The sequence below is a fragment of the Salvelinus alpinus genome, chromosome 33 (assembly GCF_045679555.1).
Source record: "Salvelinus alpinus chromosome 33, SLU_Salpinus.1, whole genome shotgun sequence".
Lineage (NCBI taxonomy): Eukaryota > Metazoa > Chordata > Actinopteri > Salmoniformes > Salmonidae > Salvelinus > Salvelinus alpinus.
In genome coordinates, this window is record NC_092118.1 from 18,441,185 (window position 1) to 18,721,294 (window position 280,110).

Genomic DNA, 280,110 nt, shown 5'->3' on the forward strand with positions numbered 1-280,110 from the left:
GTTATATTCTCTCTAACAGCAGTAATTAATCTAGGGAGCATAGCAGCATAGTCTCTCTTTGAGGAGCGGCCTATAAAACACATTTCACTCCGACAACTAATACGTTATAACAATGGCAGATAAAGAGAAACTGTGCACCAAAGGAGCAGGTGAGATTTGAGGCAAAGAACAAATGAAAATGCCCAAAACTCAGAGGTTTAAAACAACTCTATTTGTGCGTATGTGTGAGTGAGCTGCATCAAAATCTTCTGAAATCATGGAAAGGAAAATAAGTAATGAAAAAAGAAATGAGAATAAATCATATCTTGCTGCAGAGTAGCCTTGACCTGGAGGATGATCTTGATAGAGGTGGTGCTGTCCATTTAATTCATATTGATGTTTACACAACACCACCCCCAATCTTCCTTATCTCACTTCTGACCAAGTCATATTCTAGATTAGATTGAACCAACTCCAGATCGAGATGGAGAGAGAAAGCAAGACGAGAGCAATGAGAAAGATAGAAAATATCCCTTTAAAGGGAGGTGTAGACAACGTTTGTATAACATGTTTAGTTAATTAACAATTCAGGCTAATGCATTTAAATTACATTTAGAACTAGCTAACTTCACAAACAGCAGGCACCTATCTGAGGCACAACCTTCATTACAAATCTCTCAGTGGCAGTGCTTTGCATCACGAGCCTCAACTCGTTCTCCTGAGTGAGATGGATAGGTAGCAGCAACCCAGCTAGCTACGTTACTTTGACAAACAGTGACAAGTGTTTTCCAGGATATGGCTATAAACCCACAGGCAGTATCAACTTCTTGAAAAACTACGAGGTCGCCTAACGTTGATAGCCAAATAGGTAACGTTAGCTTATATCTAGATAATTATTTGGCTAATTCCGTTAGCTGGCTAGCTAACATCAACAGAGTTAGTTGTGTTGTCTTCATAATATGTAACGTTAGCTAGCTACCTGTTGCACTCCGGCTGCTTATCATTTCATTCGGTTTCAGATATGCCAAGTGGCTTTATGAGGCGCCTTGCACAGATTTAATCAACCTCATGTCGTTCAGCAAGTGAAAGTCTCCCTTCTACTTTGCATTATAAATGCAGTGGTAAACTTATTATGTTCCGTTTTATCCGCTGTCATCACGTTCTAACGTTACCCGCCTGGAAGCCCCCATCTCCCGCTTCTGCACCTGCACATCCTGTCAGTTCAAGTTCCAACAGTGAGACTAGCCAATCAGGCAATGATTTTGCGTAGCGCTTTTTCTTTAGAACCAATCGCAGTGTACACATTGCCACGAAGAGGCGTGAACCAGTGTTTGTTTTGGGAGTGAAAGTCCCAGATTTCCATGGAAACTTGCACAACTAACTAGCCGTTTGGTTGTGACTAGCGAGCATTACTGTCCCTTGGACTCTCCTCTTTGTTGTCCTTTTGTCGTTTGGGACTAGCAGATGCAAATATCATTTCAGTGTGACAACCTTTGTAGGCAGTGATGAATTAAAGTAAAACTATTTGTTTTAGTGACAGTCACACATGTATAATGCAAAATGCAATATTAAAAGCAATAAAAAACTAAATGACTGTCTCTTCCAGATTTCTCTATAGGCTGCTACTGTACCTGTACTACTGTACAGATCAGAAAGTGGAAGGTCCAGATTGTGTGTTATTATAATTGTTTAACTTGCACCTTATTCCAGGTATGGTCACTTTGCCTGTTTCTGTCTGGCCCTTACAATTGAAAATAGCCCATGTGGTCTGATGTTCTCATAACATTCTCCCTGCACAGTGGTTTCATCTCCTTGGAACCTTTTTTTCCTTGCAAATATAGGACACTTTATTGAAATTGAATTTCCAAAGGTCCTTTGTTTTATGAAGAATAGAAAGTAATGGGTAGAATATATTGATAGTTATAAGCTGCTCCTCTCTGCTCAGAAAGCTTGGAATGTGTTCATGTTGAGAATCATAAGGCAAAGCGTGCTGAAAGCCACATGATTGCTATATTACTCGATTATTGACTTGAAAATTGCCTTCCCTCTATTCCTGTTTATTATGAGCATATTTGTTTCCTGCCTTAAACTCCATGGCCTAAAACGGCTATCAGGGTGCATGATGAATAAGAGATACTGAAACTGATTGCTAACAATATTATTTCTTATAATGTGCTGTGAACTGCAGAGCTTCTGAGCCTCATAAATATTTATAAGACCCTGTGTCACAACGGGAACTGGACAAATTGTTAAAATCTGCTTGCCCTGGGGAAACTGTTTAATTCACAAAGACAATATTGCATGCCTGTGAGATCTCTGTTTTGCTAATGCAGTGCAACACAAACCAATAAAAAGCTGCTTGCAAATCACATTCATCCATAACCTTTCCTGATAATCTCAAAGGAAATTGTACATACACCTTGTTGTTCTCCCTATTCTGTGCATATCATGACACTATCCATTGTATTTATCAATTTCCAGTTCTTATTAATTTTCTGCATATGCAGTAAATGTTCTGGTTGGATAAATAGTCAGTGTATGAAGGTTAGATTGATTATCACCAGTCCAAGAGAGACAGGCTTTAATCACTTCACAGTAGACTATTGAATGCTGTGAAACATAATCACCTGCAGAGTTTAGTGGATTGTGTAACAACAAGTTCCGATTAGGCTGATGCCTCGGAGGCTGGAATTTGTGCAAATTTGTGAGATTCAATAAAAGCCTTTCCTTATTTTTCATGTTTTGAAATAATCACCTTTGACATTGCAACATCTTGTCAATATTCTTGAGCAGGAATCTAGTGGAAGCACTGCATGCAAATAGGTCTATGTGTTGACAGCTTTAGTTAAAAGTGTCTTCTGTTTTTAGGTTGACGTACTGTACTGTTGTTTACCTTGTGTTGTTGCCTTGTGCCATCTCTGTTCTTGGTGATAATAGCATCATGTCTCTCATTTTGGATATCACCAGGGTTTGAATGGGAATTCAGAGGTGGAGGAGCCATATTTGGCTTATGCCAAGATTAGGGTGATGCTGCACTCTTAGAAAAAAGGTGCTATCTAGAACCTAAAAGGGTTATTTGGCGGTCCCCATAGGAGAAACCTTTGAAGAACCCTTGATGGTTCCAGGTAGAACCATTTTCTTTCCAAGTATAACCGGGTTCGATCCCAGGCTGTGTCGTGACCGGGAGACCCATGAGGCGGTGCACAATTGGCCCAGCGTCATCCGGATTAGGGCAGGGTTTGGCTGGCCGGGATTTCCTTTTCCCATCGTGCTCTAGCGACTCCTTGTGGTGGGCCGGGCGCCTGCAAGGTGACTTCAGTTGCCAGCTGGACGGTGTTTCCTCTGACACATTGATGCGGCTGGCTTCCGGGTTAAGCGAGCAGTGTGTCAAGAAGCAGTGCGGCTTGGCAGGGTCGTGTTTTGGAGGACGCAAGGCTCTCGACCTTCACCTCTCCCGAGTCCGTAGGGGAGTTGCAGCGATGAGACAAGACTGTAACTACCAATTGGGGAGGAAAAGGAAAAAGGAGGAAAAGTTTTTAAAAAAGAACACACTATTTTGCAAAGGTCTCCAGTAACCTCAACAGCACTCTGTAGGGTAGGACCATGATGTAGCCGGAGGACAGATAGTTTCCGTCCTCCTCTGTGTACATTGACTACAATGCAAAACCTAGGAGGCTCATGGTTCTCACCCTTTCCATAGACTTACACATTAATTATGACAACTTCCGAAGGACGTCCTCCAGCCTATCAGAGCTCTTGCAGCATGAACTGAAATGTTGTCCACCAAATTAAAGGATCGGAGAATTAATCTAGTACTAAAAGCATAAGCTACAGCTAGCTAGGACTGCAATGTATGAAATGTAGTGAGTAGTTGACTCAAAGAGAGCGAAAGACAATAGAACAAATTAATTTCTTCCCAAATGAAGGAGAAGCAAAAGAGGAATAGAGAGAGATTTCCTTGTTTTTTTCACTTTCAGTTTCACTTACTTTGCTAGCAAATGCAGCTAGCTAGTTTAGCCCACTGAAACATCCTGCTCAAACAGAGGGATGCTGCTATGACTTTCCCACACAACACTTTCCCACACAACAACTCTTCCAAGTCAAGGTAAGCTTTTGGTATTACTAATTTAATGCCACCGGGGCCCACCGGTGTAACTGCTTACTGACTGTACACTGTAACATAACTGCATGATTGTAGCAGGTTTACTAACGCGTTAGTTCTATTAGCTATGCTGATTATGACGTTACTTTAGCTAATATGGTGACAATGATGTAGGCTGTGTGTAGCGGTTTGGCTTGGAAAGGTTTTTTCGCCTGGTCACATACAGTGTTGTGCATTGAAGTCCACAAGCGAAGGGAAGAGGTGAGAGGAGGAGAGCGCATAGATGCAAGAAGGAATACAACGTGGCTGCTATAATGTGAACTGTGCTTACTCGTGATCAGGGGTGTATTCATTCTGCCGATTCTTTTGAAAAACGTTTCTTAAACGTAAGCAAACAGAACAAAACGGGGATAAACATACATTAATTTGTCCAATCGAAACTCTTGTTTGCAACTGTTGGACTAATGATTACATCCTATATCAGCTAGATGCAGGCAAGAGTGTGCAAGACGATATTGAATGTCACTGTCTGTCACCTGAAATGTGTTGCTCCACCTGTGTGCACCTGCGTTGTAAACTTTAATTCATATGCTTGGTTGTAGGAACCTCATGATGGGTTTAGGGAAAATTTGAGTATCATGTAGTCGCCCAATGCCTCGCAAAGAAGGGCACCTATTGGCAGACACAGAAAATCCCTTTGAGCATGGTGAAGACTTTGGATGGTGTATCAATACACCCAATTACTACAAAGATAGATGTTCTTTCTAACTCAGTTGCCGGAGGGGAAGGAAACCGCTCAGGGATTTAGCCATGAGGCCAATGGTGACTTGAAAACAGTTACAAAGTTTAATGGCTGTGATAGGAGAAAACTGAGGATGGATCAACAATATTGTAGATACTCCACAATACTAACCTAATTGACAGAGCAAAAAGAAGGAAGCCTGTACAGAATAAAAAATATTCAAAAACATGCATCCTTTTTGCAACAAGGCACTAAATTAAAACATTCCAACAATGTGGCAAAGCATATATATTTTTGTCCGGAATACAAAGTGTTATGTTTGGGGCAAATCCAATACAACACATTACTGAGTACCACTCTGCATATTTTCAAGCATAGTGGTGGCTGCATCATGTAATGGGTACACTTGTAATCTTTATGGACTGGGGACTTTTTCAGGATAAAAAGACACGGAATGGAGCTAAGAACAGGCAAAATCCTAGAGGAAAACCTGATTCAGTCTGCTTTCCACCAGACACTGGGAGATTAATTCCAAATGTACACTGGAGGCCAAATGTACACTGGAGTTGCTTACCAAGACGAACAAATGTAAAGGCCAAATGTACACTGGAGTTGCTTACCAAGACGACATTGAATGTTCCTGAGTTGCCAAGTTACAGTTTTGACTTAAATCGGCTTGAAAATCTATGGCAGGACTTAAAAATGTCTGTCTAGCAATGATCAACAACCAAATTGACAGAGCTTGAAGAATTTTTAAAAGAATAATGTGCAAATATTGTACAATTCAGGTCTGCAAAGTTCTTAGAGACTTAACCAGAGACTCACAGCTGTAATCACTGCCGAAGGTGATTCTAACATGTATTGACTCAGGGATGTGAATACTTTTGTAAATTAGAAATTTCTGTGTTTCATTTTCAATAAATTTGCCAACATTTCAACCCTAACCCTAGCATCAACCCTGACCCTAGCTTTATGTCAACCCAAACCCTAACCTTGGTTTATCATACTTTTTATCATACTTTTCTCTTTGGACCTGTAAGTGCTGGAGCCTAGCTCTCTCTTTGACCCAAGTTGCAGGAGCCTGGCTCCAGCTAGCTCCTGCACAATTTAAAAACTGAATATCACTCCAAGATAAATGAGACCTTGGCAAATGACGAATGCTGTGATTTCCATTTCTTCTGAGTTCCCTGTTGTCGATTAGGGCTGAAAGCTAAAATGATGTAATCAGTTATATCTGAAAATGAAGTAAAAAGGAATGCGGTTCTAAGGGTCAGTGGGATTTTTCTGGATGTGGCCACGAAGGCCCAGTGACTCACAAGCCAACCACGACTTGGCTACATCTTTGTTACAAACTGAGATTATTACAAAGATGTCCCTTGGCAACTCATTATACCATCAGCTCAGGCCATTTTCTCCCCCAGTCTTTAATTAAATTTGAATTATTGCAAAAATAAAGAAGAATCAACAGCTACATGGCTGCCAGCTAGTCTTGTATTGCGCCAGAAGGCAGGTGCCTTATCTTTTTAATTTGTCTGTTTTTTTCTGTCCATCTCTACAGCTCATTTTTATGCTCGGTATCATTTGCCATGTCTCTCCACACTTTCCTCTTGTCCGAAGCCCATATCACCCGTTCTTTGCTTGTTTCTTTGGATGTGGGGGTGATGGAATCTAGTAGGAGCACACACAAACCTCTCAATACATCGGTCATATGTCTCTAATCAAGCAGTCTCTTAATTTCAGACTGTCAAACGAGAAACAGGACAAATAAGTCCTTTTGAAGAGGCATCCTTACAACACAAAAGAACCAAGCCTTCACTGCTAACTGGTGACAGTTTTGCACTATTGTATACAGAACATTACTCAAGATAGTTGATTATAGTGGTGCTTTGAATGTAATCTATTCTTGTCTTGTAAAACATCTCATTCCACATTGTGGAAAGAAAATAATGCATTTGACTCATTAAGATGTAAAAATTGACAATGTATTTAATTGAGAAATAAATAATTGTTACAACTTGTCATCACACTGATAGGAAAAGCAGCCAGACAAAGATTTGAATGTTCCAAAGCAAAACAAGATGTTGTCAATAAGACATCTCTCTCTTTACCTTCCTGAGCTTCAGCAGTGTGGAAACACTGGCTGTCAGGCTTTGTTCCACAACGGACCCTTTGTGAATGGCTCTTTACTCTAATAAAAGACAGTAATTGCTGCAATGGTTGAAAATGTTGAAAACCATGTAATGTCAAGGCTGCATTTGAATGGTTGCTGATTAATTTCTCCTTTTGTGTGTCAAGCTCATTATGAAAGATGGAGATTGAAGGAGGGAAAGAAGTACACAGTCCTCTCTCTCTCTCTCTCTCTCTCTCTCTCTCTCTCTCTCTCTCTCTCTCTCTCTCTCTCTCTCTCTCTCTCTCTCTCTCTCTCTCTCTCTCTCGCTCTCTCGCTCTCTCGCTCTCGCTCAAGGATGTTGGGTGCACATGCTTTCCAATGTGGTACACAATAACCAATAACACAATGTCCTAGAAAAAGGAAAGAGGATGGAAAATTAAAGATTTCAATTTACTTCAACAGAAATAGACAACCATTTAATACCTTTCTGTTTTATTTCCCCTATCATTAAATTTCAACCTGAGTTTCAGTGAAATAAGTTTTAGAGAGTCAAGCTAAGAGATGGGGAGCTCCACACATGACATGTTGCCATCTCTACACAAGACCAAGTAGCATAGATACGTTGAATAATCAGACATTTGAAATAGTGAATGAATAGGATTTATATACAGCAGTTTGTTTAATAGAAGTAATGTAGGCTACAATAATATCAGAATAGAACATGTGAGAGAATTACTGTAAAATGTGCATCCGTGAAAAGCTACGCAGACATTTCACAGAATGTGTGTGTGTATATTCCAGCGGTTTTAAAGGAATACTATAGGACTACACAACATATATTTTTGTACAAAGAAACCCCATTTCAACATCTATATGCTTATTGTAGGAGTGATCTTTACCGCATAGCCAGGGTGAAAGCCAAGCTTATGAGCTCACTGGGGGGCAGACCTTTCCCTAGGCCTGTCCCATACTATAAAACCATCCCAGTGACACCCAGGAGAGCAGAAACACTATTCATTACACTGAGCAGAGATAGCTGGGGTTCACCTCAGACAAAACAGCAACACAGTGATACATAGCATCTGAAACACACTGAATATATAGAAAAGCATGCATATTGTATCAGGGCAACAATTTTTTATTCTTACCATCTTTATTACTCCGTATCCTGACCTATTCATGATATTATGTGTGTTTCATCTCTACTATGTTAGTAAAGCATGAATAACCTGCTCAGGTTGCATAAAACCCAGCTAAAATTAGAATGTTGGTGTACTGCACTACTCGCTGCAGAAAAGGAGATGCAATCGTCAAGGTCAAAGAATTAATTGAAATGTTAGAACTACAAATGAATGGAGAAGTTGCGGTCTTACCAGCCAGGGGCCCTCTTACTGAGCAGAGCACTGCGCTGCAGTCAGAATAAGAAGCAGAGAGCAAAGACAAGGCTGTGTGTGTGGGAGAGTGAATTATCAATCTGCTTTACATTTGAAGGTAATTCAAATTCTTAATTTCTTTTGAACAGGCCCCGCAGAAAGACGTGGGACATGGTGGGGTGACAGGTTAATTGAGGAATAATACCCTTCAGAATGATGGATTTTGGTGACTTGAGATGACAGAATCCATTATAGGAAATTCAAATTTGCAATTAAAGTGGGAGGTAGGGTGCAGAACTCCTTCATTTTAATTTCCCCTTGCTCCTCCCCTGTTATTATTAATATTCTGCATTAAATGTCCGGCCCCTCTCACCCATTTTGTATCCCTCCCAACACGTTGCGTTCAAATGGGACTTAATTAATATTCTAATGCATAAGTACAACAGCTGTTACAGAACAGGGACATTGGACAAGAGGGACAGGCATGAGGTAATTTAACACATTTTACATGAGTAAAAACACATGGCTACCATTCCCTACTCTCATTCTGGGTCACACTGTAAGCTCTGTGAAAGCATTCCTGGTTTGTGTTGATATGACAAGCCTTTATTTCCTATGTTATATAGTGTGAGGACTGATACTGTGTGATATTTGATCCCCAACCTGAGTGGAATCTACTCAGGCCCTCTGTACATTGGTGAGTGGGCAGGGAATTGCTGTCATTGGGCAGATTTTTGTGGTTAGGAGCTGGCATATGACATGTACAGATGTAGGATCTTAATTTTGTTGCAGGAGAACTTTCCTGAAATGCTTGATTTTCCCTTACGAAAAATGTACAGTATCAACCCCTACAAAAATGTCCATGAATCATAATCTACATAATAATTCAAATTTCCTGTTGCTGCAGGATTATTTTTCTGCTGTAGCAAACTGGCTCAAATTAAGATTCTACGTCCGTAGTGTAATGTGATGCTGGCAGACAGGTGACTGATGGTGATCATATCTCTGTCAGAGCTCACCTGTTTACATATCTCACACCCAGAGAATGTTGAGCTCCTGGAACAAGTGACTGATGTCAACAGTTGTGTCAGTAAATTCTTCTATAAAACTATCTCCGCTCAACACACTCTGAGAGTAGGATTATTTTTTAGACGTGATTGATGGTTAATGAATAGCATTATAAAGTTGTTTCATCCTGAATTGCATCATTTCAAGCATGTAATAAGCATGTTAAAAACAGACATGTAAGCTATTATTGACAGAGTTGCTGAGGTTTGGAGTGATAAGTCTTAAATCGATCTGATCAGCTTATCAAATAACAATATAGCTAGTCTTACTTTGTGTCATCACATGCCTTCCTCCCCTCCACTGGTAAGAACTAATGGTGTACAAGTAACTGGTACACACTTTTGCAGCAGTTAGATTCAACCAAAGCTTTTGTTAGAGTTATCTTAACTTTGATTATTGTTCATCCGGATAAATGCACTATATTGCCCCTTCTGTTATCTGTATACGTCTTCTTTTCACAGAGCACCATACAATTGGAAAGTGCTGCAGAGAGGATTTTCCTTATGTGTGTTGTGTGTGCCTGGAGAGGAAAAGGACTGATGATGCACAATATTTGGGTGACTGTTCTCCAAAAAGAGGAGGGGGGTGAATAAAACCAGAATGTCTCCTGCGAAGGCAATCTCCAGCAGCAGCACACTAACGCAACGGCTAGTGTCAGCTACTATATCACTAGTCAAGGTGACGAATGGGAGACAAGAGCCTCTCAAATATACAGGGTACACAGCAGCAGAGGGCGGGGGACTGTTCAAATGAGATAGAAGATGGATACATACACTTTGTTTTCCTCATTTTGAAGGGAGCTGGTGGGAACAGGAGAGATGGAGTGAATAACAAAGACAATATATATTTGGTGTGTGTTTTGGTAAGTGTATGTTATCATAACAGTGTTTTTGGATCGGGAACAAATGCATATTTTATTTTCTCACCCCTTCCCTGCCCATCCCTTAGCCCCCCTCCCTACTGCTGCTGGCCCCCAACACACCCCCCACCCCCATTTGGACAGCTGGAAACAGAATTCATCCGATTCGTTCTGCTGCTTCTCTCTCTCCCAACTGCCCCCTTCTCCCAATCCCATCCACCCCCTCCTCACTGTCGTAATAGGATCTGCAGGAATCATTCAAAGGCTAGATATAATTTACTGCTCGCTGTGCACAATGCCCCCTCCCCTCTCACCCCCTTTCTCAATCGCACAAGGTGCCCTGCGGATGAACTAATCATACTTGAAATATTATTTCTGCTTCTTATTCCTCCATTTTATGAACAGCTCCGGGTTTTATGGCGCAATGGATTTAACCACTGCATGATCATTGTTTATATGTGTCTCTTCTGCTTGTTTTGACAGCAAGATCTTTTCTCTAATTTCTGTTTTACCTAAACCACGGTTTCCCCAGATGATGCTTCTATCTGTAATGAAGCACAGGCATTACACAGTGAACATGGAAACACAGCCAGGAACCTCTGCCACAAACCATAAAACGCAACTCCTCTGGGCTATTTTACCCACAATCCCCATTCTCTCTTTATACAATCCACATATTTAGACTGTTAACCTTTCTTCATATATAATATATAACAGCTTTCATGTGAAAAAGCTAGTATTAACATATGTACTCCTCTTTAAAAAAACATGAAAGTGATACACAAGACACAGTTGTAAAAAGAAATATAGCAAAGTATTCCATATTTCATGTGTAATATGATTTAATGTTGTATTTTGTATGCAAACCTTTTCTTTCCCTTCAAAGCGTTCTGGTTGTCCCTCTCATTAACTAAGACAGCAGTATGCATGTGTTTACCATTATGAGTGTCTATTGGAGTCAGCTAGCCTGCTTTGCCCTACTTTGGAAGTTGGCTGGGCAGCTGGCAGGGAGATATAGCATGTGCCAGCACAGTTTGGTGGGAAAGTGACATAGATTTGTATGTAATACTATTGATCTGGCACCACCCCCATTGATCTCCTGTGGGACAACGGAGGTCTGGATTAAGAATAAAGTCTTCTAAACCTGTATGGGGCATTACATCATCAAAGCGCTCCCGGGGCCTCATTCTCCAAACATGGTAAATGGATTTAGAGGGAATTGACTCGATTACAGGAACATCATTTGGAGAAGTATAAATCAGCTTTATTGTTTTGATTCTGCCCCCAACGTATGCTTCCTTCGCTTTGGCACATTCAGAACTATGCCCATATGCCCGTTTCCTTCCCACACTCTCTTATTTGTTATATTTCTTCTCTGTTGCAAAAGGTGTCTTGCTGCAAACTCTAAATGATCTGTTTGAAAATAATTGATATCTGTATGTGGCCCTTTCCTTCTGAAGGGGAGAGGAACACAATCAGGCTCTAGGGCTCCTCTCCCAGATTGAACATAGCCATTGGATATATACTTTTAATTGTAGGCTACATTGTGTTTTGTGCTTTAAATGGTAATTTTAAGTATACTGCAATTGTACACTGCTGAAAACACCCTGGTTTCCTTGATCCTTATTATTCTATAAAATTCTACTCCATTCTGTTTTGTTCCATTCTATTCTGAACCATTCTCTTATATCCAATTAAATCTGTGGTTTTGATGGTTCATCTGAGTGGTTGTATAAATTATCCAGCTCAAAATTTGCCAGGAGCCTCGACAATAAAAGCCCATCAGAGCAGATGTCAAGTGCATAGTCCCTGTGCCTCAGGCTAGGAGGTCCCCAGATGAAAGGGTTAAATGGCATTTGGGACTGCTATTCTCTAAACCATCTGGGACCCAGTGTTCAGAGGCCAAGGTTGAACTGAACTAACCCAACACATCATGGCCGCAACGCCACGTTCTCGGTCAGGACAGATTTTTTGACTACCTGTACTGAGCATCTCCTCTAAGGTAAACCTGTGACTTAAAGAGGCACTCTCAAACTTTTGTATAATTTCAGCCAATAGTTTTGAAAGTGGTGCTCACGACCCAAAACAGGTCCCTGTTTTTTGTGTACTACATCATCCAATTGTGTACTACATCATCCATTTCGTGTGATATGTTAACGAATCCAATTTGTGCAATATGTTAGAATTGTATTATGCTTAAGATCCCGGAGTGCATCTTTAAAGGAGAAGGCTGCTAGGCCTACATGACCTATCCCTCATCACACTAGCCAATCAGATCAACGTATGGCCAGGCACAACTGGAAGTACTCCCTTGGCACTTCCTCTGCATCCTTTACAATGACCTGGCCTCCGCACTGGGGAATAGATTGTCTTTACTGCTCCATTTGGACACACATACACTCCAGCCACTAACAAGCCGTATCAGCTATCTTTTCTCGACTGTGTACAGGTATTGACTCAGCTTGAGACAGAGATGGAGGGAGTGAGATAGGGAGTGTGTGTGTGAGAGAGGGAGAGAGAGAGAAAGGTAAAAAAGGAGAGAGGAAGGAAGAGATAGAGAGGGAGAGAGAGGGATAGACATAAGGCCGCTCTCCGCTGTTCACTTGTACTTAAGGAGCGCATTTACTTTCCATTGATTTCCAATGTTTTAGTCAATTTCCTGTCACTTTTCATTGCAAGTACATGGGATCTCAGTTTAGTTCCTTACAGGAAAAGGGAGAAAGTCCAGAAAGGAGATGTGGGAAAGGTCCTTAGCCTGGCTTTCACCAGTTCCACTTTAAAATATCCCTTTTCATTTTGACACACACACAAAACAGGCTCATTCTGCCATACCCACAGACCTAATGTGTTTTTTAATCTGTCATTAATCCTTACATTATTCAGATGAAGTGTGATTTATTGGGTATGCAGTTGATCAAATTGATGCGTCAGTAACATTGTCTCTATAATCCAAGCAAAGCATTATAATTCTCTATGATTGTGTTGCTTGTGGTTTGTACCAGTACTACACAGGTCACAGAGTTTGTTTCTGCCAGTGGAAGCACTGTGAACAGAAACCTGAGATAGACCTGTGTTGTATTCATGTAATAATGGTCTTCAATTGCGGAAGTTCTTATAGCAAATGCCAAAACTCAAGCCATATAAACGTTGCCGCACATACGTTGCCAAGACAACCACTTCATAGATCTCCTGTCCAAAACTAACATAGATGCCTCAATGGCACTGGCTGTAGGGCAAAATTATTTTACCTTGTCTGTTAATGTATCTCTCTCTCTATCTCTCTCTGTTTCTCTCACTCAACCACTCACCTAATTGTCTTTCTAGTTTTCTTTGTCTATTCAAGTCTTCAGAGAACAGAGCCAAGAGAATATTTCCTTTTGAAAAACAGCACAACTCCAAACAAAGGCCATTTTTTCCTAACACATCTGCCTGTGAGCGAGACAGGGCCTTAACACCTGGAATAAATAAAGGAGCAACACAGAGAGAAAATAAGGTAGATGAATGTTCTGTGTGAGGAAGAGATTATGTTCAGAGAGAAGACAGGGAGGAATGCTGCTACACTTTCACCCCGAGACAACAGGACTAGAAAGCAGTGCCTGATTAAAACGGAAATGAGGGGAAAGGGAACATCTGAAAACGCGGCACATACTTTCATCCCAAGACAACCAGACTGAACAACAGTGTCTGATTAAACCTGAAGCAAAGAATAGAGCATCTGAAAGCTACTGCACCACTGGCACTATAACTACAGTATTATTGCCTGTCCACAGCCTAAAATAACATTAGTGCTGAAAAAACACCAGTAGGTTTTCTCAATGTTGATAATATCCTTCTATTGCATTTCACTCCATGATTTTTCTTGTTCAGTACTTTGCATATGAGTTATTGTTCAATTTACCTGGTTAGTAGAATACTGTAGTTCATATTCAGCATATCACCAACCAGAGATCTTTCAACACTGAACACCAGAGGCAGACAGCACACCAGTTCAACAGTTCACTCAACGCTTATGAGCATCTTTCTCTGATGTATATTAACCAGTTATCGAACATCACAAACTCCTTTCACTGTCCCTGAACATTTATCCACTAGTCTACAGCAACTGGATTGCACAGTACACCTATACACTGTTTTCACTGTATGTACTATACAATGCACCTTACACAATTGCATGTAACAGGAACAGTCCGAAATGCTTTATACAGAAATGTCTGCTACCATATGTTAAATTGTGGCAATGTCCTCTTGTTTGTATACCAGAGGTGCGTCTTGATTTCCTCGACCATCTAGAGAAAATGACCCCATTGTTCCTTAGAAGCAGAGACGGAAGAGACGGTGTAGAAAGGGAAGAAAAGGACTAGAGAGAATCACAGGAACAGGCAATTATTTCAAGACATCCTGACTCATCTGCAGTCCTACCTTGAATCATTAAAAGGTTAGATCGAGACAGGGTAGGAGGTAGAAACTCCATTCATGCTATATATTCTTCCCAACTCTCCCGCCCTGAGCACACCAGAAAGGGAATGGAACCAAAACATTATACGCAGCAAGCCATTTTCTCGCTGAGGAGCGGGAGAGAGATCCCAGCACACACACTCTCTCCCTTTCTCATCTCCCTCATGTTGACTGGAATGACATTAGATGCCAGTGCTTGTTTGTGCTCTAATGACAAGTAACAGGGGACTGGGGTCTCCATGGCAACAGCCAAGGCTCAATACATCATACCTCGTTACAGTAGTCAAGAGGGGACATTTGGTCAAAAATTCATATATCAAGGGAGGAGGGGAGGGAGGGAGGGAGGAGGGGAGGGGGGGGAGGAATTGCCCTGCATTTGTTTTATGAAGCTGATAACTCGGCATTTAAAAAGGTGGCCTTATTAATTTCAAACAGCGGCCATATACCAAAGTTAAATTAATGTGCAATAACCTTGGTTTGATTTTCCTGCATGTATGTGTGTGTGCATGTGTGTGTGACTCTGCGTGTGTGTGTACGCATGTGTGTGTGTGCATCAGTGAAGGGTGCTGAGGGGAGGACGGCTCATAATAATGGCTGGAACTGAGTGAATGGAATGGCATCAAAGTTTGATGTATTTGATACCATTCCACTGATTCTGCTCCAGCCATTACCACGAGCATGTCCTCACCGATTAAGGTGCCACCAACCTCCTGTGGTGTGCATGTGACTGAGAGGTGTGCATGTGACCCAGAGGTGCACTTACAAAGAAGGTGATTGGCTGCTCAGCAGGGCCATAATACTGTATGTTGGGTATGAAGCAGGCCAAAGCAGTAACAATAACAGACCTTGCTAGGAAGCTCGCTAAAAAAACACAACAGCCGTGTTGCAACTAACATTCTATCATAGAAGAACAATCAAATCAAATCAAATTGATTTATATAGCCCTTCTTACATCAGCTGATATATCAAAGTGCTGTACAGAAACCCAGCCTAAAACCCCAAACAGCAAGCAATGCAGGTGTAGAAGCACGGTGGCTAGGAAAAACTCCCTAGAAAGGCCAAAACCTAGGAAGAAACCTAGAGAGGAACCAGGCTATGAGGGGTGGCCAGTCCTCTTCTGGCTGTGCCGGGTGGAGACTATAACAGAACATGGCCAAGATGTTCAAATGTTCATAAATGACCAGCATGGTCAAATAATAGTAATCACAGTGAACAAGTCAGGGTTCCATAGCCGCAGGCAGAACAGTTGAAACTGGAGCAGCAGCACGGCCAGGTGGACTGGGGACAACAAGGAGTCATCATGCAAGGTAGTCCTGAGGCATGGTCCTAGGGCTCAGTCCTCCAAGAGAAAGAAAGAGAGAAAGAGAGAATTAGATAGAGCATACTTAAATTCACACAGGACACCGGATAAAACAGGAGAAATACTCCAGATATAACAGACTGACCCTAGCCCCCGACACATAAACTACTGCAGCATAAATACTGGAGGCTGAGACAGGAGGGGTCAGGAGACACTGTGGCCCCATCCGATGATACCCCCGGACAGGGCCAAACAGGCAGGATATAACCCCACCCACTTTGTCAAAGCACAGCCCCCACACCTCTAGAGGGATATCTTCAACCACCAATTTACCATCCGGAGACAAGGCCGAGTATAGCCCACAAAGATCTCCGCCACGGCACAACCCAAGGGGGGGGCGCCAACCCAGACAGGAAGACCACGTCAGTGACTCAACCCACTCAAGTGACGCACCCCTCCTAGGGACGGCATGGAAGAGCACCAGTAAGCCAGTGACTCAGCCCCTGTAATAGGGTTAGAGGCAGAGAATCCCAGTGGAGAGAGGGGAACCGGCCAGGCAGAGACAGCAAGGGCGGTTCGTTGCTCCAGTGCCTTTCCGTTCACCTTCACACTCCTGGGCCAGACTACACTGAATCATATGACCTACTGAAGAGATGAGTCTTCAGTAAAGACTTAAAGGTTGAGACCGAGTCTGCGTCTCTCACATGGATAGGCAGACCATTCCATAAAAATGGAGCTCTATAGGAGAAAGCCCTGCCTCCAGCTGTTTGCTTAGAAATTCTAGGGACAATTAGGAGGCCTGCGTCTTGTGACCGTAGCGTACGTGTAGGTACTGTATGTACGGCAGGACCAAATCGGAAAGATAGGTAGGAGCAAGCCCATGTAATGCTTTGTAGGTTAGCAGTAAAACCTAGAAATCAGCCCTTGCCTTAACAGGAAGCCAGTGTAGGGATGCTAGCACTGGAGTAATATGATCAAATTTCTTGGTTCTAGTCAGGATTCTAGCAGCCGTATTTAGCACTAACTGAAGTGTATTTAGTGCTTTATCCGGGTAGCCAGAAAGTAGAGCATTGCAGTAGTCTAGTACTGCAATAACAAGTAACAAAAGCATGGATACATTTTTCTGCATAATTTTTGTACAGAAAGTTTCTGATTTTTGCAATGTTACGTATATGGAAAAAAGCTGTCCTTGAAACAGTCTTGATATGTTTGTCAAAAGAGAGATCAGGGTCCAGAGTAACGCCGAGGTCCTTCACAGTTTTATTTGAGACGACTGTACAACCATCAAGATTAATTGTCAGATTCAACAGAGGAGCTCTTTGTTTCTTGGGACCTAGAACAAGCATCTCTGTTTTGTCCGAGTTTAAAAGTAGAACGTTTGCAGCCATCCACTTCCTTATGTCTGAAACACAGGCTTTTATTAGAGTTGTGTTTAAATATCTCTCAACAATATTAGTTAAACAGGAGACTGTAATGGGAAGGGCAGACAAGGCCAAGGTGGGTTCCTCCAGCAGGGAGACAGACAGACAGACAGACGGACGGACGGACAGACGGACGGACGGACGGACAGACGGACAGACGGATAGACGGACAGACGGACAGACGGACAGACGGACAGACGGACAGACAGACAGACAGACAGACAGACAGACAGACAGACAGACAGACAGACAGACAGACAGACAGACAGACAGAGAAAGAGACAGGGACGTTGGGACAGACAGGGGCCTGGGAGGAGGCCCTGACTCCTGGCAGCACAGAGCCAGACCCACAGACCTCAGCCTCCTAATCTGCCTGCACCAGTCAATATTTATTCTATCAGTGCCAGTCAGGTGCACCAAGAGCAAGGGAGGAGCAGAGAAAAAATGTAATATCAGCCACTCAATTGGCTAACAGAACAGCTCACTTTTCTACTGCAAACAACCTTATTCACAAAGTAATAGGGATCTGTCTCTGAAATCCTATTTGCCTGGGTTCAAACTCTCAGCACGGCTGCCTCTGCCAAAGTGCTTTTTTCAAGAATAACTCCAAATGTCTGTAAACAATTTCATGTCAAGATGATACTGTGCAGTGGAATTATTCAGGAGTGGGTCTGTTTGCAGGGTGACAGTAATCTTTCATTAAAATAGAGAGACACCTACTGACAAGACTTCACCACCTCCCTTCTCTCCATTCTCCCTCTGGCTCCTCACCTTTTCTCTCTCTCTACCTTCTACTTCTTCCCCCCATCTCTTGCCAACACATAGCCCCTTTCATTTTCTACTGTTCTGTATCATTTCAAATGTTTTCTCATTTGGAGGAGAACCATGTTTCTCTCCTCTTTAAAATTCTACAGTAAGCACAATGCCAATATTTGATTTATAAGGTATAAAAACTGACACGCCAAAAGTGGAATTACATTTTACCTCACCAGATAAGCAACCCTGAGCGAAAGGCCTTTCAATAACCAGACCAAATGAATCAAATAGAAATCTGCTTCTGCAATATTCCCATATTCTTCTGAACTGATTACTTCTGTATCTGTCAGCTCCTTGTCCATGTGACTGAGAAACTGATTGGTGCTTTTCCTCCTGGAATAATCAAACTGTCTCCCTCTTAAATTTAAGGGCCTATTTGCCCTCCTATTTGAATGAATTATGTGATAATCTGGTGGAAACTATAGCCACTGATGATGATAAGGGTCATAATCAGTCTCATATTTATACATAATCTGAATTTAATATTTATCTGAGATGGATTGGGCTCTTATGGAGGAGGTCCTAATGAGGACTCATTTTCAGCCGAGTCCCTCTTTAGTCATTTTAACTCTCTCCAATTGACATTTACTGACCTTATATGGAAAAAAAAGAGATAGGGGATATCCAATGTGTTCACTCTAGCATCTGCTTCTCTTTGGGCTGTGGAGTACATGTTCTTTGTAGAGCGCCTGTGAAGGGTTAAATTATTGATGTTAAATGGCATGCTGGATTCTGTCTGCTGCCTGTTAATTAGATTGTAATTACAGCGGAGCTTTGCAAGCCTGTCTGCTCTGATTAGAAACACTTTTGTGGCCGATCCGCATGACCTTTCCTTTAAAACTTCACTACTTCAGATTAACAATGGCTACAAGGGGTAAACGCTCAACAAGTAAACTTGTTCTGGATGAAAGATAAGGCAAATGCTCTTCTTTATGGAACCAACACCCCGCACACATGCATATCCATGCACATCCATGCTCTCTGACCAAAAATCACTGTGTTCCCATGCAATCTAAAGATCGGAGATTGCTTCCCACCAGTATTATAACTGCAAAACCAGATGTGGATTGAATTCATTGCATTAGCCCCCGCCTAACAAGACATAATTCCCAGTTTTAATAATTTCCATGCTGGATTTAACACTTATTAAGTTAGACAAGGCTTCCTACTTCCAAATGAAGAAACACAGGCATATCTGCCAGCATTGCACCACTGGGGACTGAGGAGGTGAGAATCATCTGTTGTAAGGTTTGTCATAATTCACTTTGTGTGTGTGTGTGTGTGTGTGTGTGTGTGTGTGTGTGTGTGTGTGTGTGTGTGTGTGTGTGTGTGTGTGTGTGTGTGTGTGTGTGTGTGTGTGTGTGTGTGTGTGTGTGTGTGTGTGTGTGTGTGTGTGTGTGTGTGTGTGTGTGTGTGTGTGTGTGTGTGTGTGTGCCAGTGTGAACGCATATGTGTGAGTCTGTGAGGGAGCTCCCTGTCAGTGTTCATGAAGCAGAGGCAGTGTGGCGTCCCTCTCAGACTGAGGACTGAGGAGCGTCTCTGGCCCCCACTGCACACCTGGTCTCCATTATCTCCCCATTTCACAGGCCTGCACCCCCTAACAGGGCAGCCTGGGAATGGGCCTGGCTCTTTCATCCTCCCATCATTACTGCTGCCTGCCCAGGGTCAGGGCCCAGTCTGACAGGCATTCCAGCAGCAACAGACAACAACTGATTTTGGTTAAGGAAAAAAGGAGGATGAAAAAAAACTCAGAGTCAGAGAAATATTAATAAGAACAAGTCTCAGAACAATTATTGCATTAAGAATTTCTTTCGGAGCCCTTTTCCCTAAGCTATGTGTAACTTGAAGCCGCACCTCAAAGGCTCTGGGAGAGAGAGATCCCTCCCTCCCTTTGCCCACAACTAAACCAGGTTCTGCTCACACACACACCCTCCACCTCACATAGATACACTCAGAGTACTGTAAACTGTTTCACACACACACACACACACACACACACACACACACACACACACACACACACACACACACACACACACACACACACACACACACACACACACACACACACACACACACACACACACACACACACACAGGGAGTGTAAATTATTGTAAAGCATACAGAAACCTACATATGCCACAGATATTTGATGTAGGAATGGTGGTCCGATGCTGAGTGTTAGATTTATTCTGTAGGTCTATCCCTCTTAAAACCTCTCAGCAGTACAATGACTAGAGACATGTGGATCTAGGTGAAGCCAGGATTCTCTCCTTGACTTTTTAACTGTTAAAGTGATTTAGCAGACCCCATCAGACCAGGACAACCTGTGAAACACATTTATGGAGGAAAAGGATAGACCAAAAGACAGTGGAGTTCTTACATGGTCAAGCCATTGTCATTTTTACATACAATAATAAAATTAGGTGTGATAATTGATCTCTCACGACTCTGACATCAACGCAGAGCTATGATTTTCAGCGGTTAAAACACTCTCAAGCTGAGGTCTTGAAAAGCTCTCGATGCATCACATTACTTTGAGGTTACAGAAATGACACCTAGGGAAGAACTTTGAAATTATTTATTGGATAAAGGAGAAAAGAGGGTGAAGAGAGGGGAGGAGAAGAGAAGGACAAACACATTCCCAGCACATATTCTCCTCATTACGATTGAGGGGTGAGCCGATCACTCAATTATTGGCTGCCGTCACAGGCTAATATTTCTGCCTGTCAGGCCTGATTCAGGCTCAGTTTTGGTCAGAGTTCTTCTGATGGACCTCATTTCCTGTTAAGTAGAACCAGAAGGTTTTGTGAAAAAGGCGACACCTGATCCTGTGTCCAGGAGATGGGAAATACTCCAGCAAGACCCAGTGCCTGCCAAGGCACACTCCACACCTCCCCTATGGCTTCCAGGCTGGTGGGGGGCTAAGGGCCAGTAGTTTGTCCTGCACAGGATGGGGGGGTAGTAGACTGATATGGGTAAATATCTATGCAAAAAACAATTTCTCAAGTAACAATTTTGCTAGGACTGTCTGGGAGTGGTCTGAGTGGGGAGGGGGAAACTGAAAACGAGCTTTTTAATGCCAGAGAGGTTTGGAACTCTCTTTGTTATTGGTCTATTAACCAATTTACCGCATGGTGATGTCACCATGGAAAGCTGAAACTCCCACCAATGCAAATCTACTGATTAGAAGGTCCTGTGTAGATTGTATTATTTCAACCAGCAACTATCAGAAAATAACACTGATTACATTTTTCTTTACACTTTTACAGTGTTAGTTTCATCAGCTGTTGTACAATATGAGATAAAACACAGGATAAACAGAATTTTGACTGCACTAAAACAGTATTTAATAATGGCATGTATTAGTCTGATACATTTACAAATCCTGCATAACTCTATCCATAAGCAGTGTCCAGTAAGAGGTCAGCACTGCCAGTACTGACCCTCAGAGCCCCTCCCACAGACCTGTGTGTCTGTAGGTCACATGACATGGGTCTGCTATCAGTGATGTGCAGAGTCTGATAAGGTCTTCTTTCCTCTGACCTTCCCGTCTATCCCATCAGATTCCCTGGAGGTGGGAGGGATGCCTGCTTTAAAACAAGGCCTCACCCAGCCATCTTCAATTTAAAAAAGGAACCCGTCTTTGCGTTTGAAATGTTTTATCCCATTCGCCTTCCCTCGGAACCCCCTCACCCATCATTTCTCCTGACATATGAGATTGAATTAGTTTGACCTGTCCTCGCGGCTCTGGTGTGATTTGGCTTTGACATTGATAGGGGAGGAAGACATTGTGGCACTGCATGGATGGAGATCCAGGGGAGGTGGGGAGAAAAGGGGGAGAGCTCACTGGGCTAGGATGTGGATGTAGGATGTGGTAGTCCTGTGGTTTTTAGGCCTGGCAATGAGAAGAATCCTTAGCCTCATGGTGTACCCTGTTATTGTCCCAGACTGGCTGTCAGAGGTTAGCCCTTAAGAGCAGAGAAACCTGTTCATGTGTAAAGCAGCCCTGCTTAGCCAGGGCTTTCACTAGTGGAGCCACAAATGCATACAGTATGTCCACAGTCTTTGCTGGTGACATACTATAATTTGTTCCTTTGGTACAGTTCAGACAGTTTACCTACAATTCCAAATGTAACATGTTCCCAAAACCTCAAAAGGTTTGATAGCAGTGACAGTCCTGGCAAAGGATCCAGAACTCTTTGTTCTCAACAAATTATTACACTGCATTACTTTAAATACTGTGTGTGTGTTTGAAGTCTTTATGACTTTGTGTTAATGTGACAGAGGTGAAACACCATGGTCGGATGGGTTGGTTGGCAGCAGGATGCCCTGACCAGCCCAGCGTAGGATTGAAAGCCATGCTGGGATGTTTGGTAGCGTGATTTCCCTTCCATCTTCTGCTCCTCATTTTCTACCTTTGTGGTCTCCAGGGCCGGTGCCAACTTCAAACCAAACAACCATTTAAGAGCCATGTTTTTCATTTAAACAATGTCCGCGGTTACATAGACATGCTATGTACAACCATGCCTTTTGTAGTCACTTTGGCTTCAGTTGTCCAACCTTCGTACCCTTGATTCACTGCAAATGTTGAAAGCAGATCCTAAAGAGCTTAAGAAACCCCACAGAGACATTAGTGGGACCAGGCCTCAACCCTCTACATGGCATCACCGCCCAGCTAGAGCCATCCAGTCATACAGAGCGACAGATATTCTATCCAGCAGAGCTCTAATCTGCCTGTAGGGCCTGAGTGGGAGTGAGCTCTGATACATCAGAGACCATTTCTGGGATATGTACAGGGCAGACAGGGGTAGAGAGAGAGAGGAGCGGCAGACAGGATCCTGTGGAGCTGTCACTCAGATCGAGGCCTACATACAGACCCCCTCTACTGACTGTGGCCTTCTGACAGGCTATGTGAGGAGCATTTTGTAACGTGGGGCCTGTTCCTCCAGGCCAGGGGAGTATAAGATTGGGAGCTCACCTTGCCCATGGCCAGTGTTAGACTCAGGCGCTAACCCAATTTCACACTCTTGCAACTTGGGCTGTTACAATGCTACATGTGAGTGTGGGTGCCATCTGGTCCAGGGCTGGGGAGGAAGCGGCCTGGCTTTTCACTCTGATCCGATTAAGGTGCTTTTAATTCATTCGGGATGTACCCTTGCGTGTTAATTGGCTCAGCATGGCCGATGAATCAGGCTCCTTGCTCTAGACAGGATGGCCCCTGCCTCCAACTCTCTCTCTCTCTGGGGCTTCTCAGGAACCCTTTACCCCCTTTCCTAGAACCCCATCGTGCACCGTAGTTAATTCAGCATGCATGTTGTATGAACACACGTTCACAGCACACTTCTCTTTTATAATATTCAGTTCAATACTCAAATCATATTTCAATGAAAATCCTTAAGAAACTTTCAAGAATTCAGTAAGGCTCTCAAGGACTCCGCCCACCCTCTTCATCCCTCTTTATAGTAAAACAGACAGCAATTCAATCAAATCTTCTCAGACTGGAGCTCACTAAAGGTCACAAGGCAATAATAGCGTACTCCTTTATTAAAGGAAACTTCCAAAGGGGAGCGCATGCCCTCGTGTGTCACACCGTGCCTGACTGGGGCTGGCTAGGAGGGGGCCCCACAATCAAGGTCCTCCCTTGTTATTTCAGTTTGGTTTCTCACAAAAAGCATCTCGTTTCATAAAGTCCTCCAGCATTACAATCAAACCAATATGGTACAACCGTGTCACGTTTGTGCATGCAAACCTTGCAAAGACAAGAAAAATACAAAGAATGCATTGGAAATGTGTTACTAATGCAAAAGGCCCTTTACTGTTAATATTGTAGGGGGAATCGTAATGGCACACTAACCTCTGTGACTCCTGTGCATAAAGTAAGGGAACAGCTTGGAGCCTACTGCATGCCAAAAACTACGAAGGATAACACTGTGAATATGATACCTACTCTAACACTAAATCAATGTTACATTCATAAGTCTGATGTCATGCTGTACAGTTGAGATATACAGTTGAAGTCGGAAGTTTACACACACCTAGCCAAATACATTTAAGTTTTTCACAATTCCTGACATGTAATCCTAATAAAAATTCCCTGTCTTAGGTCAGTTAGGAGCACCACTTTATTTTAAGAATGTGAAATGTCAGAATAATAGTAGAGAATGATTTATTTCAGCTTTTATTTTTTTCATCACAGTCCAAGTGTGTTAGAAGTTTACATACACTCAATTAGTATTTGGTAGCATTGCCTTTAAATTGTTTAACTTGGGTCAAACGTTTCGAGTAGCCTTCCACAAGCTTCCCACAATAAGTTGGGTGAATTTTGACCCATTCCTCCTGACAGAGCTGGTGTAACTGAGTCAGTTTTGTAGGCCTCCTTGCTCCCACACGCTTTTTCAGTTCTGCCCACACATTTTCTATAGGATTGAGGTCAGGGCTTTGTTATGGTCACTCCAATACCTTGACTTTGTTGTCCTTAAGCCATTTTGCCACAACTTTGGAAGTAAGCTTGGGGTCATTGTCCATTTGGAAGACCCATTTGCGACCAAGCTTTAACTTCCTGACTGATGTCTTGAGATGTTGCTTCAATATATCCACAGAATTTTCCTTCCTCGTGATGCCATCTATTCTGTGAAGTGCACCAGTCCCTCCTGCAGCAAAGCACCCCCACAACATGATGCTGCCACTCCCGTACTTCACGGTTGGGATGTTGTTCTTTGGCTTGCAAGCCTCCCCCTTTTTCCTCCAAACATAACGATGGCCAAACAATTCTATTTTTGTTTCATCAGACCAGAGGACATTTCTCCAGAAAGTACAATCTTTGTCCCCATGTGCAGTTGCAAACCATAGTCTGGCTTTTTAATGGCGGTTTTGGAGCAGTGGCTTCTTGCTTGCTGAGCAGCCTTTCAGGTAATGTCGATATAGGACTCGTTTTACTGTGGATATAGATACTTTTGTACCTGTTTCCTCCAGCATCTTCACAAGGTCCTTTGCTGTTGTTCTGGGATTGATTTTCACTTTTCGCACCAAAGTACGTTCATCTCTAGGAGACAGAACGCGTCTCCTTCCTGAGCGGTATGACGGCTGCGTGGTCCCATGGTGCTTATACTTGCGTACTATTGTTTGTACTGATGAACGTGGTACCTTCAGGCGTTTGGAAATTGCTCCCAATGATGAACCAGACTTGTGGAGGTCTACAATTTTTTTTCTGAGGTCTTGGCAGAGTTCTTCTGATTTTCCCATGATGTCAAGCAAAGAGGCACTGAGTTTGAAGGTAGGCCTTGAAATACATCCACAGGTACACCTCCAATTGACTCAAATGATGTCAATTAGCCTATCAGAAGCTTCTAAAGCCATGACATCATTTTCTGGAATTTTCCAAGCTGTATAAAGGCACAGTCAACTTAGTGTATGTAAACTTCTGACCCACTGGAATTGTGATACAGTGAATTATAAGTGAAATAATCTGTCTGTAAACAATTGTTGGAAAAATGACTTGTGTTATGCACAAAGCAGATGTCCTAACCGACTTGCCAAAACTATAGTTTGTTAACAAGACATTTGAGGAGTGGTTGAAAACGAGTTTTAATGACTCCAACCTAAGTGTATGTAAACTTCCGACTTCAACTGTATGTGGTAGCAGGTTCCTGGCCTATGGTTGGCTACAGGAGTTACTACACCTACTTGGACCAGAGTGAGTCGTCTTTTGGCCACCAGGTTGCCCATTAGAAATCATAGAACAGCCTGTCCCAGCAGCTCTGAAAGGTCTCTTTCAGAGTCACATATTTAGAGAGTTAGGCCAACTTTACAATGTTGAATATTGTTCTAATTCTAGACATTCAGTTACATAGCATTGTTTAAATCATAGAGATCATACTAAATTACTAATGAAATGTATCATTCTTAATCTATGGTTTAAATATTCCCCATGTAATGTAAATGGGGAGCTAACATAGCTGCCATAGAATGAGGCAGTGTCATGTAAATGCATCATAATGCAGAAACCTCATTGGCCCAACTTTCTAAATACATGGCTCTGGTCTCGTTGTGCCATGTGTGATCTGGCTCTGGTCTCGTTGTGCCATGTGTGATCTGGCTCTGGTCTCGTTGTGCCATGTGTGATCTGGCTCTGGTCTCGTTGTGCCATGTGTGATCTGGCTCTGGTCTCGTTGTGCCATGTGTGATCTGGCTCTGGTCTCGTTGTGCCATGTGTGATCTGGCTCTGGTCTCGTTGTGCCATGTGTGATCTGGCTCTGGTCTCGTTGTGCCATGTGTGATCTGGCTCTGGTCTCGTTGTGCCATGTGTGATCTGGCTCTGGGCTCGTTGTGCCATGTGTGATCAGGTACAAGCTAATTTGCCTTTCATTCTCACATCCTCATTCCAATAGTCATCAAAACACATGCAAAACAATGACACACACAGATACTTGTAGCACATTCTCAAGGCTGAGAGCTGCAAACAGCACACACAAGCACCAATAATTAGAAATCCAAGCTTCTCAATGACTTCATTTTCAAATGAGTGCCCAGTAGTAATACACAATGCACTTGAGTTCCAACATCAGTCAAAAGGAATTAAAAAGTACTGCTGTTCACAACATACTTCACTTGGAGTTATCATTTTTCTCAGCCTTAATCAACTTGAATTAGTCACAAACAGCCACTTCTAATTAAGTGAGATCCTGCATTCGTTCCTTAATATGTTTTAATTAATCATGTCCAGAGATCATCCCTACCAGGGATCTAAATATGAAGGATGATACATCTCAGGGCATGGAAGATTAAGAAGAGGCTAAAGAGATCTAACAAGATCACACTTTTTATGCATTAATTAAAACAATGACGATGCAAATTATGTTTTAAGATCATTATTACCCTTAATAAGATACAAATGTGAAGGATAATGTTTGATAATAATAGATATTATGGAGAATACTGCTAAGCTATGGCTGTGTAAGGTTACTGTATTTCAACTCTACACTGTAAATACAGAAGAAAGCATAAAGGATCAAATGTTCATGGTTGGAGAGTGCAGCTATAGTAGTATCAACGTATACAAATCATTCATGGCAGGAAAGGCATTCTGATTTGAGCTAAATGTACAAACTGCTATTCAGTGTTCAACATTCTCTCTCTGTATGTAAGACTCGACTTTTGCACTCATCTGCACTTTTCATTCATACAATACAACCGAATTCAAACAAAACACACAAGGACCAGACACACAAGTAATGCATTTTATGCTCATCCTTTTTTAATGTATCACAATGAGCAAGAAACATACTTGATGAAATATTTTCAAAGGAGTATATTCAATTACCATCTACAATCAACTTAACTAGGACAACAAGGTTTTTGTGACAAAAGTTTCTTTAAAAGTCTGAAGTTCCATGTGGTTTTATGTATGTTAGTTTCCATGTAATTTGGTACAGTTTGGAAATCTTCATCATATAATTACAGTAACAAAAAAGCTAACAAGACTACAGTATAGAAAAGACATCAAGAACAACATTTTTGGTTTAACTTGCTCTTTTTTGTACATTGCAAGGCTGTTTTTTCTACCCTCAGTGGGCTGCCTGGAGCCACGGAGCCATGCTTGTGAGGCTCGGAGGAGGAATAATTCAAGAAAACAAAAAGAAAAAGAAAATGCATTAAAAAAAACTTTGTGGCACCAGGAGTCACAAAAGGAACAGAGAGAGCTCCAAGTAACAGTTCATCTTTGAAGTTGGAGCAAACGGTTTTGTTTGGTTGTTTGTTAGTTTGGTTGTTAATTTTGGTTGATTCGCTTTTTTGTGTGTAACTGCCTCTTTAGGAATGACAGCCTAGAAAACCCTTCCCCTTTCTCTCTGGCTCATTTCTCTTTTTGGTTGGTGTGATGAACAGAGAGAGGGGCGAGCCGCCGTCTGACTGGAGAGCTTATACTTGTCCATCAGTGAGACAAGCAGGAGGAAATGAAACAGGTAGCAACAACATGAACCGGGGGAAATGAAGCAAGCATCTCTGTCCATCCCGTCCAGAAGTGCGGAAACATGTCCGTAAAAGAGCAGAAGCAGAGGCAGAGCTGGAGAAGAGAGACAGACAGAGCAACAAGGAAGCAGCTGGAGCCACTATAGTTCAGCTTCTTTATCTAATGTCTTTCCTCTCTGTGTCACACATGTCCACTGGTTCCAGAGTCCATTCCCATCTCAGAGATGTAAGCAAATATGGTTGTGATATTAAAGCCGCCTTGAGCCTGCCTTTGGCTCCCATGCCCAGTTTGCCCACAGCCTCCCCTGTCCTCTCAGCAAGATCTCCAAAGTTTCCCAGAGTTCATTTCTTCTTTTCATTCCTTCTTTATCATTTCAAACAAAAAAGTTGATGTCTTGTTTTAAATATATCTATATCTGTATACATGTTCATTTTCACAGTGGGCAAAAGATGACCTCTACAGCAAAACCTTGTATTTTTCTTTCTTTGTAATTGTCCATGAAAATCAAGTATCCCAATATGAGTGAAAGGATCTCAGTTATCTATTGTTTTGTGCCACAATAAAATATACACTTATCTGGGGCACAAATTGTAATTTTTATTTTTGTTTTTAACTGCATAAAGCTTTGGCCACATTCATATATTCAATCAAAATAAAAACTGCTCAGTGCTTCGGTATCATCGTTCTCCTCTTTTTGATTATTGTTACTTTTAAAATTCAAATTTTCTAAAACTTCACCACTTTATTCATAATCCAGCTTTCGGTTCAGTACGTTTTGGTGCGTAAATAAAGGTACAGTATAAAATAAAATTTATAAAAACTCAAAACTGATGCTGGCTCTTATGAAACACACTCACACGCACACATACAAACTCACACACACAGTCCATGCTGGCTGAATCTGTTGTGAAGAAGACCAGGACCGTCTTCCACAAAAGAGCCCAAAACAAAGATTACACTTCAGAAATAAGAGATCAAACAGTGTCAAAAAAGACAAACAAATATAAGAACATTATTACACCATAAAGTGGCCAGGTCATAGAATAAAGATATTTTTTAATTCAGCAATTGAAATTAAAGCTAGTGTTAATTTATATGAGGAAAAGTAATATACAGAAACTAAAATAACATAAAATAGTTATAAGAAAATAATAGTACATGTCTGACATCTGAAAACCAAAATAAAGCAAACGCATTCAAGAATAAACTGTACAACATTAGAATTCTCAAAAATAATCATATGAACAATATTCTAGAGAACAGGACTAGAGGAGTGGCAAGCTTGCAGACCAAATCAACCGAATTTCAACAGCATGCGTAAGGAAGTATTAACACCAAATCACATTGCTCTGCAAGACGTAACACTTTTAACACACTTCCTAGATTGCAGCTTTGTATGAATTATGGCAAATACACTTGCTATACAGTGGCCGAAAACCAGTTATTCACAAATTTAAATATACCTTGGTTTTGGTGTAAAGGAATTAAATAAAGGTTGTTAATCTATGAGAGAGTGTGGATAATTAAGCACATCCATTTCCACTGCTATAAGATGGAGCGAGTGACCTCTTTGGACATGAAGGCATGACATACCTCTTAACTACAGTATCTGAACACAAGGGACATCTTCAAAAAAACTCCTGTTTTTTCCAGAATTAAAACGCTTTGGAATGAAGACGTCCCTTAGAAACCTGTAATCAACATCGTGCGTGAAAATGGTTTAATGCCCTGCAGACACCTGGGCCAAGTCACAACTGGATGTGCCAGAAAGTTGGGCCGGCACTCCAGACTTATCAAAACAGCCATTATTTCCTTCTGAGACTTGCAAGTTGAGAGGCATGATGATGTAACCTAGGAGACACGTCAGTACCAGATGTATCATGTACATGTATTGGTAACCACTATTACTTGCTGATCAAGTGAGTAACAAACTTAACTGGAAGGAGGGGTTCTTATCAACTTTCCATGCCAGACACAAAATGACAGATCTAGGTAATTTTGTTTAGCAAACAGAATGCTAACTTTACACAACAGCTTACAGTCACCTTAGAAATGAGAAAAAAATACAATAATAATTCAAATGATTAAAATTAAATCAGTCCTTGCTTAAGAAAAAAAAGGAGAAAACTTTGATGTGATATTTGGAATGCACTGTTCTTTACTAATGTTATATATCATTGGCTTTAAACATTGGTTTGTTCAAAAAGAAAATCGTCAAAAATGTCCTTTGGAACATATATTCACAGTCTTCAAAGTTCCGTTTTTGCAAGATGAAGAAAAAAAAGATGTCGCAGAGGCAGGAAAATGGTTTATTGTTGTTTTAGTTAAAGCTTAGCCAAAAAGCAAAACGAGCATGCATCTAGCTAGGTATTCTTTTTTCAAAATTCTACATTAGCAGCAAAACGTATGTCCTTGAAGACCAGACCTTATACATTTTCTTTAAAAAAAAATGACTTTTTGTGAGTAACAGAAAAGTTAAAACAAAGACTTATAACCTCTATCTTACAACTGCAATGGCTCTGTAACGCTGCTACTCCACAATGCAAGGACAAGGTTCCTTTTTTGGTTTTTGGTATTCTTGGTATTTTACGTAAAAAAGCCACCTGTCTGCTTGCAATGAAGCAAAAACGGCAACTCTGATGCGTACTCATTTATTTTAAAACTTTGTTTTCTTTCCTCTAAAAACAGCAACAAATTCTCAAGTATAAAGAAGCCTCTTTTCTCATCTTTATGCACCAATGGTGAAAGTGTTTAGTCTTTGGATTTTCTTTTTGTTTTAAAGCGTGATAATTATTATTATTATTATTTTTTCATTTTCTTCATCTATGACAACAACAACGTAAAGTCTAAATGAAAATAAAGCCGAAAAAAGACTGTAGCCACACTACATGAAGAACAAAAGGCTTGATTTGTAGTGCCGAAGAGGAGTAACTATCTCCATATCTACAAATGCAGTGGAGGAGAAAAACAAAGTGAGGTGAGAGAGGAACAAGTAAAGTGAGAATTATGAGTCAGACAATGTTAAGTGCACAAAGGTAACAGAAATAAAAGTAAATATTGTTTAACATTTCACCCCAGGTCTTTTTTTCTTTTTTGGTTAGTACCATACCAACCAAAACAGAGAGAAAAAACATTTTGAAAGAGAGAACCCTGCCTAGTGGGAGAGTGGCAGTTGGGTGAACGTTAGCCAAGAAGCCGAGAATAAGACAGAAATAAAGTTCAGATAAGTTACTGCTCCATAATCTAGTCTATCGGAATGACCAAGACAACATCAAATGAAGCGCCTTAAAGTTGGACGATACAAAAGCTAAATGTACAAAGTTTTTTTTCAATCTACCATACTGTTTAAATTCATTTCCAATGCAACAATCTACTTAACACCAAAAATGTTCATATCTATCATAAATACAGAAAGTTGTTTTTATCAAAAAAATCTTTTTTATCCCCCATCAACATGTCTCCAATGCTCTCCGGATTGCAAATTTTCCCACTTTAAGAGTATTTCAAATGTTTAAAATCAGCAGATCAGCTACCCTTTTAAATGTCCAGAAAGCTATGTCTTTATGATATTTTCACTCATTTTAAAACTTTCTGTCATTAAAATCAATTTCTGGGAGAAAAAATATATATATGTTTCTCCTGTTCGGAACAAAAGGTGTAAAACAATGAAATTCTGTAACAGAAAAACGTCTGTGAGCTGTTGACCTGAGAATAAAATAGACATTACATTATTCTTTTTACTTTTGCAAGCCATTGGTATTTGAATGCTTTGATAGCAGAAAACTGTTAGACTATTCTCCCATACAGTACATACTGGCTTTTTGTGACTGTGCTATTAAGTGGAAATAATTACACAAACAAGGGACAGCTTGTTGACTTTGTCAAAAGGGTTCTTGGGCCATTTAACAACTTTGAGGCAGTCCATTGCTATACAGCATTCCTCTATCATTACCCAAAACTTAACTGCAGTGATCTTTCTATTCTTATACATATAAATGTATATATTTCAGTTGAAAGAAACGAAAACCAGCATGTTGATATGGGAAAACAATCCACTAACATTTACATTTTTGGTTACAAGCTTTGGAATTGCAGTTAGTCTTTACACATCTTTTTCTGAAATTGTTTTGTATACTTTTAAACGTATTTTAACATCGCTGCTTTTTTGTTTGTTTCCCATTTGTGTTTTTTTTTGTCTTTTGCGTTTTTTAAATATTGTCCATCACCGAAAGCTCTTTTACAATCTGATGGAGTCCGTTCCTACACTAGCAAGATTACTACTACAACTACTACTGTCTTTGAGACAGCCGGGCTGTTGCGGCACCTCCGCCGTCCTGCCCAGCCTGTCTGCTGACTTCTGACTGCTGTCAGAGTCAGACTCGTCGGTAAAGACGTCTGTTGGTATCGAGGTCTGAACTCCTGAGGTGCTCAATGAACTTGAGGTAACCGTTGAAGGTGAGGATACTGGAGGAAAAGAAGAAGAAGTAGAAGGAGTGGCATTGGGCTTCCCAGCTAAAGCTCTGGAGAAAGGGGCCTGGGGCCAGGGTTTGCCGGCAGCTGTGGTGTTGAGTGGGGTGGCAGAGGAGGAGCACAAGGATGAAGAGACAGAGGAGGACGGCATGGTGGCTGATGTCGTTGGCGGGGGAGGGGGGGTGCTGATGAGATGAGTGGCAGACTGCGAGGTAGATGCGGTGTTAGGATCGGGGAAGCAGGCTGAAGAGTGAGGTAATAAACTAGTAGCGTGCTCTTTGGCATTTCTGGCTGATCGCTTGATTGTTCTGTGTTTGTGCAAAGCCGAATCCAGGTGTTGACGAAGCGCTTTGTCCCCATCCAACGTGGTGTCGCAGGCCAGGCAGTCGTAGAGGCTGCCCACCCCTGCACCTGCGCCACTGGGGACACGCAGCAACACCTCTTGCAAGTTTGCCACAGACTGACCGAAAAAGCAGATAGACTTCAGGTGATTGACGGCCGCTTCTTCCTTGCTGAAGACTGCTTGACATTTGCGACACGCCAGCCTGTACTGCACCTTGGGGACGATGTACTGGTCTAGAAGGGGGTCTGCGACTTTGCCATCCATCTCGTTCTGCTTGGAGGGTAGGTTATTGTGAGAGGAGGAGGAGGAGGAAGAGATCTCTCTGTGGGGGTTGCCTTTCTGCTCCTCTGTTTTCGCTGGATCTTTGGCAGATTCTTTACGGTCCCCCGAGGGTTGAGGGGGTACTGGAGTTTGGCTCGCTTTGGGTTGCTGGATCTGCTGAAGCTGCTGCTGCTGCTGCTGTAGCGCCTCCTGCAGGCTCTGCTGATATTGCTGGTAGTGCTGAAGCAGGGACCCTGGGGACAGGCCCATCAGCGCTTGGGACAATGTTGGGTTGTAGGGGAACATACTTTCCATGCCGTACATTGGCTGCAGATAGCCGCCTTGGAGAGTCCCAGGTATCTGCGGGGCGTAATACGGGGAAAATCCAGGCATGAAGTAGGGCAGGAACTGACTAGTCAGTAGAGCTGTAGGGTCCGATGCCAAGGCAGCCTGCAGGGCCTGGAGCTGGGCAGGGTCCACCACATACTCCATACCCGGCGTGGGCATGGAGGTGGCGGGCACAGCTGCGTCTTGTTTTTCTTTCTTGGCGCTGGCAGCAGAGGTGGATGGTGCTGGGGTGCCCCCTGTGGAGGATGGCGTTGAGGGCTTCTCTGTCTTCTCCTTGTGGTGGGGCTTCTCCTTCTCTCTTGACCTCTCAGCATTACGCTCTTTGGGGTGTTCAGGCCGGGAGCCTGACTGGGTTGTTGTGGTGGTGGAGGTGGAAGTAGGGCTGGAGTGGGCGACAGATGTGTTGGCCTGTGCTGGGCTGGGTGATGCCAAGGAGGAGGAGGAGGAGGGAGGCTTGTTGGGTAATCCAGACGTAGGGAGGCTGGGTGAAGGAACACTGGCGCCAGGCATGTTCAGGAGGTTTGGAGGTTTGGGAGGAGTTAAAGCTAGAGAAGATGAAACAGAGAAATGGGATAATTCAGAGTTAGAGGGGGATTCAAGACATTAGTTATTCATAGATGCATGTATGTGTTTTTCTAAGTAAGGTGTTCTAGAGAGCTACTGTACGCACTAATTATCGGAGCTTAGTGCATTAATAACTGATTACTTTATTGAAGAGAAATGTTTTTCACCAGAGGTAATTCATTAGATTGCTTTTGATGATTCAACGTTAGCCAATCAGAAACTCAGCCTTTCCAGGAAGGCCCATAAGAAGAGATCTCAATCACAATATTTACTAGAGTTGATCAATCAAGAAGCAGCTGGGCAATAATAAAGAAAACAACAGACAAACTGAGGAGTTAGTTACATCTTAAGATGATAAAGACTCTAGTGTCTACTACTTCAAACATGTGCAAATGGTTTCTTTACAAATAAAGTATGACACTGACCTTTAAACAAACTTAGGAAATCTTAATCAAAACGTAATTTAAATGATAATAAGGTCAAGTACTGCTAATGTTCCCAAGGTCAAAGAGGTTTGAGAAGGAAGTGAGCTATTATTATTCATTTGAGGACTTTTTTTTAATGTTCTCTAAATGAATGGTAACAGTTCAAGTAGCTCATGAAGTTGACAGCAGATGTCTGGAGATGCTCATTCTGATTTTATATTGTATTTGTTTGTTGTAGTAGCGTCTCTCCAATAACGCAGGCCAACACTGTCAAATGAACGGAATGAAGGACTTTTACTAGAATGCATGACTCATTATGAAATACAACGTGATGTAAAAAATAACATGCTTACAGTTGCCTGGCAAATCCAGATTAAAACGGAAGGTGCCCTCACACTGTTATATTGTATTACATGTACAGTATGTATTCCAATGTGAATATTTCCAGATGACAGATTGATTGATGACAAGGTTATTTAATCTGAAGAAGGTCGAAACGTTGCCTACTGGAAAATGTAGGAGAAATTCAGCGCCCTATTTAATCCAGAGTGCTTACTAGTTTTCCCAGTTAATACCTAGTTAATGGTTTTACTTGAATGAGACACTCAGACTGGTACAGCACTTCTTTTCAATTGTGGATATTACAAAATATTACATTTGATCCAAGAGTGCTTCATCGGTTTAAGAAAACACTGATGAAACAGTGATCTATGTGACGTCTGAGCGATGACATACCTGAGTTTGATGAGTTAAAGCCAGGTAGGGAGGTGCTTCCGACACCTGGCAGAAGTCCAGGGGGCATCCCTTGCAGATTTGAATAGGCAGACTGAAGGTTCAGGGCCTGCAGGGCAGGGCTATCAAAGATCCCCTGCTGCTGCATGGCTTGCTGCTGTGCCAGTCCCAGGACCTCATTGGCTTTCTTGATGCGATCCATCTCCTGCTGGGCCATCAGCTGGCGGACAGTGGCTGGGTCAAAGTACTCCTTCTCCTTGTCCAGTTGGCTCCCAATGGTGTCCTTTACCTTGGTGATGTGTTGCGCAGAGAAGATGTGATCTCGCACGGAGAGACGGGCACTGTACTTGATACTGCACAAAGTGCACTCCGTCTTCGGCCCCTCGTAGGATGTGTGGTTGATCCCGAAGTGCTTAGCCATACTGAGCTTGGCCTTTTTCTCCTTGGCGCGAGCATTCTGGAACCACACCTGAACCACCCTCTTTGGAAGTCCGATGTCATTGCCAAGTACCTCACACTCCAGCATGGTAGGTGTCCTGTAGTCATTGAAGCAGGACTTGAGTAGCTTCAGCTGGAGGTTAGTCATCTGAGTTCGGAAACGCTTTTGGCCAGGACGGTCTCCACTGTCGATGCTCCTGCTGCCGGAAGCACCGGGGCTTGGTGAGCAGGGATCAGCCAGACTGGAGGTCTCACTGTAGTCAATTATATTCTCATTTTCATAGTCTCTAGCATAATAGCTTGTCGCAGGGCTCACCAGCCCTGATGACATCTGGTCGTCATTTTCAAGAGAGGGGGCTGTACCCACAGACTTAGACAGGTAATCACCACTATTTTGACCATGCTTTTGATCAGCACTGTCATTGTCAGCATTGGCCTCATCACCAGTGGTGGTATCTGTGATGGCCGTATTCACTGAAGAACAGTCGTCATTATCAAGTTTGTTCTGGTCAAAGCTAAGGTTGACAGAGGACATAGATGGACTCTCAAAGTCCTCCATTCCTCCTTCAACTTTAATGGATGAAGGGCTCAAAAGGGCCCTGGGAGACAAGTCCATGTTTTTGCTCACTGGTGACAGAGAGGAGCATTGTCCATCATTGTTAGAAGGGGCAAGCTGGGAATAGCTGGAGATATCCAGAGGATCCATCTTCATTTGCATCCCTTCCTCAGTGAACATGCCAGAGAGAGCTAGGTTGTAACCGGCACGTTTGGCTTCATGCCAATGGCGGGAACGGATATGTGCCTCTAGTGCAGTTTTCGCCTTGAAGAGAGCACGACAAAAAGGGCATCGCCGGTGAGCTTGAGCAGGCCCTACAGCCCGAAACTGTCCCTTCCTTTCCCTGGCTCTGGTATTTTGGAACCAAACTTGCACTACCCTCTTCTTCAGTCCCACCTCATGAGCAATGTGGTCAAGCATTTTACGAGTAGGGTTTGAGTCCAATAGGTATTTCTGATAGAGGATCTCCAGCTGCTCAGGTGTGATGGTAGTCCTGAGGCGCTTGTCTCTTTGTGGCTCCTCCCCACTGTTGGTGCTGTCATTCTCTCCTGGGCTAGTGCCTGCTTTCTCCTCCAACTTCCTCTTCAGGGAGTTCATGTTGGAGGTGGGTGTTGATGGAGAGGTGGCAGAGCTGCTTGGGATCTGTGGCATAGCCCCAGAGAGGAGTTGACTGGCCAACAGGGGATTGCTTGGATCAAACAACATGAAGGGCATATCCATTGGGCGGTCCAAGAACTGAGGGTGGATGAATTGGTTTTGCACAGAGAGGAAATGGAGTTGCTGGTGCTCCTGCCAGTGCTCAAAGGATGGGAAGCCAAGCTTGCACTGCTCACACTGGTATTGGATCATTTGCTGCGCCAGCTGTTGCTGTGATGCATTGCTCATGTGAGGGTTGAGGCCCATGTGGGAGCTCTGAGAAGCTCTCTCAGCCTGGCTTGTCTGAGAGACTGAGGGACCACAGTCACGTTGCTGCTGAGAGAGGGAAGGAGAAGAATGCTTGTTTGTCTTTGGGGCTGTTTGTGGCTTCTCATCTCGTGCTTCTCTTCTCTGATGTTGAGTCTCAGATTGGGGCTGATGCACAGTCTCCTGTTTGATGGTGGTCTGGTGCTCACGTGTGTCTGTGGACATTTCAGCCAAATGTTTGGGCTTCTCATCATAAGAGTTTGATGTGTTAGCTGGTGAGGCTTCCTCCTTCTCAGAGGATGAGAGGTGGGAGAAAGCTGAGGTGGAGGGAGGGAGAGGGCAGAGGCTTGAGGAGGAAGGCATAGGGGTGTGACAGGAGGACCCAGAGGGGGTGTAGTATTCATGAGAAAGATCCATAGAGTCCTCGTTTTGGCTGTCGTATTGCCCGTCATCGTCTTCATCTTTGTAACACAGCTTCTTTTGGTGCTTTATGAGGTCAAATATACGCTGGAAAACCAGACTGCATTTCTTGCACTGGTAGTTCAGGTTGGTGGTGCGAATGTAACGGTCATTGGACAGCTCTCTTCGTTCACCATCTTTGCTTCCATCGCCCTGGTTTTCATAATTCTTGCGTGCCTTCTGACGAGCATTTTGGAACCACACCACAATGACACGTGTGGGGAGGCTCAGAAGGTTGGAGAGCTGTTCAAATTCATCATCTTTGGGGTAGGCGTTAGCATCAAAAAAGTCCTGAAGCACCCTCAATTGGTAGTCTGTAAACCTTGTTCTTGAGGATCTTTTACTCCCATAACACTCCTGTCTTTGAGGCTCAGGGGAAGGGGGTTTAGAGTCAATTTTGGTATCCTCCAGAGTGGTAATGGGTGGGTTGTTGAAGTTGTAGGGTGAGTCTTTGTTGCGCTGGCGCTCTTTGAAGAGGGTGTTGCGGAACCAGTGTTTGATGACTTTCTGGGGCAGCCCTGACTTATCTGCCATCTCTTTAATCTGATCCTCATTGGGGGAGTTGTTGATGTCAAAGTACTGCCGAAGGACCCTAAGCTGGTCATCAGTGATACGTGTCCGGGGCCTCTTATTCTGCTGCTGCTGTAGCATGGCTGGTGTAAGCTGCTGTTGGTAAAGCTGGGCCAGATCGTTAGCCAGTGATTGTGACTCCACAGATGACATCTGGGATTGCATTTGAGAGGGCATGGACTGTAGAGACATTGACTGCATCATGAGTGGTGAGAAGAGGGGCATATCCATTGGCATGGGAATTTGAGCCATTTGAACAGGAGGCTGTGGGGTCGACACAGTTGGCGGTGTGATGGATGGAGCAGAGACAGGAATATTTGGTGTTGGGGCTCTCTGCGGAGGGGGTGGAGGTGGAGGAGGAGGAGGAGGAGGAGGTGGAGGAGCAGGAGGAGCAGCCTCTGGTGTCTGGGGTCTGAGTGGATACAGTTTGTCATACTGCTCTCTGTATTCCTTGGCAAATCTCTCCAGGGAGCGGAATGGGAAGAAGGCCTGATGGATGTGCTCTTGATGACTCTTCAGAATCAGTATGTTTGAAAATAGTTTTCCACAGGCCTCACATTCCAGCTTCTGCAATCCCTCGATGGGGTCCACCACTCTCGTGATCCCACCAGGCGTGCTTGTTCCAGCTGGTCCAGGCCCAGCTGGCTTCTTCTGAGCTTTCTGCTTGTTTTCATTGTATTGAATCACTAGCTCAAACCCAAAGTTCTCCAGAAGAGCTTTAGTGGCATTTCCACGAGCATCTGACGCAATCCTTGGTGGAGGAAAGCCAGGATCGTGGTTGGAGTTCATTGCAGTCTGTTGCATGTCCTTTTTTTCGTTTGACTTGTTGTCAGAGCTGTCTTTTGTGACATGTTCCTCAATTTTCTCTCTTAGGTCTTTTTCTCTTTGTATTTCCCTTTCTCTCTCTTGCTTCTCATTGTGGGCGGCAGCGGCCTTCTGCTTTTTCTCAGCCTGGTGAAGGAGATTGGCACTCTGCTGAAGCAAAGCCATCTGGCCCTGGGCCTGAGAATGGGCTTGGGCCTGCTGCTGTTGGTGCTGCTGCTGAAGGTGGTGGTGCATCAGCTGCTGTTGCAGGCAGCTCTGAGCCTGAGCCTGCTGGGCAGAGTTCTTCAGGTCCTCCAACAGAGAGTTGGCAGTGGAGCTTGACAGGCCAAGTGCAGAACTGTTGAGGTTCATCTCTGGGTTCAGTTGGAATTCTGCTCCAGGGATATAGAAAGGGAAGAGCAGCTGCTGTTGCTGCAGTGAGTGAAGAGCATCAGTTGTCATGGGGAAGTGCTGCAGAAGTGCTGGGTTGAAGAGCTGGGACTGGATGAGGGCAGCTTGCTGCTGGAGCTCTTGTTGGAGCTGGGCCTGGGCTTGGGCTTGGGCCTGAGCCAACTGCTGTTGCTGTTGCTGTTGAAGCTGCTGCTGCTGCTGTTGCTGCTGCTGCCCCCTTGCAGAGAGCATGTCTGCAAATTTCTTCTTTTTCGATTCATGGTTTTCAGACGGTGACGGATGACAAGTCATCGAGGAGTTCCCAAGGCTTTCAATGCTGTGAGACTGGCTCATGTGGTTGCCTCCAAGAATACTCTGTGTAGTCTGAGCCCCAGAAGAGCTGTGGTTGCTGGAGCTGGTTGTTGAGTTAGTAGCTGGGCTCGGGCTTGGAGTTGAAGTGCTGATGGAGGATCCACCGCCACTTAATCCAGAGCCACTGCTGGAGCTGGTGTTTCCTCCTGCTGCTTCAAGCTTGGCTGCTCGGGCCTTGGTCTGGTGGAGGACAGAGCGCATGTGGATCTCTAGAGTAGAGCTCTGGCTGTAAGCCACGTTGCAAGTGTTGCACTTGAATGGTTTGTTGTCAGGGCTGCTGGTGGGCTCTGGTTGACCAGTGGTGGACTCCTGTAGGGCCCGCTTGACCTTGTGCAGGTGTGAGACAGAGTTGTAGTGAACCAGAAGGATGTTCTTCTGTGTGAATGACTCTTTGCACACCGTGCACTTGAAAGGACGAGATGGGTCCAGGAACTTCTCCATGGTAAAGTTAGGACCTTTCCTGAATGGCAGGGCACGCTTAGGCTCTGATCCAAAATCTTCTAGCAATGAGCCAGAGTCGCTGCCTGTTGGGCTTTGCTTCTCCTCTTGGTCACTGTCATCTCCCTCTTTGTCATCTTCTCCCAGTCCTCCGTGGTCCTCTCCAAGTGATGGATCTCCCATGACCATAAGGTCTCCATTCATCAGTAAGCCTCCGTAGAGCTGTTGGATGTCAGCCTCACTCAACTCTAGGTGGCTGGTCTCCAAATGTTTCTTCAAGGCCTGCAGGGTCCTGAAGCTGCATTGACAGAGGCAGCACATGGTGGCTGCTCTGATGACGTGGTACTGTGAGTGCAGCTGCAGTTTCTCCACAGTCTTGAAGGCCAGGCTGCACTGGTTGCAGCGGTACTTGTAGACATGCCGGTCTGAGACAGGCAGCTGAGGCCTTTTGTTGTGAACCTCGTTGAAGTGCACCTGGAGGGAGTTGGAGGACTTGAAGACCTGGTTACAGCCTTTCTTCCAACACAGGAATTCTGTGTCTTCCCTTCCAGACTGCTGATCCTCCAGATGTGACTTGCGAGCTTCAGCTATTTCTGTAGGCAGTGAGACCCCTTTCTCAGGCTCAGCATCTGATGGTTCTGTCAATAAATAAAGAGAAAGAAAAAATGGATTAAAGAGGCTCCCACATAAGCAGAGTCTTTGTGCAAGAAAATGTAATTTCAACGGAGGACATCTTATCTCTACTTAGGAGTCCTTGACGCATGTATCATTTCAGAATCCCCAGGGAGGGGGTAGTTGCAACACACAGAAGTAATAACTAATTCAGACTCCTGCAGATGCAGGAATCATTATTTTTCCTTTGTTGTCAATGATGGCCTTGGCATGATCCCCTGCATTTTCATTACATTTTCCAAAGGGAGACTGGGTAATGAGAACAGTGCCATCGCTATCCTTCACATTTAAATGAAAGGAGGGACAATTAAAGCATAGGTAAAAACATGGTGCTATACTGACCGGCTTGTTTCTTGATATCTTCAGAGCTAGAGTTAGCCGTGGCCTGTGGGGTGCTGCTTTGTGCCTCTCTATCTGGGCCTGGTACTGGTATGAACATGCTTTCTGGCAGAACCTCTGATGCTGTCACCTGGAAAATCAAACACAAGACATGTCCCATGTTAATTACTGTGTGGTCCTATTATACAACTGAGTTTCTGTAAGCTCACAAAAATATTATGTTGTTATATATTCTTTACATTTAAAACTGCACACATATTTTCCTGATGGAATTGATAGACATCTTAAAACATCTTGGAAACCCTTGCATAAGGTTTTTCTCTCACATGCACTCACACAGACATGCACAAATAATCATATTACTTTTGACTTTATTTGCCATCCCTGGAATTTGTACTTTGATCACTGCTGGTGTTTTGTCAAGCGACTGGAAAGTTCTGCTGCAGCCAATTAGTGAGATGGCCTGAAAAGCCTACCTTGGCCAACTGAAAAGCTTATTAGGCCACCTAATTAAATCATTATTCCATGAAAGAAAAGTGCATCCCATTCCAATGATAAGGACCAGAACAGAAAAGAGGCATTCTGGGTAATATAAGCACTATCAGTTTGGGGAAATATTCTATGCCTTCCAACCCTGCATAAGTCACAATATAGTGGTTTAATGTCAGTTACGTTAGAGTTATTTCAGGTGCATTAAGAATACAAAATTAGAGCTACTATGGATAAATCCAAACATGAACAGGTTCAATAAAGATGTATGAACAAATACGCAACAAAATGACGTTTCAGGAGGAATGCTATGCATTTTTCCACGATACAATGGTTTAATTTGTTTCTACCATTTTAATTAGAACATTTCAAGGAGCAATGAATATTGATTAAGAATGTGCAGAGAAGCGGCCAGGTTTTCTTTGCTCTCAAAAGGTTGAAGTCAATCATGGGTGAATGACAGCCACCTCCCTCCGTATTATCTCCCCCCACCCATCTTCCTCTCCCATATCTCCCCCTCATAGCCCCTCTTTCCCCTTACAGAAATGCAACAATTCATCAAATGCACTCATTAAGCAGCTCCTATTTAACAATAATCGGTGATTGAGATTGGAAGAGGCCGGGAGATGAGGCACTGTCTGCTTCACCTTCCTTCAATTAACCCCCCAAACAGAATAATCATCCTCACTCCCCACGCCGCATTTCAATTCACAGTACCCCAACCCACCCGACCCCACCCCTCTCCCTACTCCCCACAGTCTCTCCCCACCCTTCTCCCTACTCCCCACAGTCTCTACCTACCCTTCTCCCTACTCCCCACAGTCTCTCCCCACCCTTCTCCCTACTCCCCACAGTCTCTCCCCACCCTTCTCCCTACTCCCCACAGTCTCTCCCTACCCTTCTCCCTACTCCCCACAGTCTCTCCCCACCCTTCTCCCTACTCCACACAGTCTCTCCCCACCCTTCTCCCTAGTCCCCACAGTCTCTCCCCACCCTTCTCCCTACTCCACACAGTCTCTCCTCACCCTTCTCCCTACTCCCCACAGTCTCTCCCCACCCTTCTCCCTACTCCACACAGTCTCTCCCCACCCTTCTCCCTACTCCCCACAGTCTCTCCCCACCCTTCTCCCTACTCCCCACAGTCTCTCCCTACCCTTCTACCTACTCCCCACAGTCTCTCCCCACCCTTTTCCCTACTCCCCACAGTCTCTCCCCACCCTTCTCCCTACTCCCCACAGTCTCTCCCCACCCTTCTCCCTACTCCCCACAGTCTCTCCCCACCCTTATCCCTACTCCCCACAGTCTCTAACCACCCTTCTCCCTACTCCCCACAGTCTCTCCCCACCCTTCTCCCTAGTCTCCACAGTATCTCCCCACCCTTCTCCCTACTCCCCACCCTTCTCCCTACTCCCCACAGTCTCTCCCCACCCTTCTCCCTACTCCCCACAGTCTCTAACCACCCTTCTCCCTACTCCCCACAGTCTCTCCCCACCCTTCTCCCTAGTCTCCACAGTATCTCCCCACCCTTCTCCCTACTCCCCACAGTCTCTCCCCACCCCTCTCCGTGCCTCTATTAATCTACCTCCATTTCAGGTTCTCCTTACTGCAATGGACCACCCTTCTTCTCTTCTATCACCCCACAATGGTCATCCTGGCTTTACTTAAATGTGTATGTGTGGGTGATAACATCAAATGAGGCTAAACAAAATGAAAAGGAAGAATATAATTCAAATAGCTGTTTTGACCTTTACTATCTAACACAATATTCATATTCTTCAAAAAGAATCAGTCAAATCTTATCAACATATATTTAACCTTAAGTCACCAGGAGTGATGTATAAAGGCATAATGGATTCACCTAGTCATCTGAAACATAAAATAATCAAATGCCTCTGTCTATATTTGTGTATTTTAGCCTTTGGTCTGGCCTGTGCTTCTAAAAGGAACAAACTCTCTGTCAGTCTGCAACTGGCAGTGTGTCCAGCAAATAGTGACAATAGGACATGTCTGTGAACAAAGCATGGCACACAGCTCCAAACAGACCCACTCGAGTCCTCCTCAAGCAACAGCGGGTTTGCATAGGGCTCCAGGGTTAAGTGGAACAGTAAACATTCTCTCGTCCATCACTGTGCGATTAGTCTCATCAGAAATTCACTGGAAAATGTTCAGACATTTTCCTTCCTTTCTGTTTTCTTCTCCCTTCTCTCTCTCCTCCATATAGAGAGTGGCAAATTAATGCAACCAGCATGGAGAATACCACAAATACAAAACACAGCAGCGATTTACATTACAAAGTGGACTGTTTCTAGACAACCTCTTCATTAGACAACGAGAGGCAAGAGCAGAGAGTATCCCAAGGTCACTTTTAATTTGGACCACCTAATTGGCAAACATAGTTCAAAATGGCTATCATCTAGCCAGACTCAGAATTAATGAAGCACAATTATTTTCATTACCCCTATCTTAGACAGACAGAAAATGAGACATAGAATGAGAGAGGGAGGGGAGGAGAGAGAGGAAGAGAGAGGGAGCGAGAGAGGAGAGAGAGAGGGAGGGGTAATGGAAGGATGGGGCTGCAGGAGAGAGAGAGAGAGAGAGAGAGAGAGAGAGAGAGAGAGAGAGAGAGAGAGAGAGAGGAAGAGAGAGGAGAGAGAGAGGGAGGGGTAATGGAAGGATGGGGCTGCAGGGGAGAGAGAGAGAGAGAGAGAGAGAGAGAGAGAGAGAGAGAGAGAGAGAGAGAGAGAGAGAGAGAGAGAGAGAGAGAGAGAGAGAGAGAGAGAGAGAGAGAGAGAGAGAGAGCACATGGTGGATAGAAATTGAGAGTGTGTGCATCTTTATGCATGGTCGGCATGAAATAAAAGTCTCCTATTTCAGAATTCATTAGGCTCGTCTGCTACACGTGAAAAAAATAGAGTACTGTTCCATCTATATCCACCAGTAAAAATAAAAAAAGGTGCTGGTTTTAATGTGCATTATATTACCTATGGTTCTCTCCTGTGCCTTTATAGGGGCTCAGTGCATTATTATCTCTATAAAAGATAAATACTGCTGCCTTCCATACTAAAGTGTTCGCCATTTGCTTTCTAGCTGGGCTAGAAAGATGGCTAGGAAGCTAGGCAGAGCACCGTTCTCCTGGATGATTGTCCAGCGAGCAATTCTGTTCCACAGGCAAGAACAAACGTCAACATTTGCACAGTCATTTACAGGAAATCAAAGGAGAGCAAATAAAACCATATTTCCCTTTGATGATGATTAAAACAAAATGAGCTCTTTCGCTGGGGTAATGTAGCAGAGGTAGACAGAGTCAATGTTGTAAATACTGATATTACATTTGTGTGAGTCTATATCTAACTTCAGAATGTATATTAATGCTTTAGTCTTTACGTTTTTTTATACCGCTCCGTGTGGAACTCAGATAGTTCCTAGATAGTGGTATATGCATGGTAAACGTTAGGGGTGATTGTACAGACATACAGTCTCTATTGTCTCTTTGTGAAATTGGTGCATTCATTATTCACGTGAGATTAAAGAAATAGTGAATAATAATATTTCCATTGCCTGAACTTGCATTTCATTAAAGGAAAAAAGTATTAATTACATTTAAATGAATCTGTGTCACAATAACTTGAATATATTATTAATAAAAGCCTTTGTTTAGAATAGCGCTAAGGTGATCACAGACACTGAGAGAAGATCAATGTGCTCCTGAGAATAAATGGACTGGGAGGTAAGATCTAGCAAACAACAGACTTATCTGTCTCTTCTCCCCCGCACTATCTCAACTGACTACGATAACAATGAGACCGAAAAAAGGGCTCATTGACCATAGGCACATTAGACAACGGCACCTTAGAATATGGCTAAAGCATCTGAACCTAACCCCCATAATATGTGACTGGCAGTGAGTCAATGGGATGCCTTGGAGCCACTTTGTATTTTGATAAAGCTTCAAATGTCATCAATTTGGAAGAGAGAAGACTGGAGAGACATGCTCCATTACAAACAGCCAGCCAGCCAGGCAGGCAGGCAGGGTGAGTAACAGTCATCTCTGGGTTGCAGAGAAGAGACACAGCTAAGGCCTCCGTTGGTCCTTGACCTGATGGGGCCCAGCCGGCCTGCCTGCATTGCCTTTTGTGTACAGACATACGCTACATGCGCTAAGCTCACACACGCAGAGCAACAAAAAGGCTGTGCGTATTCCCATGGCCTCTTCATCACTTCACACAGAGAAAATAAATGACTAAACAGACACAATGGTAAATATAAATGTGGTAAAGGATGTATACTGTACAGGATGGGCTGGGCTGGGCTGGGTATTAAGGCTAGGTGGCAGAGCCATGACATCCTGTGTTGTGCTTTCCTCTCAACGTATTCAGTGTGTTTAAAAAGGCCCATGAAAAAAAGATGTCATGAAGTCCCCATGCAATCCAGTGGCCATGGATTAGGAGGATAACAGTAATCAATGTACACATCTCAGAGGCAGGAGCCTACCTGTATCTTCACAAACAGAAAGACCACAATGTACCAGGAGAAAGGGAAGGAAAACCCAGCGAGAGGATTACGGACTGAACTACCTTGAACATCTCAGAACCATTTACAGCTGTTTAGCTTATAAAACACCATATTTTGTATTTGTACAATAGCTGATGTGTGGTGAGCCTTCTGGTATTAAATGGTTGCAGTGCATCCCCCAAGTGGGTGGAAGAGGTGATTTCCCACCCTACTATGTAAAGCTCTTTGAGCACCGACTGTAGGTGGAAAGGCGCTATATAAATGCAATCAATTATCATTATTATTACAACAACAGTTGTGTTCACCCTATTTTACAGAGATGGATGTGTGCAGGAGGCTTGGCATTGATATTTTAGGATGGTTTCGTTTAGCTTGAGGGAATGTGCATTCCCTGTTTATAATTGAGCTGACTGTTGGTATGTAACAGCATTGCAGGGGCCATGGTTAAATATTTCTAAAGAATACAGTACCTAAGGATGAATGTATACACATACTGTATCCACAGTTCACACAGACACACACACGTACCGTGGCGATGAGCTTTTCCACGCAGTCGGGCGCCACGCTGTGGAGGTGTGTGAGGTGGAACTGCAGATGGATCTTGTTGTTCAGCATGTCCTGGCAGAGCGGGCAGCGGAACATGGGCTGGACAGAGTGCTGCGTCATCACGTGCATTCTCAGGCGGTTCAGGTCCGTGTTGCTGAACTTGCAGTAGGGACATTGGTACATCTGGAGGAGAGGAGGGGAGGGGGGAGAGAGGAGGAGAGGGGGGAGAGAGGAGCACAGGGAGGTTAATGAGGTGAGATGGAGAGCTGTAGGTCTGCTTTGTGAGAGAGAGGAGTTGGAATGGGAGGATGAATGGAGGAGTGTTGCCCCCTGTGTCTCTACCAGGCAGGTCCCTCTGATCATGGACCACTAGGCAATCCTGGCACACACTTCAAAGCTCTCTCATCTGTCAAATACTATATTGATTTTCCACCTTTTGCACAATTAGCAATGCAACTGCAGCAGGAAAGCAAAACTAATTTTAAGGAGATTTCGAAAAAATCATGCATAATGCAAAAAGGCCCGTCTTTATTCAAATGTCTTTAAGAAAAATGCTTAGAAGTAGCTACGTCTTTACATTCCTTTTCTCAATTAATGTGTAAGTTTTACTGCTTATAATGAGGGCATGGTAATTGGGGATGGGATAACCTTGAGTTGATTGGCAAGTTCAAATAGTTAGAACAGTGAGTCTTAATATGACCATCCTCTATAATTTAAGAAACCAACTTCTGGAAGTGGCAGCAGGCTGTGTGTTAAAGATAGAGCAGGAGTGGGCTGTTACCTGCTCCGCAGCAACACTCTTCTCAGCCGTCCTGGGACGCTTGGAGGAGAGGGGGCTCCCTGTGGCCCCTGACCGTGAGGAGGGCCTCTTAGAGGGGTTCGGGGAGTCTGTCTGGTCCCTCTCTGACTGGCTGGATCCTGCTGCACGCGCACACACACGCACACGCACACACACACACACACACACACACACACACACACACACACACACACACACACACACACACACACACACACACACACACACACACACACACACGGGGCAGAGAAGAGAAGCAGACTCATCAAAGCAAGGTGAAGACTTGGCAGCCTGAGAACAAGTCAATCAATAAGTGTGCATAAAGGGCTTTGAAATGTCTTTCTTCAATGTGATATAACCACGTTTAATGGGACTTGGGCAGGGAAGCAGTTGATCAGCCAACCCACAGCTCCCCGTCCAAACCACAAGTCTGTATACTTCTCCTCCCATGCCAATGCAGCAACACACAGCCAAGGTACTTTGACGGCCTCTCTCTCCCCATGTTGGATCGTTAGGACATCAGACAGCGCCACAGACGGCTAATCAAAACATTAGTTTGCCACATTGGGCAGCTTTAGGTTTCTCTCTACCTCAGATTTTCCATTTGAAGTGGCGCTGGAGATGAGGGATTCGCCAAACTTGAGACGAGGCAAACATCTCCTCGCACTCCAGCATTAAGGTAAAGAGATCAGTCCTCAGTTCAACTTCAAATGTGACTGCTTTCTTTAATTAGTTTCTCCCAGGTACTCTTTTACAGCTGCTCTTATACAGGTACCCAGCTCTGACTAACAGAGAGGTGTGTATTCATTCACACCTCTTTTTCTATGGTTCCATTTACACAGCTATGATAGAAATAACACCATCTATAAATAGTTGCATAACATTAGCACAGATTGTTATTGTCTACAATGGTAGAATGGTCCCCATTGAGACAGTACATCCAATTAGCTAGCAAGAGGGCCTACTATAAGTGAGTGAATCTACTGCCAGACATTCATCAAGAGATGTAAACCTCATCAATTCCCAACTGTATTTTCAATTTCACCAATTCACATAATTATCAAAACAGACTGTCATGCTAGGCAATGCCATATCTACTGCTGAGGTGGCTGTGGACTGGTTGAGAAGGGAGCAAGAAATTGGATTTTCGCTTTCAAAGCACTCATGACCAATGACCACATAAGCTTGCTCCTCATCAAAATACATCCCCACCCTTCTCACCCCAAAGAGGGGTGAGGTCCTTGGATTCCTCTGCCAGGAATGAAAAAGGAATGGTGTCAGAGGAAGGAGAGGTGAGGTCCTTGGATTCCTCTGCCAGGAATGAAATAGGAACGGTGTCAGAGGAAAGAGAGGTGAGGTCCTTGGATTCCTCTGCCAGGAATGAAATAGGAACGGTGTCAGAGGAAGGAGAGGTGAGGTCCTTGGATTCCTCTGCCAGGAATGAAATAGGAACGGTGTCAGAGGAAGGAGAGGTGCAATTTGGCTTGGCAGTTAGAGCTTTAGAAGTTGTGGACCCAATATCCTCTGAAATCCTGCTGGAAACACTGACCTATAGCTTGACCCCGCTTGGGTAAATCCTCCTGCTCTTTGTGCCTACACAGCAAGTGAGTGCCAGTGCAACTCTCGACTTAATTGGAATTTCTGTAACCAGCTAAGCCTCCTCCAGTGGTTTGTGGGTCGGGCCAAGTGGACTGTGACAAAGCGAGAGTGGATAGAGAGACTCATTCACACCCCAGGGCCTCACAGCCCAACCATGGGTTCCCCCCTTCACAAACCAACACGGGCACCAGGCTTCACAACCACAACATGCCATTCAGCTCTTAGAAAGAGCAGGAATTTTGAGGAGAAACAAAACCTTTTTCCAAAGACCCTTAGGGGGATTCAATAGGGAATTAGCCTACTGATTAGCATCCATATGCACCACAGGATGTACAAGACAGCCATGCTTTGGTACACACAGTAGGCTGAAATGTAAATAGCGGCTAATTGTCAGGTACCTGCCCATCTCAGGCAGGAATACCCCCTCTCTACTGTCACTGCAGGCTCCAGTATGCTCTGCTCTACTAGCCAGCTGGACGTATCACACAGCTAATCCTTTTAATGCAACCTGCAGCAGCATTAACAATGCAGCCAGCCTCTCCTCGCCTCCCGCTCCCTGTCTCTCTCCGTCTCCACGGAGCCAGGCCCCACAACAAGAAGCTTCTGCTCAGCTAACCAGAGAGGAGAGCACTCCCTGTAAGAAACTCAAAAGAGAGGGAGGGAGAGAAAGAGAGGAAGGGGGGTAGACAAGAGATAGAGAGAAATAAAGCCAAACAAAATGGGAGTGGCAAACAGAAAAGAATCACAGCTGAGTAAAAATACTCAGCTAAGCCGGCGCTCGTAAAGGAGCCTCCCTTAGGGAGGGTCAGGTTAAGCAGGGCTGACCACGCTCCTGCTCCAGACATTAAAATGTCAGCTCCAATCAGGCCGTGGGCAGCTGAGCTGATTACCCAGTGGGGCCCTGCCTTGGCTTTGGTCAGAGCAGCCTGCTAGATCTCCCAGAGACACTGGGATTGGCCAGGGAGGCCCTATTAGATCCAGTCAGACACAATCCCATTAAACACATCAACCAATAAACAAAGGAAATGTTAAACAAAGGCACCTCCCCATTCCCTGACATTAACCTCTCAGTCATGAACTGTCCTCACCACTTCCGCCTCCACTTCACTACACTTCACTGCCTCTTCACTCACTGCCCCCTGTCCTCACTCCTCCTCTCTCCCTATTTCTCTTTTCTGGCCCACTCACTCTCTGGTGGTAGTCCCCCACCCCCCTCGTGTTAAAAGACTGTGAGGTAAACCCTCCTACCAGACCAGGTCCTTGCTGCCTTGCTAAGCAGTTATCAGACTCTAACTGCTCAGTATCAGGGTGGAAATCCTCACACATAAAGACCATAAATGATCATATGTGTCCAGGCCTTCAGTACAGGGCAAACAGCTGGAGAAGGGGAAGCAGCTGAAGCTTGCTCTGCTCTGAGAGAGGCAGCGTTACTGGACAACAGTCTTCAATGAGGCTGATATGATCAATCAGGCCAGAGTAATGGACAACATAATGCATGGGCTATGGAGTCCCGAGGCCAACACACTTAATACCTATATTAAACAATACACAAGAAGCCCTCAAACAATAACCACCAGCTGCCTGGGTCTACCAGTGTATAATGTATGGGGGTGTGTGAGTGTTTGAGTGTTTGAGTGTGTGTGTGTGTGTGTGTGGACGTGTTTAACTATTCTTGTGGGGACCAGAAGTCCCTACAAGAATAGTAAACAAAGTAAAAATTGACCAACTGGGGACATTTTGTTAGTACCCACAAGGTCAAATGCTATTTCTAGGGGGTTTAGGGTTAAGGTTAGAATTAGTGTTAGGGTTAGAATTAAGTTAAATATTAAGGTTAGGAGCTAGGGTTAGTTGTAGGGTCAGGGTTAGGAGCTAGGGTTAGGTTTAGGGTTAGGATAAAGTTTAGGTTTTTGGGTTAGGGTTAGGGTTAAGGTTAGGGTTAGGGTAAGAGTACCATTTTGAATGGGACTGAATTGTATGTCCCCACAAGGTTAGCTGTACAAGACTGTGTGTGTGTGTGTGTGTGTGTGTGTGTGTGTGTGTGTGTGTGTGTGTGTGTGTGTGTGTGTGTGTGTGTGTGTGTGTGTGTGTGTGTGTGTGTGTGTGTGTGTGTGTGTGTGTGTGTGTGTGTGAGAGAGACAGAGTCTGAGAGCGGGGTGGGAAGGCTTGTTCAGGGCACAGCCTTACCTCGTCACGGCCTGTTAGGAGTCCATAAATCTGATCAATCGCTCTCTCCTAAGAATCCAAACCGCCCACTCCTGCCACAAGCCCTGTGACTAAAGTCCAGCTACCGTATCCTGTTTTCGTTGTCGAGTGAAGAGGAAAAAAGAGAGACCAACACAGAGCGAGCCTGGGAACATACCGGAACGAAAAGGAGGCTGATAAAAACAGAGGGTGAGGGGATTTTAGTAGCGTGTGCGGTCTAAGCGTGGCATGGTTGGGCTGGTATCAGAACATGGTCGAGCATCAGGACCGACCAGATCCATTAACAGGGCCTAGGAGCAGAACATTGGCTCTGCCTCCTCCAGGACCCACACTGTAATTCATGTGCACTGGGCTCAGCACACAGCCACATTCTGGCTATGAAAGGCAAAATAAAGACATTGGGTTCAGTTGGAGGGAAAGCGTACAGTAACGTGAACTCTATTGCTCTCTAAAGTCCCACTTCTTTTGACCTGCTCTTGGGAGGCAATTTGAAGTTTAATATGCGGCATAAAATGGCAATCAAGGATGTCAAGTTCTTTAATATTCAAATCTCGCTGTCTCTCCTTGTCAAATTACCATTGGAGGACATTCTGTGCTTTCACATTGTCCTGGAACTGTCTGTGTAGCTCTCCTGTGATAGGGTGTGAATCAGTTTGTCATCAGAGGGGCTGGGCTCATCTTTATGGCTTCATCCATACATGTGGATCACAGTGGGGCCTCCCCAGTGACCTATTTGACTGAGAGGACCCTGTGTGACCCTGACCTCTCCTCTCCGCTCATTACACACCCGCCTCACATCCAGCCCAAACCAACTCTGACAGATACACAGAGTGGACTTTCATCTGAGAGCACAAAAGGTATAGCAGGAGGGAAAGAACCCTTAAGAGTCAATTAGGTGATTATTAATTCATGGGCCTTTTCCGTAAACCAGGGGCTTTTGTGCTGTCGAGTCCCGTAAGTGAATTGGACTTTGGCACCTTGTCTCACCTCCCTGGGCTGGGCTGCATTACTCAGGCTGCAGCGAGGGGGCTGTCAGCACACAGCCTGGTCTCTGTAGCAATCACAGCCTTGCTGTGCTTTCAAGGGGGGGGGAAAGATGGCAGCTGGAGTGAGTGACCGACACAAGCCAGGCTGAATTAACACAACAGGTCTTCTGCCATCGAAATCTTATAGGAATGCAATCACAGCTGCCATTGTGTCATTGATCTGTCTCTACATCCTTGGGAAGGGATATTACACGAGTTGGAGCTAACAGGAAGGAGAGGAGAGGAGAGGAGAGGAAGAAGAAAGGGGGAGAGAATGATTTCCTGTGGCGGGTGTCTGGGTCTGGGATGGTAGGCCTGGTAGTGCCCTCTTCTCTCACAACTGGCTGGAGAAGCTTGACCATCAGTATGGACACTGTCCCCCAGGAGGCCTGGGAAAAGGGTGCATGTGGTCACCAGCTCCTCCCCTTCTACCAACTGGCCCTATCCTGTCTGCAGACCCAGCCCTGCCTCGGAACCCAGAAGCCTCCGGTCGTAAAAACATAAGCCACAGTTTCGGCTGCAATGGAGCCAGGCCACATGGCCCTACAGCCTGATACCCACCACTCTGCCCTGGGCCCAGGCCCAGCCGCTTCCTACCCACAACCACCCCTCTCACAATCCCTTCCCACAATGGCCTGATCATTCAGGGATAGACTCACAGCCATCTACTGTACTGGAACTCCCTCCATTCAGTCTCCTCCTCACCCCCTCCCCACTAACCCTCCACACACTCCACACTTCACAGGGCCAAATTACTGAAGCTCTCTCTCCCCATGTCCCTCTGCTCTTCACTCGCCTCTAGTCCCTCAGCAATTTAACCATTAATATGGAGAAGCAGGTTCAACTCCCCAGTGCTACAAGTCATTCACTTTTAATGCATATGCTAACAATAACTGAATATGATCTCTCTTTTCCCCTCCCCTTTCTTCCGTCTTTTTTAATCTACAGGCCATGTTAGAGCCCTGAGCGACAAAGGGCTATATTCCACTTCACCTCATATTTCTCAGGTAATTACTCTGTATCAATTAATTTCAAATAAAGAAAATTACAACCAAAGCCTCACGCCAAAGCGACTCTATATCGAGGCTCATCATTCCTCAGTATCCTTGGTGGATAACCCTGACTTTTATTAAATGAAAAACCAGCTCCACACTGCATGGGAAAAGAAGACAGTGGTTTATATAGGCCTACAGGCATGACTGCAACAAAGACACATTTAAAATGAAGAAATTAAAAGGAGACAGTAATTAGTGTCCGCGTTATTAATCTTCAGGCCACTGAGCAGGCGGCTGACATGGCGTTCACCTTTAAAGGACACTCCTCCCCAACCCGGCTGGCCCATTACACTATAGCAGTAAAACTCATAAACACTGATTTTTCAGGGAGTTGGCTCACAAACAAGGACAATTTATGGTCTATAATCTTCAAAGACAAAGGGAATTCTAATTTGAGGGATGACAAGCACTCAAAATACATGATATGAATATGTAAACATTTTTCTGATCTCCTCTGACTTCATGGGATAACAGTTGCACATTGTTAGAACTCAAGGAGGCGTAAAGCAATAGACCATTGGTATAAAACATTCCTTAGGCTGAACTGTTAAACAATATGAAAATATGAGATTTAAAAAACAATGAGCACTGTCCATTGCTAACCTTACCCTACTGGCCAGCACAGCATTTCTGACAACTACTAAAACTAGAGTTGAGAGCTACCACATCCCCATATGTGTATGTTTCAGTGTGAGCCACACACCACTCCCAAGACTAGAGAGCACAGACCATTATATGTTCAGCCTGTAGTATCACTCCTCTGCATCCAGGGGCTGCTAATGTTCACTGCACTGACAGAGACGCATCCATCGTCTAATTTCCCTTCACTCACACACACAGACACACACAAATCTACACATACAAACAAACCCACACATGCATACACACATACATAAACAAGCATGCAAGCACACACACTCACAACCATACACACACTCACAGCACCGGGCTCCTCCACACTCATCCAATCACAGAGATTCATAGGTAAAAGTAAATATTTAAGGGAAAAGAGATGGGACCAATTTGGTTGGGTGCTCTGCCGGTGTCAGAATGCGGATGACCCCACGCTGTAATATCATTTTCCCCTCCCTCGCTCCAGCTCCCATCATTTGAAAGTCAGGAAGGGGGTAGGAGAGGAATTATTCATAAACCTCAATTGCAGAAGATTGCAACCCCCACTCCCTCCCCACACACACACACTGCACCCCTCCCTCCCATTTCTCCATATAGGCCACCACAATACAAACCCTTCCCATACATTTATGTTAAGCATGTCAAATCATATTGTGGCCATTCCACCTAGCCCTTAAGTGTATTAACAATCCCTCTTTCTGCCCCCCCCCCTGTCCTCTCCCCTCCTCCTCTACCTTTCTCCTACCTCCATCCCTGTGTATTCAGCTCCTGCATTAATACTGTCCTGCTCTAATCTAGGTACAGCTCCCCTTGCCTTCCGGAGCCGAACCCCTCCATTTCACTAATGCTGCCTCAGCTAGGTGAACAAGGCGTGAGTAGAAGGGGAGCAAGGCTCGGGGCTGGCCATTTATAAATATTTCATTGGCCACATTAGAAACGACCCCTGGATAGCTTATTGGGGAAGTTGGCTAAATCGCAGCTTCTGCCAACATTCACTTTATTGTTTAAATAAGTAATGAATTCAATGTACAAACTAAACTTGTGGTTGTATGTCATCCCTCTCATGGAAAATAATTACAAAGTCTGGTGTGTGTTCACCTGTGTGAGCGGCATATTGTAGAAATCTTTCAGCAGGAGAAGACATGCAGAATACACATGCATTTCTAAATGGCTTTAATGAATTTTGAAGCGCTGTGGCACTAAAAAGGGAAATAAGATTGACAGTAGCTTTAAAAAGGAAGATTCCTTTCTTCTGCCTCTGCTAATGCCGCCTGCCTGATAGTGACTGTCACTTGTAAAGGGAACAACGTCTCCACACCAAGTTCCAATGTTTGTATGACAAGGATGAGACGAAACACTTCAATAGTTCTAATGACGGACCTTAGGAGAGCGGCACACCATCAGACAGCGGGAGACAGAGCACTTTTCAGACAGTCCTTTAAATAACAGGTTAGCTCAGTCCCTCACAGTCTAGTCCAACAAACAGCATCAGTGTGTTGTCTGCCTTCTCAGACATCCTGAGACAATCATCAGCCACAACAAGCATGCCTCTGTTTACCAAATGCATTCTGTGTTCCTCTGTGCTGTTGTTCGTACAGGGTTATAGAGGGTCTCTGTATAGGCGCTGTGTCCATCAATCATACAAAAATAGAGGAGAAAAAGCGACCTTCCATTAAACTAGCGCTCCCGTCTCCTTTCTCAGCTGACAACACAGCCGCCCCCCCATCCCTCCACCCCTCCACCTTATCCACCCACCCACCTTTTCACTGACATCAAACAGAAACCCAGACCTGGTTTCCTAATGCACATCCGCTATTTTTAACTAAGCGGTTCTAATAAGCTGCTGGGAAGCTGTACATTTTTCATATGCAAGCACATCTTTCCTTTGTGAAAACACAGAAACACACTTATTTGGTGATTAGTGACTGACAGAGGGGAGGAAAGGAATTGAATATGCTTGTATCAAATTGCATGCCTTTCAAAAAGCAGGAATGCTAATGCAAGGACTCTTCCTGAGCACCACAGGTATGAGTGAATTATTAATCGCTTGACTCATTTTAATGCTTTTTAAAGTGCTATATTTTGATGTGTTAAAATGTACTTTTAGCCATTTTTCAGGCAGGCATGCATATCATTACTTCTCCCATCAAAGAGGAGCGTCACCCTTTCAAAGAGCACAAACAACTCAGGCTCATTTAAAATAAAAGTTAGAATATCAAAAACCTTTTTACAAAGATGGGGCTTCAAGTGGTGTGATGAACTTTTTTGCAGAACTTTCTTTAAAAAAATGTAGGTATGCAAAAGGTCTGGATTGTTTTCCAGCTTTTAACCTCACTAATGTAAATGAAGACATCAGAACTCTAACCATCCCCCAGATCCAGGGATGGAGCTGGTCTAGTTAAAATGCCATCTCTCACTCTGCCTGCTAGTCTGTGATGTTGGCTTTCATTACCACAACTCTGTCTATTGGATGGGAGGAGATTACAAGAAATCCCCCTACTCGCTTCCATCCTTGTCTGACAACATGAAACAAATAGCTAGATCAAAGCTAATTACTGATAATACTTATTCCCTTTTCTACTTCATAACAGTAAAAACTCAAAGTATAAAAAGGACCTTCCATTAACCCAGTGCTGACAACCAGGATTCAACCCTGAACATAAGACAAGACCCCATTGTCCAGAGAACCATGCTGTATTATACTGTTCCACAGTACTCCAGCATACTGTGTGCTAAATGGAAAAGCATGTTTCATACATGTGGAGCAATAGGCCACAAGACAACAGTGTTTGGATGGATATTTACACAGTATCTGTCTCAAAAAGGTGTGTCAACGCTCCCCACACCACACCAAGAACCAATGGGAAAGCACCTCAGGCCTCAACGCTCTATGGGCTCTCTTTTATTAACAAACCTAACACAATGGTAAACCCAAGCACAGGCGGTAGCGCTATAGGTTCAGGGGTGTATCAGAAATATCTTTGCTATTTTCACTGTCACAATTATCGGCACACTTGCTGGCGTTGGTGCGAAAGGGATCGGTTTTGATGAATAAACAAGTTGTGGGTGTGTCGAGGCTTGGGCCCTCACCGGCCAATCAGAACGTGCTCCCTGGTGAAATATGTGGTTGCTTCAAGTTTTGGATTTACAGTCTTTTATGTATTGCCTTGGAATCAACTCCAATTCCAATGTTAGTCCATTATAGTTTATTAAATGGCTTACAGAAATGAAATAACAAAATGTAGACCTTTGCTAAATAAAAATGTAGAACTTTGCTAAATACGTTAACTTGAACCCATTTGCATTCCACATTGTTCTAAGTAATTGTATGCCTTCAATAGCATTCACACTGATATAGGGGCTCCTACTGTACATTACATTATGGCTGAGCAGGAATATGCCAAACATTGTCAATAAGAAAGATTACATTCATTATTGATAAAGCCTAAAAGAGAACAAATAATTCTAATAAAATGCTAAACAAAACAACAAACTTGTTTTAAATAGGCTATATCACACTTACAGGCACCATCATTTCTCCCCGTGGGCATATAATATTAAAACAACACAGAATATGAAGGGTTTTATGCACTTCCAAAACAGGACCTGCATGGCTAAAATAATGTGGGCCTGTCTACAATGCTTAGATAAAAAGTGAATGTCAGCTCACTGTTTTCCTCCTCTCAAACTTTATATTTTAATAAAGCGTTGGTGATTAAGATTTATTTCCAAGCCGTCTCAGGAGGCACAAACCCTTTATCGGCAGTCTTGACTACTTCGCAATTGCATAGAGCAGACAAAAAAAGCCTAATTGAGGAGGGTAAGGCTATGCTTGGTTTTTAACCAAATAAAACGAAATAGGAAAAAACTAAATGTTTTTTATGTTTCTAAACTCGCCAAAGGCACATGAGGCTACTCTTGTTCCATGTGCATATGGGCAGTGTGCGTCACGGCTGGATTGGCTGTTTTCGCCGTCAAAATTCATGCCATAAGCAACTGCGTGGTTGTTCTTAAATATCCCTATCAGCGCTGAAATTACCACTTTGGATCATGTTTTTAAGGACATTACTCAAATACTTCCACCCTGCCCATCTGAACGCAAGAGAACTGATATAAGACAGATAAATTGCAGAACCTGGCGTTAGGGATGAAAAACAAAAACATCAGCTGAAAATAGAGCCCTATATAGTATACTGCTATTACTAATGACTATTACTGTAACTATTACTAGATTGTTACCGAACTATTATTACTATAACATATTACTATAACTTCTAACTAATTCTACCAAGGAAGTTTAGAATATTCCTGGTCTAGGAGTGCTGTGATTGGATATCCAGGCCAAACCCCCAACAGGGCTTGACACAAACCCTAGCTATGCTCTGACGTGAACATATGGCCAGGGGTGCCAAGCAGTGGGGGGCAGTCACAAACACTTCCTGCCTTTGAATCTCCTCCTCACACTCATACACCCACACATGTTCAGCCTGGGCCTGCTGACCTCAACTAGCAGCAGAAATCAGCTAAACCATTTCTAATGGAAATCAGCTAAACCGTTTCTAATGGAAATCAGCTAAACCATTTCTAATGGAAATCAGCTAAACCGTTTCTAATGGAAATCAGCTAAACCGTTTCTAATGGAAATCAGCTAAACCGTTTCTAATGGAAATCAGCTAAACCATTTCTAATGGAAATCAGCTAAACCGTTTCTAATGGAAATCAGCTAAACCATTTCTAATGGAAATCAGCTAAACCGTTTCTAATGGAAATCAGCTAAACCGTTTCTAATGGAAATCAGCTAAACCGTTTCTAATGGAAATCAGCTAAACCGTTTCTAATGGAAATCAGCTAAACCATTTCTAATGGAAATCAGCTAAACCGTTTCTAATGGAAATCAGCTAAACCATTTCTAATGGAAATCAGCTAAACCATTTCTAATGGAAATCAGCTAAACCGTTTCTAATGGAAATCAGCTAAACCGTTTCTAATGGAAATCAGCTAAACCATTTCTAATGGAAATCAGCTAAACCATTTCTAATGCACACTGATGTAAACTAATCACATTAAAAGCAGATAGGATTCATCCTAAAACCTACAACAACAAACAATCATGGACTCCCACCAAAACACAGGCCTTTAATCTGCAGGTAAAAGTAGGCCTCAGGTTAGAATAGGCCCGAACACTAATGTCTCCCCTCAGCTCAAGCCCCACCTCTCCATGGAACTCAACACCTGCACCTGGCATCAGAAAGCCCATGGAGAGAAATATCCCTATCTGATAACATTTAACACAGGTGTGTGTTTGTGTCACACACAATCAGTGCAGTGCAGGCGGGCAGGCAGGCCTGTCACATGGGCACACACACGTGGCTGAGCTTGAATTATGCGCCCAGGCCCCTCTCCATAAAATCCACTGACAACTGACAAAACATGAGTCACCTGACCAGATTAGCTCAATTGACAATTGGGCCTAATTCATCAGATAGGATTTGATGAGAGGAGACCTGTCTCCCTCCTACAGTAAGAAACAGAAAGGCCTCCTTTAAAAAAAAACACTACAAACTGATTTGTGGATTTGTTAACAGAGCAATATTAAAGGGACTCTGACATTTGTGTAGAATCTGTATAATTATTTGAGACAAAAGGCCTTCTGTTGAGAACAAATCAGGTGCAATAGCACATGATCCCTGAGGGCAGTGTTGCCTAAATGTGTGTAGTGTAAATATAGGCCTTACCTGTCCCTTTGGTGAGCTCCTTCTCCCCCCCACTCTCTCTGTCTTTGGTTTGGTCCTCCTGCTCTGTGGTGGTCTCACTGGCAGCCTCCACATCCTCGCTCAGCTCTCCTGAAGGGGGAGGAGAGGATGGGATATGTAAATCAACACGCCATCAGAATTGGTGGAAGCACTTAAAGGGACAGCAGCGTTTTTTTTCTATAGGGGCTTACAACAATTACATTCGCTGACACGCAGTTAAAAGGTTACCAGACAAAGAGGGAGGGATCTGCTTTCTGTCCTGTGCTGCTTGATCACCATGAGTGCATTTTGCCATTTATTTTCATTAAAACAATAAAATTAGAGAAATCATTTTTGTTAATCAAAACAGAGATAGAGGAAATGTATTATATTTTATCATCTATTTTCTCTGCTGTATCCACACTAATATGAACACATTTAGAAAATAATTACAGTTAATTTGAAAATATAATAATAATAACATCATCATTTTTTATACAAGCCCCAAAGTTATAATTCTTAATTTATTCAAGACCATGACACAAATATCTTTATGGCTTCCTCTCTTTAATGTGGACATAAAACTGCAGAAAACCGCACACATGTGGTAGAGACATACACACGTTTTCCAAAGCGGTTTGAAGTATGCAGACAGGAAAAATAATTGTGTGAGGAGCGTGTTTCTAGAGAAAGACCTCTCTCTCGCTTACTCTCTCTTTCTCTCTCTCTCTCCCTCTTTCTCTCCTTCTCTTTCTCTCTCGCTTTCTCTCTCTCCACATGCATTACTGTCCCCAGCTGCAGTCTGCTAGGCTACTTACTAATACAGGGCTCATTTCACCTCTACTTCCTCGCTATTGCAAAATAAAAAATCATAAATATTTAAAACTTTCAGACCGGCAATTCATTTGATTTTTCTGCCAAGTCAAATACAGAAATCCCCTGTAATGACCTTAAAAGCCCCAGCTCAATATATCAGCCCATTTAAAAGCATTGAACTCCAAACAATATCCGATAATGCCATCTGTAAGTAACGCAGAGAGGGAAATATGGCAAAAAAATGATAATAAAAAGGGCATCAATCTTCTTTATTTCTCTCCAGTGCCCCCCGAGCAGCCCCTCGGCCTGTTAAGTTTGGTTAAAAGTAGTGCGACTAGCACGCAACAGCATTGATTTGACAACAGTAAACTGGGCCGCAGTCAATAAGGCCTATCAGTTACTACACAAGTCAGCTAATTCTCAGCAAATGTACTTAAGTGTTCTTTTGAAAATGCTTCCACTCTCAGGTCTCTACTCTACAGTCTATTGATATATTGACAATGCTACAACAACAGCCACTGAAATATCCTGTTCACATATTCAGCCCTGCAGTCAACACACATCTGATCTGAGCTCACCACTAGACAAGCCACTACGTACACGACTTTTATGGCCTCATATGATCTACTACAGCACTTACACCCCTATACTGTAGTTAGCAACTATGTAACCTGGACCGAAACACAGACCCAAAGCCCCATCAAACTTCACTAGCACAAATAGCCTCTAAAAATGGTTTCTGGGTAGAACATTTTGAATCAAATCAAAGATGTACATTTCACTACCAGCACGGTATGGTTAAATGCTTTGTGTTGTATTATCTCTATTCATTCATGGCTGGCAATCCGTGAAGTACTTCAAACATTTCAATCTCCTTCAGTTCTCATGGTAAATAGATATTTCCTGTGCTTCCATATTCACATGTAAATCAAAGAGAAATGAAAGCTATACGACGATAGACACATGATAGCGTGTGTAAAGTGATTACACATTTAGATCAGGCTGAAATTGCGATGATAATGTGCTATTGGAGTTCTGCTATCCTAATCACTGATGCACCAAGAGAAACACACTCACTAAAGACAGCAATAATATATAGCTCAATAATAGAATACACAATTCCATCCTACAAAAGAACCTATGAGTTTGTCAATGTGATTTTCTCACTGACTTAACAAAAGGTTGGATTTAGAGGCCTGAAAAGCGCTTCTTACTGTAAACTGAAGATACCATACAAGCTTGCATCATAATTGCAATAACTATTATTATTCCAGTTATGATAATAACTACAGCATTGAGGAGATTGTCATTGACAAAGCTTTAACTCAACAGAAAACACCTCTGTGTCATGAGGCAAGAGCAATATCCAGGCGTTCCTGACTGTTTCCCAAAGTAAGAAGCCCCTCTCCTCACAACAGAATGATTGGTGTATGGATTATGTTGTTAGACATTACTGCTAGCAGCAGACGGGGATCCTGTGTATAAATGAAGGTATTTAACAGGGATAACTGGCTCCCAGTAAAAAGCACATTTAAGTGATCCCCAGATCCCACTTGCATAAATACATTTTTTCATTATTTTATTATTGACCATGTTTCTATTATGTTTCCAAGGCAACCTCCAAGTTCCGTCCAGCGGTCCTAAACCGTCGCCCCGTAAACCAGAGGAGAGCCGCAGCCTAGCCCCAAAATCCCATCTAACTCCAGCCTGCACAAATCCACACAACTCCCGTAGAATTAGAATACCATACAGCCGCACAAGCGCTCAGATTACAAAATAATCCCCAGGTAAATTGTACACCTTTAAAAAGGGTCTGCATGTCATTCTGAGCTGTCCTACTCTTACAGTGTGTCTAATTCCACACCTCCACACTTCAACATGCTTTTTCAGGAACATTGCAGTGATCCACAGTCCAGATTTGAACTCTATTCAACGTCACTGAATACAACAGCTGTCACCTCAGCATTCTCCAGACGGATCTCTTGTGGGACGTAGCAGACTGCCTGCCTGCCCCCTCTCGCTCACAACACTTCTTCATTTGGGTTTTTAATCAAGATGTATGACACTTCCGCCACACACCGCACAGTAACCCCCCATAATGAATGTAGAAATGCAGACATTTAAATCCACGAGCGGCAGTACATCTTTAAGTGGCAAATGACTGTGTGTATTCCTCATCTCATCTCCAACGGTATTACACAATGATTAAAGCCGGGTCCAGCCATAATTAATGAAAGGTCACAAGTGGCCTAAGAGTAGGATGCAAATGGAAGAGCCAGTAAAACGGACTCATAGATTAGGACTGGAAATAGACGGGGAGAAACACTCAGAGCTATGGCAATAGGCCATTTCTAACCTCAATCGTTCAAATGTAAAGGACAATAGCCTGGAGGTTGTCATCTAATGAATTGTCTTCATTAACCCTCCTCATACAGTGATATTAAACTGTTCTGTTAATCTAATCTGGCAAGCTGAATAAGCCTCCGCTGCAGACACAGATTACACCCATAAAAATATCAGCCCTCCACTGCATGTCAACGGAGACAGTCCACAGTCTCTCCATCCTACCAGCTCTCTGTCTGCAGAAGGCATCACAGACACAGCAGCCAGGTGAAATGGTGTGACATGGAGATGAAAAAGACAAACTGAAGCATCTATTTCCCCGTGGCGTGCGCGCTCGCACGCACACACGCACACACACACACACACACACACACACACACACACACACACACACACACACACACACACACACACACACACACACACACACACACACACACACACACACACACACACACACACACACACACACACACACACACACACACACACACACACACACACACACACACACACACACACACACACACACACACACACACACACACACACACACACACACACACACACACACACACACACACACACACAGACACAGACACACACACACAAGCGGCTGCTGCTCTCCTTCCCTCGCTCTCCCTCTGCCTGCCTGTAAGTGCAGGGGCTTAAGCAGACCCATAGGTGTCACCCTATACAAGCCGGGAGAAAGCGAGGTACTCACACACATTAATGGGGGGTGGGTGGATGAGGAGAGAGAGAGCAACAGAGACACAGGGAAGGAAAAAGGAGAAGAAATATGTGGAGATGTAAAAAGCAGATGCTCTGCAGGAAGCGGCCGGTGAAGATGAGACGGGGAAGACAGTGCGATAACCTTCAGATGAGGCCAAACAGCCTTCCTTCCCCCAGAAGAACAGTGATTACACTAATACTAATCCCACTGACAGGCACAAACGGACTAATAAATAATAGATGGTAACCACTGCACTTTCCAGTACTCCTTCTGAGTCTGAAATAATGATATATATATATAGACAGTGTACATAGAAATCAGCCAGTCAAACTCCTCCTCTGTTGCAGCTGAACACATGCTAAACTAACAGCCATTCTATTAACACATAATCCAATCCTACCTGCTGCAAATGGCTCCAGTGCTCCTCACACACAAGTGAATCCCTGCTCATTTTTGCATGTCTGTCAGTCTCCCTTTCATGCTCAGCAGCAGATTCCTCTGCCTGCCCTGTCTGTCCCGTTCTCCTCTCCCCAGTCTTAGAGTACCAGGAGCGGGGGTTGAGCTGTGCCTCTCCCTCTCCTCTCCCCAGTCTTAGAGTACCAGGAGCGGGGGTTGAGCTGTGCCTCTCCCTCTCCTCTCCCCAGTCTTAGAGTACCAGGAGCGGGGGTTGAGCTGTGCCTCTCCCTCTCCTCTCCCCAGTCTTAGAGTACCAGGAGCGGGGGTTGAGCTGTGCCTCTCCCTCTCCTCTCCCCAGTCTTAGAGTACCAGGAGCGGGGGTTGAGCTGTGCCTCTCCCACTCCTCTCCCCAGTCTTAGAGTACCAGGAGCGGGGGTTGAGCTGTGCCTCTCCCTCTCCTCTCCCCAGTCTTAGAGTACCAGGAGCGGGGGTTGAGCTGTGCCTCTCCCTCTCCTCTCCCCAGTCTTAGAGTACCAGGAGCGGGGGTTGAGCTGTGCCTCTCCCACTCCTCTCCCCAGTCTTAGAGTACCAGGAGCGGGGGTTGAGCTGTGCCTCTCCCTCTCCTCTCCCCAGTCTTAGAGTACCAGGAGCGGGGGTTGAGCTGTGCTAGTCACTGGTGCTCCTCTGTGGTGTGGAGCTGGCTGTGTGTCGGAGCTCTCATTACTCTCATTATGATTATTGAGGCTGTTGTTATCATTTTAACCAGGTGTCACAGCGCTTCAACTGGAAATCAAGGGTGCACTTCCCCCGCTTTATCCAGCTCTGGACAGCTTCCTTTTCTTTAATGCCGCGCTGTCGGATAAAAAGCAATCTTATTTCACACCTCACAGACTATCTTTCTCCTCTACTTCTTTCTTTTAAAATCCCCCCTGCTCCCCATCATCCCTTGCACCCCATCCCCATATCTAAGCTGGCCTGACTCCGGACTGGGGGGTGTCAAATGAAAGTGACAGGAGGGTACCATGGGACAATGGGACACAGGCCCCATGCTGGGGGCTTTCATGCATTGTTCGCTCCTCATATCAGCACCTCTATGCCCCATACGCAAGCCCCCCTCCTCGCTCCCTTAAACCACAACACACAGAAAAACACTCCCACCCCTCCCAAAAAGTATCCTTGCCCCGGCCCAGACCCCTCCTCATGCCCTCCCTGATGAGCTAGCTGTCAGAAAACCACGACTGAGTAAAACACGGCCCACTCCCTAACCAGAGAGGTGAGAGGTTAGAGAGGTATGGGCCATCACTTAGTAATAATAGTCAACCACAACATATGATAGAACCACAGTACCACACAGCAACTACACCGCCATTCAAACAGGCCAACAAACTGCTGATATCAACATAAGATATAAACCAAAAAGATATAAAAGTGATATACAAAATATAAGTGATAAATGCAGAATTTGTTCAAAAAAAATATTCAAATGCAAATTAAAATGTGTATGATTCATATTTAATAATATTTCATACTTAGTGGATGTCGACAGGAAACTTCCAAAGTGATTGTAAATACAAGCATAAGATACAATTAGAATAAAGCAAGTCAAACATGTGGTGAGGATTGGGTGATTCCCCTGCTATCATAAACACAGTGTCTGACTCATGCGCTCTGAGACCTAGCGTCACACCAACACACTGCACAAGCTGACCAGCTGACTGCCCAACACTCCACTAGTCTTACACACCACAACACACTGCACAAGCTGACCAGCTGACTGCCCAACACTCCACTAGTCTTACACACCCCAACACACTAGTCTTACACACCCCAACACACACCAACACACTGAACAAGCTGACCAGCTGACTGCCCAACACTCCACTAGTCTTACACACCCCAACACACTAGTCTTACACACCCCAACACACACCAACACACTGAACAAGCTGACCAGTTGACTGCCCAACACTCCACTAGTCTTACACACCACAACACACCCCACACATTCAAAGAGGAGTGTCCTGTATCTCTAATGCTCTTTCAGTCTCTCAAACCCCTCTCTCTCACACACACACACACACACACACACACACACACACACACACACACACACACACACACACACACACACACACACACACACACACACACACACACACACACACACACACACACACACACACACACACACACACACACACATATATACGCTCCTCACATTTAGGAAGGAAAGAAGAGTACCTTGGTTTAAAGGGCTGCGGTGTCTCTCTGGCGGTGTGGGACTGAGTTACGTGCTAGATTCCTGACCTGTCTAAGGAAGGACATGACACTCTCTCCCCACTGGCCCTGCCGTGACCTCACCATCTAAATGTGAATGAATACTTTGTGTCTCCATGGGGCTGGGGGCAGGAGGGGGAGGTGCAGGAGGAGCAGGAGGGGTGGGGGTCCGGGGTTAGGGCAGCTAATAGCCCCAAAAATTTAAACAGCAAGTTAATCACAAACAGCAGGGATAGCTCACACTGCCTTAGAACAATACCAGTAGGCCCCCATCCCCACTCTCTCACTCTCTCGCTCCCTCTCTCTCTCTTCCAGCACCTCCTAACCCCCCTGCCATGCCCGGCCAACCCCCCTAAGCCTTCCAAGCAACACTTAATTTGATCCCCCTAGCCTTTCAAAGTCACTGGCCATTTCAGTGGACATTCAGCCCTTATTCAGGTCACCAAGGGTCACGCAGACGGAATTATTTTATCTGTCCGCAACGGCAGCAGCGTCTAATAGGGGGAAATCTAATTTACACATGCCACCGGAATATCCTGTTATTCTAAATAGACATCACTTTGTTTCAATACCTGATGTGACACCGCATCGCAAACATGACATGTCTATTGCAATGGATGCTCTACATCTCCCATAAGTAGGGAGCTGTAAACAGGACATCAATCGTGATGAAACAGCTCCTCTCCCTTCAAAATAGAGCTCACAAAAAAAACATATGACTATCTAATTGGGCAGTATAGTACACACAGCATATTCCAATTTAAAGTATTTTCCCTAAAGTAATTATCTCATAGGAATTAGTACTAATTAGTAGAATTATTGCTTGTGTTATTGATATTTAGACACATTATATATACATCTGTGGAGAGTGGTGTTCTATGTCTCTTCTCTTTTGTGTTTTGGTGGAGGAGAGGAGGAGAGGAGCGGGGGATGTAGGTTAATGTGCCTGCACAGGGACTGAGCATTCAGGGATCACTCTCTCCAGCTAACCTCTACACACACACACACACACACACGTATACAGACAGAATACACACAGGCAAACAGCTCTGACTGGCCATTACACTGTGTCCTGTATGACGGTAGCCTTGCCTATACACACATTATGGACAAAGGAGGATGCAGACTGTGCTTTTCCCTGGCAGGCAATGGGCTAAAAGCCTGGGCAGGAGGCAAAGACATCGCTGGACACATTACTGCTCTCACGTCTCTCATGCCTGGGGGAGATCTGGCCTGCACAAAGACACAGACACTCTCTCTCCCTCTACCCCCCCCACCCCCCCCACCCACACACCCACACACACACCCACACACCCACACACACACACACACACACACACACACACACACACACACACACACACACACACACACACACACACACACACACACATATTTTTATGTTAATGTTCCACCCCTTCTTGTCTTTCTTTTAAAATCAACCCTTTTCTTAATGCATCCCTCTTTTCCGTCATCTCACACCACAATAGCTTCACCTATGTCTAGACTATTGAAGGGGGCTAGCTAAGCTAGATCCAGAGGGAGGGGGGATAGGAAAAATGCATCACCGCTGTCATGAAGGGCAATCACATCAACTCTGAAGTATTCACCAGTGGGTCGGAAAATGCGATGGTACAGTTGTGACAGGCGAGTAGCCCCCCCCCCTCATCCTCCCCCTCCCTCTCCCCACTCCCCATCAGGGAGGAAGCATGGTGGGCACTCTGAATATGTATAACCCGGAAAAAATTTATTGATTTTTCATTTGGCAAAAAAGGGACATAAAAATCACATAACCCGAAACTGTCACAGCTCTTTTGTTCATAGCTCATCTCTCCCGATGTCTGGCTTTTGCCACAAACTCCCTTTAATTACCAGGTACAGCACAGACACACACACACAGCCACACAACACAGACACACACACAGCCACACAACACAGCCACACAACACAGCCACACAACACAGCCACACAACACAGCCACACACAACACAGACACACACACAGCCACACAACACAGACACACACACAGCCACACACACACAGCCACACAACACAGACACACACACACACACACACACACAGCCACACAACACAGACACACACACAGCCACACAACACAGCCACACACACAGCCACACAACACAGCCACACACACAGCCACACACAACACAGACACACACACAGCCACACAACACAGACACACACACAGCCACACAACACAGCCACACACACACAGCCATACACACACAGCCATACAACACAGACACACACACAGCCACACAACACAGACACACACACAGCCACACAACACAGCCCACTGTGCTTAACAAGACAGCACCTATCTTACAATCACACATGTATTAAATATGATCAACACCAAGCTGCTTTTGTTTAATATCTGACAAATAAAGCAGACTGAATGTGAATATACACACTGCAATGTAATATATACACAAATTATATCTGCTGTAGAAATTGAATGCTAACAATATCCTTGAAGAAGCCTTTGGAAAACATATTATTTAATATACTGTGTGTGAGTATTTTTATATTTAAGTTTAAGTTTACTAAGGGGCTTCATTTCAATGTGGAATTATTGAAACAGGCTTCTTCAGTCCCACCGCACAGCAAGCTGGCAGGTATGTGTGCATACGCGTCTGTGTGTCCATTACCAGGTACTTATCTGTTTACGCCTCTTTTTAGAACTACCGACCCACCAGTACAGCGGGCCGTCTGAAAAAGATCTCTGCCTGTCAGTTTATCGAATGCTCCATTTGCATATCTTTGTAGTGCATCCATCTGCCTGTGGATCGCTCTGTGGAGGCATCAGCTGAGAAGATCAATGTGGCCATGGTTGGATGTATGTAGCCCCCACCTCCATGTGTTAGGAGTCCAGCTCACAGCACACAGCTCCCACATGGCTCAGTCTACACCAGTCCACCCGGACCTGCCACGTACATAAACATACACAAACACACTACCCACAAGCCCTCTCTCTCCAGACTGGGCCGCTCCAGCCCTCCCGCCTGCCTGCCTCTCTGGCTCGGAGCATGCGGTCAGCAGCGGGCATGACAGGCTGCTTGTTTATAAAAGCATACGCCTAGCTAGATAAAACAGAATTGACTAGGCTTCTGAATACCAATATGGCTAATCAATTTGATAAAAAAATATAAGATATGGGGGCTATCATTGATGTGTTTTCTTTCTAATACTATCTGTCTGCTATGCCTGCTAAATCAAATGTGTTGGAGGGATATCTTACTGGGGAGAGGATGAAGAGGGGGTTCAGCACTGAACTGAACTGGACAAGTGTTTCAGTTGGGTCAATGTGACAGGGTGTCAGCCAGGCACTGCCAGGCCAGCCCACATTGTGACAGCAGTGTGTACTGTATGTGTGACTCACGGAGCACAGTGACAGGTCCACCTAAATGTACCATCCCTCAGGATAACACGTACACTAAAGCTCAGTCCAAACAGTAGCACTGTGGCCAAGTACTGAGGATATGATGCATTACTGTAGAGGAGAATATAGTGGATACACTGGGTACCTTCCTTTCCATTACTGGGTCTGTGTCATCAGGATTCAACCCCAGTTGGCTGCTAATAGCAATCCGCTAAAGGAATTCAATGAATACATTGTGGAGGCACTTTAAAACATTCACAAGACTGCCACCACTTATTGAGAAAAAAATTCCGCTCCTTCCTCCCTCTATCAGGTCGGTTTCTAATACAAATCATACATGGGAGCTTACTTTCTCCATTTGTCTTTCTTTCTGGTCCTCTTTGCATATCCCATCCATTACTTTCACATGAAATATGAAAAGGCAATATCCTCTCTGTGTTTCTACTGAAGCGTAATGTGATTGTGTTGTCATTTATAGGAAATAATCGCAAACCTCTCTTTCATTTTCCAGTTCAAATAACCATGAAAAATTAGCCTGCAATGTCAGGGGGGACAACAAAGGGACGCACACAGACTATCGCTTCGCCACCGCGCTTGACATTTCTCCTTAATAGGAAAACGGGCGGTTGTTTCTAGCTTTCTTTTTTCTTTTTTTAACCTCTCCTTTACTTAATTAAAAAGTTCTGCACTTTGATCAGAATAAATCTCTCCTTGTTCGTTACTTGTTGTGAAGGAGGGGTAGGTTGGGTTTGTATGACGGGGTACGGTGGAGTGCGGGGATCATACTCTGGTCCCCCTCTGCCCCTCATCAGCACCTCCACCCCTATCTGCTAATTGCTGTCCGTCCGTCCATCAGGAGGAGAGATGTCGCCAGACAGCCACGGTGGGGCCTTAGTCTCCGTGGCTACGTGGCTGCAGCCTGGATAAATTATTTAGCAGCTATCAGACTCCCTGGCAGCAGAGCAGAGCAGAGCCAGTCCCTAAAACACACACAGACTCAGGACGTCATGTGTCACAAGGCCTTCTCCACCCATCAGCATTTAGCCCTACAAGTGATAACAATCCACCAGATCTCTAACTGCACAAACACTCACACAATTATCCCCTATCAGCAGTTAGTGAATCCTTTCTATTTAGAGAAATCTTTATTTCCAGTGTGAGAAACTATTGGTAATTGGATTGCTTTCTGTATTACTGCCATTCGAGAGCAGCTTAATAGGCACACTGTTTTTTCCACAGTAATTATGCACAACATAATCAACCCATCTCGGTTTAACAGTGCAATTATTACAGATAGGTCTTATCAACTCCGCTTATCTTGTGTTCACAGCACCTGAAAAAAAGAATACAAAATGATATGCAACATATTGTCGCTCGTGGATTGTAAATAGGTACTGTCAAAACAAAACTGCTGTCAGTTAAGTGAAATATGTCACTGAGAGCCACACGTCACGATCATCTACCATATCTTCCAATGAGCCATGCACTTCTTCATCTCTGAAATCATCTGCCAAAACAAATAAATAACTTCATGAAAAGCAATTTAACAATCCTAAACTCAAATCTCAAAAACAAATTTACCCCCAGAATCTCAAGGTTAAGTGATTATTCTTACTCTTGCAGACGGAACCACTGGTGGTCTGAAACACAGAGGGGTACAGGGTACAGTAGAGGACTGAACACAGGTGGACACGTTTTACTGAGTAAACAGGCATGTCTCTGCACAGCCCTAGGGACCTGGGCAGTACTCCGTGTGTACAGTGCACTACTAACTGCACAGTGTAAACAGAGAGTGTTTGAGACTACAGCTGTCTCTTTGGAAACTGGGGTCGTCACTCCACTCTGGTTGGTAGTTTTGCTACCCCCTCGTGATTTCCTTCACTCAACAGAATGTTTGCTCATTTACATATTTCTAAAGCAGGATTTCATCTGGCATTATAGTTTGTGATGCATATAATGAGATTTCCCCTGAAAAAGCTCATGAAAAAGACTCATCTCATGCAATTAGCTGCTGCTTGCTTTCTTCAGTTCTTGTCATGTATTAATTCATTATCACATCATTCTTACACTATTTATTTATTTTATTATGCACACACCTTAAAACCTTAATTACAAAAGGAACTAGGAGCCAGAGGAAGGGATGCAATGCACCAACTCATCTATCAGTCAATCTATTTATCTGTTTAATCTCAACAGTATATCCATCCAATCTCGTATCAGCCTGTAGTAATCTGAAGCTAATCAGTTTACCAATTTGCTGTATGGGCGCAAGCTCATCTGACGAAGAAGGGACTCAAAAATGCCCTGAAAAGATAATCTTGTCAAAGTAGGTAGAATTTGGCCTCCACAATTCCCTTGCCCACCCATCCGAACCCTCTCTCTCTCTTTTCATCCTCCATCTCGGTGCATTTCCTCTGGAAGTCCTCATAATGTAAACTGACTGCAGTTCCACAGCCGGTTCAGCTGCATTCAGCTACACCAGCTTGGGTCACATGTGTCAAGTGAACACACTTAATTTATTTTCAATTTTACCCTTGCTCACCGTTTGGCTTTTAACAGCAGCCAGACTGCAATGGAGACTTCATTCTTAGCTGAGACCCCCAAACCCTACACATTTACAGGAGTTTAATGTTGTAATTTACTCCGGCTAAGTTACTGTCACAGCCTGCTGTCACCTAAGACAACTACTTCCTGTAGTCCAAAACCAGCGTTTCCCAGACGGTCTGTGTTCATGCTAAGTGGAATTGTGTCATTGTGTATTCAGGACCCCTATGATTCCTCATGCACATGTGTCATAACAGAGTGAAAAGGGGCTGAGATCTGGTGGTGGTGCAGAGCTGGGTTGCTGACTGAGGCGATGCTCTCCTGAGGAGGGGAATTGAAGTGATTATAGTCACACACAGCTACTCAGTGAGTTATCTTTGGCTCCTCGGCTCGGCGAGGGGAGAGGAGAGGAAGGAGCCGAGCAGTGAGTGATCACACCGACACGGCCAGAACATGGAACAGCTGCTTTAAAATAACCAAAAGCAAAAATACCTCTGACCCTGTTCATGTAGTATTTACTCCTCCACGTTACAGCCCCTAGCCTCCTGACTCTGTCATGTCCATCACTGAGCCCAGGACAGCATTCCCCCAGTACAGACCAGAACAATGACTCACTATCACTGGGGATAGCTACAGGTTTAAAACTGTTACGGGAAAGGAGACATTATTAAAGAGCCATTCCCAACGCCCTTGGATACTGAAATGGAGGCCAATTAAATGGCTTAGCGGCATCCATTTTGTGCCGAGTGAACAGGTATGAGCAGCGGAGGGGAGGGGATGGAGGGGGAGGAGGAGGAGGGGACAGCGGAGTAGTACAGACAGTGCTGTGCGCTCGGCCCATCAGCGGGCTCTGCTAAATAGGCTTATTAATTTATGCAGTGTGGAGAACATTATGAGGGATGCACTGCCACATAATTGAATATTACTTTCTAACTTTCAGAGGAAACTGTTAGCCTAATGGTCTCAGGATCACATCAGCAGCATTTGTGAAATGAAAGGTTAGCCAGCGTGTTCCCTCCTCCTCGCTCCTCCATTTAGTGCTGACTGTGCACACATGCATGGAAATGAGAGGGTGGGCCAGAGCCTTCGTTAGTCCCTGGTCTCTCCCAGGCATGGCCAGGGATTAACAACCCCCTGCCCTGGCCCTCTGAGACCATGGCCTGCACCGCTAAATTGGTCCTGTGGTACACCGCTCGCCTCCGCTAGGCTAGGTGCCCCCACATCTAGCCTATTTCCCTGTGCCTTGGTATGCATATAGCTGTAGCTGTTAGCGCTGTTGTTGTTTGTTGTTGTTATTGTCCCCGCTGCAGAACACCCTTCTCTTTAATTAGCGAGAGGGCTCATTGAGGAGAAATGGGCAGGTAAGGCATAAATTATTCATCCCAGAGGCACCGTTTGGGCGATAGCTGATGAGGAGACCAGTGAAGGAACTCTTAACTAGCAGAGGCTTCTCTCCTGAGGCCCACTGAATAAACTACTGAAAAATCTTCTGAACCGTGTGTCAGTTATCAAGAGAAATTAAACACTAATCACTAAGACGAAGCTACACACCGCCCACAATAAATAAGGACCTCTGTGGATTTGGGGTGCTTTCCCTCTTTTCCATTCCAAAATAGTGTGGCCTTCAGTTCAAATCTAGGCCCTGGCTTCATAAGGTCTGGGCCTCCCTCCTACTCCCTCCCTCCCTCTATCCATCCAGTCCAAGCCTCTCCTCTCATGGCTCCAGCCAGGACCAGCAGCCTTCTGAGAAGGCTGTGATAAGAATTCATTTCTCCCAATTATGTGCTCTTGTCTACTGCCTCAGTTCATCAGTTCAGTGCAGCCAAGTCAATGAAAAGGCCTGTAATGAAGCAATCAGATGCAGGCTGGTTCCCTGGGCCAGGCGCTCTGTTCTCCGCTCCCAGACCCCAGCTCCCAGTGCAGGGGGCGGAGGGGGGAAAGGGGGGGGGGGGGGGGGGGCATATGGAGACAGGCTGCACACTGGCATTAATTCATGGCCCTGTCTTCATAGACTGAAGGATAAGCAGCTCTCATATGTGCCTCAACCTCAGGTCTCCTGTCTCCTGTGGGTTTAGAGAGTCGGCCAGTTCCACAGACTTCCATTATTGTGGCTGAACTGGCCACTAAACCGGCCAATCGAGTTTGAGCAGGAGGATGTGTTGCTGTCACCTGTGGAGGTGGGTTGATGGAACGGCAGCAGAAGGCTGAGTTCCCTCTCGCTCTCTCTCTTGCTCTCTCCCCGTCTCACTCTCTTTCTCTCACTCTACCCGTTTGCCTCTCTCTCTCTCCCGCCTCCCACCTCTCACGTCTTTCCCTCTCCAACATGTGGAACCCATTATGGGAAGTTTGAGAGAGGAATGCATGTGTTGAATCTTAATCTGTGCCTTAAAGTGGAGGATTCTGGTTCTCCTTTGTCTCCTAATGCTGTGAAAGTTTCATCTCAAATTAAAAAGGACCCGTTTGATCTACCTAATATTGTTTTCGCTCTCTTCAGGAGATGGAGAAAGTCCAAGTTATCTCTGATCCCACAACGTCCTGCCCCCCCTCTGTCTTTCTTTCCCTGGCTCACAGGCGGGCACATGGCTGTGCTATTTTACGAGCTATTGCTGAGTTTTTAAATGGTCAGAGTTCAATGTTAGGACACAAACAGCCTACGGTGGTATTTTCTTTTATTAACCCCACAAACAAACATAAAATACAACGATTATTTTCAAATTAGGCAGCTTAGTTCCAAACTAACAGCACTTAAAACCACTATGGCAACAAAAACTCCTGAATCGTTAGGGTATCGTTCGTTAGGGAGTAATGATAATAATGATAATATTTCCTGTTCAACACAATCATCTCTGGAGGAGGTAACTATGCTATTTTTAATGAGCAATCTTGGCGGAAGAATTTATTACAAAAAAAAAGATCACAAAAAAATATTCCATAATGCCTGCTGTTTGTCAGTCATAGGTTAGAGCATGTATGGTATTCAACTCTAAACAGGAAGTACATATCAACATGATAAACAACAATACCAACACGAGAGTGAATGTCTGCCTGGATGACAACTTTTAAGATTTACCCAAGAGTCTACTCTTTTGGAAGAAACACATCTACCCTTCTCAGTGGGTGATGCAGCAGTGATGCTTTACCATCCTGCAAGTAGCCTCAGTCTATTCAGGCTTCAATACAAGAGCAGAATATAGCTCCATCTTACCTCCAAACACTGCAGAGAAGGTGCCCAGTCCCCCCTCACTCCTCCTCCTCTACCCTCCACCCCCGCCTGCTGCCAGGGTTGGGTTTGGCAGGGAGACCCCTGCGGCTGGATTCCACCTGACAGGAGCTCCTTAACAAGCGCCACTCATTAACCTCCGGAGCAGGCAGCTGCCATGTGATGTAGTACGCCGGGCCCGCTGCAGAAGGCCCTATTGATCCCACACATACTTGGTGCCTTCCTGGATGCTTATAATCAATATGCAAATGGCCCGCGGCATTGATTCAATATTAATTTTCAATTAGGGAGTTCTCGGGGGTCCTGAGTGGTCAATACAGAACCATTCAGAGCAAAGGCATGAGCAAGTTGCAGTTGCATTGACGTTCTTCTACCCAAGACAACTTACTTACTGTTTATTTAGCCTGCTTTGCTGTAAGCACAGATTACGGCTCTGGCTAACAGGCAGAGAGACAGATGGGCCTTTCTCCACTTCCACAACACACACTAAATAAACTGGATTCTGGTGAAAATATATTGTCCAAACTAATCATCTTACACTTAGTTCATTTTTTTGTCTTTTAAAGGTGGGGTAGTTTCAGGAACAGTCTGAGTAGATTTCCTCAGTATCTTATCAGTTTCACCTGTTCATATCAGCTTTCAGTTAGGAGCTGTTTGATGAGTGAGAAAGGAGAAATGACTCACTGTCCCCTGACATTACTTAACCATGCAAGACATCACACATTTAACGTGTATCATACAATTCCTGATAGGCCTTGCGACAGCAAACAAATGCATATTCAAGACCAGCCTCCATAATTTATGAAAAACAATTACAGAGGGCCAAGTCACCATGTTAGTACTCTCACTGAGAGAAAAGCCACATTTACTCAGCTACTTACTCAGACACCAGGGCTTAGGAGAAACGTCTGACCAAACACCATCACCATCAGTCTTCTTTCCTCGCTTTCTTTTGTTTCCAAGTCTTCAATTAGATTTACCAGGTGTCACCCTATCTTCAATATCAGCTCCTGTAGTAATAACCTCTGGAACGAGGAAATAACTTTCTTCACATCAGTCAAGAATGTGGAGGGAGAGAGGGAGGGAGAGAGGGAGGGAGAGAGCGAGCGAGAGGGAGAAAACATTTTCTCTGTTGAAACGTCGTTCTCTGATAAGTGAGGTAATGGATTCCAGGCAGGACTAGTCCTGCTCTTCAACGTGAAAACAATAGTATTGATTTATAAGCGTGTTGTATTTCCTGTACAGACTGCGTGTCTATCAGAGGCCATTTTATTGAGTGCTTGGGCTTGTCGCTGCGCAGCCTCTCACTTGCTTCCAGCTGGTCAAAGAGGCAGGCGCTCACAGCTGGGCTCTGTTCACTGGGGGAGACATTCTGTAGAGATAGATACCACACTGTGACTGCACCAACCCTCCTAGTCTAGCACCCACTGCCTGCTAGGTAAGATGGGTGACATTATCAGAAAACAATGTCTGTAAAGCAACACTTCCTGCACAAAGGGAGTAGTCCGGGTCGAGGACAGGAAGTAGCACTATATAAATGACAGAGAATGAAACACAGGAAATGGAAATGAGGCCCCTTACAATACAGATAAACTGTCAGGTAGGGGAAGAAACAAAAAAATCCAAACAAACTCCAATCAGTCAACAGAATAGACCAGAATGCAGTCACATCTAATCCAACAGCAACATAGACTGACGAAGAGACGATTGCAGGGAGGGAAGTATAGAAAAAGAGATAAACCGGTAGGGCCACTGGCTGTGCTCACCAGTAGCTGCACTGCCTGCTCTAATTGGTTTAGGGATAACATCAATTACCACATTGCTTATTAATGGATGAAGCCTTTATTGGTTCCATTGATCAGCAGGACTTGTTAGCCATCATCCTACGCAATGGTGGATGTAACAAGCTTACATATTGGCATATCAATTAATGCAATCAATTCCTGCCTAGCAGCTGACATTCCCCTTGCTCTCCCACTCCCCCCCCCCCATTATCCTCGGCCTCTGGAAGACCAAGACAAAAGGCCCATGTCAAAGCAGACTTTTCTAAAGAGATTTTCAAATTATTGCTTAAGTTGAGAGGCGCACGTTCAATCAACTGGGCGGAGGTGTGGCGAAGCAGTAGGGGAGGCAGAGCGGAGTGTAGACGTCTGGTTTGAGTTCAGTAACACACCCGTGTTGGGGGCGTAGAAGTCAAAAGTCTCCCTGCAACAACAGGAAGCTAAAAGATTCCAGTGGGTGAAAACAGACTAATACAAAATGGTTAACGCTACAGGAGAGTCCACTACTCACTGACTCTCCACACTCCTCGTAGACAGCTGAGGAAGTTGAATCGGATTATCTGCCATACACACCATGGCAAGTGGCACATCTCAAACACCCGTCCCTTGATACTCCCAAGCAGATCGCAGCAAACTGCACTCAGCCCCTGTTCTTTAACTGTATAAGTCTGCTTTGACTGTCTAAACCGCCTGTTTCGTTTCAAACTTCCTTTTTTAAATTGAGATCAATGTAGCTTTTTAAGACTCATTGATTAGCACTTAGAATCCTCTTCTCTGTCACGGCTGTTCCACAGGGATGGCCGACTTTAAATACTACTATGTCAGTGTTGTGTCGCCCCAGTAAAATGCGGGCAGAGTCGGGGAGAACATGAGCGATGAATGAGGGAGCAGGGTGTGATAACTGAAAGCACACCATGACAAAGTGGAGGGATTTAACGTTGGGCCCGCAGCACTTCATTTGCTTAATAACAGATCATTCTGTAAGAAAGTGGCTGCTCTGAGGAGGATATCGCCCAACGAGGATGTCTCACTCGCAGAAATCCTATTTGAAGACAACACCTTGTGAGGGCTCATCCTCCTCCACACCTAAGACGATCAGTGCGCATGACAGGCCGTATTAATATGACGCTCCAGCTAACTTAAAAACAGGAACCAAGATGATAGCCAGGGAGGAGGAGGGGCCGTGGGTACTGACTGTGCATGTAAGCAGGGTGATGGTGTGGGGGGGTAATGCTCTTTTTGAAAAGATGTCTAACATTTCCTTCTCAGAGCACTGGGGTGGGGGGTGGGGGGGGGGGTGGGGGGGGTCATGTAGGACCACTGCACTCTATGATGACCACGCATGGAGCGGAGGAGCGCAATCACCCCCCTTGAGTCTTGTTAAAAAACAAAGGCCTCCCTTTGTTATTGGTACAGCCAGGGCTCATTCTCTCCTATCTGGCTGCTATCTGCCACAATCCTCCATCACATCCATGACTGCCTGATCAAAACACCTCACCCTGAAATCCACACCCTGGCCTGCTTCCACATATACTCATCCAAGACACATGCTTGACTGCACCCACGCACTGGCTAAACAGGCTTGAACGTTTTTTCCTGTTTAAAGTAGACTTTTTGCCTTTCCACACTAAAGTCAGAGGTTATAGTGTTTTAGGGCTTTTTCAGGGTAGAAGAAACCTTCTGACCAGTTTTCACATCACTGCCTAAAACCTTGTCTTTCAAACAACCTTGTAGCAACGTTAGTGAGATAACTCAACATCACATCACTGAGGAGTATACTACTGCATATAAATACGACAGCAACATACATTTGTACTAAACTGTTCGCTAAAACATATTTCTAGACTGTAGTACAGATATTAAAAGGTGTCTATGGTAACTGCATTTCCACTTTATGAATGCTGTGAAGGGCAGGGAGAGAGGGGAGGGGCTGGCTGTTTGTTTGTTTGACAGTGTTATTGCTGTGTCCTATGCTGAGGCCAGGCGTGCAGGCAGTTAGTCGGGCACCCCACGCTAGCTGGATCCGAGTCCTCCTGAAGGCTCTTTCAGTCCCTGTCCCCAGAGCAACACAGAAGTGGGCTGAGCAATTAACAATTTCATGCTGATTGCCTGAAGCATGTTTTGCTATGCCATAAAGATAATAGCATGAAGGGCGCAGTAGGCCCCCTCCTCCTTCTCCTCCCCGGTGTTCCTCCATTGCCTCCATCTCTCAATTCTCTCCTGCGTGATTCACATCACAGATATTAGTGAAATGGCTGCTCTGCCTGCCTGTCTGCTTTATTAAAGACTCTGGTCGTTTAGAGGAGGGCATTTAAGAAAAATATCCAGATGACTCCCTGAAGAGTAAACAGGTATGATTATTAAAGGCAGAGGGAAAACTAGAGTCTCCGTCTCCCACTGGCTTCTTGATTTGAAAGTCTAATTTTGCAACAGCACAACAGGTGGGCATGTAGACACAACAAACAGAATCCCTCTCCCCGAACACACTGAGCATGCTCTGTAGTGGGCGCTGGTGACAGCCCTCAACCCCCCCCCCCCCTCCCCACGTGGCGCTGGTTGGAGGACGCTGGCGTGACAGCCCTCAACCCCCCCCCCCCTCCCCACGTGGCGCTGGTTGGAGGACGCTGGCGTGACAGCTTTCCACACACACCACTGTGCTCATGGCTGCACAACGGGGAAAACAGGGGCGTTGGTAAACCTTTAAGCAATATTCTACATGAGCAGTTGCACATCAAAGAGTGATAAAGACCGGAGGCATGTAGGTAACATTCTTCCCATGGTAGCATCACATGCCAAACTGACAAGAAAAAGCACACATCAAAATGCTAGCTAGTGTATGTACATATACAGTTATAAACCACATGGGGTTCAAACAATACCTTCCACATCAGTTTATTAGGTTCTGGAAAACAAGCAGGGAAGCAGCCATCTAATCTCATTCATTTCTGATCCACTAGCTAGCCTTTTGCAGAGCTGTCCTGCTTTTTCAGAGGTCATATTTCCCATTTTCTAATGCCTCCACCTGCACAGTATGCACACTGCATACATGAACATGGGTTAACGCTAGACACATGCATACACAGAGAGACAAGCAGACACCCACTCACACACACCAGGGAAGCAACCGGCCACTGCAGCGTTGCTAATGAGTGGACAACACCTACAGTAGCACATTGTCCTCAACCCAGACAGTTCACGTGACCCACATTGCGCATAAAGGGCATTGAGCTGCCTCATTTTTAAACTAAAGTGCTGCCTTCATATCACTAATGATATTTCTGTGTTAATGAGTGCATGTTTTTAATGCAGCGCCTCGTCGGGCTGCATTGGCAATCTGAAGATTTATTTATTTCATGTTATGACCAGGACAGGGAAATTTATGAACTTGGGAGGTGATTTAAAATCAGAACACAGCTCCGATGTGCATTAAACAAGGAAAGGCTTCCAAAAGCCAGTGATTGATTTCTCATGTTATTTCAGATTGTACTGACAAATCTCCCTCTGGGTACAGACAGTGTGTGTCCCTATATTTTTCTGAATCTGCCAGCGAAAGGTAATGAGGTAAATAAATTCACATTTTGATTAAAAATATAATAATAAATGCTTGATTGCATTTCCCCCTGATGGAGTGTGAGTCTCTGAACCTCTTCAGTATTCAAATGACTACATTTTTAACAATCCCAGCTCTCGCATGATCATTATACCAGGAAAAAAACCCAGAGCAGATCAAGAGACAAAATAAATGTGGACTTGAGAGAGATGGAAGTGGACAAAGCGTTGCAGCACCAGCCCCCTCTAGCCCCCCCCCCGGCCCTCCGACCCCCCGGCTGTGTGTGAATGTCCAGCTGGCGTGGTGACCTCGACTCCTCACACAGGCATTAGAGGCCACATATTGTTTATGATACGGGGCCACCATCAATTTGCATCCTGAAGTGATCATGACGGTTGGACACACACACACACACCAAGATACAAAAAAATGAAGAAATCTGCACAACAACCTGAAACTACATTCCCCCCACCACTATCACACACACATACACACTTAATGCCCCCCACCACCACCACTACCACACACACATACGTACCTCCGCCCCCCCCCCCCCACCAACTAAATTGCAGTCACATCCCCCCGTTCGTAGGCGATAATAATTGCGGACGGCCAATAAATTACTACTGCCTCCATATCAATTATAAGCATCACGTCTGGCAATGAGGAAAATGAGATCTTGTGACAAATTTCATGAGGCTTCACTGCCCAGCAGCCTTTCTTAACATGCTACAGATAGCAATCCCTTATCTAGCCTCTGTAATGGGGAGCTACGGATAGAGAGATGGAGCTGCAGCCATTTAATTAAAAAGCTAGGGGGGGCGGTGTAATTCATTGAAGAGGCCCAGGAAGGAGACAAAGCCTTTGTCTCCAATACATATTTTGCTCTACATTGTCACTCATCAGGGACTGAGCTTTCTGTATTTCATTTGATAGCCATTCGAAGCATTTCCCCCCTTCTTCTCTCCCTGACATTTTTCCCTCCATTTTCTCCTCCTTCTCTCTCTTCTTCCTCTGCTTTTTTATTTCCCAGGAGTACACTGGACTGTTTTCTCCACAGGGACTGTTCCAGCGTTTTTTACGAATGACTGCGGTGGACGGACAGTGACCCTGAATGAAATGGCCCCTGCACCGAATCGTATTCCCAACTGGGGAGCGAGGGTGAGGGCGCTAGCTTCAAGAGCTCGGCAATGAGGATTTATGGTGGACAGGGAGACGGCAAAATAAAACACCAAAAGGGATGGCCCTTAAATCTCATTCCCTGCCCAATATTCATTGCAGTTGCAATCGGGTGCCCTGATAGAGCGTTGACAAAACGACTGTTGCGTTCAAATTATGGCTTTACTCTCTACTAATATTTAACATCATTAGAAAAGCATTAGAAAACCATCATAAAACCTGGGATTATGACTAGAGCATTAAACACAATGATTATTCAGTGTGTTCCTTCCCCGCTTTGCCTTGGAAATGAGATTTGCTTCACCGTGGCTATGTAGGTGAAAGCAAGAGTATTTCTCATAATTACTATAACATTTGAAAAACATTGCCCTGCATGAATAACTATACCATTTATGGGATTGTGTTTTCTTCCCCAAAAGCAACTTTTTTCAAGATGCTTGTGATACCACAGAAGGGCAGTAATGCAATTCTACAGAAGCTTTAGCAGACTAATTCAAATATCTCTCCATACCTCCACCTACGAGGCGATGGCCGATCATATAAAGCTTTTTTGCATTGCCAGACAGAGCTAGACAACATCCCTGAATACAAAACCAGATGCTAAATAGCTGAAATGTATACACACACTGCATATCTTATCGGTTAAAAATGAATCATCATTCAAACACCATCCGTTGTCAGCAATATGGAGAAGGGAGGGGGGCGTCACAGTTGTTCAGCGGGAGGGGTTGGGGTTACGGGGGGTGGCTGTAGAGTGTTAAGGCAGCTGACACCAGTGCTCTCGCTGTAGCCATGGCTGCCACTGCGGTCAGGCCACAAACCATTAGCAACACAGCACGCCACAGCAAATAACATTCACAATGCTGCGTAGTATTTTCTCATAAAAAAAATACACCAACACATTCTCATAACCATACGGCTTATTCAGCACGGACTAATCTGTACACGGAGGATGGATGTACTATTCCACTTATAGGAGGAGGAGGGCTGTGTGTTACTTTTTGGGGCTTTTCTCGGCAGCCCCATTATCAGCAGCAGCCATCAGCACAAAGATAAAAGATCCTAATGGAGCAGACCCCGGTGGAGATGAAAGGTGCAGAGGATGGCACACTCTGTTTTGAATCCCTAATGCGGCCCCATGTTTCTAGGGGAACGGCCGTCTCTCAGGCCCCTTTCATAGGGCTCCCCGCCGGGGGCCTCAGGGATAAAGGGCTCTTCTTCCTTGTCACGGAGCACTAAGGTACTGACCCCTTGACCCTGCCCTCAAAGGCTCTTCAAAACCTCCTTAGGAGGCACGCAGATTTCGGAGGGGAGCATATCCATGTCCTCCAAGAATCAATCTAGACACGGACAATGGAGACACAGTGTGGTAGGGTTAAACCCAGCAAAATACACCCTGTGACATCACCAATATTAACCACACATGACCAATGATTGGTACACTGCATCTGAATGGAAGGCTCAATGATCACAATGAGGATCGGCAGAGAGAGAGAGAACGTGACTGTACCAGGCAATCCACCAGCTAACTAAATGAGCTAACATTGCAGAAAAGTTCAGAATAAAAAGATAATACAACTTTTCTGTACTTGGAGATAAAACATTATCTTCTTGTGTTCTTAGAGATGGGGTGGACTGTTAGCTAACTCTCCTTGCAGCTACACATTCTTTTGGGGGCAGGAGAAGAGACAGGCTAATATAAGAGCAACTCCTTGTCAAGCCTTTGAGAGTAATTCAACTGACACTGATGAGAATCAATGTTCCTTTGAATGCATTACTTGGCAGAATCGGGAGCTTTTGTCCCTTAAACCTAGCCGTCGAAAAATGATGCCCTTCGAACAATGGGGGGAGAGGTGAAAATATAGAGATTGAGTGAGAGGGGGGGGGAGAGACAGAGAGAGAGAGAGAGAGAGAGAGAGAGAGAGAGAGAGAGAGAGAGAGAGAGAGAGAGAGAGAGAGAGAGAGAGAGAGAAAGTATTCTCTCCCATTCCCTTTCACAGAGCCAAATGGATTCCGAGCACTTTATGCATTAATCAATCAATATCTCTCACTGTACATCAACGGTGCGACCAAGTTATGAATGACCTTTGCAACAAAAAAAGGACACTTTAATGCACACAAGATAGCTCGTAGCTTAGTAACTTCAGCCCGGTTTTTATCACGCATGATTACACCTTCACAAGGCACAGGGCCATTAATAGTGCACTAAATATGACGAGGTTAGTCGTTATTCAATTTGCACATGGACAGGGTTGGGGGTGGTGCCCCTCACCAAGCTCACATGTCTGCCTGCCCCCAGCTCTATGCACTATGCTTTTGTATAAAGAAATATGATATTAACACAGATTTGTATCATTATTATTATTTTTGCTATTAGATTTGTTTAGTGCATTAGAATTAGATAATGCCACAAAATGAAAAAGGTAGTCACCAATCACAGTGGATTTGTATTGGGGCTCACATAAGCGTTAAGTGCACTTCTTTGTAGTGAGGCTCAAGTGCTAATTTAAAGACGGTTCCTATCTTTAGATGAAAGAAGACTAACCACCATCACACTTGAGAGAAATCACAGTAAGTGCAGGGGTGCACTCCAAACCTGCCTGTTGACAATCAGATACAATGTCACCCAACAGTTTGGGTCGATTAGATACAACAACTACAAATGTTTCTGCCCTCTACACTACAACAGAGAAACATTCCAATGAACTATGAACACTAATATATTGTATTGGCAGGTAAGCTGAAGTAACAACTTCTAAGTCGTAATGTATCACAAGCAGCCTCTCAATCAAATGAGTCACTGTCCAGTATTCTCATGATGTTAGGAATTTAAAGTATTTTCTTCTTTTTGATGAAGACACAAATCTTTCATCGTGAATTTGGTCACCCCTCATGGCAAGTACTGACTCTTAACTTACTGAGCAATCAATTCCAATAATGTCTCATTAAATGACAGAATTCTTGAAATCAGATAACATGCACCAGGAAATGTAAAGATACTTTTCCGGAGGTGGGAAACGGAGGGCAGACAAAGAAGGGAAAGAATTTGCCTTTTCTCAATTTCTTTCTTTTTAATGGGCTGGAATAAGAAAACGGGGCAGGCAGGCAGGGTAAGGGCTGTGGTGGGGGTGGGGGGGGGTATATGGGATTGGGAAAAGGGTAGTAGTGGTGGAGGGGTCTCTCTGCGCCCCGTCCTCAGCGCTGTTGGAGCGTGGAGGTGAAGCGTGGAGACAGAGTGGAACGGACAGGAGCTGACTGCACAGAGAGCCACAGAAAGGAAGAGCTCAGGCCAGGAGCACACATTAATACTATTGTGGGCCACTCACAATGGGGCCTGGAAAGTGACTGCGGAAGGCCCTTAAACAAAGGAGACATCATTCTCTCTCCCCCACCCAATTAGATTTTCTCGCCCCGTTTTACATGACAAAAACACAGTCCATTTTTCCCAATTCCCCCTGCCATATTGGGCCCCGTTGACACAGGACCAGAGGAAACCAAACAAACGGCAGATTAGTGCTCGGTCTGGCTGATTGACAGTGGCCTGCACCGTCCATTCAGACACCGCCACTGTAGCGCCATACTGCTTCTCGCCCCCAAATATGTGCCCCGTCTCAACCTTCCCACGTGCCCGCGATATTCAACATATACATGAGAGAGACACTCATTTCCAAAACACACCCCATAATCATTACTTTTTTCTCACCAGGTCCTCTGAAATGATATTTCACACAGCCCAACAGGAACTAAATACATTATCTAGCTCCCAAACTGTTGCAGATGTTTTCATATTATCTCCAAACAAAAGGGCTGCTCTTGCTTGGGGTTAGCCCCTTCCATCTCTCTACAGCAGGGTTTCTCTAGTCTAGTTATTTTAACTGTGTGTGCTGGCTGTTTAATAGCCATTGACTTGCCTGTTATTTCCAACACAGCTCCCTATCCGTGGTTCATTAAGGGAACAGGGAAGAGTGACAAGGACCTGGAAGTTAATACTACTCCCTGAGTGCCAGGCCACCCTTCTCAGACACCGTTAGTTCCTGTTTTAAAATTCAGATGACCACAGACGCTACAGTGTAATCTCCCTCCATTTCAAATAGGAGTCACACAGGGGAGCAGCACCAGCTCCATCCTCTACAGAAGGCTGTGGGGAGAGGAGAGGCCTTTAGCCTGTCTGGTGCACTTTGCTATGCTTGCTGCTGCACACCTCTCTCTCTCTCTCTCTCTCTCTCTCTCTCTCTCTCTCTCTCTCTCTCTCTCTCTCTCTCTCTCTCTCTCTCTCTCTCTCTCTCTCTCTCTCTCTCTCTCTCTCTCTCTCTCTCTCTCTCTCTCTCTCTCTCTCTCTCTCTCTCTCTCTCTCTCTCTCTCTCTCTCTCTCTCTCTCTCTCTCTCTCTCTCTCTCTCTCTCTCTCTCTCTCTCTCTCTCTCTCTCTCTCTCTCTCTCTCTCTCTCTCTCTCTCTCTCTCTCTCTCTCACTCACTCACTCATCATCATCATCATCATCATCATCATCGTGTTACAGCACTGTCTAACCTGCTCCTGAATAGGCAGAGGTTGCTCTCACCTGCTCTCACCTGCATTGACACCGGCTGTGGGCACACTGGCTAAAGGCCCAGACTCTTTCTGGATGCTGCGTGTTTATCCTGTACCTTATGACTCTGAATAAGGCTGTTGTTGTGCATTCTGAATCTCAGACCAAGGACTTATATAAAGGTTCTAAACTGGCCATCCAAGTCTACATGTATCACGGTAGGGAGAGCATTAAAACTTCAAAAACAAGTGCATGAGACCATCAGCCTGAGTGAGCGAGGCGAAAATCTTTTTATAGCAGCACTTGGTCTAACATAGCGGCACAACTCTAAAGTGGGCCTGAATTGCGTGTCCTTTCCTCTTGACTGTGCAGCGTGGCTGAATTGACTCGATACGCCGGGCTCTCCTGTATGCTTACTGAGCAGGTAGCGTGAAAATTGACCTTTGCTTGGTTTCTTAACAGTGGATTATTCATCTTAATGGTTCAGATTGGTCAGGGTGGTTTTTCTGCTGTCTTCCAACATATTTTCCTCTCTCTCTCCCGTCGTTGTGTCTTCCAAATTCATTTTTAAATGAAAGAATATGCTTTACAGAACTCTGAGGGCTCAAAAAATAACCATGCCAAAAATCCCAGAACAATAAAAAAGGAAAAAGCCCATATAAACTGCTGCAGGGATTGGAAATCAACAGGCAATGATTGCATATGCAGTAACCGTTTTATAGGCAATGTGTGAAACAAAGACAATAGGAAATTCAGAAAACAGATCTGCCCATGATGTTATGTGAGTTATTTCTACTCATGAGTATAAATGAGGCACTATTTCACGAGGAAATGCAGAGCTTTAATCTGAAACCCATGAGTGACACAACAGAGAGAAACACACTTGTCTTCTTGGCCGTATTCATTCTGGGTAGTGTTTGAGAGGCAGGCCTTTGTCTCAGTGGCTGTGCCCTGCATACTGTAATGTAAGCAGACACCAGGTCGAGAGGATGGCCAGGACACATAATACAACACGTTTAAGAAGCAGATACAATCCCTCAGATGGGAGCTATGTCTTTGATGCAGTGCTTCTGCTCTAATGACTGGTGAATCTCCTCTCCACCGACCCGCCCTGTCTGAGGGGCCTGCGCCCAGACACTGCACTAAAATAATACGCAATAGTCATTTTTCTGGGATTTTTTGCACTTAAAATACCATCCATCAGTGGGCCAGGGCGGATTCCTCTGGCCCATCTAAACAGGCTTGTGGGTGAATCTGTCTAGTAGCAGCTAATAAAATAGCAGTGACAAGGCAGCGGGCCCAACCAGACAAAGAGACAGTGTGAGGGCTATGCCTTCCACCGGACCAGGAGGGACGCCATAAATCTAGCCCAGTCAAACAGCAGGAATGTCCCAGTTTGTCAAAAACAAATACCATCTTGTCTTGGATCGTCACTGGGCAGAAAAAGGGCCTCACATCTGGTTAAATAGAGTCAGCCAGACTTCCACCCAGCCCAGGCCATGGGCACGACTGACTTCCAAATCCAGACTTCAGCCCTTCTTTAACAAACAGGCCATCACACGGAAACTGCTGTCCAATCAGCAGCCACGGAGCACCACCACATTACCCCATAACACTCTGCATCTAAACATGAATCCTCTATTAGGGCCAATGTTAACACTTTGTTTGAGGTGGGGAGGGAGATTCCCCTGCAGTATGCAGACACTGGGCCAGGAGCTGAAGGTATGCTGTGATCAATAGCCTGCCCAGTGTGGGTGGTGTATAGGTGAGGCCAGAGTGGTCCTTTGAGGCCGGGGGGACAGTGTGAGAATCTCTGTCTCTGTACTGTTGATACCCAGCCTTTTCCTGTGGGGGGAAATGTGATGATGGTTGCCGGGGGTAACAGGAGACATCCCGAGCCGAGCCAAACACCTGCTCCCCCCTACGGACCGCTGATAGAGTGTACTGATGTCACAACCATCACAAACCTGGACTCCCTCTCCCTCACTCCCTCCCTCCCTCCCTCCCTCCCTCCCTCCCTCCCTCCCTCCCTCCCTCCCTCCCTCCCTCCCTCCCTCCCTCCCTCACTCCCTCACTCCCTCACTCCCTCCCTCCCTCCCTCTCTCCCTCTCTCTCTCTCTCCCTCTCTCTCTCTCTCTCTCTCTCTCTCTCTCTCTCTCTCTCTCTCTCACTCATATTTCCCCATGTATTTTTCTCCTCACTCACTCATCCATACCCTCCCTCCCTCCCTAGAGAATAATCAGACGCAGGCTGAATCAATGGCAGGCGTGCAGGCCCACAGGTAAAGGTTGCAGGGTTCACTATTGAATTATTCCTGCTCCTCTCTCATCACCGCCATCTGCCTGGCTGCTATTAATTGATGAGGTGGAGGGACAGAAAGCACAAGGCTATGCCGCCAACGCACATACACAACGCTGTATGTGTGTGTCTGTGAGAGAGAGAGAGAGAGAGAGAGAGAGAGAGAGAGAGAGAGAGAGAGAGAGAGAGAGAGAGAGAGAGAGAGAGAGAGTGGGTATGGTGTGTAAAACACACACACACAATCAGACACCACAGTGGTTCTCTCCGCCAGTCATTCACATCTATCACGGGACAGATAATGAATCATCTCTTGCTTTCAGCCAGTGTTTGTTTCATCTGCCTTTATTGTAATGGAGCCTTCAGAGTGTGAGGGCAGGTTGGCTGCTGGAGAGGGCATTCTTTACTCCCTGGTTTTGTTCTGCTGTCAGGCTGGGAGAAGCTGGGAGAGTCAGGGCTGCTGAGCTGAGACTGAACTCATCCAGAGCAAAGATCATGGCCTTTGATCTGCCAGTGCTCTCTTGGGGGACAAACAGGCCTTATTAAAAAAGACTAAATAAAGCTTTCCCTGCCTCCATTCTAAACTTCCCAAACTTCTCCACTTCTCCACTCTCTCATGTTGCCTATGGTCAAATTGAGCTGCCTTGATTCTGACAGTGAGTGAACTGCTTGGTCTCGCAACACCAAAACATAGCAACAAATAAAGCGATCTAACGGCGTTTAAGAATTTATTGGCTCTTGTTCCCAGAATACCTGACATACACAAACAGTGCAATCAATAGCAAATGTATCCGAACAAGGGCCTACTGGGCGTGAGATCAAAATGTGTGTCTTGGGGGAAGTCCAAGTAAGCTACAAAGAAAACTTATCTGCTTATGTCAAATGAAAAGTTACAAGTGCTAGTGATCGGCAGAAGAGGTAGCCACATTACAGACGTATCGTATAGCGATCAAATGTTAGGCTGTGATGGATTTATGGATGTGCCTGTGTGTTCTGTCCAGGATGGCCTAAAACAGAGCTTTGATTGGATGGGATTTATATGGAACACTTGGCGTTATTGGTGTAGTGTGATTACAGAGCCAGTGAAATGAGTCACACTGGGGAAGTGACTGTGATACACTTACATTACAGCATTTCCTCTAAATAAACCAAGATGGCTGCCAAGCCGCTGTCTGCACTAGTGGAACAACAGCCAGCCATGTTGCACATCTGCAAAGACGCTGCAGTAGAATCCTAGAAACACTCACCTCGACTAAACTCATAATAACCTAGTCACTAAAAACTCATATAGTACACAAGGTATTTTCACACTATCAGAAATGATACAATGAACATGTACTCACTTCGCTCTCAAAGCACTTACGGCTTTTCCTCTCCTCCTCTTATGCTTCCTGTCTGACACTGTCGCTGCTGCTGGTTTAATCAAACCCATCAGAGCCATTCTCTGTACGTCAGCGCAGCTATTCTCAGTTCCCCTTTCTGCAACCACAGAGCCAGCAGTCCTCCATGCCCTCAAGCCAGACTGACAGGCCCACAGGAGTGTCTGTGGTCACTCTCTCGCTGAGTGACAGGAAGGCAAGCAGGGCTACTGCATAAACCCCCCCCCCCCCCCCCCCCCCCCACAGACCCCTCCGGAGTGTGCAACCCAGCACCCTAAACCGCTGCTCCCCACCTCTGCTCAGATATGCAGCAGCAAAGCCTCAGGGCCTGGAAATAGAACTCATTAACACGGTTAGTAAGTACAAATGAGAAGACTGTCTCCTGATGGACTGTCTATCTCTTGGATCAGCTTTCAAGGAGAGCGTCTGGTAATGACGGGAGCGAGGGAAACCAATATTATAATGCGCTGCCTGTCTCCTCTCTGCTGACGGTGACACACCTTGGCGGCGGCTGAAATAAAGGCCTGAAAACGGGCTCGATGACAGGGAGCGAGGGCCTCTCTCACCCACACACCCGCTAACTCTGTGTGTGTGGACACCTATGTGTGCACTCATTTATGAGTGTGTGCAACATAAAATCCAGTTCAGGTTTACACCCATGTGCCATCCCTGATGCTGAAAAGCACACACAGAGCACAGCACACATAGTGAACAAACTCAATAGGGCCTAGTGTATCTATGTAGAAAGCTCATTATGCAAAAAGCCTTTCATGTTAAAAGTTCAGGCTGAAAAGTAGACATTTTGTCTAAACTTTGTTTTTGAATGAAATATCTTTGTACTTTCTAAGTTCACCCTTCACTTGGCCTCCTCTCACTATCGCTCTCTGTTTCTCTCTTCCCCCTAAAGCCTAGTGCTCTCCTCCATAGGCCATCTATTGGGTTGACTGACAGACACACAGTGGGCCAGTCTTTGTTCAGCTGCCAGGCAGAGAGAAGCTGAGGCAGTGCAGCCAGTGGTCAGTGCCATCCAGCCCAGTGCTTAGTGCTCTGGGGTACAGTCATGAAACGCAGGAAGAATGAATATGGACACAGGACGTTTTGATTCATAGTCTATCCCAAAATAGGATCGTGGCTTTCTGGTCAATTTGCTATTGCAGGATGAGCCAGCAGTGGAATTTATACAGAGGCATCTATAAACCAGGGGGAAAGAAAATACTTCCTTGTGTGAGTCTGGACAGCAGGGCCATATGAGTGCGACTGCGTAATGTGCACAACTGGTCTATAAAGTCATTATTTCAGCTTTTTTTATAATAAAAGGCTTCTTTTTTTTTTCAAAATGAAAGGTAATGTATTTATGAAATTCTTGCCACGTTCTGTGGACAGCAAACAATTTCCTCTGCTCCCTGTGTCCCTGGGTCCTGGATTAGAGGCCAGCCGTCTGACAGGAGCCAGACTGGGCACTGGGCCCCGGGCCCTACAGGGGCCCCTCCTCACCCTAATAACCCTCCTCACCCGCCCTCGCCCAGACCTCATCTCCACTCTGCATCACCGCAATAACAGCCTTTATTAAAACAGCATACAGCAAAGTCAATTTCAGATTGGACATAATATGGCGTGGAAGAAGGGGCTGGTGGTTAGGGGCTACAATATCCTGTTTCTGGGAAGGTTTACGTAGCATTTTAACAAGCATGAAAAAAGGATGACATTCCAGGGATGGCTGTTGTCTGTCTCCTGTGCTCCTCCCGTCTGTGGGAGGGAGCTGTGCTGCATGCCGCCCCCGCAACGCCATCAGAGTGTGGCCAGGCTCACCCCTGCTTTCCCCTGGCTTCTGCTGTCACAGCCCCGCCACAGGACCCGCTCTTTCAGGAACACTGTGAGAGCTGGAGAAGGTAAAGCTCAAAGCCCAGATAATGTGCAGCTCTAAGGGGCTATAGACAGGCAGGGGGCGAGAGGAAGGGAGAAGACCTGGCTTCTATACTGCATGAGCGTGAGATATTCCAACCCAGTTTAGGTAAGGATGGTTTGAAAGCCCACCATTCCCCCCCACTGTTGACATATCCTGTCGGCTGTCCAAGAGCCTCCGTAAGGGCTGCCAGAGAGCTGGGGGCCCCAGAAGATGAGTGACGATCTGGTATTTGCCTTATTAGCAAATTTTTTTAGGCATGAAGCTCTTTGCCAGCTTTTTTGGGACCATGGAATTATGTATGAGACGGAAAGAGAGAGAGGCGAGTGGGGATAAGAGGAATGCCTCTGTTGTCAGGACAGGGCTTGCTATTAACTGGAAGCGCACCCCTTTTAGTGAAACAAACAGCGAGTTTCAAATTGGATTCCGCCAGTATGCAGTAATTCCACGCATCTTTTGGCCTCATTTCCATTTGCCCATGCAAACAGCCTGCATGCTTCTCTGCCCACTCACTAGGCCACACCCACTGAGATGTGCCGGCCAGGCTCTTGTTACTGCGCTTCCTGGTTAGAGACCTGAGTAGCAAGCTCTGCTGGTGGGGTGTTTACCATGGCTACTGCAGTGTCACTATCCAGTCCACCCATCACCGCTCTATACCCCCCCTGACTGCTGCTACACCCCTGACTGACCAGGCAGGCCCATGTGTACTGAGAGACTGGAGACAATGAGTGGAGGCTGCTCTGACGGGCCCCGGCCCCAGCCTCCCTCCCAGCCACCTCACAAACAGGGATTTCCTCCTGCGATGAGAGCCAAGCCGTCACAGACCAGTGATCAAGGGCCTGCCATCTGTGACTGAGGCAGATTTACAGCAGGGGCTAATCCACACCGTCAGCCCTGTTTGTTCTCCTTCTCAGCCTCCTCCGCACACACACACAAGTGCAGGCACACACCGCAGACTCCCTCTGTGAAACACACACACTCACTGCTTCCCTCCATATCTGTGGCCTGCTCCACTCCACCACTCCTCCACTAGGACCCTAGTCACTTAACTTTGCCCTTTTTAAAAAGCATGATCTCATTCTGTTCAGTGCTCAAAAAATAACTTTAGTCCATTAACTGTTATGAAATGAGAAACCCCAATGTGTCAGTGAGTTATATGCCCTGGTGAACATCACTCATAAGAAATAGTGTCATCCAATGCCCGAGTGTCACACTAGCTATCAGTCCCCATACACACAAACCCACACACACACATACCTGGAACAAGAGTTTCTCCTCTCGTCTCTTCTCCCCTCCCTCTCTCTGCCAGTGTATCCAGTGAGGTGTCGGTGTCTGGCCTGTGTGCGGTGTGTTAGTACAGGGCAGCAGTGGGCTGTACTCTGTGGCCTCTCCACCCAGGGACAAGGCAGCTGTGTGGCTTGGGTGTGGGTGTGGCTGGGGTCCCTCTGAGGCCTCCTTTGTTCCCCCCCGGGCAGCCAGAGAAAGGGTTAAAGAAGACAAATGGAGGCAGAGCCACAGAGGAACGTGCTTAAGCAGCAAACTTTCAGAGCGGGGGCAGGAATTAAAACAATGGCTGCCTTTTATCCCAGCGTTGGTCTAATTGGATGGGAAATTCATCTCTGCCGCCTTAGCAGCACTCTCCCTTGACGCTCTACAGAGGGGAGACATGGCACCAAAAACCTCTGGCCTTCAGATTCCGCCCACCCAGCCGCACGCACCCCACAGCTTCCTCACACAGACCTTTCACCCAGCAAGGCTTCCTGTGTGAGTGCATGTGTGATTACACACCTTGCAAACACTATCCTAGTCTCTGTGCTGCCTGCATCTGTTTGCAGAGACAAGCCTACTTGTGTTGTCATCTGTCCTTTTTCCTTTATGACGTCACTCTGGTCTTTGATACAGTGGTCAGGGCTCCTGGGGCTGTTGCAGGGAGGCTGCTGATTGGGGGAAGCCTAGTTCCTAGCTAGCTCCTGTGGAGACTAGTAGCCCAGCACCTAACACCAACAGAGCAGCGCTCCAAGCCCAGCAGCAGTCAGGGGAATTACTGCCTAGCTGACCCAGAAATCCAGGGTCAGCTTTGTTTTAACAAGCAGGGGAACCTTCCACCACTTTAGCAACTGTGCCTCGACCACAAGAAAGGGTCCTGCGCCTCCGAAGAGCCAGCGGGGAGGAAATTAATATTACACCAGGAGGGAATGGTTCAGCTCTAAAGGGGGTGGGGGGAGGGGGGGGGGGGGGGACTGGGTCATTCACTGGTGCTGTGACAAGGCATTAGGAGGTGAAGCGGTAGTTTGGCAGAAGGGGGAGGAGTCTAGGAATTCACAAAAGTTCATTCTCGCTGATGAAAAGGTATGTTCATTATCAGCGTAATTCGATCAAGATGCTCGAAGAAGGGGGGGGGGGGGGTAGGAGAACGAGGAAAGGCTGACATTCTTTATTACACACTTCATTTCATTTAACGGACCTTTAAAAACTATATATAAAGGAAAAAAGAAAGGGTAAAGGAGAGAGGGAAAACTTTGCCCTGGCTCTTAAGGGGAGGTGGCAGCCGTTCCAGACGCTCTTGGTCTGCGCCCAGTCTTTTCCTGGCAGAGAATGTCCGCTGGCCTGTAAGGTGGGAGCGAGCAGAGCCTGACTTTGTAACACAATCAATCAGGCCTTCAGCACTGAGCCTCGCAGAGCTCCGTTTGGTAAACATCAAGTCACAGGCTATTAAAGGATCCGCTGGCTTTCTAAAGTCCCAGGATGCCAGACTGTTCAGAGGCATGACAACAACGGCCTGGTGCATAGCCGCTAACAGAGTCACTAACACAGGATAGGGACTGGGAGAGACATTAGGAGATCTCTACGCTTACGGTTAAATTACCGGATTATAATGATCTCTGGATGTCTTGATAAAACAACGCCCTGTACACATGAGCAATTCCACCCTTTGACCTTGTGATACATTTACAATGAACTCCCCTTGCCTTTCATCAGTGTGTTACAATCAGCCAAACCTAATGATCTAATTCCTAACAACCCTCCCGTTCTATTTCCTAACCTCTCAGGTCAAAAGTAGCTGAATTACTTTTGGGAAAAGATGAGGTGATTAAATTAATCAACTGAAGGACCTGACAGCAAGGCAATCAAGTCATCTTAAAAGTACACACTTCACGCAGGCATTAACCTTGAACTAAACCCCACTAGCGGCCTGAACAATTATCACAGAGTAGAATTTTTTTTATCCACCATCTTGTAGTGTTTTTTCGTGTGTTTACTGTGGGATAATGTGGTCTGGAAGACTGTAGTTTGATGTATCTCCGAAGGGGGGCTGGAGGGAGCACCCCTAGCATATGTGTGTGTGTGTGTGTGTGTGTGTGTGTGTGTTGCTCTGCCCACACCACCCCTGTGCAGGAGCCCATTACCTAACCTACAGCTAGCCTCATTCAGTTTCTTACAAACGTGGTTATCCATTAACACACATCAAAGGTTAGGAAAGAAGATATATAAATAAACAGAACCTCAAGCAAAAAAAGAGAAAATGAGACTTGTTTGTGAACCACACCACAGCCCCCCTCCTTCCTCTAACACAAAACCCCCAACCCCCCACCCTTTTAACCTAAGTGGGCTTCCTCTTGCTTTTACATGTTCACTTGTCCACTGTACTGTAGTCATTAACATATTTGGAGTGCAGTAAGCAGAAAGCTTAATTGTCCTTAATTGCTCGTCTAAATGTGTTCTCTAATGATTTGCCTCAGATCTGTGACTGCCTTTTGCGCAATTTCCCGGCCGCTGGCTTCATTATCCCTGCCTCCTTGGAACAAAGCATCTTCAGAGGCCCGCCCTTTTTTTACATAACAACACACAGAGTGAGTGTGAGGGAGGCAGTGACGGCACTCTGCGGGGACACACACAATGGAGGCCCTTTGTCAGGGTGCAGAAGTTAAAGTGATTAGAAAACCAAATCTGTGCTAAGACACAGTGTTAATTGACCGCTGCTCACTCCTTTTTATTCGGCCCCCAACAAACGACCAATCCTGGCTTTTGTTTGTGCCTTTTGCTGCTGTGGGTGTATGTGTTGTTGCTGCTTTGCTCCTCCTACCTCCGGCCTGATGGCATCTCTGAATGTGTCTTTATTGGCTGAACAGCAAGGCCCTGTAGCCTCTATTAACTGCAGGCACGGCCAGGCCTGATCTCAGAATTATTATTATTATTTCTCAGAAAGCATCCAACTGAATTGTGCATATATAGGAAAAAAGGCTGCATTCAGAAATAATTAGTTACAGTTCATTTAGTTTTGACTAGGAAAAAATATGTGAATATACATTTTCTGAATACATGCACTATTCTGAACTAAAAATATATAAATAAACATAGAGTGTAGGGTTTGTGCCTGACAGAACGGAGGCACAGTAGCTACTTCCTGCCTTCTACCTGTGTGGGAGGAGTTACAGAGGGCAGGTGGCTTTCCTGTTAGATATGCACTATGCGCCAGCAAAAGTAAAACAATCTAGAGCACGCTGTATTTTGAATCTGAGGTGCCAAAGAAAATATATTGTGCCCTATTTTATCATCGTTTTACCTGCTTATATCAATATCATAGCACAGACTCAGTGGCATTGGGAGCTGTTTGTCTTGTTTGAATACGATACGGCACAGACACTTACTCACATTTCAACCACTGTTACTTTTTAGAATCAGTTTATCAGTATGTTTTTGATTACATTTCCCTTGCAGGGAAAGATAACAACAGCAACAGCAGCACAGTCACTGTCTAAAGGTGTCTGGTTCCATGAAAGTAGTCAAATTATCTTTGATAATTAACATAAGCACTACTGCTCATATCTATACCGCAGAGAACATAAAATAAAGCCCTCTTTAGTCCCTGTGTGAAGTATTATGAAGCAGGTACAGGTACAGCCAGTAGCTGGTAGGTGTGTCTGTATCCCCTTGTAAAATATAGTGGAGAGTAAGTCCTCCCATTGTAAAATATAGTAGAGAGAAAGTCCTCCCATTGTAAAATATAGTAGAGAGTAAGTCCTCCCATTGTAAAATATAGTAGAGAGTAAGTCCTCCCATTGTAAAATATAGTGGAGAGTAAGTCCTCCCATTGTAAAATATAGTAGAGAGTAAGTCCTCCCATTGTAAAATATAGTAGAGAGTAAGTCCTCCCATTGTAAAATATAGAAGAGAGTAAGTCCTCCCCTTGTAAAATATAGTGGAGAGTAAGTCCTCCCCTTGTAAAATATAGTGGAGAGTAAGTCCCCCCATTGTAAAATATAGTAGAGAGTAAGTCCTCCCATTGTAAAATATAGTAGAGAGTAAGTCCTCCCATTGTAAAATATAGTAGAGAGTAAGTCCTCCCATTGTAAAATATAGTGGAGAGTAAGTTCTCCCCTTGTAAAATATAGTGGAGAGTAAGTCCTCCCATTGTAAAATATAGTAGAGAGTAAGTCCTCCCATTGTAAAATATAGTGGAGAGTAAGTCCTCCCATTGTAAAATATAGTAGAGAGTAAGTCCTCCCATTGTAAAATATAGTAGAGAGTAAGTCCTCCCATTGTAAAATATAGTAGAGAGTAAGTCCTCCCATTGTAAAATATAGTAGAGAGTAAGTCCTCCCATTGTAAAATATAGTAGAGAGTAAGTCCTCCCATTGTAAAATATAGTGGAGAGTAAGTCCTCCCATTGTAAAATATAGTAGAGAGTAAGTTCTCCCATTGTAAAATATAGTGGAGAGTAAGTTCTCCCATTGTAAAATATAGTGGAGAGTAAGTCCTCCCATTGTAAAATATAGTGGGGAGTAAGTCCTCCCATTGTAAAATATAGTAGAGAGTAAGTCCTCCCATTGTAAAATATAGTGGAGAGTAAGTCCTCCCATTGTAAAATATAGTGGAGAGTAAGTCCTCCCATTGTAAAATATAGTAGAGAGTAAGTCCTCCCATTGTAAAATATAGTGGAGAGTAAGTCCTCCCATTGTAAAATATAGTGGAGAGTAAATCTTCCCATTGTAAAATATAGTGGAGAGTAAGTCCTCCCATTGTAAAATATAGTAGAGAGTAAGTCCTCCCGTTGTAAAATATAGTGGAGAGTAAGTCCTCCCATTGTAAAATATAGTGGAGAGTAAATCTTCCCATTGTAAAATATAGTGGAGAGTAAGTCCTCCCATTGTAAAATATAGTAGAGAGTAAGTCCTCCCATTGTAAAATATAGTGGAGAGTAAGTCCTCCCATTGTAAAATATAGTGGAGAGTAAGTCATCCTGCTCTATATCTTACCCGTATCAGCAGACGGACACTTGCGGATGGTGAAGATGGCGCTGAGCTCCTCGTCATCCTCAGGCAGGCCCTTCTGCAGGAGCTGAAGCTTCCTCAGGCTCTCGCTGCGCTGGTGCTTCATGGAGCGCACATGCTGGACCAGGTTGAGCTTGGCCTTGGTGGAGTAGTTACACAGCACACAGTGGTAGTAGCAGGCATCTCCCTCCACCGCGTTCTCCTGATGCTGCAGGTGCTGTGGGAGGAGAGCGAGAGAGAGAGAGAGAAAAAGAGAGAGGAGAGGGAGAGAAAGGGCTTTTAACTGACGGCAGACAGCTAGCCAGGCACCACTGACTCACTTTCACTCACACAGTTCGCAAATGAACAAATCAATTACCAATCACGGGCCTGTTGTTTAACACCCAGCCCTCTTCCACACTGTTCGGTTTGGACTGAGCCCTGTATCTCTCTCTGTGTCTGGCTGTATCTGTCTGTGGACTAACAGGACAGGAGAAGAGAGGGGTGGGAGCCGGGCTGGTCTCAGGGGCCCAGACGCGGGCGAGAGACACATCACACACCCCTCAGAGGACCACAGGACCACAGACCTGGCAGACGGAAGGGAGCATTGATCCCTTTCACTCAAGAGAAGCCTCTTGTCTCTGAGAAGGAAACTCCAAACATCTGCCTTTTCATGCATGGGATGCTAAATATTGATCAGGGCCAGTCAAATCCTCCCTATCACAGCAAGCGTCAGGGAGAGAGAGGGAACGCGGAGAGAGAGCGGGGGGGGGACCACATTCTGAAACGAGCTAGAACATTCCTCAACAGGGTAGTGACCTTCAGGGGACAGAGACTCCACAGTATTGACCTATCAACCCCATCATTTCCTCTAAGTGCCCCACACTGACACTCCAACTCCACTGTACCCCACACCCGACACACACCCTATAACGACACACAACGTGCCCCACACCCCACAGTGAGACCATCTCTCCCAACACCACACCACACCACGGACCCACATACTAATTACCCCCTACAAGGCCCAATCAATGGCACAATGCCAACACAATATGGCCCTGACTAGGGGATCGGTAGAGGTATTGATAATTATCCTATAAAGCAGGGACCTGATCATTTCATGTTTACAATGCAAGGGCCAGACTCAGTATGGCCACTGTTCTCACTGCTTCTCATGCCTGTCATGTTCTGTTCATACGGCCCGCTCTGGAGTCTAGCTGTGGATTTCTGGGGCTGCAATCAATGTCAATCATCACAAGATGTTTCTTTCTATTCTAATCTTCATGGCCTAGTCTCTTGTGAGATTCAGTGGCTGAGTGGGTGAATGGGCTGAAAACAACAAACATTTCACTGCCAGATGGGGACTAGATCAGATAATGAATCCAAATAAATGTACTTTCCGTCCATCATTAATGCTCCATTAAAAACTGCCAGGAAAATAAATACATGTAAAAATTGTGATTTCTTTGTAACAATGGCTGGGTTTTCCATGTATGGCTTTGAAAGCTTTTGAGAATTGCATGTATAGGCAACAAAAATAAGGCAATTGGAGCTTAGTGGAGATACAATTGGATGCATTTGATAGGTAATTATTAATCCTAACCAAGACAATTGCTACTGCAATTCGTCATATCATGTGAAAACTGAAAAGGCTATGATAAAAATGACTTGAATACACAATGCAAGCACAAGCAGATTATAAGAAAGATTGCTACATTTCAGTATCGTTTTATTTGAAACAGGCGTCATTTTGAATGTGTGGCTTCATGCTGAGAGAGAGGAAAGAATGGCTGTTATCCTGTATCTGCCTCCTACCACGACTCTCTTAATCTCCCATACAGGCCACCCCCCACACTTAGACAAAGGTCGGGAAAAACGAATTGATAAATTAAGAGGAGCCTGAACCGGCTTGCCCTGCATTGAGGCAACATGTTTAGATGGCTGGGAAATGCAAAAGCAATGGAAACATTACATTTTAACCACATTACATCTGAATCAGGTGTTGACAGCCTGGGCTGAGAAAAAATCATAATAATATTATGTTCCCAGAAATGCTCCCGTCCTTTTCTTCTAATGTTTAATTTTCTGGTAATATTGTAATATCGCTATGGGCTTTTCTGGGCAATTGTATTCCATTCTCCCTGGTTTTATATTTCTCACTTCTACACCTAAACGTACATTAGGACACTGCTTCCAGGAAAAGGAAGGGAGTTTTTATTTTTTGCAAGCCCCACAGCTCTGTGTAATAGAGATATTAGGTGATTCTAAAAGGGTCTGTCTCTCTCTCTGTGCTCTCCCTCCTCGCCTCGTTTGAAGCCCTCCATGATGTCATTGAATAGGTGCTGCTGGATATTCTGCTCGTGCGAGCTGTATCCCTCCTTTCCCCTCCTTCTCCCCCCCCCCCCCCTTCTCTTCCGTCCGCACATATTGCATCAGAGCTCAGGTACAGAGAAATCTGACAGACAGATTTACTCGTAGATAACACCAAATCCATTGTGTGATTGCTGAGCTGAGAAATGGCACAGTGTTTTTAGTCATAGCAGATGTCGAACAAAAAAAATGGAGCGAGAGGGACTTCTTACCGCATTATGACTCAAGGCTGCAAAAACTCTACAAGGAGACAGTGAGTTCACACAAAAAAAACAGACGACACCTGACCTAAACTTCAAAGTTGGTTTCAGGAGGTAGAAAAAAAATCCTGGGAGTTTTACAGCTTCCCATAAAAAGGACAGGATTTATGCAGGAGTGAACCTGAGACTGCCTGGCCTAGAACAGGCCGTATATCACCTCCAAACTGACTGGGCTGTAGGCAGGGCCCGACTCAGTCCAAACCAGACCTCACCCCCCTCTGTATCACCACCTCTTACAGTCCACAGACACCTGTAAGTGTGTTAACAACCACACTTACTCAACCAGCACCGGGCCGTACCAAACAGAGTGTGGGGGTGATGGAGGACTGTTGTTAGAGATATGGGGCCTGATCAGTACAGGGCCAACACAGCAGTGCACCCCCCTCCCCGGACCGGTCCATCTGACCAGTTGTAGGTGGGAGCTCTATATGAGAGACGGGATTAAACACTACCCGTGGGAACAGGGGCTCTCTGATACACCCCCATGCATGTGCACGCTCACAAACACACGGGATTCCATCAACATTATAGATGTGAGAGAGTCTAGTGATGCTATCTAGGAGCACACACACACGTACACACAAACGTTGGATGTGAAACACAGTAATGCATTAGACAGGGCCTGTGTCTGTTTCCTATGATCCTGCAATGAAGCCACTAGCTGATAAATCACCTCCAACTGGAGTGCAGGAATTCAGCGGTTTAATTAAAAAGTCATGTTGGGAGAGAGAGCTGGGAGGAGCTGACCTGGCCGCTCCAAAGGAGAGGAGAGGAGGCTGCCTGGGCTGCCCTGCACCGGGGCCCCAGAGCACCAAGCACCCCACTGAGGCCATGAGAGGAGCTGAGCTACAGAGTTGGGTGGAGGCTGGAGGACGGCTGTCAGCCCTTCCTCAACAGGCCGCATGGTTTCATTTTCTCTTCAGTTCCATTTAATTGGCTGGGAATTTACGACAGCCGTACAGGAGACAGGAGTTTTAGCCGAGCATGGATAAGAGAATGGGAGCATGGAGTGCTGGAGAAGGATGGGGCGAGGGAGGCAGAATGTGTGTGCTGTTCTGTAGCCAGGCCTCTGTACTCTACCTCCTCTCTCTGTGGGGGTTGAAGCAGGGCTCTGTGCTCGTACAGGTAGAGAGGGACAGGGGCGGTGTGGGCGCCACCACATAATCTCTCTGGCAACTTAACACTGCACCCTGGCCTCTCAGTGGGCAATATAAGGGCAGATCAGTTACAACACCCACCCAGAGTGCTGCATACACCTGCATTTCTATCCACTTCAATGGGATGTAAAAATACACCTTTAACCAAAACAGTAGCTGGGAGAGGAGAAGAGAGTAGAGCCAACGTGACATGGACGTGGGTATTACTGGAAGGGTGGAAGGCAGCTAGAGTGCCAACACAAGCCGGTAATTCCACAGAATGGCCCCCAATGGAGCAGTATAATACATGCACACACATAAACACACACGTGCAAACTAAGGTGCGCGCAGACACACACACACACACACACACACACAGAGACAGGCACACACACACTCTCCATTATGATCCTACCCCAATTTCCACCATTACATTTGGCAGTGCTGTTAATACAAAATTAATGCATTAAAACAGATGACTATCCACGGGCTAAATGGCTATCAATTCAGCGAGAGCTGCCAAATTCCCTGTGTGAACGAGCCAGTGAGTGTCTGGCTGTGTATTGCTTTGTAATTATCCCAGTGATTCTCAGCACTTAAAGGTAAAGCTGGACGCTTTCTGGACGGCACCAAAGTTTGTGTGTGTGTGAGCGCTGTTGACAGGAGGCGAACATGGGACAGAGACAGGGAGAAGACACAGAACCTACAGGGCACAGTGTGCTGCCATTTAAACCTGATCCATACTCTTTACCATATCAATTTCGGATACCATATCCGGTGATATCATAGCGCCAGTAGTCATGGTTTCTCCATTGACAGAGGGGCAAAATGATGAGCTGGTTCCAGGCACAAGGCATGTTGATGAATAATGTCAAGTAGCACCTCTGTTATTCACACACACTGATGGCATGGCAGCAATTACATCCAAAGAGGTGATTGTATTTCACTGTGAAAAGACACAAAGAAGATGGGCTGAAAAACCCACTCTGGGCTGGGTGTAGAATAAAACACCACTCCTGTCTTATATCTCAGTGTGTGAGTGACTGAGCCGTGTGCTGGCACAGGTAGCCCTGGGGTTGTGTGTGTGTGTGTATGTGTGTGTGTGTGTGTGTGTGTGTGTGTGTGTGTGTGTGTGTGTGTGTGTGTGTGTGTGTGTGTGTGTGTGTGTGTGTGTGTGTGTGTGTGTGTGTGTGTGTGTGTGTGTGTGACTTGGCAGGTTGTGTGGGGTGCAGGAGGCTGGGGTCTTGTAAAGAGGGGCTCTGGGATTCCCCTGGAAGGAAGGTAGGCTGTTTAGCAGAGAGAAGATAGGGAGAGCGGCTGGAGTCTGAGTGCTTGCAGCTTTGCCTGTGATTCCCACTCCGCCGGCAGCATCAGGAACAGCAGCCACGACCACAGAAGCCGCTGCGGGTGCCAAGTTCAGTGGCTGGTTCGAATTAGCCAATGCGAGCGGCGACAAGCCCAAACATTGCGCTGTGGCTGGGGGGACTGCATGTATCCGCCCCAAACTGCATACCTACTGCTTCCTGTCCCCCTCCCCTTCCCCTCTCTCCTCTCCTCTCACTCCCTAATCCCTCTCCAGTGGGGCGATGATCAACTGCTACAAATGAAAAAACAACAGGCTGCATATTTGTCTGAGAGAGAAAGGAGGCCTCTTTGTCATCGGGGAGGGCAGCGAGGTAAAGATGGATGACAGTAGCTCTCTACAGGCTGGGCAATAGGTAAACACAGGCCGCTGGGAGCACAGTGGGAGTCGGGGGTCACAGTGCCTTAATACAATATTGCTGCTGGCTGGGCCTCGGCTTCAGGCAGCCACTCAGCCTAACTTTAACATTAAATAAAGCAATAATTATTGAATTCCTTTTTAATAAGTAAGATGCTGGAAAGTAAACAATGGGAACATAATTGCAGAGGGAAGGCAATCAATGCAGCCAGTCATTCGGCCCATGTTGATTGTGTATGCTGCGGTAGCATGCCTCTTTGTGTGGCTGGGGAGCGAGGAGGGGTGGCGGGGTGTAGTGACAAGCAGCCGAATAATACATTCTCACATACACTGGGCGAAAACAAGAGTTGGATAATCGCTTCTTCAATATTGACCCTGGGCTCGAAACAATGGCTCTCAATCAGCTGATCAATGTGTTCATATAATTCATGAGTGAGTCACTCTGCTCTAAGAGAGGAGGAGGAAGCTGAGCGGGGAGAGATCAATGCCCAGCACGGTGATAACGAGCCTGGGCCTATGCCCACCGGAGCCCCACGCAGGCATCCCGGGTCCCTCTCATTAACAATATTTGGATAAGCATGGCCATACATACATAAGGTCCACTTCTAATAGCAGCCAGATAAACACATTTCCCCCCTCTTAATGAGACGGGCCCCTACTTTTGCGACACACAGCAAATGATACTGAGACGGGCAGGAAATGATGTCAAGCACAGGAATAATAAGAAAAAAAAGAATGGCAAATGAATAGCGAGCCGTCGCCCTTCTCTCTGAGCAGCTAATTAACAGTTTAGCCTCCTGGTGCTTTAATGAATGCTAGCCTGGGCGAGCCGAGCAGAGAGCAGAGCCGACGCTGCAGTACAATAACTCTGCCTGCAGGAGGCGACAGATGTGTTGCGCCACGGGGGCACAAAGCAAACAGCTGTTCCAATCACTCAATGACATCTGCACCGGCTCCATGCCATCTGGAACATCAGGAGGGCAACTCTGGACCTGCCCTTGTGCTGCTCTTCCCAGCAACCCACTGCCTCCCACTGCCTCGTCAACAACACAACCCTCCATTTTGGACAGTGGTGATGGTAATTATTAGGACAGGACTGACTGGGGAAGAATGTGTTTCTCTGGTTCTCATTACAGCTCCAAACAGGAGACAGACTCCATCAAACCCAAGCAGCAGAGATGTTCACATGCATTTCAAGGGCCCTTCTCTTTGAATAAAGACTAGACGTCAGGAGGTATCAAGGGTTTACTAACACATGTCATATCTATCCTCATGAGAAATACGGGCTTTCAGGATGAGGGTAAACAATAAGCTGGTCAGAGCTGAGGCCTAGTACAGTAGTCTAGGCTGGGGTGGGGTGGTGTGGTGTTATGGTATATGCCTGTTCTATCCAGTGATGAGATATCACCAGCCACCTCCTATGAGTATAAGCCCCATGCAAGTCAGTTTTCACGGGAGAGAGAGAGAACAAACAGGTCTGTGGAAAATCCACACCTGCACTTGGCAGCAACAACCCAGAACCCCCCTCCTCCCTTACATTATCTGCCCCCCTTCCCAAACAAACCCTGCTGACAGCACCCAGTAGGATTCTGACAGCAGCATGTACCCAGACCACTCAGCCTCCCAGCTAGCACTTGGCCTGTAGGCAAGGCTTAAAGCCCAGCCATGGTTAGCATGGTAAGCCGGCTACTCTGCACTGGGCTGGGGGATAGGGAGGGGTTTAGATATAGTCTCTGCGATGATATCCTCCTCCCTGCTTGAGGCAAATGTTTATTTTACAAACCTTAGAAGCACTTCCAACACACTGCTAAAACGCTACACTAAAGAAGCCTAGAGCCACGTATAAAATTAAATCCTTCAAAATATCTGCGACTTCCATGCAAGTCAGCAGGGAATCTGAGGAATGCATTACAACACATTGTGCTAGGACTAGTGCTCTTGAATGGCAATGCATTGACTAGCTGAATAGGGACGTCTAGGGTTTCTGACGTGTGTGGGTGCTAAATGAGACAGATGACGGACTTTCTGTGGCTGTACATGAGAGTACTTGGTTTCATCGTGGGTTTGCCTGTTACGGAGGCAGAGGTAGAGGCAGCCCTGGCCTGGCGACCACACAGGTGACAGAGACCCTGACACCCACAGTATCCCATTTGTCACTTGCCAGCCAAACAATTGCAGCATGGCCTTGTGGGCCGGCTGGAGGTGTGGGCCACAGGCTGCTTGTTAGGTGGATGGGGAGCGAGTGGGGGTAGTGGGGGGTACGGTAGCAGAGAAGCCGTAGGGGCTTGGGGGTGAGGGGTACAGACAAACGGCACTTGTGATGATTAATACAGTCAGTGGAAATTTAACTCAGAGTCAGAACATTACCAAAACACCATTAGTCTATGACAACAAACATCCTAGTCGCCCCCGCTCAGATCCGATGCGACCCCTTTGTGACTGGGACAGATGACAGATGCGTCACCAGACCCAGTGCTGCACCCCTGGGGTCAAACTGGACCTCTCAGTCAGCACCACACTGTCTGTCACAGTGTCACCAAGATGGCTGCCCTTCCTTTTCTCTACCACTCTCTAGCTACCATGACCCAGATGAAGCCCCTAGATGAGCCAGTGTATCTTGTCAGAGGAGAGGAGGAGAGGGGAAAAGATAGAGGAGGAGAGGTGTCCATAGGGCTGGGCTGTAACTCTGACCCTATACTTTAGCCTCTGGGCTTGGTGGTGTCATTCGTTTCTCTCCTCCTGTTCCAGCCTGGCTGGCTGGCTGAGATGAGAGATGCTGACGTAACGGGAGGAGCGATACAGAATACAATCTCCTCCAGGCTTGTATTATCTAGCTTTTACCTCTGGCATTCCCAGTTTGGCGGTGTAAATATTTAATTACCACATAATTGGTTGCTGCTTCGGGCTATGCAATGAGGCAGTGAGAGTGTAATGCTGTGTGTTTTCTCTCATTACTTTCCTGTTCTTCTTTATAAAAAATTCACTATGAAGTAGTTGGAGTGTGGGTTTGAAACCTCTATAGGGGAAGTGTTTCACTCGCTCTGCCTTGCCCTAGCCTGCGCCTCTTCAGTGTCCTACCCTAGCTACATCTCTACACTGGCGAGCTAATTAAGACACCAATGATGGGACTGAGCCAGAGTCAATATTTAACCCAGTCTTAAGGGGACATCTTTCATTAGCAGCAGGGAGTTGACAAAAGGAGCAACAAGGCCGTTGAGTGGTCCCCTTACTAAAATGCAAATGAATGAATGGGGGCGGAGCAGTTAGATAAGGTGCTAGTGTAAAGAGGAAGGCTTGGACTGTGATGTATGGAGGTTGAAGTACCCTGTTGGTGAAGTGAAACTACTGTCGAGAGTTCTTCTACCAGCTCCATACACCCACCAACTGGTCCATGCCAACATCTACTATGAGGCCGATAGAACTGCACCTCTTCTACACATCACAGTCCAAGACTTCCTTTTCACACTAGAACCTAATAATAGTTAAGATAAGCATACAACATTCAAAAAGGGTGTTATAGTGTTAAAAACTCTATATGTTGTTACCACCTGTATGCATCTTCATACAATAAAAACGAATGATTTTCCTAATCACCTGATACTCATTCAATGTTCATATAATGAGTCCTGTTCTCTTTCAGTAGAGATACTATCTGATGAAAAAAGCATGCCCTGAAGCCGTACTTCTTCTGCCCCCCCAACTAGACATGAATTTGAAATGAGTTCTTCCTAAGACCCCCAGCAGCCTCTAACCCATGCCCAACGGGAGTGTGTGCACTTGTGTTGCAAAGTGGTGCTCTGTGAAGGTCTAACCCCTCTATCCCATAATATCATGGAATACACCAGGGCCCTGCTAACACAAAAAGCCATTCTGGCTTTATAGGGTCATTCTGCCCAGCCTGCTCATTAGACATAGAAAAAAACATAACCTCACTTTCCATAAAAAGACAAACAAAGTGCTCATTGATCAGGGTGATCAATGGAGGATCAATAACCTAAACCCTCATCATTCCCAGCGCAGCATAATTACAGCTGAGATATGGTGGTCATCACAAAAATCCAACACAGCCCGGTCTAATTGGAGGCAGCCTACTGCTTTAGTCACACTGGCAGAAGCTTTTCCAGAGCAGAGGAGCCTAGTGCTGAAAGGCCTCTGCCGGCCTGGCTGGGCATTGGAGCTTCCCAAAATAACCACAGCGAGCTCACGCCATTAGCGCCAGTGTCATCACGGAGGTCGTTGGAGCTGGCTGCCCATGAAATGTTCGGGATATTTAACACAGGGCACAGCAACCTTCTGCTCCCCACCGCACAGGAAAGCTTTGTATCCCTTTTAATGTAAATTACGCACGTAGGTTGTAAGATCGCATTAAGCCCCTTTTTATAGGACAACTTGTGATTTTAATTTATTAATGTTTTGGAGGAGTGCCCTTATTATGCGATTTGTTGCTGACCTTCCTTGTTGTTGACCTGCCATAATGTTTTCCACTCCAGTGACTGTGGCGAGGAGAGACGCTAGAGGAGCTGGCACAGCTAATCGGTGAGCTCAACGTACCGCTCAGGCATCGGACAGGCTGGCATCACAGTCCCGCTGCCCTGTCCACCTATACACCCTGCTTACTGGTGCACAAAGTCACAAACTATACCTCAAAGGCTACCACTTTCTCCCCTTCCTGTTTATTGATTAGGTAAACCTCTGGTTCAGTTATTGTGCAGTAAATCAAGCATGGTGAGCACTAATCCCAACCCCGGGTGGAAAGTGGTAAAGGTAAAACCTGCTAAAAAACGCATAATTAAGGAGCCGTGTTCAGCCATGAGTGAGGACTCCTCCTCCATCTCAGCTTTCTGCCCTGTTCCTGCTTTACTCCATTCCTCTCTGCTGTGCTGTGGCCTTTGCCTGCCTGCCTTCCTGCCTCTCTGCCTGACTGACTGCATGACCGTGCAACCAGAGGCTGGTGGGAGTGGGCTTGGCAGAGGAGCCACGGGAAGTATATACAGTTTCTAACCACCTCTCCCTATCCCTTTCTCTGTCTCTCCCTCCCACTATTCTCCACCAAAGCGCCGGGGGCGCCATACTTGTAAAGTAACCACAGCCCTTTGAGTGCCTCTTGTATTTACAAACAGAGGTATGTCGGAATCAAAGGAATTACATGACATAACACAAACAGTCGGCGGAAAGAGAATTTATAGCGTGGATATGGCGTAGGTGGGGCTGCACCCAGGAATTCTGCCATTGTTGGATTAAGCTACACTCAGTAAGAGAACTGAATTTACCTAGAGGAGAGAGCAGGGCAAGAGTCCACAGCAACAGCTCTCCGCCCTTTTCCCAGACAGACAGGCAGGCAGACAGTCTGCTCCAGGTGGAGAGAGCAATCACTTTCCCATCAACTTCCTGGTCCTGTTGTTTCTCCTCCCTTTCTCTCTCTCTCCCGCCTCTCTCACTGGCTCTTTTAATGAAAGCGTATCTATTGGTCTATGCCTCCGTGAGGTCTCTACAGTATGTTTCTGCCGTAGTTAAATCTGGCGTTTTTCCTCTCCTGGTTAGATCTAAAAGCCCCTTTTCCCTCTCTCTTTCTCCCCTCTCTCTTTCTCCCTTTCCCTCTCTCTTTCTCCCCTCCCCTCTCTCTTTCTCTCCTCCCCTCTCTCTTTCTCCCCTCCCCTCTCTCTTTCTCCCCTCACCTGCCCCCCCCTCTCTCTTTCTCCCTTTCCCTCTCTCTTTCTCCTCTCCCCTCTCTCTTTCTCCCCTCCCCTCTCTCTTGCTCCCCTCCCCTCCCCTCTCTCTTTCTCCCTTTCCCTCTCTCTTTCTCCCCTCCCCTCTCTCTTTCTCCCTTCCCCTCTCTCTTTCCCCTCCCCTCTCTCTTTCTCCCCTCCCCTCTCTCTTTCTCCCTTTCCCTCTCTCTTTCTCCCCTCCCCTCTCTCTTTCTCCCCTCTCTCTTTCTCCCTTTCCCTCTCTCTTTCACCCCTCCCCTCTCTCTTTCTCCCCTCCCTCTCTCTTTCTCCCCTCACCTCCCCTCCCCTCTCTCTTTCTCCCTTTCCCTCTCTCTTTCTCCCCTCCCCTCTCTCTTTCTCCCCTCCCCTCTCTCTTTCTCCCTTTCCCTCTCTCTTTCCCCTCCCCTCTCGCTTTCTCCCCTCCCCTCTCTCTTTCTCCCCTCCCCTCTCTCTTTCTCTCCTCCCCTCTCTCTTTCTCCCTTTCCCTCTCTCTTTCTCCCCTCTCTCTTTCTCCCCTCCCCTCTCTCTTTCCCCTCCCCTCTCTCTTTCTCCCCTCCCCTCTCTCTTTCTCCCCTCCCCTCTCTCTTTCTCCCTTTCCCTCTCTCTTTCTCCCCTCCCCTCGCTCTTACTCCCTTTCCCTCTCTCTTTCTCCCTTTCCCTCTCTCTTTCTCCCTTTCCCTCTCTCTTTCCCCTCCCCTCTCTCTTTCTCCCCTCCCCTCTCTCTTTCTCCCCTCCCCTCTCTCTTTCTCCCCTCCCCTCTCTCTTTCTCCCTTTCCCTCTCTCTTTCTCCCCTCCTCTCTCTCTTTCTCCCCTCCCCTCTCTCTTTCTCCCTTTCCCTCTCTCTTTCTCCCTTTCCCTCTCTCTTTCTCCCCTCCCCTCTCTCTTTCTCCCTTCCCCTCTCTCTTTCTCCCCTCACCTCCCCTCTCTCTTTCTCCCTTTCCCTCTCTCTTTCCCCTCCCCTCTCTCTTTCTCCCTTTCCCTCTCTCTTTCTCCCCTCCCCTCTCTCTTTCTCCCTTTCCCTCTCTCTTTCTCCCCTCCCCTCTCTCTTTCTCCCCTCCCCTCTCTCTTTCTCCCTTTCCCTCTCTCTTTCCCCTCCCCTCTCTCTTTCCCCTCCCCTCTTTCCCTCTCCCTTTCCCTTTCACTCTCTCTTTCCCCACCCCCTCTTCCCCCAGCACTTCCCATCTGTTGCTGTTCTGCCCAATCTCACCTCAGTTTTTATTTCTCCCTCATCAGCAGGGGACTAAAAATAAATGATAAATGGAACATGATATTTTAAAGTCTTTTAAAATCTTCTTATAAAGGAATAATGGGCTAGTTAATCCTGCAGATCTCCCTCAGATTGATTAATCAGCACATGCAGACAATCAAATAAATGATTAATATTCGCCAGACCTGCGGTCGGACAGTTACCCTGAAACCATCAGTAATAATTCAGTAACCCTTCCCAGACCACGGGCTGGCTCGTCTGACTCACTCTGCCTCACTCTGCCTCACTCAGCTTCAGCCCTGTGATGTTCCAGCAGGGCTTTGAACTCAACTCTCACCATGCTGGAGTCAGACACACTGGGGAGAAGCTGTCTGCTTTCCATTCTCTCTCACACACACACGCACGTGCGCACGCACGCGCATACAGTTCACACACGCACACACCCCTATGCAGAACAGAGAACACCGGCCTACCTGGACAGACTCACCCTGCAATACCCTCAATCTTCTGCATAAATACAAGGCATAACTTTAATAGAATATTCACTCACGGGATCTGTCCTCCATGTCCACACCAGCGCTGCTGTGGTTTTCCTATCAAACATGTCCTCGCTTGGAGGTTTCCACTAAAATGGTTGAACTGGTTCCTCCAGTTTCAACTGTTGGTAGTAAACAGTTATACAACCAAACACACACATACAGTATAAAACCCTCTCACGTCATAGTAGCTGCTATAATACACAGACAAAGCCCAGTGGGTAAAGAAAATGTGCAGAGTTATTCTGTCTGTGAGTGAGTGTTCACACATGAGAGAGACAGAGAGAGATAGAGGCTAGCTGGCTGGCTGGCTATGTGTTATGTAAGGGATAAGGTGAAGTGTGCAGTGAAAACAGTGTCACCATGTTCCCTGTGAGCCAGGGGGCCAGATGTCCTCAGACAGACAGGCTGTTTAGCAGTCACCCTCCCCATGAAGCCTAGCCCCATCACCACCACTGTCACCCAGCCTGGCTGCCTGGGCACATGTCCTGGTGATGGATCCCCTGTTTATTCAGCTATTTTTAGGACAAAGGGGGGAATCTCCGTTGAGAAAGACTTTCTTTCTCTCCCATTACCCACCCTGCTCTCCCTCCCAGAGAGGTCAACTAGCAGGCGTCCTCACGGCCCTCCCTGCATCTGCCAGTCTCTGCTGTTATTAATCTGGGAGAGGGCTGGGGTCAGCAGAGAGGGAGAGCAGTGCCTCTCCTCTCATACCCCCACACACCCTCACTCCCAGGGGTGCTGAGTCAGACCAGGAAAAGGGAGGTAAACACTGTCTGTAGGTGTGGAATGTCTGTCCTACTCCACTCTTCTCCCGGGCCAGTGGGCCTAGGGGGTGTTGCTGTGTATGATACTGCAGATCTCAAGCTCTCTCTCTCTCTCTGTCCAGGCTTGGACCCATAAAGCTGTCCCACGACAGAGCTGACCCCCCCCCCCCCCCCCCCCCCCATTTCCCCCCACCCCTCCTCCCTCTTCTGGAGATGGCATGGCCTTTGTGTTGGCTGACCGGCTGGCTGCCTGAACCAGCCTGTGCAGCTGTCTACTCCCCTCTTCCATGGGACACACTGACTCCTCTTGTTAAACTGCTGTATTACACGGCAGCATATCATTTACTGGCTACAGACATTTACAAAATATCAAACTTCCCACTGAACTCAGACAGAGTTTACAGGCTGAGTGCAGGAGAGTGCTAGCAATAGCACATACCTACAGCCTTTTAGTAGTGTGAGCAGCTTACAGTCTAGCGCTGTGAGACCTAGAGTCATAGCAGGGGCAACATCAAGCTTTAAACTGCACGGGGCCACTCAATAGTCTTGCCAATATGGCGTGTGATATATGGCTTTGTCTTTAATAGGTATAAGCATGGTGTGTTGTAGGGCAGTGTCGTGAAAAGCCCTGGTTTTATATAACCGTTACAGTTCACTTTGATCTTGTCTCTCGCTCCACTGTTTATAAATCAGCCACACAAATATTTATGAGCAGGACGAGGAAAATGGCTAGTCTGGTTTGTATCTCACCCTGCTTCTTTCCCTCCCTCCCTCTCTCTCATTCTCTCTCTCCCTCTCACTCCCAGGCTGATGTGTCGATGAGGCCACCACAGAGGCAGAGCGAGGGCATAGGCCCCGGGCCACATTTATCATGCCTGATGCCTGACCTGGATTTGGCTATTGTGTGGCCAGAGGGAAGACCACTCAAATGGGAGCGAGAAAGAGATACGAGGAAATAAATAAGAAAGAACATTGCTTAGATATTCGGGCCACTTTGAAGAGTACTGACGTTGGTAAGCAAAAACAACAATAACAGTGGAAAACACTGAATGAGTGCATTATGCGTACTCCTATTAAAGATAGTGTGAGCATGCATCTGTCCCTAGTGCAGCTCCAGTTCATTTGTAGCATGGCTCAATACATTTAAAAAGCCATGTTCAATATGCATTGCCTTTCTCTTGCTTTCAGCTCACCTATCAGTTGGTGCCTGCAGCACACACAATGGGACGGGCCCTGGGCTCCTGGATCCATACACTTTAATTGCTCCCCCCAGCCCTGACCTCTGCTCCCGATCACTCCCTGATACACAGCATCTCTATTAAGCTGGGAAGTAGGTAAATATTCTTCTAATGACCCTTAGTCCCAACGACACCATTGGAAATGGAGGAAAAAATCAATCCCCCCTTTTTTTCCTCTTTTGTCCTTGGCTGACTATTAGTTTTCCCTTTTTATCTGATGTCGGACTCCAAAAATGTTAAGGGAAACGGATGAGTGGTGGAGTGTCTGCGCTCACTTAGACATGGTGGCAGAGTTCCTTTGGGGTGATTTTTAGATAGAGAGAACGCAGGGTTGTGTTTTAAATTGAAAATATCTTAAGCAGCGTGACTGTTCTTCAGACAACATAGACAACAGAGCCAAGGTGAAGAGACAACCTTCGTCTTACGTGGAAGGTAGCAGCAAGACGATCTTTAGATCATTCAAAAGGTAACGCTTAGACAGAGAGCAAGAGAGAGGAGAGAGAGGCGGGGAAAGGAGTGTACTTTCCTCTGATGAGTTGCCTAACCTCCACATTTCAGGCTGGTCTAACCAACCAGGCAGTATGAGGGAAGTTTGTTATGTGACTGAGTGTGTGTTTGTATACAGTAAGTGCTTATATGTGTGAGTCTGCGAGTGTGGGGGGGGGGGGGGGGGGGGAGTGGTGATGGTAGTGGTGGACTGGCTTGTCGATCGATACAGTGATTGGCAGTTAATGGCTTTTCCTGTTGTGCCTTCGTAACCCCGGCCTGAAGGCTGTTGCCTCTGATCAGAGATGGCAGATGGCGTTTGATTTTCGTATATAAACCCCTGACTTTGCGGAGATGGCTTCATCATGTTTAATGATTTAAAAGTTAAGTTGAATACGGGGAATACTCTGTTCCTGTTGCTTTTCTTTGAAAGGCACTAAACGGCCCTCCAGATGTACGGGCAGGGCGGCTCTCACACCAAACGGCACAATTTACAGGTAGTAATCTACAGTAATCTATCCCTAGAATTTACTGGTATATCCTCCAAATGAACTTCAAAACTCAGACATGCCATATTTCCATTTTCATTTACTCTACATGTGTAATATGCTGTGTATATAAGTGGCCTCTGAGGCCATGCAGCCTACAGTATATATAATATCAGCTAATGGTGTTACAGCCCACTCTACTAACACACATAAAATGACCAATCAAAGAATGCCAATGATCAAAGGTGATTCTAGAGGGATGTCACAAATTGTTCCAACCTGTTCTTTGGCAGTGAGTCCACCATGATAGAGCAAACTGAAAATGAGGCCAGAAATAGCCGGAAATGGAGGAAAATTGAATGATAAGCCCCATTTGGAGTGAAAGAGACGAGGTGTGTTAAAACCCACTCTCCGGCAGGAAATCACTGTACAGACAGCAGGTCCTGAGAACGATCAGCTTTTTGGAGGGTTGTTTCATGTACTGAGGGATTTGTAATCATTTGTCTCGTCACTCCTATAATCCCGATTTTATTCAATCTGATATTCTGTTTTGATCCCATAAACTCCCGTCATTCTAACATTTCATCTTTTCTAAATTTCAAAGGTGCCTATTGCAGCACTATGAAATGGAAGAACTGAGAAGAAACCCTGTCAGATTTGTCTAAGAAGAATAAAAAGGGGCTACATTTATTTTTCATAAAGAAGGAAAAACATCTAATGTAGAGAGAGAGGTTCCTGTTCCCAGCCATTCAGGAACAAAGGCCGTTCCTGCAGGGACCATGGAGGCCAGTAACTGGATCCTGACCTAAAGGAGGGGGATATTAGCTGGCAATATGGAGGGAATCATCTCCAACACAGACCGGTGCTCTCATAACTCATCTGTGAAATGATGTTGGGAAGAGTAGTCTGGAGACACAGGAGGTGCATCAGAGGAACAGTGGAGAGAACAAAAGCAGGGATTGTGTTCATGGAGATCTGGGCCCATTGGGACACACCACTGCAAGAACTAATATACACTACTCTCCCGTGCAACATAAACAAATATTTAATAAAGCCTGGTTCACATAACTCATTAAACTAGACTCTCCGTTCAGTTGCTTAAATTAATATATTGATGATTTGAATAATAATTTGCAAACCAGATTTAGCAATCGACTCTCATGGCACGTAAACGTACTGGCTCCAAGAGACCCCGTTTATACAGTAGCACAGAGTCCTTATGGTTCTAATTACTCTAACAAGACCATTCCAACCGTACAAGCATAAATTAAGGATATTTCTAAGTAGTGACAGAGATAGGCCATTTGAAAGAAGGATTCACGTTTGAATCATTCAGCGGGCCCTAATTTTAGGTCTGGTGTTGATTGAATGTGGTGGCGTTATAAAGTGGGGTTTGTGGGCCTGGCACGGTGACTGGCGAGGAAGGAGATGAGGAATAGTTCTCAGTGATTTGGAAGCGGTCCTGGGATCTGGGAGGGAGCTGAGAGGAGAGGAGCTGAGAGGCTGTGGTGAAGACTTCCTCTGCTGTCTGTATTTCTGATCTGTGCTCGCAGGGAACAGAGAGAGAGAGAGGCCCTCCAACAGGATAGCACAGATCCGTAAATCACCCAGCGATTGAAAAGTGCTTTATAAAATACAAATGTGTGAAACCACTTATTTTGAACAAAGGCCTAATCCCTCTCTACCGCGCTTTCACCAGCTGTGACTAGTAAAAAAAAACACTCACCTCAGAAAGTTTGACCCCTAAGTTTGCCACATAAACAAAAAAGGGTGAGGTGGGGGTGACTGGTGATGATGGCAAGAGGGTGGGGCTTATGGGGAGTGAGGGACAATCCTGTTTCTACACAGTGTTCTTTATTCCAGGCATCAGTTTGTTATGAGGGAATGTGAAGGCTATAAACTATCACTGTCCTTGAGAAGTTGAACAGCTTTCTTGTCCATAACCCGTAACTCTGTGCACTCCCTCCCTCCCTCCCTCTCTCTCTCATTCCTTTAATGAGTTTAAAGTAGAGCACAGGTGGAAACAGAGACACCAGTAGGAAACAATAACATTTGTTAAAATTCACTGTATTCTAATTTAATCTTTTTATTTCCTCTTACTGTTTTCTGTCTGAGAAAGTCTCTGATTGGCCCCTGTGCTGCCCCCTCCCCTTCCTACCTCTGTCTCCTAAATCAATACCCAGTCATTTCCATATAGGAATTCAGATTTTATTTTCTTTCCTTTTAAAAAATCTCCTCTCTCTCTTTTATCCCTCCTTTTATACAACAATAAAGGGCATGATGAGAAAACAAGGTGCGAAATGATTTTTCCCAGAATGCCCCAATAAAAACCATATGACACCCTGGGCTGCACTGCTTAATTACAAAGGGATGAAATCTTTCGTCTACATCTGGAGAAAACATTGCCCCCATAACACTGATAGATTTATAGCTCCCAGTCCTAACGCTGGACTCCAGAACACAGCAATTAGGCCAAACATACGCCACTTGGATGGACAGTCATCGCCATGGGGGAGGGTGGGGTTGAATTTTTTATCCCCACACTATGGAACTAAGGCCTTGAGGATCTCCAGGTTAGGAGTTCAAATCTCCCCAGCAATTGTGTTTGGGCTATGGGGTTGGCTTGGTGAGTTCTCATCTTCAAAGAATAAATGCCCATAGAGAGAACTGTCTAATGTTAGACTAGTTCTGAATATTAAAGGACACTTTGGGATTTTGCCAATAAGCCCTTTATCTACTGCCCCAGAGTACGATGAACTCATGGATCAAATGTTTACATCTCTGCAGCCAGTATGAAGGAAGTTAGAGGTAGTTTCAAAAGCCAATACTAACTAGCGTTAGCGCAATGACTGGAAGTCTATGGTATATACTAGCATGCTAGCAGTTAAAATAGACTTCCAGTCATTGCACTAACGCTATTTAGCATTTGTGCTAACACTAGTTAGCAACTTCCTTCAAACTGCATGCAAAATCCTGAAGCGTCCCTTTAATATAGCAAATAAAATGCATACCACCTGCATTAGACTTAACCCATCAGATACCCATTTAAACTCACTAGTGGGACGTTACAAGGTAATGGGAGTGAAATTCAAACAGCTAGGTCCACATTTCCATTGCACTCCTGTTATTTATCTGTCCCCAGACTCTCCTTGGCAGCCCAAACCTAAACAGACTGGGATCCCTGTGTGCTCATCCTGATGACTGAGATCCCCCCTGTCCCTACTCCCCCTCACCCCCCTGCCCGCCCCACAGCCCCATTGAATAGAGAGGCGAGTGGAGCAGTTTTGTGGCCCTGACCACTCGCAGGCTGTTAATCTGGTCGCTAAGCCACTGATGTATTGATGGTGGTGAGCCGGTAAGCCAGCCTGCCTCTCTCTCCATCCCCTCAGCTTAGGAGCCACACAGATCCAGAGGAGCTCCGGTCCAGGCCTCATCAAGGCAGCGTTTACCTGCCCATCGACTGCACTTACTCTCCTGGTCATCCTGGCTACGGACTGGCCAGCCAGATGGCCCCAGGAGAGACTGGAGAGGAGAGGCCATGATAGACAGAGAGACACCATCCACCTGGCCTGTCATTTCACTGCACTTGACTAGCAAATATGTGCAAAGTTAACACCAAATTATAGAGCCTGCTGATTAAATGTGGCTCTTATCTGGTCTTTTTGAAGACAAGGAAGGGGATGCAATCTCCCTGTTATCTCTGGGATGGGGAATGGTGTGTGTGGGGGGGGGGGGGCTGAGGGGGGCCAGAGATAGGACTATGGCTGATATGTCTGTAATATCATCTTTACAAGATTGAGGCTGGCAGTGGCTGGGTAAAACACTGATTAGATGATAGAGAAGGAGACCCTCTGGTCAGGCTCGAATTTGCTCTCTCAATAATTCCTCCTCTCATCATGTTGAAAAGTACAGCTCTCAGTCTTACGGTTGGTCCGTCATGACTAGGGAAGTAGAGAGTAAGTTAGATTTGTTTGCTCTATTTTTATGGTGAGACCCTGTGTTTATCCTATATAAGCTGTTTTATGAAACCCTATTGAGTGAATAAATTAACCAGAGCATAAACAACAAACGTCTTGCCCCAAAGTGAAGAGCGTGCAACTATAAAGAGAGAGAAGACTAAGGGGAGAATAGAGAAAGAGAGGAGAGTGGAGTATGAGGAGGGGTGGGGGTGCTGGGGGGGTGCAGAAAGAGGATTTGGCTAGGGAGAATATTTAGTTTTCCAGCCTGGTTGGATTAAAGATATTTAACCTTAAGCAGAGCCCCATACAAGACCACCCACTGGCCTACAATCTGTATTGGTTTGTTTTGTGGGTGACGGGTATTTGCCTTGTTTATTCATTTTCAGGAGACAAAGAATGGAGAGGAATGGAAGGGGGGAGGAGAGAAAGAGGGGGAAGAATGGAAAAAGAATGAGACAGAGGGAGAGTGAAAGATAGGGATGTGGGTGTGTTGGTGTGTGATAGGGGTGTGATAGGGGTGTCAGTAAGTCCTGTTTGTAGGTGGAAGGGAGGGAGGAGGAGGGAGGTTTAGACCTGTAGATCTAGGTTTGGGCTTGATACCCTCCCCAAGCCCAAATATAAAAAATGATGCTATTAAAAAAAGTGTGCAGCGCATCAACTCTTCATTTAACGGATTACAGTTTGAATCAGACAGCAGCCAATCAAATTGTGCCAGCTGAAAAAAAGTTGTGCGTGGCAGTGCAGAGGAACGTCGGCGGGTGAATTCAGATGGAGCCCTTGGAAAGATGATACCCCAAATTATTAGGGACAACGCTGTATCAACAAAAAACGGATTGCAACTTGCAAAACATGCGGGAAGAAAATTACAGACGGAGGTGCAACAATTTCCAACTTTGTTCGACATTTGAAGCTGCACAAAGAATGGTAAGTCGTGGTTAATATAGCCGACAGCTAAATAATTTATTACTTTACTAGTGTATCATGTAGGCAAACGTAACGTTAAATCAATGAGCCTCCACACAGTCAGTCAGTGCGGGAACGTGATCATTGTAATATACTAACTATTAGTCTTGTTAAAAATATGAAATGGTATTAAATTTGGTGAAGAGCACATTATGACTTGTTTAGGACTCGAAACTCAAAGTTTAGGACTTGAGACTTGACTTGATACTTGACGGTCTTGACTTGAAACTTGACTCGAATTTGCCTGTCTTGACTTGGGACTTGAGTGCTAAGACTTGTGACTTGTAAAACAATGACTTGGTCCCACCTCTGCAAAACATACCTCCTAAAACTCTACTAACTCCCCCTCTAGTATACACTGACAACACCAAACATACCTCCTAAAACTCTACTAACTCCCCCTCTAGTATACACTGACAACACCAAACATACCTCCTGAAACTCTACTAACTCCCCCTCTAGTATACACTGACAACACCAAACATACCTCCTGAAACTCTACTAACTCCCCCTCTAGTATACACTGACAACACCAAACATACCTCCTGAAACTCTACTAACTCCCCCTCTAGTATACACTGACAACACCAAACATACCTCCTAAAACTCTACTAACTCCCCCTCTAGTATACACTGACAACACCAAACATACCTCCTGAAACTCTACTAACTCCCCCTCTAGTATACACTGACAACACCAAACATACCTCCTGAAACTCTACTAACTCCCCCTCTAGTATACACTGACAACACCAAACATACCTCCTAAAACTCTACTAACTCCCCCTCTAGTATACACTGACAACACCAAACATACCTCCTGAAACTCTACTAACTCCCCCTCTAGTATACACTGACAACACCAAACATACCTCCTAAAACTCTACTAACTCCCCCTTTAGTATACACTGACAACACCAAACATACCTCCTGAAACTCTACTGACTCCCCCCTCTAGTATACACTGACAACACCAAACATACCTCCTGAAACTCTACTAACTCCCCATCTAGTATACACTGACAACACCAAACATACCTCCTGAAACTCTACTAACTCCCCATCTAGTATACACTGACTACACCAAACATACCTCCTGAAACTCTACTAACTCCCCCTCTAGTATACACTGACAACACCAAACATACCTCCTAAAACTCTACTAACTCCCCATCTAGTATACACTGACAACACCAAACATACCTCCTGAAACTCTACTAACTCCCCCTCTAGTATACACTGACAACACCAAACATACCTCCTGAAACTCTACTAACTCCCCCTCTAGTATACACTGACAACACCAAACATACCTCCTGAAACTCTACTAACTCCCCCTCTAGTATACACTGACAACACCAAACATACCTCCTGAAACTCTACTAACTCCCCCTCTAGTATACACTGACAACACCAAACATACCTCCTAAAGCTCTTACTAACTCCCCCTCTAGTATACACTGACAACACCAAACATACCTCCTGAAACTCTACTAACTCCCCCTCTAGTATACACTGACAACACCAAACATACCTCCTGAAACTCTACTAACTCCCCCTTTAGTATACACTGACAACACCAAACATACCTCCTAAAACTCTACTAACTCCCCCTCTAGTATACACTAACAACACCAAACATACCTCCTAAAACTCTACTAACTCCCCCTCTAGTATACACTGACAACACCAAACATACCTCCTGAAACTCTAGTAACTCCCCCTCTAGTATACATTGACAACACCAAACATACCTCCTGAAACTCTACTAACTCCCCATCTATTATACACTGACAACACCAAACATACCTCCTAAAACTCTACTAACTCCCCATCTAGTATACACTGACAACACCAAACATACCTCCTGAAACTCTACTAACTCCCCCTCTAGTATACACTGACAACACCAAACATACCTCCTGAAACTCTACTAACTCCCCCTCTAGTATACACTGACAACATCAAACATACCTCCTAAAACTCTACTAACTCTCCCTCTAGTATACACTGACAACACCAAACATACCTCCTAAAACTCTATTAACTCCCCATCTAGTATACACTGACAACACCAAACATACCTCCTAAAACTCTACTAACTCCCCATCTAGTATACACTGACAACACCAAACATACCACATGAAACTCTACTAACTCCCCCTCTAGTATACTCTGACAACACCAAACATACCTCCTAAAACTCTACTAACTCTCCCTCTAGTATACACTGACAACACCAAACATACCTCCTAAAACTCTATTAACTCCCCATCTAGTATACAATGACAACACCAAACATACCTCCTAAAACTCTACTAACTCCCCCTCTAGTATACATTGACAACACCAAACATACCTCCTAAAACTCTACTAACTCCCCCTTTAGTATACACTGACAACACCAAACATACCTCCTAAAACTCTACTAACTCCCCCCTCTAGTATACACTGACAACACCAAACATACCTCCTAAAACTCTACTAACTCCCCCTTTAGTATACACTGACAACACCAAACATACCTCCTAAAACTCTACTAACTCCCCCCTCTAGTATACACTGACAACACCAAACATACCTCCTAAAACTCTACTAACTCTCCCTCTAGTATACACTGACAACACCAAACATACCTCCTAAAACTCTACTAACTCCCCCTTTAGTATACACTGACAACACCAAACATACCTCCTGAAACTCTACTAACTCCCCCTCTAGTATACACTGACAACACCAAACATACCACCTGAAACTCTACTAACTCCCCCTCTAGTATACACTGACAACACCAAACATACCTCCTGAAACTCTACTAACTCCCCCTCTAGTATACACTGACTACACCAAACATACCTCCTAAAACTCTACTAACTCCCCCTCTAGTATACACTGACAACACCAAACATACCTCCTGAAACTCTACTAACTCCCCCTCTAGTATACACTGACTACACCAAACATACCACCTGAAACTCTACTAACTCCCCATCTAGTATACACTGACAACACCAAACATACCTCCTGAAACTCTACTAACTCCCCCCTCTAGTATACACTGACAACACCAAACATACCTCCTAAATCCTAAAACTCTACTAACTCCCCTTCTAGTATACACTGACAACACCAAACATACCTCCTGAAACTCTACTAACTCCCCCTTTAGTATACACTGACAACACCAAACATACCTCCTGAAACTCTACTAACTCCCCCCTCTAGTATACACTGACAACACCAAACATACCTCCTAAAACTCTACTAACTCTCCCTCTAGTATACACTGACAACACCAAACATACCTCCTGAAACCTCTACTAACTCCCCATCTAGTATACACTGACTACACCAAACATACCTCCTGAAACTCTAGTAACTCCCCCTCTAGTATACACTGACAACACCAAACATACCTCCTGAAACTCTACTAACTCCCCCTCTAGTATACACTGACAACACCAAACATACCTCTTGAAACTCTACTAACTCCCCCTCTAGTATACACTGACAACACCAAAAATACCTCCTGAAACTCTACTAACTCCCCCTCTAGTATACACTGACAACACCAAACATACCTCCTGAAACTCTACTAACTCCCCCTCTAGTATACACTGACAACACCAAACATACCTCCTGAAACTCTACTAACTCCCCATCTAGTATACACTGACAACACCAAACATACCTCCTGAAACTCTACTAACTCCCCCTCTAGTATACACTGACAACACCAAACATACCTCCTAAAACTCTACTAACTCTCCCTCTAGTATACACTGACAACACCAAACATACCTCCTAAAACTCTATTAACTCCCCATCTAGTATACACTGACAACACCAAACATACCTCCTGAAACTCTACTAACTCCCCCTCTAGTATACACTGACAACACCAAACATACCTCTTGAAACTCTACTAACTCCCCCTCTAGTATACACTGACAACACCAAACATACCTCCTGAAACTCTACTAACTCCCCCTCTAGTATACACTGACAACACCAAACATACCTCCTAAAACTCTACTAACTCTCCCTCTAGTATACACTGACAACACCAAACATACCTCCTAAAACTCTATTAACTCCCCATCTAGTATACACTGACAACACCAAACATACCTCCTAAAACTCTACTAACTCCCCATCTAGTATACACTGACAACACCAAACATACCTCCTAAAACTCTACTAACTCTCCCTCTAGTATACACTGACAACACCAAACATACCTCCTAAAACTCTACTAACTCCCCCTTTAGTATACACTGACAACACCAAACATACCTCCTAAAACTCTACTAACTCCCCCCTCTAGTATACACTGACAACACCAAACATACCTCCTAAAACTCTACTAACTCTCCCTCTAGTATACACTGACAACACCAAACATACCTCCTAAAACTCTACTAACTCCCCCTTTAGTATACACTGACAACACCAAACATACCTCCTGAAACTCTACTAACTCCCCCTCTAGTATACACTGACAACACCAAACATACCACCTGAAACTCTACTAACTCCCCCTCTAGTATACACTGACAACACCAAACATACCTCCTGAAACTCTACTAACTCCCCCTCTAGTATACACTGACTACACCAAACATACCTCCTAAAACTCTACTAACTCCCCCTCTAGTATACACTGACAACACCAAACATACCTCCTGAAACTCTACTAACTCCCCCTCTAGTATACACTGACTACACCAAACATACCACCTGAAACTCTACTAACTCCCCATCTAGTATACACTGACAACACCAAACATACCTCCTGAAACTCTACTAACTCCCCCCTCTAGTATACACTGACAACACCAAACATACCTCCTAAATCCTAAAACTCTACTAACTCCCCTTCTAGTATACACTGACAACACCAAACATACCTCCTGAAACTCTACTAACTCCCCCTTTAGTATACACTGACAACACCAAACATACCTCCTGAAACTCTACTAACTCCCCCCTCTAGTATACACTGACAACACCAAACATACCTCCTAAATCCTAAAACTCTACTAACTCCCCTTCTAGTATACACTGACAACACCAAACATACCTCCTGAAACTCTACTAACTCCCCCTTTAGTATACACTGACAACACCAAACATACCTCCTGAAACTCTACTAACTCCCCCCTCTAGTATACACTGACGACACCAAACATACCTCCTAAAACTCTACTAACTCTCCCTCTAGTATACACTGACAACACCAAACATACCTCCTGAAACCTCTACTAACTCCCCATCTAGTATACACTGACTACACCAAACATACCTCCTGAAACTCTAGTAACTCCCCCTCTAGTATACACTGACAACACCAAACATACCTCCTGAAACTCTACTAACTCCCCCTCTAGTATACACTGACAACACCAAACATACCTCTTGAAACTCTACTAACTCCCCCTCTAGTATACACTGACAACACCAAAAATACCTCCTGAAACTCTACTAACTCCCCCTCTAGTATACACTGACAACACCAAACATACCTCCTGAAACTCTACTAACTCCCCCTCTAGTATACACTGACAACACCAAACATACCTCCTGAAACTCTACTAACTCCCCATCTAGTATACACTGACAACACCAAACATACCTCCTGAAACTCTACTAACTCCCCCTCTAGTATACACTGACAACACCAAACATACCTCCTAAAACTCTACTAACTCTCCCTCTAGTATACACTGACAACACCAAACATACCTCCTAAAACTCTATTAACTCCCCATCTAGTATACACTGACAACACCAAACATACCTCCTGAAACTCTACTAACTCCCCCTCTAGTATACACTGACAACACCAAACATACCTCTTGAAACTCTACTAACTCCCCCTCTAGTATACACTGACAACACCAAACATACCTCCTGAAACTCTACTAACTCCCCCTCTAGTATACACTGACAACACCAAACATACCTCCTAAAACTCTACTAACTCTCCCTCTAGTATACACTGACAACACCAAACATACCTCCTAAAACTCTATTAACTCCCCATCTAGTATACACTGACAACACCAAACATACCTCCTAAAACTCTACTAACTCCCCATCTAGTATACACTGACAACACCAAACATACCTCCTAAAACTCTACTAACTCTCCCTCTAGTATACACTGACAACACCAAACATACCTCCTAAAACTCTACTAACTCCCCCCTCTAGTATACACTGACAACACCAAACATACCTCCTAAAACTCTACTAACTCTCCCTCTAGTATACACTGACAACACCAAACATACCTCCTAAAACTCTACTAACTCCCCCTTTAGTATACACTGACAACACCAAACATACCTCCTGAAACTCTACTAACTCCCCCTCTAGTATACACTGACAACACCAAACATACCACCTGAAACTCTACTAACTCCCCCTCTAGTATACACTGACAACACCAAACATACCTCCTGAAACTCTACTAACTCCCCCTCTAGTATACACTGACTACACCAAACATACCTCCTAAAACTCTACTAACTCCCCCTCTAGTATACACTGACAACACCAAACATACCTCCTGAAACTCTACTAACTCCCCCTCTAGTATACACTGACTACACCAAACATACCACCTGAAACTCTACTAACTCCCCATCTAGTATACACTGACAACACCAAACATACCTCCTGAAACTCTACTAACTCCCCCCTCTAGTATACACTGACAACACCAAACATACCTCCTAAATCCTAAAACTCTACTAACTCCCCTTCTAGTATACACTGACAACACCAAACATACCTCCTGAAACTCTACTAACTCCCCCTTTAGTATACACTGACAACACCAAACATACCTCCTGAAACTCTACTAACTCCCCCCTCTAGTATACACTGACAACACCAAACATACCTCCTAAATCCTAAAACTCTACTAACTCCCCTTCTAGTATACACTGACAACACCAAACATACCTCCTGAAACTCTACTAACTCCCCCTTTAGTATACACTGACAACACCAAACATACCTCCTGAAACTCTACTAACTCCCCCCTCTAGTATACACTGACAACACCAAACATACCTCCTAAAACTCTACTAACTCTCCCTCTAGTATACACTGACAACACCAAACATACCTCCTGAAACCTCTACTAACTCCCCATCTAGTATACACTGACTACACCAAACATACCTCCTGAAACTCTAGTAACTCCCCCTCTAGTATACACTGACAACACCAAACATACCTCCTGAAACTCTACTAACTCCCCCTCTAGTATACACTGACAACACCAAACATACCTCTTGAAACTCTACTAACTCCCCCTCTAGTATACACTGACAACACCAAAAATACCTCCTGAAACTCTACTAACTCCCCCTCTAGTATACACTGACAACACCAAACATACCTCCTGAAACTCTACTAACTCCCCCTCTAGTATACACTGACAACACCAAACATACCTCCTGAAACTCTACTAACTCCCCATCTAGTATACACTGACAACACCAAACATACCTCCTGAAACTCTACTAACTCCCCCTCTAGTATACACTGACAACACCAAACATACCTCCTAAAACTCTACTAACTCTCCCTCTAGTATACACTGACAACACCAAACATACCTCCTAAAACTCTATTAACTCCCCATCTAGTATACACTGACAACACCAAACATACCTCCTGAAACTCTACTAACTCCCCCTCTAGTATACACTGACAACACCAAACATACCTCTTGAAACTCTACTAACTCCCCCTCTAGTATACACTGACAACACCAAACATACCTCCTGAAACTCTACTAACTCCCCCTCTAGTATACACTGACAACACCAAACATACCTCCTAAAACTCTACTAACTCTCCCTCTAGTATACACTGACAACACCAAACATACCTCCTAAAACTCTATTAACTCCCCATCTAGTATACACTGACAACACCAAACATACCTCCTAAAACTCTACTAACTCCCCATCTAGTATACACTGACAACACCAAACATACCTCCTAAAACTCTACTAACTCTCCCTCTAGTATACACTGACAACACCAAACATACCTCCTAAAACTCTACTAACTCCCCCTTTAGTATACACTGACAACACCAAACATACCTCCTAAAACTCTACTAACTCCCCCCTCTAGTATACACTGACAACACCAAACATACCTCCTAAAACTCTACTAACTCTCCCTCTAGTATACACTGACAACACCAAACATACCTCCTAAAACTCTACTAACTCCCCCTTTAGTATACACTGACAACACCAAACATACCTCCTGAAACTCTACTAACTCCCCCTCTAGTATACACTGACAACACCAAACATACCACCTGAAACTCTACTAACTCCCCCTCTAGTATACACTGACAACACCAAACATACCTCCTGAAACTCTACTAACTCCCCCTCTAGTATACACTGACTACACCAAACATACCTCCTAAAACTCTACTAACTCCCCCTCTAGTATACACTGACAACACCAAACATACCTCCTGAAACTCTACTAACTCCCCCTCTAGTATACACTGACTACACCAAACATACCACCTGAAACTCTACTAACTCCCCATCTAGTATACACTGACAACACCAAACATACCTCCTGAAACTCTACTAACTCCCCCCTCTAGTATACACTGACAACACCAAACATACCTCCTAAATCCTAAAACTCTACTAACTCCCCTTCTAGTATACACTGACAACACCAAACATACCTCCTGAAACTCTACTAACTCCCCCTTTAGTATACACTGACAACACCAAACATACCTCCTGAAACTCTACTAACTCCCCCCTCTAGTATACACTGACAACACCAAACATACCTCCTAAAACTCTACTAACTCTCCCTCTAGTATACACTGACAACACCAAACATACCTCCTGAAACTCTACTAACTCCCCATCTAGTATACACTGACTACACCAAACATACCTCCTGAAACTCTAGTAACTCCCCCTCTAGTATACACTGACAACACCAAACATACCTCCTGAAACTCTACTAACTCCCCCTTTAGTATACACTGACAACACCAAACATACCTCCTAAAACTCTACTAACTCCCCCTCTAGTATACACTAACAACACCAAACATACCTCCTAAAACTCTACTAACTCCCCCTCTAGTATACACTGACAACACCAAACATACCTCCTGAAACTCTACTAACTCCCCCTCTAGTATACATTGACAACACCAAACATACCTCCTGAAACTCTACTAACTCCCCATCTATTATACACTGACAACACCAAACATACCTCCTAAAACTCTACTAACTCCCCATCTAGTATACACTGACAACACCAAACATACCTCCTGAAACTCTACTAACTCCCCCTCTAGTATACACTGACAACACCAAACATACCTCCTGAAACTCTACTAACTCCCCCTCTAGTATACACTGACAACACCAAACATACCTCCTAAAACTCTACTAACTCTCCCTCTAGTATACACTGACAACACCAAACATACCTCCTAAAACTCTATTAACTCCCCATCTAGTATACACTGACAACACCAAACATACCTCCTAAAACTCTACTAACTCCCCATCTAGTATACACTGACAACACCAAACATACCACATGAAACTCTACTAACTCCCCCTCTAGTATACTCTGACAACACCAAACATACCTCCTAAAACTCTACTAACTCTCCCTCTAGTATACACTGACAACACCAAACATACCTCCTAAAACTCTATTAACTCCCCATCTAGTATACAATGACAACACCAAACATACCTCCTAAAACTCTACTAACTCCCCCTCTAGTATACATTGACAACACCAAACATACCTCCTAAAACTCTACTAACTCCCCCTCTAGTATACATTGACAACACCAAACATACCTCCTAAAACTCTACTAACTCCCCCTTTAGTATACACTGACAACACCAAACATACCTCCTAAAACTCTACTAACTCCCCCCTCTAGTATACACTGACAACACCAAACATACCTCCTAAAACTCTACTAACTCTCCCTCTAGTATACACTGACAACACCAAACATACCTCCTAAAACTCTACTAACTCCCCCTTTAGTATACACTGACAACACCAAACATACCTCCTGAAACTCTACTAACTCCCCCTCTAGTATACACTGACAACACCAAACATACCACCTGAAACTCTACTAACTCCCCCTCTAGTATACACTGACAACACCAAACATACCTCCTGAAACTCTACTAACTCCCCCTCTAGTATACACTGACTACACCAAACATACCTCCTAAAACTCTACTAACTCCCCCTCTAGTATACACTGACAACACCAAACATACCTCCTGAAACTCTACTAACTCCCCCTCTAGTATACACTGACTACACCAAACATACCACCTGAAACTCTACTAACTCCCCATCTAGTATACACTGACAACACCAAACATACCTCCTGAAACTCTACTAACTCCCCCCTCTAGTATACACTGACAACACCAAACATACCTCCTAAATCCTAAAACTCTACTAACTCCCCTTCTAGTATACACTGACAACACCAAACATACCTCCTGAAACTCTACTAACTCCCCCTTTAGTATACACTGACAACACCAAACATACCTCCTGAAACTCTACTAACTCCCCCCTCTAGTATACACTGACAACACCAAACATACCTCCTAAAACTCTACTAACTCTCCCTCTAGTATACACTGACAACACCAAACATACCTCCTGAAACCTCTACTAACTCCCCATCTAGTATACACTGACTACACCAAACATACCTCCTGAAACTCTAGTAACTCCCCCTCTAGTATACACTGACAACACCAAACATACCTCCTGAAACTCTACTAACTCCCCCTCTAGTATACTCTGACAACACCAAACATACCTCCTAAAACTCTACTAACTCTCCCTCTAGTATACACTGACAACACCAAACATACCTCCTAAAACTCTATTAACTCCCCATCTAGTATACAATGACAACACCAAACATACCTCCTAAAACTCTACTAACTCCCCCTCTAGTATACATTGACAACACCAAACATACCTCCTAAAACTCTACTAACTCCCCCTCTAGTATACATTGACAACACCAAACATACCTCCTAAAACTCTACTAACTCCCCCTTTAGTATACACTGACAACACCAAACATACCTCCTAAAACTCTACTAACTCCCCCCTCTAGTATACACTGACAACACCAAACATACCTCCTAAAACTCTACTAACTCTCCCTCTAGTATACACTGACAACACCAAACATACCTCCTAAAACTCTACTAACTCCCCCTTTAGTATACACTGACAACACCAAACATACCTCCTGAAACTCTACTAACTCCCCCTCTAGTATACACTGACAACACCAAACATACCACCTGAAACTCTACTAACTCCCCCTCTAGTATACACTGACAACACCAAACATACCTCCTGAAACTCTACTAACTCCCCCTCTAGTATACACTGACTACACCAAACATACCTCCTAAAACTCTACTAACTCCCCCTCTAGTATACACTGACAACACCAAACATACCTCCTGAAACTCTACTAACTCCCCCTCTAGTATACACTGACTACACCAAACATACCACCTGAAACTCTACTAACTCCCCATCTAGTATACACTGACAACACCAAACATACCTCCTGAAACTCTACTAACTCCCCCCTCTAGTATACACTGACAACACCAAACATACCTCCTAAATCCTAAAACTCTACTAACTCCCCTTCTAGTATACACTGACAACACCAAACATACCTCCTGAAACTCTACTAACTCCCCCTTTAGTATACACTGACAACACCAAACATACCTCCTGAAACTCTACTAACTCCCCCCTCTAGTATACACTGACAACACCAAACATACCTCCTAAAACTCTACTAACTCTCCCTCTAGTATACACTGACAACACCAAACATACCTCCTGAAACCTCTACTAACTCCCCATCTAGTATACACTGACTACACCAAACATACCTCCTGAAACTCTAGTAACTCCCCCTCTAGTATACACTGACAACACCAAACATACCTCCTGAAACTCTACTAACTCCCCCTCTAGTATACACTGACAACACCAAACATACCTCTTGAAACTCTACTAACTCCCCCTCTAGTATACACTGACAACACCAAAAATACCTCCTGAAACTCTACTAACTCCCCCTCTAGTATACACTGACAACACCAAACATACCTCCTGAAACTCTACTAACTCCCCCTCTAGTATACACTGACAACACCAAACATACCTCCTGAAACTCTACTAACTCCCCATCTAGTATACACTGACAACACCAAACATACCTCCTGAAACTCTACTAACTCCCCCTCTAGTATACACTGACAACACCAAACATACCTCCTAAAACTCTACTAACTCTCCCTCTAGTATACACTGACAACACCAAACATACCTCCTAAAACTCTATTAACTCCCCATCTAGTATACACTGACAACACCAAACATACCTCCTGAAACTCTACTAACTCCCCCTCTAGTATACACTGACAACACCAAACATACCTCTTGAAACTCTACTAACTCCCCCTCTAGTATACACTGACAACACCAAACATACCTCCTGAAACTCTACTAACTCCCCCTCTAGTATACACTGACAACACCAAACATACCTCCTAAAACTCTACTAACTCTCCCTCTAGTATACACTGACAACACCAAACATACCTCCTAAAACTCTATTAACTCCCCATCTAGTATACACTGACAACACCAAACATACCTCCTAAAACTCTACTAACTCCCCATCTAGTATACACTGACAACACCAAACATACCTCCTAAAACTCTACTAACTCTCCCTCTAGTATACACTGACAACACCAAACATACCTCCTAAAACTCTACTAACTCCCCCTTTAGTATACACTGACAACACCAAACATACCTCCTAAAACTCTACTAACTCCCCCCTCTAGTATACACTGACAACACCAAACATACCTCCTAAAACTCTACTAACTCTCCCTCTAGTATACACTGACAACACCAAACATACCTCCTAAAACTCTACTAACTCCCCCTTTAGTATACACTGACAACACCAAACATACCTCCTGAAACTCTACTAACTCCCCCTCTAGTATACACTGACAACACCAAACATACCTCCTGAAACTCTACTAACTCCCCCTCTAGTATACACTGACAACACCAAACATACCACCTGAAACTCTACTAACTCCCCCTCTAGTATACACTGACAACACCAAACATACCTCCTGAAACTCTACTAACTCCCCCTCTAGTATACACTGACTACACCAAACATACCTCCTAAAACTCTACTAACTCCCCCTCTAGTATACACTGACAACACCAAACATACCTCCTGAAACTCTACTAACTCCCCCTCTAGTATACACTGACTACACCAAACATACCACCTGAAACTCTACTAACTCCCCATCTAGTATACACTGACAACACCAAACATACCTCCTGAAACTCTACTAACTCCCCCTCTAGTATACACTGACAACACCAAACATACCTCCTAAAACTCTACTAACTCTCCCTCTAGTATACACTGACAACACCAAACATACCTCCTAAAACTCTATTAACTCCCCATCTAGTATACACTGACAACACCAAACATACCTCCTGAAACTCTACTAACTCCCCCTCTAGTATACACTGACAACACCAAACATACCTCTTGAAACTCTACTAACTCCCCCTCTAGTATACACTGACAACACCAAACATACCTCCTAAAACTCTACTAACTCCCCCTTTAGTATACACTGACAACACCAAACATACCTCCTGAAACTCTACTAACTCCCCCTCTAGTATACACTGACAACACCAAACATACCACCTGAAACTCTACTAACTCCCCCTCTAGTATACACTGACAACACCAAACATACCTCCTGAAACTCTACTAACTCCCCCTCTAGTATACACTGACTACACCAAACATACCTCCTAAAACTCTACTAACTCCCCCTCTAGTATACACTGACAACACCAAACATACCTCCTGAAACTCTACTAACTCCCCCTCTAGTATACACTGACTACACCAAACATACCACCTGAAACTCTACTAACTCCCCATCTAGTATACACTGACAACACCAAACATACCTCCTGAAACTCTACTAACTCCCCCCTCTAGTATACACTGACAACACCAAACATACCTCCTAAATCCTAAAACTCTACTAACTCCCCTTCTAGTATACACTGACAACACCAAACATACCTCCTGAAACTCTACTAACTCCCCCTTTAGTATACACTGACAACACCAAACATACCTCCTGAAACTCTACTAACTCCCCCCTCTAGTATACACTGACAACACCAAACATACCTCCTAAAACTCTACTAACTCTCCCTCTAGTATACACTGACAACACCAAACATACCTCCTGAAACCTCTACTAACTCCCCATCTAGTATACACTGACTACACCAAACATACCTCCTGAAACTCTAGTAACTCCCCCTCTAGTATACACTGACAACACCAAACATACCTCCTGAAACTCTACTAACTCCCCCTCTAGTATACACTGACAACACCAAACATACCTCTTGAAACTCTACTAACTCCCCCTCTAGTATACACTGACAACACCAAACTACTAACTCCCCCTCTAGTATACACTGACAACACCAAACATACCTCCTGAAACTCTACTAACTCCCCATCTAGTATACACTGACAACACCAAACATACCTCCTAGAAACTCTACTAACTCCCCCTCTAGTATACACTGACAACACCAAACATACCTCCTAGAAACTCTACTAACTCTCCCCTCTAGTATACACTGACAACACCAAACATACCTCCTAAAACTCTACTAACTCCCCATCTAGTATACACTGACAACACCAAACATACCTCCTGAAACTCTACGAACTCCCCCTCTAGTATACACTGACTCCCCCCTCTAGTATACACTGACAACACCAAACATACCTCCTAAATCCTAAAACTCTACTAACTCCCCTTCTAGTATACACTGACAACACCAAACATACCTCCTGAAACTCTACTAACTCCCCCTTTAGTATACACTGACAACACCAAACATACCTCCTGAAACTCTACTAACTCCCCCCTCTAGTATACACTGACAACACCAAACATACCTCCTAAAACTCTACTAACTCTCCCTCTAGTATACACTGACAACACCAAACATACCTCCTGAAACCTCTACTAACTCCCCATCTAGTATACACTGACTACACCAAACATACCTCCTGAAACTCTAGTAACTCCCCCTCTAGTATACACTGACAACACCAAACATACCTCCTGAAACTCTACTAACTCCCCCTCTAGTATACACTGACAACACCAAACATACCTCTTGAAACTCTACTAACTCCCCCTCTAGTATACACTGACAACACCAAAAATACCTCCTGAAACTCTACTAACTCCCCCTCTAGTATACACTGACAACACCAAACATACCTCCTGAAACTCTACTAACTCCCCCTCTAGTATACACTGACAACACCAAACATACCTCCTGAAACTCTACTAACTCCCCATCTAGTATACACTGACAACACCAAACATACCTCCTGAAACTCTACTAACTCCCCCTCTAGTATACACTGACAACACCAAACATACCTCCTAAAACTCTACTAACTCTCCCTCTAGTATACACTGACAACACCAAACATACCTCCTAAAACTCTATTAACTCCCCATCTAGTATACACTGACAACACCAAACATACCTCCTGAAACTCTACTAACTCCCCCTCTAGTATACACTGACAACACCAAACATACCTCTTGAAACTCTACTAACTCCCCCTCTAGTATACACTGACAACACCAAACATACCTCCTGAAACTCTACTAACTCCCCCTCTAGTATACACTGACAACACCAAACATACCTCCTAAAACTCTACTAACTCTCCCTCTAGTATACACTGACAACACCAAACATACCTCCTAAAACTCTATTAACTCCCCATCTAGTATACACTGACAACACCAAACATACCTCCTAAAACTCTACTAACTCCCCATCTAGTATACACTGACAACACCAAACATACCTCCTAAAACTCTACTAACTCTCCCTCTAGTATACACTGACAACACCAAACATACCTCCTAAAACTCTACTAACTCCCCCTTTAGTATACACTGACAACACCAAACATACCTCCTAAAACTCTACTAACTCCCCCCTCTAGTATACACTGACAACACCAAACATACCTCCTAAAACTCTACTAACTCTCCCTCTAGTATACACTGACAACACCAAACATACCTCCTAAAACTCTACTAACTCCCCCTTTAGTATACACTGACAACACCAAACATACCTCCTGAAACTCTACTAACTCCCCCTCTAGTATACACTGACAACACCAAACATACCTCCTGAAACTCTACTAACTCCCCCTCTAGTATACACTGACAACACCAAACATACCACCTGAAACTCTACTAACTCCCCCTCTAGTATACACTGACAACACCAAACATACCTCCTGAAACTCTACTAACTCCCCCTCTAGTATACACTGACTACACCAAACATACCTCCTAAAACTCTACTAACTCCCCCTCTAGTATACACTGACAACACCAAACATACCTCCTGAAACTCTACTAACTCCCCCTCTAGTATACACTGACTACACCAAACATACCACCTGAAACTCTACTAACTCCCCATCTAGTATACACTGACAACACCAAACATACCTCCTGAAACTCTACTAACTCCCCCTCTAGTATACACTGACAACACCAAACATACCTCCTAAAACTCTACTAACTCTCCCTCTAGTATACACTGACAACACCAAACATACCTCCTAAAACTCTATTAACTCCCCATCTAGTATACACTGACAACACCAAACATACCTCCTGAAACTCTACTAACTCCCCCTCTAGTATACACTGACAACACCAAACATACCTCTTGAAACTCTACTAACTCCCCCTCTAGTATACACTGACAACACCAAACATACCTCCTGAAACTCTACTAACTCCCCCTCTAGTATACACTGACAACACCAAACATACCTCCTAAAACTCTACTAACTCTCCCTCTAGTATACACTGACAACACCAAACATACCTCCTAAAACTCTATTAACTCCCCATCTAGTATACACTGACAACACCAAACATACCTCCTAAAACTCTACTAACTCCCCATCTAGTATACACTGACAACACCAAACATACCTCCTAAAACTCTACTAACTCTCCCTCTAGTATACACTGACAACACCAAACATACCTCCTAAAACTCTACTAACTCCCCCTCTAGTATACACTGACAACACCAAACATACCTCCTAAAACTCTACTAACTCCCCCCTCTAGTATACACTGACAACACCAAACATACCTCCTAAAACTCTACTAACTCTCCCTCTAGTATACACTGACAACACCAAACATACCTCCTAAAACTCTACTAACTCCCCCTCTAGTATACACTGACAACACCAAAAATACCTCCTGAAACTCTACTAACTCCCCCTCTAGTATACACTGACAACACCAAACATACCTCCTGAAACTCTACTAACTCCCCCTCTAGTATACACTGACAACACCAAACATACCTCCTGAAACTCTACTAACTCCCCATCTAGTATACACTGACAACACCAAACATACCTCCTGAAACTCTACTAACTCCCCCTCTAGTATACACTGACAACACCAAACATACCTCCTAAAACTCTACTAACTCTCCCTCTAGTATACACTGACAACACCAAACATACCTCCTAAAACTCTATTAACTCCCCATCTAGTATACACTGACAACACCAAACATACCTCCTGAAACTCTACTAACTCCCCCTCTAGTATACACTGACAACACCAAACATACCTCTTGAAACTCTACTAACTCCCCCTCTAGTATACACTGACAACACCAAACATACCTCCTGAAACTCTACTAACTCCCCCTCTAGTATACACTGACAACACCAAACATACCTCCTAAAACTCTACTAACTCTCCCTCTAGTATACACTGACAACACCAAACATACCTCCTAAAACTCTATTAACTCCCCATCTAGTATACACTGACAACACCAAACATACCTCCTAAAACTCTACTAACTCCCCATCTAGTATACACTGACAACACCAAACATACCTCCTAAAACTCTACTAACTCTCCCTCTAGTATACACTGACAACACCAAACATACCTCCTAAAACTCTACTAACTCCCCCTTTAGTATACACTGACAACACCAAACATACCTCCTAAAACTCTACTAACTCCCCCCTCTAGTATACACTGACAACACCAAACATACCTCCTAAAACTCTACTAACTCTCCCTCTAGTATACACTGACAACACCAAACATACCTCCTAAAACTCTACTAACTCCCCCTTTAGTATACACTGACAACACCAAACATACCTCCTGAAACTCTACTAACTCCCCCTCTAGTATACACTGACAACACCAAACATACCTCCTGAAACTCTACTAACTCCCCCTCTAGTATACACTGACAACACCAAACATACCACCTGAAACTCTACTAACTCCCCCTCTAGTATACACTGACAACACCAAACATACCTCCTGAAACTCTACTAACTCCCCCTCTAGTATACACTGACTACACCAAACATACCTCCTAAAACTCTACTAACTCCCCCTCTAGTATACACTGACTACACCAAACATACCACCTGAAGCTCTACTAACTCCCCATCTAGTATACACTGACAACACCAAACATACCTCCTGAAACTCTACTAACTCCCCCTCTAGTATACACTGACAACACCAAACATACCTCCTAAAACTCTACTAACTCTCCCTCTAGTATACACTGACAACACCAAACATACCTCCTAAAACTCTATTAACTCCCCATCTAGTATACACTGACAACACCAAACATACCTCCTGAAACTCTACTAACTCCCCCTCTAGTATACACTGACAACACCAAACATACCTCTTGAAACTCTACTAACTCCCCCTCTAGTATACACTGACAACACCAAACATACCTCCTAAAACTCTACTAACTCCCCCTTTAGTATACACTGACAACACCAAACATACCTCCTGAAACTCTACTAACTCCCCCTCTAGTATACACTGACAACACCAAACATACCACCTGAAACTCTACTAACTCCCCCTCTAGTATACACTGACAACACCAAACATACCTCCTGAAACTCTACTAACTCCCCCTCTAGTATACACTGACTACACCAAACATACCTCCTAAAACTCTACTAACTCCCCCTCTAGTATACACTGACAACACCAAACATACCTCCTGAAACTCTACTAACTCCCCCTCTAGTATACACTGACTACACCAAACATACCACCTGAAACTCTACTAACTCCCCATCTAGTATACACTGACAACACCAAACATACCTCCTGAAACTCTACTAACTCCCCCCTCTAGTATACACTGACAACACCAAACATACCTCCTAAATCCTAAAACTCTACTAACTCCCCTTCTAGTATACACTGACAACACCAAACATACCTCCTGAAACTCTACTAACTCCCCCTTTAGTATACACTGACAACACCAAACATACCTCCTGAAACTCTACTAACTCCCCCCTCTAGTATACACTGACAACACCAAACATACCTCCTAAAACTCTACTAACTCTCCCTCTAGTATACACTGACAACACCAAACATACCTCCTGAAACCTCTACTAACTCCCCATCTAGTATACACTGACTACACCAAACATACCTCCTGAAACTCTAGTAACTCCCCCTCTAGTATACACTGACAACACCAAACATACCTCCTGAAACTCTACTAACTCCCCCTCTAGTATACACTGACAACACCAAACATACCTCTTGAAACTCTACTAACTCCCCCTCTAGTATACACTGACAACACCAAAAATACCTCCTGAAACTCTACTAACTCCCCCTCTAGTATACACTGACAACACCAAACATACCTCCTGAAACTCTACTAACTCCCCCTCTAGTATACACTGACAACACCAAACATACCTCCTGAAACTCTACTAACTCCCCATCTAGTATACACTGACAACACCAAACATACCTCCTGAAACTCTACTAACTCCCCCTCTAGTATACACTGACAACACCAAACATACCTCCTAAAACTCTACTAACTCTCCCTCTAGTATACACTGACAACACCAAACATACCTCCTAAAACTCTATTAACTCCCCATCTAGTATACACTGACAACACCAAACATACCTCCTGAAACTCTACTAACTCCCCCTCTAGTATACACTGACAACACCAAACATACCTCTTGAAACTCTACTAACTCCCCCTCTAGTATACACTGACAACACCAAACATACCTCCTGAAACTCTACTAACTCCCCCTCTAGTATACACTGACAACACCAAACATACCTCCTAAAACTCTACTAACTCTCCCTCTAGTATACACTGACAACACCAAACATACCTCCTAAAACTCTATTAACTCCCCATCTAGTATACACTGACAACACCAAACATACCTCCTAAAACTCTACTAACTCCCCATCTAGTATACACTGACAACACCAAACATACCTCCTAAAACTCTACTAACTCTCCCTCTAGTATACACTGACAACACCAAACATACCTCCTAAAACTCTACTAACTCCCCCTTTAGTATACACTGACAACACCAAACATACCTCCTAAAACTCTACTAACTCCCCCCTCTAGTATACACTGACAACACCAAACATACCTCCTAAAACTCTACTAACTCTCCCTCTAGTATACACTGACAACACCAAACATACCTCCTAAAACTCTACTAACTCCCCCTTTAGTATACACTGACAACACCAAACATACCTCCTGAAACTCTACTAACTCCCCCTCTAGTATACACTGACAACACCAAACATACCTCCTGAAACTCTACTAACTCCCCCTCTAGTATACACTGACAACACCAAACATACCACCTGAAACTCTACTAACTCCCCCTCTAGTATACACTGACAACACCAAACATACCTCCTGAAACTCTACTAACTCCCCCTCTAGTATACACTGACTACACCAAACATACCTCCTAAAACTCTACTAACTCCCCCTCTAGTATACACTGACAACACCAAACATACCTCCTGAAACTCTACTAACTCCCCCTCTAGTATACACTGACTACACCAAACATACCACCTGAAACTCTACTAACTCCCCATCTAGTATACACTGACAACACCAAACATACCTCCTGAAACTCTACTAACTCCCCCTCTAGTATACACTGACAACACCAAACATACCTCCTAAAACTCTACTAACTCTCCCTCTAGTATACACTGACAACACCAAACATACCTCCTAAAACTCTATTAACTCCCCATCTAGTATACACTGACAACACCAAACATACCTCCTGAAACTCTACTAACTCCCCCTCTAGTATACACTGACAACACCAAACATACCTCTTGAAACTCTACTAACTCCCCCTCTAGTATACACTGACAACACCAAACATACCTCCTGAAACTCTACTAACTCCCCCTCTAGTATACACTGACAACACCAAACATACCTCCTAAAACTCTACTAACTCTCCCTCTAGTATACACTGACAACACCAAACATACCTCCTAAAACTCTATTAACTCCCCATCTAGTATACACTGACAACACCAAACATACCTCCTAAAACTCTACTAACTCCCCATCTAGTATACACTGACAACACCAAACATACCTCCTAAAACTCTACTAACTCTCCCTCTAGTATACACTGACAACACCAAACATACCTCCTAAAACTCTACTAACTCCCCCTTTAGTATACACTGACAACACCAAACATACCTCCTAAAACTCTACTAACTCCCCCCTCTAGTATACACTGACAACACCAAACATACCTCCTAAAACTCTACTAACTCTCCCTCTAGTATACACTGACAACACCAAACATACCTCCTAAAACTCTACTAACTCCCCCTTTAGTATACACTGACAACACCAAACATACCTCCTGAAACTCTACTAACTCCCCCTCTAGTATACACTGACAACACCAAACATACCACCTGAAACTCTACTAACTCCCCCTCTAGTATACACTGACAACACCAAACATACCTCCTGAAACTCTACTAACTCCCCCTCTAGTATACACTGACTACACCAAACATACCTCCTAAAACTCTACTAACTCCCCCTCTAGTATACACTGACAACACCAAACATACCTCCTGAAACTCTACTAACTCCCCCTCTAGTATACACTGACTACACCAAACATACCACCTGAAACTCTACTAACTCCCCATCTAGTATACACTGACAACACCAAACATACCTCCTGAAACTCTACTAACTCCCCCCTCTAGTATACACTGACAACACCAAACATACCTCCTAAATCCTAAAACTCTACTAACTCCCCTTCTAGTATACACTGACAACACCAAACATACCTCCTGAAACTCTACTAACTCCCCCTTTAGTATACACTGACAACACCAAACATACCTCCTGAAACTCTACTAACTCCCCCCTCTAGTATACACTGACAACACCAAACATACCTCCTAAATCCTAAAACTCTACTAACTCCCCTTCTAGTATACACTGACAACACCAAACATACCTCCTGAAACTCTACTAACTCCCCCTTTAGTATACACTGACAACACCAAACATACCTCCTGAAACTCTACTAACTCCCCCCTCTAGTATACACTGACAACACCAAACAAACCTCCTGAAACTCTACTAACTCCCCCTCTAGTATACACTGACAACACCAAACATACCTCCTAAAACTCTATTAACTCCCCATCTAGTATACACTGACAACACCAAACATACCTCCTAAAACTCTACTAACTCCCCATCTAGTATACACTGACAACACCAAACATACCTCCTAAAACTCTACTAACTCTCCCTCTAGTATACACTGACAACACCAAACATACCTCCTAAAACTCTACTAACTCCCCCTTTAGTATACACTGACAACACCAAACATACCTCCTAAAACTCTACTAACTCCCCCCTCTAGTATACACTGACAACACCAAACATACCTCCTAAAACTCTACTAACTCTCCCTCTAGTATACACTGACAACACCAAACATACCTCCTAAAACTCTACTAACTCCCCCTTTAGTATACACTGACAACACCAAACATACCTCCTGAAACTCTACTAACTCCCCCTCTAGTATACACTGACAACACCAAACATACCACCTGAAACTCTACTAACTCCCCCTCTAGTATACACTGACAACACCAAACATACCTCCTGAAACTCTACTAACTCCCCCTCTAGTATACACTGACTACACCAAACATACCTCCTAAAACTCTACTAACTCCCCCTCTAGTATACACTGACAACACCAAACATACCTCCTGAAACTCTACTAACTCCCCCTCTAGTATACACTGACTACACCAAACATACCACCTGAAACTCTACTAACTCCCCATCTAGTATACACTGACAACACCAAACATACCTCCTGAAACTCTACTAACTCCCCCCTCTAGTATACACTGACAACACCAAACATACCTCCTAAATCCTAAAACACTACTAACTCCCCTTCTAGTATACACTGACAACACCAAACATACCTCCTGAAACTCTACTAACTCCCCCTTTAGTATACACTGACAACACCAAACATACCTCCTGAAACTCTACTAACTCCCCCCTCTAGTATACACTGACAACACCAAACATACCTCCTAAAACTCTACTAACTCTCCCTCTAGTATACACTGACAACACCAAACATACCTCCTGAAACTCTACTAACTCCCCATCTAGTATACACTGACTACACCAAACATACCTCCTGAAACTCTAGTAACTCCCCCTCTAGTATACACTGACAACACCAAACATACCTCCTGAAACTCTACTAACTCCCCCTCTAGTATACACTGACAACACCAAACATACCTCCTGAAACTCTACTAACTCCCCCTCTAGTATACACTGACAACACCAAACATACCTCCTGAAACTCTACTAACTCCCCATCTAGTATACACTGACAACACCAAACATACCTCCTAAAACTCTACTAACTCCCCTTCTAGTATATACTGACAACACCAAACATACCTCCTAAAACTCTACTAACTCCCCATCTAGTATACACTGACAACACCAAACATACCTCCTAAAACTGTACTAACTCCCCCTCTAGTATACACTGACAACACCAAACATACCTCCTGAAACTCTACTAACTCCCCCTCTAGTATACACTGACAACACCAAACATACCTCCTAAAACTCTACTAACTCCCCATCTAGTATACACTGACAACAGCAAACATACCTCCTGAAACTCTACTAACTCCCCATCTAGTATACACTGACAACACCAAACATACCTCCTGAAACTCTACTGACTCCCCCTCTAGTATACACTGACAACACCAAACATACCTCCTAAAACTCTACTAACTCCCCTTCTAGTATACACTGACAACACCAAACATACCTCTTGAAACTCTACTAACTCCCCCTCTAGTATACACTGACAACACCAAACATACCTCCTAAAACTCTACTAACTCCCCATCTAGTATACACTGACAACACCAAACATACCTCCTAAAACTCTACTAACTCCCCCTTTAGTATACACTGACAACACCAAACATACCTCCTGAAACTCTACTAACTCCCCCTCTAGTATACACTGACAACACCAAACATACCACCTGAAACTCTACTAACTCCCCCTCTAGTATACACTGACAACACCAAACATACCTCCTGAAACTCTACTAACTCCCCCTCTAGTATACACTGACTACACCAAACATACCTCCTAAAACTCTACTAACTCCCCCTCTAGTATACACTGACAACACCAAACATACCTCCTGAAACTCTACTAACTCCCCCTCTAGTATACACTGACTACACCAAACATACCACCTGAAACTCTACTAACTCCCCATCTAGTATACACTGACAACACCAAACATACCTCCTGAAACTCTACTAACTCCCCCCTCTAGTATACACTGACAACACCAAACATACCTCCTAAATCCTAAAACTCTACTAACTCCCCTTCTAGTATACACTGACAACACCAAACATACCTCCTGAAACTCTACTAACTCCCCCTTTAGTATACACTGACAACACCAAACATACCTCCTGAAACTCTACTAACTCCCCCCTCTAGTATACACTGACAACACCAAACATACCTCCTAAAACTCTACTAACTCTCCCTCTAGTATACACTGACAACACCAAACATACCTCCTGAAACTCTACTAACTCCCCATCTAGTATACACTGACTACACCAAACATACCTCCTGAAACTCTAGTAACTCCCCCTCTAGTATACACTGACAACACCAAACATACCTCCTGAAACTCTACTAACTCCCCCTCTAGTATACACTGACAACACCAAACATACCTCCTGAAACTCTACTAACTCCCCCTCTAGTATACACTGACAACACCAAACATACCTCCTGAAACTCTACTAACTCCCCCTCTAGTATACACCGACAACACCAAACATACCTCCTGAAACTCTACTGACTCCCCCTCTAGTATACACTGACAACACCAAACATACCTCCTGAAACTCTACTAACTCCCCCCTCTAGTATACACTGAGCACTGAGCTGCTCTAGTCCTCCTCTCCCTGAGTCCTCCCCTAACCCTCCCCTTCAGCCGCCAATCTGCCTTTTCTGCTGATCAGGCAACAGATAATAGGATCAAAGGCTTCCTTGCACACCGGCAGGAGTGTGCTCAGTTGCTCTTGTCCGGCTGCCCAAAGAAAAAAACTAAAGTCAAAACAAACAACTATTAACACAATAACCAAGGAACTCCAACTCCCGACTGAACCAGAAACATAACATCCCACTCCTTCCCCCTCTGGCCCTCCCTCTGTGGGCCTGCAGAGATATGACGCAGTGCTGGACACGTCCCTATCTCTAACCAGACACACAGTGAGCAGGGAGGGAGTACAGGCCAGGGCCCATTTAGCCATTCTATTAGTCAATTTTGGTAAACAGCTTGAGAAAAAGGCTCAAATAAAACTGGGCCTACCCTGCTTGGGCGCCTCTCTCCCTCCCTCTCTCTCTGTGCTGGCCCTCGAAACACCCACGGAGGGGCAGATGCACTCCCAATCAGCAGCAGCAATGTAGCAGCTGGGCCACGGGTCAGCGCCTGGCCTTCTCCGAGGTGGGAGCTGGAGGACTTGTGAAATTCCAACACACTGCCAAACACTGAGTCCTGAACCCTCCCTCTCTGCTCTGATACCACACCCCTCACAGCCTGACTGACAGCCACTACAGCCAATCATAGACTGATCCTCTGAACTCTATTCCTCAGAGAGAGCCCTGTGGTCCCACCCACCCTCTGGAGTGATTGGGTCCTGTTTAGGCAATGCAGCTCAGAGGTCACCACCCTGCAGGCAGGCTATAGACAGAGGGAGGTGGGAAGGGGAAGGGGGTTCTGGATCATTGCTGTGTTGACTGAGGGAGTGTAAGGAGGCCCCACACACAATTTAAACACTTCCTCAGCTTTACATTACGCCGGCTACCACCCACTTGCACCGAGCTACACAATATCATATGACATGCACTATGTACTAACGAATGTGATCTGTACAGCCGCGTGTAGCTATTCCCCCTAGCCTCTGTAAAGGTGATTGCTGTAAAGGGGAGCGTGTGTGTGTGTGTGTGTGTGTGTGTGTGTGTGTGTGTGTGTGTGTGTGTGTGTGTGTGTGTGTGTGTGTGTGTGTGTGTGTGTGTGTGTGTGTGTGTGTGTGTGTGTAGGGGAATGGGCTGTCTCCCAGGATGTGCAGCGAGCGCTTTATTAGAGCGGTAGTACCAGTAAATCCGAGCTCTTCCTGGAACCGCTGCAACCTTTCCCACTGAGCACTATTACTGAACAATCACAGGCCAGCCATGATAATTAGCAGAGTATCTCTGTCTAAACGAGCCTCTCTCCGTCTCCCTCTCCCTCTCTCTGTCTGTCTGTCTGTCTCCCCCCTCCCCTCCTCTAACTGCTGTCTGGTGGTGGTGGTGAGTGTCTGTCTGTCTCCTGACAGGGCTGAGGTTGGGCTGATCAGCTGGCAGATGAAAGGGCCATGACGGATCGGATCCCAACAGCGATTAAATGCTCCCCTGTGACTTTAACTCCAAATTACTCTCTCCACTTTTATTTGATAATAAAAAACAATCCTTTCTGGAGTGAAACCATTACTTATTCGTTACGATGATGATGGTTTCCCCTCTCCTCTGATGGCCAGGAGGAATTGGAATCAATCCTGATAATTATGATCATTAATGGGCAGGTCAGTGTGCAGTCTGGGGCAGAGGAGCAGAGTGCTTGTGCTGAGTAGGATCCTCACTGAAACACCTTAATGCATTTCCGTGTAGCAGCTAATCCCTTCATTTACATTACACACACTTTGCTCCTATTATGCTTTTCAGACATGTTCTTTCCTAACCGCTCAGTTATCCAGTTGGATCGCACTGGAGGGGAAAATAAGGAAAGGAGAGGCGTCCAAGATACAGATGCTTTGCGCTGGTTAGTGGGCCGGGCTTGGGTCCCAGTCAGCACCGCGTTAGTCTTAGCAGCTAAGACTTGAGAACATGTGATCTGTTCTGAAGGCCTGTTTTCAGGTGTAAGGGAGGCAGTCGCCGTGCACAGTATGTGTGTGTGTGGGAGAGTTTGTACAGTTGTGTGTGTGTGTGTGTGTGTGTCTATGGGAGAGTTTGTACAGTTGTGTGTGTGTGTGTGTGTGTGTGTGTGTGTGTGTCTACGGGAGAGTTTGTACAGTTGTGTGTGTGTGTGTGTGTGTCTATGGGAGAGTTTGTACAGTTGTGTGTGTGTCTATGGGAGAGTTTGAACAGTTGTGTGTGTGTCTATGGGAGAGTTTGTACAGTTGTGTGTGTGTCTATGGGAGAGTTTGTACAGTTGTGTGTGTGTCTATGGGAGAGTTTGTACAGTTGTGTGTGTGTCTATGGGAGAGTTTGTACAGTTGTGTGTGTGTCTATGGGAGAGTTTGTACAGTTGTGTGTGTGTCTATGGGAGAGTTTGAACAGTTGTGTGTGTGTCTATGGGAGAGTTTGAACAGTTGTGTGTGTGTCTATGGGAGAGTTTGAACAGTTGTGTGTGTGTCTATGGGAGAGTTTGTACAGTTGTGTGTGTGTCTATGGGAGAGTTTGTACAGTTGTGTGTGTGTCTATGGGAGAGTTTGTACAGTTGTGTGTGTGTCTATGGGAGAGTTTGTACAGTTGTGTGTGTGTCTATGGGAGAGTTTGAACAGTTGTGTGTGTGTCTATGGGAGAGTTTGAACAGTTGTGTGTGTGTCTATGGGAGAGTTTGAACAGTTGTGTGTGTGTCTATGGGAGAGTTTGAACAGTTGTGTGTTTAATAGAGCGGGGCCAGGACAGAGGGCGGGGTGTCGGGGCTTTCTTGGTTAAAGATTCCCCATGTGATAGTGACGGCACTTTCTTCCTCTCTTTCCGCGGCCAAGCGGCATCTGGAGTGGATTTTGTGCGAGCAGACACCGAGGAACATGATTACATTCAGCTAACTGCGCTCTAAACTGATTATGCATGTGCCAAGCTAATGGACTACATTTGCAAGAGGAAAAATAACATCCAATCAATCTCAATTACCGCAGATCGCACCGGCCCCCGAGACAAGGAAGGTAGCCAGCTAGCCCTCCATGCTCCTCCCCTTTCCCCAAACTCCAGCCTGGAAGCAGAGGCCTGGCCGGCCCAGGCTCCACCCATCCTGTGTGGGCAGAAGCAGAGTGAGGCAGAGCACAGCAGCTCAGGCCTGGGACTGGGAGGGAGCTGGCCGGCTCCCAGCCTCCTCTCCCCTCCACTCTTACGCGTCCTACAGACAAGCACCTGAGGCCTGCTGGGAACGTTTAATAAACCTGTGTGAGTCTCTGTCAAATATGTTTGGAGGGATGTATTACTACTGCTATCGTAAGGTAACTGTGAATAACTGTAAATCAGGAGTAGAAGTTGGATTTCTCCAGGCCAGAGTGTCTCTAGGGAGAGTGGGGAAGCTGAAGCTTCCAATAAAAGAGAGCTTAACTTTGGGGTGACCTGCATATTGTAGTGTAGGGCCATCTGCTTGCGCTTATGGGTGACCATCATGACATCACTACCGCCACTACAAAGCCGACAGTGAGTGGGGAGACGTGAAGGGAAGGTGAAAGTTCAGAGGGGTGTGTCAGGGGTGTGTCAACTGCAGCCAAAGTGAGGCTCCAGATTGAGTGTCTCCAAACCCAGCACAAGGGAGTCAGGAAGAGGCTGCAGCATCACCCCCACTGCGTGGTGGTCCATGCGGTGAAGATGCCTCGCTCAAGTTTTCCGTGGGCTTTCGGAACATTCCAATACGTGGGGTGGTGGGGGGGATATTTTTAGAAAGCCCTAATATGGGCCACATACCACAGACTCTCAAATTATCCCATCCAGCTTAGCCCTCAGTTTAAACCTTCCTTTTTAATTCCAGTAATTACAGGCTCCAATTTATACGGAGCCGTGGACACAAAGGGCCTGTTTAATGCAAACCAGTTTTGATTTGGGTGAAGTGTCCCAAGGATCTCCCACATCTTACAGCCTGTTTATGCTGACTTGATGATTTATTTTAAAAGGTAAAAAAATGCTGCTATTCGCATCACATTTCTTTTGGGAAGAAGAAATTATTTTACTTTTTTTCCTTTCTTCATCCTTGCATAATCTGCCAGGCTGAGGCTGTGGCTGAGCTCAAGGGCCTGCTGTGCTGTGGTGTTCTGCCTGCCTGGCTGGTTGTCATTCACTCTACTCTACAAGGACTGGAAATCCAACACGTCACAAAGGCTGTGACATTGTCAAGTGGGGAGCCAACCTGTGCTGCAGTGAGCTAGGCCTCAGAACCATGTACTTATCATCCACTAATCACATTTGTGGGTCTTGAAATGCAGTAATAATTCTTGTCAAGTTGTGAACATCTTTTTTCGCCACTACACATGTCTGGAGTGATGGGAGCTGCCTGCTTAGTGAGGGCCAGCAGGGCTCTGTGTTCCGGGGGTGAGAGCTCAGGTCATTCCTGGGCAGATACTTCCCTTTCTCTGGAGATCAATTGGCTTTAAGAAGTATGGAGCCATCTTAAGAGGCTTAAGTGGTGGAAAACGATCATGCTAGGATGTGTTGTACATATTTAATCCTCCCCAGTCATATTACCACATACAGTATGTCAACTTTCTACAGTAAAGCACCATTTTGGCACATGATAAAGTGGAAGGCAGACAGACAGACAATGTAATATAAACTCTTCACTCTCCTTTCAGACAAAACATTATTTTCCACCTAAGGTGTGAGGAGGATATGCAGTATGTCAGGGCCCATCTACTTCGGTCAAGTGTGAGACAGTGCCACTGGCATGTGGGCAGAGTGTCCCGTCTGTCTCGGGGGCACAGAGAACACCCAGGTTTACCCCAGCCCTGCCCAGTGAGGATGAACCTATCCTGGGGCACTAGGAGGCCCCTTTCAGCCTCTCTGCCTCCACAGGCCAGGCCCAACGTGTCCTACAGATTGTGTTACATATTTTAATCAGTGTGGTATTTGTAAATATCCTGGCTACATGTCTGGGCACGAGTGGTGGAGACACTGCGCCAGTCCTGCTCCACTATAACCCTGCTCTCTGTCTCTCTCCAGGCCCAGAGGCTGCTGGGACGGAGGCCGGGCCACTACCCTACCCTGACCGAGCGTCAACACGGCCTGCTCCCTCCCGCCCTCCTAATGGTCGACCTGGGAGCAGAGGCTCACACCTCCCCCTAAGTGTTTAATTTTTTTTGTCTCCGCTACTGTAGGATCTCTCACTACAAAGGCCTTGCAGACAGGAAACCTGCAATAAAAACATCAGCGGATCCCAGGAACCATTCATAAAGCAGGGGGCTTTCAGTAGGGCCAGAGAGACAGGCGTTTGGAGAGGGTTTTCAATTGGTATATTTTACCCTAGCTTTTTTAATGTGATTAAAAACACAATAATGTCTCCTCATTTTCCCCCCTCCTATATTACACTATTTGCCAAGAGCAGTTATACTGCAAAAAGACAGAAAATAAGAGTTAAGCTCATATAAAACCAATAGAATATATTGTTTGTTTTGCCCATTTACTTTCCAATAGCCTAACACTTGAGAATGGAGTGGAGTCTTTGTGTAAATAAAGGCACAGTGTGTTTGGGGACAGAGCAGTGTGATGAGCTACAGTTGTGTGGGTGTGTGAATGTGTGGGTGAACGGTATGTGTTTGTTTACGTCTTAGTGTGTGTGTGTGATTGTGTTAGCCGTCTATATAGCCATGCCAGGTTGGGTTAAACACAGAGTAGCCCTAGTCTAGCCGCAGACACACAGGATAGGTGCCTAAGTGGAATCAGGCCTGTTAGATTTATGGCCATTTGTTCAGAGAGTGTTCATCCATTGGTTATTATGGAATGATTAGAGGAGAAGGTGAAGCTCCAAGTCCAGCGAAAATCAATACGGCTGTCGAGAACGATTCTGCCTTTCCCGCTCCGAGGAGTGTTAACACCAAACCTCTGTCTCCTCACACTTCTTCATCCCTCTCCTAGTGATTTCACCCCTTATCCTCCTTACCCGGATCCACCTGCCATGTTCTAGCCCGCCCACTCCTCTGTATGGGCCCTGTGAACAGAAGGGTTAGACAACAGGGCCATCATTCATGACTGGTGGAAGAGGCTAGCAGTGGAGCAGAATCCAGGGATCTGCAGTGGAGTACCGTGGAAGAATGTAACGTTAGGAAGGAAGAAGAGAAAAGAGAGGAACGGTGGAAGGGGAGAACGGTAAGGTGAAAGGAGGGATGAGAGGTGAAGGTGAAGCACGTACCTTGTACAGCTTGAGGCTGGCCTCGTGGCGGGAGTTGATGGTATGCATGCGTAGCTTCTCCAGGCTGTTAGTGTAGTAGTCGCAGGCGTTGCACTTCAGGTGCACCGGGTTGCCGATGGCCACGCACTTCAAGCGCCACTCGTTGCCCTTGCCCCCCTCCTTGATGTGGGCCACCAGCTGGTACTTCTGCACATGCTTGTCGGTCTTGCAGTGCAGCTGGAAGTTGGCCTTCAGCTGTGTGGTGTAACGGCACAGCTTGCACTGGTGCGAGTCGCCCACCACGGCGCGCCACTCCTCCTCGGGCAGGCTGCGCTCAGCACCCATGTGCATGCCGAGCACGTCCAGGTTGTCGGTGGTGAAGCGGTTGCACACGGCACACTGGAACAGCTTGAGGGAGGGGTCACTGGTCTGCGACAAGCTCTCCCCCAGGGTCATCAGCTCCTCAGACACCAACTGACCACCAACGCTGCCCAGCCGCATGTCCATGGGGATCTCCCCACCTACTGAGCACCGGGGACGGAAAGAGAGAAAAAGGGAGAGGAGGGAAGAGAGAGAGAAATTGTGTGTGTGTGAGAGAGAGAGAGAGAGAGAGAGAGAGAGAGAGAGAGAGAGAGAGAGAGAGAGAGAGAGAGAGAGAGAGAGAGAGAGAGAGAGAGAGAGAGAGAGAGAGAGAGAGAGAGAGAGAGAGAGAGAGAGAGAGAGAGAGAGTGCTTAGTTGGTTACACGCACACGGTCAGTTGGTTATTTTCAAATTTCACAAGCTTTGAATTCTAAGTACAGCTTTCAGGGATTATTCCTATCTAGCCATCAATCTATTTCACTTTGTGTTACATGTACTTTTCTGGACATCAGGAGCTATTTAGAGTTTCTTAGAGGGGATGGAGGCATGGGGTTTTCCAAAGGGGCTCTCAGTTCTTTGAGCCTCCCTCAGCATGGAAAATGTCCTTGGAAAAGTGAAAGGTGTACGGTTCAACTTTCAACAAAGAGCCATGTTTGTCTCTGCATTCGAAGTGGATTTACTCTCTAGTTCCAATACCCCTCTGAGGATAATGTGCATGTGTGTATTTATGTACCTAATTTGATTAAATCAAGATTATCCTTCCTTTGAGCCAAGAGAAAGAAAGTCTGGACTTTTTCGCAGGGTGCAGAAACGTTGCAACGCCAGAGTAAGGATTTACACGTAGTCCTGTTTGGACTGGTGCACTTTCACGGCCCGGCACTAAATCAACTCCAGAGGCCGTGAGCTCCGCAGAAAAATAAAGTTATTCTATCATTACAAGAGAACTAAAGAGTTCCCAAGCATACATTACTGTAAATCAAATCCAGTACCCTTGTTCACAGAATAATAATACAAAAAATCCACTTTTCTCTTTGGATTCTCCTGCCTCTTTCGACTCCGCATAGCTGCTAAATCGATACAGACACCTACCAGATGAATCCTACTCGGTAACTGAGCGAAGGGTGGGAGTAAAAAAACACCGCACACATCCAGATCCAACAACAGAAACAACCATATCTACAGTCTGAAGAGGAGGAGGGAAAAAACTAAAGGCGGTAAAAATGAGGTAAGAGTGGCTGGGGAGTTTTTTGCTCGCTGATCTTTAATCTATCACTGCCCAGACTGAGCTGACCCCGCCTGGCTTTACACTAAATTAATTCCAGCAGCCTCTTTTTATTTATTGCTGCAGTATGCAGCCTGCTCTCTGACTTTTCTCCATTACCTGAGTTTTTATAGCCGGGAGAAGGAGACCTCTGTGAAGCCCTCTGAAATCACTCACAGATCCACCTCTCCAGCCAGGGCCCCCCTTCTCTCTCTCTCTCTCTCTCCCAGTCACCTCACTAGTTACTACCCCTATCTCTATCTCTTCCTCTCCATTCCTCATCTTTATTCTCTCATTCCTGTGTGGCTCTCACACTTTTCCACTGCAGACTACATGCTGCAACACAGACACAGTGATTACCTCTGCCTTCACGGCTGTGTGAGAATAGGTTCAGTCTGCGGTCCCTACATGTGTTTTAGATGTAAGCAGGCCTCTGTTAAATATAACCTAGAATATTTTGACTGAGACGTTGTCAGTCCGTATCAATGTTTAAGGAAAGGGAGGCAGGACGCTGTGGAAATATTTTCACTTTCAAATAACATTAAAAGGCTTGAGATAAACACACATCATTGGGAAATCTTGGAAACTCTATTCTTTGACATAAGCAGAGTCCAAGTTCAGGCTGTAAATATATTAACGTGCCTCTACAGGGCTTGGTGGAACTTCCAAAAGATTAGTGGTGGACCAGCTTTGCTGGATTTTCAGAGAGTTCTACCTAGATGCTGCAGCATTCAGGCAATATATTGGACAACAAAGTAGAGCACACAATAGCTAAGGCCCCCCCCCCTCTCTCTGTATCTGCAGCAGCTGAGTCCTGGGGATAAGGATTACATAGAGGGTGAGATCATGTGAGGTCAGGATTTGTCATCTCCCTCTCTGTCTAACAATGTCCTCAAAAGTCAGAAATACACAGTGGAAAAGAGGACTAAAGGGAGGGAGGTACAGACGGATACTATCTGTCCTTGAGCTGCACAGACAGAGTTATGACGGCGCAGAGTTGTGCGTGTGTGATGGAGTGTATCGGTGTGTACAGTCAATCAGAATGTGTGTGGCTCGGGATGACACTGTGGTCGTTTTAGGGCTGAGAGTAATGCCTCGTCATTGCCTCCCTGTAACATGCTTATTAAACGTTCCCTCACAGGAAAATGAACCAGATGGCAAGAGAGGGGATAAAAAATTAGTCACAGCAATCCATTCTTGTTCGTGTCTTTGAACCGGCGACAGTTGGAGACAAGTCTGTACAAACTGTGGGGTTGTAACTGGCACGCCAAACACTCAGCTATGCCGCTGAATTACCCATACTGGGCCCTCTACTCCTCCCTTCTTTGACCAAGATAACATTTATAGCTGCAATTACAACGTTGGGGGGAAAAAGAGAGCTCCAGTGGCGGAGTTCAGTGGCAGTTTGGAAATAATGACATGAAAACGCTGATGTTCAGAGGAGCGGAGGCCTGGAGGACATGGGCAAACAAGGGGCTCCCTGAGCTGCTCTCTCTCTCTCTTCCTCTCTCTCTCTCTCCCTCCCACTGCCTATTGTGAGGAAAACAAGGTATCACAGGGGGACTTTCCCAGTCAGTGTGACCCAGATAGAGTGACATAGACTGGAAATGTAAACTAAACTCCTACGTGTGTTATGAAGTGAAGTGAAGTGTGGATGTGTGAGTTTGGGGGGCATATTTGAGGCTATTAAGGAACGTTCAGAGAAGTTCTACCTACACCGCTTAATAACTGATGGAGACAAAAAAGCTCTCATAACTCTAATGGTTAGGGTCGTTTTTAACGAGGGTCAGCTTTCTCTAAAATCAACCCAAAATTTCCCTAACTGAAGCTCCACCGATAGCTTCACTAGCCTTGGGTCTAAAGGTCCACTCTTCTCAGCCGAGCCGGAGTGAAACACTATCCTAATACCAAGGACACCATCTGGAGAGGATCCCCTCTTTTACTGGGAAGATATCGATTCAGCTCCAGCACATTGGTGAGAGAGAAACTGTCATATGGTAACAACTAACAAGTCGTCTTTTACACTAAGTCAGAAAGGGACTGTTGTGAGTTAGGTCCACCCTCTAGAAATCTCGTGTTTTATACATTGTCGTTGTTTCACCTCCCCTCTTTTATCTCAATGGGGCTCTTTGCTTGGAAAAAGGGCGAATGATGTTAAGTTCAGTAGGGCAGGTGTACCTTCGGGCAACAGAAACAGAAAGAAAGAGACCGCTGCCAACATGAAAGATAGGATTGTGTGTATAGAGTGGGTGTGAGAGTGAGGGAGGGAGGGCTAATGTGTTCCCTGGTTAACCCTTTGCCTGCATGTTGGTTCAGAGAAATGGCTGCTCTGCTGTTTCTCATGGGGATTTTTTAATATTCTATATTCATCACTAAAACTATAAATCATTGAATGTAAATATAAAATGACTTACCATTCATGCATTCATTTACTGGCCACGCTACACACATTCAGTAAATAAATTAACACAATTAGCCTATGTCTAAATGGGTTAAAAAGTGAAGCATTTAAAAAAAATCAAAGCTGAATTTTCCATTTAGACACATACAGTTTATAACTGTGTGTTTCATGTTTAAAAATAAACAGCTGGCAGCAGTGAGAGCGATCCCACCCCTTGTGAACTCGTACTGAACTGCAGTCTGCCTTCTCTGTGGTGACCTGAGGCAGTACTGAGGCAAGAGCCAGAATGGCTCCCACTGTTCCACTGTTGCAGAGGCAGACTGAGGGAGCTCACCTAGTTGGGGGGCCAAGGCGGCCATGTTGGGGTCCAGGTGGAAGCCTCCCAGCAGGAACTGGGCCTCAGCTCCAGCCGGGTCCATCTTGAGGCCTGGGGGCAGGCTCATGTTCTGGGTCAGGTAGTACTGGTAGAGCTCGGCCTCGGAGGGAGAGGGCATGGCCCCCAGGCCCAGCCGACCATGCTGCATCTGGGTCACATTCTGCTGCAGCAGCATCATGTTGTGCATGTGCTTCTCGCTGGTCATGTGGATGCGCAGGTTCCGCGCCACGTTGGTCTCGTAGTCGCACACCTCGCAGCGCCACGTGGGCTTGCTTTTTGGCTTGGTGGGCGAGGGGGAACCGCAGGGCCCCGCCATGTGGGCGGAGGACTGGGTGGGGTGGTGGTGGTGGGGCGGGTGGTGGGTGCTGGCCTGGGTCACAGAGGGCACGGTCACCACTCCGACCCCTCCAGGGTGCTGGCCAAACACCTGCTGCTCGGCGGAGGGGATGGAGCCTCCGTTCTGCAGGGTCTGCATGTTGTTCAGATGCTTGTCCGACTGCATGTGGATGCTCAGGTTGCCCTTAGTGGTGGTCGAGTAGTTACACACCTAGAAAATAGAGAGAAGACGTTCATTTTTGCTCATGTTGTAAAGTGGAAATCTTTGTTGCCTCTAGCTTATAGTCCATGAAATATAAATAATATCATGACATGTTGATTGATATGTCATATCAGTCAACATGTCAACATATCAACATATTTCACATTGTGCTAAAGTTCTATTCAAAGTCCTACCACCTGTCAGTATACTAGTCATTAGGCTGAGGTCAGTACTTCAACTGACTAGGTTGGATCTTCAACTGACTAGGTTGAAGTACTGACCTCGCAGCGGAAGGGCTTGTATCCGCAGGTGTAGCTCTCTCCTCGGGCCAGACGCGGGTGGCTCTGGCCACTGCTGCAGTACACACAGGAGCCACCGGAGTCTGGGTGCTTCTCCTTCATGTGGGCCTCCAGGGTCTGCTGGTACTTGTAATGCCAGTTGCACTTGGGACACTTGAGTGTCTTGCATGAGTTGCGCGAGTGCATCATGGTCATGTGTCCGCCCAGGGACCGCGAGGAGCCCAGGACGGTGTCGCATTTGGGGCATTCCACCCCACTTCCTCCAGGCCCGTGGTTCTGAGGGCACTCACCGCCACCGCCCATTTCACAGGACCCCCCTGGGTGGGGGTGTGGGTGAGAGTGGGAGTGGGCTGAGGGGTGGAGGTGGTGGTGGTGATGGTGCAGGTGGTGATGGTGCAGAAGGGCTCCGCTGTCCTCCTCTCCCTCTGCTGGGCAATCATTTGGTTCAGGAGCTGTGGCACTATCTCGATTGGCACTTTCGTCGGCGGAGGCGTTGGAGGCCAGAGGTGAGGAGGTGCCCGCGGCGACGTCCTCGCTCCCTCTGTTGGCTGCAGCCGCCATCGCCATGGGGACAGTGGGCCCCTGGCAGTTAAAGCTCAGAGGGAGCTCCGAGGTCCTCCCCACACCGTCTGCCGCCGAGCCCTCTTCCCTGACAGAGGAAGAAGAAGTGGAAGCTGGGGCTTTGCTGTTGAGGGTGGGGCTGGCTGCAGATGGGCAGGCAGTAGGCTGGAGAGCGCTACTAGGTATTAATAAAGGAGATTTGGAAATGCTTTGGTTTGAGGCAGCCGGTTTCCCCACTTCTCCGCCACCACTGCCACTGTTACCAACACAGGCCAGCGCAGTTCCTTCTTCCTCCACCTCATCTTCCTCTAATAACAGTTCCTCCTCTTCCTCCGAGCCCCCCTCCTGGCTAGCCAAGCGTACCTTGCTTTCTCGCCCCTCCTTGTCCCCGTGCTCCCGCCTGCGGATCCCCTCTTTCCCAGCAGGCCCCTCTGTTCTCCCTCCCTGCTTGGGCAGGGTGATGGAGTCTTTGGCAGGGCCTGGGGTTGAGGTAAGAGCAGGTGCTTTGGGGTTGCCCAGCCCCCCCAGAGAGAGGAGGGAGCCTTGCTGCTGCTGGAGGCCAGAGGAGTCAGAGTCTTTGTTCAGGAGGGCCTCGCAGCCCCCACTGCTGCTCCCTGCTTCCAGGTGGACCCCACTGAACGTGCCATAGAAGCTCTGGCCAGAGTTCATGGGGACCATGGTGGAGGGTGCCGGCATAGGAGAGCTCTTGTTTTTTGGTTCCAGGAAGCTGATGAGGGGCTCTTTGTCCTTCCCGATGCCCTGGATGATGGCAGATGCCTTATTGTCCCCCAGCAGCCGCCTCTCGTCCTCACACAGGGTCATGCGGTGGTCGTGGACGGCATGAGTGGCGAAAGACCGCGGGTAGCCGAAGGACAGTTTGCAGAGAAAACACATGAGGATGGGCTTTCCCTTGCCATAGAGGGCCAGCCCATCAAATTTGGAGAAATCCACGTTGTTGGGAACATCTTTGGATACGCAGGACTTCTTGGCAGACCCGTCGCTGTTCAGGTAATCCTTGTTGCTTTTGTGCCGCACATCGAAGACGCGGAAACTGTGCAGGACAGGACTGAGGCCTGCCAGGGTGGAGGTATTGGGGAAACCTTGGTCTGAGGAACCAAACCACTTCCCGAACGACGAGGCTATGTGGAACGTGTTGATGATCTGAGGGTACACCGAGGATGAGGTCCCAGCAGGTTCCCCCGGCTTCCCCGCCACGGGGAGAGAGTTTGTGGGGAGCAGGCCGGGCACTGCACCCCCTCCGCTTTGGATCAGCTGGCTGAGACTCTCAACAATGTAGGCTGAGCCGTCCGGCTGGTAGACTATCTCCCCAGCCAGGTTCTCCACATCACTGCTCTCCTCTCCTTCCTCCTCCTCTCCTTCCTCACTCCCGCTCTCCGCCACACCCCTTTGTCGGTTAGGCTGCTGGCGTAGCAGCGTGGGCATGCCCCCTCCTCCAGGAGCTATGGGTACTCCGGGGAAGGGCTGCAGACTTGGGAAACAGCTGTCGATCTCCATCTCATCCAAGTCCTCCAATTCTTCTTCTTCCTCTCCGCAGCTCACTCCCTCCTGCTCCTCGTTGAGCTTCTCTCTTCTGGGGTGCAGCTGGCCTGAGGCGGAGCTGTCGCTGTGGGCCAGGGGTGGGGTCCGGGTGGGATGCTGCTGCTGCTGTGGCTCTCTCACAGAGGGGTAGGGTGCAGAGAGAGACAGGGGCTCCAGGGAAGAGGGCTGGCTGCTGGGAGGGACCTGCGAGTTAGAGTGATCGTTCCAGGTCTGCAGAGGGTAATGCTGCTGCTGCTGTTGCTGGGAGGTGGTGGAGGAGCCGAGCCCATCGTCTGTCCCAGAAACCACGGGAGACTCACAGCTGTCCATGCTGATGCCTACATGAGGTGTTCATCGCATCCAGGCCTGAAGACACAGAGAGAGAAGAGAGAGAGATTGGTAAGAGACTCTAATGGTAATGAATATATGAAAGGACCATGGTTATCAACAAGGACACATATGCACTCTCTCTTCCTAAGCTTGTATAAACTCCTTTCATAAACATAACCCATAGCATTGTTCTCATCCTAACTACTTCCATATTTTCCCCTCCGCCAATGCACTCTTCACGTAAGGGGGGATAAAAAGCACCTTCATCAAAGGAACATCTATCTATAGAACCCAGGCGAGAAGAACACATTTAATGTATAGTGCATCGGGTGAGAGCCAAAAGTGTGAGATCTAATTAGGTAAATGACAGAGTGCTCATTATGCTAGATTAGGTACTTAAACACAATACCTGAGACAAGCACTAATAAGTCGTCCCACGATTCATCTTCCTGCCATATCAGGAAGTTACCATCTTTTATCTTCACCTTCCAAACAACACCCCTAATCTTACATTCTCCAAATCCTACATCCGTTTTTAATTAACTTCCAGTCAGAAAGAGGGAGAAACAGGCCTAACTTAATGGATAAAATAGATTCACTGTGCGATAATTAGACACAGAGAAACCACCCATCAGGACATGATACATTTACATAACTAGAGAAGAAGTGAAGGGTACTGCTGATAACTTCACAGCCATTTTACAGCCCTCTCCCTTCCTACTGAAATAAGAGAAATCATGCATAGAAAAACACATCACCCACTCCTCTCTCGTTGAGTGCACAGAACGCAGTATGCAACGCAGGTAATTACTTGTATCCTCGCATACACACTCTCTCAAAGAGGAGGAGAGGAAAAAAGGCAATGTTTTCAGTAAAGCCCAAAATACACCAGCTGGGTTGGGTCTGAAATGCAGCTGTGTTTAGATCTGGCATCCACCTCCTTGGTCAGCCTGGTTTCAAACACTCCAGCCATCCTCTGCCTCTGAAAGAATAAATGTGAGCTGTGCTTTCAGGAGCTGGCCATGCCCTGAGCACCAGTGGCCCAGCAATACACAGGCCGCAATTTAGAGTGGCGAGGAGATAAAATGATAGCGCGAGATACTGCTGAGCTAATAATTGTATTAAAGGGATGCAGGCAGCATTGATTAAAGGGGGGCGACCGGGCTGAAACCAATAACTCTGGCCTGCCCTTTAACCCAGCCAGTACTGAATATTACATGAGCAAAGTTTCCCGGCACCATGCTCAGCCCAGCCGCCATGTCCCGGCTGATTAGCACATTCGCTGCCGCCACTTGATATATTTACTTATTTACTTACTTAGGGATGCAAATTCTAGCTGTGATCAGACAGTGTGTCTCCACCCCCACCCACTACCATATTAACTAGAGAGGGCTGGCCCACACTGGAGAGATTGATCATGTCTGCCTCGCTCTTCATTAATGTCTGATAGAAAATACCCCCCACTCCATATGCACTTATGCTACTCAAACAACGGGCCGAGTCTTTTAACACGCACCTTCATATTTTGACTGGATTTGCTAATTATGACCGTCTGCCCTGACTGGAGGAGTGAATTCTAGTCAGGTGTAATTAATGCACATAATTGGTTTGATAAGAAACCCGATATTGTATGTTTAACTGCATTATCTGAGCGTAATGAAGCCAAGGCGGGTGTAGTAGTTGCAGGATCTTCCACTGAAAACAGTGAAGGTAGGCAACCATTTGGTGTCAGCCCATGTCCACCTGCTTTCATTGTTTGTACTCCACACAGACAGAGCCACACTGATGACCTCTCTGTTGCTTTGCATTCAGAATGAAAGATAATAGGCTTATTAAGAGGATTACTTGATCCAGACAGACATGATTTGTAGCTGGCTGCCATATTGAGAGAGGGGATAGTAACCAGGTGGACTGAGGTAAACGAAACCACAGCGAATCATTTTTTTTTTCTCCAAAAAATCCATGCCTAACAGACAAATAAAATAACTAATTAATCCATTAAACAAAGGACACCTGGATCATATTTTGCAGCTAACCACAAAAAAAGGAACAAACTTTCCTGTGGATGATTTGTCTAATGAGAAGAAGTAGCAATGAGATGAGCACCCATCCTGTCTGAACATGGATCTCCTTCACACCTTTTCCTGTAATCTGTTGTTCCATCAGCCCCTCCTCCAGATTCCACTGCCTGTCCTGACCATGCCCCGAACACTGTGCCCACATCACTGCCTGCTACATGGGGCGCCTAGCTAGCCCACAGAGGGGTGGGGTGGAAAAACACACAGCACACCAGCCTAAACTACTACTTTACATCCCTCATTCACTACATTTCTCCAGTCCTTTGTCCAATATCCCTCTATGGCTCCCGGAGTTTAAACAGCGGTGCTAGCATGTAGCTACTGTATAACTGTATGTGTGTGCACTATGCATCTATTAGCATCACGCCCTTGTAATGTGTCTAAAGCAATTAGAGTGGGAGAGGAGAGGAGGATGACCCCTGGCCAGTGATGGAGGCTGAGCTGTGGCCTAAGCCAGCTCAGCGTGTCCACTGCTTACTAGAAAACAGGATTGCTCTTTAAAATCAAGATGGTCTAATTCAATAACCTGTGGTGGTTACTGATGTGCAATGGGATTGTCTGGAGTCGGAGAGTCGCAGATGGGCCGGCTGATACAAAGCTATCTCCCTGTTTGTCTTCAGGAGGTCTGCTCGCTAAGCGACACCTGTTTAGAGCAGGAAAAGCTTGAATCTTTCAAAGGCCCTAAATGAGGGAGATGGACAGACGGACAGGAGCACTGGAAGGGCAAAGAGGGAAGTATGGGACAAAGTGTCTCTGTGCTGTAATAACCACACATTAAAAGGATGAATCATGCCAGTAAAGGTAGTACTTCCTGCAGTATGTTAACATTAACACCCAAGGTTAGGTACTGTACTATGCAAATGACTTGGACTTTTCCTTTGCATATTGGTATCTGAGCTGCTGCTAAAGGAAAACAACAGGATTCCTGCCATGGCCTGTGCTTTCCAACCCTGACCTTGTCCCCCCCGCCCCCCTCTCACTCACTCTCTCTGTCTCTCTCCCTCCCTCACCGGGCCCACTGGGCTGAGAGACAAACAATAAGCAGCCAAAACAAGCCTCAACTCACAATAAGAGATAATCAGAGGGAAGAAAAGCATGGATTCCTGGACTCTGGGAGAAAGGGAGGGAGGTTGCATGCCCATACACACTACACAGGGCCTGGCCATAGGGGGCAGTCCTCCCACCCATCCTCACACCTCTTCTACAGAAGTCTCTGACTTAGAGGCATAAAAAGCATTATGTTCTCCTCCCCCACCTTAACAGAGCAGATAAGGTTGAGCCTATTGAAAGGGCCCAGGTCCTAATGAACCCTGTCAGAGAGTGGGTCTGGTTGTCATTTTGCAGGGATGGAAAATGAGATAAGTTTTTATTTATGGGCCCTTTCATTATGTGGGATTTACCGGCCAAGCCAGGGAGGAATTAAAGGCTAAGGATCCATCTGATTATAAGCATGCACAATCACCTGCCTGGGGGCCAGGCCTCCAGAGGACCATGGAGAACCAGGGTCTCCTGGGGAATTAACTCTGGCCCAGCCCCAGCTGAGAACACCCCCATCGGGCTTGGACCTGAACCCCACCTTACCCCCCTCCATTTACACCTAGACCACAGCCTTTCTAGCTGAGGGGAGACCTTTAAAAATAGAAATAGCTCCCCCTTCATTCACCCCATGAACCCCCCAAAAAGCCACTACACCCCCCCCCCCCCCCCCCCCCCATCTCCCATTGTCCTTTAGAAGGGCTGTCTGTGTTCGAGTCTGAGCCATCTCACAGAGCCTCGGCCTGGCCAGCCACCGCAGGGTATATGGGTGCTTATTGGAAAATCAATGGTGTAAATGCTAAGCAAGTTACAGGAAAATGTGGGAAGGAAGGCTTCTTATTGATAAATCAGGGAGGGCCTTTGATGTTGCACAGGGGACGTGCTTATCGATGGGGGAACCATTGTAGTCCTCAGGCAGAATGAACAGGGGATCTTCTCCAAGGCTTGCCCCAATTAATCAACAATGAAATGTATGCATACATCTCACTTTTTACCTTAAGTACATGTTAATGCCCAACATAAGGCCCCTGTATTACCCTTATCCCTAAGCCTTAGATGGTGGGATCTTCCTAAGGGACTGCATTGAGGCACAGGCTGCTTCTCTCCTTCTCGCCGCCTCGGCCTTACACCGGCTGTCCCTGTCACCCCCAGACCAATCTTCTCCACTATATACAGTACTAACATCTAGGCCAATTAGTTTTTACACAATTAACAAAATATGTTACAGTGCTAATTAAGTATGATTCCTAACACAGTACATCAAAGTGTTTCAAATCAGGCCAGTGTTTGTCTTTTCTCTGTGTACTGTAAACTTCCTCCCTCTCCTCCTCCCTCTCCTCCTCCTCTCTGTGAGTGTATAACACAGACACAAGGATGCTCCAGTGCTGCTCCTACTTCAGGAGGCAAAAAGTCACCTCAGGTCGATGGCACTCAGTCTGTAAACAGGGCTTCCCGTAAAATCAATGATCTTCAGTTGGAGCTATCAGTCTGTGGAACAGAAATAGCCGTGTCTGTGTCAAGACCGAGGCTGAGGCAAGGGCTCTGGCTGGGTAGGAGAGAGGGGAGTATAGTGGTGTGTGAGGAGGGGGGGGGGGGGGGGGGTCAGTGTAGTGTGGCTGGGAGTACTGTACATCAAGCAGCTGATAGCAGGGCTATCTGAAGCATGCTTCATCTGTCATGCCACAACCACTACACCTTCAGGTCCCAGGCTCTGAGGAGAGGATGTGGGCCAAACTACAATTCCCAGCATGTATCACTGCAGTTACAAAACATTTCCTGCCCAAATTCTGGAATGAGATGAAGATTGGGTCAAAAATGGCCCTGCTGACTACTATATGGCACAGTAAAGCACCCTGGAGGTGTACTGGTGTACTGCAGGCCATTCTGTATCACAGCATTAATGCCTGTTACCATTCAGCTCTTACACTGCTTTTCTTTGGCCAGAGAAAGTATGAACAAATTGATTTTGTAGTATCAATTGCCTCCTTTGTTCATGGACTTGAAATAGAACCTTGAAAATGCTGTTATCGTTTACGCAACATCATCAGATTCTCTGAATCCACTCCGTGTTGCACAACAGAGGTGAACTGATTTGAACAAAGTAGCAGGGCTGTGATATAGCTACTGACAGTCTGAACAACCGCACCAATCAGAGAGCAGGTAGGTTCAAAGCCTTCCAGAACGGATTGGAATGTGGCGGCAGAGTGTCTCCTCACTTTTGGAGGGTGCGATGGAAACAGTGTGGTGTGTAATTAGAAGTAGTTCATTAGCTGTGGGTTAATTACTCAGTAGTGGAGAAAGAGCTGGTGGGGTGGCAAAGCGAAGGGAAGCAGCGAACACACAGCAGGAAGCTCCCAGTCTCCCGCCAATTAGCAGGCAGCATGGGGGGGCCGTTGAGCTGTGGCAGATTGGGAGTACAAATGAGAGAAACCTCACATCATCTCACTCACACCACAGAGAGGGAGAGGGGGAGCAGACTGAATACATTCAGATTAAAAATGCATACTGTTAGACATTGGTTTTTCTCACTGTGTTGTTTTTGTTAAGCGATTCGTTTGCACAAAAGCCACTCTTCTGTTTTAACATTGTATGCAATCACAGTCATCTTTACTTGATCTGTGACCTTGGACTCCAGATTACGGAGGAGCATGCGAGTTTCTGCAAAGTGTCAGGTAAAAAATGAAACAGAGAAGACACTGTTTTAATAACTACAAAAATAAGTTATTGTTACAGCAGCCGCGAGCTATCTTTCCTTTTTAACAAACCATAGTGGATGTTGGCGCTGTGTTATTTCCATGCGATGTCCCCAGTGGTTCGTTTAGATAAAGCTTTGTGTTCAGTAAATGCATAAATTATCTCTGGGATATATATTGATGTATAATCAGAGATGGGCGATCATGCTCACACCGCAAAAACCTACGTTGGCCCCCAGGCAACCTGCTGCACAGAGCAGGCACAGCATGCGCCACAACACAGCAGGGGGGTCCTGAGTTAGCAGGAGCATGTGTGTGTGTGTGTGTGTGTGTGTGTGTGCGTGTGTGTGTGTGTAGGCCCTCCTTTACCTGCTAACAGGCTCACAAACACCAGGCTGATCAGTTAATTACACGTCCAGCCTCTCTGCCCGAGTTCAGACAGACAAGCAGGCTAAGTTGACTGATTAGTGATGGTCTTGTATAAAAAGTACTCCTATTCCGTAGCATGCTGTGAACATTTTCTCACAGGGCTGAGTGTAAAATGCACAGGGACACAGGGGGCATTCCAGAGCCCAGTGGAAAGGTTAGTCTGGCACTAATCAATCAGACGACATCATGACTATCCATTCCTACCCATTCCTGCCCATTCCTACCCATTCCTATCCTCCCCCCCCCCCCACCCACCCACCCACCCCAACCACACACACACACACAAACACACACACACACACACACACACACACACACACACACACACACACACACATTTTTCCTGCAGACCTGCAAGCCGACCGCAAACACGGTTGTTAAGATGATCAATACCATTGAAATATTAAACCTTAAGAAGCCGCATTATTGATTGGGAGGCCGATGATAAAACTGTTTATTATCATAATCGCAAGGCTCTATGTAAACGTTTTGGAGAGGACTTCAGCTGTCCAGCTTCTGGAGACTGGGACTAGACTTCTTGACCCCCACTACCCCCCAGGCCCCTAGCCCCCTCTACCTCCCAGCCAGCTCCCCTGTCCTGTATGGCCCATCCTAAACCCCAGGGATTGAGGGGATAGGGGCGGACAAGGAAAAGTCATTACCACACTACTTCTCGTTCCATTAAGGACGGCTGGGTGAAAGTCTGATCAGCATACCCAGCCTCTGTTGACAGGGACAGCTCCTGTCCTTCCTCCTCCATCACCCTTACAGCCAACAGTGGCCCAGGCTGGGAGGTCGGTTATTCTGGGCTGTGGCGTGACAGATCCCTAACGGCACCAGGAGCCAGGCTAGCCTAGCCTAGCCTCCAGTGTGACTGAGGCAGGACACAGGCAGCCAGGCCCCACACTGGGGATCAGGGCCTGACAGACAGAGGGGGACAGGGATAACGCGCCTCTAATCCTGGGCCGCACCATGTAATCTGGAAAACAAATACCTTTGTAATGACCCAGGCCTGCACCTGGTAAAACACAGGGATCGCTGGCACCTGGAATTAGACAAATATTCTCAGAAGAGCATTCTTAAAAAAACACACTCCCTTTCTGGAACACCCTGAAGGGGCACGGAACACACGCCAACACATCCATGTACACACACACACACACACACACACACACACACACACACACACACACACACACACACACACACACACACACACACACACACACACACACACACACACACACACACACACACACACACACACTAACACAGGTATGGACTGTTGAGGGGCTTTGAGCAAAACTTTTGGGCAAGGCCTCATACCTTTTAGTATATTACATAGACACAAGTGGTTAAGCTGTGACAATAAGCCAGCTGTATGAAGGCCAGGGAAGCTCAGATCTGGTCCACCCACAGGGGTATTTAGGGATATCAGGGGGACAATGAAGGAGGGAGCTGGAGGGTTACATAGAGCTTCCAGTCCTAGCAGACAATGGCTGAAGCAGTGCCACCAGACAATGGCTGAAGCAGTGCCACCAGACAGACTGGGGGTTCGGGTTAGGCCCAGTGTTTTGTTAAGAGTTTAAACCTGAGGAGGGTGATAAGATAACCCTTTAGATGGCATGTGAAGGCAAAATGACCAAGAAACCTGAGTGGGTGACAGCTGTCTGGGGGTGAGAGCTGAGACCCGGACCTAATGTGCGTAGAATGATGTCTAAGGAATGGACACTTAAACTACGATCTCTTTCCACACATCAGAATGAAACATGGGCTGGGGCATATGAGCCTACATACATAGACACGTAGTCATGCACCCTAGCACTGACACACACACACACACACACACACACACACACACACACACACACACACACACACACACACACACACACACACACACACACACACACACACACACACACACACACACGCACATACACGCACAGAGAAAGCAGAGTAGGGATTAGAGGGTGTCCCAGTGAAACCATTCTGTGGAAATGATTTCTTTGCAGAAAAAAGGCATGAAAGCCAATGGTGACCCAGGCTCTAATTCTAGAGCGGGATATCCTGGATAAATAATTACAGGGTTCCTTTGAAGACCCTGCACAGCCTCTCCATTCACTCTCCACTACACATTTGCTAAAGTCATTAATGACAAAGATTTGGAAAGAAAAAACGAAAATCTTTCTGGTACACAAATACTTATTTTATGAGGCCAGGCCTGAATTCCTGTCTGCTTAGTTGAAGCTCTTATGCTGGGAAAGAGCTGTGCTCGTTTTAAACAATAAACCTCGAGGGAGAACTAATTTCTGCAGCTTTCCCCTCCTTTAAAGAATTATGGAGCGTTAATAAAGTTAAAGGAATAATGTGTCCTGTGCTTAAATAGAAGGAAGCGAAGGAGGAGTGTTGGGACACTCAACGTCCGGGCATTTGTCGAAAACAAAGACGAGAGAACAGACACAGAGTTAGCCAGAAATGTGAAGGCCGCTCCATTTTGAAAGAATAACTCAGGAGTGGGAGTTGGCTGGGACTGCCAGGGAGAATTAAAGAGATGCACTAGTGATCCCACTGGCGCGTAATGCCTGGCTATTCTCATACAACACTGGACTACAGCTCCAATTAGGTACCCGTGCTCACACTTAGTGACAGGCTATTTTTACATGTAGCTATGCAGCTTCTCAGGCTAGTGAGGCTACCCAGGCTCATTCTCACTGGAGACATAAATAAAGAGGAGATGACAGCTGAAACTACAGTCGTCATATCCGGATCCCTTTCATTTTCAACTGGGACTTTTGGGCGACTACTATCTGCCATTTCTAGTTCCATTTAAATGATGAATGTCAGGGGAGGGAGGATACAGCAGTTGGAACAATGAGATGTGCATTGGGACTATATGTCTCTGGAGAGTCAAGGACATTCAGCACCTGTCTACCTACAGATGGTACACGTCATCGTTAACAGTGGGGCGGTTTATACACAGAACACTCAGAAATCATATCTTGATGCAATCATGGTGTTAGAAAAGGTTCAGAACCTGCCCCACGGTCTACAGGGACAGAAGCCACGGTAAACCTTGAGAGGTGACGCGCATTCCTTCAGAGCAGAGCAGCGATGAGGAACTGTCAACAGAGGACGAGGGAAGAAAAACACAAAGAGAAAACAAGTTGTTAAGTGTGTAACAAGGTGGCCTGGAGGCCGGCGCTGAAAGAAGCCTCGGCGCTCTGCGTTCAGGAGTGTTAGAACATCAAACTACATTTCCGTCTCCGCGGAAAACTGCAGCTATGCGAAAACAATTCAAGGAGTAAAGCAGAACTGAACTCATTCACAAGCGTTCCTAGTGTAACCATACCAAACCATGTAGCGGGATTGTGTTGAAGATGGCTGAGGAGCGGTGAGATTCCCAGACAGACAGGCCCAGCAGCCCACTGCAGTCCAGGCCAGGCCAGCGCTGAACCCCAGACCTCCTGAGGGACCTGACTCACTATACCCAGGGTGGGAACAACTGACTGCCAACAGCAGAGACAGAATGACCCGCTCATAAAACGAAACACTAAACAATGGACCAGTCTCATCTGGCTAATGTCCTAACGGCCTGGGATGCCTGTTCTGCTCTGGTCTGGTCTGGTCCTGGGGTAATATCCATCTATGTGTCAGGACCAGAGGAGAACGGACCCCTGGGACTGCTACTTGAGCTGGGAGGGAGGAAGAGAGGGAGAGAGCGAGGGCGTCTCTCAGTAGTGATCCCTCTAGCAGGGAGACAGTGGGGGGTGAGAAGGGGTGAGGAGGACACCACAGGGCTCTGATAGGCCGGGGGGAAAGCCGACACCGCACTGAAAAACATAAGACGATCAAAGTTGTTGGCACGTCAACTCTCACAGACAAGCCGGGCATTGTGATGGCTGCCAGGGCTCAGAGATTGATGCCTGGGCTGGAAATACACTCACAGTCCCTCAGCCTCTCTGGGTGGGGAGAGAGAGAGAGAGAGAGAGAGAGAGAGAGAGAGAGAGAGAGAGAGAGAGAGAGAGAGAGAGAGAGAGAGAGAGAGAGAGAGAGAGAGAGAGAGAGAGAGAGAGAGAGAGAGAGAGAGAGAGAGAGAGAGAGAGAGAGACAGAGGGGTGGGGGGTTACAGAGAGCGAGAGAGAGAGGTGGGGGGTACAGAGAGAGAGAGGGGGGGGCAGAGCGAGAGGGAGGAAATGGAGAGAGAGAGGGGGAGGGAAACAGAGATAGAGAGAGGAAACAGAGAGACAGGAAGAAAAACAGCCTGATATTGTAAGACGCATGACAAGTGTTTGTGAGTCCCCTCTTCCTCCTCTCCCTCTATTCGTTGGGCCTGATCTAGGCGGTGGGTGGAGTGACAACCAGCCAGGCAGGCCAAGCTGAGGGGCCGTGGACTGTGGCTGTGTTTGAGAAAGAGCAGAGTTCTGCCCCTCGTCTCCATACACACACTGTAGCCCTTGTTCCCCTTGGCTCTCCCGCCTTAATGAAATGGCCACATGCCGTCCTCTCCTCTCGCTCTCCACCGCTCCCTGCACTGCCTGCCCACTGCAGCACCTGTTAGATATAAATCAGCCCTACTGAGCTGTATTTGGGAAGTGAGGCATTAAGCATGACACAACCTGTCAAAGTTCAGATCGTACCGACCGCAACATCTAGTTGAACCGCTGCGGAGCAGACCCGAACCAGAGACCGGGCCCTGCCTCTCTTATCTCCTGCCTTCCAGCACCACATGACATGCCTGCCACATCTGGCTCCCAGCTGGGCAGGCCGCCGAGCGCAGCTAGCCGAGCCGGGGAGAGGAGAGAAACACTACAGCACCCACGCTCCACAGGGAGAACTACAGCCCCAGCACCATCTTAGAACAGTCACTGGTCCTCCACCTATAGCCAATTCAATGCTCTTTATTTGTTCGTGGTTTGAGTCTTATCTCATTGATGAGGACTGTGGGCACAGTGCAGGATATTACTATTGCTCCCGAGTGACTGGCTTCTATTTCAGACAGGCTAGATAAAAGTGTGTGTGTGTGTTGTGTCTATGTGTGTGTCCTGCAGCCCTCTGCGGAGCTGAAGAATCTCAGTCACGTGTCAGCCTGGGGTCTGAAGGTCAAAGGCCGGAAGAGAACCCACACATTCCTCAGAGAACAGACACACATCTTCACTGAGCCGCTGTGGGTGCGTTTGTGTGTGTGTGTGTCTGTGTCCAACTAGCCTAGTTCTCCGCTCTCCACCCGTCTACCCCAGGACCTAGCAGTTAAATATTAACCAAAGATGTTTTCACTCTGAACTTCACATGCGGTGCAGGGAGTAAGCAGTTCAGATGGAGAGAGGGAGAGTAAAGAAAATATCATCTGCTAGGGATTTATTCCCCGGTTCCCTCAGAGAGGGGTGTATACTAAGATGTGGCTTGTTCTGTTTAGCTGGGAGCTACAGGGGAGGGTGGAGGGATGGGAGGAGAGCTGGGAGGGGAAAAGAGAGGAGAGAGGGAGCTGATGGACAGGGCCAGTAGGGGCCAGCGCTCAGCTCAGCCCTACTGTAATTTACATTGCTGAGTAATTAGCTGCAGGATCAGGGGCTACAAACCAATGAAAGATGCATCTCTCAGGGAGAGGGAGACATGGGGAGAGGCCTGAAGGCTTACTGTGCGTCTCGCTTTCTCGCGCTCTCTCTCATACACACACACACAGACTCTTTCATCACCCGGGGTCTCTCAGATCACCCAGGGTCTCCCAGGGTCTCCTTCATCACCCAGGATCTCCCAGAGTCTTGCTCACAGGCCAGGAGGGACTTGAGTAACACTAACTCACCTATATTAAAGGAAACGACGAACATGTTTAGAACAAACAGACAAATTAGACCACACCCTCGCAGTTATCCCTGGCAGAGGGACACCAAGTAAAGTCAGATAGAGAGAGAGACATACTGGCCCCATTCACCAAGCTCAGATATACAGCTGTCCATCAACCCAAACCAGCTGATGGAACAGCCCCCAGGGAAACAGGATCAGGTTGGAGTAAGCCATAGCTAGGCTAACTGTAGCGCTGCTCTAGCTAGGCTAACTCTATCTGTGGGGGTTGGTGACTGTTGGTTCTGTTACCAAACAGGCTCACTCACTCACTCACTCACTCACTCACTCACTCACTCACTCACTCACTCACTCACTCACTCACTCACTCACTCACTCACTCACTCACTCATTCACTCACTCACTCACTCACTCACTCACTCACTCCAGGTGGGGGTGGCTGTTTTGTGTACATGCAGGCAGTTTGGCTGAAGTTCTTCTTTATTGTGCGGCCAGAGTGAGCAAACTAAGGTGTTTGCAATGTTGACTTATCTCATATGTACATATGGGTACATGCACGCACACACGCACAGACACGCACACACACACACACACACACACACACACACACACACACACACACACACACACACACACACACACACACACACACACACACACACACACACACACACACACACACACACACACACACACACACACACACACACACACAATTACGACAGAAGGAGATGGGCATCAGATCAGTGACCAGAGACGCCACACAGAAGTCCATGATACCAGCAGAGATAAACCATGCTCACTTACGAACAGCACGGAGGGAGTACGGCTAAAAACGAAACTAACACAAATACCACAGAGTACTGACTACTGTTACTCACATAACTCCCCATGTAAGAAATGCAGGGCAGAAACTGGGGGGAATGTGCATGGCTCAGAAGCAGTAGAATCAGCACTGCCTAGTGGACCTTGAAAACGGCACATTTAATACACGTTTAATTAATGATGTCATTGTTTTGACATTGAAAGAGCATGCCGGCTAACAAGATAAACAAGCTCTAGCTCTGGGGAGAGTGCTATCTGAATACTAAAGGAAACACCAGGCTGAGAGATCACAACCAAAGCACTCTGAATCTTAACCCCGGGCCTTTGGACTGCTCTACTCAATCCCCCATACGATGAGATAATATGTTACAGAGGAGAGCAGAGGAGAGCACAGCTGCCAGGTCTCCACTACTCACACTGTGTGTGTGTGTGTGTGTGTGTGTGTGTGTGTGTGTGTGTGTGTGTGTGTGTGTGTGTGTGTGTGTGTGTGTGTGTGTGTGTGTGTGTGTGTGTGTGTGTGTGTGTGTGTGTGTGTGTGTGTGTGTGTGTGTGTGTGTGTGTGTGTGGTCAGGGAGAGCAGCCAGATATAGTGCCATATTGTGAATGAAATCCCTCTCTGGAGCTGTGAGTTTCCACTCAGGCAGGAGTGCCAGTGTACTGGGCATAGGCAGGAGACACTACAACTGCCAGCAAGAAACTGGCAAGGGGCCACAAGTATGCACATACAATACAGTGCTACCACACACACACACACACACACACACACACACACACACACACACACACACACACACACACACACACACACACACACACACACACACACACACACACACACACACACACACACACACACACCCACCCACACACACACACACACACATACACACACAAAACAGTGACAAATATACACATACAGAGTGTACAAAACATTAGGAACGCCTTCCTAATATTGAGTTGAACCCCCTTTTGCCCTCAGAACCACCTCAATTCGTCGGGCATTAACTCTACAAGGTGTTGAAAGCATTCTACAGGGATGCTGGCTTCGCACAGTTGTGTCAAGTTGGCTGGATGTCCTTTGGGTGGTGGACCATTCTTGATACACACAGGAAACTGTTGAGCATGAAAAAACCCAGCATCGTTGCAGTTCTTGACACAAACTGGTACGCCTGGCTGCTACCACCATACCCTGTTCAAAAGCACAAAAGCAATCTTTTGTCTTGCCCATTCACCCTCTGAATTGGCACACAAACACAATCCATGTCTCAATTGTCTCAAGGCTTAAAAATCCTTCTTTAATCTGTCTCCTCCCTTTCATCTACACTGATTGAAGTGAATTTAACAGGTGGCATCAATAAGGGATCATAGCCTTCACCTAGATTCACCTGGTCAGTCTATGTCATGGAAAGAGCAGGTGTTCCTCATATTTTGTACACTCAGTGTACATAGTCACAGAGGTGAAAAGTACTGCAAGGCCAACTGTCTTGCCCTAGAAGTTCAAGTTGAGGCTCACAACAAATTACAACTTGACAGCTTAAATTACCCAGAGTTCATTTTTTCTTCCAATGTATGTGCGTGTTGGGGTTTGTCGATGGGACCTGCAGCGTGATTCATGTTCGGTTACCGGTATTTACATCTCCACCATTATCTCTACACAATATACACAGGAACAGAGAACATTCTTTCTCCTGCCGTGCTGTTAAGAACATCACCCCCACCCCCACCCCCCTCTCTAGTAGGACGTTCAGCTCCATCCCTGACAGATGCCCTAATATTGGAACTGTGAGGGGGGAGGGGGAGGGGGGCAGTGTAAGATGAGAGGGTGACTAATTGGCACAGGACCTGTAATTGGGGATTCCTAATTGGACTAGACTCTATAATGCCAGGTGCACCTTTAGGGGGGTGGGGTGGCGGTTTGCCCTTTGACTGGCTATAGAGGGGTGGAGGGTTGAGGAGGGGTGAGGTCTGCACGTGGGGGGACAAAGAGTACGGCCACACTCAAGGCCCCAGTAGAAAAGAGCTAAGGAGTGGCGTGTGCCTCACGCTATTAGCCCCCTGAAACCACATGAAAGCCCCCGTACTGAGCCCTGTCACAACGACACACACACACCCACCCACGCCCAGTCTACCACCTACACACACACACTCAACGGCTACCAGCAGCAGCATCGCTCCGCTTGCACTTTCTCAACACTCTACTGCTAGGAAAGAAAGCTCCAGCTCAACATTTTCCATTTCTCATGGTTCACATGTCCGGTCAATGTGATCAATGTGTTCATGGCTCACCTATCCAATACTACACCCCTCCCAATCAATGTAATGGGGGCTGAGTGTTAATTGGAACAGAGGGAGTGAGGGAGCGAGAGGGAGGGGAGAGGTGCTTTCTGCAGAGACATCAAAAACAATAGGCTCTTACAGAGAGCACCTTAATGCCTATTGCGTGCTTCTTTAATACGTTATTCTGTGGAGTTCTGTTCTTGTACTTTGAGAGAAAGATGTGTTGGGGAGTTGGAGGGTGTTCTGACACTCAGAGCACATAGGTTACACCTGTTTATCCTGCCACCACTATATGATTATTGGTAATTAGCACTTGATAGCGCCTGCAGTTGCGTTTGGTGGGCGTAGCAGCGGTGCATTCCCCTCTATGGGCAGGTATGTAGGGAGCGCCTGTAAAAAACAAAACACCCTACCCTACCTCCTGACTCCTTCCTCCTGCCTGCTGTCTCAGGATCCAGGCTGGCCTCCACACAGACACACCACTCACACACACACTTCCTGGGCACAGCCATTACATTACAGGGAGCTGAGCCTCCATCACCCACTTTCTTTCGGAGGCTCTGCCATCATATAACTTCTGTACCATCATCTGGAAACTGATGAAAACAATAGAAGACAACAACGTGCTCCTACACGATGATAGAGAAATCTCCTTAATGATCCAAATATAGCGGTCAGTAAATAGGCCTGGTCTATATTATAGCCTGAAGTGGGATTGATAAAGGCTAATTATGGACAGAGGTGATTGTTCAACTCTCTGGGGCCTTCTGGACATTCCCATTGGGAAAAGCAGCAAAGCTGGATGACGCGCTTCAACAAGCAGAGCCTTTCCAGAACCCAGGCCCAGTTCTGAGGAAATCCCCCCTCTACAAATCTGTCTTTGAAGAGGACTAGAGGATCCACTTCAAACAGCCCCCTTCTCCGCTCGCCATCCCTGCCTCCCGTTTATCAGGGAGAATAAAACAGCTAAACATCTGCATTGCAAACAGGGGAGAGAGAAAGAGCCATGTTGCTGTTTGCAGGTACTGTAGAGGAGCTGGGATCGGATGTCTCTCAGATCGTTAAAATAAGACTCCGTTAGTCAAACATTTAAGCCTTCATCCTTCTCTCTCTCGACGTCCCTTTGATGGAAACCTTGGAAGCTGCCACTGAAGAAACTAACAAATACAACAAAGATAGTGAATAAAGGTAGAAAGAGAGAGAGGGGGGAGACATGGAGCAGAAACAACTGTTTACCAAGCTTGTTTAGTGCACGTTTTATCCTTCTGCTGTGCTTGTCTGGAGCCCCTTGATGAGGAGCAGGGACTGACAGCTAAAAGTATGGAGTTATAGCAGGAGAACCTGTCTGTCTGTCAGATAAGGGGTGAGACAAGGAAGGGGGAAAGGAGGGGGCTGTATTTAAGCAAGAGGAGCACCCCCTGTGCAGCCTCCCATCTTTCCTTGTATGTGGGGTGCGAGGTTAGCCACTATGGCCTCTACCTCCATAAAACTAGGCCTGCAGCTCATTTGTCTGTGGTTGAATGCAACAGAGAGGGAGTGGGGTTCAGTTCTACTGGGTGTAGTGAAGCCACAGTAAAGCTGTGCCTCTATACCCCATCTCGTCCATATTTCATGATAAATGGGCTTTTTAGCACCGTGGCTTGGTGTAAGGACTATAAATCTCCTTCACTAAGAGAGAGCCCCGGCCGTCTGCTTGACCATTAGGGCTGAGGTGAGGACGGGTGATGGAGATGTATTGATTATGCAGTGTTTTTGGTGTAATTTGGTGGAGATGAATGATCATTTTGTCCCTGGTCTCGATCCCTCTCCCATTCTGCTGACATGATGAACAGCGCCAGGTCATCTCTGGGGTCTAGAGGGTCTGGATTCAGGGCACATGGTCAGTCCTATGGCAGGGCGGCTCCGGCCAACCCCCAGCTTCTAAGCCTCTAAATTACCCAGCAGGCTGGCCTGACACAGGGAGAAGAGATGAGGAGTACGCAACATTAGCTGTCCACTCAGTCCAGCATCTGGCTGGGCAGGTCAACCCCTTCCCAATCAGGGATCAGGTCAAAGCCACATAACTCTTTAGCTAAGGTGAGGGTCACTGTGGCGCTGCGGCCAGGCCAGGGTTAACCAGAGGTCTCCGGCCACTGAGGTTCATGGCAATACAATAAAGCAATCAATCCTGCCACTGGACCCTGGTCAATAATATACTCCTGGGCCGCACGGGGTCACCACCTGTTCTCTGGTCTCTCCTTGGACTGTCCTGGCCTCTGGAGATGTGGTAGGGTTTCACTGTCACCCAGGGGTTGAGGAAGGGTGGGGTGGGGTGGGGGGGGTGGGGGCTGCGGGGGTGCATTATCAAACCCTCAGCCTGCTCGGACACAGGTGCTATAAAGCATCTGATGCATTACATAGAGGGAGGTTGTCATTGGCTGGAGATGGGGCCAGTTTCTGTTTCATTACTGTAATGCGGCCTGACACAGTCAACCTTGCTGTCTTTCAGACAGAGGATACCCATCCTGTCACAAATCTGGGATTTTCTCCACTCCCACTGACAAACATCTGATGATATAGCTAGCCTCTGTAGCTTTAGCAGACTGCTGCTGGCATCAGGCCATGGGCCACTGGTGCTCTTTCCAGGCATCCTCAAAGACAAGAGGACAAAACACCCTTAAATGTTGTTTTATAACAGAGAGGTTTACATAGACAAAGCGAAAAGAGAGAGCGGTGCTAAAATGTGAAACGTTGTGTAATCGGACACCGCTCCCCAACGCCAGCCCAGCCACCCCCTCTCTCTATGAGGAAGTGCAGACGTGTGTTTTATCTATTTTACTTCAGAACACTGTCTTTCTTCCTGGCAGAACCTGACCAGATACACCGAGCCCCCAGACAAAGATATATAATTCCTCCCTCAACTAATCCACCTTTTTCCCTCCTTTCGAGGTTTAGAGAGACTCATCAGCAGCACTGTTTCACTTTTTCCCCTCCCTCCCTCCCTCCCTCCCTCCCTCCCTCCCTCCCTCCCTCCCTCCCTCCCTCCCTCCCTCCCTCCCTCCCTCCCTCCCTCCCTCCCTCCCTCCCTCCCTCCCTCCCTCCCATGTTCACCATGAATGGAGTCAGACAGCATGGTCGTTGGCTGCCAGGATGAAGCAGCAGTTCATTCTTGGCTGCCCTCCCTCTCTTCTTAAAGGCAGGTATAGAGTTTCGAACAGCTCTGGCTGGCTTGATACAATGGAGACCTCAGAGGCGCAGGCCGAGCTCCAAACAGGTGAACCAAACCAACCAGCCTCCCCACCCTGGACCTACACCCCCTTACACCCACCCCCACCCCTGTACACCCCAACCCTTCTGTCCCATACAACCCCCATCTATCTCTGTCTCTGTCACTGTCTCTGTATGTCCTGACATTCAATGGGCTTCTCCCCTGTCTGCCAGAGAAATATAAAACTCTAGCCAGATAAGATCTGATCCAGGAACTAACTAGCTAATGAAACAGTGTGGGTTCAGAGGCCAAACACCTCTCACATCCATTGTTTCTAGGTAGGTAAACATTTAGTCTAGAATATTGACATTGTTCAAATAGATTTCTTTGCATACTCATTCGCATCTCTGGTTTTGGCACCTTGACTTCCCCCCTTCTCCTTCCCCCTCTCCTCCCAGGTCTCTTCTCCTTTCCCCTCTCCTCCTTCCCCCCTTCTCCTTCCCCCTCTCCTCCCAGGTCTCTTCTCCTTTCCCCTCTCCTCCTTCCCCCCTTCTCCTTCCCCATCTCCTCCCAGGTCTCTTCTGCCAGCAACACGAGGCGTCATTAGGCAGCATAATCAGCATGCTGTTTGCATACATCTGCCTTATTTTATTGATCCCTCTTCATTCATTAAGATGCAGGGTATATAATTAAGGCCCCCCTGTCTCACCCCAGGGAAGGCTAATTCCACTGCATGCCAAGGGGATTTCAGCAGAGGGCACAAGTGGGCTTGTCACGACGGGCACAGGGCCAGTTCCAGTCCCAGTCCCATCCCTGCCTCCCCTCCGGCTGTCCACAGCCCCAGCCAACTCCCCTAACAAGGACAGCCTTTTCCTGGCCGTGTTAACTAAAAGAACAATTATCTGGAGAACAATGATGCTTTTCACAGGGCCTGTGTTGTCATTAATGCACTGGATCTGGTTACAACAGCCAGCTTAAGCTAATTAAGGAATGCTATCTGTGGCCTCTCATTGCTTCTTAATTAAGTAGGATTCATTTAAAAATGGGGACAAACAGAGTCACATGTTTTGTTTAGTTTTTCTGCTGTTCTCACCAGGTTTGGATTCTGTTGGGATTTTTTATTTCCTTTTGGCTCTCTCTTTTCACTTGATAAAAACGGACAACTGTGTAAGGGAAACTACAGTACCATTCAACAGCATTCCAGTTCAGATCAAATGAACCTCAGTAATTATGAACACAGAGAAATAATACAATACCCTATATGCGTATGTATAAATGTTTTATAAACACAGGCCCAGCCTCAGGCCCCACTCAGCCCCAACAGGGTAACAGGACACCTGGCCTGTCTGCCTGGCCTTTGTCCCTCTACAGTGGACTGTGTGGAGGGGTCCAGGCCCTTTCACCACCTTTCACCTCCTGACACAGCCTACTCACCGGCCCGGCCCCAGCTTCATCCACCTCCAGCATCAATAACACATTCCTATTAGGCCTGACTGAGTGCCGGGTAACTCTTTATTTCCTCTAAGACAGATCACTCTTTATTTCCTTAAAGACAGATGACTTCTCAGGAGATGCCTGTTAGTCACCAGTCACTCGCCACTGACTGACAACGTGGGGAAAGGTGAACGAGTGAGGGAATGTGAGGGAGGTAGAGTTGTGAGAGAGGTCTAGCAGGATTCCTCCATGGTCTTGAGCTCTGTCTCTTTAAAGGGACTGACCCCTCTGAAGAGGTTAAGATGACATCCAGGCCTTTTCAAAGGGCCAGCACAGCCTCTCTAAAGGGGACTCTTCACTGCAGACCAGGGTCTAACACTCTGTGATGGGAGACAGAGGACCTAACATGACGGACAGCTAGTGAGCCAACATTGAGCCACCTTAGGACTATAGGACTACACAGGGCGGGCTTCAGTGCATTAGCGCTAGCAGAATGTAAAGAGTGTGTGGTAGTTCACATTGGAGAGAGCAAACAGACACACCTGAGCAGAGAAATCTGGTTTGACAAGTATATGTCCATACATGCTAGCTAGGCATTGTACAGCAGGCTACAGCTGTTAATTGTGATTAATATGTAAACAAAAGCAGAGTTCAGTGAGAGGCCGGGTGTGTGTGTATTCTCAGAGCTGGGGTGGATCCGGATGGAGGTCACACACACACACACACACCTCCCATATCAGGATCCAGGAAGGTTAGCTCCAGCCCAGCTCACTCTGTTCTTCAGTGAAAGACTGGCTGGATGAAGAGCTTATGACCATGTATATTTATTACTTTTCCCTCTCACCCCCACAGCTCTCCAGACCCACTCAAAACACTCCAACCATTCACACAGCTTCTCATGGCCTGGCAGCACCTTAAACATGCTGCAAGTACCTGACTTCTTTCTCCACAACTACTAGGATCCATGTCACTGGAGACCTCTGTGTCAAATCAAAAGTGAGTGTCATTTCCCCTTTTCCCAGCTCTTAACTATGCTAAAGTTTTGAGCTCTACAAATCTTCAGATGAGCCGATGTGCAGCCATCTGGACCGTCCACTACCCATGATGCTGCTGGAGTGTTGTCTCCGCCTCGTGGCATCCTATGTCTGGGGTCACTGTGACCCCTGGTAGACTGCTCTTCTTATCAACGGCATCACCGCTCCCTTAGTTGTCCCTGCTTTTAGCCTCTAAACAAGAAAAATGTAGTGTTTTAAGTAATCCTAGTTGGTACAGGCCATAATTGATTGGGTAATCCTTTAACATGCACTAAAGCCAGTGCTTAAGAATCTATTAAGAAAGCTAGCAGCTTAAAGAGAAACGGATCTATCTCACATTGGGTGGTTGGGATGGATCTCACACAGCATGACAGCCCATGTTACTGTCTCGAGCCCAGAAGGTGTAGGCCGCGATGTGTCATTTTCATCCGACCCACATTTGGTGCCCAGTGGTTTAGTCCCTCTTGTTTGTTTGCCTACTCATACCCGCTGCTTGCTCCTTTAATGTGCTAAAGACAATGTCAGGCTTTGCCCCCTGATCTCTGGCTAACTACAAATCCCTTCGTAAGAGGCCTTGCTCGTAAGAGGCCTTGCTCGTAAGAGGCCTTGCTCCTCCATTAATCTGGTGGCTGTTCCGGCCCTGCCTGGGCGCCGCCCCGTCTCCACAGACGTGACACCAAAAGGGCCCGTCAACTCGACATGACACACGCCACGCTGCCCGCTCATCACTGTGACAGCCCTGTCATAATCACCACAAATCTCCCCACATCAGCACGGAGAGGGAGAGGAGGAGGAGGAGGAGGAGGAGAGAGCAGAGAGGGGGAGGGGGGGGGGGGGGGGGGAGAGGGAAAGAAAGAAAGAGGGAGGAGAGAGAGGTGGGGGAGGAAGATAGTGGACATAGGGGGATCAGTATGGGGGAGGCCCATCTCTTCCTGCTCCTCTGCCTGGCTCTGTGGCTGTGTGACACAGGAAGAGAGGGGCTCCCTGCTGTACTACACACACATGCTCAGAGCAGAGCTACACAGCCTCATCATGACCAGGAAGTGAACAGACTATCACTGTGAGTGGAAGCTTGGAGCCTGACCAGCCAGCTAGATAGACACCACAATGACACCACGGACACAAATGTGCCTGCATACACACACACACTACACTACACACTCTCTCTCAAATCCACATAGACACACACAAAGGAAAGAAGAGAAGGAGCATAATCCCCCCCAAGACCTCTGCCCTAATGGGGCCCACTACTGTAATTACAAGGCACAGATTTGGGATCAGGCACTTAAGTAGCCAGCTAAAAGTGCCCAGAAAACAAAAAGCTCTGTAATTATCATCTGCCTCCTCTCTCCCCTGTGCAACTTTGGTTACCTGTCATGCTGCCGTTTTGTCAGGACCCCGTTGTTTCCCGGATTCTCCCTAATCCGTGGCTGGAAGCGGCACTGGCAGAGCGCCTGCCTGTGCGAGATGTGGGGGCGAGTGACGACACGGAACACAAAGATAGCAGAAACCTGAGTCCTCACAGCCCCACAAGCACATGAATGCATTTATTTTACAAGAGGAGGGAGGAGGAGGGTGGGTTCAGTTTGCACTACACAAAAGATCCATTGTGCAGTGAAACTTTATATACATATTAGAAACTCGAAACCCATAGCCTCGGCGCGCAGGATTCTTGTAAATGTGAACAAGATAACATTACCTACCATTATTTTCCTCAGAAAAAAAAGAGGCTTCAATCCTGTTTTTCGACACAGGTCTTATTCCTCATGATGGATTCCTCTTTTTTTGCGGTTTTCTTTTCCAGCAGGGTCATCTAATATCTAGGATAAGAGATGTGGTCTTGGGGCAGTTTGGTGGCCCATTAGGCAACACATTTCCCAGGTGGAAGAGTGCAGCAGGAGACATCACGTCCACACAGATTTGCAATCAACATTCTCTTGGCCTGCAGTCACCATCTACCTCACCTCTCAGGTGTTGCGGGAGGAATTCAAGTGCCTGTATAAATCCCTTTCTTAACACAGTTCATTCACTCTGTTCAGTTACCCAGGAATGCAGTCTACCTCTTCCTCACACAGTCTAGTTCGACGACACAATTTCAAACACTTCCACCAACAAGAAGAAATCAACATCTTTCCTCGCCCTTTTATATACATTTACATCTCAACAGTGTGTAACCTGTAAACATTCCAAACTCAGAGAGGATGGTGGGAAATGATGCGGTTAACAAGACCGAGAGACACACACACTTTTTTCTCCCTCTTTTTTGGCACAAGTCCATTCTTGTCAAAACAGTTGTAGAGCTCCTTATCTACTTGTTCAGCAGGGAAGTTAAATAACCACGTCCACAGAACAAATAATCACATAGGATCCCAGGCGCACACTAAACATCAGGGGGGGGAGGGGGGCATGAGGAACACTAGGAGAGAGAGGGGGACACCTGGGGTAAGAGAGAATGGGTAGAAGGGGAAGAGGTATAGAAGGGGAAGAGGTATTGAAGGATACCAGTCAATAAGACAATGGGTCTGATACAAGAGGCCCTGTAGGGCAGTTAGAGGAGGGATAGGGGTGAGACAAAAGATGGGTGAGTCAAGGGTAAACCTACAGAGGCTATGGGAGGGGAGGGAGAGAGACAACTCAGCCCTGTCCATGGGCCCGAGAGTGTCAGGAGACGCCACAGCCATGACATCATCATTGTGAGATCTGTAATTAAGCATTGAGAGCTGAGGAAGACAGTGTCAGCAGCACAGAGTAAGAGAGACAGGGAGGAGGCTGGACAGCCATGTTCATAATGACACCTTAGCGTGGACCAGAGAGACGACAGAACCTTACTGTAGCGAATAATTATTGATGTGACATAAATATGCACGCATACACGGGACAGACATACTGTACATAAATACTAGTACACCTTAACACTTACGTCATGAAACAAGGTTAGTGGAAAAAGGTGACAAAATGGACCCATTATAATGACTAACTACCTACTATTGTCTAAATCAAGCTCGGCTCAAAGCATGTGGTTAACTAAAAGAGTAGTAGCATAGGAATGAGTTATTGTCCTAGATGAATGTTACACGACTCTCCTAAAGTGCACAAGAAGCAGTCTATTCCTATTTATACCAGCATTAAATCTCTGCACAAATCAGCCCTGATTCAAACGATAAGCTTCACACGTCCACAACGGAGTGGGTTTCTACTAATTTGGGTGCAAAATGAATTCATTGAGCAGTTCCACCTCTGCTGTCCCCTGGTCTTGTTTTGCTACTTATATTTGTATCAGCTGCTCGTGTGCTGAGAAGGCCAAGAGAGGCGGGGGGGGGGGGGGGCAGAAAGAACGTGCTCTCAGTTTAAACTCTCCACAGACAGACTGTGTGCATAATATGTCTTTAAAGTTTGCCGTTTTTTTCTTCTCTGTGCTGCTGACTTTTAAGTGTTTTAGTCGGAGTGAAAATGTGCATCCCAGAATAGGCCTCTCTGAGCCCATTGGAGCCGTAGCTCATCTACAGAAATAAGCCCGCAGTGTGCGAGTTATAGGCCCCTCTCTCATAGTTTACTTTACTACGTTCCCCATGCGTGATGAAGCCCAGTCGAAGGGAGGGGAGGGAGGAGGGGAAGGAGGGCTCTGATATGGTTTGGCGTTCGTATTAAAGAAGAGAAGACCATGCAGTCCACTGGGGGCTGCTCAGCTGTCCAAGGGAGAGAAAGAGAGAGAAGAGGGAGGAGGGGGAGGATTGAGTAGTAACAATGCCATAAAGTTTGTAACTGGACTCCTGTCTTTATGTAATGGAGAAGTGTTGGATGTGTTTGGATGAAATGGGGAACTATTTTTTCAGGCTCCAGAAATATAAGGGTTGAAGGTGATTCAGATGTGATTCAGACCTGGCTGTTTCTGTTCTCAGCAGCTCCACTTCAGGTTCCATGGAATCTGCTCATATCACACATTCATTCATACTGCATCACATATTCAACCTTGGTACACCATACACTGAAACACCGACAATGCTTTGATTCAAATGTTACATTAAGCCACCTTCTTCCAAGTGAAATATTTTAAAACGCCTACAAAGGGCTTTGCTATGGTGCCAGCAGTGAGCTAATCGGTAGTGTATAATCAGTTATGTGTGAGGCCCCATTTGCTGAGCAGTGAAGTGACCTGCTGATGAAACTCAACCAGTGGGCGCGAAGGCGTCTCTGAGGTGACCTCTCTGTTAGAGCACTGCATCGTGGGAAGATCACATCCATTGGCGAGAGAGAGAGAGATACTGTATAGTAGGGTCAATGTGAACAGTATCTTTGTGTTGTCTCTCCTTCTTCTGCTAGACATAGCTTGGCTGGGCTGAAGGGGAGACATAGCTGGCCTGTCCGTAGTCAGACTAGCTAGGCCCAGAGAACCACAGGAGTAAAAGGGGCTTCAAGTAAGTTTTAATAGGCACATTATTCCCCCCCACCCCTCACCCCCGTTCGGGCTCCAGTCTGAACGAGCGGCCTTTTGAAGTTGGTAACAGCTGTAGTGTTCCAGGCCTTATTTAAAGGTCAGCTCACTGACTTCACGTAAAAGAAGAGGGGGACTAGGGGAGAGAGAGAGGGAGAGAGAAGGAGAGGAGGGTGTGGGAGGAGAAATTAAGAGCGGGGATGAAGGAGAGAGAATAAGAAGAAAGAACAAGAGAGAGTTGCTAGTGTAGGGAGGGATTAGTTGAGGGAGAGGTTAAAAGTTTGTAGAGTTGCATCTGGCCTCCTGCCTACTCCCCTGTTTATTGCCCTAGGCCTGGAGATCTGCTGCCAACGGTAACCGCACCTGAAGCCGCTCAACGGCACGCTGACTGAGAAGACAGAGGAAGGAGCGCACGCGTGATCCATACGCCATAGCCCTGCACTGGCATAGCCTGCATGTCTATGTGCCAACCCAGAGGAGGTGTGTGTGTGTGTGTGTGTGTGTGTGTGTGTGTGTGTGTGTGTGTGTGTGTGTGTGTGTGTGTGTGTGTGTGTGTGTGTGTGTGTGTGTGTGTGTGTGTGTGTGTGTGTGTGTGTGTATACTACAATCACCCTTGCCAAGTCATGACTTCTCTTTACTCGTTAATCCTTCCCCCCTTCTTTCTCCCACACTCTTCTCTGTTCTTTTCTATCTCTCTCTCTCCTGCTCTCTCTCCAAGCCTACCCCCCCCTCTCTCTCTCTCCTCCCTCCCTCTCTCCCTCCATCTTTGTGCTCAGTCACTCTTGAAAAGTCCCTGGCTGCACAGGACTGGCCAATCCCTCCGAGCCAACCCACCAACCTCCCGAGTCTGCACAGGACTGGCCAATCCCTCCGAGCCAACCCACCAACCTCCTGAGTCTGCAATGGGCTGGACAGCAAGTCTCTGGCCAGCCTCTTTTACACATCCACAACAACAAGGTCCTAACCACAGAACTAGACAACTAGAGGCAGATGGTGTTCCTGCTCCATGGAGGAGGCCTGTACGCCAGACTACAGTCCTATACTGAGTACATGAGTTTCTAACAGACAGACTGGGCTTAGACTAGACACAGCTCTACAGGACAATGGTATTATGTCTCCCACGGCCATGACAGGCCCAGGAGACAGACCATTCTCTGTTCACTTCACATCTCTCTTTCACTGGAATTCCCCTTAAAAACCTGCCAGCTCACATACTGACATACTGATACACACACACTGATACACACCATCACCTTCCCATCAGCTGGGACATGGGAGGGTCAGGAGACAGAGGGAGACACTTGGAGGACACATGGGGGGGACTCCTCTTGCCCCAGGCAGTATAGACAAGCCTGCCTGCCAGCCAATTAGTGTAAGCTGAAGCCACTGCCATCGTCCCTCATCAACCCCTCCTAATATAACCCCCCCTAGCCCCCTCCCCAGCCTGGTCCTAGCCCTCTGAACTTGGCATGGCGAGGGCTGGAATTCTGAACCTGCTTGTGTTCACATGCACATCAAAAGCGATTAAGCACAAGCCTCCTGGATTAAGATGAGTCTATAGCCCCTCACATCTTGGGCTAACCTCTAGAAAGCATTCGGCTCCCTCCTGACACAACAGTATCCAAGTTCACTTTGGACCGACTCCGGCCTCTCCTTTGCTTGTGGAAGTAATACCAGATTACAGAGCAACTGTTGTCAAACGTTTATATAATGTGTTTTTCTTGTTCTTTTTCCCCCTCCCTGTGTTTGGACAGCTGTTCTTTAACAGCGGGCCATCTTAAGATGCTGCTCTAGCATGACATTTTTTGTGTGGAATTAACGTCTCATTTCAACTTAATAAACATAAAATACATTACGGATTTGGCAGGGAGAGGGAACCTCTGCAGCTGGGGGGGGGGGGGGGGGGGGGGACGACGGGTGGTAATTATGTTCCTTGATTCTTTTTTGTACCCTGCTCCAGCTCTCTGTTATGGGGTTGTCTGCCTGTGTGTTAGGAGGTGTCAGGAGTCAGCCTCAGTGTACTGTGGCATGGCAGGGGTTAACTCTCCCCATGTAACTCAGGTACACACAACGTGTCCTGACAGGCAGCCCAAACCCCAGCGCCGAGCTACACAGATCCACACAGCCCACAAAAGAGGGGGAATTTCACCAGAGCGAGAAGTTCTACGAAAACAAAAGGAGAGGAGGAGAAGAACAACTCCTTGACAACATTCTTTTCTTTGTCGAATCAAAGTAGGGGAGCTTAAACACCCATCAAAACACCCATTGATAAAAAGCGCCAGCTTTAGGTGTCTGGATGGATAGAAGGGGGGGGGGGGCATAGGGTGCAGACACAGGCCAACAGACATCGGAATCAAGCCCAGGGAGTGAGGAGTACCTCGAGGGGAACTCCAAACTGGAAGCAGTAGTGTGTGGAGACTGGAGGACCAGCAGGCTGGAAGCTCTCCCAGAGCCCAGATGCTCTCTGTCAACATAGAGATTCCAGAGAGGAAGCAGGGCTTTACAGCAGCAGGCTGGAGACAAAGCCAGGGCCTGCAAAGACCAGGAGCTCTGACTGAAGAGACAACCTGCTTCACACTAACAGTCCAACACACACCCCTCCTCCTTCTCTTCCTCCGCTCTGAAGAGGTCCTGGCCCACTGGTTCTGGTTCCTGGGCCTGAACGGGCCTGTTTCAGAGCAAGCTGTCCCAGCAAAGAGGCCCTGAGAGCAGGGACTGAGCTGCCGAGTCTCCCTGTCCGGGCTGGGCCCCTCTCAACCTGCCTCTGTCAGGAGGTAAATAGCTATTGGCTACTCAATAAGTGGCTTCAGTGCGTTGGAGTGAGGGGCCTTTTCCCCTGCGCTCTCCCCAGCCTTGACAAGCATGTATTGACAGAGCAGTTACACACTAACCCATTGGGGGAAATCCTCCACATTGTGCCCCAGGCAGCTGATAAATGGAACTCATACACTACTTGTAAGCATGAACGCATGCAAACACACACACACACACACACACACACACACACACACACACACACACACACACACACACACACACACACACACACACACACACACACACACACACACACACACACACACACACACACACACACACACACACAAGGTTATACACAAACACAACGAAACGGTTCAATACCAGACACACACACACACACACACACACAGTAAAAGGTGAGGGAGTGTGTGTGAGGAAGGGGGACTTTATGCTAATGTAATCTCCTAGTATATAAATCAAGCAGAAGGACATTGGAGACAAAGACACATACAGAGAAGAGAGTCAGAGATGAAGGGTAAAGAGGCCCAGGGTCCCAGGTCACCAATCTGTCTGATCATATAGATCCTGTAAAAACCCCTCACATCCTACTCCATAACAAAATAAGTTCCATAGTTGTGTTGCCGCCTCAGGTGGTGCGAGATTACAGGGACCTCAGTTCAATATCTACAGCAATGATCAAAATACTCGATTAAAAATTCAGCCATTCAATAGCTAAATAAGGGCCTTGGAAATAGCTCTACAAACCCCAAACAGAACGATTTGTATCGACACAGTAGGGGAGGGAGAGAAATGGCGAGAGAGAAAGAGGAAAATCATGTCAGTGCACAGTTTGGCCATGCTGAGGTATCAGAGGAAGCCGTCAATGCCAATCCCTCTGGCTCCATCTGGGTCATTCAGCCATCTCTCCCTCTATCCCGCTTGTCATCCATCCCTCTCTCCATCTCTCCGCCATCAGGGAGCCACAGCAGCCAGCCACAGATGTGGGAGGAAGCAGGAATGAGGGAGGAGAGGAGCGGAGAGGACTGAGCCCCCAGCAGCGGAGAGTGTGGTCCTGTCTCTACCCCCCTCTCTCCCACACCTCCACCCCATCTGATTCACAGCTGATAAATAGCTGGGGGTGCAGCACTCGCTTTCACTTTGTGATATGATGTCAGTAACCTTCATTGATCTGCGGGTGGGCAGGCAGGCCTTATCGCTGCCTTTCCCCTGTGATATACTGTGATCTGGGGCCCTGACTGCTTTTTAATACACTGCACTTTGGGTAACAGTGTCACGGGTTAACCTCCCTGCCTGCTAATACCTGGGGCCATATTTTACCCTCCAAGTCTGACGGACATCGAGATTACACTGAAACTAACTCAGAGAGAGAGAGAGAGACCACCTGAAAGGAAGCGATTCCCAAACGTTCCATAACAAAGCCATCACCTACAGAGAGATGAACCTGGAGAAGAGTCCCCTAAGCAAGCTAGTCCTGGGGCTCTGTCCACAAACACAAACAGACCCCACAGAGCCCCAGGACAGCAACACAATTAGACCCAACCAAATCATGAGAAAACAAAAAGAGAATTACTTGACACATTGGAAAGAATTAACAAAAAAACTGAGTAAACTAGAATGGCCCTAAACAGAGAGTACACAGTGGCAGAATACCTGACAACTGTGACTGACCCAAACTTAAGGAAAGCTTTGACTATGTACAGACTCAGTGAGCATAGCCTTGCTATTGAGAAAGGCCGCCGTAGGCAGACCTGGCTCTCAAGAGAAGACAGGCTATGTGCACACTGCCCACAAAATGAGATGGAAGCTGTGCTGCAATTCCTAACCTCCTGCCAAATGTATGACCATATTAGAGACACATATTTCCCTCAGATTACACAGATCCACAAAGAATTCAAAAACAAACCCGATTTTGATAAACTCCCATATCTACTGGGTGAAATACCACAGTGTGCCATCACAGCAGCAAACATTTGTGACCTGTTGCCACAAGAAAAGGGCAACCAGTGAAGAACATACACCATTGTAAATACAACCCATATTTATGTTTATTTATTTTCCCTTTGTACTTTAACCATTTGCACATCGTTACAACATCATATATATATATAATATGACATTTGTAATGTCTTTATTCTTTTGGAACTTCTGTGAGTGTAATGTTTATTTCACTTTTGTATATTATCTACCTCACCGTGCTTTGGCAATGTTAACATATGTTTCCCATGCCAATAAAGCCCCTTGAATTGAATTGAGAGAGAGAGAGAGAGAGAGTGAGAAAGCATGGCAGAGGGTGATAACACAGCCCTATGGAGGATGTGGAAATGGGGAGGTGAGATGATCGGCCATATTGGTTCTGTGAGTGGAGGACTACACTACCCAATATCTGAGGGCTGAATACTACACACTCACCTGGCTTGGCATCCCTAAGTGTAGTGACTAAGCATTACTGACCATATGGCAGGTCCTCATCCTGACCCCTCAAACACCCAGGTCCTGACCTGTAACTATCTCCCATCTTAATGATCTCCTCTCCTACCTGTCTGTGTGTGTGTGAGGCTCTGACTGTGCCCAAACCAACACCTGTGTCAGGGCACTGACCCTGTGTTGACAGAGAGCACAGCGTTCTTACTTACTTATTAGAAAAAGTGCTGACAGGGACTTCCTCCTCTCAGATGTACACACCCCTCCACCTGACCTAAGAGCTGTTCCCAGCTCCCGCTGCACCCTCCCCAGGGAGCTAGACCCAGCTCATCAACCCCTTATCCCCCACCTTACCCTCCTAGTCTGTGGCTGGTCAGCTGGCACTTCTCCAGAGGCATATGGAAAACAGAGTGCAGAGAGGAGGGGAAACTGGCACTCTTTAGTAAAGCTTTAAAACACATAGAGGGAAAGACAGAGATATAGGTAATTTAAAGTCAATGGAACAAGGCCAATATTGGGTGTTAGTGGACTAATGACATCAATGCCACCACCATAACCCACTATAAACGGATAGACACGGGCAGACACATACATCCAAGCACACACTAGCTAACCCCTACCCTCCATGTACACAGGTTGAGGAAAGCTGAAGATAAAGGAGACCGGAGACCAGCGGCAGAATTATCCCGCCTATTGATTTTAGCTGTTGGGTATTACAGAGGGAAACAGCGGGTTTATCAGGCCAGGATCCCCCTGCACTTTCACTAACTAAACGAGTATTTTCGGGGCTTATCAGACAAGGAGCCTATTACTGACTCCCTCAGCCTCCTCCTTTACCCAGCGCTAGAGAGGAGAGAGAGGGTGGCCACGACACCTCCACCATTATCTATCCACAGACTCCATTTTGGCTCTTATAGGACCTCTATCACTAAACTATTCACACCACACTATGCATACTGCACTAACAGAACAGATCTGTGTAGGTGTGATGGGCACCTGAGACCGTCTCTTTGAGCCTCTTCCTCGCCCTTTTCCTGCACTTCCTTCATGCCAGGTTCCATCCCTCTGTTTATTTGTTGGTTGCCTGCTGATGGACACCGGTGGCCTTTTAAGCGAGTGGGTCTCTATATCAGCGCTCTCTCTCTCAGGTTTAGTATCATTCTACTGGCTGACGTATATGATGCCCATCATCAGAGAGATAATGTCAGCGCTCCCGGAGAGGAGGCTCATACTGGAACTAATCACAGAGAAAAAATGATGTTTTAATGAATGAAAAAAAGATCTTCAAAGCTTGATCCACGTCTCCTTAGTGAACGTGTCTGCTCTGAACAGTCACACTCCTCCTTTCTCTGTCTGGGGTCAAAAAAGGACTAGAGGGCTCTCATTCTTTCCCCATATGAATTTTTTTATTTTATTTTATTTTTTATTTCACCTTTATTTAACCAGGTAGGCTAGTTGAGAACAAGTTCTCATTTGCAACTGCGACCTGGCCAAGATAAAGCATAGCAGTGTGAACAGACAACACAGAGTTACACATGGAGTAAACAATAAACAAGTCAATAACATGGTAGAAAAAAAAGAGAATCTATATACAATGTGTGCAAAAGGCATGAGGTAGGCAATAAATCGAATAATTACAATTTAGCAGATTAACACTGGAGTGATAAATCATCAGATGATCATGTGCAAGAAGAGATACTGGTGTGCAAAAGAGCAGAAAAGTAAATAAATAAAAGCAGTATGGGGGGTGAGGTAGGTAAATTGGGTGGGTAGTTTACAGATGGACTATGTACAGCTGCAGCGATCGGTTAGCTGCTCGGATAGCAGATTTTTAAAGTTGTTGAGGGAGATAAAAGTCTCCAACTTCAGAGATTTTTGCAATTCGTTCCAGTCGCAGGCAGCAGAGAACTGGAAGGAAAGGCGTCCAAATGAGGTTTTGGCTTTAGGGATGATCAGTGAGATACACCTGCTGGAGCGCGTGCTGCGGGTGGGTGTAGCCATCGTGACCAGTGAACTGAGATAAGGCGGCACTTTACCTAGCATAGCCTTGTAGATGACCTGGAGCCAGTGGGTCTGACGACGAACATGTAGCGAGGGCCAGCCGACTAGGGCATACAGGTCGCAGTGGTGGGTCGTATAAGGTGCTTTAGTAACAAAACGAATGGCACTGTGATAAACTGCATCCAGTTTGCTGAGTAGAGTATTGGAAGCTATTTTGTAGATGACATCGCCGAAGTCGAGGATCGGTAGGATAGTCAGTTTTACTAGGGTAAGTTTGGCGGCGTGAGTGAAGGAGGCTTTGTTGCGGAATAGAAAGCCGATTCTTGATTTGATTTTGGATTGGAGATGTTTGATATGAGTCTGGAAGGAGAGTTTGCAGTCTAGCCAGACACCTAGGTACTTATAGATGTCCACATATTCTAGGTCGGAACCGTCCAGGGTGGTGATGCTAGTCGGGCGTGCGGGTGCAGGCAGCGAACGGTTGAAAAGCATGCATTTGGTTTTACTAGCGTTTAAGAGCAGTTGGAGGCCACGGAAGGAGTGTTGTATGGCATTGAAGCTCGTTTGGAGGTTAGATAGCACAGTGTCCAAGGAAGGGCCGGAAGTATATAGAATGGTGTCGTCTGCGTAGAGGTGGATCAGGGAATCGCCCGCAGCAAGAGCAACATCATTGATGTATACAGAGAAAAGAGTCGGCCCGAGAATTGAACCCTGTGGTACCCCCATAGAGACTGCCAGAGGACCGGACAACATGCCCTCCGATTTGACACACTGAACTCTGTCTGCAAAGTAGTTGGTGAACCAGGCAAGGCAGTCATTAGAAAAACTGAGGCTACTGAGTCTGCCGATAAGAATATGGTGATTGACAGAGTCGAAAGCCTTGGCCAGGTCGATGAAGACGGCTGCACAGTAATGTCTTTTATCGATGGCGGTTATGATATCGTTTAGTACCTTGAGCGTGGCTGAGGTGCACCCGTGACCGGCTCGGAAACCGGATTGCACAGCGGAGAAGGTACGGTGGGATTCGAGATGGTCAGTGATCTGTTTGTTGACTTGGCTTTCGAAGACCTTAGATAGGCAGGGCAGGATGGATATAGGTCTGTAACAGTTTGGGTCCAGGGTGTCTCCCCCTTTGAAGAGGGGGATGACCGCGGCAGCTTTCCAATCCTTGGGGATCTCAGATGATACGAAGGAGAGGTTGAACAGGCTGGTAATAGGGGGTGCGACAATGGCGGCGGACAGTTTCAGAAATAGGGGGTCCAGATTGTCAAGCCCAGCTGATTTGTATGGGTCCAGGTTTTCCAGCTCTTTCAGAACATCTGCTATCTGGATTTGGGTAAAGGAGAAGCTGGGGAGGCTTGGGCGAGTAGCAGCGGGGGGGCGGGGCTGTTGGCCAAGGTTGGAGTCGCCAGGAGGAAGGCATGGCCAGCCATTGAGAAATGCTTGTTGAAGTCTTCGATTATCACGGATTTATCGGTGGTGACCGTGTTACCTAGCCTCAGTGCAGTGGGCAGCTGTGAGGAGGTGCTCTTGTTCTCCATGGACTTTACAGTATCCCAGAACTTTTTGGAGTTAGAGCTACAGGATGCAAATTTCTGCTTGAAAAAGCTGGCCTTTGCTTTCCTGACTGACTGCGTGTATTGGTTCCTGACTTCCCTGAACAGTTGCATATCGCGGGGGCTCTTCGATGCTATTGCAGTTCGCCACAGGATGTTTTTGTGCTGGTCGAGGGCAGTCAGGTCTGGAGTGAACCAAGGGCTATATCTGTTCTTGGTTCTGCATTTTTTGAACGGAGCATGCTTGTCTAATATGGTGAGGAAGTAACATTTAAAGAATGACCAGGCATCCTCAACTGACGGGATGAGGTCAATATCCTTCCAGGGTACCCGGGCCAGGTCGATTAGAAAGGCCTGCTCGCAGAAGTGTTTTAGGGAGCGTTTGACAGTGATGAGGGGTGGTCGTTTGACCGCGGACCCGTGGCGGATACAGGCAATGAGGCAGTGATCGCTGAGATCTTGATTGAAGACAGCAGAGGTGTATTTGGAGGGCAGGTTGGTCAGGATAATGTCTATTAGGGTGCCCATGTTTACGGATTTAGGGTTGTACCTGGTGGGTTCCTTGATGATTTGTGTGAGATTGAGGGCATCAAGCTTGGATTGTAGGACTGCCGGGGTGTTAAGCATATCCCAGTTTAGGTCACCTAACAGAACAAACTCTGAAGCTAGATGGGGAGCGATCAATTCACAGATGGTGTCCAGGGCACAGCTGGGAGCTGAGGGGGGTCGGTAGCAGGCGGCAACAGTGAGAGATTTATTTCTGGAGAGATTAATTTTTAAAATTAGAAGTTCGAACTGTTTGGGCATAGACCTGGAAAGTATGACAGAACTTTGCAGGCTATCTCTGCAGTAGATTGCAACTCCTCCCCCTTTGGCAGTTCTATCTTGACGGAAAGTGTTATAGTTGGGTATGGAAATCTCAGAATTTTTGGTGGCCTTCCTAAGCCAGGATTCGGACACGGCAAGGACATCAGGGTTGGCAGAGTGTGCTAAAGCGGTGAGTAAGGCAAACTTAGGGAGGAGGCTTCTGATGTTGACATGCATGAGGCCAAGGCTTTTTCGATCACAGAAGTCAACAAATGAGGGTGTCTGGGGACATGCAGGGCCTGGGTTTACCTCCACATCACCCGAGGAACAGAGGAGTAGTAGGATGAGGGTGCGGCTAAAGGCTATCAAAACTGGTCGCCTAGAGCGTTGGGGACAAAGAATAAAAGGAGCAGATTTATGGGCGTGGTAGAATAGATTCTGGGCATAATGTGCAGACAGGGGTATGGTGGGGCGCGGGTACAGCGGAGGCAAGCCCAGGCACTGGGTGATGATAAGAGAGGTTGTATCTCTGGACATGCTGGTCTCAATGGGTGAGGTCACCGCATGTGTGGGGGGTGGGACAAAGGAGGTATCAGAGGTACGGAGAGTGGAACTACAGGGTCCATTGCAAACCAAAACAATGATAATGATAACTAGCCTGAACAACAGTATGCAAGGCATATTGATATTTGAGAGAGACATACAATAAGGCATAAAGTGATTGCAGGTCTTGATTGGGAGAGCTAGCTAAAACAACAGGTAAGATAACAGCAGCAATAACAGGGTGCTAGTCTAACACAGCAACAACAGGTAAAAATGGCGACGACTAGGCAGAGAGGGTCGGATTAACTACACACAGATCCTGAGTTAAAGCACAGAGCCGACAGATAAAACACAAATAAACAGAATGGAGTACCGTGAATTAATGGACAGTCAAGCATGCATCAGCTATGTAGCCAAGTGATCATAGTGTCCAGGGGGCAGCCGTAGATGGAGCAGGGAGGCCTCCACTAAGCTAGCACGCGGCGTTTAAAGTTAGTAGCCCGGGGGGTGGTCTGCTCAGACGTGGTCGTGTCGACAGAGAATCCAAGCCGGATGGCGAAAGAGAGGTTGTGAATTGTAGAATTGTGTTTGCTAACTGGTGCTAGCTTCGTGGCAGTGGCGCTAGCTGCGCTAGCTGCAAGCTAGCTGTGAGGATCAGAAGTAGTGGCTCAGGGATTACGGCAGGAATCCGGCGTTGTTGTCGAGAGACAGTCCGATGCTGGTAAATTGGTGAGTAATATCCAGGCTAATAACAGGGCGGGTGTCTGTGCAGAAGGTAAAAGCTACTAGCAGCGGCAAAAAAATGGCTAAATTAGCTTGTAGCTGATTTAGACCAGTTGTGATGGATTGGCAGGGCTCTGTGTCGGCAAAAAAGGTCCAGTCCAATTGGCAAAAGAGGTATTGTAGCCCAAGAATTCGCTGGTAGACCTCTTCGGCTAGCCGGCAGATGGGCCTAGCTCGAGGCTAGCTCAAGGCTAACTGGTGCTTGCTTCGGGACAGAGGTGTTAGCCAGTAGTAGCCACTCGGTTGCAGCTAGCTAGCTGTGATGATACGGTGTAATTGTCCAGAGCTTGCGTCAGGAATCCGGTGATGTGGTAGAGAAAAAGCAGTCCTATATGCTCTGGGTTGATATCGCGCTTGCAGACTGGCAGGTATTGGCCCGGTATTGAAGCTGGCTGTGTCCGAGTTGAGGGTGAAGACCGCAGCAGTGGCTAACTGACTACTAGCTAGTAGCTAGTTATCTGGCTAGCTTCTGATTGGGGTTACGGTTCTAAAGTATAAAAAAATAGCAGGTCCGTACCACATTGGGTGAGGCGGAATGTAGGAATGTATATTCAGTTCCTAGATGGAAAGTGAAATTAAAATATATACGAAATGTATACGAAAAATACGAAGACTATTTACACGGGACAAGACAAGACAACACACGTCCGACTGCTACGCCATCTTGGATTCAATCCTGAAATGATACCTAGGGAGACATTTTGAATGTATACCCATTTCCCAATATTAATAATGAAGGCAGGTAGAGAGAGAACGTTTCCCTCAGCAATTATTGTAAAAGTCTATAATCTAATCAATGTGCAATCCAAAGGATTGTCTTAATACATATAAAATATAGACCACACACAGCATATGTGTATGGGTGGGCTGGTAACGTGTATGAAGGTGCATGAATTGACTGTGGTGTAAAATGACCTCACCAAGATGAGAACATTATTGAAGAAATAAAGCCTGGTTTAATGATTTACATATTTAATCTAAGACAGGAAATGGGTGTTTTAGAAAGGGAATTTGGAAAGAGAGGCAACGACTGCTAACCAGAAAAACATTGATTGTGTTTCTCTAAGTCTTTTTCTAACTTCAGAAAACACTGGCAGTGAAATGCACATTAATTATTCCAGCATGCTAAAGATACCCTGGTGTCTACAGTCATGGAAGAAGGGAGGAGGAAGGGAGAGATGAATGTGCCACGGAAGGAGATCAAGAGAAAGACTTGAACTTGGTTCAATAGGCAGTGGGAGGGAGGAGCCTAGGCTGTAGCCTGGCTGTTTGTCCCCAGCTCTGGCACCCTCTGAGGGGGCAGTGCTCTTTGCCTGACTCCCTGACTCCTTGTCTCCCAGTCTCCCTGTCTCCCAATCTCCCAGTCTCCCTGTCTCCCTGTCTCCCAGTCTCCCAGTCTCCCTGTCTCCCAGTCTCTCTGACTCTCAGTCTCCCAGTCTCCCTGTCTCCCAGTCTCTCTGACTCCCTGTCTAACAGTCTCCCTGACCCCCTGTCTCCCTGACTCCCTGTCACCCAGTCTCCCTGTCTCCCTGTCTCCCAATCTCCCTGTCTCCCTGACTCCCTGTCTCCCTGTCTCCCTGTCTCCCTGTCTCCCTGTCTCCCAGTATCTCTGACTCCCAGTCTCCCAGTCTCCCTGTCTCCCAGTCTCTCTGACTCCCTGTCTAACAGTCTCCCTGACTCCCTGTCTCCCAGTCTCCCTGTCTCCCTGACTCCCTGTCTCCCAGTCTCCCTGACTCCCTGTCTCCCAGTCTCCCAGTCTCCCTGTCTCTCTGTCTCCCAGTCAGCCCTGTAATTTGCTTGGGGAGGAGATAAATCTTATCTCAGAGAACTGATTAAGTTTTTAATTTACACTCCAATCAATAGCCCAGGTCTATTGGCAATGTGTCTAAAACTCTATTTACCAAAGGATTCCCTGCTATCAATTGATCAAGGACCCGGCAGCCATAAATTCTAGACATGTGTGAGTGTGTAAGAGAGAGAGAAAGATAGAGTGAGAGAGCCAGTGTGTGCCTAAAGGATTATTTTAGGCTAGAAAAGGGATATGAGGGGCATTTCACTACAGACATAGTCACTACATCCTAGTGAGCATTGACATATGAACACATTTTGAAAGCAACTGCACAATCGGTTTTGACAGTATTACTAGTGGCAGCTAAAAAGCCAACTTTTGGCCCTGTTCAGTTCAGCCAATTGTGTACCGTGCTCTCCATTGGCAAGGCTGGGGCTGGAATCCTATTGAACAGTGACATTAAAGTAAAAAACGCCCACTAACTAACTCCCACACAACTTTCCTAAGATTGGCACCCAGAGGGCCCCAGCTAAAGGTCTGGACTAACGAGACCTCCCACTTCCGGTCCATTCTGCTTGAGCGCCATTATCTGTTTACAGTCCCTGCTTTCCCAACGGAACTGTTTAAGATAAATGTGCTGGAGTCGGGTCTCCCCGCACTGTGAAGTCCTGAATGCAGTACCTACGCCATGCCTCGGATATCGCATTCCGCCTCGGAAACAGAGGGAAGGATTGTTCAGGCACCAGTTAGCACCACCATGACATCCAGGAAACGGCCCGTCGGCTATTTTCAGCAGTTCAGATGTTTGTTTAGAATTAAAGTGGGGGGGGGGGGGGGGGGTCCATGCAGAGCTGGAGATAGTAAGTAAGAACTGTAAAGATCTCATTAATCTAAACAGGGAAAAGCTCCACCTGATTTCTGACCCCACCCTCAGATAGGACTGGGAGAGAGACATGCATTAGAGACACTCCTCTCTTCACCACACTGAGCAGTACCTAACCTTTACCCTACCCGTTACTCTACCCCTACCCCTTACACCTTACCCTACCCCTTACCCTACCCTACCCCTTACCCTACCTCTTACCCTACCCCTTACCCTACCCCCTACCCTACCCCTTACTCTACCCCTACCCCTTACCCTACCCCTTACCCTACCCCTTACCCTACCTCTTACCCTACCCCTTACCCTACCCCCTACCCTACCCCTTACTCTACCCCTACCCCTTACACCTTACCCTACCCCTTATTCTACCCTTTACCCTTACCCTAACCTTTACACCTTACACTACCCCTTAACCCTTACCCTAAACCCTTACCCTACCCTACCCCTTACCCTACCTCTTACCCTAAACCCTTACCCTACCCCTTAACATACCCTATCCCTTACCCTACCTATTACCCTAAACCCTTACCCCTACCCTGCCCCTTACACTACCTCTTACCCTACCCCTACCCCTTACCCTTATACCCTACTCTACCCATTACCCTAAACCCTTATCCCCTACCCTACCCCTTACCCTCCCTCTTACCCTTACCCTAAACACTTACCCTTATTCTACCTCTAACCCTAAAATCTTACCCTTGCCATTAACCTACCCCTTATCCTACCCCTTACCCTAGCTCTTACCCTAAACCCTTACCCTACCCCTTACCCTACCACCTACTCTACCTCTTACCCTAAACCCTACCCCTTACCCTACCTCTTACCCTAAACCCTTACCCTAAACCCTTACCCTACCCCTACCCCTTACCCTTACCCTTACTCTACCTCTTACCCTAAACCCTTACCTTACCCTACCTCTTACCCTAAAACCTTACCCTTACCCTACCCCTTACCCTAAACCCTAACCCTTACCCTAAACACTTACCCTACCCTTACCCTAAACCCTTACCCTACCCCTTACCCTACCCCTTACCCTACCCCTTACCCTACTCTTACGCTAAACCCTTACCCTACCCCTTACCCTAAACCCTTACCCTAAACCCTTACCCTACCCCTTACCCTAAACCCTTATTTGAGCCCACCCCTCTCTTTATTCATGTTTTTGTTTAGTCTTATGTTTGTTTTGACAGTTTTTTGTTATTGTTTGTCTTGTCATTTCTATAATTGTAAAGCAACTTTGGGGTTCTTGAAAAGCGCTATATAAGTCCCATGTATTATTATTATTATTATATTAAAGGCAGTAGCCTCTTTTAGCTCCTTTGTTCCCCGTGGTACCTGTGAAAGAGTACAGACACAGAGCAGGCTGAGGCTCTCTCTCTCTCTCTCTCTCTCTGTCTCTCTGTCTCTCTGTTCCCATGAAAAGGAAGTGGAGGGGGAGGAAGGACGGCAGGCTGCGTTATCACCGTGGAGAAAGTGTCGTCATGGCGGTTCTGCTCTGACCCTGCTGACTCGCCGATTCCTTAACATGAGATCATTTTGGACAGCTGACCTCAATATCACTGCACTCCTAGGATGAAAGGGATCCAATGGGCTTCTTCTTATTCCCCCCACAGCCTACTACTGACAGAGCACTGCACTACCAACCAGCACAGGCATTTAGCTGCTATGGCCAGAAATACCCTTTTTATTCGCACACCACCATTTAGAGGAATTAGAGGAATTAACTGTGGTAAAGTAAACAAGTTATTTTCCTCCTCCTTCCTTCCTTTATCCACAGAGACAGAAATAAACGAGAGGAAACACAAGCTGGGATTTATAGACACTGTCTGTTCACAACGTTTATCCTCAAAAGATCACATTTCACTACGCTACCCTCCACCAAATCCCCCCTGTTAGACAGGACATCATGGCATGTTCATTTAATCATCTAACTGTAAATATCACATAAATACCATTGTTTTCCCATCAAACGTTTCAGACTCTGACCTACAAAAATAAAAAAGGTCAAAAAATAATGCGGTGATAAATGTTTAGGAGGAATGCTAAGTGCTACTTAGTCATTAGGAGAGAAGTTCTCTGGCTGGGCCCAGCATAAACATGCGTCAGAATTACATGTAATTACAGCTGAAAAACTTCCGCTAGCGAGTATGAATCAGCTCAGCAGCTGGCTGGCGTGCCAGCGGAGATTATAGTGCCATGCTCGTCTCCACGTCAATACCTGGGGGGTGGGGGGCAGGAGGGACTGACACTGGGCTAGCATGGGAGACATATCAGGCCTAAAACCACAACACTGAGTCATGGGAAGGGGCACTAAAAAGGTCATCACATAGCCAATTGAAAGGTGTGCTCACTGAAACAAATAGCTTTGGGTCACGCTCTGTGCTGGACCATACCAGAGTCCATGAGAGCTTGTCCTTCCTGAGAATCACCCATGGGTCTGTGCAATCACGCCATCCTCCCTCTCCGTCTCTATCTTGCTCTCAGTCCCAGCGTCCTCCTCGCTAGCTAGCTAATGTCTCGGTCTGATTCGATTTAGGCAATTAGGCAGTAATCTATAGACCCTGGGAGTGATGGAAACATTTCCCACTGTCCTCGTCGTCTTTCTCCCAGCTGCTATAATTAGCCAACTTTGTTCCTCATTAAACATCAGAGTGTTATTTACATACCCAGATCCAATTTGGCTGCATCGAGCCCATTCCTTTTAAACCACCAAGAAAACGCTGGGATGAGAGGCTACAAACCTAGTTACTTATTTACATAGGAAATCATATATCATGTGCTGCAGAAAACCATATGGAAGATGGCGCAGCATAGACATCTAGCTACTAAAACTATCCAGAGGTGGCATCCATGTTGACTGTTCATGATAACAGTATATAACAATGTGTGATGCTGCTGTTGTTGTGAATGTAGAGGAGGTGTCTGAAGGCCTGTTGGGGCATGTGGTCTGATCCTAAAATGGAGGACATTCCTCAGGTCTCTGGTGTGAATGAGCACTGATAGGGGCTGAGGACAGCCTAGTCTGGGCTGGATACAGAAGAGAGGAGAGCACATACACAATTTATTCAAAGTCCCCTATTGTATTGTAGGGGAGTCCCCATGGCGTCTGAACACCACAAGACTGACTTCTGAAGGAATTAACATGCACAAGGACAGATCTGGGTGACTCGCTCATTTGAAAAATTCCTTTTGAGAAATGTAAGATCTAAATTAAATGAACTTTGTAATTCACATCCGAACAACATAATCAAAAGACACATCTGATATAAAGGGAAATACATCAAATGGAAATGGGACTACTGTGAGCACTAACACATTCATAACTTGTTTTGTCCTCTCTGCTTTAAACTAGCCGTGGTCATTCGGCACCATCTTGAATATTGGGGGAGAGCTTTGTTTGAAGGCTATTTGTCTGTTTCTGCCCACTAACAGGCCTGTCAGAGGAGGGGAGGAGAGGGGCTGAGAGAAGGGCCTGTTCCATGGAGCTCTCTTTAGAGCCAGGCAGGTTGGTTGCAGTTAAGGCCTCCACCTAGCGCTTGGCAACTTTTTCTGTTGATATGCAAAGCAGTGCGGATCATTTGGGTCCCCATGGTAACAGCGACTCTGCTTTGCACAAATGTAATGATTAATCGTGGCTTTGATAAAAACGGCCAGAATAGCTCCAACATGAACGATGAGTTGGTGTGTCCTCACCATAACACCTCCCTGCTATTGGCTGGCCAACTCAAAATGGGAAGGTTGAAATTAAACATAACCTTTCATACCAGCCTAGCTAGTCGTGGAGTGGTGACACACACACACACACACACACACACACACACACACACACACACACACACACACACACACACACACACACACACACACACACACACACACACACACACACACACACACACACACACACACACACACACACACACACACACACACACACACACACAGCTCCAAGCCCAGTCCCCGGCCAATAGAGAGGCTGTGGGTTCTAGACATTATCCATACCTGTCTGTGACCCACAGAGATTCTCCTTAGACAGAGAGCAGAGCAGGGCCAGGCTCTGACAGGTCCCATATCACAGACCTATCGAGGCTATAGAGAGGACATGGATGAAGAGGGAGAGGCAGAAATCTAATATGTCTGTCCATGGCATGGTGGAGTTGGAGTGCATATGGAGGAATGTGGCCAGGACTGGGACTGACTGGGGAGAAGTGTAATTCAATCAGCAGCGCTGCGGCTTGACGCAGATTCACTTTGTCAGTTGCACTTTACCATTAATTCATCTTTTGGAAAACAGAGACAATCCAAACAATAATTTCTTTCAACTCAAAAACCTGGCAAAGGGGCGGGTGAAAATCTAATAACAAGGATTTGATAGGCTAACACCCCCACCACCCATCACATCTCACCCTATCAAATAAAAGTTTGCCCTGCCTGACGTACGGACTAGGTCTGTCCATTATGTGACGTCCAATAGTGGGACACAGAGGATAAATCCTGCAATTACGCCTTAACTCACCATTAGCTATATGGACAGAGAGCTTGCAGTCTGTACACTTAAACAGATTGCCTCAACACACACTCACTGTGAGTGAGTAGTGGTGCTGGGGGGGGGGGGGGGGCAGGTGGGGAGGCCTGTCCTGGGAAAGGGTTGTTCCTCCCAGGGCCCTGATTGCACCCCTCCTCAGCACCATTCTGCCTCCTCTGTGAGTAGCAGGACTAGGCTACATGGGACTGGGCTGGGCTGTGCAGCAGAGGGTTAACCGCCCTGCACCGCCCAGTCACAGGCGTGAAGTGAAACAATGAAATAATGGCAGCGAGTGAGCGGCTCAAAGGGCCTGGGTGGAGGGGGGCCCTCGGCACAGGCTCCTGCAGATGTTGCTGGGCCCGGCGGGTCACACACACATTAGCATTCCTGATGGAGAGAGCCCGGATTAGGGAGCTGAATGCCTTTCACCCTCTCTGTCAGAGCCTGAACACACCGGAGAGAGAGCCAGGGCCAAGGAGAGAAAGCACAGACAGGCCAGGAGAAAAGAGGAAGACAGAGAGGAATAAAAGCACCTCAGAGGAAGTTAAGGATAGACTAGTTGAGAGAAAGACTGAATTGTAGACGCTGGGGGAGAGGTGGAGAGAAAGGCAGATGGAGAGCTAGAGGGAAGGGGAAAGGCCCACAAATAGACTAAAACAGCAAATGAAAGAGTGGCATTAACTGGACAATAAAGAGAAATGAAGCGTGTGAGAATGTAATGCTTTTGTATGTGTGAGAATGTATGTAGCATTATAATGAAACGTATTCTAAGTCTATTTGTATTTGTGGCCATGTGAGTGAATGAACATAGACAAAAGGCTTTCTTAGTGTGTGTGTGTGTGTGTGTGTGTGTGTGTGTGTGCAGAGACAAAAGCTTTTGTGAATGTGTGTGTCAGGCCGTCCTCTTTTCCCAGGCCAGAGGTCCGGAGAGGCCTCATATTTCTAGCTGCTGTCAGGCCGGGGTGAGAGGGAGAGACAGCGAGGAGCAGCTGCTTTCTACGAGGTGCCCTGGCTCCCTCATACACGCCCTTTGATCCAGCCTGCCTTGGCCAGCCAACAGTCTCCCCCACTGTATGCGTGTGTGTGTGTGTGTGTGTGTGTGTGTGTGTGTGTGTGTGTTCATGGGTGGGTGTAATTAGCGTGGTGAGGGCCACAGGTGCCGGCTACCCACGCAATATGGCGGCGAAATCCAAGTGGCAGAACAGGCGAAAAAGCGACACCAAAACCTGATCTCTCTCTCTTCAGCTCTCCTTCTTTCTTTGTCTTAGCGTAAGCCAAATTATTCCCCAGGAATGCAGCAGGCCCGGTCTGAAATGGCTGTTTATTCAGCAGAGATTCAAGAATGTGGTGAGATACACACACAGACTCATACATACACACACACACACAATAGTTGTTTATTTGGAATAACAAAAGAGGCACCACTAGTAATTTGTTTTTAATTGCAGGAGAAACGGCTGCAGAGGGATGACCTGTACATCTGCCCAGCAGAGAGAGACAGAAAACAACAGCAGAGAACTACAGCTCATCTAGCTGCTCCAACTTTGTGGAGGTCAACCTTTGTCTTCAGTACCGGGGGATCTGGCCAGGCTCAAACTCCACGCTGCTAACCCATTTTGTCTCATGTCATGATGCCTGGGACTACCACTCTATTCAAAATGGAAGGTTTCCCTCTCTCCTTCTACCTCGCCCTCTGTAGCCTACGTGTTGCTTGCAACTCTAGTCCCTTTCATAATTCTATCAATGGTAATTACTGACGGCACTGCTGTCATTTCTGAGGGAGGCAAGGCGGGGGAGAGAGATACGTCTCCATCAACAAGGCAGCTCATTCTGTGGATTGGCTGTCACAGTGGAGTCACGCCGTAGGACAGCTGGGCGGCTGGGCCTGGTCCTGGGTGTTCAGGGGGCACGCTGCCCCTGGCCTGGCCTGGCCCTGACTCCCCTGGCCATCTATCAGCCATCAGCCATCCATCCTCTTTATTCCAGAGTCCGTGGGGTCATCAGGGCTTGACAGCTCCCAATGCTGCTCCACTAAGCCAAGACAGACACCATCAAAAGTACAGTGCTGTGCTGCGGCGTTCACCGAGTCTGTAATAGAGGTCGACCGATTAATCGGAATGGCCGATTAATTAGGGACGATTTCAAGTTTTCATAACAATCGGAAATCTGTATTTTTTTTTTTTACACCTTTATTTAACTAGGCAAGTCAGTTAAGAACACATTCTTATTTACAATGACGGCCTAGGAACAGAGGGTTAACTGCCTTGTTCAGGGGCAGAATGACAGATTTTTACCTTGTCAGCTCGGGGATTACATTTTGCAACCTTACGGTTAACTAGTCCAACGCTCTAACCACCTGCCTTACATTGCACTCCACGAGGAGCCTGCCTGTTACGCGAATGTAGTAAGAAGCCAAGGTAAGTTGCTAGCTAGCATTAAACTTATCTTATAAAAAACAATCAATCAATCATAATCACTAGTTAACTACACATGGTTGATGATATTACTAGTTCATCTAGCGTGTCCTGTGTTGCATATAATCGATGCGGTACGCATTCACGAAAAATGACTGTCGTTGCGCCAACGTGTACCTAACCATAAACATCAATGCCTTTCTTAAAATCAATACACAAGTATATATTTTTAAACCTGCATATTTAGTTAATATTGCCTGCTAACATGGATTTATTTTAACTAGGGAAATTGTGTCACTTCTCTTGCAACAGAGTCAGGGTATATGCAGCAGTTTGGGCCGCCTGGCTCGTTGCGAACTGTGTGAAGACTATTTCTTCCTAACAAAGACAGCCAACTTCGCCAAACGGGGGATGATTTAACAAAAGCGCATTTGCGAAAAAAGCACAATCGTTGCACGACTGTACCTAACCATAAACATCAATGCCTTTCTTAAAATCAATACACAGAAGTATATATTTTTAAACCTGCATATTTAGCTAAAAGGAATCCAGGTTAGCAGGCAATATTAACCAGGCAAAATTGTGTCACTTCTCTTGCGTTCATTGCACGCAGAGTCAGGGTATATGCAACAGTTTGGGCCGCCTGGCTCGTTGCGAACTAATTTGCCAGAATTTTACGTAATTATGACATAAGATTGAACGTTGTGCAATGTAAAAGGAATATTTAGACTTATGGATGCCACCCGTTAGATAAAATACGGAACGGTTCCGTATTTGACTGAAAGAATAAACGTTTTGTTTTTGAAATTATAGTTTCCGGATTCGACCATATTAATGACCAAAGGCTCGTATTTCTGTGTGTTATTATGTTATAATTAAGTCTATGATTTGATATTTGGTAGAGCAGTCTGACTGAGCGATGGTAGGCAGCAGCAGGCTCGTACGCATTCATTCAAACAGCACTTTTGTGCGTTTTGCCAGCAGCTCTTCGCAATGCTTCAAGCATTGAGCTGTTTATGACTTCAAGCCTATCAACTCTCGAGATTAGGTTGGTGTAACCGATGTGAAATGGCTAGCTAATAGCGTTTCAATCGGTGACGTCACTCGCTCTGAGACTTGGAGTAGTTGTTCCTCTTGCTCTGCAAGGGCCGCGGCTTTTGTGGAGCGATGGGTAACGATGCTTCAAGGGTGGCTGTTGTCGATGTGTTCCTAGTTCGAGCCCAGGTAGGGGCGAGGAGAGGGACGGAAGCTATACTGTTACACTGGCAATACTAAAGTGCCTATAAGAACATCCAATAGTCAAAAGTATATGAAATACAAATGGTATAGAGAGAAATAGTCCTATAATTCCTATAATAACTACAACCTAAAACTTCTTACCTGGGAATATTGAAGACTCATGTTAAAAGGAACCACCAGCTTTCATATGTTCTCATGTTCTGAGCAAGGAACTTAAACGTTAGCTTTTTTACATGGCACATTTTGCACTTTCACTTTCTTCTACAACACTTTGTTTTTGCATTATTTAAACCAAATTGAACATGTTTAATTATTTATTTGAGGCTAAATTGATTTTATTGATGTATTATATTAAGTTAAAATAAGTGTTCATTCAGTATTGTTGTAATTATCATTATTACAACAACAAAAAAATAACAAATCGGCCGATTAATCGGTATCGGCTTTTTTGGTCCTCCAATAATCGGTATCGGTGTTAAAAAATCCTATTCGGTCGACCTCTAGTCTGTAATATACCATCTTTCACCTTTGCCATCTGACATACAAACACACTGTGGGATGTAGGAGGTCAGGAAAAGGTAACCCAGTGTAATATCTTTACCTGTTTCAAAAATGAAAACTACAGTGAACCTGCTAGTTATGTTTTGTGAGTTTACTCTGATAGTACACACGCAGCAATGCTATAAAGGACAGATAGACTATGGTAACAGTGTGCATAAGCATTGACAGTAGGCCTGAGGAAGCCTGGGCCTCTAGTAGGAGCCTCTGCTGCCTGTGTGCTCCCAGCTCCCCTGCTGTCCTTACTCCTCCTGCCTGCCAGCCCCTGATGACATCTAGCGCAGGGAGACGACACCGGAGCACAATGAGGAACCCTGCCATTTGTCAGTTAAGATTGGTGTACCTTTGTCCCCAGTCAATGACTGTCAGTAGCTCTACAAGTTAATATTTGCTTCCGTCTGCTCATAAATTTGCATAGCATTAAAAACCTGACCTAAATGCATTTTTAACACCCCCAGTAATTAGCAGAGCATTTCATAGTAGGAGGGAGAGAGATAACAGGCTGCTGATTCCTCCCTGTCTGACTGTGACCTGCCTGGGCTGGGAGAGAAAAGAAGAGAGGAGAACAGGATGGGATGCAAGGATGTAAAGAGGGAATAAACAGGGCTGGTGTACTGCCTCTTAAATCTAGTACATTAACTCCACACTACACCACATGGGGAGGAGCCAGCATGAAGGGAAATAGCCCCTCCAACACAAAGGGGGAGTGTCAATGAGGGGGCAATAAGGAAAGACAATGAGTAAACAAGCTGGGGAAGTCCAGACCAGGCCTGGCGTGTTAGTAAAACTCCCTGCCTCTCCTCTCCTCAACCAGGCTGGCACTGACACAATAGCCCCAGTGTAATTAGCCACCCAATTGGTTGTTTAGCATTTGCATATAAATGCCCTCACAGGCCAGTGCTAAACACGCTGACACAAGCTGTGCCCAAAACAGACGTTCGCCATACCTCTTCTCCTCTAGGGGGTCCCAGGGGCCCTCTTGTGACAGGGTAGTACCCCCCTCCCTGCGCCTCGTGCCTGCTCTGGCTGCAGGCTGGTACTCATGGCATGGCAGAGAAGTGAATGAAGCGGTGTGGTAAAGGGTAGCCGGGTACTCGACTCCACTTGGTTCCTGTTTCTAGTGAGGTTGTGAAACAGTGCAGCCAGGCTTCCTGTTGAAGGCCCACACAGCCGGTCGTCATGACAAAGTACACTTTCTGACACTAGCCACAGTGCTGGGGGGATAAACAGGGGGGTGCAGGTGGTGTGCACACACATACACACACACACCACACATACACACAAGCATACACACACACTCCCTCTACAGCACACACACATGCACTGGATTGTTCTGAGGAAACCAGAGGTCTGAGGAGTGTGAGAAAGAGTGTTCTTTGCTGATCAGGGTCAAAACACACAGGCTTGTTTAATGTGACCTGACTTACACAGAGAAGCAGAGAGAAGAGAGATAGCGGGATTTGGCAGAGCAGACCAAGCTCAGAGATTAGACTAGTCAGTCAGACCACTTTTACACTGTGCTTCACATTGAAGAGGAGATACACCAGATGCGGTGCTTTAACTGTGTCTATAAATCTGGAGTTTCTATACATAATGTTGGAACAATGTCTTTGTATAAGGGCTCTTTCGTTCACCCATTTACATGTCATTTTCTGTCCACACTGTTGTTATGACAATGGTGATTCATAAAAAAAGCTAAAGAACGGAAGGAAGTGATGGGACTGGTGTCTGTGCCCCCCCTCCCCCCTCCCCCTATCCTCACCAATATAAACAAAGCCTGTGTCACCTACAAACTGGCCCTGCTGCTGAGAGGGGACAAGAGCCAGAGCCTCTCTCCCAGGCCTGATAATAACTAGTCTGCTCTGGCACAGAATAGAAGAGAGAACCACCGCACAGAGGGGACACTTCCTGTTTCATCCCCCAGCCCTGAGCAACCCTCCACAGGCCTCTACAGCCCCAGAGAGCAGGCCCCAGGAGCCCTGCTGGAGGCAGGTAGGAAGAGAGCTGTGTTAGCGCCGGAGGCCTGGTTCTCACCTGCAACGATGCAGCCTGGTTCTCCACACCGGGACAGGACCCAACATGAGGGAACATCTGGCTTATAGAGCACAGAGGAGAAATGAGGCCAAACCTAAACCTACCACCATGCTCTCACTCTGTCCTACACAGAACACCTCACCTGATCTGCAGAAACCACATTGAGCCTCAGCAGAGATGCTACACAAATTAGCCTAAGCTCTGTGGCAATTTCTACATTTCCAGCAACCGCAGGCGATTAACAACCTACTTCAAAGGAAACCTGGTTAAACATTGCCCTGAAGTCGTTGACTACTGAGAGAGCCAGAGAGGAAGAGAGAGTGATAGAGTGTGTGTGTGTGGGGGGGGTGCAAAAAAAGAGAGTAGCTACAAAGAACACTGGCACCTGACAACTAACTACTGAAAGAATTCAGGCTTGAGCTCCCAGTCCAACGCTCACCTCTGGCTGACTTGGTGAATGTGTCCAGGCTGTGTTCAGTTCCTCTGCTGCTTCACACAGCAACACTTCACTGCTATTTGTTTATGCCTGCATTCAACAAGAAGGCCAGTTTGTCCTGTCCGGTATGAAAAAAATGGAAGGGGAAAAAAGCTGCCTTTTCTTACCCAAGTATGATTAAGACAGAGAGATAAACTGATACTTAGTAATTCTACCACGGGAGGATTATCTCATCATTAGATGCAGTAGAACGTCAGAGGCTGTGTTTTGTTTTCACATGTCATCTACAAATAGGCCACAGTTCTCTGCTGCTGTACGCATCCTTATGAATGCTATCACACAGCCGTATGAAGCTAGGATCTGATCAGCCGTGTGAAGCTAGGATCTGATCTGCCGTATGAAGCTAGGATCTGATCGGCCGTATGAAGCTAGGATCTGATCGGCTGTATGAAGCTAGGATCTGATCAGCTGTATGAAGCTAGGATCTGATCAGCCGTATGAAGCTAGGATCTGATCAGCCGTATGAAGCTAGGATCTGATCCGCCGTATGAAGCTAGGATCTGATCAGCCGTATGAAGCTAGGATCTGATCAGCCGTATTAAGCTAGGATCTGATCAGCCGTATGAAGCTAGGATCTGATCGGCCGTATGAAGCTAGGATCTGATCAGCCGTATGAAGCTAGGATCTGATCGGCTGTATGAAGCTAGGATCTGATCAGCCATATGAAGCTAGGATCTGATCAGCCGTATGAAGCTAGGATCTGATCCGCCGTAGGAAGCTAGGATCTGATCAGCCGTAGGAAGCTAGGATCTGATCGGCCGTATTAAGCTAGGATCTGATCAGCCGTATGAAGCTAGGATCTGATCAGCCGTATGAAGCTAGGATCTGATCAGCCGTATGAAGCTAGGATCTGATCCGCCGTATGAAGCTAGGATCTGCCATTACAGAGCAGAAGCTGAAGGGAATTCAGCAGCGACCAGACGGGCTCCGTGACATCACAAAGCCAGGGTCACCAGTCTGTCACGGCCGTCTACCCTGGTGTCGGTCCCCCGAGTCCTGCCTGGGCCCCCAACCCCCCTCTAGACTCACGCCCCAAACCCCCAGCACAGCCCCGTGCCGGGGTAACTGAACCTCCAAATGAAAACCAAACAGTCATGGGAGCGAGGGATGATGCGTGTTGAATATGAAAAGGCCAGGAGGACGCTGTCGTCTGTCACCACCATGCCAGACACCGGCCACAATACAGTGACCAGAGCGTGGCTAGCCCAAACACACAGAAGGGGTGGGGAGAGGCAGACGGTCTGCCATTAACTTCACTAGGGTTTGTGTGTGTGTGTGTGCGTCACATCCTCCTCAGGCCAAACACAAACACACACAGCTCCAGTACTGGGTGCTACTGTGTGGGAGTCTGAATCTCTCTAATCAATTTATTATGAGGCTCCGAGGTCCTCGTGTTTGTTCATTTAACACAGGGAAAATGGGCAAGTAGCATTTGTTTTAGGTATAGTGAGACAGAGAGAGAGAGAGAGAGAGAGAGAGAGAGAGAGAGAGAGAGAGAGAGAGAGAGAGAGATGGAGCGAGGGATGGTGGGGAGGAGGAGAAGTGGAGTGGGGAAGCATACAGGACTAACACCCTTCATCTGACAGTGGATGTGTAATAATGTGGCTTTGAGGAAGTGTTGATTTAATTGCAGCCCAGTGCAACGCTTAATACAGTCTGTAGGACACCTGGCATAAACAGGTTCCACCCAGGAGAGAGGGGGGAGGACAGGGGCAATTAAACCCCCCCAGCCAATCAGATGGCTCTCCTGACATCTCCTGTTTGACAACCAAATGCTCATTTGATGAGAGGAGACAGAGACAGACAGCGTATTTCTCCTTTTATAATTATAATGTCTGCAAGAGGACAATGTGATATAAACAATCATCAATTCCAGCACCATACGTGGAAGCCTTCGCATAATGTAGGCCCCACCCTAAATAATGATATTACTGTGTCTCCTTTATACCACTACCCCCATAGCTATTACCATTACTGACAAAACAACATCACATAAAATAACAAAACACTGAAGAAAAACTGATCATGTTGCCTCATTGTGTATAAATATAGTATATCTCATCATAAATGAATAACAAGGTGCTAGAAAAAATGTTATAATACAACAACAGCATTATGAACAAGTCTCTGTAAAAATGTCATTTGAAACTAAAATGGAATCATTTCCTCTCCTCTGAGGTTGTGTTAATAGAGACCTCTAAATAGGCACCAAAATGGCTGCAGCACTCGGGACAGATCTGATGTCTGAACACACATTCAGAGAGGGGGACAGACATTGGCCTTGACATTTTCACACACACACACACACACACACACACACACACACACACACACACACACACACACACACACACACACACACACACACACACACACACACACACACACACACACACACACACACACACAGTACACAGTACAGCACTAACCCAACACAGTAGCTAAATAGATAGCTGACGTTTCAACTGAACACAATGCTATATAGCATTACCTTCATGTTCATGAAATACAAGCAGGGCCATTGCATTGAAATGACTTTAATGATCAATGTAAATATGCAGCACATATGCTGAATGTCTCTAGATATTAAAACAATTATTTCATGACAATAGCTGTAAATGCTTCCTTATTTACATTCACTGAATGTTTCTACTTGCATCAAAATAACACAACACATATTTATATTAGGTACCTGTGTAATGTGTCTCACAATGAGCAGGCTAACATAATGACTGACAGAACAGGAAAATAAAAAGTACCACAGTCAACTAATGCTTAGAAGTATCAGCTACATGCATTTCAAGCATCAGTGTGCACTGTGTGACACAATAAAAAATATATTAAAAATATATCATTTGCATGGTACTCCTTAGCGCTCGCTAAACTAGAAAACAAAAATTGCACTAAATAATAAGCTGGTCTGAGAATGCTAGAGGAAAAAAGGTAGTTAGCAACATGTGTGTGTGAGCGTGAACGCGGTGAAAGCCCGGTGGACGGCTGCCATCAGAGGGCTAGGGAGGCTGCAGCACTTAGAGGCCATTTTATTGCTTTGCTGTGGTCAAGTGAGGTGCACCGAGCTCAATTCCACCGCAACAATGGCAAAGAGGGCCGCAGAGACAAAGGGGGCTATCCCTGCTTCTTAACCCCTTCACTGCTGCCCTGACGGGATAACAACAACAGACCACCTCCAAGGAACCCGGAGAGAATGGCAATATTACATAAATACTACACTGGCCACAATGGCTGTCAAATGCATGCATACACACACACACACTGAGTCTCATCACGTGCATAGCGTACTCTAAGCCCAGGAGGTGAGATGCTAGGGATGTGAATAGCTCGGGAGCAGTCGTCGTTTCCTGAGCGTCAGACAGAAATAGTAGATGCTAGAGTCCCATCAGGCATACCGTTGAGAGCAGGCCTCGCACTCCAGGAGACTGGAGGTTAGGGAGCATAGCTGCTACCACCTCTCTCTCTCTCCATCCGTTGCTCTCCGTCCGTTCTCTATTTCTCTATCCGTCTCTCTCTCTCTCTGCCCCATGGGGGATCTGGACAGGCTGCCACATTTGCAAGTGAATCACGCTTTTTGTTCGAGTTTTTTTCTTTACACAGAAAAAGAGAAAGAGGGTGAGTGAAGGAGAGGGGGGCACCTCCAATCCCTACTTTCTTTTGTTCTCTCTCTAATCCTGAGGAGGATAAGCTGTGAGGTACACAGAGAGGAAGTGCAGTGGGCCTGCTGGGGTCCAACACATCCCCACGACGCATTCCTGAAGCCCAGCCTAACCTAGACCCGGCCCGACCCAGCCATGAGACTGAGACTGGGACTGGGACAGCCCCACACGGCCACCACTACTATAGCCACTGAATTATAGTACTAACTGACTGGAAACACATAGCACTGCTAGCCTCTCAAATGAATGCTACCTCCACCTGAAAATAAAAAGAATATCTAGCAGAAATGAATATTGAGTAAAAAACATGTATTTGCTTAAAGAAATCCATTGACATCTCAAATATAGAAGTATAAACAAAACAAGAACGTACATGGATAATACCTTGGATGGATAACACCACCTGAACAAATACACTAACACCTTTAGGCAAATATATCTGGAATCTTCAAATTGTGTCATGTGAGTTAGACACGTGGAGCTATGGGAGCAGTGTAATGGAGGCAGGGAGGGACTGTCTGACTGTCACTGGCTCTTTCTGTGTCCTCACTCCCTCCCTGGCCGGCCCACTGATCGACGATCGACAAACAGAGGCCATCGCTGCAGCTGACAGGCTTGCATGCTCATGCTCACACACACACACACACACGCTCACACACACACACACACACACACACACATATTAATGAATTAATAATTATAATATTCTTTATTTAAGTTGATGGAAAATCGTATTTATGCCTTTCTATATGCTGTAAAAATATATATATATATTGTTATGAAATATTAAAATAATCAAATGAGTATACTCACATTAGAAAAAATAATATTGTATTAATGCTGCTTGTCTCTTAAAAAAATATGACAGAATTACGCAATTAATCCAAAAATATGTATTGATGAAATGTCATAATAGATGGACTTTCTGGAACCCGGTGTACACAGCACAGCACAGCACAGCACACACGACACACACACACACACACACACACACACACACACACACACACACACACACACACACACACACACACACACACACACACACACACACACACACACACCTCTTCGCTGGGGAGTCTCACTCCGTGAATTTTTAACAGCAGCGTTTCAGTTACATAATGCACATTTGACTAGCACTGACAATAGCATATTACTGATAGACACGGCGTAACTAACAAAACAATATGTGGACAGGAATCGCTGCATGGAGCACAAGTATACGCAGAGGAAGAGGAAGAAGATGACAAAGAAAGAGAGGAGGATGAAAAGAGGGTGAGCGTGTCATCAGAGTCACAGGCCAGAAGGCTCCATGCATTGTTCCATGTTTCAGTGTGGGGAGAGAAAGGCGACCTCTGTCTGTGTGTCCACCATGTTTTATGCATTCTGTCCTTTGTGATGATAAGCGCCGAGGGTGGAATGCTTGTCTCCGGGGTCCAGGAGAGGGGTGGGCTGGGCTGGGCCTGGCCGGGGGGGTGGGGGTACTGCAGAGATCAATTGGGCAGCTCCTGGAGTGCTCCCTGTCGCCCGGGTACGTAGCTACGTAGGCTACATACGCACGCTGCACAGCCCGCCTGTACAGCGGGGAGCTACAGCCAGCCGCTGCTGTCCTGAATATGAGACACGGCCTTAGCTACTATGTTACTGCTGTCCTGGCTTCCACTAGCTGCTAACTGGCTATGCTACTGCTGTCCTAGCCTCCACTAGCTGCTAACTTGCTATGCTACTACTGTTCTTGCCTCCGCTAACTGGCTATGCTACTGCCGACCCTAGCCTCCACCAGCTGCTAACCTGCTATGCTACTGCTGTCCAGGCCTCCGCTAACCGGCTATGCTACTGCTGTCCAAGCCTCCGCTAACCGGCTATGCTACTGCTGTCCAAGCCTCCGCTGCCGCTAACCTGCTATGCTACTACTTCTCCGGCACTCGTCTGCATCACATCACACAGCACTCGTGGACCAGTCCCTGCCATAATACAACACACTAGCAACATGCCTTAACACTGCTATACAACCATCACACACATCACTACACACTGATGGGGGAAATGACAGGAGCTACCAGTGCTTCTGTTTGTCAGTGTGTGTTGTTATAATCAGAATCCCTAACATTAACGTTAGCGTGTACACAGTAAACAGATAATGTGCAATAGCAACGGTATTTTCTAATGATTAGATTGCTAATTATGCTGATTGAGAAGTGTGTCTCATTTTAAACATACACACACAAACTTCCACACGTGTATGGCATAAAACACCTGTATTTGTCTTCAGAAAAGTATAAATCGCTCTCAATAACCATGTTTGCATTTGGATGCAAATCTGGGTGTAGCTATATGCATTCTAATAGGAGCACCAGGTGTAACTCTCAATCCGCACATACCAGCTAGTATTTTACGTAGTGCTATATAAATGACAAAGGAGGCCGGGTGGCCAACGTGGAGGGCCATCTATAGCTGCTTAAACATGGAAAATATAGTGAAATAGCGTATAGGAATTCTTACCTATACATCCGTATCTAATCCTCTTCTCTCTCTAGCACATTAATCAGGTGAGGTGTGGGTTCTTTGGTTCCTCTCGTTCTCTTTCTCAAGTTCAGACATATTACCAAACAAAACACGTCTGCTTTGTTTTGTATTTTGAAGATATGTCAGCGATAATACCAAACAGCTCACGTGGTGTATATGCACAGACAGCAGTAATATTCACAAGGGGGTCGTCGGCATTTTATAAGGATTACTCTGAAATTCTCACAAATTGACGACATGACATTGCACACCTCCACCTAAAAAAGAATAACAACACAAAAAAAAGAGAGCAGACACACACATACAGTACACACACCTTCCCATGTGTAAATCTACCCCACAATGATTTACAGAATGTTAACACAATAACATATTGTGAAACAGCAAAGCTCAGAAATTCCTGCCAACTTCACTTCAAGAAGATAAAAGAACGACAGCAAGAACAAGAGCTCAAAAAGAGGACAGGGAACAGGGAGGGGAAATGGACTGAAAATCGGTTCGCTGCTGGCATAGAGGAGCTCTCGTGCCGATTTGGGGCTGCTGGGAGCAGAAACCAGGTAGAGCACACACACACACACACACCTAAGAATCACTGCCATCTCCTGGCCCCCACCCCATGTCCCACCCCCAGTCCGCTCCTTAATGACACAGCTGACACGTATGCCACTGGCCTGGGCTACGGGACAACTGGAAGAACAGGTCCTGGCTGTACAAGCTTGCATATTCAAAACCATAATCTGTAATCTGAGCCACTGCTCCTGCTAAACTCATTTACACACAGCCCTACAGCAAATGGAGGAGGGAAACGCTTCAGCCTCTTTCTCTCTCCAGTGCTATCAATGGAAAACTAATCTACACAAACATATTCATATTTATACTATCCTCACCCTTACAGCAGTTCAACCAAGTGTAAAAGTAATTTCTCATAAGTACAATCACAACAAAATCTAAGATTGTGATAAATAAACATAAAATAATCTAAAATAATTAACTGGGTTAAATGAATGTAATAATTATTATTATTAATAATAATAATAGTAACAATAGTTAATTGCTATAATTAATAAGACATCATTAGTGATGTAAATTATTTAAATATCAATGTATCAGGCATCATCGCAGGTAAAAAAATATTTTTTTAGGAAAAAATAAACCTTTTTGGATTTGATTTGGCAACGTGACCAACGGTTGGTGAATATATTGTGCTAATCCATGTGTTGCCTGCCCCTTAGCGGCCTGGCGCTGGCCCAAAGAGGGCTCTCTCTGACTAGGGACATGGCAAAGAGCTTCCCTAGGGGTGCTGCCAGCCCCCAAGAGCAAGGGAGAGAAGGAGGGAATGAGAGGGAGAGAGAGAGGGAGGAGGGAGGGGGCAGTAGATGACCAGGGTAACTGTCTCTCTGCCTCACGTTACCCTGTAACCAAGTCACCGCTCTCCTCTTTATTTCATCACTACTAAACCCCTTATTTCCGTTCCCCTCCAATCACATGCCCAAATAGGACCTGCACACTCAGTCTCAGACACACCAGTTATCAAATATGCTCATGGAACCGGACATACTGAGATAACGCAGGTAGTATCACAGGATAGACGAATAGGGCGTCATCTACAGACTATCACTGAAACAGGAACCTCAATCAAATACCTAACGTCACCAGACTACTGACTATTCACTGAAACAGGAACCTCAATCAAATACCTAACGTCACCAGACTACTGACTATTCACTGCTTATGATAATATAAACAAAGATCACGATAAAGAACAACATAACTGTGATACTAATGTCCTTACTCCTAGTATATTACTACTTGTAATAACAGTAATAATGTTGATAATAAACATCATACTAATAATGATGATAATTACAATTATGGAACATTTTACATTTTATCAACAGCATCAGTTAAATGTCCATATGATAATTCCCGGCAGAATACATACCCTGTTCTACACATAGAGTAATAGAATATTCTGCCAGATGTGCTGGCATTCATATACTGCAGGCTACGCGTTCTGTCCTATTACGTGTATCCTATAGTTTAACACCATTATCTAACATTACATGGTGATAGTGAATAGTAAAGTACAACATTTAGCTATGGGTAAAGACAAATTGCAAGTGTACAAATGTACACCAAATATATTTTTATGTAAATATATCTATAAAATAAATATTGTTCTATGTCAATATAAATCAACTGTGTGACTGACAATGAAAGACCTTAAAACAAAATATAGTCTTGATATAAAATGCAATAAAGTCCTTGTAAATAAAGTAACAAAAATATATATGCAAATTGAGGATCATGCTTTAAGTCCCCCTCCTTCCGTCTGTCAAGGATTAACGGAACTTAATACTTTACAAATACACAACCCTGGTCATTACATTACTAATGAATTGGAAATCAAAGTTGAGTATTTACAATGATTTTCAGTGTGCTGTAGCTATCTATGCTAAAAACATAGTTCCTCGTGACATCTACCCAACCCACGGTCCGCTTAAGCAGAATACACAGCATGGTCAGACTGATACAGTGGTTTACCAAATGCACATACTACACCTAACCATAATGTCTGCTATGTGATCCTAACAGAGTACAACACAAGGAAATCAAGAACCATCTTAAACCCCCATTAAACCATACCTGAGCTGGTAAATGCAGCTGACATAAATATTATACATTGGATAATTACTTTTCAAAAATATCAAAAGGCTTCAAAATCCTCCTAATCTGTAGTACACATATTGTAGTTGCTTTTCAAATGTTTCTACCAAAGGTTTTGATATCAAATCCAGGAGTCTTCTAAGAGCAAGTGAGATGACACCGAGTAGCGTTGCTATTTGTTTTGTAAAGGAGGAGGACAGAGAGATCGAGAGAGGAGAGAGAGGGGCGAGGGAAAGAGAGATGGCGAGAGGAGAGGGAGTCCTGGCACAGCACATGTACTATGCTATATTTCCTTTCCTATGTCACGCCTGTAATTATTGCCCAACCTACGTCTACGGAGCAGAGATACACAAAAACAGACTTACAGGCCCAAAATCTACTGCTCCAAGTTTTCCCCCTGAAATACATAAATAGTAATATAAGCAAAAAGGAAAGTTTTTCTTTTTTTTTTTTACTTCTCTCTTGAAGAAAAAAAACCCGTCTCCACTGCGCCTGCTAGTATATTTGTTTTCCCTCTCTCCAACTACTATCTTCTGAGTCCTGGACATACTGCTGGTCTGAGTTATCTATGAGGTGGCTACTTGCCCCTATAGTTGGGCTAAGTCTGAAAGGTGTTAGGATCTGTTTTCCTGCCCTCTTCCCTGATTCCTTCTCCATGGCCCATGGCTATCTGACCCCTTCTATCCCTCTCCTCCTACCCCCTCCCTCGTTCCCTCTCCTTCTCTTTCTGTCTTTCCCCTACTCTCTGCCTGAGTCTTCAAACCCCATTATTATACTTTCCTTCATCCTACTAGAAACCCATAGAAACATTTGTATAGTGTTTCTCTCCTGTTTACTAAACTAGACGCATGTTTTTTTATCTTGCACTTGCTGACCCCCACAATCTCAGTGTTATGCTTCGTGTGACCCCTCAACGTAACCCCCCCACTCCTCTCCTTTCCCCCAGTCTCACTCTCCCACTGCCTTCCCTCGTTGTTTGTGTAGGGTTTTTCCTTCTTATCTCTCTTGCACTCACTCGGTGACCCCTGCTCCCCTGTTTCTTGCCGTCTGACCCCCAGCCTTTCAACCTCCCCCTCTTTCTCCCCCAAACCAGCACATCCCTGCCTTGCCTTAGCTTGCAAAACGCTTTTCTTTTCCATCCCTCTGTCGCGAAAACTCGTCAGGCTGCCTCATTCTTTCACTCTTTCTTCGAGAGTCCTCCATTTCGTCCATGTGTTCTGTGTTTTCTGTACTTTTTGGGCATCTTGGCACTGCATTCTGGGTCTTAAACGTCGGGAGGTCAATAGCATTTCCGCTTTTTCCTGTCTATCCGTCCGTCTCTTGGAGGGACTAGTTATATTCTCACTCAAACCTAACCGGTCCCAGCGTCGTGTTACTAGTCGATGTATTGCTTATCAATTCAAATCTGGCCTATGTTTAGATCTTTTTTGTAAAATTCTCAAGTCATATTTTTTTCCAAACAATCCGTCGTGTATGATTAATCTATTTCTTCTGACAGTAATGCATCCAAAGTTGATTTAGTCTCGTGTCTGGTTGTTTAAGGAAATAAATAGTTAGGTTTCCTTTAGAAATCAGTAATAAGGTTGTTATTATTACGCAGGGAAGCATGTTAGGTGATAGAATAACGTTATACAATAGCTTTTGAGTTTTCATTTATAATGTTTACTTTTTGTAGGCCTATCTAGTATAATGTTTGTTATTTGTTATGAAGGTAAGCTATATCCAGTGGGAAGGAAATGTTATATTATTGCTCTTACTTATTCCATAAAAATCCATACGAGCTGTCATCTGTCTCGTCGGACAGCCTATTCTGTAAATCCCTTTCTCTGCTCGCAACACCATTCTATTCTTTCCATGCAACCCGCAGCTCAACTCTCTGCCTCGGCTACGGGCTCTCCTGTACCCGAGGTCTTGCTGATCCGCTCTTGTCATGAAACACACTAGACTTACAAAACACACACACATAGGCCTACCGATCGATTTGCATGTGACTCCGTCAGGGAATCAGCAAGAATCGACTTTAACATCGCTTCAAAGAAGCAAACAGGAATGAAACAGGAATGAAAAAGAAAAGAAAATGATGGACAAAGTGGGGAGAGAGAAAAGTAGAGGAACTGAGATGTAAAGCGGGGCGGAGGGAAATACACATGTAAGAAACGAATCGGAAAGTGAAAATGTTGCTTAATATAAAGGATTTGATCAACCCGTGATGGTGCTGAAAACAGCGGACAGACCAAGTGGCATATCTGTCAAAATAAGAATGCGGGCGGTGTTTCTCTTTCCCGGGACGTACACGGACCCACAAGCTGGACTAATGTGCTCCTTTCCTGGCTACGCTCATGTGCAGCTCCCGCTACCCTCCGTAGGCTGAATGTAACCCTTTCACATCATAATCGTCCTCAAAATGTGTTTCTTGACACCAATAACACTTCTCTATCTTTCCTGATTCCATCGAAAAGCACAAATGTGTTTTTAAATCCATGTTTTTTGTGGTCTACTTCTTGGAGAGGAATCGCTGTCTTGACCATTTCTTTTCTTCCAGTCATGAGGAGAACGAGGACGAACGCAGATGTAAACACAGGTAATGATACGAATAAAACCGAGAATAAACAAAACTACTTGCATGAATATAATTTGTGATCGCCTGTCATTTCTCAGAATGTGAGAATAGTGTAGATCGGTGCGTATCTGGATAATAGGAGAAACCTTCGGTTAGCCCACTACTAAAAGTGAAAAGAATCGAATCGTAGAAACATCGAGAGAGGAAAAGACAGAAACGGCAAAGTTGTAACTTACAATTTTTCGCTGCCGCTTTGTGATCCTTGCTTTTTAATCCAGTATTGAGACGATTCGGCTAAAGATCCCATCAAGGCAGTCCCTTTTGGTCAGTTTGCGTTTAGGATGGCAAAAGAAAGATCATTGTTGTTGCGGAGTGTAAAAAAAACGAAGTATTAGTTGTATAGGGCAATATAAAAATAATTTGGATGCAAAGCAGGCGATGAGTCTTGTGTTAGAGGGAGCGAGGAAGAGGTGAAAGTGAGATCTGATGATTGAAAAGAAAAAAACTCTTTGGATCTTTATTCCTGCTAATTAGTTTCCTGCAAAAAATGGCTGTGATTAATTCAGTGCGCATGTGCTTCATTACACAGGCACGACGGGAAGGGCTAATTAGCCACCTTCTGGATCAATAAGATTCAGCAAAGGAGAGAGCTAGGGAGAGAGAGAGGGAGGGAGGGAGAAAGAGGAGGGAGGGATGGATGGATAGATGGAAGAAGAAAAGAGGAAAGTAATGATCAGGAATTGAAAATATGGAATTAAGTACAGCGGAAAGTAAGAGTTTGATTAGAAGGAAGACAGTGAAAGTTAATACTGGAGTAGACGCCACAGCCGCAGCAAACCACGCAATACCCCGCGCTTCGCTGCATTTTGTCCGTTCTTTTTAGTTTTTTAAACTTTAGGCTATATCGCATTTATATTTCTTATTATTAACATATTTATATTAAAACACAGTAATGGCCTATATTCATTATTAAATGTTCCTATATTGTCACTTGTGTTAGTAGTCCAATTTGTAAGTCGCTCTGGATAAGAGCGTCTGCTAAATGACTTAAATGTTAAATGTAAATGTAGTGAGACTAGAGGCAATCTGAGACAGCAGTGCTGACTGCTGGAGTTTGAGATACTTTTTAAATGTATTTATACAACTTATAGACACAAGTCAATAGTTTTATGATAGACTACAGTTAGACAGTACCAAGAAATGAAGCATTATGCAGAAGGAAACTTTGACACGATATGCACATATTTGCTATAGACAACTAAATAGCTTGTTATTTAATTTTGTTTAGTAAATGAATGCCTAGTCTCATGATGATACATGTCTAACGTATGGGATAAGACAGCATGCCACTTAAACTAGAATGCACATTGTAAGCGACTGAATAACACCTATGATAATACTAATTAACCATTTATTTACATATTTGCAAACGTAATAAACTATTTAAACATGATCCGTGCATTTTAAGCACAAAACGAGACGCAATAGCTCTCTTTGCATGCCTTAGAGTTGCAAAAGCTTGTAACAAACGAGTGTAACACTACGTCTAATGATGTGCAAAGTTTAAAAAGCCTTATTCCACACTATCAAGTGTAGGGATCACTACTTTTATATGTCTACACATATATAGTTTGAGCTAAGATGCACCTGATAAGTCTGCCTTAGCCTCACTGTAACAGACCGATAAGTTATGTAACTGTAGTTGCATGCATGTGTAATAACCTACTTCTGGATACAAACATAAATCCTTTTCGTGAGAATGTGGAATCCTTCAATGAAAAACGGAGATTTGTCTCGATAAAATATGCTTTGTCCCAGGATAGTAGTGAGAGGGAGATAGTGAGATGAGAGACCAGGATAGTAGTGAGAGGGAGATAGGGAGATGAGAGACCTGAGGGGATTGGAGACTATAAAGTCTACTGTCAGTGTAAAACAATAGTTTACAAATGACACTTGAAAACACCATTGTAATACAAAACTAAATCAATTTGGAGATATGTTACAATACCTCGACAGCATATCTGCGATGTATTTAAAATAGTTTCAGAATTGAAATTGAAGTTGTGAAAAGCATAGACTCCAACTTCCTGTGTGTGTATATGGTATGAATATGGCCCACGTCCAGTCCACTAGTTTCGAGTAGCTAGCCTCTGTGTGTGATATTGGCCACGAAGCTAACGCATTGAATTCTGCATTTTATGATGTTTATATGTGTTTGAGTAGGCCTATGCATAGAAGATGTATACAACAAACACTCAAGCAGCAGATGAGGCTACTGACAGTAAGAAATGCATTGAGGGAGTTTGCATTGCATGATTCTCATATCTAATATTCCTATGCAGGTCAATACAGGTAGAATATATTGGATTGAATTCAGTCATAATCAATAACATTTCCTAAGTGTCCTAATACTATACTTTGTAGGCCTCATGATTTTCACCTGTTATTACAAATTATAACAACTTATCTAATCATCTCATTGGGCTTGATATTTCACTTCCAAGTGGTTTTTGTGAATTACTTTCTTTTAGTGGTTAAATGTTTGACTATGAGTGTATGGTTTCAATCAAACAGTTATCTGAAAACAAGCATAATTGGCATTACTCAAGTCATATCCGTGCATTTAGAAATTATTCCTGATAAATGGAGAAACTTCCAAACGACTGCGTTCAAAGAGGTGACATTTGATCAATACTAACAACTGTAGTATAGATCGGTGAGGTTATCCACAGGTTTGCCTTTTTCCCCTTCACTTTCCCCCAAAACATTTCACCTCTTATAGAGATGGTCACTTACTACGTTTGGTTTCCCCCACATGGAAATATTGTATTCTAGAAATCAACCTCTGAGCTTGTCCCACTGCCTTTTGTCATGATAATTCTATTGTTGATTCTCTTTAAAGAAATTGACAATCCCTCACTTTCAGTATGCACACTTTCTGTTCTGTTCTAACAGCTCCAATCCGCCCTGATCCGCACAAATAAAACTAACCCGCTTCATTTCATTGATTAGGCTACATAATGTTTATTGGAGTAACATGAATCTGAATCAGTCTATTTTTTGATGAAGACGTGCACGTTTAAGTTGATATAATATGTAGATTGTACAAAACACATAGGCCTATCTTATTTTTCTCCTTTACGTAATTTCTGAGATTCCAAACGCAGCTGTAATTCTAGTTTTAGGCTACTTCGATGATTTTATACGAGAATAAACGCACTTAAATATAACCTTAACTAAGAGTAATCTTAAATGAAAAGGTAATGTCTATATTTTAGCGTTTTTTCTTCATGACATTAAGCTAACATATGGCCTACTTAAACGGCCACACACATGTAAGGTATTTGATAATGAACACACAATACTATTTAGATTCAAATAAGACATGTCAAAAATATTTTTTTTTCGATGTTTTATTCTGAATGCTCATGTTGCATGCCTATTAAAATCTTCATTTGTATCTTGCTCTGATGTACGGTGAACATTAGGGATGACAATCAAAATGGGGAGCCTCACGTTCAATGTGAGCTCGTGCAGGTACGTCAGATTTCAGCGCCATCTACTTATTAGGGAAAAATCCTTACTTTGTACTCCACAGCAGAGCACTTGCTTGACTATTAGGACCAAAAAGCGAAAACGCCTGATGCAAACAATAGCGTGTGTGTGTGTGTGTGTGTGCGTGCATGCGTGTGCCAAAGCCAATATTTGCAATGTTACAAGATTTTGCACCCATATAAAAGCATATTTGAGGCCACATATTTGATGGACCAATCGGGAATGTATCGATACAGAATCTTAGCACGGAGGCCTGCTTTGCATGTCACCTGTACCAAAACCATAATGACCAAGTGTGCCAAACTGAGATGCTGATTTAGCTGTGTGAGAGGCAGACTGAAAGGATTTGCGATGTGTCTACTCTCTCGGGAAAGGGAGATTGTAAAAATGAATGGGTAGAAAATAGAGTGCGAGAGGAGTTCGAGAGCCAGTGAGCTAATAAAGAGCCTTGTGTGATTGGGGCTGGTGAGAGACATAGCCTATCAGAGCCAGTCTATCGCTCTAGCAAACCGAACAATGCCAATCTTAGTTTACAGTTTATGTTTAACTAACAAGCATTAATACCGTATAGATCTGACTCAGTAGGATAACTCACGTTTCTGAATATACAGACCAATTAGTACGAGCCTCGAAAAAAATGTGACAGGCTCACGAGCCTTTGTGTTAGGTGAATTACGATAACTGTCCACGTGCTAACCTCAATAGGCCTATATCGGTGAGTGGTTTAGCAAATTCACCACAACCTGTATGACAGCCCGTGGAATGCTCACTCCATTATTTGGGTCGCATTAAAATACTTGACCATCACAGAGCTGCAGGAAACAAAACAATATATTTAAACACTCATGTATGGACCCTTAATATTGTGTAACATGGTTATAGTTTGGAATAATATTTTGCTATTCTACATTTACTGACGTTAAGTGATTGTATTCATTTCTATTTCAGAATATGCATGGGTAGGCCTACTGTGTGTGTGTGTTACTTTATCTTAACCTCATGCACCGCGCGTGCCATCCCAGGATAACAAAGCACAAAAGGGAGCACAGAGGAAATGAGAGCGGAGTGAAAGCGTTTACAGATAAAAGCTGCTGTCTGGAATGGCTCTGTAACTTTATAAAGGGATAATGAACATTTTAGTCCGGAGGATTTGGGGATTTGGGCTATTATATTAACATATGAGGCACGCAAGTCCAGGTTTTATATATTTAGGTACATAGAAGAGAAGGGGGCATAGCACATTCCGCAACACTAAAACAGTTTCCAAGAAAACGTTCATCTTATAACATTGTTTTCACCTCAGCACTGAATGACACTAACATGCTGGAATAAAAAAGTATGATTAACAGATTAAATAATTTGTCAAATGAAAAAAGTCACCTTTGGATAAATGTGCATTTGAAAATGTGGATAGGCAAAGTTAAATGCTGTTGCTTATGTTCCTTCTAAAACAAACTGAGTATTCTTCAAGGGTTTAGTCAGTAAGCAGCAACGTGCTTTTGTCCGGCCCTGCTGCGCCTGGGGTGGATGGGGCATTACATGCTACCAGGTGCAATGGGAGCGCCCTCTTATGTTCAGTCTGACCACGGGGATCAATGAGCACATGAACCTGCCTCACCAGAGTCATGTGCCTCTCAGAAAGATAATCATCCCCGGTGCCCACCTGTGCGCCACCGCGCCAGCCCATGCTATCAGACTGCGATAGTGTCTTTAGCTATTTACATATGGCCAACATGCAAATCACCAGATACAGTCCACCGCCCAAAGGAGATGTGCAAAGGACAAGACCCATACAGGCTACTCTAGAGATGTTAGTTTAAATAAACAATATAGCTCATTCATCAGTGTTTACTTGTATCTAAAGCCATCTCTGCAGTGTATTTCCATACGAGTATTCAGTGGTGGGCAAAAATATTTTTTAGAAAAAATAAATGAATCAATAAATAGAGATATAGATGTTCAACCCATCATATCAAAATAGGCTATAGTCTTGCTTTACAGCAGTTCTATAGTGTATATCTATTTCTGTAGGCTAATATTTAACTAGTCAACTCAATGTGATTACATTTTATTTGCTAGTTAGTGATGCCATGCAATGTTAATAAAATATGAATATTAATTAATATAATTATCATTTTATTTTAGGTTATATCATAATAAGACCTCATTCGGGACCTTATACAGATGTTAGAATGATGTATTTTTTAAGATTAGAGTGAAGGGTTCCCCTATCCCCTATGTATGGGGGTGTCTTACACACAAGTGAAGATTAATATATTACAATTTAGTCATTATTTAAACATGTGTTCCTTATGAATGCACTACAGAGACCGAATCTTTACGGAAGCGTTTTACGTAGGCCTAGAGGTTATTTTGCATTGAACTGTTAACCCTGGAGTAAGAAGATCTGCCGTAGCCTGATGTTTGCTAAACTGTGATGCATGATGAATATTTCATCCGTTAGTTCACAATCCCCTCTTCTTCTCTCCAAAGACTATTCTCTTCGTCACACGCAGCATATACATTTAAGACACACAAAATGCAACTTTTGCATGATATTTTGCATGCCCTGCGTTCCGTTTTGTATCAAACAGCGTCCTGTTTTAAATAATCTTATTGCAAACCCACTTAATCTATTTATTGTGTCGTAACTGTGTTTGGACAAAATGATTTTGAGAACAGTGTTTTTCTTTGATCTATGCAGGGCATGGAAAGGAAAAAAGTATAAAATATGAACAACATCCGGCGACCAACCTTGACCTATTGTTGTTCATTTTCTGTCCACCCATGGGTCATACGGTAATTTGTGAGGGCATTTCATTTCTACGTGTGTGCATATAGACCTATGTAATTTTACTGTTTTCAAATCAATATTATTTCCCAACCTGCGCTACTTAGATAGGGTGGACAAGTACCAGGCTATATGTTTATAACATGTTAATTACAAAACTCTACATGTGATTACTTAATTAGAACTTAATTTGTTTGAAAAGTAGCGAAACCTGTTTGTTTGTGTATTATGTGCATACTCCACTCACATTTCCATTGCTGATTAATCATTCGAAATTGCTATTCAAATCGTAAATTTTTTGCAGAGAAAACACTTCATGGTTTGATTGAAATGAAGGATTGTAATATTCACCACGTATTCACAAACGAGACGATTCCGATCTCAAAAACATCCATTCTATGCATTTGTAATTGTTTTTGTCTGTTACATGAATGTATTGTGTAAACGAAAATTAAACGCAATTAAAAAAATGATATTTTTGTCTCTAGTATTAACTTTTGTCAAAGTAAATGAAAACAATAAACCAGCAACGTCAGAAAGTGGGGACAACACTGACATCGGTTGTGTGGATGCTAACTGAACTGGGAGCAGGACGACCTGTTTGTTGTGATGACCATGATTTAGAGATAGTGACGTTGGAGGGTAAATATGACTACCGTCCGTCTGGTCACTGTCTCATTCACATTAAAAATAAGGAATATTCATTAATCTGGCTCTATTCTTAGATACTACTGCACTGCACTGTTGGAGCTTGGAACACAAGCATTTCACTACACCCGCAATAACATCTGCTAAATATGTGTATGTGACCAATAAAATTGGATTTGATTACTTGTGTCCTCCTGCTACCAACTCACTATACCTCTTCAGAATGTACATTATTATTTTAATTCAAATGTTGTATTCGTTGTTGGTGAGTGGATGTAGGAAGCTACGTGTTTTATTGCTAATGTCGATTTTAGAAATGTGCATTTCAGAAAACGAAGGTCAGCAACGGGGTTTGCTTATGTAAATACTGTAGGCCTATGCAACATGCAACGTGTGTGTGTGCGCGCGCACACGTGCGTGCCTGTGCCCCCTTACCGGGTAGGTTTGCTACTACCGAATAATCCTATTTTTTTTGTAATCAACTAATAATGTCCATTACAATATGAAACATCACAGCTTGATTTCCTTCGTTTATTATTACAGTTGGTTCTATTCTGCATTTAGTTTTGTCTGTACACGGACACAATCCTCTGTTCCAACGTCAAAATAACGTGTTGAGAAACTATAAGTGATGCAAGGGGACAATATTCGTCTCTGTGCACTAAAGTAGTACAGATGTCTCCCCATCACCCGTGCAAAAACAAGACACAAATGTATTTCAACCTGCCTGGAGCAAGCCTCAGTCCATCCGAGCAGCCTCATCATCCCTTATCACTGTCTGTCTGTGCTTCAACCATTTCATCTCTCTTCAGGTAAGAACATTATTTTCAAAAACGACATTTTAAACCAATTCGTTTCCATAGACACTGTGATGAATACACTGGTGAGATAAACCAATTCAACCAAGAGACCGGCGCACAGTTAAAAATTACGGACTTTCAATCAAAATCAAATGAACGCTCTAACAACAATTTGATTGTCTTAGTTGCATTGCAATGTCGATATACAAAGTTGTCCAATGCTACAAAATCAAGTCAATAATTGTATAAATGCGCAGAGTACAACCAAGATTACAGTGATGGTATAATTCACAGGCCTTATGCACATCTCCATAGTTCCGGTTACGCGTAGGCTAAAACAGGCCTAGCGCATACATTTCAGGTCTACGGGGACATATAGAATAATGGACAAATCCCGAGAGCTGCTGTCAAGTGCTCATGGTGACAGACAGAGCCATGACGCATGGGCTTTGCGCGCTCTAGAGAGGAGAGGGGAGAGAACCGGGCGGCTCCAAAGACCAGGGCAGAGGGCTCCCAAATCAGAGCCATATGACCACTATACTGCACTGTGAATGAGAGGGAATATAACTGCTGCAGAATAGAATAACGCATGTCCACCCTTAAATTATCAACCGAAAAGGAAACATTACATCGACGCATAATATTGTGCCTGGTTTGGCTTTGCGCTAACAACATTCTAGGCCTAAAAGGAGAGTCATTTTCTCCGAGATGCTGCCAGAAAGCCCCCAAATCGCACACGATGAGAGATGACAGGTGGAAGCGGACACAGAAGGGCAACCGAGATCTAGGATATCGCCAAGGGTCACCATCTAAATCCTGTGCCTCTGGATGCTTCTCTTTCAGCTGACATATATGGCTGGCTTATGTGCCAAGCTATGGTCATGAAATCATTTCATCCACGCATGAACGCTTTCTTGAATTTGCCGTCAGGAAATCTTGCCTTTTCTACAACCCAAATACCAACAAAATAACCACAAATACTTAAGCTGAAATTACAAAAATACAAATGTATGACTGATTTCTTGATAAACATTCGATATGGAAATGAAGGCTTATTTACTGATTATATTGAACAAAGTATATGTTTTCATTCTCTTCTGATGTCATAATATCAAGGTAGAAAAAGGAATCGCATGTATAACTATTATAACTCCGATTCTAACTCTTATAGCCTACTGATTATTGAGCATCAACATTTGTCTTTGAATGAGAACAAACTAACAATTTCAATAGGCTATCATAATTTGCCAGCCATCGATATGAATTCTAAATCCCCAAGTGTGTAACCTACAGGTATACCTACTACATTCCAGGTAATAGTTATTATGCATGGTAACAACGCCCTAATAGGAACACATGCATTGCCGATTGAGTCAGGTGCATCAAAGGGCACACGTTGAGAATAACCTTTGATTTCCTTATGAAGTTAGAGCTCATCAAATTAAAGTTCATCTAATTTCAATTGTGTCGTCATTTGCATTAAGACTAGTTAATCTAGTATTAATGCAAATGACGACATTGATGTTGATGATGATAATGATGATGATGATACTAATAATTATGCTGATTATGTCAATGATTTGTAAATTAGTGAAACATTTTAATATTATCCAGTTTTTTTGTTTGTTTCCTCTGCCTGAAATATCATAGCTTATTATTTAAATTGCTTCTTGTTCACTTATCTAAACATAAAACTAAATATTCAATGAGGACACACGCATCCTCAATTGTTAATTGAAAATAAAAATTGTTATTTTCATTGTAAAAAAAAACGTGTGGTAAGTGAAAGAATACCATTTAAGGGAAGTGGAATGATCATTCAATCTGAGCCAACTGTACAATTGACATTGGCATGCACTACACAAAACACACACACACACACACACACACACACACACACACACACACACACACACACACACACACACACACACACACACACACACACACACACACACACACACACACACACACACACACACACACACACACACACACACACACACACACACACACACACACACACACACACACACACACAGGCCTTGATCTGTATGAACCAATGGGGAAACAACTGAAACACAAACTCTGTCAGTCATAGCCTGAGCAGTGGAGCCATGTGGACTGGGAGTAATTGCAGGTGACCACAGTGACTATCTCTGAATTATGGGACGCTTAACCCCCGCCAGCCCTCCTACCCCCTCAGCTCCATGGCAGGTGATCCCACCTGTATTTGGAGAGGAGGGGGGGACCGAACGCTGAGCGTCCCTTGTTAGCGTGCTGCCTGTGGCCCTAGAGAGGCGGTGCCTAGCTGGCCTTTGGGGCCCCGGGGCCAATAAAAGCAGGTGATTAGTGAGGCCATTCCCTGGCTAGGTGTGAGCTTGTTAACGCAATTAAAGGCAGAGGTGTTAACCTTGGCACTACATTAACACTATAGGAGGGGTGGGGTCAGACCCTACCAGGGACAACACACATGCCCACCTAACATCTAGATTTTAGCAGACGCTCTTATCCAGAGCAACTTACAGTAGTGTGTGGATACATTTTCATACTTTTTGCATACTGGTCCCCTGTGGGAATCGAACCCACAAATCTGGCGATGCGAGCGCCATGCTCTACCAGCTGAGTCACATGGGACCCTCTAGGTAATACAACATTTCTACAGTTTATTCAGTCAGGATTTGAAAGGGTAGTCAAGGCATCGGCCTGAATCTGGTGTCTGTATGTGACCTGTCTGATTTATTAGTTTCATTTTAATGTGATTAAATCCACATTATTTTGATGCATATCTATACAGTAAAAATAGACACACAAACAACAACAAATAATGTAAAAGGTATTCTCCTCCCTGTGGTCAACTGACAGGCAGCTTGTGAAATTTCCCTCATTGCTGAGGGAAATTTGAGTTTGAGGATGAAACATGTGCATTTGTTTAACTCCAATGACTCCAATGATCACAGGATGATTACTGGCCTGTCTTGAACTTGACTTAAAAACTTGAACTTGAAATCATTAGATGTCTACTATTTAAATGGTTTAATTCTGTGTCCTGAAATGTAATAATACTATTAGGTTAGGCTCTTGGTATAATAGTGAGAATGTGCACACTATGTTCTCTACTAAAACTACACAGAACACAGCAGTCTGAACCATGCTGGGATCAGCTAGAACATACAGATAGATGAACTCCATCTGTTCTCTTTCAACATCCACATGTAATATCATGCATGCAAATAAAAGTGTGATAATCTGTGATGTGTTGGTTTTTTGTGTTTTGTGTTTTATGATATGTGCAAATACATTTCCGGAAAAAATAGGAGCGACGGAGATAGAGGGGAATTGGTTTTAACATATTCTGTTTAGAATTGTAAATGTGTTGTATAGGCCCTGCTGTCCAATTACATATATCTTTCATGTATGAAATCATGCATGTCTTTTTTTACCGGGAGGCCAAAGAGGGCCGGCACAAAGGGAGCGACCCTGACTGCAGAGCAGAGCAGTGTGGAGCAGCAGCCCACATGCAGAACAGAGCAGGGCCTGGTGTGGTGGGAGCTAGGAGCCCTGGGCTAGGAGCCCAGCTCCATCAGCAGCACACAGGCCAAGGAGGAGGGGTGGTGGAGGGGGGCGAGGGGGGAGTTATCCCCCTGACTGGAGCCTTCTCCGCCTCTGACTCCTGCTGCATTATCTTTGTCCTATTGTGAACCAGCTGACCCTTCAGGCCCCGCAACGCAACGGGCTGCTCACAAAATACATTTCAGATCACGTCCTTAATTAGCTCCACAAAGATGGATATTGTCTCTCCTAATGCTTAGAAGTGTTTTATTTTCCACACACTCACACAAATTAAAAAACATGTAACCCTTAAAGACACATAAGAAAGCTTAAAATCAGGTCTGTTAGGTTACTTATCTTTCCCTCTCATTTTCTCTCTCTTTCTATCACAATGATGGCTCGCTGCAGTCTATTTATCATTTGCGGTGACCTAAATTTTGCAAAATGACTTTGAACTTTTCAAACAAAGGCCCTCAGCTCTGCAGAGGCTGGCTGATAGTGATCCTCTCCTGCATCCTGCACGCCGCTTTGTCTGCCATGTTTTCTTTTTATTTACTTAATTCTATAAACACCATTTACTTTCAATCAGGATTATATAGAGCAGAAAATAACCTAATTCACAGTAGCTGAAGAGCTAATATGTCTTTGCTGTTTTGTCTATTGTGTTGAAGAAACCCTTCCAGCTTTGCAATACAGGTATACAGTGTATGTGCTTCAGTATTTGCAATGTGCCTCAGAAGCTTTGATTCAGAGACATAATAACAAAGAGTGAATGCAAAAATACCAAATGTTCTCCTAAATCATGCAGATTTCCTAATCACATAGTGATTTAACATAATCCAGGTAAAGTGGGATTTAGTGTTTACCACCGACTAGCAATGGTTGCACGGTGCCTTGGGAACTCATATTATGTGTAACTAACATGCTATTACAAAATAGTGCTGTGAAATATATGAGTGCAAAATACTATTGATGACAGGTAAGGTGATAATTAGGTTATGAATCAAGAAGAGTAAAAGTTAAATGACACCTCCATTAGTCTGACCGTGTTCATATGGTATCAGATCCCAGTAAAGCATCACTGTATCTCCTTCATCTGTGCAGCTAGGTAGCAGTGCCAGTAGCAGATTGAAACCCAGCCCAGATCCATCTCTCCCAGAGTCACTCTGTATGGAAATACGGACCTCTGAACCTATGCGCCTCACAGCGCAAACATGCATGTCCACATTCCCTGCACACATACACACTGAAAAGCTTACACACACATGCATGTGAACACCCACCCACCCTTGGCTTTACTAATGACCAGAGATGACATTTTATCTGCTGGAAAATGCTTTTTTGCCCATAATGAACTGAAAAGCACCCGTGTCTTGGGACTGTCAATCCTCTTTACTTAAAACACCAGAAAAAAGCCTCCTGCTACAACATGAATGTGTGTATTTGTGTGCCTTGAAAATAATATGCGTACGTGTGTGTATATGTTCCAACAAACGTTTATGTGTGCATATACACTACCAGTCAAAAGTTTGGACACACCTACTCATTCAAGGGTTTTTATTTATTTTTACTATTCTCTACATTGTAGAATAATAGTGAAGACACTATGAAATAACACATATGGAATCATATAGTAACCAAAAAAGTGTTAAAAAAATCAAAATATATTTTAGATTTGAAATTCTTCAAAGTAGCCACCCGTTGCCTTGACGACAGCTTTGCACACTCTTGGCAAGAAAAACCATTGAATGAGTAGGTGTGTCCAAACTTTTGACTGGTACTGTAGGTAAGAGAGCGTGTGTGTGTGTGTGATGAGCTTCCCCCACCCTCCCCTGTCACCCTGGCAGAGCGGCCACACATTTCCCCGCCATATGTGCAGCAGCTCTGCTCTCTGTGGTCAGTACCTGCAGGGGGTCAGTAAAGAGCTCGGGGTGAGCATCTATCAACCAAACAACGTCCACATATTCAGAGCCTCTAATCCGAGGGGAACAAACAGGAGAGCAGAGCATGAAAGCAGGCCGTTTATCAGCAGCCTTTCCTACATGCTGCCTTCTAGGGGGAGCCGGCAATGTGAGGGGACACGGGCTGGGGGGCTGCTGGGAGGCGGCTGGGGGACTGGCCAGCTTCAAAGTCCAGAAGGAGTTAAAGGGCTTAGGGCCCGGTCAGCAGGAGCAGGGGGGACTTCACAGCCTTACCTGATGGGGTGTTTGGTTGGAGTCGCCGCCGCACGGAAGCCTCTCTGACTGTGTCCCGCTTTTTAAGTGTCTGTTTGAAGCCGTCAGGCAGAAAGGTCACGCCCTCTCGGTCACAGCAGGTTGGTTGGTGGTGCGCTGGTGGACGGATGGCCACAGGCTATTGCTGACGTTCAGACTTTGTACTCTTTCTTGGTATATTCAAAAATAATAAAGCTATAATGTAAAGCTATAGGATCTGGTGCCTGGGCACCTTGATAACTTTGGTGATGTACTCCTAAAAAAATCCAGGTATTTCCAGGGTTTTCCAAAGCTATTAGGTTGGGAATACAAGATTCCCGTGTCACAAGAGATACAGACTGCCTATCAGGAGGACAGTGATACACACTGCCTATCAGGAGGACAGTGATACAGACTTCCTATCAGGAGGACAGTGATACAGACTGCCTATCAGGAGGACAGTGATACAGACTGCCTATCAGGATGACAGTGATACAGACTGCCTATCAGGATGACAGTGATACAGACTGCCTATCAGGATGACAGTGATACAGACTGCCTATCAGGATGACAGTGCCACCTGGAAAAAGAAGAAGAAAAAGAAGAAAAATTAACATACGAACCAAAACAGTTGAGGCCAAAGATATAATACAATGTATTATAGTGCATTCGGAAAGTATTCAGACCCCTTGACTTTTCCCACATTTTGTTACGTCATTATGGGGTATTGTGAGTAGATTGGTGAGAAAAAGAATCGATTTTATCCATTTTAGAATAAGGCTGTAACGTAGCAAATTGTGGAAAAAGTTACAGGTCTGAATACTTTCTGAATACACTGTAAGTGAAGCACTTTGTGTGTTCCCAACCCTGACTCATAGAAGAAAAAAAATATTTCATTAAAGGAAAAACAGGACAATATGGCTTCTATCAAGCCTCAGAAATCTTTAATAAGCTGTTTTAGAGCAAACTAAATTAATATGTAATTATTTGTATTACTGCAGGACAGAATCGTATGATTTCCAAATTGTATTAAGTACTAAACGTATTGCTCGGTGTAATTTCTCCTCTCGTACCACTGTAGGCTTTTAAAATCAGAAATGAAAAAGATTTCCGGAGAAACTTAATTTCCCTGTAACCAGAACAAGACATATTCCTGTAATAACGCTCATAATTGCGTGTTCTGCAGAGGATCTCTCATACACAACAACAAAGTCACTTAGACAACACATATTTATTCAACTGTCAATTCCTTAGAAAGAAATATGTACAGAAGATATTTGAATTCCACATGGGCCTGGTGTGTGCGAGGCTGAGTAAATGCGCTTGTCATAGGCTAGGCTTGTGACAGCTCCAGAGTGACAGAGCTTTAGTTAGGGAATAAAGGACGGAGAGGAGAGGCAGACAGTCTGTGATATCTGAATGGTCCCTTTGGAACCCCCTCTATTTGGCAACATTTTTACGATTATTTTTACCTCTGTGGTTAGACCTGAGTTGAAGCCCATGTTTAATTGTTCCCAAGAGCTCGTATTATGTTGTTGATGAGGAGCTCCGGGGAGCAGCGTTTAAAACTGCAACAAAAACAACCAGGCCTCAGCTCATTGGCCACGGCAATGAGAGGGCGGGGTAACTCCTGAGAGGCTCCTCCCATCAGCGAGAGAGAGAAAGAAAGAAGGAGAAAGAGAGAGAAAGTAAGAGAGAAGGAGCAGAGACAGAAAGAGCAGAAAGGGTGTGGATGGAGAGGCGCAGGGAGGCGCGGGGGCTGTGTACTTTCAGGATCACCTAACATCTGGTGCACTCATAGCTCACAGTACTGAGTTAATGAAGTTGTGCCCAGCTTTACAATGTATGGTGCTATAGCATTTCATTACATTCATACCAGAAGGAGCCTTTGAGTCTTTTCTTAGGCATAACACTTTTTTCTTTTGCACCCTAAATAACTATGAAATGAGCATTACTTTTATCTTTGACCTTCACTTTTTTTTCTTTGAAAAAAGCACATTGCATTTTAGTCCATTTTCCATTTTCCATTTTTTTTTTCATTTTGCATTTTAGTCCATCTATTTGTCATACAGGTTAGAAGTACTCTCAGAGAATATGCTCTTATTACCTTATTATTTATTTAATCAATTGGACCATTCGTTTTCAAAGTTTTATTATTTTCATATTTATGAGACCAATAACAGCAACACTCAGACATAAATAATAGTGAGCTTTGCTCAAGTTGAGTGGCTAAGATGTGAAAGGGAAAGGGTTTTCTTTGTAGGATACATGTATAGAGAAAGGGTAAGTGCACGCATGTGTGAGCATGACTCATTGCAAACACACACACAGTGGCCATGTGTATTTGTCTTGCAGGCTCTCTCTCCCTCTCTCTCCCTCTCTCTCCCTCTCTCTCCCTCTCTCTCCCTCTCTCTCCCTCTCCCTCTCCCTTTCCCTTTCCCTCTCCCTTTCCCTCTCTTTACCTCTCCCTCTCTCTCTCTCTCTCCCTCTCTCTCTCTCTCTCTCTCTCTCTCTCTCCCTCTCTCTGGCCATGGCTCCATGGTGAGGCAGGCAGGGCGACCTGTGGGAGTGTATGAGGGATCAATACGTCCCACCGTGGAGCACAGCAGGGCCGTGGGCCATCCCTGACCTGGCTATTGATCAGGCCTGGCTCAGCTGCCAATAGCAATGTGCTGGATGTGACACCAGGCTAAGACAAGACACGGGCTGGGGAAGGGGGAATGTGTATCGCCGGTGGCAGCCCCACAGCACTCTGCAGATAAAAGTCAATTCCACTTAACCAAATCACTGATAACTAAATAGTTAGTGGACAGAGGAATGTGGAGGGTCTCAGATGGTGGCAGCTGAGCTGGGCTGACTGGTTGGGCTGACTGGCTGGGCTGACTGGCTAGGCTGACTCGTTGGGCTGACTGGCTGGGCTGACTGGCTGGGCTGACTGGTTGGGCTGACTGGCTGGGCTGACTGGCTGGGCTGGCCGGGGGGGATTCCCCAGCACCTGACCTGACCTGCTCAGTGGAGACACGGGCCGTGGGAGGGAGCACAACTATGACGTCTACAGCCCCTGGGTGGCCCAGTGACTGGGAACACCAGCCAGGTAATTATAGCTAACAGCATACTCTGCCCAAAACACACAGGATCTATTACAGATAGCGGGTGATATTGGTGTGACTAACTTGTTGAGCACTTCATTAGAAACAAAGTGGATGCCCGAGTGTTGAAGAAAACGATCAATTAAATCATTTGACTTCAGTCAACAACTTATCCTCAAAAGAGTGAAGTAAAATAAAGATAAAGAGCTCACATTTTGTTGGAGATTCTCTCATGACTGTCTGGAGAGGATTTGTTATTTACATCTTTATAAAAAGTATAATCATCTGGGTATCAAATATATCAGCAGATTTTGCAATGTTGAAGTTAAAAACACTCCGCATGAACAATGTCTGTATGTGTCTGAATGTGTCTGTATGTGTCTGTATGTGTCTGTATGTGTCTGTATGTCTCTGTATGTGTCTGAATGTCTCTGTATGTGTCTGTATGTGTCTGTATGTCTCTGTATGTGTCTGAATGTCTATGTATGTGTCTGTATGTGTCTGAATGTGTCTGTATGTGTCTGTATGTGTCTGTATGTGTCTGTATGTCTCTGTATGTGTCTGCATGTCTATGTATGTGTCTGTATGTGTCTGTATGTGTCTGTATGTCTCTGAATGTGTCTGTATGTGTCTGTATGTGTCTGTATGTGTCTGAATGTCTCTGTATGTGTCTGTATGTCTCTGTATGTGTCTGGATGTGTCTGTATGTGTCTGTATGTGTCTGTATGTGTCTGGATGTGTCTGTATGTGTCTGTATGTGCCCATGAACTTGACTAGTCCCTCTCGATCCATCTTGCTCCCAGTCATTACCAGTCCATATGAGAGTAGTTTACATGTCACTTTACAGGTCCCCTGTCTGCTCAATGCAATTTTCTGGAATCCATTTTATTGCCTTGCTCTGCATTCAGCACCTATCTATAGCTCCATATCTCTCCCTGTAATTACTGAGTGACGGAAAGGCAATAGTGACTACTTCATTATGGGACAGGCCCACTGACCGGACCCTGAACCCCCTGCCCCGAGCTCCTAGGCCACTCTGGCCAGGCTGACCTTATCTGCCCAGGGTCACCAGAGGTCAATCAGCCGGAATTTATCAGACAGGAATTGACTGGTCGTACCGGAGTGGTGGTACAGAGGGGTCAGCTGACCCTGGCAGACTGCTTACAGCAGGTATTGATTGCTGTTCGTCTACTTCAGTTAAGGCGGGACTAATCCACCAATACTGCGGGGTAAAGGCTTCAGTGGGAAGTTAAGTACGGGAAGTAATGGAGTCAAGGTGGAGAGGTTGGACACTAGAGTCACCATGAAAGGGTTAGGAGATGGAGAGCTGAGGAAGGCCACTTTTTCTGCTGATGGTGAGTGTGAGAGAATGCAGTGAAGGGTTTTGAACAGAGAAAAGCGATGGGCTTTCAGAAAGATAATATTAATTCTCAAGCTGGAGGACTTAAATAAGTGTAACAATCATGTCAATTAAATATGTATAGATCCATGATATCAATGAATAGACGATTTACTACTATGGAGAACCTCATGACTTGAACATCCAGATATCTATGCTACTTCAGTCCCTCAGTGGGACTCCATCCCCTCTTGTTTAACTCTACCAAACAGATACAGACAGCGACCTCACTGGGGAGCACAGATGCTCCTGTGTGTAAAAACTAGACAAGATGTTTTCACGTTTCCACTTCTGTTTGCGTTGATGTCCCTCACTCCCCAGCCAGTCAAGTTAAAGGGACATGGCACTGATCAATATTTGAACAAATCAGTATTAGTCACTCACTGGGTCCCATAGGGTTAATTCATTTACAAAATCAAGTAGCTGTCACTCTGTGGTTACCCATGACATATGGTGGGGAACATGCATGTGTGTGTGTGTGCACGCGCATGTGTTTGTGTGTGTGTGTGTGTTGTAGTTAGTGTAGCAGGCTGTGTTTGTGCACTACCATGTACTGTATGTACATACTAAAGCCTCAGTGACACTCGTCAGATCTCGTCTGGTGGCTGGTGGCTGGTGCTTGGCATCTCTCGCATGAAATGACAATAAAGGCAGCCGAGCCGCAGCGCTGCAGAGACGTGCAGCCATATGAAACTATGCTTTATTACGCTTTGTTCCTTTTAATAAAACTACGGCATAAAGATAACCCGGTTTAAAAACTCCCTGATAAACAGCGACGATTGCGTCTTTAAATAATAAATGATCCCCAGCTTCATACAGACGAGAATATAACAGAAAATAATTGAAGACAACAATGTCCTCTAAGAGCCCCAATGTAGCAGTGCTGACTCAGAATCCCTCCAAACTTCAAACGCTCCGTCAGAAAGTATGGATAATCCCCTAAAAATTGTTTTTGAAAGGCATGCGTCTGTTTACAATTTCCTTCTAATTAAGGCTACAGGATAGGGTCTACCTTTCTTAAAGTTGTGCGTTTGTTAGACTTCCACAGAAAACTGTACAACTGGCAAATTAGGGGGAGAATACAAAACGAAACAAACAATAACACTCTAATAGTCAAGGAATAAATATTTCACCATCTGTCTGCGTATGACACACTTTCACATGAGAACAAAGGATTTCTAAATAACAAATTAACCAATCTTATTGAATAACCTTTGTGACCTGCATTAATAAACAAAGCTTGGTTGAGACTTCCGCCTCCGATTTTGCACTGCTCGTAATGTGTCCTCAGTTTGTTTAGACTTCGCTCAGAAACGTGGACACTTTCTCTTCTCTTCTACGTCTACTGGAACTTTTTTTGTTGCCAGTTATGGAACAAATCAAAACAGATCAAGAAGAGAACAAACAAGAGCCCAAACTAAGCCAAATGAAGAAAGAATGACAATTAGAGACAGACTCAATAACTGCAGGAGCTCAGCTCTCTCGTCCATAGCCATATCTACTGGGATCGCTAGCCTTCTCTAATACTTCAAAGCAATATTAGAGTAGGGAACAAAAAGTTCCTAACAACAGTTAGAAAGTGACTATGAGCAGAGCTCAATGAAGAGTCAATGCCTGTTGTTTACAGCCATAACCACCCTGCACGCTCATGATCATGACGCTAATACCAGTACTGTTATGTAGGAGAAGAAGGAGGGTGTTGATTATGATAATGATTATGATACTGTCCTACTGGGCGTGAATGGAACACAGAGGTAGGAGGCCCGTCTGGTGGTGTAGAATATGGATAAGGCAGTGCTGTATGATTAATCACTGGTCATAATAAACCATAGTTAAGCTGATACCCTGATATGATTGGAGCCGATTAGAAAAGAGAAATCATTCCGGAGTCTAATCATCTCTGCTGATTGGAAGCTAGCGGAGAAGATAATAGGGGTTCTTCTTCAGGATGAACTGCTAGATTACTCCTTGAAGTTCATGGAACAGGGGGCCACACCCCCGTAGGCCTGAGATTTGAGGATTAAGATAAACTGACCTTTCATATTGCCATGTATAAAAGATTAAGTTTACTGGCCCATGATCACATTAGACCTTATCAATGGACAGAGTCTCTGTGAGGCTGCTTTGAACACCACAATGGACTTTCAGGGCAACACACAAGAGGCCCCTACCCCCTACTGCAGGATTAGTGTGTGTGTGTGTGTGTTTGTGTGTGTTGTTGGGTTGCTTAATAGTGTGTATGCGTTTGTGTGTGTGCGGAGGGGTAGGGGATATTCCAGAATAGGCAGTTTGTGAAAGCAGTTTGACAAATGTGATGTCCATTGAAGGCCACTATGGATGAACTAAGCCATGAGCCACCCAGTACGAAAGCCTGTGTGGGGTAGGCCCTGCGCATCAGGCTGGTACCTCAAACCAAATGTAGGCAACAGTATCCACCTCCTCCATCACTCCACTACAGCCCTGGCCCATTACACTAAACAGATGACTGTGGCTATATTACACTCTCCCTATCAAACTATCACTACATATCAAACCCTTTATCTGTCAGAGAACAACACCGTCCCTGCCAGGCCCTGTAGGCCCACCCTGACATATCACAGTGTATAGAAAAGTCCCCATGACTGAGGGGCCTGCTGTCTGCCAGCTCTACACCTCCACACTGGTCTGTGAGAGGTTAGCTCTGGGGCCAGTGGGCAGGGCAGGTCTGGGGTCAGTTGGCAGGGCAGCTCTGGGATCAGGGCCCATATTCACAAAGTGTCTCAGAGGAGGATTGCTGTTCTAGATCATTATACTGTATGAAGAGGGGAGAAATGATATCCTACTCTGAGATATTTTAGAAAATAGGCCCAGGTCTCTGACTGATTCCAATGTAAGACAGGGAGCCACAGTCAGACATGGACATCAATCGTTCCTCTGATGATTGAATGAGTCCAAACTCTCTCCTGTCAGTGGTTCTGTCCTGCAGCTCCACAGCCATACATGCGTCAGATTACCGCCCAACATCTCCAGGACCCTTTGATGTGGGGAGACAGTGAGTGTTGACCCCTTCCCTGTAAGTTACAGCTGAGCACTGGTGGTACTTCGTTTTATAAACTTCATTATTTTCTATTGTAAATATTTAAATCCAGATCTTAAACCCTCAGCATAGTGAGGAGAATAGCCAAAAACAACATCTCTTCAGCCATACCCCCACTCTCAACCCCTTGATAAGGAAATCATTATGAAAATGAATACAGGAATCATATAGAATGATGAGAGGAGTCTGTACATCCCTGTTGAAAACAATACACTCATAGAAAACAACTGAAATGTATTTGGTCAGGGGTTCTTGTGCTGTTTTTGTTTTCTTTATTTGTTTGAGTGTTTTGACACATTCTGCATTTCCTTCCTTTTGGCTGGAATTAATATTTGGAGCCTTGAATATTAATCCTGAATCTGGGCCGGATTAGTTTGCTATTGTCCCCTCTGAACTGAGCTCCAAATAAAGAAGCTGACACGGAGAGGAAATCTATACGTCTCTGCCCTGCAAACAAAACCCCTGCACCCAGAGATAACACACACACGGCCCTCCAACACAGACCCCCTACTCCATCAGTCCACACGCACACGCACACACACACACGCACACACACACACACACACACACACACACACACACACACACACACACACACACACACACACACACACACACACACACACACACACACACACACACACACACACACACACACACACACACACCCACACACACCCACACACACTTACTGCAGTACAGAAGTTTATCATTGCATTGTGAAACCAGATGAGACCAGAGAGTGCCTGGGTTTTAATGCTTGTCTACATGTGTGACCTAGAGGCACTATGTTACGTGTGTTATAGCAGGGAACTGAGAGGAGGAAGAGACAGAGGAGGAGAGGGAGGCTGACGACTGGGAGGAAGAAAGGAGGGAGATGATGAGGGGAGGGAGCTGGGTGACGTGACCGTCCAGCCATGGTAAACTGACATCAGTTCATCAATCACATGGGTGTCTGTGTGTCTGGGTGGGCGGACACTCCCAGTCTGGAAGGGGTTAATGGGAAATCAATAAGAAAGGGATGCGTCTATGAGCGGGATAGGGGACAGAGAGGATCGAGGGAGAGAGAGAGGGAGAGGCGGAGAGGGCTAGATAAGGACCTTGTTTCCTGTGATAGCAACAGACTTCCCAGATGTTATCTGTCATTCAGAAGACCACTGGTGGCCAGATGTTTAGTCTCAGTGTGTCTGGAGTGGGTATACATCGTACACAGGAATCAATAGAGGTCAAGTGCATGGAAATATTTATCTCTGCGCTGCACACACTGACACTCTGTCTGCACCATACACACACTGACACTCTGTCTGCACCATACACACACTGACACTCTGTCTGCACCATACACACACTGACACTCTGTCTGCACCATACACACACTGACACTCTGTCTGCACCATACACACACTGACACTCTGTCTGCACCATACACACACTGACACTCTGTCTGCACCATACACACACTGACACTCTGTCTGCACCATACACACACTGACACTCTGTCTGCACCATACACACACTGACTCTCTGGCACTCTGTCTGCACCATACACACACTGACACTCTGTCTGCACCATACACACACTGACACTCTGTCTGCACCATACACACACTGACACTCTGTCTGCACCATACACACACTGACACTCTGTCTGCACCATACACACACTGACACTCTGTCTGCACCATACACACACTGACACTCTGGCACTCTGTCTGCACCATACACACAGTGACACTCTGGCACTCTGTCTGCACCATACACACACTGACACTCTGGCACTCTGTCTGCACCATAAACACACTGACACTCTGGCACTCTGTCTGCACCATACACACACTGACACTCTGGAACTCTGTCTGAACCATACACATCCTGACTCTCTGGCACTCTGTCTGCAACATACACACGCTGACACTCTGGCACTCTGTCTGCACCATACACACGCTGACACTCTGGCACTCTGTCTGCACCATACACACACTGACACTCTGGCACTCTGTCTGCACCATACACACACTGACACTCTGGCACTCTGTCTGCACCATACACATCCTGACTATCTGGCACTCTGTCTGCACCATACACACACTGACACTCTGGCACTCTGTCTGCACCATATACATCGTGAGGAGGAAGGAAGAAATCCCACCTTTGTGATATTCTCGGCTATTTCAGGACCAGAGATCTGGCATGATGGTGCATTCTCATTAACATGGAGTGTGTTGGTTTGACCTGGATCAGCAGCACTATCTATACCTACTTCCATTAGGGAAACAAAGGGGAGAGCACATTTGGAAGGAAAGGCAAAATAAATGCATGGAAATGCAGCCAGAGTACTTTTCCAAAGGGGATTGGAGGGAGTTGGGGAGGGTTTGATGGGGGAACCAAGAGCAGGCCCCAGCGCACTGAGGCTTTTTTGTAGTTTGTATTTTGTGAGCTAGCCAGGGGCTCACTTCAATAACCTCTAACTCTCAGGGAGGCTGTTTTGGGAAATGACACGGTGGTGTAATTTATAGAGTCAATGCAGCGCTGCCTTGATTTGGATTACATTAACATATCATCAAAGATGTTTTCATCAAATTCAAATAAATACTTCCCCAGATTAGCTACTTAGGTGTATTTCTACCCTGGCTGAGAAAATGTTGAGCTTGTATTGGAGATGTAGGGGTGGGCAGGCAGAATTACACTGAAAGCAGTACAGTTTTGCAGCAGTTTGAAACAATATTTCTCTGTTCTTATCTATTCTGATTCATTAACCCCTTTTTTCATCACTGACGGCTACTTATAGGGCTTCAACTAAAAGGCAGAATATAATCAATTCATATATTTACATTTAACAATATCATCACACAAAATAAATAAACACAGTCTTGATATAGCACTGAGAACACAATGCACATAATTTGTGCAAAGCTACTTTGGGCTTGATTTCCCCAACCAGCTAAGTGGATTGTGAAAAGAGTTAGCCACTTTTATCATCAGCAGAGGAGACGAATCAGCTTTGCCTTTGTATTTTCCCTTAAATGCATGTTCTGTTTTTCTCAGATAAGTTGTGTTGTTTAAAAGCATCCGTTCTCTCCTGACGCTTTGTTCATCAGGGGAACTTCATGCCCAGGGATTTTCTAAACACAATTCATCAAAGTGGAACGGCAGCCTTTCCCCCCATTCCTAATCCTTTTTGCTGCAGATGAGAGATTTGCTGTTCAGACTCATTAAGATTAGAGCGTTTTGCCAGAGTTATTTAAGAATGTAAAGTTCCATGTGAGACCTCTCAGAGTTCACAAGAGGAAAATCCCAGAGACACGCTCAGTGCACTGGGGGCTGATCTTAACCCGTATTTCTATATTTGGTGTCAGTGATTGAGTGATAGCATGTGAAATGGCTTTCCCTTCTCCATTCTCCTATAGAGAGGCCAGAAACACACTGTTTACCACTGCTCTTCCTTTCCTTACTTTCACAACGAGGCATTGGCTGTGGTAAGGTTTTTCACTTGGGAGAATATAGGTCTTTGGCTCTGTAGTATTATCTTGAGTGGGTTGGTGAAAGTATTTTGGCTGAAAATGTGCAGTATTTTGGTTAGAAGTAGGAGTCTTTTGGATGGAAAGGCAGTAGTGTTTTTGGCTGGGGAGTTACACATCTTTTGGCCAGGGAGTTAGCAGTGTTTTTGGCAGGGGACGGGGTAGTCTTTTGGCCAGGGTGTGAACAGTGTTTTTGGCAGGGGACGGGGTAGTCCTTTGGCCAGGGAGTGAGCAGTGTTTTTGGCAGGGGACGGGGTAGTCTTTTGGCCAGGGAGTAAACAGTGTTTTTGGCAGGGGACGGGGTAGTCTTTTGGCCAGGGAGTGAACAGTGTTTTTGGCAGGGGACGGGGTAGTCTTTTGGCCAGGGAGTTAGCAGTGTTTTTGGCAGAGGACGGGGTAGTCTTTTGGCCAGGGAGTGAACAGTGTTTTTGGCAGGGGACGGGGTAGTCTTTTGGCCAGGGAGTGAACAGTGTTTTTGGCAGGGGACGGGGTAGTCTTTTGGCCAGGGAGTTAGCAGTGTTTTTGGCAGGGGACGGGGTAGTCTTTTGGCCAGGGAGTGAACAGTGTTTTTGGCAGGGGACGGGGTAGTCTTTTGGCCAGGGAGTGAACAGTGTTTTTGGCAGGGGACGGGGTAGTCTTTTGGCCAGGGAGTGAACAGTGTTTTTGGCAGGGGACGGGGTAGTCTTTTGGCCAGGGAGTAAACAGTGTTTTTGGCAGGGGACGGGGTAGTCTTTTGGCCAGGGAGTTAGCAGTGTTTTTGGCAGGGGACGGGGTAGTCTTTTGGCCAGGGAGTGAACAGTGTTTTTGGCAGGGGACGGGGTAGTCTTTTGGCCAGGGAGTTAGCAGTGTTTTTGGCAGGGGACGGGGTAGTCTTTTGGCCAGGGAGTGAACAGTGTTTTTGGCAGGGGACGGGGTAGTCTTTTGGCCAGGGAGTTAGCAGTGTTTTTGGCAGGGGACGGGGTAGTCTTTTGGCCAGAGAGCTAGTAGTCTTTTGGCTGGGCACTTGGTAGTCTTTTAGCCAGGGAGTTAGTATTGTTTTGGCTGGGGTGTTAGTAGTGTTTTGGCTGGGGTGTTAGTAGTAGTCTGTTGGCAGGGGAGTTAGTTGTCTTTTGGCTGCTCCCAGGCTTCAGTGGAACTCAGATCCCGTTGTTGTTTGAACACACAGCTACAGTCTAGGCACCTTTCCCAAACTTTCCAGCTCCAAGTGATTCCAATCTGGTTCTATTTTACAGCTGGCCTTGAGATTGTAACAGAGCTCTTTTCTCCCCCTCCCAAACCGCATATTTAATCCCTGTGCTTATGTCAAACTTAATTACGGGACCTTGTACGAAGAAATAACAAGTGTGCCTTGTAAGAGAAGGAGAGAGGAATGAGGAGAGAGTAGAAAATACAGGAGAGAGAAAGGCAAAAGGTGTGAGGAAGAAGAGGAGGAGTAGAGAGACATAAAATCTATAAATTCAGGGGAAAGTGTATTGAAAGGGAGAAAATGTGTTGGTGGATATGTCTAACAAAAACCGTTTCAAGACGTGGAGTCTCCTACCTCTATACAAAGTATTAGGTACTGTATTATGAACCGAAAAATACATATTCTAATTGTTAGTGGTCCTGTTAGAACAGGAGTGGGCACTCATAAACAACATGTTGTTGGCTCCAGGTATTGTCACAGTTGACAGAGTCAGTAGAGCAGATGACATGAGGATGTTTGTGTCAATGTTTTGAGTTCCCTGTGTAGTAAAGCGTCGCTGTCTGATAAACTTTTCAGGAAATTGAAAAAATAATCCCATTAACAAACATTCAATTATGAAACTTTAGAAGCTGTTTTGAATACATTTTCTTGGTCTAGAGTTACAACATTTTCAGAGTACATTGAAAGAAGCTACTGATTTCAATAAATGTAAAAAAAGGAAAATGGGCAAACATTTTGTTACAAGGTTATGCTCAGACAACGACGATATGTAACCTAAAATGTCTGATTCCAGAAAGAAAGAGAGCGAGAGAAGGGGAGAACTTATGCAAACCCTTTAAGAGTCCCTCTACCCATATTTCTTAAACTGACAACACCACAAGCTCTCCATACCCCCTTCAAACCGTGAAGAAAGAATCATTAGACTAAGCCAGTCACCCGCGGTGTGTATGTGTATGTTTATACGTGTGTGTGTATGTCTGTGTGTGAGAGTAAAACTATTTACTCTGCAGAAGTGGAACAGCCAAGGAGAGGGATGTTTAGTCTGTCAGTTTAAAACTATTACCTCAAACTCTGAAAATATGAGCCAAACCCGTCTCGCACCGACACTAGGAGACAGCACTGTGAAGAACAATCCTTTGAAAAGTCTAAATCAATTTTGGGGGGGGAGTAACAAAACAAACGCCTCACCGGATTGAAGAAAGGGGGATTTCTTTTTTAACACTTTGAAAAGCACATATTCATACAATCTTCATAAAGCAAAACAGCTTAAATGCAGTATACATGAAGTCTTTTGAACAGGGAGACGAACCACAGAGCTGAGGCAGCCGTGGATGAAAGACAGGGATGCTCCTCAGAGAGACACAAGAAACAGCAACACAATTAAGAAGAGGAAGACCTTCCACTCTACCCCACCCTGTCCTGCTCTGCCCCCCTCCCATGGATACCCGCTGGCCAGAGCCTTCCCAGACTGGACCCCGGGGGCCCTAGCGCTGGGCCTGAGGAGGGAGAGAGGTTCCCATGCCACTGGCGGTGGGACCGGCGCGCCACCCTGAGGTATTTATAGCAGGTCAGCTCCAAAGGGCCGAGAGAGAGGGCACGCTTGTTTTCCTTTCCATTCCCCAGGCGCCCTCGCCAGGCCTCACACAGGGGTGTTAAATATATACCCAAATACTGGGAGCAGCGCCGCAGGGGGAGAGAGGAGGAGAGAGGAGGCAGCAGCAGACCCCACAGAGTATATACCTCTACTCAGACAGACAGAGAAAGAGAGAGAGAGGGAGAGAGAGAGAGAGACCGAGAGAGAGAGAGAGACGGAGAGAGAGAGAGAGAGAGAGAGAGAGAGAGAGAGAGAGAGAGAGAGAGAGAGAGAGAGAGAGAGAGAGAGAGAGAGAGAGAGAGAGAATGAGGAGGATATGTTCAAAACGAAACAGGAAAAAACAGTGTACTGATGAAAAGGATAGAAAGAACGAAAGAAGAAATGAAATAAATAAAAGGGAAAAAAATAGAAAGAAGGACAGAAATAAAGAAAGCAAAACCTAGTGAGACAGAGAGTGAGACAGTACAGACAGGACAGTACAGTTTGTGGGGAAAGTCTCCTGGAGGGGTGCAGGAAGCTGAAACAGGCGCAGTGCCAAAAGGCCCAGGTCTCAGTCCTAGGCCCAAGCTCAGCCCACTTCAGCCCATTACCAGGTCCAAGCTCAGCCAGACATCAGCTCCACATGGGGGACTGGAGATGCGGGGGCATCCCTGGAGATGAACAGGGTCACTCACAGGCAAGCAGTAGACCAGCCCTGTTGGTGTGGCCTCTGCCCCAACATCAAATGATGTCTGAGAGAGTGAGACTGGATCCAAGAACCAGCCCTCCCATTCTCCCCCCTCCCTCTTTGTCTCTCTGTCTTGCTCTCTCTCTTTCTCTCTATGCATGAGAATTCCAGAGTGACATTATTACTATGATGAAAACAGACCCTATAAATACTGAACACTGTGATGAATATAACAGTGATTACGGAGGCAGAGATAATTAGATCAGCGGAAAAAAGAGAGAAAGACTCATTGAAGTTTGCTCTGTTTTTGTGTTTGGGAATTCCTTTCAAGATGGTGTCTTAATTTATGAGGAATTACAGAGGCAACAGTAGCGTGATAATCATCAGGGTGTTTGGGAGGGCTTCTGGGGGCCTCTCCAGCGATCCTTTCTCCTGTTTTCATCTCTCTGGCTTTCTCTCTCATTTTATCTCAGTAAAAGCTGCACTGCCGTCTGCTTTTTTAATGACGGCTTGGCCAACAAACAATTAATAGGCTGCCCCCGCAGATGCCTGTTAAAAAATGAAACAGCAGGAACCATGGAACGCTCCCAGAAGTGGTCTGATGAACTTTCAGCTGCTCTGTTTGTTCCCTCACCCACCTATCCTCCTTTTCTCCTCCTCTCTTCCCATCCTAACCACACAAGTCACTGCAGTCTCAACAAGCCCTCTCTCACCCATCCAGCCAGGGCTTAGGTTCTAAAGCTGTGGGACTACGTCTTTAACAACCCCCCATGTCTAAACCTCGCCGGCCAGCGTCCAGCCCACTGTCTGATTGCGTCAGATGGATTCCACAGCAATAGTCTGTGTTTTTTCATGCTTGTGGGAAAATAGCAGCTCATGTTTCCTAGGATGCTTCATACATTCCTCACCCAGTCTTCACATAGCAGGGCCCCAGAGAGTAGGAGGGCCCATAGGGGGAGGGGCTTTATTATGGAGAGGCGGGACCAGATGAAAGGGAAGTGGATGGAGTCTACAAAGTTTATTTAGTAGTGGGTTGCTAGGCAATGTGAAACTCTGAAACTCTAATTGCATTTCCCTTAGTTTGATGAATAAAACAGAGAACTTGGACAGATCCTTTCCAGCTCATTTCACCTATCTCAATCCAGCTGGGAATGATAGATAACAGAACATCTGGCCGTCACAAAAATACTGCTCTAGTATCTGATCCAAAATGACTTTTTAGTGTCCCCACATCCTGCAATAAACTCCACTTGCAAAGCTAACTGTAACAGCTTCGATATTTCACGTTTTGTCAACGGAAAAAATTTGCTTGAATTCTAGATGATATTTCTGTCCTTTGGGTCCAAGTTTCATACAGCTGATTTATAGACGCTTGGTGAAATGTGTAATTAGATTGAATTTGGTGGTTAAAAGTATCAGGAGTCTGCTTGTGAATCTCAAGGTCAGAACTGCTGTCTGCTGGGGGGAGGGAGGTCTCAGTGGAGGCTTGACTTTTGGCATTGACGTTCAGTAACAATAAATCACCTGTTTAGCTGTTTCATGCTAAATGCCACTCCCACTCTTCTCAGTCTGTGTGGACAAATACACAAATACACACACACACGCAAACACACGCAAACACACACGCGCACACACGCAAACACACACGCAAACACGCACGCACGCACGCACGCGCGCGCACGCACGCACGCACGCACACACACACACACACACACACACACACACACACACACACACACACACACACACACACACACACACACACACACACACACACACACACACACACACACACACACACACACACACACACTGATATCTCTATCTCTGATAGGGTTCAGGTTTTGTCCACATTCCTAGCCTCAATACATTAAGATAAAGACAGTTTGTGTTTAAATATTTAAGCCACGGCTCAAGATTAACAGCATGTGGATTTCGGAATTACAAAGTAATTCATTTTGATGTTGAAAACATTATTAATGGTAATGTTAATTACATCAAAGCTGAGTTCAACATAGACACAGCAGATCAGTAGTGACACAGTGGAACAGATGAGCTCAGTGGAGTCAGACAAGGTGAGGAGCAGAGCAGGGGTAAATACAGTTTGTCTCTCCATTGATTTTCATTGAGATTTCCTGGAGAAGTGGTAGGGTCAGTGTGGGTTAAACTCAGTGTAGTGTCTGTCTGTGTTTGAGTGAGATTGGCAACCTGGTGAAGTGCTTCCCTCACTCTTTGAGAGGCCTGTTAGCTGTTAGCTAGCATAACGTTACCGGTTCCATCCTCTGACCTCAGCAGTGTGAGGAGGGGTGGAGGGGAGGGGCTGGGACTCAGCCAGTCCCCATCATTACAGCCCAGTAAAAACACATCTCCATAGCTAAGCGCTGCAAATTCAGCGTTTTACAAGGCCTGTTCGCTTTCAATTTTTAATGAAAGGAGGTCGGTGAGGGCCAATTACGACCAACAGTCTGCTCTGAAGACCAGAGGGTTCAAGCCCAAGCCCACATCAAGCCCAAGCCTCTGAGCCCCAGCCAGGACACAGGATGTAGAAGAGAGCAAGGCGGAGTCTCGTCAAATTAGTGAGTATGAATCTTAAGCATGGTAATGACTGGGAGGCCCATTGAGTAGCCTCCATACAGCTGGGTGGACTGCTCTGAGTTAGCCTTGGGCAAAGTGATAACCCCCCACTCCCACAAATTCATTTACCCCCGTCACCACGCCAATTCAAACAGGGAGTCCGGGGGGAGCCGTATTGAGATTCACATCACATATCCATCCTCACTGGAAACATTATTCACTACATATATTATGCATTCAGCATAAGGGAGTGGGTGAATGTGCAGTGTGTGAATAGTTGTGTGGGTGTGGGAGAGCACAAACATTTCCTTCTATGCATACACGGGCTATGACAAGCATGTGGTGAAAGCGTTTTTTTAGGGGGTGTAAAAGCGATAGAATGCTTCAGGGGGTTTATTTTAATGGGACTGAGTTTACTTTGAGAGTGTGGAGAACATATTTATTTCAATATGTTTGCATCAAGATTATACAAGTGATTTGGATCTTTTACATCAGGAAGATGGACAAAACTTTTGTGAACACAGGGTGCATCCATTTCCTCAACTTTGGAAGTGTTTCTGCAATGTTAACGTATCTCACTGTTTGAGTGCTGTCGTAAGCGTGTCCTCATGGGTGAATACATTCTGTGTTGGGGGAATCTCTGGCACTTGGATGAGCATGTGAGAGAAAGCCCTTTCATTCAGCCCTTTGCTCTGAAGGCTCCAGCCCAGATGTCAGCAGAACAGTTTTTGTTTGTTCATGTGTCCTGTTTTATGAACCCTCCTCAAAGCGCCTCGCTCCCTCCCCCCTGTCCACCCTGAGTCCCTAAGTGGCTCAATTAAGACACAAGACGGCTCTTGTCTGATCCAAACTGGAATCAATTTAGAAAAGAAACCATTTCACCTCAGATTAAGTGCTCCTCTGTCTGTGCTGTGGTATGCTGACCTTTAGCAGAGGTCTGTCTTGTGCTGCTGGGAGGGGCCAGCCAGATGATGCTCCAGGCTAATTAGCACTCTTGACGTCAGAGAGCCAGCGTGGGCCTAGCTGAGTGACTTATGGTTGAACCCCTGGCCAGGCCGTTAGTCAGGACTCACAGTCCCCTCTCTGTCAGGAGTCAGGCTGGGACTGGGGAGGCCACCAACATCACACTCACACACACTGCCCCACTCATCCTTATTTAAAGATGCACTATGCAGAAACGCTTCGCCATTTCCTGGTTGCTAAAATTCTAATAGTTCACCTAATTTCAGTTTATGTGACAAACCAAGCAGTCATTGTGTAGAGAATCATTGTTCCATCTAAACCGCTGTGAAATATATTTTCCGTTACGCAAATATTGTACCTGTATATTCAGCTGTTTGAAGCTGGTGTACAAAACCGAAAGTAAACGAGGCAAAAAAGTTAACTTCAGAACGAGAAGCATAGAAATAGCACACATTGAACAGACCTACCTCTTATTAGACTTGCTTTCAACGGAAATGAAAGATCTATACCTCACACTTCCATGTGAATTTGGTTGGGTTGCCCCCTTTCAGAATCTTGTTCCTCCTCTCTCTCTGTTTTACACTAGCTAATTTTCTCTCATTTCCTTCCCTTCCTCCCTCCCTCCCTCCCTCTCTCAGTGCCTCCAGTAGTGACCTTGCAGCCCTGCCCAAATGTGAGGGCAGAAGTACCAGCTACTAACATAGGATAGACATCAGCCTGGTGAGAAACCCTTCTCCCACAGTATGTTGAGTCACAACCCCTTAGAAGTGAAGAAAGAGGAGGAGACCAGCAGCCCTGCACTCCAACCAGCCCTCAGCCCTGAGCTTCAGGCGCCCAGGGGAATGTAACAGACAGAGGATGCTTGGCGAGGAGAAGAACCTGAGCAGGTCGAGCCCATTCCATTCCTCTGGTCTATTATACAGACTTGTTTGGCTGCAGAGGAAATGCGCTCCAGCCTGACCCTGGGGAACTCATCCAATCAGCTCGCTATCTTTTGAAAGGGCCTCCATAATAGTGACATTTTTTCACCTCGTCAATAAAGAGTTGAAAGCCACCCTCCACCCGCTACTTGACCGTTTAACTTCTTCCTGAAAAGGCCCTTTCTTTCTGCCTGCCTCTGTGTCTGACTGAAATCAATAAAAGTGGAGCAAGGAATGAGGCCGATCAAGAAGGTACATTACTGGTGTTCTCCTTCACTAAGAGGCCTGGCAGGCAGCAAAAGACGGCTGCAGGGCCGGCGGGCCTGGCCTGGCCCACTCATCCAGCACTGGGTCGGGTGCAGGCTGTTGTATACATACGGGCCAGCGCTCTCACACAGGCGAGGGCACAGGCCTCTACACATGGGCCAGCTCCTTCACAACGGTCACAGCACAACAAACAACAATGAGCCTACACATTCACAGGCATGCAGACGAAGTTGTACACAATTCATATGTATATGTAGTATTCACATACACACCCACACACACAAAAACTTGAAGACAGACAGACTTAAAACAACCAGACACATATGCCACGATGATAGATGTCTAAAACATAAAGCCAAACTATCTTCCTATGCATCCTGACTAGCCGAAGACAAAGCCTCATGCACAGCAACACAGAGACTGAGATATACATTAGTGGGTGGGAACACCCAGCTTTGTCTCTAATGATCATTGCCTGCCATGATCCATTTAGCAGCTGCGTTCACACATCATCACATGTCTCCAGTGATTGACATAATGGCGGCAGAGTGAGAACAAAATGTCTCCCAATAAAGGAGGGTGGGGGGGGGGCTGAGCAAGATAGGTTGCATCTACGCTCCTGCTGAAATTAGCTCAGTGCTTTGTTTGGTTACGCTGCCTGAGCTGAAATTGATTTCTGTGTAACGCACTCTCTTACAGAGAGGGAGAGAGAGAGAGAGCGAGAGAGAGAGAGAGAGAGAGAGAGAGAGAGAGAGGGGGATAGGAGGGAAGAAACAAAGAAGGGGGATGTCAAAATGAAATTACAAGGAGAAAGACAGACGTAGGGAGGATAGAATAAGGGAAGCAAATAAATCGATGGAGGATAGAACGTTACAGCAGTAAGATAGCATAGCATGCACTGTAGTGTGAGAGCTTAAAAGCCATCTGGCAATGGGCTGTAGAGGATCAGTCTCACACCCCTTAGAGCTGACATCACTCTCTACCACAGGGAACATGACCAGGGATTACAGTTCATTACATCTAAAAACATGTTCTGCTAATGAATGGGATGTGGCTTGTCTTGCATGTGTTACAATAATTACTATGTTCCTCTCCAGTGTGTGAGACTCATCAGCCGTGTGTGTGTGAAAGAGAGAGATTGTGTGTGTGAGTGTTTATGAGTCTGTGCTTGTGTACATTTGTGTATAATGTGTGCGTGCTGTGCATATGTGTATATGAGCATGCATATGTGTTTGTGTGTGTGTTTGCATATGTGTGTGTGAGCTGTTTGTTTATCCCAGTCCTGATGATAGGAGCCAGTACTGAGGAGGAGACCCCAGGGTGTGTGGTACTCCTCTGTTACTCCTCCCCTCCCTACCGCCACCAGTCAGGGGACAAGAAGCTGCTTCCTGACGCAGTTAATTAAAAACACAGCATTAATTAGACAGACATCTCTCACCACCACCTCCACCCCCTCCACCCACCCCATTCTCCACAACAAGCCCGGCTAGAGCAGCTGTGTGGACCAGACTGTGTGGTTTGGGCCGGTGTCAGGGTCTGGAGCTGGAGCCAGAGAGGGAGGGGACAGGCCGAGCCACACACCCCAGAGGGAGGAGGTTGACTCTGGGTCATAGAGGCTGAGTTGGCTGGCCCTGATGGATGACAGCTGGAGTCTGGCTGTGCTCTGGAGATAGTTACACTGCACTCTGCTCATCTCTAACCTCTATGTAGAGCCGACTCATACATACCCTGAACCAGTGAGACGGAGGTGGATACCGGTCATAGTAGGGCATTGTGTATTTACAAGTTTCAGAGTAAAGAACATATGATTCTAAAAACATGTCTTAATAAGGCCTGTAGTAAAAATCTGAGTCAGCTACATGTATCTGGGTCTGTGAGTGACATGGTCCCTCTGTAACATTCCCAAGCACCTGTCCTGTCCCACTGTAGATACAGCAGCCTGCTGGAGTTGCTGCTGCTGATAGTACTGCTCCCCTGTATTCCTCAGACAGTAGCAGTGACGAGTTGTGTGTGTTCCCTCAGATAGACTGTAGTGTGTGTGTGAGTCAGGAGGGAGAGGCAGAGGGAAGCCCAGGCTGTTCCAAGACTGATCTCTGGTCCCTTATGGCTGTATGACAGGGACACAGAGATCCCCATGGACAGCTGCTGCTCGCCTGCCTGCCTGCCTGCCTGCCTGCCTGCGGGTCCCCTCCTGTTTGCTCATACTGAGGTGGCAGAGGAGAGAAGAGAGGCGGGAGCAGGGGCGGTGGTTCCCCGTGCCGGGGATACCCAGGGGGAGTGTGGGGGTGTGAGAAGTGCTGAGGGGACACGTCAGCCAGGCCGATGCCAGTGTAGTGCTACGTGGGCCAGAAGGCGGGCACGAGGGTGGGTACAGCGGCGTGAGAGCCTCTCCCTGCCGAGGGAGGGCGGGGGAGGAAATGATACGACAGCGGATCGTTAAGAGACTGGCATTGACTGCAGCGTGCTAATTTATGCAAATGAAGGTCTGAGCCCATGGGAGAGGAAGGGGTGGGGAGGCGGGTGTTGCTGTTTGGCTGGTAGCCAGCATCTAGCAGTGAAAATGTTAAACAGCCGAGCTGCGCTACATTGGAGGTTAGGAAAGTTCTGCTGTGTGAGCCAGGAGCGCCATGATGCGCTGGGAACAATGACAAAGGCAAACGGAGCCCCGTCCACGCCAGCCTTCTCCCTGGCAAGGCGGGCAGACAGGCATCCAATCAGGGGGCACGCTGGCTCTCCCCTACGATTGGCATGGCCCCCCGGCCGCCCCTCCTCCCCTCCCAGCTGCCCAGGATGATTTTGTAAACATTTTGCCAGCGGATCAATAGCCGTATTGATCAACCATTGTGAGAGTGATCCGTCTAAAGCCCAGAGCAGCCTAGAGCTCAGAGATGGGAGGAGCGAGAGAGAGAGGCTGCGGAGAGGATGAAGAAAGGGAAAGAGAGAAAGAGAGGGAGAGAGAGAGAGGCTGCAGCCACAGAGAGTGGAAGAAGAGGTAGAGGGGAGAGAAGGGGATCTCAGAGAGAGAGGCAGACGGAGGGCTGAAGGTAGGGAGGCACATTTTGGACGGCGCAAGGCGAGGAAGAGAGGCCATTGGGATTGTGGAGAAATGCGTTGTAATCGTTTTCTCGTTAAGGGAGGGAAGGAGGGAGGGGCGACTAACGAGCCTGGCTCTAAGTATGCAGGGTAAGTGACAGATGGCGAGACAGTGAGAGAGATTCCCACACATGGGGTAACCGGTAACTGCACTGGTTCGGCCTGGTGTCTGTGAAACCTACTGTGTGTGTCTGTATGAGTGTAAGTGTATGCGCGTGTGTGTGTGCGTGCGTGCGTGTGTGTGTGTGTCTGTGTGTGTGTGTGTGTGTGTGTGTGTGTGTGTGTGTGTGTGTGTGTGTGTGTGTGTGTGTGTGTGTGTGTGTGTGTGTGTGTGTGTGTGTGTGTGTGTGTGTGTGTGTGTGCGTGCGTGTGTGCGTGCGTGCGTGCGTGCGTGTGTGTGTGTGTGAGGTTGCAGGGGTATGGGGAGTGCAGGTGAGTTGTGTCGGCCTCGCTCTGAGAAAGCAATACGGCTTTATGTATCACTGATTGCTTTTTCATTTTAATTTTAATTTCTTCTCTCTAGGAAAATAAAACACCTAGATGAGAAGCACCAGTAAATAGATTTGCAAATGTCTTCTCAATTTACCCAAAGACGACTTGGGTCAGAGGAGGCCCAGAACATACAACAGTCATCAGTGACAACCAGGTGGCTTTATATTGGAGCAGAAGGGAATTCCTTGATGAAGATGGTAAAAGGCCAAACTTCAGGCCCATATCCATGGAATTGCATCTTTGAGATACAGACATCAGGACAGAGGAGCACTACGCTAAATGTAGGATGCCTCACTCAGTATGTTCAGATACTGTAACACTGACGTCAGTGATGCCAGGAAAAAATCTACATCCTTGGAATGATGGACTGGACTATTGGGCGTCTGGTCATGGAATTGAAAATCCTCACTAGGGTGGAGACAGTTTCCCTCTGGAGTAATGAGATATTTACCTCCTACATTAGATGGATAGTGATGGAGCTTGGATTCTGTTATTTAAAAAAATATATATTGTATTTTGGGGATATATCTATTTTTTTGTGGTCAGGCATGAATCCAAAAGACATACATATGACCAGTCTGATGCATTTTCACCTTTTTATGGAGGTGCTCGTCTGGACTGGCAGCACAATGGATGTACAACACAACGCTCCAAGGCTTAGCACAGAGGAGTGAGTGCCAGTCACATGACCCAAAGGGAAATCAAGTTTTTATTGATTGATTTTAAATGTGTGTTTTTTTGTCTCATGCATAGGAGTGGATGTTTGGGGACTGATTCACCATAGTATTGCGGACAGACTTTGTATGATGCTGCCTTGAGACCTGGCCTACTCTGTGCAGGATAAATACTTGTATTAGGCAGCATTGAATCCCTGATCTCAGACCAGTGGATATGACATGCACTCTGAATGCTGCCTTCCTGTGTTCCAGAAGGAGCCTGGGGAAAAGACTCAACGTTGTGTGCTGCAGGAGCCAGACAAACCTGCATAGAGTTCTAGTTACTTATTTGTAAAGTCAAACAGTCAAACTATAATAAATATAACAAATACTGGAACTGTACACAATACACAACCTCCACAATAAGAAAACCTCCTATTTGTCCTTGCACTTTGAGCCTATTTGTTTCAAAACATCTCAAGGACATTTTGTGAATAATATATCTATCAGTTAAACGTGCTAATGTGAGACATTAAGACTTCAACAAGCTTTACACCCCTCAGAGTAAACAGGAGAACTGTCCCCATTCCTTAAAGACCCTGTCGTGTTTCTTCAATACACGCTAAAAGTAGTAGGCGTGGAACAATGGTAAAACATTCATTGCCACAAATCTTATTCATTTGTTGACCGTGCCATATTAAGTTGGTTTACTTGCCCGTGCTGAACTGTTTAGAAGTTGAAGTTGAACTGTTTAGATGTTGAAGTTGAACTGTTTAGATGTTGAACTGTTTAGATGTTGAACTGTTTAGATGTTGAACTGTTTAGATGTTGAAGTTGAACTGTTTAGATGTTGAACTGTTTAGATGTTGAACTGTTTAGATGTTGAACTGTTTAGAGTTGAAGTTGAACTGTTTAGATGTTGAACTGTTTAGATGTTGAACTGTTTAGATGTTGAACTGTTTAGATGTTGAACTGTTTAGATGTTGAACTGTTTAGATGTTGAACTGTTTAGATGTTGAAGTTGAACTGTTTAGATGTTGAACTGTTTAGATGTTGAACTGTTTAGATGTTGAAGTTGAACTGTTTAGATGTTGAACTGTTTAGATGTTGAACTGTTTAGATGTTGAACTGTTTAGATGTTGAACTGTTTAGATGTTGAACTGTTTAGATGTTGAACTGTTTAGATGTTGAACTGTTTAGATGTTGAACTGTTTAGATGTTGAAGTTGAACTGTTTAGATGTTGAACTGTTTAGATGTTGAACTGTTTAGATGTTGAACTGTTTAGATGTTGAACTGTTTAGATGTTGAACTGTTTAGATGTTGAAGTTGAACTGTTTAGATGTTGAACTGTTTAGATGTTGAACTGTTTAGACGTTGAAGTTGAACTGTTTAGATGAAGAAACCATGGTGAGGCTTAACATTGAGAGGGCACTTTCTATTCTCTGCTAGGTTTATTCTAAGGGGCATCAATGGCTGTTCACTAAGTGGAAATAATGAAGAACGTTCTCAATAATAAATAACAAGACTACAATCAGATAAGGCTGAATCATGCTGATTTTAATGTGGATATTACTGCCTTCACGGTCTCTGTTACATTTTAATGTGAGTACATTTATTTTTATTTGACTGATGTAATGGTTAATTTCACATAAAGAGAGTTTTCTTTCTGTTTTAATCAACTATTTTATTCAAAGGCATGGACAATCCAGAATGTTTCATGTCTACAGTACCATCTTAAATCTTTGTAGATTTTGTTGTTGTTGTAATTTAGTTTGATGTCTACTCACACAGCGTTTACATCAGATGTTAATCTGCAGGGGAGACATCACATCTAAATTAGTATTCAATTAACAGGTCAGTCAACCCTACCTAATCAACCAATTAGGCTGTTTTGTTGGAACAAAAGGCAACAAAACACAGTGGCCCCCTGGGAGAGGAGGAGAAACACATTGCAGAATAGTGACAGTGTAAAAGAGGAGATTCTGCCAGAGAAACTGAATAAAGAGTGAGGGGAGGGGTGAAAGAGAGAAAGAGAAAAGAGGAGAAAGAGGGAGAGAGAGGGAGGAGGGAACATGTCTAGAAGAACAGGGGAACAGGTCTGGGACATGTCTGCCTCTGTTGTTTGTGTGTAAGGCATGGAAATTAGTGATGAAGTGAAACATAAAAGTATGTGTGTGTGTGATTTGGGGTGGTGAGAGGGTCGATATCAGAGCCTCTGGCAGGGTGTGTGAAGGAGAGACACAACTGGATTATGTCAGTGAAACCCTGGAGCGAGTGTCTCTCCTCTCCCCATTTCACACACTCTCTCTGGGATCTCCCTCACTGGGAGTGGTGGAGGGCTGCCCTCTCCTAGAAGCAATAAAGGCCCAATCAAACCTCCCTAACCACTGCTGTGTCGTCCCAGACTACACAGCACTCCTGTTGTCCTCTTTATACTGACACTATATCTCATCTGCTTCAGAAATGAAAAAGCTCTCTCCTTAGAGAGTTTCCACAGTCAGAGACGTGGACCTAACCTCAGCACAACGACCATACATGGACGTTGTGCTGAAAAGGAGAGTATGAAGAAGCAGGAGGCAAGAACAGCAAGAGTTTCATTGTGTGTATTCTTGTGTGTTTGAGTGTGTACATAGAGCAATAAAATACTCACTTTATATACAAACTAGAAAAAAGTCAATAAAAACATCTGATTCAAGTAATGGATAAGAAATAACCTTCAAGCGGTAGAATGATGTTCCCCTGAACTGTATATAGTCAGTCATTTATGGCGTCTACTGTGTAAATAGTAAAGAGCTGTTTGTATCCCCATTCAGTCAGTGAGTGTGATGTGTATTGGGAGTGTTGTGTTGAAGTGGAGGAGGCAGTCCACGTACCGTCAGGCCGCAGGAGATCAGAATGTTCAAACGCCCCCCTCCTTACACAGTGGAACTGAACCTGAGACACACACACACACACACACACACACACACACACACACACACACACACACACACACACACACACACACACACACACACACACACACACACACACACACACACACACACACACACACACACACACACACACACACACACACACACACACACACACACACACACAGTGAAACAAAAAGAGAGAGAGAACAGAATGTCAGTACTCAGTATCCTCACTCCGGGAGTCCTCCTCAGTCAGAGCCAGTGCAACCCGACAGCGGGGGGCAGGATGTCAGCTGACGGCAGAGAGTGAAGCATGCTCCAGGATACAGCCAGCAGGAGCAGCCTGGGAGAGAACACTCTGGTTCTTTGTTCCCTTTTACCTACACTAGCTATCTTCCGTAGCCTCCATTTCCTCCTCAGCCCCATCCTGAGATCTGACAGGGAGATCCAGCATTGGCCAGAGGGGAGCAGGGGCCCAGAGAGGAGAGGAGGAGAGGAGAGAGAAAGGAGATAGGAGAGGAGGAGAGGAGAGAGAGAGGAGAGAGGAGAGAGGAGAGAGGAGAGAGGAGAGGAACACAATTATTGTACCAGTAAACGCCAGAGCAACCCCATGTAATTGTGCCATTACTAATTCATGTTTATTAATGCAGTGATGTATGATGGCGCCTGGTGACAGATTGTTGCTGTCTGGTCCTGTTGTGGAGTGCGTGTAGTGTGAGGGAGGGAGGAACATGGGGAGCGGGTGCTGGGGGGTGGGGGGATATGTAGATGTGGCGTATGTGGTGACAGTGCCAGGTTGTATGTGACACATTTGGTGATGACGGGGCGGGTGGTGGGCGGGGGGTTGAGTAATGATGGTGCTTATGTCTTCCACTGGCTCTGTGCCAGGCCCCTGGTTCCCCAAAGCCACGGCCCCAGAGCCCCTCAGCACCCCCGGGCACACACACACCACAGTTATGGTTTTCACTGCCACACAATTAGCAGCGCTGACGATTTGTTTTGTCGTGATAATCACCTCCGGGCTCTGACAAGCCCCACGCCGACCCCATCCCTCTGTCACTCAGTACCAGTGACTCAGCAGGAGAGCGTGAGGGAATGTGAGGAGGAGAGGAGGAAGGGAGGTGAAATGCTGGAAAGGATTACAGGAGCACTAGCAGGACCCGGCTCTGTGGATCAGCACTTTTTAAGAGATCTTTGGGGGCCTGTTGGCTGAACGGTGTGCGCCTACCAGGAGGAAAGGCCAAACACAGCCCAGTTACACTTTTATAGAATGCTTTGTGGAAAAACACCCCTGACACACACCTCGGCGTGGCAGCTCGGTTTGTCATACGGCCCATGGGGCTCCGCTGCCCCTTCACATGACCAGAGCAACGACCTCAGAGGGCAGCCTCCTCAACAAGAACAGGCCACACCTACCAGCTGCACTGCTCTCTGGGAAATGAAGTTTAGTCGGTCACTGTGATGTATTTTGGCATCAAAAAGCTATAAGACAACCACCTTTGAGAAATCTAACCACAGAGAAGGCAGTGAGAATACTAAAGAGGGATAGCAAAAAGCTGGTAAAGAATGTACTAGAAAACATGTTAATGTTTTAATCAAATGTTGTTCCTCTCTCTGAGCAGAGTCCCCGCCTCAGCTCTAATCCTTAATGAAAAGTTCATAATATAACACCTCATATGAATGTGAGTAATGTCACATTTTTTATATATATATATTTTTTATACTTCTATTAAAATGGGCTTGTGACTTGAGGAGAATCAACACAAGGTGCGTTGCAGATTATTTACCCAGAAAGAACAGCACAGGAAATAGAACCACTTGATATTCCGTTTTTGGAAGGGAGCAGATTTAAAACAAGATGTTGTGATGTGATGGAGGAGCGCAAAGCCTCTATGTGTGAGCAAATGAAGGTTAAAGGCCAGTTCAGACCCACGTGCATATCTTATACATATTCATAAATGAGGCCCATCAATCTCTGTAGGCTGCAGGGGCTGAGAGGAAATGTGTAGGCCCCAATAATAAAAACGGCATACGCCTTTGATAACAATGAAAATGTGCTGACATCAGAGAGGCTTTATGGGCTGTGTGATGTCTGATAGACCCTCTCTGATCATTACTGAAACACAGTGAACAGTAGCAACGGTATTCAACGACGCGCTAAAATGGTTACACAGTCCACAGGGGACGTTATAGAGAGGGGAGGACTGTCAGAGAGATGTACGCAGGCTTAACACCTGCTAAATTAAGGAAAGTTAAATCACAGAGTACCATTTTTTTATTGACTCTACCGGAGTCATCTTAACCATCAACAGATTGATACGCTCCCTAGAGTTAGTGTTGATAACTGGAGTTGATTGGGACTGAGCACTTTTAACTCCACAAGTGTAAACAGAAACAGGGAGTTAGAATTATGGAGTATCCACAGATGTGCGAGAGACGTCATTGTCATATTTCCCAGCATGCTCTGTTGTAGGTTGATTTTTAGAATTGTTTATTTTAGTATCTGTGCTTTCACATGTACATTGATTGTTTTTGATCTGATGCGACACAATGATACAGTCTGTAACATACATTTTCCTAACATAATCAAATCTATTATTTTGAATGTAAGTTGTGGGTGATTGTCACGCCCTGACCTTAGAGATCCTTTTTATGTCTCTATTTTGGTTTGGTCAGGGTGTGAGTTGTGGGTGGGTATTCTATGTTCTATGTTTTCTATTTCTTTGTGTTTGGCCGGGTGTGGTTCTCAATCAGAGGCAGCTGTCTATCGTTGTCTCTGATTGAGAACCATACTTAGGTAGCCCTTTTTTCCACCTGTCTTGGTGGGAAGTTGACTTTGTTTAGGGCACATAGCTTTTGAGCTTCACGGTTTGTTTTTGTAGTGTTTATTGTTTTGTTCGGCGTCATTTTTATTCAATAAAGAAAATGTACGCTCACCACGCTGCACCTTGGTCCTCTCCTTTCAACAGCCGTGACAGAACTTCCCACCACCAACGGACCAAGCAGCGTGGGAAAAAGGAGGAATGGACATGGGAGGACATCCTGAACGGCAAGGGATCCTGGACATGGGAGGAGATCCTGGCCGGAAGGGATCGCCTTCCATGGGAACAGGTGGAAGCATTGAGGAGGGCGGAGGCAGCGACGAAAGCAGAGCGGCAGCGTTACGAGGGAACACGGCTGGCAAGGAAGCCCGAGAGGCAGCTCCCCGTGCTTACCGTGGCGAGCGTCGTACTGGTCAGGCACCGTTTTATGCGGTGGAGCGCACGGTATCTCCAGTGCGCTTGCATAGCCCGGTGCGCTACATTCCAGCTCCCCGCATCTGCCGGGCTAGGGTGAGCATCCAGCCAGGAAGAGTTGTGCCAGCCCTGCTCTCCAGACCTCCAGTGCGTCTCCTCGGCCCAGTATATCCTGCGCCGGCTTTGCGCACTGTGTCTCCAGTGCGTCTGCACAGCCCAGTGCGTCCTGTGCCTGCGCCCCGCATCTGCAGGGTGAAAATAACCATCCAGCCAGGACGGGTTGTGCAGGCTCCTAGCTCGAGACCTCCAGTGCGCCTCCACGGCCCAATGTATCCGGTGCCTCTGCCAAGGACAAAGCCTCCTGTATGTCTCCCCAGCCTGGTGAGTCATGTGGCAGCTCAACGTACCAGCCAGCCCATACGTCTCCTCCCTCCAGTGATGATCCATGGCACAAAGCCTCCAGTGATGATCCATGGCACGAAGCCTCCAGTGATGATCCATGGCAAGAAGCCTCCAATGATGATCCATGGCACAAAGCCTCCAATGATGATCCATGGCACAAAGCCTCCAGTGATGATCCATGGCAAGAAGCCTCCAGTGATGATCCATGGCACGAAGCCTCCAGTGATGATCCATGGCAAGAAGCCTCCAGTGATGGTCCACGGCACGAAGCCTCCAGTGAGGAGTCATGGGTCCCCAGTCCGGGGTTGACGACGAGGGTCCCGCACCAGATGTGCCACCAAAGTGTGGTGAGCCAGTGGTGGAGCGGGGTCTGCGTCCCGCACCTGAGCCGCCACCGCGGATAGATGCCCACCCAGACCCTCCCCTATAGGTTTAGGTTTTGCGGTCGGAGTCCGCACCTTTGGGGGGGGGTACTGTCACGCCCTGACCTTAGAGATCCTTTTTATGTCTCTATTTTGGTTTGGTCAGGGTGTGAGTTGGGGTGGGTATTCTATGTTTTCTATTCCGTTGTGTTTGGCCGGGTGTGGTTCTCAATCAGAGGCAGCTGTCTATCGTTGTCTCTGATTGAGAACCATACTTAGGTAGCCCTTTTTTCCACCTGTCTTTGTGGGAAGTTGACTTTGTTTAGGGCACATAGCCTTTGAGCTTCATGGTTTGTTTTTGTAGAGTTTATTGTTTTGTTCGGCGTCATTTTGACTAAATAAAGAAAATGGACGCTCACCACGCTGCACCTTGGTCCTCTCCTTTCAACAGCCATAACAGTGATGTAAAATTGTTGGACATCCTCCCTCTTAAATGGATACCAATTGAGCTTGGATGTCATATTGCAAGCCACCATAATATGACACAGTAAGAAATGTGCAAATGCTAACTCTACACCTTTACACCTCAAATGGGACCATATAAACCCCCGAAATAGTGTTGAGTTTTCTCCATAGGCGTTGAATTAGCTCTTGCGATTATATTGTGAGAGTAAACATTACTGTGAATAATTAACTCTAGAATACTGAACAACACTTCAGAGAGTTAAAAAGGTAACAGAGTTATTTTAAATTAATACTGTACAGAGTGAAATGCAAAATGCAACACTAAATTGAGCGTTTACAACTCTGAAAAAAATCATTCTGTTGCCAGAGTGTGTTTTACTCTTTTTAGACTGGGACCAAATGTTATCTGAGGCAGAGTTACATTTACTTCAATTAGAGTTATATTGTGTGAGTGTATGCGTCTGCGTGTACATGTACATGTTAAAGCTGTGTGTGTGTACATCAAATCAAATTGTATTTGTCACATGCGCCGAATACAACCTTACAGTGAAATGCTTACTTACGAGCCCCTAACTGACAGTGCAGTTAAAAAAAATATGGATAAGAATAAGAGATAAAAGTAAAAAGTAGAGTCAATGTGCGGGGTACCGGTTAGTTGAGGTAGTATGTACATGTAGGTAGAGTTATTAAAGTGACTATGCATAGATGACAACAGAGAGTGGCAGTGGTGTGGAGAGGGGGGGGGGGGGGGGGGGCAATGTGAATAGTCTGGGTAGCCATTTGACTAGATGTTCAGGAGTCTTATGATTTGTGGATAGAAGCTGTGTAGAAGCCTCTTGCCGTGTGGTAGCAGAGAGAACAGTCTATGACTAGGGTGGCTGGAGTCTTTGACAATTTTCAGGGCCTTCCTCTGACACCGCCTGGTATAGAGGTCCTAGATGGCAGGAAGCTTGGCCCCAGGGATGTACTGGGCCGTTCGCACTACCCTCTGTAGTACCAGGTAGTGATGCAACCAGTCAGGATGCTCTCGATGGTGCAGCTGTAGAACCTTTTGAGGATCTGAGGACCCATGCCAAATTTTTTCAGTCTCCTGAGGGGGAATAGGCTTTGTCGTGCCCTCTTCACAAGTGTCTTGGTGTGTTTGGACCATGATAGTTTGTTGGTGATGTGGACGCCAAGGAACTTGAAGCTCTCAACCTGCTCCACTACAGCCCCATCGATGAGAATGGGGGCGTGCTCGGTCCTCCTTGTCCTGTAGTCCACAATCATCTCCTTTGTCTTGATCACGTTGAGGGAGAGGTTGTCCTGGCACCACACGGCCAGGTCTCTTACCTCCGCCCTATAGGCTGTCTCGTTGTTGTCGGTGATCAGGCCTACCACTGTTGTGTCATCTGCAAATTGAATGATGGTGTTGGAGTCGTGCCTGGCCGTGCAGTCATGGAGTACAGGAGAGAGCTGAGCACGCACCTCTGAGGGGCCCCTGTGTTGAGGATCAGCGTGGCGGATGTGTTGTTACCTAACCTTACCACCTGGGGGCGGCCCGTCAGGAAGTCCAGGATCCAGTTTCAGAGGGAGGTGTTTAGTCCCAGGGTCCTTAGCTTATTGATGAGCTTTGAGGGCACTATGGTGTTGAACACTGAGCTGTAGTCAATGAATAGCATTCTCACATAGGTGTTCCTTCTGTCCAGGTGGGAAAGGGCAGTGTGGAGTGCAATAGAAACTGCATCATCTGTGGATCTGTTGGGGCGGTATGCAAATTGAAGTGGGTCAAGGGTTTCTGGGATGATGGTGTTGATGTGGGCCATGACCAGCCTTTCAAAGCACTTCATGGCTACAGACGTGAGTGCTACGGGTCGGTAGTCATTTAGGCAGGTTACCTTAGTGTTCTTGGGCACAGGCACTATGGTGGTCTGCTTAAAACATGTTGGTATTACAGATTCGGACAGGGAGAGGTTGAAAATGTCAGTGAAGACACTTGCTAGTTGGTCAGCGCATGCTTGCAGTACACGTCCTGGTAATCCGTCTGGCCCTGCGGCCTTGTGAATGTTGACCTGTCTAAAGGTCTTACTCACATCGGCTACGGAGAGCTTGATCACATAGTCTTCCAGCACAGCTGGTGCTCTCATGCATGTTTCAGTGTTACTTGCCTTGAAGCGAGCATAGAGGTAGTTTAGCTCGTCCGGTAGGCTCGTGTCACATGTGCATGCGTCTGTGCGTGTTTTTTGTTGTTGTGCATATTGGTTAATGTCTCTCTTTTTGGCTAGTTGATGGGGTTGGGTAAAGGGTATCACTGTATCTGTATATGTCTGGAACAGTCAAGTGCATATGTCTGCCAGAATAGTGCATGTTCCTCAGTGAATTTTTTTTCTCCCTCATTTTCATTAAATGAGCAGCTTGAATGTTCCCAATGTTAAGCACATATCTTGAAAGAAGACAAAAATAGTAATTATTATTCCTTGCTTTTAGTGGTCTCCACAGGCAGCGTAGGCTATGCTGTATTTCCTGTAAACATTGGGAGGGAGAAGAATGAGAAGAAGAGAGGAAGAAGAAGAGAGGGAGAAGGAGAGAGGGAGAGAGGGAGACGGAGAGAGGGAGAGAGGGAGACGGAGAGAGGGAGAAGGACAGAGGAAGAAGGAGAAAGGGATAAGAAGAGAAGAAGGAGAGAGGGTGAAGGAGAGAAGGAGAGAAGGAGAAGAGAAGGAGAGAGGGTGAAGAAGAGAGGGAGAAGGAGAGAGGGAGAAGGAGAAAATACTCCTGGTAACAAAGCCATTATATGTGAATGAGGCTGATGGGGACTGGGCTGACATGACGCCATGCCGCTCTGTGTGATTGTGCTCTGCATGAGAGCATCCAGAACATTCCACACCCCTCAGCGCACACATAAACACACGCACACAGACACAGACACAGAACCATTAACCTAAAAATGAAACACTTAATGGCCAGCAGAAATATCAGTATCCGTATTCATTTACATTATTCAGAAAAATATGAGCTGATAACCAATCATTTCATATTCCCCTCCCCTATTTATTGTGACATTTTCCAGTGAAAATGGAACCTCAGTAATATGGGGGGTACTTCACATACGTATATAGCTTTTTTCAAACACTATGTCCTGCTCTCAGTGCATCCATGCAAGATGGAGGTGTTACTGCTCATGGTAATGCAGTGGCTCTAATGGCCTTGGAAATATTTAGCTTTTTCTTAAACGCCATAAAACAGCTGGAAATCGCAAGCTTCCATCCAACATATGTCAACAGCAGGATGTAGTTCCTAAATATATGAATACATGAATATTTCTATTTTTTTCCACACAAAATATGAGGCCAAAATGATCCATTATGATGCATAAGGGTACAGAGAGAGAGAGAGAGGTGCATGGGGCGAGGCTGCTTTAAATGTTATATTTCCATGATTGGTTCATTCTTTCCACTTCCTGTCCATTGTGCCAATGCAAACGCCATTGTCTGTGCTGTGGCACTGTTCATGGCTCTGTTCGGCCCTCAGAAAGGCCGTCCCCTGGGAGCTCTGCATCTTTTATTAATCAGGGCCACTGCGCCACAGCCCCGCCACAGCCACAGCCCCGCTTATCTAATTTAGCAGCCCTACTGTCTCAGATGGAGAAGGGCTGGCCTGGGTGTGGGGAGAGGGGACTGGGTAGTGGGGTGCCTCTTTCAGCCCCTGGGGGGGGGGGGGGGGGGGGCGACCTATCAGACACCTCGTCACCAAGCTTTCGGACTGAATCACAATAGAGCAAATTACCTTCTGCTGACAAGAAAAAATGAACGCGGCGCCCGTATGAAAAAAAATAGGACTGTCAGGGAGAGGTGACACATTGATTGCTTAGTATGCGCATCCTGGAGGCTGGGGTTCAGACCCTCCTCCCTATTTATATGTAGAAGAGGCGCAGCAGCGAGGGAAGATGAGAAATTGAAATGCCATGTAAGATTGGGGGGCTCCCTCTCAAGCCAAGCTCCCCAGCCCAGCACAGCTCAGAACAGCCTCGGTCTGGTACAGAGGATGTGTTCTGGAGAACAGCTACGCTCATACTACCACACTACCATTACCACACATACAGAACTTTACAGGATCACTATGGCAAAGACAAAAAGTGCTTGATAGCATCACCAGCTACCTGAATGAGCTCTCACACACGTACACTAGGTTCCAACACAGATACATAAGACTCTCTAGTGAGGGCCTGTGTATCGTCACAAGACATGACAAGACCTGGTCTCTAAGTTATTTTTTATTCCCTCTCTGGTTCCCTGTGTCTGTCCCCCCTCTGTCCCCTCTGCCCCCTCCTCTCTCATCTGTGTCATGGCTCAGATGAATCAGTGTCACCGATGTTGAGAGCACTTACTGTCAACCCCGACGCCCCAGGCCACGCCACTGATGGACACAAACTATAAAATATCCCCCCCGGGGAGGCATTGCTCAACCACTGCCCCACAGCCCCGAGCTGGAGTGCTACTATGGGTTTGTGCGCGCACACGCGTGTGTGTGTGTGTCAGAGAGTTTGTGTGTATGTGTGTTTTGACCATGTAATTATGGTTTGTGTGTGCAGTCCTGTGTATAATAGTGTGAATTGGGGAAGAGGAATGGCTGGGGGTGTATATCAAGCTAGAAAAATACAGTTTGTCATGTCAGAGGATAATGCTCATCCTGGTTTAAGGCTCTTGTTTTACAGCCCCCTTTAGAGAGAGATTAGAATAAATAAGAGGAGCCTGTCTGATCCATGATGAGACTCCTCCACAGAACCAGCACCATGCTCCTCCCTTGGTCCCGCTCTCCTTCAGGATCCAGGCTCAGCCAGCCAGACAGTCCTGCTACTAGCCCTGCTCTGCTCTGGACCTCAGTGGATGGATGCTGGACATCCTGGCTGAAACACTATGCTTGTCTCCTGGCCTCTATAGTGCAGCAGAAGTTTGGCTGGCTATGCTATAGATGACAACTATCAATCATGGCGTCTGAGGACGCGGGTCATATCTGCTGATAAGTAGTGTGGAAACCCCCCTGTGTGCTGGCCTGCTGGCTATGGGCTGGATGGAGAAGGGTGGGGGAGGGCTGTGAGGGGGCTGCAGGGCTGATGATGGAGGAGGTGGGGGGTGAGAGAGGGGTCTTTCCAGCCCCTGACTTCAAATCCCCAGCCTGCACGGGTCACTGGGCTGCTAGCCCTCCTTTCAGATCTGCAAGGTTAAAAACCATGTCTCTCTCTGTCATTGAAGGAGAGTGTGCATATGAGTGGTGATTGTGTGTGTGTGTGTGTGTATGTGTGTGTGTGTGTGTGTGTGTGTGTGTGTGTGTGTGTGTGTGTGTGTGTGTGTGTGTGTGTGTGTGTGTGTGTGTGTGTGTGTGTGTGTGTGTGTGTGTGTGTGTGTGTGTGTGTGTGTGTGTGTGTGTGTGTGTGTGTGTGTGTGTGTGTGTGCGTGTGCATGATCCTGCACATTTCATATATAGAGGATATATAAAATACACATAAGTAGATACACACACACAACTCAGTCCCGCATTTCCTGCTATACATCCTGAGTGGAAATCCCATATAGATACAGTCATCCTCTTGGAGAGCTAACTCAGCTCGCCGAAACCCCAAATATTGACTATTCATTTACGCTGTCAGATTTAGCGGTCTGTCGCTGCTTGACTTATCTAATCAAGGAGTATTAGCAGGGCTCCTCCGAGATCCAAGGACGAGGGAATTAAGAGAGGGAAGGAAGGGAAAGTGTTAGTAAGTCTATGGCCCTCAATACAGTATAAACATCTTAACTGTCATCCTATTGTCCTGGATTGAGTGTCCTGTATGTGTTTGGGACAGGTACAAAAGCTTCTTATAATTGAATGGTAACTTCAAATCCCGGGGCTCAATAACCTGAGTCGTGTTGTAAAACTAGATTCCATCTCTGATAGTGCTCTGAGCCAGCCAAGGTAAGATGGCGGCAGATGCCTAAGCAACGGCTTGTGCCTCAGAAGGAAATAGCCACTCTGATTCTCAGATTTGGTTTGGTTTGTATAATGCCATTTGATGAATGCTTGTTGCGTCTGACCAAAGCCTTTCCCTGTGGTTTCGGGAGGGGAGGGGTGGTGTGCGTAGTTCCTGTCCCTGTCAGAGGGTGCAGGGGACTGAGTGATGAAGAGGTGGAGGCCCTCGCTGTGACCCCTCCACCAGTAACCCGACCCCTGCCGCTGTCACCCAGGTCCCCGGGCCTGTGTCCGCCGGGCCTGCCTAGGCGCCATAAAACTCATCTATAATTTCTGATGAGTGTAATGCCATCTCCACTTCATGATTATATGATATTCCTCACCTCAGCCACAACCGATGAGGCCAGGGGGCCGCTGTCTTAATGAGGTGCCTCAGAGTTCAGGATGGGGGATGGAGAGATGAGGAGAAGGAGGAGGGAGGGATGGAGAGCTAGGGGAGCCTGTATGCACAGGCAAAAAACCAAGCGAGCCAGATTGCAAAATACCACATCAGTGTCACGTTCTGACCTTAGTTCTTTTGTTATGTCTTTGTTTTAGTATGGTCAGGGCGTGAGTTGTGTGGGTTGTCTATGTTCGTTTTTCTATGTTGTGTTTTGCGTTTGGCCTGGTATGGTTCTCAATCAGAGGCAGGTGTCGTTAGTTGTCTCTGATTGAGAATCATACTTAGGTAGCCTTTTTCCACCTGTGTTTCGTGGGTGGTTATTTTCTGTTCCTGTGTCTGTGTTTTTCACCATACGGGACTGTTTCGTTTTCGTTAGTTTGTCAGTTTATTGTTTTTGTTCAGTGTTCTATTTCTTGATTAAAATATGGACACTTACCACGCTGCACCTTGGTCCTCCTCTTCTCATTCCAACGACGAGCGTTACAATCAGGAGAATAATTGATCATTTGTTGCATTGTAAGAAATTGTTGTCTGACTTCACTGTGATAATGCGGCTGCAAAATGTGTAAACATAATGTACCTCAAAAGCAGTGGATGAGGAAGAGACCACAGGCCAGACAGAACAAACCATTCCAACCACAGAGCCAAGCCCACATAACAGAGAGACCAGACATTAAAACCATGCTTAGGGATATAGCCGACCACTCCTTACTACACGCATGATCAGTGATCACTACAACATCCTGGTCCTGACGAGGACCACCTACGTTAGTCAGATTCCCTGAGTGACATTCCATCTCTAGTGCATAGCTGTGCTGACGATAGTTCCTCTGGATGATATGAATAAGCAAATAACACATTTTTTCCAGTCGTTTAATCTCTGAGCAGGGCAATTAGTTAGAATGTAGTTTATGGGGATTTTTTCTGTCCTTATTATTGTTAGTGAAATGTCAGGCTCTTATTTAGCTGTGGGATGAATAATAAATATGCTGTAATTACTGTCCTCAATGAGCTAACAGGCTGGATGTTTTAATGGTGGAGGAGGGAGACTGTTTCTTTCTTTATAGCACCTTTCTCTCTCTCTCCTTTCTCTTTCTCCCTCTCTCTCTTTAATTGGATCTTGTAATTAGTTTCTCTGATAGATCTGGGAGGTCTGAGGCATCCTCTGCAGCGTTCATTAGCGTCCATGGCGGAGGGGGCAGCTCTTTAAAAGCTCTCCGTGTTTCTGTCCCTGCTCAGCCCAGCCCTGACAGACACAGACCAACACACTATGAGTTTAACATACTGTAGAGGAGGGAGAGGAGAGGAGAAGAGAAGAGGGGAGATTGTCCCTTTCTGCCTATAATGTTTCAACTTCCTGCTATTAGTTTTTTTTCAAATGAGCATTTGTGTGTCAGTTACTAAATGATTTTGTTTTAGAACAGGCACCAAGCTAAACAAAGGCAGAAAGGAGAGAGCCAAACCAGACAGCAGGACAGGCAGATATGAAGATACAGTGACATATAAGTAGTCTGACAGCATATTGTTGTTACTCTGAGGTAACGGTTAGCAGTATAATCTCAAATCCAGCTGGAGAGATCTATCCGGTACAGAGTATGACTGTTACGTGTGTGTCAGAGTGATCTGAGCTGGTAAAAATGTCCTACATGTTCTAATTATAGTCAGCAGAGCAGGTTTTACACATTCAATTTAAATAGACACACATAATGTCCAGACATACGCAACCCCTCCTCCAGCACCCCAATCCCTCTCCCCCTCTTCCTCGTTCCCTCTCTCCGCTGGCCAGGCTACACTAGACATCTCTCCCTAATCAGCAGCCTCACCGCGCAAAGACTGGTTGCCATAGTAATATGCTGGCTGGTCGACATGGCAACCGCTCTGAGGTCCACTATTAAAATGATGAGAGAGAGAAAGGGAGGGAGGGAGGCAGACAGACTGTCCAAGATGGCGGGGGTGGGGGAAAGAAATATGGCAGAGCAAGAAATGGGAAACAGCAGAGAAAAATGAATAGAAGGAGAGAGAGGGGGAAAAGGGAGGGGGGAGACGGGGAAGACGGAGGAGAGAGAGCATCTCTGGAGCTGTGTGAGCTACCTAAGGCATTGTATTCAGTGCTCCTGATATAATGTGTCGCAACAATGCCATTAACCTAATGTATGACGTCATTTACTTTATGGCTTAGTATTTATACACATGAAAAATGCATGTGTAGCTCTTCCTAATCTAGTAAAAGGATATTTACTAATATTTACTAAACTAATATTGTGTTTTAAGAGCTACTTAGATTATTCTTGCCAATATACTTTAGACATACCTGAAATAAGATATTATTAAATTCATATTTACAAAGTATAAAAAGTTTTATGGACTGCAGGGACATTATGATGATCAACAGTGACACGTGACAACTTTATGTTAAAAAGGACAAAGGGGTTGTCATTTGTAGTCTCCTATGATAAAGTCTCCGAAGATGAAGTCTCCTGTGATTAAGTCTCCTATGGAACAAAGACTAGGAGCAGTCACAGTCTCAGCACTCACTGCTTTTACAACAGTCAGGACCAACAACAATAACACAATCAGCCTTTCAATAACATGCTAGTCTTTATCACACTAACACTCTTGGTACCTATATGCATGCGAACATATTAGACACATTGAGTTGTCAGATTGGGGTGCGGTGTGTAAAATGCTGCTGTCATTTCACACTACTAGTGAATACACCTAGCAGTTCATATCTCCAGCCCAGCTCTGTCACTGACTGAGCCATAGTGCACTTTGCCTGAACTGGGGGAAATACACCAGGGCACACATCTATACTGCTATCAATCTCTCTCTTTCTCTATCTTCTTCTATCACTCGCTCTCTCCTTTCCTCCTCTCTTCATCTGTCTCTTTTCACTTTCTTCACCTCTATCAGTCTTTCTCTCCTCAAATTCTTCCCCTGCCTCTCCTCACCTATCTTTTGGTCTCGTACTGCATCTCTCTCTCTCTCTCTCTCTCTCTCTCTCTCTCTCTCTCTCTCTCTCTCTCTCTCTCTCTCTCTCTCTCTCTCTCTCCTCTCTCTCTCTCTCTCTCTCTCTCTGCGCGCGCGCGCGCTCTCTCTCTCGTCTCTCTCTCTCTCTCTCTCTCGCTCTCTCTCGCGCACTCTCTCTCTCTCGCTCTCTCTCTCTCTTTCCATTAATCTCTCCTCTCTTTCTCTTTGACTAAATCTCTCTGTCTTTCTTTGCCTGTATGTCTGAGTCTCTAATGAATTAAATATCATTCCATGAGGATGCTACTCCAGTAGCCAAACCCAATGGCATTTTGTAGCTTTTTTTCCTTTTATGCGTGAAATTCCTTTATGAATCAGAGCCCTCCCCCGCCTGAGAGCCTTATGAAAGATAGCTCATTGATGTCCATATTGCGCCATCAGCCCAGGCTTCACTAGCACACCATTCACAAGCAATTAAAGTGAGCTCAAACAGAGTAAGAAAGTGCGTCATCCTCTTAATGTAATTAAGGAAGTGTGCACACACAGACGCAGGAGAACACACACAGACCCACATAGAGCGTACTGAGGAAAGGCTAGCAGGAAAGGTTAATTTGTCAGGCAACACAAGCCCTTGGCCTGGCCTCACCCTTCACAACTCCAAAACAAGAGAGGGATTCATCAGAGAGAGAAACACACTCACCATCATCAGAGTCGCTGCCTCTTTACTACCGCGCTAAAGAAACACCTTATCTTTCCTTCCCTGGCGTGGATGCCTTCCACAGCAGCTGACCACTGTTCCACTAACTCACTGCGAGACTCAAAGTGGTCCAACACTTTAGCCCAAGTCTCTGACATTCACAATTACATGCACTGGCCGATCAATTAAAATCAGCACAGGCCTCATTAAAACATCCGGCCGCTCTTCACTTAGACCAATTTAAGATGTGAATGGCTGCTAGCTCAGGGGCCATTTTGCATCTGCAGATGGATGCCTTATTATTTATGGCTAGAAAGTCCTGGCTCCATCCCGCCCACCCTCCCGTGTTGGTGATGGGGGGGAAGTTAATTTGGGTGTTGCGGTGAGGGCATCCCACAGCCCCACCACGTCAGACAGCTGGGAAACAGCTTCAGAAAGCTCACTACTAATTTCCCTCACTTTAGCATCTCACCTGGCTGCCTCCTACTGCCTCTTCCCCTCCACAGCGTCATTAACATTCACCGGGCCAGCCAAGCCAAGCCAGGTCCAGCCAGGGGATAGGCCCAACCGGAATGGGCTAAATCAGAGGAATCAGAGGTATCAGAAGGTATGCTTCTACTGTTCCTCACACACACGTCACATACAGATATCCGCTTGACAGAGGCATCAGTGCGTGTGTGCACACAGTGATATCTTTTGTTGGACATAATTAGTATTGATCATTATGGTGTATTATGCACCAATTGGATTTATCTAAGTTTCAAACCAAGTTCATTGGCTGGTAAGTGACTGGACATAAAGTGCCATGCTTAGCCAACACTGGAGAGTACAGCATGACATAGCTGACCCACTGGTCTAACACACACACACGCATTCACACACGCACTCACACGCACGCACGCACACACAAACACACACACACACACACAATGAATGACAACAGGGCACTTTGCAACCAACACAGACTAAAATAGGTTTTCCTAAAAGTGTCCAATCAATGGAATCACTACAGGAGTAGATAACAAAGAGGGAATTGAACATTGAATTGAATAAAGGAAAATCATGAGTGTGTTCAGAACAAACTGAGGAGACCAGTAATGAGCAGGCATGTGGCTTTCTGACAGGAACAGATGGCCTAACTTTACCTTAAATAATGTACAAGAAGAAGAATTAGGCAAGCTTCCTCAGTGTAATTTAGCAATGAATAAAACTTTTGTATTCAACCCGAACATACAGTAGTCTCACTAATGGCAATAAGTAACATTCACAGGACAAAACAACTTATGTATGTCTGTGAGGAGGCTCTTGGAGGGATACAGTAGCATGGACAGGCGTGGGCCAGTAGGAAGGGAGGGAGATCATGTTTGTACAGATTCAATTAGAAATTGCAAACAAAGCGGGGCCTTGATGGACCAGAGTAATACAAAAGCTCAGCAAGGCCCAGTGACAGCACCCTATTCATTAACGCTCTTAACTATTTAATCAGACCCCCGTCCCCAGAACCCTGCGATTAGGGCTACAGACAGACAGACAGACAGACAGACAGACAGACAGACAGACAGACAGACAGACAGACAGACAGACAGACAGGCAGGCAGGCAGGCAGGCAGGCAGGCAGGCAGGCAGGCAGGCAGGCAGGCAGACAGACAGACAGACAGACAGACAGACAGACAGACAGACAGACAGACAGACAGACAGACAGACAGACAGACAGACAGACAGACAGACAGACAGACAGACAGACAGACAGACAGACAGACAGACAGACAGACAGAGAGGCATACAAGCACTGCAGCACAGCACTGGGAAGTACTCAGAAGCAGAGAAGGTACGTCAGGCCATGTACACTGCATTATAGGTATCCTAATGTGTCTGTGTGTATCTGTGGGCTGTGTATGTTGTCATGGCAATGCCCACAGTGTCTGAGCAGGGCTGGAGGTGGGTTTGTAAGGTGAACTCTCTCCTTCTTCCATCCCCCCTAGGGTGATGTGCTACAGGGGGAAACATGTTATCTGTACAGAGTGAGAGTAGGGAACTAAAGCCAACAACAGTACCCTCTGGTGAGCACAGCCTTCCTCAATTAGTCCCCAGCTGGGTCTCCCTCCCCGAGCAGGGAGTGGCCAATTTATCTACCACTTTTTAATTTTTCTACCCCAAACCTCTGATCCTCCTGTCCATCCCAAAGACAGCCTACCACACCCCCATCCCTGGACTAGGATATCAGTCTTCATTTACACCATCTCTGGAAGCATTAAATGGAAATCAATCGTGTAAGTTTAGCAAATAGTTAATTACTGCTGGGCTTCAGATTGATCTGGAGGGGAGTGCTGGCAGCTGAGCCATTTGTCTCCTTCATCTGCCATTAAAAATGAGAAAAGAAGGGAAGAGAGGGAGAGATGGAGAGATTGTGAGAAAGAGGAGGGGATCATGGGTTAGATGTTGGAGAAGAAGAAAGGAGAAGTCGATGAAGGGTGAGGGTGTGTTAGAGGAATGGGGTGACACACACTTAGACTACACACACACACACACACACACACACACACACACACACACACACACACACACACACACACACACACACACACACACACACACACACACACACACACACACACACACACACACACACACACACACACACACACACACTTATACTACACACACACCCATACTTAGACTACACACACACACACTTAGACTACACACACACACAACACACACACACTTAGACTACACACACACACACTTTATAATTAGTCTTGATTATACTCATATACGCATATTGCATTGCAGGTAAGACTCATCATTATCCTGATTTTCCACAGAAAAGGGAGTGAAATTAAAGCTTCATTTGTAAAGATCCAATATGATTGGTGCCAGTAACAATGTAACAATGACTATTTTGTCAGTTTAAGAGCTTTGGGAAAAACACCTAATTGCCTCAGTCTATTCTCGCACCGGTGAAATGTGCCTTTATGCATTAATTACTAGAAATGAAAGCTTTATCAAACCATCTGCAAAACTGATTGTAAAAGACAAAAGTGTGTGAGTAAAGATAGCCCTTGTTTAATGTCAATGTGAGTTATTAGAAACCCCATGTTAACACTATAGAAAAAGAGAAGAGCTGCTAAACCCGAACCAAACCCTAGTTTATCACAATTTGTACTGTAAACAACATCCTTAAACATCCATGAATTAAATATTTTATAAGCGTGCTGTAACAAAAACAGATACAGATTAAAACAAGCAATTCTTTCAGTTTCTGGCTTTTGTAAGGCAGGCTCTCAGTGTGATTTAGTGAGGAGTAAATCTAAGAATACACTGATAGCATTTAGGCCCATGCTGCTGGATCTGGAAGCTGTACATCTCTCAAATGACTGAACACTGATGACTAAAGAGTTCTGGGATCCTCCTGTAATCCTGGCCTGGAAGAACCATTTCTCTTGGCTTCCAAAGATATGTCACATCACTCCCAACAACAAATAGACAGCAGACCTGCCGCTACAATGAGCTACTTCACTGCAGCACGCCAGGGCCTATCGCTGCCTCTTTAACCCTGCCCCACCCCACCACCAACCCACCACACCACCAACACTCTGACACCAAATGTAAAGTCCAACTACCCCCCCAAATCCCTCCCAATTATAAAAGGTCCTTGAGTTGCTGTTTCCCCCCTCTCTCCAGTCTCTCTCCAGCTCCTGTCTGATTGCTGAGTGTGGGCCGAGCGGCACAGGCAATCACACGCAAAGCACCGAGGACCAAGAGGGGCCTGAAAAACAATACTAATCCGAAACACAAAAAAGAAACTAAAGGGGGACTCCTGCACCACAATTACAGGCCATCCAGTCAGGCCCCTGCTCTAGCCAGCACTTAAGGGCTGCCGTGATTTCCGACAGAAAAGGTTATTCGTTTTTATTGGAGGAAATAGATGCTGGGTGGCTTTAAATGGCACAGTAATGTGTGGGTGTTGAAGGGAGGCCTGCTGACCTCGCTGTCCCCAGGGTCCCATTGCGAAGCCTGTTGGTCGGACGCGTCGAGGCCATCACGTAACCTCTCCCCCAGCCTCTGTCTCCTACTGCTCATGCTTGACCCCCAGGTCACTGCAACTCTCTCTGGCCTTGAACTCAACCTGGCCTCCCCCCGTCACTGCACTCTCCCCTCCAAACTCACACCCATTCCCCCATCAAAACAGAAAAGCTGCAGCACCACAGATTCTGATATTTCTACCACTTCACCATCTTCCTCATTTCTGTTTTTTCATCCCAAATGATTGCTCATGGGTACCTTCACGTGGGTGTAAAATATTACTGTTCTCAGATGTTTAATTCATATACTGAACAAAATTATAAATGCAACATGCAACAATTTCAACAATTTTACTGAGTTACAGTACAGTTCATATAAGGGAATCAATTTAAAGAAAGAAATTAGGCCCTAATCTATGAATTTCACATGACTGGGCAGGGACGCAGCCATGGGTGGTGGGCCTGGGAGGGCTTAGGTCCCAGCCAATCAGAATGAGTTTTTCCCCACTAAAGGGCTTTATTACAGACAGAAATACTCCTCAGTTTCATCAGCTGTCTGGGTGGCTGGTCTCGGACAATCCCACAGGTGAAGAATGTGGAGGTCCTGGGCTGGCGTGGTTACACGTGGTTACACGTGGTCTGCGGTTGTGAGGTCGGTTGGACGTACTGCCAAATTCTCTAAAACGACGTTGGAGGCGGCTTATGGTAGATAAATGAACATTAAATTATCTGGCAACAGCTCTGCTGGACATTCTTGCAGTCAGCATGCCAATTGCATGTTCCCTCAAAACTTGAGACTTCTGTGGCACTGTGTTGTGTGACAAAACTGCACATTTTAGAGTGGCCTTTTATTGGCCCCAGAACAAAGTGCACCTGTGTAATGATCATGCTGTTTAATCAGCTTCTTGATATGCCACACCTGTCAGGTGATTTGATTATCTTGGCAAATGATAAATGCTCACTAACAGGGATGTAAACAAATGTGTGCACAACATTTTTGAGAAATAAGCTTTTTGTGGGTATGGAACATTTCTGGGATGTTTTATTTCAGCTCATGAAACATGGGACCAACACTTTACATTTAGATTTTTGTTCGTTATATATTTTAGATGTATATGAAAATGTTAATTTTTGGGGCAAAACGCTATATATCCATTGTTTAGCTAGAATCTAATATTCGTGTCCTCTATATTTGACTCTCATATGTGGCCTTTAAGATGAATCTTGAGATGAAGGCACTTACTATAAGT

The 280,110-nt window shown here is 45.6% G+C and overlaps 2 protein-coding genes and 2 long non-coding RNA genes across 8 annotated transcripts in view; 1 reads left to right on the forward strand and 3 right to left on the reverse strand.

Moving 5' to 3' along the window:
* Window positions 1–1,166, reverse strand: part of LOC139563119 (polyamine-modulated factor 1-binding protein 1) — a 193,787-nt gene extending 192,621 nt beyond the window's left edge. For both annotated transcript variants that reach the window (XM_071381411.1, XM_071381410.1), the window contains exon 1: window positions 959–1,166. In XM_071381411.1, the coding sequence (XP_071237512.1) occupies window positions 959–983 (25 nt within the window). In that variant the 5' untranslated portion in view covers window positions 984–1,166. The remainder of the gene's footprint in view (window positions 1–958) is intronic.
* A 26,294-nt stretch (window positions 1,167–27,460) lies between these two features.
* On the reverse strand, window positions 27,461–221,287 carry LOC139563074 (zinc finger homeobox protein 3-like). Of its 4 annotated transcripts, none has more exons than XM_071381350.1 (12): window positions 220,625–221,287; window positions 156,461–158,944; window positions 155,600–156,188; window positions 155,279–155,305; window positions 151,264–151,766; window positions 98,474–98,705; window positions 59,876–59,983; window positions 47,609–47,745; window positions 46,810–47,010; window positions 41,284–41,410; window positions 35,343–40,907; window positions 27,461–34,163 (listed from the first exon to the last, which is right to left on the reverse strand). In XM_071381350.1, the coding sequence occupies exons 2-12, from the start codon at window positions 158,906–158,908 to the stop codon at window positions 32,434–32,436; spliced, it is 11,667 nt and encodes a 3,888-aa protein (XP_071237451.1). In that variant the 5' UTR covers window positions 158,909–158,944; window positions 220,625–221,287; the 3' UTR covers window positions 27,461–32,433. The 4 variants fall into 4 exon arrangements, with proteins under 4 accessions (XP_071237451.1, XP_071237450.1, XP_071237453.1 ...); XM_071381349.1 differs by having other exon boundaries at window positions 47,609–47,748; window positions 220,625–221,286; XM_071381352.1 differs by lacking the exon at window positions 155,279–155,305.
* Window positions 218,861–227,207, forward strand: LOC139563075 (uncharacterized). Its single transcript, XR_011672484.1, has 2 exons — window positions 218,861–220,409; window positions 226,648–227,207. It is a non-coding gene; the product is annotated as an uncharacterized lncRNA (long non-coding RNA).
* A 33,086-nt stretch (window positions 227,208–260,293) lies between these two features.
* Window positions 260,294–280,110, reverse strand: part of LOC139563315 (uncharacterized) — a 44,400-nt gene continuing 24,583 nt past the window's right edge. Inside the window, exon 3 of the long non-coding RNA XR_011672531.1 lies at window positions 260,294–260,355. This is a non-coding gene — a long non-coding RNA (uncharacterized lncRNA). The remainder of the gene's footprint in view (window positions 260,356–280,110) is intronic.

Bases quoted from the DNA above. Each gene is read 5' to 3' on its own strand.
- LOC139563074 (XM_071381349.1), bottom strand. From the start codon at position 158,908: ATGGACAGCTGTGAGTCTCCCGTGGTTTCTGGGACAGACGATGGGCTC. The intron at 59,984-98,473 runs GTAAGATATAGA...CTCCCCCTTCAG, and splicing joins GTGTCCGTCTGCTGATACGG to GAGAGCTGAGCGAGGATGTG. The intron at 41,411-46,809 runs GTACGTGTGTGT...TTGATTTTCCAG, and splicing joins TGGAAAAGCTCATCGCCACG to GTGACAGCATCAGAGGTTCT.